General features: G+C 39.7%; 3 protein-coding genes across 9 annotated transcripts; 2 read left to right on the top strand and 1 right to left on the bottom strand.

The window, feature by feature from the left end:
* Positions 1-122567: 122567 nt before the first annotated feature.
* PRICKLE1 (prickle planar cell polarity protein 1) lies at positions 122568-188391 on the top strand. 4 transcript variants are annotated; one of them, XM_066183102.1, is made up of 9 exons: positions 174223-174395; positions 176082-176375; positions 178959-179137; positions 181369-181482; positions 182305-182442; positions 182921-183124; positions 183629-183815; positions 183956-184819; positions 186162-188391. In XM_066183102.1, the coding sequence occupies exons 3-9, from the start codon at positions 179006-179008 to the stop codon at positions 187016-187018; spliced, it is 2496 nt and encodes an 831-aa protein (XP_066039199.1). In that variant the 5' UTR covers positions 174223-174395; positions 176082-176375; positions 178959-179005; the 3' UTR covers positions 187019-188391. The 4 variants fall into 4 exon arrangements, with proteins under 4 accessions (XP_066039198.1, XP_066039201.1, XP_066039200.1 ...); XM_066183101.1 differs by lacking the exons at positions 174223-174395; positions 176082-176375 and adding an exon at positions 122568-122740; XM_066183104.1 differs by lacking the exons at positions 174223-174395; positions 176082-176375 and adding an exon at positions 169988-171740.
* A 3554-nt stretch (positions 188392-191945) lies between these two features.
* On the bottom strand, positions 191946-255896 carry PPHLN1 (periphilin 1). The gene is given in 11 exon segments (XM_066183105.1): positions 191946-193866; positions 193868-194017; positions 219716-219856; positions 222383-222502; positions 225534-225613; positions 229157-229407; positions 246278-246333; positions 246748-246927; positions 250098-250189; positions 251258-251315; positions 255839-255896. Coding segments are annotated over 9 exon segments (1161 nt in total). The 5' UTR covers positions 250170-250189; positions 251258-251315; positions 255839-255896; the 3' UTR covers positions 191946-193755.
* Positions 255897-255965: 69 nt separating this feature from the next.
* Positions 255966-266481, top strand: ZCRB1 (zinc finger CCHC-type and RNA binding motif containing 1). Of its 4 annotated transcripts, none has more exons than XM_066183107.1 (8): positions 255966-256116; positions 260753-260840; positions 260991-261019; positions 263142-263253; positions 263337-263444; positions 264189-264298; positions 264405-264480; positions 265820-266481. In XM_066183107.1, exons 2-8 carry the CDS (start codon positions 260757-260759, stop codon positions 265949-265951), a joined length of 651 nt encoding a protein of 216 aa, XP_066039204.1. In that variant the 5' UTR covers positions 255966-256116; positions 260753-260756; the 3' UTR covers positions 265952-266481. The 4 variants fall into 4 exon arrangements, with proteins under 4 accessions (XP_066039204.1, XP_066039207.1, XP_066039205.1 ...); XM_066183108.1 differs by lacking the exon at positions 255966-256116 and adding an exon at positions 260545-260655; XM_066183110.1 differs by lacking the exon at positions 260753-260840 and having other exon boundaries at positions 255969-256116.
* The last annotated feature ends 21877 nt before the right edge of the window (positions 266482-288358 follow it).

Below are 288358 nucleotides of genomic sequence, written 5' to 3'. Positions count from 1 at the left end.
AACAGAATGCCCAGATCTACTTTGTCACATCTCATTTAAATTCTGAAGCATTAGAAGTTACTCTTTCATTGAGAAAAAAAAAAAAAAAAAAAAAAAAAAAAAAAAAAAAAAGATGACGCACCTCCAATTCAAGAAAGTTGTTTCAGGAAATAATTTGGGATTGTGTCTCAAATACAATTTTGAGATTTCAGATACTTTATCATTTTCCTATTTGGTATATTCTGGTATTATTTTCACAAGACAGAAATGATCATTCTCCCACTGACAGTCAAGCTTCAAAGTGGATAGTATAAGACTTCATAGTCTGGGTTTTGAGTACTTGAAGGTATACAGGTGCAAAAAGTGATGAAATCCTTTCATGGAGGTAAAAAAAAATATTGAGAACTGTTGATGAAAACTACCATGTCTTCCTGGGAAAGTACCAACTAGTTGACTGCTGAAAAATGGCATTATACTAGGACAAAATATCACCAAAATATCACTCCTGAGTTTGATTGCCTCTTCTCTAAGCATCTGCAGGAAATTATCACAAATGGGACACTGTTATGGATGAACCTTTGCTTTGTCTGGTAAAACCAGTCTTAAATCCCTGTGACTCCTTTACACTGATGTCATGCTGAGGTACCACTACTGTACCACTATTTATTCAGTGCATTTACAGTGTCATAAAGCTGACCTAGTCAAATGCAGAATTAAGCCTGACAATGGCAGAACAGTAACTTTCTGAGCTGAGTTTGTAGAGTGACTGTACATGTTCTTACGTGGCAAATTTACAGGCCATACCTATATGCTACCACTCTTTTAGGGCAATACAACCTCCTCTTTGTAACTGTAGGAGCTCTTTAAGAATTTCCCCACAAAACAGAACTCATTTCTTGGTCAATGAGTTGCAGATTATTTATTACTTACTTAAGAATAATTACCCCTGAACACAGTTAAATGTTTCTAGACTAAAAAGCAAAATAAATGTAGGTTGAAAGCCATTATGCACAGATACAAAAGACTTTTTGTGAGTAAACTTTTCATACAGCCATCCAAAATAAATTGAACGGGTCTGATCTGGAGACTTCAGTCTGCACAAAACCCCTTATTCCTTACTGGGCTATTGCACTCCCAGCATTTTCGTAAGGAACAGTTTTGGAGAGATCTAATTTAAGGAGATATTTTGATCCAAAGACACAGGCATGAAATTGTCTCCCTGCTTCCTGTCTCATGTGAAAGAACTACCTGGAGAAAAGGAACAGCACTGATCTTGAATAACCAATCTTGGAGGGGTGCCAGGCCTTGAGCTCGCCTCAGCGCAGCGAGGGCTTCCAAAGGCTGCCCTGCCTCCAGAAGTGCCAAAATGGATCAGCGCACGGGCTTCAGCCAGAAATGGAGTCAAAGTAGCTGTTGTTACTTCTCTCCCAGGAGCACTTTCAGAGAAATGCCTCAGAGGGAAGGGCTGAGGTTCCCAAGAACAACCAGCCTCACGGGAAGGACTGGAGCATATCCATTTGCTAAATGCTCTATAAAGGGTAATATTCTTTAGGCACTTTTTGGATAAATCCCACTCCACTTCTGAGAGAATCGTTACAGACAGCATCTCCTGAGTGTCCTGCAAGTGACTGACACAGATACACATGGATTTTGTTTATTCTTGTCTGCCCTGGTTTTAAATTTTATACATGTCCTCTAGGCATGACTTTGATGCTGACTCTTCTAGGGAAAAAACTGAATACGTAAACAAAGAAGTTATACATGCATAAAATAGTAAAACATAAATCAAAGTCAGGCCACGTTTTGGGTGGGGTTTTTTTTCTTGTTTTTTTTTTTTTTTTTCTTAATACCAAATACTTTTAGAGGCAAGATTTTGTTTCAATGGCTGTCTTGCCTTAGTTCTTGTCTACTTCAGTTTAAGGGGCTTTTAGTTCTGCATCATGACCTCCTCGGGAATTTAGTTACATTGTGAAATTTTTTAACAGTAAAGTCAGAAAGCTAAGAGCTGTAAAACAGTCTCTCAGCACCAATATTTTGTCTTTTCCCCATGTGCATATTAAAATGAGAGGTCAGGTCTCTATCTGACCTGATGCTCTGGCTTCAGAGAGGTTTAATGTGTCACCTGCTAGTGTGACAAATCTCTCCCACACCCTTTTCCTGATGTGCTCACACAGAAGATGGTGAGTGGGAAGCCATTCACAGGTTTTTTTTTAATGTCTGTGCATTTATTTTCCCTCTATTGCTGATCTTTGTGAACCAGATGGGTGGCATTGGCTTTACGAGGTTCTTACCAAGGAGCAGCGAAAACCACTTTGACTGTGGAAGTCAGATCTCATACTCCAGATCCCTGAAGAGTTGTTAATGGTAGTGACACCTATACAAGGTGTCCTGATCAAGTGCTGTTTACATTAGAGAGGTATGCCTGGACACAATTTTATTTGCACATCCAATTTTTCCAAAAATCCAGAACATGTTATTCATTTACATAATTTACGTAATTCTGGTGTTTCATCAGTGCTTGCCCCTATCCTTCCCCATAACTCCTCTGCATCCACAAAAGGACTCTGGGTCACTCTTGAAATGCTTGTTGACTTTGAAGTAGGGGTGCCAGATTTCTTTGAAATCTGAAATTTCTTTTCTGAGCACAATGTGGATGAGGTACGTAAAGGCGAATTCATCTGAAAAGCCCCTCTCTGACACTTTTTTTGGCCTTACCTATGAATCTCAAGCAAATATAAAAGCTAGACTTGACTGTATTCAAACCATGTTTGTCCCAGTTGCATAAAATCAGTTCAGAAGCTGGGTTGTAATCTGGGATCACATGGATGTATCCAAAGTATTATTTTCTGGTTTTAAATGTCCAGAATTTCTGGATTGATTATTTCCTGTGTTTTATTACATGTGCTCAGTAGCTAACATGAGACCTCTGACTGGGAAAACATCACACTGCAAAGGCTCTGCTGAAATAGCTCCCTGCCCACACATCTTTCTACAGCACTTCAAAATATGCGTTTCCTGCACATACTATAATTAGGCTCTTTCATTCTCCCTGCCATTGCTATCAAAATGCTCATTATCTATACAAAACTCTTGTATTATGCTGGTTTTTATAACCCTCTTGTTACTTCAGGAGGCAAACAGAGATATTTTAGTGTATTTAGTTCTAACAAGGGAAATTCCAGATTACTTCACCATGACAATGGGACACAAGCATCAGTGTAGCAACTTCACTGTGGATGAGTGCAACTGCTGAAGGTTTTGAGGCTGGCTTGCAGCCATAGACAACATCCACAGGACTACCTGCAATTCACCAAGCTGCACAGGCAGATGCTAAACTTGAGTCTATTTCAAAATGTGTTGGAAGGACTAATAGTTCCTTGGCATCTGTGACAAGCAGGGAACAAGAAATGAAGAAGTAGGGAGGCAAGAGAAGCTTCTTTGGCTATTGATGGTTTGTTGTCGTGGTAAAAATTACCCCTAAAACATGTGTCCTCCAGAACTTCTGTCTCAGGACTGTGCTTTACTGGCAGAGAAGACATCTTACAAACTCAAAAAGTCCGGAGTTTAAACCTTTCCTGCTTCTCTGAGTTATCCTGAGCTTCCCTGACGAAACAGAAGGAAAGATGCAATGTCATTGTCTGCTGCTGGTTGTAAGCCAGCTGTTTGAACTACATTGAGTACTTGTGCAGATTGTTCCATCCATGGCTAAAAATGATCCAAAGGGTTTAAAAATGGTGTTCGAAATATTATTTGACTGAAATAGCTTTTGAAGGGGAGAGGAATTCTCAGAGAGAATATAGCTTTTAGGAGAATATCTGAGGCCTAATGTTTCTGCTTATGGATATTTTCAAACTAAATTGTGCCCCTTCACTGATGCTAATCTGATCTAGGGAGTGCAAATTAGGCTGTAAAAAGACTAATAGGAATATACGCTGGAGAAACAGTACTTCAGTGCAGTATTGGATAATCTGATTAAATATATTCAGTAATGGATAATCTGAAGAAATATATTATGCATAGAGATATATAAAACTCAGGTATGAATTATTATTAACGATTAGAAAAGATCCTGACATGACTCAGACCTAAAATAATGGGGCAGTTATAATTTCCATTTCAGCTAAGAAAAAGTATGTTAATACACAATCTTAAAATTACATTTTTTATGTATAAGATGAACTTGCTTTGACTTTTCCCAGAGGACATGTGCAATGCAGTTTGAACTTTTTATTTATCCCCAAACAGGATCAAACGTGTAAAGAATATTAATATGCTTAAAGTGCACAGTTAGGCAGAAATGCACTTCCTGTTTGAGCTAAGAGTTGAATAATTGTCCCTGGTTCAACAGCAAGTAGTCATTATATTGGAAGCAAGGTAACATGAGGAACATAGTTTCATCTTTGAAGTACTCGCAAGAAAGAGTCTGGTGGTAACAGGCCCAAAATCAAGATAAAAGATCAAAGATGCATATGTAAGGTGTCAAACCCTTAATTGCATAGCTGAACGTGCATATAGACAGTGCTTCTTCCAAATTATTTTGCAGTTGTGTTCATTTTATACAAGTCATTTTAGACATAAGCTCCTGTAAGCAGTGCTTTGATGCACATACACTGTTTAAAATAACGTTGGTTCACCTAAGTACGACAGAGTGAACAGAGTTCATCTTGAGGGAGATATTGATGATGTACAGTGAATGAGTGGTCTAGTTCATTACTAATTCTCTTTTCTTTTTCTCTGAACTTTGTGAGTCCTGAGATTTGTCCCCAGTCATTAGGCACCTCTATGCTCACCATGCTTTGTTCCAAGCTATAGAGAAAAGATTTAAAGTGTACGGTCTTGTAGGATCACCACCCATCGTTTTCTGCATTGCATCCTTTCCCTTCTATGGTCTATTGGCCATGATTTGAAAGGAGCTGTCATGTTTCCAACTTGAGTATAATTGCTGATTACTAAAAAGTACATCACTCTCCTTATCCCAAGAAGTGATAGGCCCATGCTCAAGTAACCATGCTTTTAAAACAGACTTTGAAAAATGGAAATGTCAGTGGCTGTTGGTGTGAAGCAGAGGTGGTTAAAAATCAAAGAAAAAAATAATTAAAATATATAAATAAGAAGACAAGAGGCAACTTGAGATAAAGCAAACATCTCCCAGAGATGCGATTCCATCCTCAGGAAAGACCTCAGGAGTCAAACCCCAACTGGCTTGGAGCTGTAAATTACTAACACATTTTTCTCAGAAGCATATCCGTGCACTGCTATGACAAATCTATGTCATGATCTGTTCCTGGCATTTAGTGCTTACTAGTTTCTACATAGCTGTCTAACATGAATGTATATGAGCAACATCAATCATATCAAATTATAAAGCAATATCTTCCTGTGTAAGGGTTGGAGTTTTTTTTATTTTATTCACAAGACAATGCAAAAGCATGTCTAATTAAATCTTCTCCACTTTCTTCTCTCAGAGTCCAAAGAGTTTTTTTGTTGAGGGGGACATTAATTTCTGCTGAAGCCTGGATGACTCGCAACTTTGCCTAATACACATCAAATGCTTAAACAGACATTTTTAATTACTGGCACAAAGTCTACTGAGATATGTTTTGTAATGAGGAATGTGGTTAAACAGCAAAATAGTCCCATTTGCCTTTGCAGCAGACTGCTAACATTTCATTTTGACCTATCCTTATACCACAGTTCTGTTTTCTTTCTAAAAATTGACAGTTTCCTGCTAAGTCAGGTAAATATAAATGGACAAATGTTGCCCTGCCAAAGCAAAACTAAAGCCAGTGGACCTCTGCCTGCTCATATCCATCCAGGATATTTCACAAATGCATTTAAGTACCATTAAGATAACAACACATGTCAGCAATACAAAACAAAATATTATTATACCAATACTGTGTCTTATAAATAGGAGGAAAGAACAATGAGCAGTTAAGAAAAGGTCTTCTGTTCCCTGGAAAGTTGGACACCAATAGCTTGCATAAAATATTATGTGTTCCATTACAGTGGTGGTGTTTAAAAAAAACAGTATAAAACAAAGGATAAACAAATTATTTGAAAAGTTTCTTAAAAGGCCATTCAAAGTAAGACACTGTTATAATAATGATGGGTCAAATTCATGAAACCAAGCTTCCATTGTAGGCAGAAGGCTTTGTGGACCTTTATTTAAGTACTAATCTAGTTTTAAGGCAGAGATAGAAAAAGAAGGCAAAGACGACCTATACCAGTCCCTGCTGCACATCAGTGGGGGAACACTGTGATCTGTCAGCTCTTGCTAGGCAGAAATGACCACAAGAATAAAACCAGTCACTAATCTCACTTCAAAAGGTGCATTTAAGTCACATGCATTTCTCTGCAAAGTTTTTTTTCTTCTTTCCACTGGTTAAAAGAGGAATGAAGAGTCATTAATTTTGATTTAGAAATCTAATTTTTAGACTTGGGAATCTGACTTAGATGAGCTCCTGCCTGTGGACTGCAACACAGAGAGAAGTTGTTGAAAAGTGCTTTGGCTCTGTTAGATCCCATCTGGCAGAGGTCACCAAGAAAGGTGATATAGAAAATATTTAACTCTTCTAAGTGGAACATCGATTGATGTGAGCTCAATTTTGCCTCATATCATTTAGCAATATATAACAGAACTTTTATGTTTTCAGGATTTAATGTATCTCAGATTTAAATCACCAGCTAAGCCAACTACATGTGTTTAAGCAGCAGTTTATCAAGCTGCTTTTTTCCCCTTTATCTTTTTCTTTCTTTCTTTCTTTCTTTCTTTCTTTCTTTCTTTCTTTCTTTCTTTCTTTCTTTCTTTCTTTCTTTCTTTCTTTCTTTCTTTCTTTCTTTCTTTCTTTCTTTCTTTCTTTCTTTCTTTCTTTCTTTCTTTCTTTCTTTCTTTCTTTCTTTCTTTCTTTCTTTCTTTCTTTCTTTCTTTCTTTCTTTCTTTCTTTCTTTCTTTCTTTCTTTCTTTCTTTCTTTCTTTCTTTCTTTCTTTCTTTCTTTCCCCTGAAGCAATGTCTGAGAAGGAATGACCAGATAGTGAAAATGAGAAGGATTTGAGTGAAAAGTCAGAAAGCAATGAAAATTGGAGGTTGGAGGAAAATGGAGGAACTTCAGTTTTATTTTGCCTACTTCTTACTTCACAGTATGTTTCAAAGAGCTAATGCCTGAGAAAAAAAAGATCTCAACATAATTGCAACATTAAGAGACCACTAAGTCGGGGTAAAAAAGCTGAAACTCAGAAGAGGAGAATTCAACATTATTCAGTTCTTCAAAGTGATAGTCTCAAATAGGACACCCTTTCTACATCTGTAATCTGGCACCTATGAATTCAAGATGGAATAAGGCAAAAGCCGTTGTGAAAATCTTGTTGTTCCCAGTATAATGGATATTTTTTCTGAGTTGTAAACGCAGAAGGAGGTACCAAATTGAAAACAGAGCTATTGTCAGACAACAGTGCTTCCTGCTCTATGAGACATAGCTGCAGATGTCTGTGAGCAACAGTTTCAAAACTCAACAAACCTGACAGCTTCACAAATCAGACTGTTTCGCTAATGTGCTGCAGCTCTCTTTCTGAGTGTCCTGGTTTGGGAAGACATGTATCTGCCAGGAAAAGCCAGAGTTTCCCTTGGAATGGAAAACGTAAACTCCCCCCGCTTCTAAATTATTATAATTTTGCAATTAAAGGCTTTCAGGCAAAGATCTGGGAATAGGAATAACAGTTCTTTACTAGAAATATTAAGAATACAAATGTAGTAGTACAAAGAACAAGTAAACAAAACAAACAAAAAATCCTAGAAACCCTGACAGAGTCAGAAATACAACCTGACACCCTGTTGGTCTGGGTGTTGGAAGCAGTCCAGAGTAAGCCCTCCTGGAGTGGCAGGTGTAGTTCTGTTGGAGTAGAGATGGTCCTGTAGAAAAGGATCCAGTACTGGCAAGATGGGACTGGTCTTTCTTTGAGAATCTAGTGGAAAACCAGAATGCCTGGTGTTCCTACATCTCAGTTTTTATCTAGGTAAGAATGGTTTGGCTCCCCATATAGGGGGGAGCATCTCACAATGGGATGATGTAGTGTGCCATGTCATTGGTGAGCCTTAATACCCCATTGACAGAAGATATCTCCCTGGAGGGTGGACATGTCATGGACAAGATAAGGAACAGTGTTCCACCTGGTTTTAACAGCTGACCCATTACCAGAAGGCACCCACCCCCTCCCCCCTGGAGTTACAAGAGATAAGGAAAACACCTCCCCAGCCAGTTTCAACTGATGGAATAGAATAAACATTTTTTTGGTTACATAACCCACCTCAGGTATGCTAAATGATGCACTCAGTGGGTGGGGCTAGCTCTCTACAAGTCCCAGCACTCGGGAGATACAGATAAATTTGGTTTTACTCATATTATTTATTTAACATATAAACCTGCATTTCATGCCTAATAAATCCATGCTGTAATACATACAGTCTGTTTATGTGTGAGAATAAACCCCACACACATATAGACACACATATAGACATACTGTTTGTGTGTGTGTGGGTATTTCCCTACACATATTTGCATACAATCTATCTGTGAATGCAAAAATATCTCCAGATAACATCCAGCAATAACTATATATTTCTCCTCAGGAAGAGAAGTGGGCTAGAGTCGCCCATACACCATATTACCATTGTCGTTACAATGGAGGCACTGAACAGAGCAGATGTATAGTAATCTAAAATTGAGAAAGAAGAAGACACATAATTTATGTGAAGCAATAGCAAAAGATTTCCAAAGCTGTTTTGGGTAGCATTTGGCGACCCTTGGGGATCACACCACAGCAGTGACTGAGGACAGTGGTGCTCTGGTTGGAGGGCACAGCAGAATTGCATGATTCCACTCCACTTCCAGAGCTCCGGGTGGCTGCAGTGGTGTGGGTGAAGCTACAGGCTTGGGTTCTGGTCCCACCACCAGCAGCCAGCCTCCTTTCAAACCAGAGTGAGACCAGGCTTCCCTGCCAGTCAGAAACCAGTCTGCCGGTACACCCCCCCAGAGCTGGTCTCCAGGGCACAATGCCTTGGAGCTTCTGGGCTTTTGGCTCTGGCAGAATCTGACCAACCTGACTTGGAAAAGTGTGACTGCTTTGTCTGTGGACAGCAGCCTCATAACAGAGTGGGAGGACTGGACTTCTAGACTGAGGGAGGAAAGCTGTTCCTCTCCCTTTTGTCAGGGAGAGTGAGCAGCAGGTAAAAAGCTGGTGGGAAGCAGTATCTAAGCTAAAAGCTGCAAGGCCCTGCATGTCTGCCTCCCTCATCCCCACCAAGGAAACCTAAGGCAGTTATTGAAGTGTTCTTAATGGGATACACAGCCAGGGCTGCTGCAAAACCTGCAGGTAGATGTTTTTTCAGGATTAGTAGCAGAACAGATTTTCACTGGTGACCTCAGATGCCAAAACAAATCTCAGGGCAAGAACCCTTTTGCTGAGCTGTACACACCATGGTGGTCCTCAGGCTTCTCTTCAACATCCATTCCATGGGAGTTGCAGGTCAAAGCAAGCTCTTGCCTCCCCTCTGGAGACAGACTAGTCTCAGTTTCTTCAGCCTAAAGCAGTAGCCCTTGACGGTTCTGATGAAGATGGTCTCATGAAAAGTCTGTGGCTCCTTTCTGATACTGCTGCTGGAGAATCCATTAGTGGCAATGCCATGGTCCTTGCAGAGGTTGACCAAGGCTCCCATATACTGGAGACCTCCTGGCACTGCCTACTCTCTCCTCATGATGGTTATTTGGCAGCTCATGTGAGAGGGGTCCCATGAGCTGCCATGTATTCCAGAAACCTGCTCTCATAGTGCACGGCTGGGATTAGACATGTGGTATGAGCTCCTGGGTCTCCTCACATCCATATCTGACATTGTTTTGGTATTCCATACTTGTAGTGCTCATGATCTGGCCTCTACCATCTTTGAGTCCACAACCAGAGGGACTAGGACAGGAGCACAAAACTCTGACTGTGCTCGCATGACAGTGTAGATAGAGCATCCAGAGGCTGGAAGGTGTTCACACATGGTTAGAGACTCTGGAAATATAAAGAAGCAATTAATAGAAAATAAGGATAAAATTCCAGAACATAAAGTAAAATGCATATGACAATGAACAAAGCCTGTCTGTGGTTATGTGTGTCTTGGTTCTTCCTCTCTAAAATGCTGACGGCTGCCCAGTGTGCCCTCTTTCTACCCAGGCCAATTTTGATAAAGAGAAAATAATTGCTCTGTAGCATTTGATGGGGTTTTTTAAATTATTTTCCATTAGGAATGATGCCCTGTGGATCATCTGGGGTCAGATTAGGGTCTGTAGACCTTGCAGTGACAGGGAGTTTAGATAGAGGAGGCAGAAAGGGTAACTGTACTGCCCTGGGATGATGGGCACCCACCCCAGCAGGAGGGCACAGTAAAGCAGGCTGGTGCATTGGTAGAAAAATACAGAACCAAGTGAAAAGGAAACAGCAGTGGTTCACCTGAGGGTTTGGAAGAGAGAGTCTTTAATAAGGCTAGCTAATCGTGGGTTGGGAAACCATCAAGCTTTCATCTAATCCTGATTGTACAGATCTCCTCTCTCACTTTCTACATCCTATGCACTGTAATCTGAACTTTCTGTGTCAAGTAACACATTCTTTATGAAATGAAATAACACAGTAATTGTTCTGCTCTTAATTGGTGGTTTTCATTTTAACACTCTGACTACCGTCATAAACAAGCAGAAAATGTTCACACTCCCACTTCACATACAGCATGCCTTTGCCTGCCTAAGCAACAGTAGCCCAAGGGTTAATTTTTTTACATTCTAAACATATGCATGCAGTGAAATCTATCCTAGGGCTATGATTCACTTGATGAGTTCATAGGGATTGAAACACTCTCAAATTCTAGCAGTTAAGCCTCTTTTTGGGCTTGCATGTTTAGCTGTTGAAAAAAAAATTGTATTTGCATTCTATGTTTTTTTTCTTTATATAGCAGGGAATCTCTGCAAGAAATATACTGACCAGAAGCTTTATTTTTTAAATTAACTGATCTAGTCTTGCACCTTATATCCAGGCATGAGGCATGGATTTCTGTTTGCAGTTTACACTATTTGGGTAATTTTAAAAAGGGAATATATTTATTGAGAGTCAGATCCTTATATCCTTCCTTTGATTACATTCTCCCCCCAATCAATGGAATAAGAACTGTTAGTCTGACATTAACCATCAGTTAGTGATGATGTTAATTAATTCTGGTTTATAAATAATTGGAGCTTGTGGGTGGTGACGTTTAGCTTTTTTGGGGACCCCCAACTGTTACCACAGTGAAAGACATGATCTCTCACCAGCCCTTCTGTGCCCCACATCTGCATTTCTCCTAAAGCACAGCTCTCTGCCTCCCAGCCTGCTGTGCTGCATGCTCTGGGGAAGCAGCTGCTGAGGGCGCCTGTCTGGTCAGTCTTCCCTCTGCCGAAATTCTTCCCAGTTGCCAAAGACAGAATGTCACACTGTTCTCAAGCAGTTGTGGATGTGAAAAATGTGAAAGCCAAGACTTTGCTGCAGCTCCAGGAGCTGCTTTTAGAACTGGTGTGGCTTTGGTAGATTCAAAACAAGACTGAAGAACAGTTTGCATCTTAGTGCCAGAACATGTCTGGGAATTTGCTTTGAGCTCTGGTAGACTTTTAAAGAAAATCACTGGGCCTGGCAAAAGTTACCTTTGCCTAATGGGCTGTCAATGATCTTTAGCATCTCAAAATTATTCCTCTCCCTTGGAAAAAAATCCAGGCCAACTCTGGCCCACCTACTGCTGGTCATGGATGAAAATAATCTAGTTTTCAGCAACTCTCTGTCCTGTTGTCTCTGTAAATTCTGACCACATCATGCTGGTTTGGTGGGGGGTTGGTGCAACAAGGAAAGGAAAAACAAAGGTTAGGCTACAGACTCGGGGCTGATGCAGGAGCTCACCCTGGTATACAAGAGAGAGGAGGATGCCCACATGCTGGTCCCATTTGTTCAGGAATACTCCTGCATGATTCATAGGAAGTTATGACACACATGTATAGACTGTGGCTCTAGGAAAACAGGAAAAATAAATAATTGCTTTAATTATCTGGTACTAAACGTCATCTAACTCCTCCCAGCTGCATTATGTTTCTGTCCTCAGCTCCAGTCACACTTGGTTTGAAAGACAAAGTGTGGGAGCTGTATAGCTCCCTTTGGATTGCGACATCCCCTGTCTCAGTTTTCTGCAGGCCAAGGATTCCTGGTTTTCTGGCCAGTCCCTGGAAGACAGGATCTTCCCAGCGCTGTTGCCTTCCATGGGCTGCTGTGTGGATATCCCAGCCACCAAACGTGCCCTGAGAAACATGTCTATGTCTTTGCTCACACATGTCCCAGGACCCAGTGTTCAGGATCACTATATCCAGAGAAAAGGAGTTGTTGGCTGGGCAGCTGGCCATTGAGTCTGAGTCAGGGAGATTAAAATGAGGAACAGCATGCATATCCAACAACCTCAACAGACAGGAGAGCTGCATAGAAAAATCATGTGACACTGATGACCAAGAACAAATGCAAAGAGATTCATCTGGGGGGCTGTGGGCTGTCACCCACCCCAAGAATCTCAATAAAACCCTGCCAGAACAGAAGCAACTATTGAATATAACAGCGAAAGCTTCCTGTGTTTCTGTTCACAGACATTAGAAACTGACATGGCCCAAAGCATATTTCTGCATGGAGGTATTATTGAAATGCAATCCAAGATACAAGTATTTGAAATCAGGGAGTTTATAAAACCCTCTTTGGTGCTGAAACACTTCTCTACAACCTTTAATGTGCATATTTTTAATTAAAAGCATTTTTCTATGGATTTCCAACACAGAACCAAATACTCATCTTTTGACTTAAAAACCACCCCCTAGAAACTGGTTTTGGTGTGTCTGGAAACAGTAGCTTGGTCAAGAATACATAGCACATGAATCCCATCAGCTTCCATTCAACTTAAAGAATATTTTAGAGTTGTTTTCAGAATAGAATCAACAATGCCAAAATGTTTGAAATACTTAAGCAGAAACTCTACTTCTAGTATCCCTCTCATTATTTAGAATTATTCAATAAGTTTGTTTTGAGCTCCTGTTTGTAACATGGAGTTCTTTATAGCTACACTTTTTTAAAGACAAATATTTTAATTGCTCTTAAGGGAGTTATATTTCCTTGCTATTCATCCATCACTGACAAAGGTAAATTCAGGACACTGGCTCTTCAAAACTGTTGTCAATCCATAGATGGTGAGCAATTTGGGAAAAAAAATCTTTCATTTTTCACTTATGGTAATTCTAGATTCTAATTTTATCTAAAGTTGGTAGAGTTTTTCCCAGAATGGAAGAGGATTTTGTGAACCAATGGTGTTCAGTGTTGTTTTGTGTCAAAAAAAGTGGAGCACCATTAAAAACAGCACAAAATAATGCCAAAATATATTTTCATTTACAAATTAAAAGAAAATTGTGGAAGGTAAAGCATACAGTTATTACTTTTGTAAAAGAGATATAAAATTAGAAAACTAAATTTTTTGTTGCTTTTACTTAAGAATTTCCTGTAAGTCAGATCTATTCCATTCCTAGAATGCAGAATCAAGCACTGCATCTCAAGCACCTTAGCCAATCTAACTGTGCTTTGAATGGCAGCTTCTTTTTCTGAAATTGCCATTTTGAGAAGAAATAAGTTCTGATAAGGTCATGAGTAATTAATAAAAATGAGCCAACACCTGGAAGCAATGATATGCTTGATAGATCCATCATACTCTTTTTGCTGTCCAGTAAGAACATTCCCACATACCATTTCAGTGGCTGAATTCCACAATGGAAAGGTTATAAATTGCAATAAGTATTAAAACCTTCAGCTAGAAACATTGAGATAAAACACCTCTGTGTTATTTTCCCAAAAATCAAGTAAAATTTATGAAGATTCTGAATAAAAATCTGGTTTAAACTTTGCATTATCAGCCCCCTAAATCTTCCTCTTATCATGTCTGAAAACTCCTTTGTATGGCTGGAAATTCAAAGGAATGCTGCAGATTTTGTTATTGGTATTGGAGAGAACAGTGTGCTCCCTTCATGTGAAAGCTTATGAGTTTGAGAAATACCTTTATATCTTAAAAGATAAATGAAGGAGAGAGTAATGTAAAGTGAGAATGAACCATAATATCATTTTGCTATGCCTGGAGGGCTAGATTTTTAGAAGTTCGTAATTTAATGGGTCTGATTTAAAATGAATCCATAAAAGGAAAAAAAAATTCACCTATCTCTTCCAGAAAAATGGAATGGTTTATCATATGTGTACCAGGCAGTGCAATATGTTCTCACCTCCATTAACTACAGGAGATTTTCTTTGGAGAGTACTTATCTATGGGGTTTTATATTGTTGTGTTGGGTTTTTTAGTTGGTATAAGCACAAGTATGAATAAAAACATTTCTCTCACCTTTTTTTAAAGACTCTCTGTACTGTTTGGCCATCTCTACTATTTCTTTCTAATACTTGACAAAGTAATTATTTTGGCATCCAGAATGTGTATTTAGCTGCATTATAGTTGAATGCAGTTGGATTTAAAAGCTACCCCTCTCTCTGTACCAAATGTTAGCAGTCACAGTCTAAGCTTGCTCTGAAATTGTTTATAATCTGCACTGAGAAAGCAGACTGGGGAAAAACAAAAGCACAAAAGAGAGAAAGGAATCCTGTCTTGTCATGGTGTGTGGGAGACCTAGGGCCACTTTCCAATACAAAGCTGCCAGGCAGAATGCCTTGATGCTCAAAGACTTGTAGCACTTTACTAACCCTGAAGAATGAAAAATACCACCTAGAGACCGACAGGGTGAGGGCTCTTCTTCCAGTGAAATCATTAACTGAGTTCCCCATGGTTTCAAGGGGAACGGGCTCTTCATCCAAAGAATATCAGATTTGGTCAGCACACACAATTTCCAGCCTCTCTCTGTGGATCTCCAAGGGACACACTAACTTCCTTTTAAATGTACATCAGTGCTTTATGCAGACCTTGCAAAGCTGTTTACATCCTCTCCTTCTGTGGATGTCTGGGAAACCAACCACATCTCTAGGGAATCTACTGTCAACTAGTAGAAAACCACCCCATCCATGTTAGAAGGCATCCATGTGCATAGCTAGGCTACATGCCTCAGGATTCTACATCCTGTCCAGCAATGTAAGAGCAGCAAGTGCCTACTCCAGACATGCCTGAAAAAGACAGGCTAGTTTTGTCAGACCAGTTGCACTGTTAGAAATGTGAGGGTGCAGGTCTCTCAGTGCTGGCTGCTGGCAGGGCTCACACCTTTATTGTAGGGCTTCTTCTTCCTCACAGAGGTTCTGCACCGCAGGTAAGCAACATGAAGTAGTAATGTCTGATCACCAAAAAAAGCAACATACCTTGTTAGATATTAACCATAGAGCCATGAAAGTATTCCTATTATCCATTTGTAAGGATTTTCAGAGCATGTGGTAAGTTAAAATGAAGGCAAGAGCTAAGTATAGACTATGAAAACATCCTATGGAAGGGAGCAGACTATTTGCCACGTTGGATCTGGGACCTCATAGTAAGGTGAGGTGTTGCTTGTTTGCTCTCTGGAGTTGGGAAGAAATGAAAGGAAGGACTGTTTCCCAGCTTAGAAATAGCACCTGCTAGGTGTTGACAGAGAGCTGAAGAGAGGTAAGGGAAGAAAAAGGGTTCTTTCTGCATCTGCAGTGATTTTGGTGTCTTTTGTGATCCATTTTTGTCTGTGGCTGTCAAGATAAAACAGGATGAATAAATCAGCAGGACCCTGTGAACTGTCTCCCTAGTTCTGGATGTCCTTGACATTTCAGCTGGAGACGTACTTTGCTGCTCCATGTCACAAATATTCTTCATGTGCATGGGGCCAATAAGCCACATAACTGCTAAGGGACTTCTTCAAAATATCACTTACAAGAAGAGACTTCAAACAAAGTTTGGAGTTCGTTTCCAAAAGTGCAGTCTTAATGAAATCCTTCTTCAGACATTCATGATTTTATTAGCTTCTATTTTCCAACATATTTTGGAGGGTAATTATGTGGATAGCCTGCCACACGCCCCATTTTTTTGAAAAGGTGATGTACATTGCAAGCCCTAAACATTCCTGAAGACCAATGCAGAAAGTGAACTCAGCAGAGCACTGCCCTCAGTTTAACTGGACTAACAGAAACAAGGCAGGGTTGAAAAGGCCAGAAATGTCTCCAGAGGCTCTGAGAGGGAGTGTGGGGAGTGTAAGCAGCGTGGCATTCCCCAGCAGCCCCTGGAGCCCCTGCCTAAAGAGTCGTGCCAGCTCGGTGGGAGTGAACAAAAAGGAAGTGGGGATCCAGGGAGCAGACAATTTGCACAACGTGTTCCCTGCCTAAACTGGTGGTGATAATTGTGCAAGAAAACAAAAATAATAAAAATACATCTTTGATTTCTGTTGTTTTGGAGTTTATTCTTGCAATGCAGCCAGTGGAAGGAAAACAGCTAATGAATGCACTGTTTCAATAGTGATTTACTCCTTGTTGTGAAGGGCTTGAAACTTGTTGTTGTGAAAACCCCATGGGTCCCCAGTCCTGAGAGATGTGGACCAGATGTTAGAGCATCTTCCTGAGAAAACTAGTTCTTGCTGCAAACAACTGGCAGGGATGGCAGGGAGCAGGGACCTGCCAGGCCCTGCCTGCCATGGTTAGCATGGCAGAGTGAACAGTTTTCCATTTTTAAACAGTTTCCTAACCCAAACAAATTGTACAAAGAAATCAAGGTTTTCCAACTTCTGTACATTATTCTAAACGTCAGAAATGTGATCCAAATGTTGTGGTGCTAATTGCCTGTAACCCATAAGGGAAATGAGCTTTCTCATTTAAATGTGCTTTCTCTGGGGCTAACAACATGGTCTTTCAAGTGACAGAAAAATAAGTACCCCTCACAAGAGTCTGACTACTCAAATGATATTCAGGCATCTCCTTGCCACAGCGCTCATGAGGGATGTGACTACCCATGAATGGATTTGGATGACTTGAGGCTTTTTTTCCCCTAGGATTTTACATTCCCAATATTTATTTCAACTGGGAAGGAAAAACCGTCCCCATGTTATATCAAATTGAAGTCCCAAGTGTGTTTCTTTGCCTCAGTTATTAACCCCTAGTAATGAAGGTTTGAATTGAGATATTAGCTGCTGGAGGGGCAAATGAAGTTGCTTTAATAGGTCTAATTAGTCTGCAACTGCAGTGAGGCTGGATGTGGCCGCACGTCGCCAGCAGCTGGGCTCCTGGAGGCTTATCAGTGTCAAGCAGCAGCTCCTGCAGTGGGGCTCACACCAGGACCACAGCCAGGACCTCAGAGAGGCACTTATTCAAAGGCAAAGCCATTACAGACAGAAGAGACACAAGCAAAGCCATGTGTCCTTAGCCCTGCTGAGGCTTTACTCTTCCAGCTTTGAAGCTGAAGGCCAGCATGGCAGTGGCATGGCAGCTGCTGATGGCAGCGCTTGGTCCATGCACAGCAGCTGTTGTCTTAGCCAGGCATTATCAGCCTGATTTACATATTAATTGCAGAACAATGTTTTGTAATTTTATCTCATCCTTCTTTTTTTTTTTTCTTTTTCTTCCTAGAGCTCAGAAATACTTCAATCCTTGAATAGTCAGTTCCAAGATACAGGAAAAGAAATAGAAAGGAAAAAAGAAGGTAAGGTTTTTCATTTCAGTTTTGGAACTGACTGATGTGTTAAGAAGATTGAGAGTTTCTCTAACAAAAGCATCTGCATAAGACTTAGACCCTTTCTCTGATCCTCTTGTGCTCTTTTGCTTTTTACCAACTGACGGGTTAATCCAAGCATAAACAATTGCATTATCACCCTGAAAATTATTTTCCATACAGTCGATATTCTTCTTTAAAGAGCGAAAATAAAAAGTGAATCCATAAGAAGTCTTTGTATACTGAAAATAGTTTAATTGACTTAGAAGTACTCAGCCACCTCCAGAAAACAAACTCAAATGGCCTAATTATTAATACACCATATGGAGGAAAAGCAGAGGTGTGGTGCAGTCTGTTGATGGATCAATTAGCACACAAGGCAGAGGATTGTGTCATCATTGCTGTTACCATCAAAACAAAATCCTCTTTTGCATGTGTCTGTAATATCACACAAATGATCTCGTTTTTTTCCATTTGCCTAGCACCTCCTTCAAAACTAGCATCTAAAAACACTTTAAAAACATTGAATTAAGCTTTTTTTTTATTCTCCACAGGTTAGAAAGGTGTAAATGACAACCTGGTACAGCTGCTGTATAAAAGTAAATAATTTCTAGAGCAGCCAGTTTCTTCATACTCCACTGATAACTTCCAGCAGTTTTGCAAAGTAATGGAAAAACTGCTGAGAGTGAAGATGTTGTCTCCATGAGTACAAGCTGCTGAAGGGCTTTTACCTTCGCAGCATAGGAGGGGGACCCCCCAGGTGCCTACTTATCTTCAGGACTTCAGCAAGGCACTGGGAAATTGCAGTGTGGTGCAAATCTCTCCACTGCTTTTATCAGTATAATACACATTGCATTCTGAGGGGAAAGGTTAGAGAATGAATTCTTTTACCCCCAAATATAATGTAATGAATTACAGCAAGCAGTTCATGCTGTTGCAATTAAGAGAAGTTGGTTCTGGTAGCCTCTCTTTTTAGGCTTGGATTAAGCACCCATAAAGTTTCTGAGAAGGCTCCTAGGAAAAAGCATATTGCTAAAATTTAAAATTAACTGGCCGCCATTTAAACAGGAGAGGAAAAATGTCACATTTTGAGAAATAATTTGACGAAATAAACTGCTTTTAAATATGGAAATTTCACCTCTTTGGTAATGCTTAGAACATGCAGGAACACAGGCGAGCTCTGCAACAGGGCTGCAGCTCTTCCTTTCAAAAGTTACTGCCCTAACTGGCTAATTTGATAACTGTAGGTCAGCTGCATCATTCACATAAACATTTTCTACCAAAATTGCAGGTTTCTGGCATTTCTGCATTAGGAACCCTAATACCCCAGTATTGGAGGAGTCCATCCTCCAGTTACACTGCGATGGGACCATTCTGTGGAGCTGCCACCTCTCCTTCAGCATACACACTTGACCGTGCCAGAGGAGGCTTGGTTCATGGTAGAGTGTCTATGAAGGTGAACCATTTTGTCACACCCAAATACTCTATTTTCAGGGGGCTCTACTTGTGTACAGAAGTCAACTTTTGAAAAGGTCACCACCCTCTTAATACAAGTGCTGCATTTAATCAAATACTTTGACATCTCTTTTGTTCCTTAATCAGTCTACTTTTCATATTTTCACTCACGTTCTTCTATGTAACATGGGAAAATGTGTCTTGTACAAAATTATTTTGTTCCTCCATGTTTCATCTTACATGCATTTTAGCCAAGAAGTTGCTTCCAGCTTTCTTACTTAGGGCCCAATCTAATCCTCTGCTACCATCATCAATGACAAACAAGTTATCCATTTCTGAAAATTTAAATAGATATGGAAAGCAACACTGTAAGGACACTTTACTCCTGGAAGGATTTGAGATCAGCATCCATCTAGCTGTTTCCACTGCTGTCCCTTTGTAATAATCTTTTGTACTTTTGGAGTTAAATTTCAGACAAAACAGCTGTTTATTGGGTGTAAGATATTTGAATGTAGCTAAGAAGTCTGGGCAACTCTGTCTGTAGGGTTCCTCTAGTTGCTTGGAAGCCATACAGATGGGAAAGCCAGGCTCTTTGCAATTGTCTCAAAATGAGTAAAAGCTGGACAAAACTCAAAACACTCAAAATCATGCATTTCTTCTGAAAAGCTAGGTCTAGCATCTTATTTCTTCTGAAGAGACTTAGGCAGGAATCAGTTTGTCTCGATATGTCAGTATAAACATAATATCAGGTTTCATCCGTCTTTCACCCACTGATACAAGCAAGACTTCCAGAAAGCTGTCTGGTGCCAAGGCTATAGAGACAGAAGAACCTTCTCTTCCTGAAGTGACAGTACAGCATTAGTAGAGAAGAAGGAAGGCCACTTCTCTGGGTGCTTTTAGACATGCAGTAAATTATTGCAATGGATGCTAATTCCCATTAAAATGACTGTAGTAAATTTTAAGAGCAATCTAAAAATGACTGATGGCTTCCATTGTACCCAGAGAATGGGAGCTGTCTAAGGCTTTGAGGGTACCTGCTACCAATGAATTCTTCCTGTGGAAAATTGTTTGTTGTTGGACTGTCTCTCTTTGTATGGTAGGCACAGTGCAGTGAAAGATATCTCACTCCTCTTGGACTGGCTCCCTGCCCAACCTCCTCCTTCTCCTCCCACCATCCATGTGTCCAGTCAGCCTTACAGGAATGCTGCATAATGCTAAAACTTTTAGGGGAACCATATGTCTAGAAAATGAAGTGGGCTTGCAAAATGAGATGGTCTCTAGTCAGAGTTTGGTTTTATATAGAAATGCCTGAAGCACAGTGATTCTTGTATGAGTTCTACTGAGAAACTCTTGGCTAGGATGGAAATCGGACATGAGGAAAGATGATGTGAACACTCCTTGACTGCACATCCACTCTGGGGATGAGAGCTGAAGTTCCATGATTCTATCCAAATGGGCCTTGCAGCCATATGAGGAAGTGTGCACATCACGTCACATTTCTTTCCTGTGCTGTGATAGTTGTCCCTCAAGTACGATTTCTCTTCTTGTCTTTTCTCATGCTGCACTTGGACAATAAGGCATCAGTAATTCAACACACTGATTCCTTCCTGGCTAATTTTTTTTCAAATTTCAAATGTCTTTGTTTTCTGAGAAAGGAGAAATATGCATATGCCCAAGACACATTCAGTAAACCTATCTATAGACTTCTAGCAGTGTGGGTCCTGTAATACAGTTATTTATGGCTGATGGTCACTGAAAAACAGGCTCAATTCACATTTTTCAGTGCACATGGTTGGGTACCACTCCACCCATAGAAACACTATCCTTCAGAAATCACTAAATAATTTCTTCTCTGTAGAAGAGCAGGTAAAAACTGAAACTGCAGTTCAGCAGAGAAGTATTTCTACCCTTTGAAACTCCTACTGCTGCACAGGAAACGCTGCAACTGTAAGACAAAACTCATTATTCAGATATAATATCACCCACCCAAATCCATCCAGAAATACTAATGGATTATCTGTATCAAGCAGACCTCAGCTTACACCAGGTACCATTGCTCCACACCACTAACTTAGGCTGTACTGAAAGTCATTCATCCTCCCCCAGCTGGTGTAAAGCCAAGGTAAACTCCATGATAGTTCTGTATGATGTGTTCTGGCTAATTTGACAGAAATGTGATCATGTGCCTGTTCTTGAGCCAGATCAAATTTGTGCTTCTGGGACATCAGTCAGCACATAACCCTCCAACTAACGACTATGGAGCCACAGCGTGAGCACAAGCAGCACACAGGTTCCTGTGACTGAGGCCACTGGGGCTTGAACAGCATCCAACAAGCTTCCCAGACTCCCAGGCCCTTAAACCAGCTACTTTTATTTCCTTGTATTTCAGTTTTCTGCCACATACAGACTCATCTAAATCAAACAGGAACACAACACCATTGCATTCCATGTTGCTTTTCTCCAAATATTCCTCTTTGTTGTGGAGAATTTGCAATGGCCTGTGCCATTTGAACTGACAGCCCCAATTCTCTAAGTCATGGCACTTGTGTATAAAAGCAGGGTAATGTTCACCTATAACAGGTTAGTTAAAAGAGAAAGAAAAAACCCAGAGCTGATTTTTTCAACATTTGCATACCATCACTCTCTGAACATGCCATTTTATGGTTTTGAGCAGTAGCTCCCGTGGTCGTTGCTGTGTAGATGTATTTAGCAAGGTCACAGATGCCATATCCTGGTTTGGGCTAGGAAGGCATTCTAAATGAACCAAGCTGTTTTCACATGAAATTGTAGTTTCATGTCCAGTTTAGTTGCAGTTGATATCAACTAACAAACAGTACAGATTTCATTATGTCAGGAAAGCAGCAATGTTTATCTCCTTGTGCCTGGTCTTGAAACTTCTTACAGATGTTGACTTCAAAAGTGTAGCCAGATACAATCAATAGCTCCATTGATGCTATTTAGATTTCTATACCTCGTGATTTTTCATTGAAATGTTTTAAAATATGTAAATTTTGCTCAAAAGCAGAAGGTTTGTAGAACATTCTCTTCTCTTTTTCTGAGCTTTCCTTCTGAGTTATACCTTAAGAGTAAAATACCATATGGCAGACACATACACACTTCATAGCAGAATAATGAAATCCCACAGAAATTACATACAGTTTCCCACAGGGAATAGTTCTGCCTGTACTGCACATAACCAGTTTCATACAGCTATTTCCCTCTAAGACAGCTTACAAATTTTACTTTAAGGGATGAATTCCTCTGACAATTATACTAGAGTAAAGCTAGAACTATTTTCCTAAAGGCACCAAAATTGCTTAAGAATTATGCTGGCATAGCAAGGCTCTGAATGTGATCAATATATTGTTATTTGGTGCTTGTAGTATGATACCTGAAAAATATTGTTACCTAAATATAATTTATCCTGAGTTTGTTATCCGTGCTACTGTCAGTACTCACAACATCAGCAAAGAACAACAGCATTAAAGGATAACTATGTTAAAAATGTAACTTTTCTAAATCCAAAGTCACTGTGTGACTGAGGTACTGGGAAAAAATTATGATATTATTGGATCTCTATTTTGCAAACATCACTATTGAGGTAAATGCAGGTTTTAATACAGCTAACCATAAAGCAAGAATTTAAAAAAACTTATTTCTTTTGAGAGCATTTAATTTCTAAAATGATCATAAATCATACATCAGTATTGTAACTTCATTTTTCAAAGAATAAAAAAACTACAGTTTTGCTTCTTCTGCATTGAGGATGGTCTTTTAATTCCATATGTAGGAGACATGTAAGACATGAATGCAAGCTAAATTTCAACCATAATAGACTCTGCATGTTGCCACTTCAATGACCTTTTAATCCCTTGGAGTTTAACCATTTCCTAATGTCTCCTAACAGGCATTTTCTTGTTGGGAAAGCCCTTTCTAACTGATAACATCTAAACAAGCTCATACCTTAATTAGAAAAATTTTCCCATAAATATTTATGTTGCTGTGATTAGGCCATTTACTGAATCCAGCTACCCATTATGAGTTAAAATAGAGTGGCCTGTTTTGAGAAGCCTGGGGCATGACGTAGTTTATACTACGGGACTTTAAGTTGTAATTCATCTAATCAAGTGCCTGACCCCTTGCCTCCAAAGTAGCCAGTAGTCGTTCAAGGAAAATAACCTTCTGCTGAGTATAGCATCCTTCAGTCTGCATTTTTTTATGCTGGAAATAAATTGGATACATATCTAGGCAGTTACTTAACTACAGAATAGCCTCATGCAGCCCTCTTTTTTCCGGTTCAACATTCAAGATGCAACAAGTCTGAGAGAGAAAGTGGGCAATCTCTCTTTTCCAGAACAAAATACAGAAAGTTAGGGGAATACCAAAGGGGCACTTCTACCCAAAGGATATTGCTCCTGCCTAATGAGACTCCCAGGCCCCATGGGGCTGGGGGCACCGCAGTGACTGCGGGTTGCCGCCAGGCCTGCTGTGCATGGAGCTAGGTACCCAGTGGGATATCTCCCGTTAAGAGTGTGATGAGAGATTTAGGCAGCCTGTTCTCAGGGGCTCTCTGGCTCTTGAGCTGTAGGAAGCACTGAAATGGGGCAGTGCGTGCAGTGCACCTTTGCCTAGCTTAACAGAATATGGAGCCTGAAGGCATACTGCCCCAGCAGTCACCTTCTTTTAGTTGCCTAAAGCCACTGAGTGCTTAGACTGGGCTTCTGAATGAGGCTTTGGGAAACCTCCATATGTCTGTACAAGGAAATTTAACTGTGCCTGGGAGCTGGAGCCCAACTATCACACTGCTGATACTCCTCCCTGTCACACTTTTGGCTGTCTCACTCTGTCACACATTTCTAAGACACAGTTCTGGCAACATAACTTTCTAAAGCTGCTTCCTGGGAGGAAGTTTGTGCATGGTCCTCCCATTTTGGTGGCTGGGGAGACTCAAAGAACAGACATGGCTGCTCCTGGCCAGCTGGCTCACATGTGCCAGAGCACTGCTGAGCATGTTCCATTTACCAGCATTTCTGATGTCATTTGTGAGATCTAATGTGCTTATCCCATATCTAAGTAAAGACCCAGGAGTCCTTCCAGAATTCCAACTCCTTCAACATCAAATGGAAGAACACGTTTCTTTTTTAAAGAGATTTTAAAATCAATTTTCACTTTATCCAAAATGTCTTTTTTTTCAGAACGAGTTGCCTCCATTAACACCCAGATATTTGAGCCCAGCTTGGAGTAACATGCTTAAGATGACAGTACTCCTCATTTTTCTGCTTCCCACCACTTATGCTATCCTCATTTGTAAGGATACGTTTCTAGAATTAGTTCATACATATTTCAAAGTCAAAGTTACTTTCCTACCTTTTCCAGCTGCAGATTTCTGTCCTTCTATTTCCTTCCCTGGGATTCAATTAATTCACATGCGAAGTAAGAAAATTCTCCTTCCTCTACATGTTGCCTTTACAACCACAGTGACTAAAATCAACTTCCATTATTTTTTAATCAAATTTTTAAATTTCATTTACAATCACATCTAGCTTATTGATTGATCTGGACACTTTACCACTGTGAATTTGAACCAGTTAACAAGTAAGGAATTCTGAAAATAAAAGAGATCATTAACAAATGTTCACTTAATGTATTATCTTCTTGGTTACTCAGTTTCCTCTCTTTACAAAAAACCACCCCAAAAACAAAAACAAGCAAACAAACAAGCAAACAAAATAAAAACAAAACCTCAAACAAACAAAAGCCAAAACCAATCAAACCAAACAAAACAAAAAACCAAGGCAGCAATGGGATTTTCTGTGGTTTCACTGTTTATTTCTTTATTGTAAATGGGGTCAAATTTCAGTTACATAATTTTGAAACATGAAAGTACTTATATTTTAGTAGTATAATTTGTTATCCTGGTTTGGATAACAATTTTTTTTGTAAATGTGACAAATTTTTTTCTTAGTGTCAACTCTAAACTTCCTAAATTGTTTCATGATTACCATATCATTATACTGATCTTGAAATAATAAGATTAGAAAAACAATCATTTGAAGTCTTCTTATGTCTAGTCTGGTTTCTGAAATATGAGGGGTCACATTTTTGAGATTTTTCTTTCCAACCACACCAAGAATTTTCTCCAACAAAAGATAAAAACAAATCTGAGGCACTCTACTCTTTGAAAAAAATTACCACAAACTGTTTCTTGAACAGCAACAAAAACAATCATTGGGGTCAGATTTAAAATCACAGAGGTTGGCTGCATTTATTTGCCCGAGTTGTGAGCCTTACTGCAGGCTTGAAAATCATATGCACCTACTAAGTTAAGTTTTATTGATATGCAGAGATATTGAGCATCACAAGCTCCCCTTGACAACAGGTAACAATGCCTTTAAAGCTATTCTGTATAAATAAACTGGGCACCACCACCCTTGTTTGAGGGCCTGCTAGGATAGTAGAAGTGCTGCGAGTAAATTCTCTTTCAAGGCGGGAGTGAAAATGAGGTGAATGAAGTTAATGTGAACTGTTTCTCTTCTTTGTTTTCCATTTGCACTGTAATTGGTATTGATTATTAGCAGCAAAATCGCTTCCAAAATTTATTTTCATTTCAAATTATGCTTCCTGTTCCTAATAGGATTTGTCAGATTTTATTCTTTCCTCTCTAGGAAAGTTCCAGGTTCTGATGTGGATAAATAAAATAGTCTTTGCTTAAATTCACAGGTTGGGCTATTTTGGTTTTTATAATTCTTTCGTGAACGCTTCTTCTGTCTACTTAGCTCAACTCTCCTGTCACACCACTGTTGACTGCATGAGATGCTTGTAAATGTGAGTTACAAAGAGGATTTTAAAGCCTTTTACACCTATAATATTTCAAACTTCCTCAACCAAAACTATTTTCTCTATACTTCTTTCAAGATGCTTATCATTCAGCCAACAGTTTCCACCGCGTACTTCACAGCAGGACCATCTGTATCACCCAGCAAACCATCAGCTTCTATTGCCCCAGCTTACTCTGGGAAAGTGCCTCTCAGCAGATATCTGCCTATCAGCAGCAGATGCCTATGACACACCATTCCAGTCTTCAATAAACAGCGAAAATCAGAAAATTGATCTTAAGCAGACAAAAGCCATTTACAGTGTTATTCAAGAAGACATTTTTTGTAAGAGCAGTGAAACACATCTAGGGATTGAATAAGACAGAACATCTACCATGTAGGCTATTTGTTCAGTTGAGGTATTGAGAAGAAACTTATAGTGGCAATTTTCAGCAACAGGCCATTTTGCTGAAACCAGAAACTATTCCTCTGGCTGAAAAACATGAGAGAAACTCAGCATATTAAGCTAATCTAAGTGTACACTGGGGTTCTAGAGCAGAGCCAGATGAAGACTAAATATGCCAGAGCCAGATGAAGACTAAATATGCCAGACAATCAGTTTTTGGTAGAAAACCATGAGAACATGAGCAGCGGTTCCAACAGTCAGTTTAACAAAGGAGAGGAAGTCTGATGGGTTTTCCTTAACTTCATTGTATTTGTGACAGTTCATGGGGCTAGTTGAAATCAGCTGCAAAATCCTAGAGAAACTGATCCTTCAAAATTCAAGTACTTCACCCCTTCCAGTCAGACCAGAAAAGCACTATCAGGGTTATCAAATTTCCATGTAATATTTTAGCTCTTCTGTGTACATGGAAAAGTTGAAGCACACACAAAAAATATCTTGCATGCTGCTTAAAGACTTTCAAGGCTTTTGTTTTTCAGCTCAAGAATACTTTGGCTCAGATGTATAGCCTGTGATTTGGGTTATAGTCAGAGCTTGGCTTATATCAGATTTTATCCAGAATCACCTTGCAGTGAAATCATATTCTGATGTTCTATTTTGGGCAACCTCCCTCCTTGAGGGCTGCTAGATGTATTTGTCTGAATGTCACCCCAGTGTCAACCTCTTTGACAAACCCTAATGATAAGCTGGGCTCACAGGTCTCAGCAAGGTCCCAGAGAGGTCTCTGTAGCCACAACTCACCAGATGGGCAGTAAGCCATGCTGGCAGCCTGATTCAGATTCTGTGTAACCCCAAGGGGAGACTAGTTTATGAGAACTTGGTCTCTTCTGAACTGGATGTTCACACACCAGGGAAGCAATCCCAAAAGATACAATTCTTATATTTGAAGACCCAGTATCTTTGTCCTCTATGGTAAAGACTCTAACTGGCCATGGCCTAAGCAGGTGTTCCATACTGTAAAGCTCAGTAGCGGTCCCACACTAACCAAGAGGCAAGTCCTTAGTCCTTCCATGTGTTAAGAGGACCAATGAAACGATTTTCCCCTGAGTCATCTGTGAATATCATGTGCCGTCTTCTCTGTGGAGCAGAAAAAGGGAGTGCCATCACCAAGTTCAGCATGTTGTTGAAAACACTGAATCATCTCCATGACATTTCACATATTCATGCTTCTGAATAGTCACTGAATTTAAGCTCCAACTGTCCCAAACTTCTGTGGTACCAAAGCAGTGCAGCAGATCACATCTGTTAATCACCAGGGACTCTGACATTTTAGAAGTAAATTATTCCTTCTCTCTATGTGGAACTTAACTAAGCCTGCTGGGAATACCTCTGCTGACCATTTGAACCTACATGTACACAGACACGGTTGTTCTCAGGTTTGTATGATGATGCTTAGCAACAAGGACTCATTTTCACCTTTTTATATTTTCCTTTTTTTCTGGTGATAACTGTGAGTTATACCCCCCAAAGGGACTGGCTCCTTTTCAGTGCTGCAACTATAAAAGGAATGAAACAGGTGCAGAGGACCATGCTCCAGATTTGGCAGTGAAGTCTAACAGCAGGAAATGAAAGGCAGTATTCTCACTGTATATTTTTTGGTTGCCAAGGCTGACATAAAAGTGTCATTACATGAAGAAAGAGTTGAGATTTGACACTTGTAAGGTCCTTGCCCTGTTTTATTTTCATTTGTGGCACAGAGAGAAGGGGTCAGAATACTTTTCCTTGCAATTTCTTTTAAGTCATGTATGGACCAGTGTCTCAGTTTAGCCTATTCTTTGCCAACAAGGGGAATTTTTCCTATTTCTATTGTGTTGAAGGCCTCTGTGGTTCATCATGAATGCTTTACTGCTGACATTTCTGGCTGATCTGCCTCAGCTTTCCAGAGTTCTTGCCTGATAAAAGCCATGGCAGTAGTCCAGCAGGCAAATTGTGTAGACATCACAAATTCATTGTCCTTCTTTTGCTATTTAAGGCTACTCATACCCCTGGCCGTCTGCAGGTGAGGAACCCTCAGTAGATATCTCAGCCATGGACAGGATCTCCTCCATCATCACCAGAGATTTTACTGGTGACCACACGAGCAGGCACTCACCCATTCTCAAGGAGATCTTGGACTGACATGCTACAGTCCAACTGCCACACCAGGACCTCCTCATTTGGTACATCCTGCGCATCATTTCCAACAGCAAGGGGGAGCAGATGGAGGAAGAACAGGAAATGGAGCCTTGCTAAAGCTGCTACAGCCGCCATTCTCTGAGTGGCTCCCTCACTTCCCTGTGAGACTTGGAGAGAGCATGCTTGGAGGGACAACTCGCAAAGTTTTCTCCACTCCAGCCAGCACAGGTTCATGAAGGGAATGTCCTGTGTGACAAACTTAGTTTCATTTTAGAGCCAGGTTACCCACCTAGTTGACCAAGAGACATAAACTTTCTGCATTTCAGTCAAGTTTTTGATACCACCACAGTATTCTTCTAGACAAACTGTCCAGCATACAGCTGGTAGTTACTAGTGGGGTTCTGCAGGGCAACATTTTAGGACCAGTTTTCTTCAGCATCTTCATAAACAACTTAGACACAGGACCAAGTTTTTCAGTTATACTAAATTGCAAGGAATTGTGGACTCCTTCAAGGGCAACCTTCCTACAAGCGTATTAAGTTCAACAAGGGAAATTGCTCATGGGACAAGACAACCCTGGATGTACAGACTGGGGAAATGCTGGATGCTGGAAATGCTCCTGATGCTGGAAAGCAGTGCTGCTGAGGGTTCTGGTTGAGAGAAAGATGAATTTGAGTCAGTAGTGCCCTGGCAGACAGGAGGGTCAGCCCTGTCCTGGGGTGCATCAGGCACAATGTCACAGCCAGGCAAGGGAGGGGATTGTCCTGCTCTGCTCTGCACGGAGGCAGCCTCACCTCAAGTGCTGGAGGCTGGTTTGGGTGCCACAATATAAGGGTATTGAGCTGTTAGAGCCCCCAAAAGGGCTACAAAGGTGGTGAAGGGCCTTTAAGGGAAGTCATACAGGGGGCAGTTGAGGTCACTTGGTCTATTCAGCCTGGAAAAGAGGAGCCTGAGGGGAGACCTCATTGCAGTCTATAGCTTCTTCTCAAGATGTGCAGGTACTGATCTCTTCTCTGTGGTGACCAGTGACAGAAACTGAGGGAATGGTCTGAAGTTGTGTCAAGAGAGGTTTAGGCCGGGTATTAGGAGAAGGTTCTTCACCCAGAGGGTGGCTGGGCACTGGAACAGGACCCCAGGGAAGTGGCCACAGCACCAAGCCTGATAAGAGTTCAAGAAGCATTTCAAAATTTCTCTTGGGCTCTTGGAGTTGTCCTGTGCAGGACCAGGAGTTGGATACCATTGATCCTTGTGGATGCCTTCCAAGTCAGGATAGTCTATGATTATAAGACTCAAAATCTCTATCTGAGGCTTGCTGTGTAGTGAAATTGATACTTTCAAATGATTTGATACAAAATACCAAATAGCCACTGTATCATCTCTTGGTTCCAGTCTCACTTTCTGCAACTGTCTCTGCTGTCAACCAAGGTCCCCAGCCCTCAACAGCTCTTCCCAAGGACCAGTATTTCCTTTATTCCCTCACTGTGCCTTGAAGACTCCTTTCCTCAGCAGCTCTAGGCATCCTAGGCTTAAAGGAGCTATTGCAGTGCTTCTCTCAGAAACATTGGTGGAAGCCTAACCTGGTGAGTGAAGGCAACATGTAAAGGGGGGTAGGGGAAAAAAAAAAAAAAACACACACAACCAAAAACAAAACCCCAAGGCCGAAAATTCATTTGGGGAGCAAGTGTGCACAGCTATTTACAGACGTTTCAATTACGGGGATGAGGTAGCCAGGGGTGGTCTGAGGTCTCTAGGCTCAGCAGGTCTGAGCTTACCTTTAAAGTGCTCCTTGTTTCCTGCCCTCGGATCACTGGGACGCTGGCTGGAGGGCACCTGGCTGGCACACGGAAAATAGATGTGTCTATTTGTCTAATGGCATAGTCCAAAGAGGCTGCAAATAGCCACTGACTGCTCACAGCAGCCTGCACCAGTTCTCACGGTGTTCAGCTCTCATCCCTCCTGGCATGGCCACAGAGCAGGCTGGCTTCAGGAACCCGGCAGTGCTCAGCTGCATGCCACATTGGCTGCCTCACCCCTCCTCCTCCTGCTTCTGCACACTGGCAGTTTGCAGTACCTCTTTGAAAGCTGTCAGCCTCCATTCCCTCTTCCCTGTTTATACTGGATCATATTCACCATCCTCTTGGCTCTGGCAGGCAGTCATGTCACGGACAGTCTGGATTCACCCACAGGTGTTGTTACTCCAAGCACAGGGAAATGAAAGCAGTCTCTGTTCCCTTCATCCTGTGGAGGGACAGGAACTTCTCTTCCTGGCTTTTAAACCCTCTCTTCTAGCATGACTCCACCTTCCTGCTCACAGTGTAGGGATCTCTCTGATTCATGAGGGAAAAAACTCTGGTTTTAATTGACATCCAAAATTGACATGATGTGGGAGGAGGAGGTTGTGTGTTCGTAGTGGTAAGAGCTGTGTCTGTATCTCCTGGGGTGTTTATGAAAGATGAGGAAAACATAGGAGCAAATATAAATTAGGGATTCCTGTTCAGTGGAAAGCCCAAGCTGAGCCTGGGACCAGTGCTGTGCAAGAGCAGTGGCTGGTTGCCCTGTTAAGGGAGGCTCCGACTTTCTCATGCTGGATGAGATTATTTTATTCCAGCTCAGCAAAAGTGTTTCTTCACCTAAGCAACAGGAAGTTAAGCCAAGCGGGCCTGGATGATGGAAAAGCCAGAGCCAGTGAGGCACTGCAGGACAGCATTAAGAGCTAGCCGGGGCCAAGGTGTGGGACCCCCACCAGGTGTTTTTGGCCACTTGATGTGGCCACCTCAGAGCTCTTGGCCCACCATAGGTTACTGTATCTCGAATGCAAGATTTCATGATAGAGTGATTTTGTCCATCAAGGAAAGGTCTGAGCCCTGTGACCCATCACGTGAAAGAGAAAGTGAATGTCTAGAGGTGATTCACACAGTAAGAGGGCAACACTTGCAAACCCTGAATGTGAGGCACTAGGAGCCTAAGGGGTCTGGTGGAAAGACCGGAAAAGAGGGCCAAGACAGGCACAGTACAAGAACTGTGCAGATGGCTGGACAGGAAATACATTTATCCATTTTTAAATCCATCACTTAGTTCTATAAAACCAAACCTCCCATCATGCTGCTGTTGGGGGCACAGTCACAGCATGCAAGAACACAACAAAGAGAAACAGAAAGCATGCAAGGACACAACAAAGCTCTCAGGCATCTTTGTCCTGATTTTACAGACCTGGAGGCAGACACACTTCTGCTGACATGCCTGTTATATTTAGGAAAGATGAACTCTGATCTCGGACAAGCTTTCTGCAGAAGCTAAGAGAAAGATGCCAAGTGCAGGGAAATCTGCTTTGGCCTCCCCTCTGGAGTGGACTGTGGGTGGAGGTCTCCTGAGCTGTCCCACTGCTTTCCTTCCCACTATGTCTCTCCGCCACTCTCTGAAGGTATGTTTAAAAGATAGCACTTTACTTTTTGGAGCTGCTTATACTTGCTCATTCAGTGTAAATAACTGTATTAACTTTATAGGCAGCCCCAGTTTGAACTGACTGAGGTTCATGTAGCAAACTGGAACTATGCCAGGCCCACCAGAGCAGCGTCCTGTTAGTGCAAGGTGGAGCCTGAACAGCTCTCAGGTTGGGAGGTCTTTCCAAACGAATGTGATCACTCCTTGTTCTTACAGATTAATTTTAATACTGACACAATGGCTGCCAAATACTGAATCTGCCAGAAATGTTAACAAAAGACACTTTGATCTCGTTCACTTGTTCTTGTTAAGTATGTATTGTACTATTTTGCCTTCTTTGTGGTAAGAAGAAAAATGTTTTGCCCTTGCATATCAGTCATGTTCAATAATCTATGTACTGTGTTACACAGGGCTTCTGCTTTTCACTGCTCCTTCATTTTGAGTTGCTTACTTTAGCACTTGTTGCATTCTATACATTTGTTTAAATATTTTAGAGAGATTTTATATTTTTATATAAAAGACTGAGATTTGTGGATACTTGTTGACATTCTCATCTAAACAGTTGAAGAATCTATTTTTTATTGTATGGGTAAAAACTACTTAAAAATCAGTTTGAACTTTCATGCAAGTTATTAAGCTCTTGGCTCAGTTTTTAGTACAGTTCACATATCTGTTCTTGGCACAAAGTTTGCATTTTTCTAACCACATACATTATATGTGAGCAAAGAAGCTAATATTCAGTAATAAAATTATACGTTGACAATTATCTAGCAACATTATTTCTCGCAATGTACTGACCTCACAGTGTACTATAACAAGAATAGTATATAAGTCAAACACTGTAATTCTCATCGTCAAACACAATAGAAGTGTATGGAAAATGTAATCCCCACTAGGCAATAAAAAAATAGAAAGAAAGTGTTGATGAGGAATTTTTGTGCCAAATCAAAGTGCTACATTTGTTTACATATAAAACGGAAGAATAAGATTTAACATGTTAAACCTATTGCCATGAGGCATTGAGTATACTCTGGTAGTTTAGCATGACAATACAATCAGCAATTATACTGGAGGAGAGTCAGATAAACTTGCAAAATGGAACAAATATGCATCATTATTGCTGTTTCTTGATATTCTAAAATCAGTGACTGTAGTTTTGTCAGAAACAAAAAAAAAAAAAATCTCCATTTTCAAAATGCAAAGAACCTTCTGTTCTGAAAACAAATTGTTTGTGCTGTATATCACACTGTAGTTAATTAACTCTCAATCTTATTTTTGAAGCTAAAGTTCCAACATGTGATCAGGTAAAACAAAAATATGTTGTCCTCTTCCTCCAAAAGCTGTAAGTCAGAAAAAAGGCATACACATTTAGGAGATGCTACTCCACATTTATGAAATTGTTTAATTGTTCTTTTCACAAAGTGAATTTTTTTTGACACCTGGATTATTGAACTCCTGATGGAGCAGTGTCACAGTGCCATTTCTAGGTGCCCGGTTTTCATTAGGAAGAGCTGGTACATCTGCTTTCTTGTTTTCCTTCCCCACTAGTCACATGTGATAGTTTCATGAAGAATCATGTTCCTTCTCCATGTCAAAAGGAGTTTATCTTTAGGATAAGATTGATTATCATGTTGAGTAAGTTTGAGGGTCAGCATATTGTTGAGAATTAGTAATCCTGATGTCAACATGACAAGAAATATATTTGTGGGGCAGTGGACAAAATGGAATACAAAACTTACCACAATTTAGGAAAGTTTTGTAATTTCAGTCCATAAAACTGTTATGTAACTCACACTACACATTACCAAGAGCTCTTTGAAGCTATTGACCTGCAAAGTTGCATCTCCAGTAAAAGTGTGACATGATAGGTGCTCCTAAACTGGTGTCTCTTTCTGTAGATTTCAGGGTCATCAAAACACCCGTTGGCTAGGGCAAGCCCCTTTACCTGTGTGCAGTCCATGTAATGGCAGACAAATCTTTTGGACTTCAGGATTTTGGGCCATTTCAGTCTTATTATCTGCAGCATACATTCATGCCAAAAATTCATCTGTCATCCATTGGATAGATGTGTTGTTCTTCTGTAGGTAAAATTGCATTTTTAGCACATTGCCACTAAAGATACTGAATTTCATGCTGATGCCAGTGATATTGGACTTGAACAGCACAGTTTAACATTTTAATATCACAGTTTACCATTTTAGTGTAAATTCATTATCTTAGAGATAAAATAACAAAACTTGGAAAGAATGCCTGTCTGTAAGGAATTTATCTGGGATTACCCAGACCATTCCTACTTGAGTATTGACCTCCATAGATACCGGTCTTTTGGCTGACAGGTTGTGTAACACGCTTGTTCTCAGTGATTCTCTCCAAAACACTTCTGCATCTCTCAGACAATGACCATCATTAGCAACACCACTGTCCTACTACTCACTTCAGGTGTGAGGATCAGTTCTGACTAGCAGCAGTGGAACAAGAGCTATCAGCACAGTGGGGAGGAAATAGAGGCAATGGAAGGATAGAAGAATGCACATTTTCCTCCCTACCAAAAATCCTTCAAAATCCAGACACCTTTGAAGAGTAATCTATAAATTGCCAGTATGTGTCACATAGTGTCTCCATTCATGTTGTCAAAGGCTCTCTGACAGCTGATAAAATTTAAAGCAAGTGGTAGCTGCTGTGCACTACTTTTTCAAAATGACGAAGTGTGAAAATAATATCAGTGCAGGAATTCATTGGGGGGAAAAAAACACTTGGCTGTTCTTGAACTCTGTTAAGTAAAATTTGAAAAAAACCCAAATGTGGCTAAACACATTTAGTAACTAGAAACTACAGATAGATAACTCACAAATAGTTTTGTCCAAACTCAGTGTCATTCAAACATTTCTGGAAAGACTTTTTAAGTAAAGCTGAACTGGTTTTGGCATTGCTCTCTCCACTGGTGCTCTCTGGTGAAGTAGTAATTCTCTCACCCGTCTGCTTGGGGGGACTCACCCTGGGTACCATTCTTAAAAAATGCTCGTGCTGCTTACAGATTTTTCCTGCTTTTGGCTTTCAACCATGCTGGTGTCTTGCAAGCTGACAACTAAGGTCACCATTGTTACATGGCAAATATTTAAGACCAATGTAAACTTGTAATGTTCAGATGACATCTAATTTTAATACTCTTTTTTGTACTGTCTTCCAAGAATAAAGTGGGGAATCTTCTTCAGTATTATGCAGTTTTAAACTCTCAGCAACATAAAAAAATATTGTTTAAAATTTTCTAAGCTTCCTCAACCAATTCCTGTTTACACGTATACTGGGTGTGGCTGTTGCGGGTTAACCCACAGAATATCAAGAAGTAGCATGGCAATCAGTTGTGACTCAGATGCTGAATAATACTTTAGGTAGTGTCCCGGGGTCACACTTTGAATTAACCTGCCAGAGGAAGACCAGCTGGGAGAAAAGGTGAAAACACTGTAAGAAGAGTAACTATGCCACTTATTGGGTAAATACTATTGTGTTTATTGTATGAGCCCCTTTTTTCCTTCTTTATATCAAGAATTTTTGCCAGGATGGTTCTTATTCTAAAACCAAGACCAGAAGATGTGGCTACAAGGAATCCAGGTAAAAATTGCTATAATTAAAAATGTCCGATTCTTAAAATTTTGAGGTGCTTTAAGAATTTGGTCAGCTTCAATTCACAGAATCACAAAATAGGCTGAGTTGGAAGGGACCCCCAAAAAATCTTGAGTCTGTCTCCTGGTTCTGCACAGCACCATCCCCAAAAGTCACACCATGTGCCCAAGAGTATTGCTAGGACAGAGCCTAGAAACATCTGCCACAGGCTGAATTTTAGATTGAAAGGGTTCACCCATATTTCAGAATGACACTAAGGTGAGAATGTTATTTTCCCCAAGTTAAAAATAACATTATTTATCAGAGAGGTTCCAATGTCTTACTTTTTTGAGTCAGGGCTCTGAGATATGTCGGGCTATGTGTGTAGGATCCTGCCATTAAAACTCTGCCTTAGTCATTCCTTGTGAAATTTGCCCAAACTTAGTTTAAAGTATAAAATTGTGAAAGCTGTCTGTTTGCCTCTGACAATAGGTCACGTTAGAGGCTGATACCTGCCTTTCCCCAACGATTTCTGTCTGTTTAGTGTGCCCCATCATGGGGTGAAAAGGCACAAGAATCTGTTCCTCTGACACCCAAGGATGTGTCACCCATTGACTAAAACCACACAAAAGGAAACTCTCTATTATGTTCCACTACCTTGCCTGAGAGCCTCCAGCTCTCTGAAGGAGAAGGAAGAAGCTGCCTTATGTCAGAAGAGCTTGCAAGGAGTGTTGGAAGGAAAGGGGAAGTAGTGGAGGGAACAAGGCAGAGTTCAGGAACTGGAGAATAGGGTTCTATAGGAATGTAGGAGCGCAGCACCTCCAAACTTCAAGTCATGCTCAAGACCACTGAGCTGCTGCAGGCTCCAGTGTTGTGTATCTGCCTAATGGGATCTGATACACCTCCTCTGATGCCCAGCCCTTATAGAGCCTTATATCAGTTACCTTCAATAACTTAAGGTACCAACCAATACCATCAGCTCCAGGTCTGAATGCCACCAATAGCTAAAAGGGAGTCAGTAATTCCACTCACAGAATTGGTGCACCATATACTGGATACGTCTGTACCTGTTCAGCTTTTAGTTTGCTACTGCATTAAAAGAAAACCAATTTTAAAATAGATTGAGATTGATGGTTCAGCTACTTAGATCTCTGCATTTGTATAACACACTGTGCTAAGACAAGTACAGTTTCTGTTTCCCAGCGTTGTTAGTTTCTCATTGCATCAGGAGAATGAAATGTGAAATAAGGGAAACACTTAAGACTTCCAATTAACTTTTGAAAGCTTGATGAGTGCTAAATATATCATGTGGAGCAGGAAATAGACCAACAGACCTACAATCCATTGATGTGTTTGTTTTAGTCCTTTGTGTGTTTTCTAAAGATCCACTGATTGCTCTGCTATATTTATTTGAAAATGCTACAAAAGAGGAGGGGAAAATGGATAGCACAGCAGAAAAATTTATTTTCCCATAGTTGAATGGGAAAATAAAATTATTACCATAAAGACATGCAGAATTTATGCATTAATTTTACAGTGAAAAACTATTTAAGGAAAGCTGAAGCATAACACTTTTTAAAAATAGCTTGTGCATAATTAACTATTTCACCTAGATTGGTATTAAACACCTCTTGATTATGAAAACTGTAAGACATTTTTTTCTTAGATATTAATAAAATCTGAAATGTCAGCTTTAACCTCATTTCCATGGGGTGGTTAAAGAAATTTAGAATAATGTGAGAAATGTGTATCTGATTAAGAAGATTTTTGAAAGACCAGGGAGTTGATTTCCGAACCACAGATATTCATTTTATGCATATGTAATTCTTCTGAGTAATACAGAATTAAACCAGTTCAATGCAGCTGGCAGAGGAATCAGTAATGGCAAACCAGGTATTTAACTGCTTATTCTCCATTCAGCCTGTAGCTCAAGCTGCTGCTTTTCTGATCCTACACAAAGCAACCAAGCAGGAGTGCACAGCTGAGGCTATTGCTCTGAGAAGATGCTGTACATACAGGCTTTGAAATAATGGATTGCAATCTATTGTGCAATATTAAGAAGTACTTTCATTTAGAAGAAAATGGACTATTCCTCCTCTTGTCTCCATCAGTGGTGATTGACATCTACGGGTGCTGCTAGATATGAGAGATCTGAGGCTCTCTGATCAACAGCTTCAGGGCAACACAACCAAACCAACTTAAAGGCTGATGGAAATCATCACTGTGGATGCAGAAAAGGGAAATGCTGAAGGTACAGCTCAGCTGTGAATGTCATGTCCTGGCCCCAACTCAATGATCAAAGACATTCCAAAACAAGCACTAAGTTTCTGCAAGCTGCCAAAGAATTTGGGTGCAGTACTAGGAAGAAGATGAAGAACAGATTATACATCAGTAGCAGTTACTCCCTAGTTTGATGAGGATGGATTAAAAAAAAATAGCTGGAAATATTTACAAGCCTATTACATGTTCACAAAGATCCTCAAGAATTGGGATATAAAGTATATTGTGTTGTAGTTGTCCAAGTTACTCTTTAAAGAAAATACAACCATCGGGGGTTATGGACTGGAAGCAGAAGAGAGGGTGATGAAAGGAATGGGGAAGTAAAAAAGGAGAGTAGAGACTAAGAGGGGATCATGATACAAAGGCAGCTTTGAAACTGGGAATCTCCTGCTCTCAACCAAAAATATACTGCCATATGGCTAGAAAGTCACATTACAAGAATTAAAACTTTTGGCACCTCTTTCCTGCAATGACACCAGGAGAGGGGGGGTCACAAACATCACAAAGTGGCTTTCATGTTTGTCATGAACAAGAAGCATCGTGGTTTTGAGCAGTAAAACACAGTATGTGCATTTCACATAGACCAGAGCTGCAACTTTGTCCATCCCTGTCTCTGTGCCCACCTATCTCCTTGGCACGAAAACAAGCTATTGAAAAGAAAACAAGCTTCGTATGACTGGTTTGAAACAGCATCTGGTGTCTTGGAAACTGCTTCTTCAGCCAGTTCTTCTGGCTTCTTTGGAGCTGCAGTGATGTTCAGCTGCAATATGGTTAGGCTTGCTTCCCAGATCGTATCTGCATTGGCCTGTGGATCCTGGGTCTCCAAGTACTGGAAGTAGATGGAGAAACTGCTCAGAACGTGTACGTGGCTGGAACAAACTTGCACCAGATGGCCATTCAAACTAGCAGTCACATGGAAAAGTGAAAAGTGTCACATGGAGCAGATGCAAGTCTCATCTTTGAGAAAAGTCCTCACAGCTGCCATTTTCCTCTGACTCATCTTCTAGACGAACTGTGTTTATTTCAATTGCAGCCAGTTTTGAGTCACAGATGCTGCATGTCAGACCAGTTCACTGGGGCTCCTTTGTGGCTGAGGTGAGGAGAGTACCTTAGGCAACTAAACTTTTTTGGTTAGTACATGCAAATTCTCAGCTTTCTCTTATTTTCAGTCACACTGTTGATAGAACCGTGGGACAACTTCAGAAGCACTAATGCAAATGCAGACAAAAATATACCAGACAGAGATTTCTAACAATGATAAATAGAACCCTCTTGATTTTAAGGAACATTAGATCAGCCTTGCATTAAACCAGAACTTTGGCTTTCAGTGCTGGATGATAAAAAGGTATTTTAAACACAAAGTGTCTGAGATCTTTATAGATTTAATTATGTGAAGCAAAAAGTTCCTCTGAGTGCCTGCACCTGTATGAAATGTTCTTTGAGATTTACAGCTCTTAAGAAAGCTTTTTTCCCTGATATTTCAAGAACTACTTTTTTCAATACTTAAGCCATGATTTCTTTGTACTAAATCTGGATAGTACAATGTAATGACATAAAAGGTAAAAATAGAATTGGGGGAGGTTTTTCTAATTTCCTGCTAATTTCTCCAGCAAATTCTGAAAGGTTTGCATTCATTTCACCAAACACTGGTACTGTCTGCACTAAAAATTTGGTCTATTCTGATCTTCTTTCAGTTCCCAAAATAAATAGTTAAGGGTCTTTTGAGAATATCTTTCTTCCCCAGCTAGAAAACATGTGAATGCAGCTCTGTCACTCCTCTTTCTAAGCTGAAGTCAACCTGTGCCATGGAGGCACAAGTTTCAGCTCCCACCTTAGGCTAAAATGCCTGTTCAATGCAGCTGGCAGAGGAATCAGTACAAAATGTTTTATATTTCCTTGCTCAAGAAGGACTCTGCCTCTATCCTTTCCTGCTGCCCTCCTGCAGTTTATTTCATCAGATCCTCCCATTTACTGAGACAGAAGATTTAATTTACCATTTTCTTGTCATAAGATCTCCAGTACTTTCATTAAAGCTTCTCTTTTTTTCCCGCAAATAATGCCTTCATGCTACTCAAAATTGTGGGTTTGCGCCAATACTGTTCAGTCAGTGGACCAATTCAAACAATTTCCTTAGAATCCATTAAACCATGAGGAAGCTCAAAGGTATTTGCATTTCTTCAGAGATACTAGGCTCCCAAGATTTCCTAAGTTAATTATTCTCCATATAGACTTTTCCACAGTGCCATAAAATAAGCAAACAAACAGATCAAGAAAGGTGGTTTCATGAAGCCTTAATAGAGTATACAAGGACAAAACTCTTTGTTTCATTTTAATTAATTTGATGTATTTTCCATGGCATTGGACCAAGTTATGCAACAAAAGCTAGACTGTCAGCATTTGAATTTTTGGACTACTGCATTGTCTTGATTCTTTGGCATCAACCAGTAAAACCTGCATGATCTTCATACAAGGAGAAAACATCCTGCTTGTAGGTGGTCAAACACCTTCTACCCAAGCTAGAAAGGCAGCAGCTGTTGTCCTAGTCATGCCTGATTTGAGGAAAGTAGGATGCTATCTCCATATTTTCACAATGCCATTTAGAAGGCATGTTTGTGGCTTGCCACCATATGAATAGTTTGCTTTGAAAGAAGAAACAAAATTTTTATACAAGACTTTGACAAAAATACTCAAAAGGCTTTTTTTTTGAAGCACAGGCTGAAGAAGTCAACTGCTTTGAAAAACTGAATAAATTCAGTTCACAGAGGTGCTTCACTGCTCTCCAGAATAAAAACTCCAGAAGACTGTAAGAAAGCTTCTCCAGGTTCTTCCACCTGCAGACAATGGCTCTGTCATTGTTAAATATTCTGTATTTCTGTTGAAAAATTAACTGTATTTGGTCTGGTTGAGATGGAGTATGGTACATCAGCATATTCAGATGTTAGGATGTTTGTATTCTGAAAAGCGGCTCATCTGGAAGCAATGTATCTGTTTCAGTTCTTTGTAGAAAATACTTAATTCTAAATTTTCACAAAGGCCCTTTCCCTTAAAACAACTCATCTGCTTAAAATTAGGCATGGACTTGGTTGTCTTGCTCACTTGAGGCCATACAATATACAGACTTCTGATGCTGAGTAATTTATATGCCTGCATAGATTAGTAGGTAGCCAACAGAGGACAGATTGGATTCAACAACTTCATGTATGCATTCTTCTTTTACGGTAAAAAGATCATGGAAATAATCTCATTTGTCATACCTTTGAAAGTTCATTTCTTCTTCTGTCAGGTCTGGAAAATGCAATGGGTTATGATTATTTACAAGATTTTTAGTGAATTATTTACAATCCTCAGCAAAGAAAAAATGTGGACTTTGCTATCCTCTCCAGCATTTGGAATGAAGGTTACAGAGGTGACCACAGCCTGTAACAGTTCCTTCTCATCTTTCACCCCTTTAAAAGATTTAAATGTGTGAAGACTGCAGAAAGCCCGAAGAAGTTCAAGTCCTGTACAAGAGTCAGAGACTAACAAGAAAGCCATGTGTCCTGTCTCAACCAGCAGAAATTATTCTGAAAAAAGAGAGATCCAGGACTGCAACTGCACATTTCCAGCTCCTTCTGAGAAGTGAAATGGAGCGTGTTGAACTAAAATGCTCTTAGAAACACATCTTGTTGGTCTTCTTGAGTTATGGATGGGCCTTCACATTGAAAGTAGCTGAGCTGTCTTGTCCTTTTAGGATACAGAAAGCATTTTTCATAGCTGCACAGAAAGTGTAAGCACATATCCTTGTCAAATCACAGAAGAAACCTGATCAATGCAATTACATATCCAGAATAGAATATTTGCATAGATGTAAATAATGTAATAGAGAAGAGGTTAAAAAAGAATTGATTACTCCAGACTGGTAAATTCCTATTTCTAGCCCTGATTTGCTTGCTTGCCATATACCAAAGCTGATGGGCTATATTCGGGAGAAAGGAGATATGCTTTGCTTGGTGAAGCACACACTGAGGGCTATTTACCAGCAATCAGCAGGTTTCAGCAGACCATGCTGTAGAGCCATGAAGTCCCAGGGGTTGAATCCAGTGCAACTCCCTACAGGGTCTGGAGGTGGCACAGGGAGGTTTTCAGAAGGACAAGGGGACATGCCATCCCACCAAGGAGGAGACCCAGGCAGGATGATGGCAGAGGGCAGGGGTGCCTCCCTGAGTGCGATGCACAGCAAGGGCTGCCAAGCACAGGGAGAGAAGCCACGAGTAGCCTCTGCAGCCTTGGCAGTTACAGCAACACCAACAGAGCAACGAGGTGGATGAATGAACACATTGGCAGAATTTATTTAAAAATGAATTGCCTCCATATGTTATGCCAGACTCAGCTGATTTTTAAGTCCTATTAAACCTTTAAGTTATAATTCATTGTTATTTTCCACCTCATGTTTAGTATAGGGTAGAGACCATTCATGGGCATTTAGAGCTCTTCCTGTAAAATGCATGTAAAACATTTAATTCTTGAATTACATCTTAAAGCTAAAGAAGTAAGAAAGAGGCAGGATGTATTCTAATTTAGAGGTGGGAAACAGAAATGTTGCTAAACCCAGAAATAGCTGAAAATATCCCAAGATTTGTGAAAAAGAAAGAATTTTCTTATACCAACCAGGATAAAAAGGGCAAAATTTAATTGTATTTTCATATCTACAGTGACAGTCAACCATACGAATTGAAGAAAATACAACTAGTGAAAAATCCTTTCTTCCCCTCTGAGCCCCTTCCACATAGGTGCAGGCTTTGTGTGACATTGATACGTTAATGCCTTGTATGTGCCTGCGGTCATGAACAAAATCTCTAACATGGTAGGCAGGAGAACATCTGAACTGGCCTGACACCTCACCGGACCACAATGTTTGAGTTTTATGAGTGTGAATAGAACAGACAATCCCATCTACCCTTGCTTTAATAGTTTCCTTCAACTCTGGGAAACTACAGAGAATGTAAACAGCAAGGTAATTAAAACATGTATTGCTTAATTCATTGTTATGGGTGGCTGAGAGTTTTACAGATAAAGTATTTTTTCTTTAGGAAAGAGTTGTATTTTGAAAAGAAAAACATGTGTTGCAAAAAGGTTTTTTTCCCTCAAATTACTCCAAATTCTATTTCAAAAACAGTTAAAAGTTTCAGTTTCAACATTATTAGGACAAAAATTCATCTTTGGTTCAAACAGTGTTTCAGAACTTCACAGTATCTATAGTAGAAACTGCAAATGAGAGCCAGAATCTAAATGGAAAGTCTACAAATATTGACATGAAATGTTTTAATTTACTCAAATCAACATGTCTTCTTTAATAGACTGCTGGAATGAACATGTGTAAGAGTTTGATTTTTCATCCTCCTTCAAGCTAAAAACTTTTTTCAAATGCCAACTTTCCCAAGAAAGATATAATTTCCTCATTGGTCCTGTTCCTCGTGAACCTTAATTTAACAAGTGCATGATATACTGATTTCTGTCAGCAGATCACAGTGAGAATATACTGTGGTAGAAATTAACTCCATCTTCTATTCTGAACTATCTTAAGCAGCTCTGTTAATATAATAGGCTTGTGGGCATATATTATACAGTGACATGAGGCCTAACCTTTCTCTTTCAAGCAGTTTCTCATTTCCTGACTTCAACAAACATAAGAGAATATCACATGGTGAAAGAATGCTGTGAAAAGTATATTGAATCATCTGGCAGTATTTAAACCATGAGATGACATTTTATTTTGCTTATTCTACATGGAAATTCCTAACATCAGCCCTTGCTCAAATACATCAGGCCAGGCTCTGCTGTCTCTTTTCAAATATTCTTTATTCTCCTCTTCTTATTTTTGTTATATAATTTCATCTTTTAGCTTGAATATTGATTTTTGTAGATCTCTAAAAGGAGATAAACACACAGAGTCTGAGGTTTTCTCCTTTTTTTCTGGAAAAAATCTGAATACAGAATTGTTTAACAAGACCCTTTTTCCTCTCTCATTTTCTGTTTTCTCTGGACTCCTTCAGAGTCATAGGTATTCAACAGGGTGTTAACAAGTGCTCAATGGCTGCCCTAATGCTTCAGGGATGCTCTAAGGGAACCTTCAATACGTATTGGTCAAAATAGTGACATTTTATATGTTTAAATCTGTCGATTTCTGCCAAAATGGCTACTATGCTCCAAGGGCTCCATTTAAAACCACGGTGCCTCTCAGCCCAGATTGCTCATACACCTAAAGCTGACCATTCTCTTAAGAGCTTTCTTGGAGATGGTCCAGAGCTCTCAACACCTTGAACAGCTGAAGCTCAAACACAGGGTTATTTCCCAGAAGAGGTAGCACTTAGTGAAACTATAAGGGTAAGAATTCAGGGAAAAAAAAGGTATGTGACAGTATGAAAAGGAAAGAAAATTTACAAAGCACAATAAGACATCAATTGCATACCTCTAGAGACAAGTAAACAATGCATTACAGCCAGCAAGTAGCAACTGATTGCTGCCTTTTGAACCAAAGGGAGAAGGCTGTTGTGTTAGCAGGGAGGATCTTATGACACCACATATGTTTTCATGGATTTGAAATCCAAAAAGGGCTGTTAGATCTTCTAGTTATACTTGCTTAATAACACAGGCCATAAAAATTCATGCTCCTCCTTCCATTCAGTAATGACTTGTGTGCTGGCAAGAGCAGTCCGCCCCCCTGCGGAGCCTTAATCTGAAAACTTCAACAGGGGAAGAAGTTGGTCTCTTGGCCCTTGTGGTCTTCTTACAGTCCATCCATTCCAGCAAAGGTTTACCAGCCCACATGCACTCCAGCACCAATACTACATTATCCAGTGATATATAATTAGCGATGACAGGCCCTGATTCATGGCTTGGCACTGCTGGCGATGGCAGCATCTCCCAGCTAGACAGGACAGTCCAGCAATGTGCTACTTCACTCTGCTGCACAAACTGCACTTGAGGAAGGCCTGGCTGAAAATTAGGTTGTGGCAGCTACAGCACCTTCATTGTTGCCTAGAGAAAGGTAGAGACATTTGAATGTCACAGAAAACTTCTGTATATCTCAAACTTATTTCAAATTCTCCATGGTCATGAGGGAAGTTACTGCCTACTTCAGCTGACTCCATGGAAGACATGGGCCTTAGGGGTAGGCTTACTCAAGAAAATGGAGAATATGAGATTACAGCATTAGATATGGTATTAGAAAGGCCAGAACACTGCGACCTTACTGTGTTCTTTAGAGCAGTTCCCAGCAAATTTGGGAATTGCTTCTCTGCGTAAGAAAAAAATACCTTTTAACAAGCGTAAGAGTTATGCCAGTTAATTTCCAACAAAACAGAAAAAAAAAAAAAAGACTCAGAGAAGAGGGCATAACCATATTTATCCTATACTAGAGCTTTGCTCTAATAATATATACAAGCTTTCTGGAATTAGTTTTCTTTTTTTTTTCTTCCTTTTTTTTTTTTTTTTTTCTAATAGTAACCCCTAAACTTATAACTGACATGAAAAGACTTCTGTTTTTTTCTGGTCTATATAAAATAGAATCCTCAAAATGCATTTGTTCCTCAGCTTATGAATAACTCCTCTCTAAGGTGAATAGCAGTGTTCAGTTTTTGTTGTCCAGGGAATCAGTTCATTCTTTTTTAGTAATACTGGATTCTCTTCTATCACAACTGTACACTAAAAAGTATTCTGGTTTTTAGAGATACAGAGGTACTTGCAACTGGGGTGGAAAATTTTCATGGTGATACCACAGAGGAAAATTGTTTTTAAAAAATTTCTTGGACAAACACTGGTACCCATTCCATACAAAACCCTGGCATGGTACAGGTACACGTACATCACTCCCTCTCCAAGATTGTGGTCAAGCTATTCCATGTTTTTGTAGTAGGGAAAATTCAGAATTTATTCCACTATTTAATAAATGTTGATGAGATCTGTGCATGTATGATATGAAACTGTAAAAGGAAAATAAAATAATGTTAGCAGCAAAAGAAGTCCAGCTCCCTGGAGAACATTCATGAAAGTTGAACAAGAGGTTTCATTGTTCCTATGCAGCATGTATCAGAGTAAATACTAGGAAAAAGTCCCTCCACTCTCAGAGAACAAATGCAGTTCTTTTCAAAGAGCCAAAGGAAGGAAATACGGAGGGGAAAAAAGAGAAATCAACTCAATTTATTTAAGACACAGTTAAATATTTTGCTCTCAGAGAAGAAATGATCAGTCCCAAAGCTCAGTCTTCTCTGCTGCTCAACTTTTACTGGGTTACATGGATGCTCAGCACTTTGCAGCAACTACATTGTCTGCTTAAACAGTACAAAGAAAGTTGGAAACTTAGGTAACCCTGCCTGACTTCCAGTCATCCTAGTAACAGCCCAACAACAGCCATGCGATGTCTGTGAAACATCCAGGAGATGCCAGACAAATTATCTCCAAGGTTTTTCCAAAACAAAAGAGAATCTTTAAAGACATTTTATTATCCATAAACAGTTCTCAGACAGATAGCAATTTAAGGAAGACAAGCAACTTCAAAAAGAGTGGAAATTCTGAATTCATGCCTAAAATTAAAATAACTTTTTAATAGCCTTGTCCTTAAAGAGGAATTAATGAATGTTCTTTCAAATCTTTATGTAAAGCCAGACTCTGGCAGATGTGAGATAGATTACTACAGGCAACATAAACAATATTTGGTCTTTTATCCTGACAGCCAGGAGCATACATCTCTGTACTTGAACAAAAGACCATTTCTAGCTCAGCAGAGGATGTAAACAACCCCGGTCACTAGTTGCACTCCAGGAACCCAGAGGAATACCTGGGCAATGTTCCCACCAAACCCTGAAAGCCAAGCTAAGGGGGAGGCAAGGGGAAGCACAGCAGCAAGCCCGGAGCAGGATTTGGCCTGAACAGCAGGATTCATCAGCAGTGTTTGCTTTTGTGCAGGCTGAGGACTGCCAGCCCCTGCCCAGCTGAGCTCTTCAAGCTGTAGCTAGGAGACTGCCTCCAACACGCTAAAAATATATCCCCTGCACCAGTCAGTGACAGCCTGTTTGCAAGTGCCGGGAGTGACCTTGGATGCTGCAGGACCTGGTTTCAGGAAAGCAGGGAGGTTGGCTGACAGCTGAGCCCAGGCATCCATCAGTAGTGCACACTGGCCCACTCACAGTATCCCACCTTGGTCAGGGCTGGCAGGGCTGGTCCCACTCTTGCCACACACACCACCGCCCTCACACAGGTGCTGCTGACACACCCTGCCACCAGCAGACTGGTGGCACCCTGTCCTGCTGAGAGGCCACCTCTCCTCCTGGCCTCCAGTCAAGGGGGCAGAGAAATCATGGTCCCATTCACCCACAGGTCAGGAGGAGAAACGTGCAGCAGGACCTCAAGGCCCTATTTAATGGGGACAGCAGAGGAGGGACACAAAGATGATCGGAGGGATGGAACACCTCACCTATGAAGACAGGTTGAGAGAGTTGGGATTGTTGCCTGGAGAAGACTCTGGGGAAACCTTAGAGCAGCCTTTCAGCACTGAAAGGGGGTCTTCAAAAAAGATGGGGGTACACATTTTAGTAGGGCCTGTTGCCACAGGACATCGGATAATGGTTTTAAACGAAAACATAGTAGATTCAGACTAGATATAAGGAACAAATCTTTTATGGTCAGTGTGATGAAACATTGTCTCACATTGCTCAGAGAAGCGGTGGTTGTCCCATCCCTGGAAACATTGAAGGTCAGGTTTGATGCAGTTCTGAGCAACCTGATCTTGTTCTAGATGTCCCTATTCAGTGCCAAAGGGCTGGACTAGATGATATCTAAAGGTCCCCCCCAACCCAAACCATTGAACAATTCTATGAAAATTCACTTGGTGCCAATCAATATTTCCACAGAACCCTAGCTTTAACATAAAGCCATTCCCCAGTTCTCTTTTCTGAACTCTGTGTCACCTGGGCTGAACACTGGGAGATCACAGGGGACATCCATCGCTGCCATCACCACTGCCAGCAGGCTTCATGCAATGCAGGATCTCTGTCCTCTCACAAGTAGGCTGGAAACAGTGCCCTGGGGAGCCTTGGGGCAACCATATATCCCATTTCCAGACAGTTAAAAATGTGGTTGAATAGATGGTTGAAGCTGACATTTGTCTTCAAATTAACTTGAGCAAAGCAATACGATACTGGGAGTTGGACCCTGTGTGGTCAGGAGTTGGAAGATTGGTTCATCTGAACCATCAGCCAGTGAGGTGTACCTTGCTCACACTGAAAACACAACTCTGGGGTGAAAACAGTGCTAAAATGTACAGCAGAAGAGAGAGGTCTTTTAATACCAATTATTCCCTGCTAGTGCTGCCAGGCACATTGTGCCAGGCAATGGAAAACCTAGAGTAAACAATTATTAGATTCTGCACAGAGATTTCACTGTCTCAAATTTCTGCAGGTATCTGTGGCTGTTTCTAAATTCCCATGCACATACCAAGATTCCCATGCAACATAGGAATATTTGGTTTTGGGAACTGTGCTTTCATAGTTCAGCAGGAGCCTTGGGCAGGGAAGCTCCGAGGAGCTCTGTGGGCTGCAAGCACAAAGCTACCTTTGATGAACTGGATCTCGTGCATTTGCAGATTTATGATTAAACTTAGAAAAAAAAGTCATTTTCTTTAACTAGAAAAAAATCTGTATCGCCTGGGTGCCATTAGTATCTATGGAGATACTGCACAAAAAACTATTCTAGTGTTGGTTTATGACATATTAGTTCAAAATAGCAGAGAAGTTAGCACTTTTAGAGAATAGCACTTTAGTTGCTTGGAAATTATTAGATTTATCTACCATGCCACTCTGGGCACATGGATGCATAGAGCCACAAATGCACCTTCCCTTCCTTCTGTCTGTCCTCATGATTTTCTTCTCTGCATAATTCTCTTTTGTATGCATTGGTATCAATAATTCTTAACACGTTACCTTACAGTAATCAATGGAAGTTTAACATCAATCTTTTTCAGCATTTCAGGTATTGTTACACCCTGGCACGAATCTGGCAGAATTTGGGTGGGATCTGGGTTTGCAGGAGGTTAAAACAAATTTGAAAAGAGGGACTAGGTAATGGAACACCAGGCAATTATTTAAAAGATCACAAATTGCATGGATTTATTTGAGACAGAGCACTGAAACAAGAGAGAGGCCTATTAGTCTTGTCTTTCCCTTTTTATTTCCTCTAATATCCCAATTCCTTCAAGCTGTTAATCATAAGAGCCTTATTAAAGTTACTGAAAATATAATAAAGGAAAAATAGAGGGACCTGATACAGCAGGAATTACGAGAAGTTTGAAAAGCCTGCCTGTTTTGCCTTTGAAATTTTGCAGGCATGCAGAGTGCTCAAACCTGCTCCTGCAGCCAAGTTGTCATTCCCCATCCAGCAGTGGCCACCTTTATGATACTCCAGGTATGGCCCAGAGGTTTTTATGAGTTTCACAAAATGTCTTGCAGAACATGGAGACAAAACTTATAAAGAACACATCAGCTCTTGTAGACAGTTTAGCAGACAGCAGCTGCCCCAGACAACCACATGACTGTTTACAGTAAATGGTATCACCTGTTAATCAGGTATTCACTTGTGTCAAGGCTGGAGGCAGCATCCAGAGTGCAGAGCCTTCTGACAGCACCAGCTTTGTGGCTGCCTTTCCCCTATTGATAACTACCTGTTTAAATATTGTATTCAAATGAATATTCGACTGAAAGGCGCTACCTACCTCAGGCAAAGCTTGAAAACACCAACACTTTTCTCAAAGCCTGGACATGCCCTTGAGCCTTCATATCAAATTATCCTTAAAAAGGTAGTTGAAAATGTTTCTTTAATTCTTTATATTTGGGAATAATCAAGAAGGATTCTAAAAAGCACATTTGCATTTTATCTAAAAATCTAACTAGTTGGCACTTTCAGCCTTTTTTTCCAGGGTTTTTCAGCTCCTCCTGCCCCTACCGTCAGTGTTGAATTCAGTAGTCCTGCTTGTGTGGTCAGGCCGACCAAGTTCAGCACCATTACAGAAGCTGGTAGTCAGCTCTGTGTTTGTGCAGCTGCTCAAGGTTTGTTCTTCAGCATTTTGGGGGTCAGACACTCTTCCACCAAGAGCTGTGAGTGCTGGCACCCTGTTCTTGTCAGGGAGGGTGGGAGGATGCCACCTGCACACCCCTGCAGATGCACTTACCCAGTGGCCCATGCACAGCTGCTGGTTATGCCACCCCTACCACTGGCATGGTTACAGGAATGCCAGGAAACCTGAAGGGTCACCTTGCATTCTTGCACAAGTCTAACTGAGGAACACAAATGCAGAGCAGCAGCTTCTCCAAATGGTCAGACAACATTTATAGCAGCACTGTCTTTCTGCATTCATACCTGTGTACACATGAAAGCGTACTTTAATACAGAATCTTTGGAATAAGTATCATTAAGACTTATTAATTTATGGAAAACACAGTTTTTCATATATTGCTGACTCCTCCACTTTCTCACTCTTAAATTATTCACAGATTTATATGTTTCTCACAGTCTTCTCTACTTTTTGAGTCCTTCCCATGCTGATGTCACTCCTGTTTTCTATTTCTTTCAGCATTGCTCTCTGCTATCCAGCTGTAACAAAATCTTCCTCTTCCCAAATACTTTCAGAGCACTTTGTATTGTGGGTATGTTTCAGGGTTTTGTGTTTTTTCTCAACATATTCATTAGGAATCCTGAGTACTCTCTGAGCTTCCTTGGTAATGCTTATGAAAATCTCTGAAGCTGGTTGGGGTAGATCCATCCCAAGCAGTGGAAGAACTGCCTTTTCCCTTACTCTGAGATGGAAAACTCAACAAACATTGCAAAAGCAGTGACCCTTTCTGCAGCCATATGCCCATAAACAATATCTGCTTAAGGAAGAAAAGGCAAGGGCTGATCCAATGCAATTCCTGAACAGCTGGGCAATGCATTCTCTGTGAGTTCAGGCACTGAACACCCTTGGTAAATCACACTAATGTCTCCTGTGCAAACAATCTCCTTGTAAAGTTAAACACAAAACCAGCTTTCCTTTGACACACAGCACATATATTTCCAGTGTAATTCCTGAAATATATTGTCATCCATGCCTCAAAGTAAGACTAAGAAATCTTTGTAGGACAAACCTTTGAGTGACCAGAATATCGTCCACATACACTTAAAAACAAACAAACAAACAAAACTCAACAAAACAAACAAAAATGAAAACGTGTAATTAAAAAAGCCCCAAACAGACCCCAAAGAAAAGATAAACTAAAAAACACCCCAAATGTTTGGGATGGGCAAGCATCCAAATGATGCTCTCGTTTATCCATATTAGATAACACAATATTCAGGACAACAATAATTACCTTGCAGTGCTAGTCCCCACAGAGAAATCCACATTTCTCCTGGCAAGAGAGGCCCCACATCTATGTCTTGGGGATGTGATGGAAGAGGGATATATTACACACCATGACAGCCACAGCAAAGTGGTGTTGGCCATGACTGATTAGGAAAGGAACTGTGTCATTCCTTATCTTGAATAACTTCTCTTATCTCACGTATATGTTGTTTTATCCCTGAAAAAAAAACAGTGGAGTTTGGCAGATGGGCTGGAACACAGTTGGCTATCCTGCTTCAAACAGCTGCAATTTCTTGTGGTCGAATTTTAACTGAATCACAGTCTGCATTTGTAATTGAAACCAGTCATTTTACTTTTAGGATATCCTACCCTGTCAGGACTGAACATCCGCTTTTATGACCTCCAAATTATCTTCAAATCAACGTAAAAATCACCTTTTCCTGTGCCTCTAACTTTCCTGTTACCATGTCTTTCCAGTAGAAACCACTGGTTTCCAATCCACAACCTTACTGAAAAATATCTCAAAAAATAGGTAGGTTTTTGATTCATATGTCTCTCCTTATTGCCAAATATTTGTATTACAAATCCATACCATTTCATTAAAGGAATATGAGTAATTCAACAGGTTATCTCCAACATCTGTCATATGAAAAATTAATTGATGAACTCCCCCATATTTTTTTGTGCTTTTCAGATATGTAGGCCAAGTTTCAGCTCTCAAACTAGAGATGTGCCAAACATAATTTGTGATCAGTGGTATGTATACAAGAATTTACACTTTCTTTTTTCCCACACTCTATTCATAACATTAAGCGATTGACTTAAAAACTCAGTTCCCTGATGTTCAGTTTATCACTGGCTATTTATAAGGAAGCTGCCATTGGCTTTCAAGTTCTTCATCTGGGCTAAAGATTGCAGACAGCTCTGTTGATGTTTATGAAACACCAGTGTATGATTTGGATGCTCTTGTAAGTAGCATGGCCCAAATAATCAGCAGCTTTTGCCTCCACAACAAGATTTTCAGAATGAAGCTTTGTTTACTTTTAATAGCAGAAATTGCAAAGTGTGGGGAAAAAAATCCTAAAATGCTCAAGTTGAAACTTGCAAGCTTAGCTGATTACTGTGCACTTTCTCCTGCTAACATGCAATTTAGGGAAAAGCAAGGGTATTTGCACACAAAGTCCATGACAGCTTATATCTTTAAAATCAGTCTTACAATTTTAGATTTATAGGTTATTTTTCAGACACAGAATTTTCATAGAGGGCAAGATAAATGCAAAAATAATAGAAAAGTAGCAAAAATAATAAAAAAACAACTATTGGGTAATCTGAAATTCTGCTGAATTCATGTTAGTTAATTATAGTTAATTAAAAATTGTGATAAAGACATTTAGCTGGCAAAGATTATTGTATGTTGTTCTACACCACATTTCTGGACAGAACTGTTTGGAAATAAAGCTAATAACATTTAAATTAAGAACTTGTAGAAGCAAGCAGGGACTTCAGGAAAAACAGAACATTGAATTGTATTTTCCATTTGCACTTCTAATCACAGATTTCAGCAGAGTCCACATAGCAAGAATGATGTTACCCTGAGAAATTCTTATTAGAATTTAGAAAATCAGCAGTGCTTCAAAACACTTCAGTCAAAACAAAAACTGAAGTTTTACTTTGCTCACCACAGCAAGAAAGGGTTATAGAAGCCCCAAAGAAAATGCATGTTTATTCATAAATCCAAATTATACGAACTGAAACAATTAAATGGTAGTTTAGAAGCACTAACTTCAAGCCAAAGTGCTACAGTGGTGTTGCACTGCAGATTCATTAGCTGGCACTAGGCTTTGAAAATTCGTGTTGAGGGGCCAGCCTTCGTCAATTAAAAATGATGTATGTGCCTTTGTCTGAATTACCGCTTATTTTAGGCACAATCCATCCATCCAGAGGGAAACTTATCCATCAAGCTTTTGACAAGAGTCTGTAATCTGATTGGTCAGCTTCAGACAGGAATGTTCAATAATTAAATAATAATTAAATGTGTATTGATTGGTATAACCTTGGCTACATTTGTTGCCCTCTGCTGTGCTATGGTTAAAGGTGGGAAAGCCTTCTCATTATTCTTTCGGACATCTTTTACTTGCTGAGAGAGGGCTCTAACCTCCTCTGCTACCTACTGCTTTCTTGATAATTGAGATGGGCAAGGCTGCAATTAATGCTGAATTTTCCAGCAGATACTGGAAAGCTGGGATTAAAATACCTATCCAAACGTTGCTATCTCTCTACATGTTTGTGTGTAGGGAAGGGCAGACAGACTTGCAGGTCTGGGTGTCACAGAACAAGCAGTGACACAAAAACAAATGGAGCATGAAATTAAATTTTAGAACTTGTGCAGTGTTTTTTACCACAGTGATAGTCAGGTAATGAAACTCCCCAGGTTCAAGATATCAAATGAATTCTACAACCCCACATACTTAGCCCTGGAACTCAGCCAGGTAATGATTAAACCTGCCAAAAGAAAATCCAGGAGAGTGTATTTAGATTCAACAAACCAGTCAGGGGTTTGAGGACATTTCAGACCTTGAAATAGTCCGGAAATATCTTGTCCCAAAGCAAAGAAGCTTCATCTTTTACCAAAGAGATAGGTAAACTATTGGCTGAAAAGAGAAAACTTCTGTTTAACAGCATCAGTGGAGGAGCCCGAAGAGAGCTTCTGGAAAAAAGGAATGGGCACTCATCAATGTTCACACAATAATTTTGAAATTCTTGTTTGCATAAGTTAGACCGAGGAGTTCTTTATTTGTTCATTAAAAAAACCAAAACACTTCCAAGAGCTTTTACTCATCTCTCACTTTTACACTCTCTTCTTTTTCCAGTTAGTAAGGATGTTTGCATTTCAGAAGCAAAAAGGTTTTAGTGTTTAAGTGGACTTCTGTGAGAATATTCAATAAACCTGGAACTTCTCCATTTTGACCAGTTTCAGGTCAGGTAGTCTTTTGCAGGAAAACTTCTAGATCTGTAATCCAGTAAGGCACCTTTCAATAGACACACTGCTTTCACTCTCTCTTGGACTTCTAATTTATTTTATTTACTTTTTACTAATGATAAACGGAACCAATAAAGGCATCTTTTTAAAATAAATTTTGAAACTAATGTAAAAAAGGTAAAAAAAGAGAAAATATAATGGAGCTGATGTAGGAAAGAACATGGTTTTCTTGAAATAGTCATCTTATTCGTATGAAAGCCTCAGGTTTTGTTTGTTTAATTCATTTGGACCATTTTTACCTCAAATAGCTGCAGTGTTACTCCAGCAGGTAAATCAGAACATTTTTCTTTATTCTCTTGTCCGACCACTTTCTCAGTCTGGTATTTATTCCCATGACTGCAGTGATTAAATACAATCGCTGCCTAAAATCATGGAACTGAAATTTTATCCTTGTTTGTTATTACTGAAAAGTGTATCAATAAGCCATGGATTTTAAAGTAGCGACTTTTTCTCTTCTTGCAGTTTGCAAAACATATCCAGCAAGCTTGCAGTGATGTAAAGCAAAGCACAAATAACTTCTGATCTAGGTTCCTTCATATGCCCTATTTACTGTCACCAGGGGATTAGGTGCCAAAAAAACCTCAGTGAAATTTGTAGCATTTCCACACCACATAGCACGCACATCAGTGAAATGAAAGGCCAGTGCATCCAGCAGTGCCGCAGCCGAAAGCGCCTTCTGTGGCACGCATTTCACTTCTCTGAAAGCCATGCCGAATGTTGTAAAATGCTGAAACCATTTTGTCAGATTTACCAAGCCGTCCCCATTCAGAAGGGTTTTTGACAAGGGATACTATGAAAAAGCTAAACTAAATGCAGAGTTCTATACTGAGCACAAGTGGCTAACTGTTGACACTTCAGTTTCTTTTGTACCTTTCCTGACTTGTTCAACATACTAAGTACACTGGCACTGCCCCAGACCTCTGAATGGTTATAGTTCAGACATTGATCTGAAAACCTAAAATTTGACAAGGAAGGTTCCAAAACGGCAAAATGCTCCAAGTGTTAGAATTTGCATTTAGTTATGAGCTAGTTGAAACCAGGGGTTCGACATCTCCTTGTTAATACTGATCTGAGAAAGCGAGTGAGCCACATGAATGATGCCCAGTGCTCCCTTAATCTAGCCACATTTTTTTACTCATCTGGGTACATGTTCATGTGTGCATTTCTGGCAGATGTGCTCAGAAGGGGCTGTCCATAAATGAAACATGGACTTTAGAGTCTGTGCTCTTCAGAGGAGGAACTGTGATTCCCTGAGGGATTGCAGAGCAGTATCTTTGAGCAAGAGCCTCTGACTGAAAGGATAGGGATTCTGCAATAAAATTTTTTAAAAGTAATAAATGAAAATTTACAGTGGTGACATGATTTAGAAGTTCATTGGGGCAGGCATAACTCTGCATGCCAGAAAGTGCAAGCAGGTCCACATGGCAGAGCGCAGCTAGGCTTTGCACAAGGATAAACCCAGAAAAAGGAAGGGCGGTATCTCCCAGAGGTACTTTAAAATAAGATCCTCTGAGCTGCAGATTTGTCCAGGAAGAAGGAGGTTTGGATTGTATCACATCCAAGTCTGTTATTGGTTTAATCCCTCACTGTCAGGGCCCCGGCTCTGGCCATCCCTTCCTGGACAAGGTGGTGCTTCTCACCACTGCCACGCCCCTCACAGAACAAGGGGGATTCAGCCTCACACTGTAAATCACATCCCCAGGCAGCTCCCGTTGCAGGCGTGCCTTGGGAGATAACGGGGCCTGGCAGCTGCACTGCCTTTCAGGAGCTCACCAATGACTCCCTGGCCTCGCTGCTGCCGAAAGAATTGCATTTGCAGCCACGAGTAGGGGAAAGACCTGACATGGCTGGCAATGCCTGGGTCAAAGCTAATGGCTGCTCTCATTTCAGCCCTTGCTGAAGGCTGAGCGCCGTGACGATGGCAGAGACCACTTGTGTAAAGCAGAGGATTTTTTAGGTCTTAGCAATTGCAATAGCCAATCTCCTCAGGGCTGGCTCTTTCTTCCATTCAGCTTCAAGGTTTTGCTTACTTAAGGGGACTATTTCCTGTTGTGGTGTTGCTTCAGACAGGAATTCCCTCATTTTGCCTTATCTGTATCCAACCTATAGGGCAGTGACAGAAAGGGTCAGTCTGACATTTTTCAACACAAAACTTCTTGTTTTGATGACCTGTTCACATTCTCCATGGATCCTTTGCCACCAGGACAATCGCCTCTGCCATGTAGAGAATATGGACCCTCTGTGGAGACTGGCAGGCTTCACAATCACTCCTGAATTAAGCCTCCTGACACCCTTGCTAAGTACTGTTATCCTGCGTCTCTGGAGGAACATTAAACCAGAAAGAGATTAAATAACTTGTTCCAGGTCACATATCAAGTGTGTGACAAAGCTGGGAAAACAAAATCAATTACTGCGAGTCACCATCCTTTGTCTCCATGAGCTTCCACCTTTTGTTGTTACTGTTATTATATATACTGTTTATTACAGACAGTGTTTCAGCAGGCACAGTTCACAGTGAGGCGCAGGCACCATTGCTCCAAGTCTTGTGAAGGTGAAAGGATGGTCTTTGTCTTGAAGAGGTGGAAACCCAAAAGCAAGCCTTTCAGTTCCTCACGTTGTTGGGATCCTCTCAAGGTACGACCTTGAAACTTTCACTGGACAGTCACTCAGCATTTTAAAAATGCAGCTGTCTGTATAAGAAAAAACCATATAGCCCTCTTATGTAAGGGATGCAGGGCTCCAGGAACATGTGGGGCACTGAATTTCAGCTCACCCCTTTTTCTGTCTTGTATTGAAAAGTATTTGAAACAGACAGGATTTTTGCTCATTTCCTGCAAATGGAGCTGAGAGGAAAAGTTGCTGATTGCACTGACTGACCTACAAGAAGCACACCCACAGCATGCTCAAAATTCAACTCAATAACATTCCCTATACCAGCCAAGCCTGGCCTAACACCAGGATTACAATGTGTGGTGCTGCCAGGTTCAGGCCTGCCTAACTTTACGGGTTGGTCACAGGTTTCTCTTTTGTTATGAAACAGCTTCCAAACTTCAGACGCGAATGCAATGTGCTGACTCGCTGCCAGGTATGTCACACACAGAACAATAATGTCCAGGAAGTACAAGAATGTGGATTTATTTTTGAACTTATTTTTATTTAACACTTCTTAAATGCAACAGCACTAAGTTTCTGCTTTTTCAATTCTTTTTCCTGAGCTACAGACTAAGTGATCAGACAATAAGTAACTCCAGGCACTGAATTTACAGGGAAATTGTTGCACTTTTCAGGTGGTTAAAGTCATTAACTCATGCTTTATTACAGCAGCTGAGGCATGCAATAATCAGCCCCAAAAGTACTGTTCTTTGGTTCTTAATGCTCAATTAATTTTCTGGAATCCACATCAAGAAACAAAGGAATGAAACCACAGTAAGAAGAAGCAAGGGAAGAGTTATTGTTTCCTTTATTCTTTAATTTCAGTCTTGGTTTATCAGAATTATAAATACTTCAACCAAACCCCTTGCTGGTCAAGCCTCGCTGCCAGTCCAAATTGTTCTACTATTTCTGTTGACTCAAACAGGATTAATTGCAGAGGGCAGCCATGTGGGTCAGACCAAAAGTCATTCTACTCCAGCATGAGCCTCCAGAAATGCCCAGAAGTGGATGCCCAGGAAACCCCACACAGATAGGATAATGAGGAAGTGGCGCTTTCTCTGGGATGTTCCTGGTGTTTAGCCTCTCTGTGAATGAGATATGGTTTCATTATATCTAATATCCCTCATTAGACTTGTATTCCATAAATCTATCAATTTTTTTTTTTGAACAGGTCTATATAGTATTATTATCGACAGCATTCTGTGGCATGAAGACATATGAAATAACCTTTCAGGACACTCATCAAAAGATGAGCCCTTCATTTGTTCTGGATTTGGCAATTGCCATTTTTCTTTGACATCATGACTTTCCCTTCAGCTGTGTATGACTGGGGCATAGAGGAGAAAAAATGATGTTGTAGTCATCCAGCCTCCAAAGATCGATAGCGTTCCTTCTTGAAAAGTAAGAAATGCTGTTTTCAGGGTAAGAGTTATAAACACTTATTTGCAAAAGGAAAAGAAATAAGGGCACCCAAGCATTTTGCACATGCCTACAGAAGAGGTTTTATGTCTGAAACACTTAACAGAAATCCTTTACTGACAAGCTACACTTCAAAGCAGTGCAGGCCTGAATTTTCTGGACCGGGCTCAGCCTCCTTTAGTAGAAAAACTGTACAGGAATGTTATCCATGCGAGCTCAGGAAACAAATATGCAACCCTATATTCATGATCCAAGTTCAGTACTCCTGAATTTTCCTACTGCTTGCAAGGCCAAAGTGTGCCCTTCTGCTTGTCTAGTCTGATCACATGGCTATGAATCTTAAAACAGTACTGCTGCCACCAAACCCACATTTTCTTTAGGAGATAAAAATGCATATGCTAATTGAGAATTTAAGAACACTCTTGGGTGCCTGCAATCTGCAGTTGAGAAAGACAATGTTCTGTATTAAAAAAAAAAAATAGACAAAAAAATGTAAAATAAAAATTATTAAAACAAATGGAAAAGCAAGAAAGTCAACAGCACCAAATATCATCATACAGTGGGAAGTGAATAAGGCAGGAAACAGGACACGATAATATCTATAGGAAAAAAAAAGATTAATGACAAAAAAATATTTAAGCATAACTAAAATAAAAGCATTCCTAACAATGATTTTAGTACAGAGGGCAAGAGTACTGAAACATTTCTGGCCTTCTGGTTGGGAGAAAGACAGATTTATATATATGATAAAATACTTTGAATACCATTATAACCATTTCTAAAGAGGATGCTAAGCAGCAGATTCCAGATGAAGATTTAATAACAACAGTATCAGACCATTCCCATGTATGGATTTTAAAAGAGCCAGACAAGGATCTCCTTAGTATTTATCATGATTTCCAGTAAGTTTTCAAACACCAATAACTGCAGAGGATTAAAGAAACCTGAGTTTGTGACAATAAATTAGAAGTGTAAGCAGACATCCTGAGCAATTACACTCCCAGCAGCCTGCTAGCAAAGGCAGTGGAATAGTTACTCATGGTTTCTATTAATAACAAATTTTAAGAGCTAATAAAAGAAATGCCAATCAACATGCATTTATGAAAAATACATTTTAACAAGTTAACCAGGGAACATTTTCACAGGATTACACATTTGGGTCACCTTCTACACATTCGTAGGTAGCTTAATATCAAGCACCTGAGACAGACAGCATGAGGACACGGCCCCTCCTAGGGAAAACAGTGCAGACTGGGGGAAGACACTGGGAGCAGGGACCAGGAGCAACATGCAGAGGGACAAGAGGTGCCTCAAACCCTGTTTTGTCAGTCAAAGGGATGTGTCAGTGGTCTTCAAAAGATTCTTAAAGATCGTTAATAAAGCAAAAGGCCACCATTAGAGCTTGAGGCAGAAGAAAGGTCCAACTAATATAGTACCAGGTCCCCATGTGTCCATCCAAAGCTGGGCATGGTCTTCAAAATAACTTTGTGAAGGGTATTGAGTGAAATCAATATTAAGACTATATTTGCAGATGTGATATCAGTTGCTCTATGGTTTTTTGCTCCTTTTACTTCAGCACATACAGCTGATATTTGCACATGGTTAACAAATACTGATTAAACCTATAAACTCTCCTTTTGACCAGCTGCGAGAAAATGTTACAGTTTGAATATTCCACAGTGAACAGCAAGGAAGACTATTTAATGAGATCCATCTAAGCAGTTTCTGAAAAATTAATTTAGCATATACAGTGCCAAATAAATATATGTACCTGTTTCTTACACTGCCTGTGTGCATGAAATGGGAATAAACTGTATTTCTGTAGTAAAATTGAAAAGTAGCTTTTCATCTTCTACCCACTAGCAGATGACTAGTTTTAGCAAATTATGCACTTAATATGCTCTAAAACATTAATTTGCTGTATTTTTTTCAACATTTTGTTCATTGTTAGTTTTCTAATAAAGTATATTCTTTAAGTCTGGTTTTAAAATAAACCTTATTTCTCTAAAATGTGAAAAACCTTCATATTTGCGGTGAAGTAACCCAACAATATACCAACACCATTTCCCTTCTTTCAGAAAGGTTCATAATCTTTTTGATATAATTATATATGAAAGAAGGAAAATTAAACTTCAGGTGGCCAGTCTCATAAAAGTCCTCTGCGATAAAACAGGTTTTATTTTAGCAAATACTTGTATTTTCTAGATGTAACTAGTGAAACAAGTATTTCTCCTCCTTTAGTCACTGAATGTTTTTTACATACATATGGTGGAATAATGAGGATTTTGGACTGTTAAGGATGTGCAGAAGGAATGTATGTGAGAGTCACTGGGCAGGGTTTGTCAGGTACACAGACAGGAAATTTAAGATGTAAGGCAGTGCAACCTCAGCTGTTGATACCGATTGAGGAAGTATTATCCTAAGAAAAATGCAGGGCAATGAATCTATCAGCTGCTTCTGACACTCAGTTCCTCCCTCCATTTCCTGCTCGCTCCCGCTCCAGTGACCTCCAAATCCCCTTGTTTCCTATCTTGCTGATTTCTTTTTCAGCATCCTCAGCACGGTTATCTTCAAGCATTCTGTTGCTGGCCCTCCTTCCTTATTTTCTTTGTCTTGTTTCTAAGAGACCAGTTCTCAGAGAGGGCCTAATAACTATTCTGTAAAGTGGATGACAGGAAAGGGTGAATTACTATAAGATATTAATAATTTCAGAAAAAAAATCATTTAAAACATACATATTGGACTGATTCCTGCAAATTCCCAAAGATAAGAATATCTTTACAACCACTTAGAATGAACGTTGTGGGAACAGCATTTTAGCAAAGACTGAAGAAATAAACTGCGCTTAAAAATGCAGATGGCTGAATTAATTTCTTTAACTCTTTTAGTAGTTAAAATAGCTACTGAAAAAGTTCAGATTTTGGAAGCTTTTATAAAGTCAGATCTTGTTCCATGGATATTTTGAATGAGTCAAAATGGAACTGGCTAAAATGTTTAGCATGTTAAAAACTTGTATTTTAAAATTTGGCCATTTTAAAGGCAGAAATAACTTAGAAATTAAATACCTGGTGAAATCTTTAGCCAATCTAAAACAAAGCTTGAATGAGACACTGCTCAGCTACAAAACAAAATAAACAGTGTAAATGCCTGGCACTAACTACAAACATACTCTGTGTTGCTGAAATACAAAAGAATTCTGCAGATTTAAAAAGGACACAATTTAACATAGTTTACTGCCATAGCAACTGGTACCTAAACCTCATACAAATGGAAAAGATCAGCTGAACTGTTTAGCTCTTTTCATTTGAGCAGTCACTGTCAGAGTTTTCCTCATTGCAAGGACGTAATTGGGCCAGGATGTCTTGCCTTTTTAGGCTTCTTTTCTTAAACAGCAGCATAGAGATACACTGCTCCAAATGGGGCATATATGCTCACAAAGCTCAGAAATGTCCAGCAGGAGTGTGAAATGATGGCTGCTTTACAGTATTCTGGCACTGCCAGTGCAAGATAGAAATATTGTTTTATTTTCCTAGGAGCATTTTGAGACTGTTTAACAGAAAAATTTGCCACCCTCTGGATAATGCTTGATGAACTTCCAAAAAAAAGTATGCATCATGCGCAGCCCACTTCCATCCATCATCAGTGCCCAAGGAAACCAGTCTGCCCCCAAATCTGGTTTGCAAGTGTCCCATCCCTCTACATCCTCCTTCTTCCCCCACACCAAAGCCTAGGGAAATACTTTGCAGCGTGCCTGGGTTGCAAATATGGGCTCTAGGGCACAGCACAGCCCAGACGTGATGGACTGACAGGGGAGCTTCCTTTCAGCAGCCCCTAGACTTGGGCATCCAGACAAGTGTTGTGGCTGGGAAGTAGAAGAAAAGCTGTGCTAAGAAAAGATGACTCAAACTTTTCTTGACCTTTCTTATAAATGGAAAGATAAACTGTTCACAGCTCAAGCTGTGGCTAGAGCAATGTATGTGTTTTTTCAGACTCATAGTATCAGCAAGTATTGAATCAGACTGATGCACCATTTTTACCTTTTTAACCACATATTTGGTTTAGTGAAATGCCATAAACTTACTCTGAATTTTAGGAAACATTGCAGTGGGAAAACAAGACATGTCACCCTTGCACCTGCTCTGGCTAGCAACCCTGTTAATCTGGGATCCAGTCTCTGAAGGGGGAAAATACCAAACAAATGAAGGAGAAAAGTGCAAGAACATTTTCTATTTCACCAAGACGTTTTATTTTTCCCTGGAACATTGGTGTTTTAAGTTTCTCTTCAAATTTCCCCACTATTAAATCCTTCTAGTCCCGTTTCTACCCTTTTAGCACTGGAGTGCTAACACCGTGGTACACCTGTGTCCACAAATTCATTCCCTCTCATGTGAAAAAGCGCAGCCTCTTCTCAGCCTTAAACTTCTTGCCACCTTTTCATGAAGTGTCCTAACTACCTTGCCCGGTGCAGTTGGTCTTTCATATGCAGCAGACACGTTCCCTATTGTCTCCTTCCTGAATTAAATACAGGACAAGTCATTTTGCAGCACCAAGGGCTGCCCAGAAGCACGAGCAGCAACATCTTCTCAGCTGACTTCGTAGGTGCCCCCAGTGCTGCTGAAACTTCTCTTCAAGCAGATATGTCTCTAAAGTTTCCTCAAGGTCCATTTTCTCAACAGGAACTGGTCCTTTGTAGGCATATGGTAGCCAGAAAATAAGCTAAGCAGTGCAGCAGAAAGAAGGAATTCAGCTTCACCCCAGAAGAGGAGAAAAGGCAATGCTCTGCAATGTGTGGGACCCTGGGCCAAGCCTCTGAAATGGCCATTTCCAGGCTCTGAGAGCCCGGACTGTGACCCAGGGTTCTCACAGTACCCACTCACACTGCGGAAAAACATCTGATAAATGGGTATTTTCCAAAATAATGTCTTTCGCGGAGGGTCCACTACTTCTCTCTCTAAATTGTACCAACAGAATTTTAACTTGTTTGAATACTGGATCATGCCATGTGGTATCAGAGTCACTACAATCAGGGTTCATCAGCTATCTGTGGCTGAAAATCAGGAGTGTGTGAATTACTTAAGGAGTTTTTACAAGTTTTTACTTTGGATTTATTTAGAATTCTTCTGTACTACCTCTGTGATCAATGGCATTGGTAATTTGGTTTAAATCTGGGCCATAAAGATACATAAATTGAGGGGTTTTTAAACTGAATCAGATAAATTTGAAAGAGTTTTACCTGGTTTTTACTTCAGTTATGAAAAACATTAACAGAAAAAGTTGGATTTTTCTTGTTCCCTGGCTGATTGTCAATTGTTATTTTAAAACATAAGATAATTTCCAAAAATAAGTTATTTCTCAAATGATTGACAACAGCAAGGGAGTGAAACAAGTTCAGTTTACTGGCACTCTCTGCCAGCTGTTTTCTGTGAATGCTAACCAGTCACATTAAGTATCAGCTCTCAAAGGTTATAAGCCATTTTGTGGACAGATCCTGGATTTTGAACTGCAGACTGACTGTCCTTTGTTCCTGTGGCCATGCTATAAGGAATCCAGCAGTACTTAAAATCAGATTTGCATAGAAAGTAGAAGAATCTCAACAAAAATACTTGTATATTAATTTCTTAGCACAGAAAAAAGCCTTTCTTCGTTTGATTCAGAAGAAGGTATCTTCACAAATCCATCAGCCCCTGTTTCTGGGTAACACCTATTGCCTAAATGCCAATCATGTGAACATCTCTCAGCATTAAGCAAGTTTCCAGAATTTTTCTCAGGTTGGTCCATAACTTTAAACCCAGATTGTCTCACGGGCAGAGATCCTCTAGATGCTACTTTCAGTCACAAGGTCTTTGTAGAAATTGCATCTCCTCACTATGGAAAGAGTGTGAGGAGCTGCTATGCTAAGAATGTACTGAATGTAACTCTTGATTCTTGTGGCTGTAATTTCGTGGCTGGAAAGAATGAAGAGGAGCCATTAGCATGTGACCAGCCAGCTCTCCAGAGGCTATAGTCAAATGCTCTGGGAAACACAGCCTGGCAACCCTGCAACCCCCAATAAATCCCAAATTCCCAGTTTTCCCAAAGAGCCTCATTCCAGAGCACAGCAAAGAGCTATGAGACATTCTTTTTTAATTTTTATATTTATGTGTATTTCTAAGCGTCATTATTTTTGTTTATGCAGTCATGCAGTACTACGGAGCCTATGTGGTTTAGTTAGTGCTGGCTATGGCTGCTGATGGCTCTTAGCTGATGTGGTCAAGGAAGTCAGTCCCTAGAGTGCTCCAGTGAGGGCCTGTCTCCTGTTTTCTCTTTCTTCACTTATCATCAATGTGTATTCTACTTTATTTTACTCTTAAATACAGAGCCAAGCACAAGCCTATCCGCAATGTAGCCACAGCAGGTACAGCTCTGCCAGGAGTGCCTTTGTCGGCTCTGAGACTGCCCATGGGCTTCATAAGAGCTCAGAACATCATCTGGGATGAGGGCAAGGAAGACAAATCAGAGATGTCTTCCTAGCTGGGTCTCAGGTGTGAGCAGCAGCCCTGGGAGGAGGCTCCTGCCTGTTCTCCCCTGCCTTGAGAATGGTGTGGGACCACAGCTGCTGCTATGGTAGTGCCCCAGAGCTGGCAACGTGAGCGTATGGAGTGTGGATTATAAAAGTATTTCCTTTGACTAAGATGTCTAGAAAGCCTTGTGCAGGGAGCAAGATGAAGGAAGCTGTCATCCAGTCTCATTAAATCTGAGAGCAGGCTGCAGACACATAGGAGGATTTCTGAGGGACCAACACTACATGTTTGCCCTTCTTTTATACTCTTCCCAAGCATACACTTTCAGCAGACCTACGTGGGCCCCTGGTTGAACTCAGTGTGGCCACTCGTGCGCCCAGGAGGGATGCCAGCTGTAGGAAGGTCTGCTGGGCAGCCCCCCGGTGCTCCAAGTCCCTGTCTTCTGCAGCCCATCACCCTGCAGATCCTTGTGTTCCCTCTATGCTTGGATTTCATTTGAAAGGATTTCAGCTTTGGGGAGGCATGGTATGCAGGCCCATGTCCTTCCAGCATGGTGCCAGGACACAGAGGGACTCTCCACAACCAGGTCCATGAAGCACACCACAGAGAAGTTGTAGTATAGACACAGCTGCGGCAGCTGCGCAAATGATGTCAATAAGAGAAAGATCAGATCCTGGTTCCTAAAATTACTTGCTTTCAGTTAATGTCAAACATATTGCCAAAGCATCTTACACAATTTCAATTATGCACTAAAAGAATCTGTATTGTGAAGTTAAAGTTTAATTTTATTATCATTTTCTCTGAGGAATGTTTGTGGTTTAATCAGTGTTTATGTTTATTATCTTTTGGTTTACATTTTTCCCAGATTAATAGATCGTAAGATACATTGCATCTAGATTTCACATTAAGGCAAGATACTTGTTTAACATTATGTGGTAACTCTTTAAAAACCAAGCAATTGTCAACCTCGTGACACTGAAATAACTGTCTGTTCCAAATTCAGGTCCCTGAAAATGATAGAATGTCCTCATGGTGATGTGGCCTGTCAAATCACTAAACAAGGGCTGGGGGTCAGTTCTCCTGCTGCTGCAACACTAATGACTCCATGCAGCTGTGCCAATGGGGACTTTGGGCCCTCCAAAAAACCGCTCACAGGATGCTCATTATTTGATCATATGGAACATGTACATGCTGTGGACATGTAAGGTCCTTCAAATAATCCACCTCAGAAAAATGACTTCAGGAGGTTGGATACAGACAGAAAGGATGTATAAGGAAACTAAACTCTATGATAACCCTGTGAATGTGGTCCCAAGTGGCTGCAGGACCTTGCAGTGTAACCAGTAATTTCCATCACAAACCAGCCATGTAATTACAGTCTAACTGCAGAACTAATGCTAATCTCACAGCAGTTCAATTGTGCTCTGAGTCCTGATCATGTTGTCAGATACCAGGTGCCTTCCCAGACTATCCAAAGGTCAATCCTGACCTAAAAATATTGGAGCACATATGGAAGGCACTTGCACACGCTGGCATTCACACATAAAGAAGGGGTCATCAGCAGGAATTAGATCACCACATAGGAGAGTCCTACATTATCAGATCAAGATTTGGTTTATACAAATTTATCAATAATGTCAGTATCAATAATATCATTGTAGTAACTGAAGTAAAAGAATTGAAAGTATCATGTAAAATCTCTGTAGTCACAATACTTCACAATTTCCAAATGGTGAGCAAATATTATAAGAGAGGAAGAAAATGAAGACATTTCTTTCACTCCTTCCTACCTAGCTCATTTGTGAAAGACATTTGATTTCAGATTAGAATGTAGGTAGGACAAAATCTCTTCAATATACATTCAGACTATGTGAACACCAGATTTCTCTTAGAGAAAATGTGTGTCACACAGTGCACTCTCAAGCAGAGAAGAAAAACTCTGTACAGTCAGGGAAAATGTATTATCATAAAATAATACACATACTGTACTGTACTGTAAGATAATACACAATGCAACAAAGATAAATATGCATATATATTCATCAATATGCATGAACATGAAAGTACACATATGAGTCTCTTCTGTACTTTACCCTGTCCCATAACAACAAAAACATACGTGAAATTTTCTTGAGCTTTAATATAGAGTGTACATTTGTAAGGACTGCAGAATCTGGTCATATTAGAAGTAGTAACAATAATGTCAGAGTTTGTCCACATTCCTCAGAAAAGTTACATGCTCAAACAATGTGCAGAGGGCTGTCATGTCTGCTACTACCTTACCAAAATCCACGTGACTTGCTCAAATCTGTATAGTTAATTCATATTTCCTTTTTTTAATTAAACGACAGATGTGCCCAGTATAAACCATGAATGTGTGTGGAGACTGTTAAACCACTCATAAATGCAGACATTTCTGCAGTCACTGAATCACTTGCAAATAAATTCTGATTTCATTCTAATGCATTCTGCATACTGAACGTTCCAGCAAATATTTTCTGTGACAAACTCTCAGCTGATGGGTGCTGCTCAGAATTCACTGAGCACAGCTAGTAACCCAGTGTGTAGCCCTCACTTTGTTTGGATGAAAAGGAAGACTTTGTCAACAAGAAAATAAGGAAGAATGATTAATTCATTTCCCATATGAATTTTAAGACATTCAGAAACATTCATACTAAAATTCATGAGACATTGGGGATTTATTCATACCAGGAAATTTGTTTCAACTCATTTTTATAGAGACAGACTTAGTGAATCAGAGACCAGTGACCAGCTCAATTCTTTCATAATTTTTTAGTCAAAATCTTTTCCTCTATTTTTTTTTTATTTTTTGTATTTCACGAGATTTATATATATATATATATATATATATATATATATATATATATATATATATATATATGTATGTATATATGTATGTATGTATATATGTATGTATGTTTGTATGTACACATGTATATGTACATGAGAAATACATTTCTATGTAAATAAACAGGACCAGAAAAAATCATGTCAGGGAGAGGAAATACCATAATGGTCATGTCCTTGGAAATTTTTAAAGGGAGAGGATGCTTTTGTGACCAACGTTGCAGTCTTTTCAGGTACTCTGCCCCCTGAGCTTTCCTAAATGGAAAGATGAACTTACAGGAGAATGAATCAGACCAAACTTTAGCCACCCAAAATGTAGGCACTAGTTAGGCTGGTCAGCTGTATGGTCCTTTGCACCCAAACAGAGATGGCCCTTCCACAATGCAAGTCAGCCCAGCAGTCCCAGAAAAGGAAAAAACACTATCTGGTCTATTTATCTCCATCTACAGGGACATGGGACTGTGGGGGAAACTTAGGCAAATAGCTTAAAGAAATTTAAGTTTCATGTACTTCAACATAAGTCAGATGGATCTCAGCCTTTTGTCTGAACTTGGGAAAATGACCAAGTAAAGTAAGGAAGTCACAAGAGATTCAATCGGGCTTTTAATACACTCTGCAAAGCTTCATATAAATTCTGGCTAAGGCATTTCTCTATACAGAACAATAACATGAACTGACATTGCTGGCTGCAATTTTTTTCTCCTTTCATTCTGCAGAGGCTGAACATGGAAAACAAGTCACTGGGAGGGAGGGAAGCGTGAAAAATGTGTCTCTGTCTGCAACTGCAACCTTTTGCTTATTAATTCTCAAAGAACTCAAAGCAGAATCTCATGGAAGTTTAAAATCTGACAAAGCTTTTAAAAAGGCAAGTCTTAAAACTTTCAAAGTAATAAATCATAGTCCTTAGATTGGCCATTTTTTTAGAATGTCAGTTAAGATGAAAGAGCCTGAGAAGGAATAAAATACTTGGTCTTTTTTAATTGTTCTTTTTCCTAGTCATCATTCCTGTGATTCTCTTTATTTTGCCCACAGAAAACCCATTTCTCTCTGTGTAACTTAAAGTTAAATTGCAGGGGATTAAACCTTTCCACAGCTTTTTGCATGGAATGTAGAATAATTTTGGAATGGATTCTTATCCTAACGTACCACACTGAAAAACTATCTCATCTTTATCTCCTATTAGACCAAAGAAAGATGCATCAGATCACACATCTATTACTCAAAGCAATCAGACAGAGTATCATTCTACTAAAAATGCCTCTGTGCAGAAAAAGACCACTGAGGTTGCAAAGTACAAAATAGAGATGCTAAACCGTCCCAAAATTAAGGGCATCACTGGGACTTAGTTACGCATCAGATCCAAAGAGCAATTTAGCATTCCCAGGCTGTGTGCAGAACTACCTGGATGCAGGCAACAGGAAAGCAAGACATAGTGATGTCTCCTCCCTGTGTTTTGTGCACTTGGGACTTAAAATTCAGGGTTTACTCTAGACAGTAGGTATCTACCTGTGCACAGTGGGGGGGAACTCTCATCTCCATGGCTTATGATGAGAAAACAAGTGACTAGGTGAAGTACTTGACCAGGAGGAAATACAAGCTCAACTCTGAAAGAGCTAACCAGGAGACTCTGCTGACCTCTGGTAGGGTCAGCTGGAGATGGAAGGGCAAAGTCACACCCTCGTCTTTGGAAAGCCCACTGCACTGCTGAGCATGGAAGTACCATGCCACCAAAAGGGCGAGAAGTGAGAAGTGGCTTCGGGCAGGCCTGGCAGACTGGCCTCCCCAGGGAGTTAGGTGACATTTAGGGACCCTCTCCACTCACCTCTCTGGGTCATGGTGTGAGAAACCAGACAGTTCACTCATGGAGAGGCACCTGGCCTGCCTCCAGCAGGCAGTGGCCATCAGCTGGTGCCTGAGGAGGATTTGGAGACGAAGGCAAGCCATACAGTCATGCTTACCCTGCTCCTGCCCCGCCTTGTGATGTAATTGCTGCTTTGTGTCTGATAGCCCTTGATGGCTTTTCCTTCTGTGGCCTCCCCCTCTAACATCCTGAGCAAAGCCAATCTCCTGCAGCGACAGGGATACTGGTGCCCCTAAAGGGATGGGCAGGTCCAGGGTGAGGGGCCAGCCAGCAGCAGTGTGGGACAGCCTTGCCAAAGGGCTCCCAGCAGCCAGGTGCTTCGCCTCCACTCCAGGCTGACAGAGGTGCTGAAAATAGCTAGACTCACTTGGGCCTCAGGACTTTAATGTTCCTTTTATTGCTGAAGCAATAGCATAAAACATCTGAACAACACTTTCAAAATGTAATCTAACACGTTGTTTTGTTTGCATCTTTTTAAAATAAAATTACTAGGGTATAAAGGCATTCCGTGAATTATGCTGGCTTTCATGTGCACTGGAATATGATGTTTGAATAAGAAAATTCAGAATAATAGTCTGCTGTGTCAGATACAATGTTGACACAGTTAATATAGTCTTATCTTATGATCTGAGGGAGGAAATTTCCAGAGCAGACAATCTTTTGGGGTTTTTTTTTATTAATCTCCTTAACTCTGAGCTATGGCATGGATGTTACAGATGAAGCAGAGATGTTCCTTCAGCGTGCTTTAGAATTCCATGGGGGTTCAGAAGACCCTCTCTCAGCAGACACCTTCACAGGACACCAGTACCTGACTTGGTCCCTCTCATCAACCCTCCAGGAGCTCAAAGCAGATGGTGTAGCCACCCTAGGGAAAGCTGGATTTTTCAAAAGACTTCAGCTCCCACGAAAGCTGAGAGCATTTAAAGTTTCATCACCTCATTTAGCTGCCTACATGGAAACTGGTGGGTGCTGAACTCTTTGGAAACGCCTGTCCTGTGAAACGAGCCTCCAAGCGTTTTACATCACAGCTGACAGTGTCAGTGTCGACTTCTACATGTTGAGTAAGTAAGGTCCTGACATAATACACTATAATGACTCCCTGTGCAGCCCTTTAAGGCTTTTATGTAAAGACATACTTAGACGTCTTAATAGCTCAGAGTTGTTACTTTTACTACTCATAGCTGTCTTACACATGTGGGTTTATATATTGATTCACGTCAGTGTAGCTGCTAGGTGAACATATTCACGTAAGCCTTGGAATTTTTCTTGGAAAATTCACCAAAGCTTTTCCCCCTCCCTGTGAAATAAATTATGTCCATTTGATGAAGTGCTTTCTCTGGTATTCAAAAAAGGCCATTGCTACAAGAGTTATTCAATTATGTGCCAAAAAATCAGTTGCAAACATATGCCTGTCTGCGTGCCCACTAAGGTAAGAGTTTTACAGTCTGGTAAACTAAGAACAAGTCTGCATTTAAGGCTCAGGTTCTTTAATTATCATTCTTTCTTTTCAGTTGAATTTGTGAAAAAAAAAAGGAATTTATGTCTGGAACTGTACAGTAACTAGAGAACCTTTAAATTGCATGTACATTTTAGACAACACGTGTACTTTACAAATACACTCCATGTGGCTGTGTTTAACAATCTAAAGTATATCGCAGTGAATGAACATTTAAAAGTAATCATGTAAAGGACATGGTAGACCTCTGGATTAATCACTACAACTTTTGGGTGGTCCAGGATATGCTTGTAAAATTTTATACTAAGCAAATTTAATATTATGTAGAAAAATCATCTTTACGGGATATCTCACCTCTGCATTCCTGTGTCTGCCTTTCTCCCTAGCAGAGCCAACATGGCCTCAGGCACTAACAGGGGTTCAGCTCCTGGGAGTGGAACTGCTCTGCAGACCCTTCACGGCTGTAGGACTGACTGTGCAAGCATGTATTTGTTGGTAGATGAGGGATTTTTCCAGCGGTACTTGCCAGACTGACAAACCAGACCAGCTCCTCTTCTTTCAGATGGATTCCTGATGCTTCTGAGACTTTGAGAAAACCTGTACATTAATATGTTTGGCTTCATTTTTGGCAAAGCAGACTCTGAACTCAACTCGGGATGGATGCTTTTTTCTCTCCTTAGCCTCTAGCAATATTTAAATAGGTGAAAACACCTCTTATATTGGAAAAATAATTAAAAAGGTAGAATACTATCTAGCTAAATCTACTTTTTCAGATCTTGCATTTATTTCTTTCTCTGTTTATAAAAACTAGGTCACAGTGTGTGTGCATTTCAAAGAAAAAAATTTAAATATACTTTTCAAGCACAAATTAATGCTTCCAAATTATGCCTTCCTGTGGCGTTCAAAAAAAGTTTTTTAAAACAACAAATTTAGCATAGCAAAAATGAAAACATTTCTATTAAAAAAGAAAGGCTATCAGAATTTGCTGAGTAAAGCTGTAAAGTTATCAGGTTAAAAGTAAAGTAAGGTTAAAAACAAAGTAATAAGCCTAGCAGCACCTCTCAAAGAATAGAGTTATTGGTTATGATCATAGTTATTACATCATTCATGGACAGTACTGGTTTTGCTACAAACGTGGAGTTATTAAAGCAATAAAAAATAATAAAAAACCCCTGTCCACGAAGAAAGAGTTAATGAGTGGGGAAAAATGTTTTTCTATAGAAGGATGTGTTAATTTTCCTTGTTTCATAGGTCTGCCTAAGCACAGATGTCTTCTATTCAAGCAAGAGAATAATCCAAAATCCAAACTTGCTTGCCACTGATATTAAATCTTCCAGGACCTTCTTCAGATGTAATGGCAAGAAAGAAAAGAAGAAGAAGGCAAGGCTCCTCTCTTTGGTGTCCTTCTCAGGTGTCATGAGCTGCATGCACAGTTCAGTACTCCAGCACTCCCCTCATACCAGTACAACAGCACTGGGATGGCAGAAAACACAATTTCCTCCAGATTATTATTAATTTTCCAGTGATCATAGAATCACAGAATAATAGAATGATTTGGGTTTGAACAGACCTTAAAGATCATCTAGTTCCTTACCCCCTGCCATAGGCAGGGACACCTTTCACTAGATTGGCTTGCTCAAAGCCCCATCCAACCTAGACTTGAACATTTCTAAGGATTCTATGGATTTCCACAACTTTTCTGGGATGCCTGTTCCAGTGCCTCACTACCCTCTGAGTAAATAATTTTTTCCTATTATCAAACCTAAACCTTCCATCTTTCAGCTTAAAGCTCTTCCCTCTTGCCCTATCACTGCACAGCCTTGTAATGTGTCAGGTCAGAGAAAAACCCTGGGTAGAGTTCAATGAGAAGAGCTGTTTCCCTTACAATGAGAAGAGCTGTTTCCCTTACAAATACAGCTGTGGGTTCCCTCAGGGCCCAAGGAAGGGGAGCTGTGCTGATTGCTAGCAGCAGAAGCTGGTACTTGTCACCTTCAGGAAAATATGAGTTTATTCCCCATTCACCATGCAAACAACATGGTGAGAGTCAGTGACAGAACAAAGCATGCACACACCTCTGTTCGCTGCGGTCTGTAGCTAGATATGCACCAGCTCTTAGTTAACAGCTGAAGGAAGGAGTGACTGAAGCAAGACACCAGCTCTGGCATGCCTGTTGGTGGTCCTGCCAGAGTGAGTCTTCACCCCGGTGTGGGTCCAAAGCAAAACAGCCTCGTGAGGGTCAAGGCTGCAGGGAAACTGGAGGAAAACTTGGCCAAGAGACCAAGACAGAAATTTGCACTGCTGCTTCCCATATTGACTTCAATGCATGGATAAAAAGCTTGCACTTACAAATAAGTGTATTAAAGTTCTTTTTTCTCTCTCTCTAGCTTCAATACCATTGTCTTTTATCTGTCATGGTTTGACTTTAGATGGCAGCTCAGTTCAACGCAGCCACTTGCTCAGCCCTCCTGCACCCCTGGTGAAATAGGAGGAAAAATAAAACACAAGTGTTGAAATAGGAGCAGTTTAATAATTGAAACAAAGTAAAATAATATAATACTAATAGTGGGAATAGCAATAATAATTGCAATAAAAGGGGGAGAGAACTAAACCCCAAGAAAAACAAGTGATGCACAATCCAATTACTCACCATCTGAGGCCTGGCATGCCACCAAGTAGCAACCAGCCCCTTCCAGCCAGCTCTCCCCAGTTTATAAATTGGAAATGTAATTTTGTGGCATGGAATACCTCTTTGGCCAGATCAGATCAGATCAGCTGTCCTGGCCATGCTCCTTCCCAGCTTCTTGTGCAGTTTCCCCCTAGAAGAGCATGAGAAACTGGAAAGTCCTTGACTCGGGGTGAACACTACTTAGCAACAACCTAAACATCACTCTGGTATCAACATTATTCTCATTCTGAATCCAAACCAAAGCATTGTACCAGCTACTAAGAACAAAATTAATTCTATCTCAGCCAAAACCAGGACATTATCACCAAAAAAAAAGAAAGAAAAAATTCAACTCAATATTAAAATGCTCTTCATTGCTCTGGCTAAGGAAGGTACTGAAAGAGGATAGGTGCCGAAAAAAAATGTTCCAGACAATACCAATGGTAGCACAGATGTAATCAGTGAGGTTTTCACATGGGAAAATCTGCTCCTGACTATCTTCCTTTTGAGACAGCTCTCTAGCATTGTCATTTTCCGGCTCACATTCAACAATTAGCAGGATTAACAAGTCAAAGTTGTCCTCTAATCCACCGGCCACAGAGCATACCTCTGCATTTACGTCCACAGGCAACCATGTACTAATATAAATACAAACAAAGCTGGTGCTCCTGGCCCCTATTGTTTAGAACTGGCAGCAGAAATAAAGCTATAAAATTGTTAAGAAACATTTTGAAATACCTACTCAGTCACAGCTAAACCAGACCTAAACTCAGTATTTTTTGGAAACAGGAAAGAAACAGACACTTCATTTCTGTGCCTCAGCTACACACGAGCACAGCCCTTGTTTGTAAACCTGGCAGGCTCAGGTTTACGGACCTTGAAGTTACAATAGCATGATGTGCAAAAAGCTGTTTCCATTCACCCTTAGCAATACCTAATTGTGTCTCTTCTTTTGGCTTGCTCCACAGTACACACAAAGAATGCTAACACTAAAATGCAAAATGCCTGGGATATTGATGGAGAGAAGATTTTTTTTCCCTCAACCTGGAACATTTTTTTCAGGAAAGTAAATTCTCTGAGAACTGACATAATTTAGGACATATTCCAGCTGTAATTGCAGATTAAATTATTTTCATCAAATATAGGGTGAACTGGATCAGTCTTCATTTAAGATGAGCTACAGATATTTATTTGGGCTTTGCTTCTCCTTTGCAATGGAATCATCCCTAATAATCACCCTCTAGAGGATCCAAGCCTCACTGATCAAGGGACTGTACACACAATATAGAGACTGTCTAAGGGAATTTAGTCTGTCTAATATACAGACAATCAGAGAATCAGCTGAATGCCAGCTGTATTTACTTAGCTGGTTTTTTTTATCTCAAATATACACAATATGTGGAATTTCTTTTAAGATCAGCTGGTTAAAAATTAAGATCAATTGGTTAAAAATTGGCCTAATAAATAAAAGAGTTAAAATATATTACGAATACATTCATTCACTGATTTTTGTCCACTGGTTATTTAAAATAATCGTGTATGGTTAAAAATTGTTTTGGCTAAACTGAAATATCAGTTGTCCCAACCATTAAAATGTCCTGGCTGTGCTCCTAGGTGATGACAGTACTATATTTAGTCACTGAGTACCACCAGCTGTCTTGCTAACAGAAGTCTGGCATTTTCCTTAATTGAGAGATGCAGTATGTGTGAAATGATACCACTCACACTCACTCATGATAATATAGCATGACCTAGTTGAAAGCTTTTGATTTTTTTTTGCTTCTTTGTTCAGAAGAATAACAGTTGGTTCAGTAAAATGTTAAAAACTGAAACCTATCCAAGGGGTTTATAAGGAAGTCTCTGCAGATTATGATCTAGAAACCTCATTTTTCTGAGTCCCCTGCCAGAGGAGGGCAGGTGAGGGGGGTGAAATGGAAAATATAGCCTTCAACATTTGACAATTACCTTCCCAGTCACTCATATCTTGCAAGTCTGGGTGATATTTTCTTAGGTTTTTTTCCCTAGCCGGACACTGGGCAAGAGATGAGATAGCTCAGAGTGTTATATTCTGGTGGACATTTCTGTCAGCCTTCTACTTTCCAAGCAGTGGTGTAGGTGGAGGTGGATGCTGGCTTTTGTTGATGAATAATTAGTCTGTCCCAAAAATTTATTTGTGAATTCTGATTTGAATCCCTAGAGAATAAATTTCAGAGCCAGTGGTCCTTTTCCCCTCTCTCAGTCCAAACTGTACTTCCCAGTAGGGAAGGTAGGACAAACACCAGGACAGTAACGTAACTAAGTGCACTGCTTCCCAGGAAAGCTCCTTGGCACTGGGGGCTGGGTGGTGGGTAATGCAGGTCATTTATTGTCTCTTGTTGAAATGCCTCCACTCATATCCATAAATAAACATGCACCAAAGCAGCAACCAAAAATCTGAAGTTCTCCTTGTCAAATGACCTAATCATCAACTTAGAGAGATGTGTATTATTTTTTTTATCCAGTAAGAATTTAAGTTTTCATTGTTAAGGGGTCCAGGCATAACAGAAGAGCCATGAGACCCCTGCCTGAGTACACACTTGTGGTATTTTCTGAGTGGGTCAGCCTGAGTAAAAATTCCTGCTGTTGAGCAGACAAAAAGGGAATTGGACCCAAGGTTTCCTGCATACGATGTGAATGTCCAGCCCAGACTGGGATCTAGTGCACAGGAGGAAGGAACAGCTTTACTACCAGCTTCTCTGGATTACCTTATTCCTCTTGTGAATCTGGCCCTTGGGTTATTTTTGTGAAGTCCCAAATTGAAACCAAATGATTCAAGGTGAATTAAATGTTGCAAGTAGTGCAGAACTGATTTTTCTTTTTCTTTTTTTTTTTTTTTTTTTTTTTTTTTTTTCCAGTGAAAATGTTGAAAAGTTTTGTCTGGGGGAGCAGACAACTACAACAGTCAAAAAGGATGGAAGAATGGTTGTTAAGCGGAAAACATCCTCATTCATTGTGCCTGCTCCTAAAGGGCCAGCTGGAGCTGGCATGTGCAGCCAACCATCCTTACTGAGAGCGTGATGGCCTGTGAATGGGCAAAACAAATACTTAATAGTATTTGCAGTCACTGCAGGCAGGTGAGGAAGCTGATCCTGAGCCGGAGATTCAGAGGTGAATTCAGTTCCCAGCTGTGCTACAGAATTTCTGCGCAACCTCAGGTGAGTTGTTTACTCCCTGGATGTGCAAATGTAAATTCTTGTAGCTCTGTAGGTTTCTCTGCTTCAGTGGACCGGTTATACCAGCTGGAGATCTTGGCACACATAGCCCTTGGTATAACAGGGTGAATAGTGCTTTCCTAGATCTTGAGACCAGAGACTAATGATAAAGTCACTACCGGCTCTGGTGTGTACCTATTGTGATGGGCTCATAAAGGCCTAAAAAACCGGAGTGAGTAAAACAAATAACATGGGAACACTTTAACCAGCAGTTTATTTTATGCTACACAGCAATTTGCTGGGTACCATTTCACACTGCAATCGTGGGCTTTTAAATCTTTAAACACAGGATGTTTTCCTGTTCTCACACACTTGATGCTTCCTTCAGATGAGGAACTTCTGGTGCATATGGCAGATCAGCTATTCACAAATTCACTGTCCCGTGAAGTCACATTTTTCAGGAATGAAGTTGTGACTTTTTGCTTTAGAGGTGACTACAAAGACAGCTGAACCCACACGGCATAGCAAAACAATGTAGTTGGTCAGAATTTCTCACCATCTCATGTATTAACTATGAAATGTACTTGAAAATTGAGATTTAAATTAAAAATCTGTGTTCTTACCTGACACCACTGGATGGTCACTGAGCAATGCAAGAACGCAAATGAGTTCTGGCCTGCTTCAGCAGTGATTAACAAGACAAAGGAGATTATAAGGTTTCACAGAAAGCCCAAAGAGCTGAAGAGGAAATGTACAGTGTTTCCCAGCCTGTCAATAAGTAAAGATCATCAGATCTGTTTTTCTGCTTTTCTGTTCCACACTTTCATATGCCTGGGGAAAAATCTGGAAGGGATGAGCAGGCTCTCAGTCACAGTTTAATTACCTTGCTTTTCACAAAACTGTGAAACAGAAGTGTTTTGTTTTTCATTGCAATTCACAGCTTCTGCACACTAAATGCCTTCAGATTCCTGCAGAGAGCTAAATCTGGTGTTCAGGCGGCAGCAGGTAAACAAGGTATGTCTTAATGAACTGCCAAGTAATAACATGAGGGTGCTTTTTAACATGGCTTTATTTTCATTACCCATGCTATACTCCATGAGTACTGCTGTAGCCTCTAAGCCCTGGACAAACAGTGTTTGTCCTGTGATTCCTGATGTAACATGACTAGGAGGCACAAACCTGACCCTAATTTTGGTTGAGTCACATGCCTTTACAAAAAGACTAGATTTATTTTTTTTTTTTAAGAGGAAAAGTTAAAAAGTAGAAGATCTAAATTTATTTGGTTTCAGGTCTATGCCCAGCAGGGTGGCATTTTGTAAGAGCACTGTCTCTTCTGAAAATAGCTGCTCAGAGTAGAGACATCCAGTTCTACCTCCTATACAAACATGATCTGGGAAATAAGTCCTTTCCAAAATATTTTAGGATCTCTAAACAAAATGTGACAAGCTGGTACAAGCAAAGAGGTCTTAGAAGGGAAAGAGGTCAGGGAAAAAGGAAGGTCGCATGACAGGACAGTATGGCTGACTTCAACTTGGGCACTCTTTTAAGAAGAGAAACAAGAGATCCCAGTAACATCAGTAAGCACCTCCCATCAGCCAGCACTTTGGCATAGACATTACATTAATAAGGAGTCTTGAAAACCAACCTAATGGACAAGACAGAATCCCATTATAATGGAATGGTTGAGGCTGAAATGGATCTTGGGGGGTCATCAGGTCCAATCCCCCATGCACAGGCAGGGACACCTAAAGCAGGTTGCTGAGGATCATCTCCAGATAGCTTTTGAATATGTCCAAGGATGGAGACTCCACAACATCCCTGGGCAACCTGTGCCAGTGCTCAGTCGCCCGCACAGTGAAAAAGTGTTTTCTGATGTTCAGAGGAAACCTCTCATGTTTCAGTTTGTGCCCATTGCCTCTGGTCCTGTCTCCAGGCAACCAGCAATAAGTAGGATGTTCTCAAGGAAATGCTTTCACTCATAGATTGCAAGACTCCAGGTTTCTGTGCTCACATAGCATGAGATAGATGACTTGATAAAATTCTTACCAGATTATTCACAAAACACAGCATTTAAAGAACAACAGGTCTGCTGCTGACACTGAATTGAAGATCTTTATTGAAAAACAAACATACAAAAATTTGGACATTCTTTATCCAGTATGTCACTTTGCAGTAAGCCAGGGGCTGCACTGTCCATTTGAAATTGTTTTGCTTCCTAGAATTTCTATCAGGGTTGCTCATAATACCACACTATTATTTCAAATGCTTCAACATAATTGTTCTCCTTTCTAAATCAGCACCTAAGTCTTGTTCCAGAAATCAAAGCTTTCATTTTGAGCATATTAAAATCATTAGCATAATTAACATTAAAAGAAAATGCCAGGTAGCCAAGTTCTCTGATGTTGCAAACAGCAACTTTGTTATGTGACCTACACTCACTCATCTCAATGCAATATTAATAACGGAATATTATTTACAAGCAGAAGTCTACTTCTTACATCAACATTTTAATCTATTTTAGGGGTCACTATTGTGAGAACATCACCAGCAGTGGCAGCTGTTTTGGAAAGGTGCTTGCTATTGTCATTGATGATGTAGATCTCCAGCATTTTTTGCCAAGGCATAAATTACTTACCAGAAGGAGAATATTCTCCAGATTCTGCACTAAAGGGATCTGCTGCTTTCTATTTGCAAAAATCACAACCAGGTTACATAGCTCTGTGTCTCTCAACGCAGTAGTTCTCCCAAGTCCATTTCCACAGTGCATCCACGGTACAAAATTGGCCAAATGACTAATAACTAATTTAGCATTGATTGTATTGTTTCAAGTGATGGTACATAGCTCACTCCCATCCAGCTGCTTTCACCTGGCCCTGGATTATTTGCTGACTCACAATGGTCTGTTTCTTAATAAGCATTGTAAATGATTGCTAGCAACCAAAGTAGACCTCCACAGCAGGACATCTGTATTATGTTCTCAACACAGAAGCCAGATGTCCAATACCACATACTAATGGAGCAAAGTGGGCTTGTGGGTTTTCTTCCCTTATGTAAAGACCTAGCTTGAAAAAACAAATATCTGATGGAATTTGCACAGGAATCCTCTAGACCTGATGGGCTATCAGGAAGTACAGCTTAGGCAATGCAAAGCCCACAAGGGTATGTCTGCAGCATCTGAACTTGACTAAAATACTTTAAGGACTTGAAAATATTTCGAGACTTGAATACCTTTAAAGACCTGAACCTTGACACTAGAAGCTACACTTCTGAAGGGTGCAATTTTTGAGATGATTGTTATCGAATTCAAAGGGCCACAAACTGCAAAAAGATGAAGGTTTTTGATGCCTTTGGGATCAGGAAAGAAAGTGATTAGGGAGCTTCAGGGTGAGGCAGTACCTTATCATCTTGTAGTTACTAGGTGTCTTTAGAAACCCAGCTGTGAAGAGCTGCTGAGTGGGAAATAGCGAAGTAGCAACAAAAGTGGAGGTGAAAAAAAATTACTGTTTGGCAAGGTTCTCCATCACATCAGAAATTGGACAGCTGAATGTAATGAATGATGCCAGAAATTGCTTTGAGCCTTCATCTTTGACAAACACAGTGACCGTGCAAAGAGACCAGCCACGTTTCTGTGGGGTGTGGACTTCTAGGGACTCAGGTAACACATCTTAATGACCGAGGCTGGCAACTCTAGCAGCGAAGCCAAGGTTGGAAGCTCTGTGTGAATCTGAGGATGTTAAGCCCTCTCTAACCAAAGTAGTTTTTAAAGTGGGCTTCTCCCCTTTTCCATATTCTGCCTTGAGGAGAAAACAGGCCAGTTTCAAGTTAGGTATTTTTTCTGGCTTGGCTCTTTCTTGACTAAGCTAAGCACAAATGGGTAAGGAAAGCATAATAAATCACATGACAGATTAGTCTCAATAACTGAAGCAGAAATCAGAAAAATAAATAAGTAAATAAATAAATCTGAAAACACAGAAGGATCCATCTATAAAATGTATGTCTCTTTTGCATTGTTCATTTTTCACTTCCATATGTAAATTGCGTTGAGATGTCTTCAATATTTTCCATGCCCATTTATCTTATGATATTTTCCTGTTCTTGCCTCTTTTTTCCTCTCTGAGACTTTTCTAGCACTGTGGTTGGAGAGTGCAGCTGGGTACAGCTGTGTACTGTCCAGCTTTGATGAGCTATAAATGTTTTCCCTTGTGCTAACGTTGTGACATTCTCTACTGCTTTGGTGTCTTGAATGCTGATGCTTAAAAGGCAGATTTGAAAACCCCAAGACTGCTCTTTTTACCAACAATTGCTCTCCCTTTGTATCAGCAGTTTCTAATTAAACAGTACCATACTAGAAGACCTAAAGATCATTAAAGGTGCACTCAGGGTATCCAAGAATAGCAATACAATGCAGGTGTTGTTCCCTCAGTTCAAAATGGACTGGTCAGTCCCCTCATTGATTAGCAATTGTGCTAAATGTCATATAAAATCCTGAGCCTAACACTGCTAATACCTATGGTCAGCCAAATAAATTCTTTCAAACATTCACAGTGGAAAAAACTTTCTATTTTATGATTTTATAACCCTGTCATTAGCAATCTTTGAAACAGCATTCCACCCCGAGGTTGCATTCTGTGGTTATGAACTTCATTTGATCACTGCCCCATCAATTTGACATTAACTGCTACAATTTACAACTGCTCTGGCTTTCCCTCTCTTATTGCCGTACCTCTGCAAGTGCAAAAAACTGCTGCCCAGGGGAAGTCTGAAAGAATGCAACGTCTTGTTAAAACCTGAAAGGGCAACAGGGGTGGGGGAACAACCTCCTAGAACAGAAAAACCAAAGGCTGAAAATGAATAATGCTTCATTCTCCGCTGTGAACACGGGTGACCTGGCATGTAGACCACAGCAAAGTAGTGAATAATTCACCGAGAGAGTCATAGACCTCCTGGTAGACCACAGCATTGTTTTGTCTCACAAATATGTTCTCCCACAGAACAGGGCTCAACAAGATGTTTCAGTCTACAAATGTTTAAACAAAGGTGGGTGTGACAGGGTGTACCAGGGGAGCACCGTGCACGGAGTGGGCCCACATGCAGGGATGTTTCTCCACTAGCAGACAACTGATCATTGCCTAGGCCCTCCCTTAAGGGTGATGGAGAGAAGAATGGTTTTGATGAAGATGAGGCACACAGCTCATGTCCAATTTCTAACGCAGACAAGAAACCAATTGCACTCTCAAAGAGGGATATTTAAGCAGCATTAACTGTCTGAGCTGAAGAAACAGGAGCATGGATATTTTGAGCAGCAGCTGGAATCCAGGCTAATTTCCTGACCTTTGTGCTCATAAAAGGAAAATCATCCAAAGGAACCATTGGGGCTGGAATATGGTTCCAGTTTCCATGTGAGTTTCTTTCTTTGCTTTTGTGGGTTTCTCAGCCTGAGAGACAAGGTTTGTTTCTGGTTTAGTTTGCAAATGTTCATGTTGCTGAACACTATTCAGTTTCTGCCTTCTTCCATCTCTGAGCTCAAGGCTGTGAATGTGGGCCCGGGTCCTGGGGGCTGTGCTGGGGACAGAAGAGAAGCAAAAGCCCCTAAATCGCAGCTCTGCTCTGGGCTGCCGTTGTGTTTGGGAGCAAAGCTAGCAGGCACTTTTTGTTAACTTGGATATCAAACTGTTTATAGAAGCTAACGTTTTAACAGTTTTAGCCATTTCTCTAGCTTTTCCATCTTTGTAGCCAGAAATAGTCTGAGCCTAATCTTATGGAATATCTGAAGTTTAAATTGTTTGATCTGATGGGACTACTGAGTGAGTCACTTCTATATCCATATCCTCTCATGTTACCTTACTCACACTAAAAAAGACCTTTTGATTTAATTGTGGTAATTTCCTGCATATAAGATAATTAATGTCTAGCCTGTGCTTTTTTTTCTCTTATCCTGACAGACTGAGATATTCTCAGGCTCTGTAATTTGCCAAAGTATCAGGCAACTATTCCTACGTTCTTCCTCCTGACTATCCTCCCATGTTATACAACCTTCTATAGATCTTTTTTTTTAACATACCAGGCAGCATCTTGTTCTGGTCTGTCAGTCAGGAGGAGGTGTCCTGTGACAGGAGGAGGATGTCCAGATGTTAAAACTTCAGTTTGGAACCATGTGCTTTGGGCATGGGGCAGTGAGGCAGAGGACACAAGTGCCCATGACCTGGTGACTGCTGTGCCTGTCTCAGGAAGTCAGTGACAGAAGAAATTCTTCAGGTTGTCACCAGGCTTCAGAAAGGAGCAGGGTGCAATCATCACTGCATGGGCAGGGAATGCAGAGACAAACGGCAGGACTCTCATACTGTGCATGGAGCCTGCAAAGGAAGGAAATTGTGTTTTGCTTGAGATGTCTTTAAGACCCCTTCTCTCTTGGCACTTTTTCCTCAGCCTTGCTGGTACTGACTGATGCTTACTATGATTCAGTTCCATTCAGCATCACAACACAGAGGAAGAGAGACATTGCTGTTGTGATTCTCTGTCAGAAAGCTTCCCGACTTTTCTCTTTACAGATCACAGGCTGGGAAAAGTGTGACAACTCATTCTGAAAATCACCTTTCCAATCCACGCAGTTCTGCTCATGCTTGCAGTGTCTACCAGAATGCTCAGAGTAACCTGGTTTAACAACGAATGAGAGAATTGTTTCAACAGTTTTTCAAAATAGTTGATTTTCTCTCTACAATTTAGATCTGTATAAAAATTTAATTTTTATCAATGAAGGCATTTTGGGGTAAGTGACTGCAGGAAGATGACTATTCCACCTTTTTTACTGTGCTTCACTCTCAGATCAGACTGGTTCTTTTCCGACTTAGCAAAGCCGTAAATGCTCTGTCATAGCTGATATCTCTATTGCAGATTCTCAGAATTATTTAGTCACCATTTTGACTGGTTCAAATGTATTTGAGAAGCTACACCTAATATTTACAAGCATCCAGTGTAATCTTTTTATTTTTCCAACCATCAAAGTCATTCAGTCTCCTGCAAATTAGTTCATGGAACACCACTGTCTTAGTGTCTTTTTCATTATTTCCATCTATTATACACTACTCTCAAGCTAAGAAGAAATTTTAAAAGCACACATCTGAAGAATCTTTGTTTATTATTTGGAAAAGTTTGTCTGTATTTCCTTTGGCCAGATTTTACTGACTATGACTGGAGAACTAAATGTTCTTGCTGTTTCCAGTAACTAGGCTTTAAAATACAATTTTCTGACTTGAGGATAAAGCAGAAAACAAAGCTATGGGTACCAAATGAGCCCTCATATTTTTCCAATTGGTGGATGCCTGGCAGCTTCTATTAGACTATTATCTGAGAACAGACTTACTTATTGTTCAGCTTCCAGTGGCAGGACTCACAGATGGGATCCTGCCCCTCACTGTCTCCTACTTTCCTGCTTTCTGGGGGGCCTGGTTTGGCTTCCGGGTCCCAGTGGCATCCAGGGGAGCCTGGAGCACTTTCAGCCTCTGAGAAGTCACTCAAGGTCCTCAGGGAAATGAGTCAATCATTTTCAAGGACGGCTTAGACAATCTGAATGCACCACAGAGGTAAGAGAGCTGCAATCCCATATCAAGCAGGGATGCTCTGATAGTCACTGCACCATGCCTCCTGCAGATTTTAATAGGTGTCTCACCTCGTTCAGGAGAGACCATTATCAGCACAGGACAACTCCAATGGTTAGTACACTGCTTTTTCAATCTGCTTCTTAATCAAGGTGCTGCCCCTGCCGCGTGGGCACCGCTCACTATTACCAACCTGTAAATGAGACTTTATGTACTGACAGTACAGACCAGGCCCTGTTCCCATGGTGCACACTGAGAAGAGCTTTCCTTCTCCAATTACCCCTTGGAAACAGGACAGACAGAATCTAACCTTTTGCCCAATAAAAATTGCATGTTGTTCTGGAAGTCAAAATGCAAATCATTCATTAATTTTATAACCATGTCTAAGGGAAGAGGAAAAGAGTAGGCAAAATTGAAATCTTCTATTTTTAACCATGTGTCTAGTTGATTACATGTCATTCTTCTCATACAGAACTAAATATCTTAAATGCAAATAGCCAGAGGTTGCTGTATGTTTTTTGCCCTTTCCACAGCTGTTCATTACAGAGCATAACAGCATCTGACAGCAGGTGAATGTGTGGATGATGGGCCATGGATAGATTCTGTTAAATAGAATGAATAAACCATTAAATGATCTTGTTTCTTGATATGCCTAAATGCAAGCTGCAGCTTCAAGCAAAGCAACATTAAATTCTGTACAGCAAATCCCTCTTGTATTTTGCAGCACATCAGTCATGCAAATTTTATGCTATAATCTTTTAAGCAATTATAACCTCCATTTATTTTTAATGATATAGTGTATACTTTTGCTTTTAGTTCTAGACAATTGAAATAAGGATGCATGAACCTGGAACACTAGACTACTTGTATCTGGTTCATTCTGTAAACTATATTTGGTGTTTTATATAACTTGTTTGATCTGGGTAGAAATGAGTGACAATGTATCTTCCCATTTTGAGAATCAGTATCTTTGAAATTCGTAATATGTTAATTTAGCTGTATGTCTCTATGTCATTGCTATCACAGGAATTAAGAATGATTGGGAGTATTATTTTATGGGGTATGCATATTGCAGGTATGTTATATATATGCATGTATACAAAGTAGACATAAATTGTACATTTTAGGTATAAGGAATTAAAATAAGAAAATTATAAAATTATACCTAAAGTTCCCAAATCATCATCTCAAAATATTTACCACAAAGTTTTTACCACTTTTTGATTTAGAAATCAGATGCTGGATTTGGAAGTGTCTCTCTCTTCAGTAAAAGGCTTATATTTTCTATATAAATAGAATTTCAGATGTAGCTCTGCTCTCCATTTGGACAAAAAGGGATTTATTTTCCCATGGCCCAGGGGCTGAAGGACCTCCAACTCTTTCCATGACACACCATCCACACAGGCATGACCCTTCTCCAGCCCAAAGTCTATTTGACCCAATCCACAAGAGCATGGGTTTCTAGAAGGTCAAACACATCAGACCACTCTTCTGTATGAGGAAGAATTAAGAGGGAGAAGTATAGGACCAGACTGGTCTGGTGACTTCATCTGAGGGATGGTGTCACTGCACAGCTATTACTCTACATCCAAAATGTGAGGCTTGGGAAAAAAAGTGATCAAAGACCATTAAAATGTTAACCACCCCTGCTCTTGTGCCTTCTTACTTACTCTCCCCACCTTGCTTACACAGTAGAGCTTTTGTCTGGATTCTAAAAGCTGGGAAGTGGCCTTGCACCTTCAGGGACATTATCCACTCTGGGAAATAGACATTTGTCTTGGGTTAGTAACACCTGCATCTGTAAGACTTGCATGAGCAGTGTGCAAAACAGGATCAACTGCAAAAGTGAGCAGTTCCAATAGCACTAAAGGTCAGGCAGAGGAGATGGTATTTGATGTAATTAGGAGTTTTCACATTCCTTCCTTGTACACAAGCAGAAAGCAGTGTGATTTTCTTCTCCTTCCATTCAGTAAAGCTCAGGTAGAGCAAGATTTACTAAAATCAAAACATAGGGCATATAATTTACTAGCTTTAGTAAACCTGAGATATCTTTTCCTACCAGCCCACAAGAAAGTCAGACTATAATTCTCCCTCTATTGTATTTTGTGTGGCCTAATGATGTTTCTTTGCAGCCAACTGTGGACTAAAACCGGGAGAGAGATTTAGTTAAGTTTAATCCTTTTTTTTTTTCCTGCCAGCTTCTGAAAATACTTTGTGAGCTCTTTACTTGGAGTTTTCTTTCTTTCGAAAATTCCTCTGTAACCAGCTTCCAGGGAACACTTTTTTCCTGTCATGCTGCTGCCATTTTGGCCATGATTTTGACCTGATGTGCTTTCAGAGACAGCTGTATCATTCCTCTTAAACATTTGAAATCCATATAAAAGTGTGATACAGTTATCTGCAGAATTGTCACAGGTTTAGAGGAGTGGGTTTTGCCACTAGCCGAATTAAAGAAGCCTGGCAACAGAAGCATATAAAATATGATAATAAGAAGATATGTAGATGAAAAGCAAAAATAAGAAGTTGCAGGTAGGCTACAAAAACATTAAGTAGATCAAGATTTATATATTAAAAAATACTTTAGTAACGTTTAGAGAAGTTGCATAATAATGAAAAGCAGATACAAAACTGTCTAGCTATGTACAACACTACAGATTCCTTTGTGTAAAACTATCTAAAAAAATGAACATTGAAATAAACCCAGATGAACAGATCAGAAAACAAAAAGCAGCCCTGTCAGCATACCAAGTTGCAATAAGATTAATATGTGCTGCAAGTGTTGTTCCCAATGTATCTCTCTGCACTCATCCATCATCTCCCTCCATGAAGCCAACATAAGCTTGTGGCCTTTTAGCTGCCTAAGGCAACCTTGTGCTTGGGAGTAAATATAGATTATTTGCCCAGTCCCCAAACCAACAGTGCTCACACAGTTGTTAGCCAGTAGGACATTTTTCTGTCCCCTTACTGAGGCTTTCTCCTGTTCTCACATTCACCCCAACTATCCTGCACTATTAAAAAAAATGGTCTTTCAGAGTCCCACACTAAAATTGGTGTGAAAAGCTGGGCACTTCTGAAGTCTGGAAGTATTTAAACACTTATTTTAAAGCTATGAAAGGCATCATATTTACTGTAGAGGAAGCCTAAGTATCTAGCTCAAGCTAAACACTCACTTGTGCATGGTTAACATCAAGTAAGTGAATTTGGTGCTTAAAAGGTTGCATCCAAAGCCCACTGCACATAAAAGTAGCTGCTACAGTTCAGCTGAACCAGTCCATAGCCTGAATACTCATTAGACCAACACCTGTCAACCACCACAGGCTCACCAAAAGTTTCTCCTTTCTCTCCAGCACACATTGGAGTGTGTTTTGAAATTAGCTCAGATTAACTTGCTCCCTTCTTTTTAATAAGAGGAGTAACTCACAGTGATACTTTTACAAGCCCTTACACACAGCATTAGCATCAGCTCCCAATTCCCCTGTCTGTGTATACAGAGCCCGTAGTACGCCCCATGTTCACAGCAGAGATGAGAGAGAAGTGGGAATTCTCAGAGCCCTCTCAGAGTCCCTGTGTGGTGCCATCTTTTTCCTTCCTCCCTAGATTTTCTATGGTGTCATCTCTGATGCTACTGCTACCACAGAGTGGGGATAACACATACCTCACAGGAATGTTGTGGGTGTTAATTAATAAATGCTCATAAAACTCTTGGAAACCTTCAGGCTGAAAAATGTAAAAAATCTTTCTTAGAAATATTGTTCTTATTTTCTGTATCCAGATACTATGTCTCCTGAGGTCTCTGCAATCTGAAAGTAGGTCAAAACTTGGCTCTTAATAAGTTGAATTGGGAACTCTGAAATTTTCCTCCAGACGCAAATTTGTACTACTTAAATTAAGAAACATGAGGCTTGCTTCCCTGTACCTAAACTGTGCTGTACAACAGCTGAGGACAGCAATGAAGAGACTAGAAATGTGCTTCTCACACCCAGCCAAGGTTCATTTGCAAGCCAAACGCTGACCTCAAAGTGTCAACCAACCCCATGCTAACATACACCTCAGTTTCCATGGACTTACAGATTTTTATGTTTTGGCTCCCCCAAAAAAGTCATCCATGCAACAAATAATTTAGACCATGAAATGCTTGCTTTGGGAGGAGCCATGATAAGCCAAGTGGATGCACATGTTTGTTTCATGTGATTTAACCAGGTAGGTCATGGGCTGTTAAAATTCTCTGTACGTACCAACTGGAATGCTGTTAACCCCTACAAGAAATACATGGCATTGTGCTTTTCAATTCCATTCTCTAGGAACAGACAAGGCTGAGACATAGGGTGTTTCCTGAGGTTAATGATAACCTGAGGTTAATGGTTTCTGGCTGAACTTTAGGCCCTTGGCTTCCCCTAACCTGTCATTAATCCCCAGGAAATGCCTGAAACCAAGCGTATTATTTAAATCTGGCAGCAATTAATTTATCTCTGGACCTTACAGATGCTCATATTAAATTAAAAAGAGGATGATTTATGGAGAGTGCCAATAATGTCCAGATCTAGGCAAAGATAGATGTTATCCTTAATATTTAAAATTCAGGTTTCTTTTTTCACTGAGTCATTGACTATCAGCTGTATTTAAGGGTTTTATTCAATTAATCTATCAAATATGATCTTTTCCTTAATTATTCCTTTTAAAAATACTTTATCTTGAATATTCTGCCAGCTGCATCAAGATTTTATCTCTTTTCTTCTTTGGGAGTGTTTCATGAACATTATTCACTGTTGCTTTGAAACAGAAAATAAATGTATTTTTAGCAACTTAGTATAAAAAGAAGCAATCAGAAGAAATGCAGTGGCATATGTAAGAAACGAGAACTTTCCTTTCACTCAGCAGTAGATCTATAAGTCTCAGACAAAATAACAGCTGTGATTTTATTTCTATGTATTAAGAAGATAGGACAAAAACACAGGATAAGGTTGTTGATTTCTACAGAGCCAGAAGGTGAAGCTGTACATTGGTTTCTATTCTATTTATTTCTGGCTTTTAGGCTGAGGCTGCCAACAGTGTGCACACTCTCTCGTTAAGGCATCTGAAGCCTTACCAGAGCTCTCAGTGATGTGGTTTGGCAATAGGTACCACTAAATCACCGTCAGAGGCGTCAGTGCTGCTGGCTCTGTAATTGCAAACAACAGCCATAAATCCATTGAAACTAATCCATGTACCAACTGAAATAAAATCCTTAATCTCATCTCCTTTCTGTTTTTCAGCTTTCACTTTCAAGTCCTATCACAGTATAGTGCCATTAGCTCTACAGATAAAATGGGGTCTTCCAGACCCGTTAAAATCTGAAATTCCGCTGTAAAAACAGCTTAAGAAAAATGGACCTTCTGAGTTAAAGGTGAACTGCAAGGGGACAAAAATCAGAGTTGATTTTTTTCCTTCTTTGCAGAGAATTCATTCAGTAATATGTTTCACAAAAAAATGGTTACTGAAAAAACGCGGTTTATGCTTTAATATTTCTGTAAACTGATTAAACCAATTCCCTACAGAAAAATCAGTGCCTGTATTGCAGTATGAGCACTACTGATACACAGGATTACTCCAGTCTTAGAGAATAAGAGGAACAACCTCACATGTGTATATGTGGTCACACATCTGGCTTTGTGCAGCATTAGTACTCCCTTTCCTGAAATCAATCTCTGTTGAATACTTTTTCCTTAACAGCCTCTTCTCACATGTTGGTTCTGCAGCCTCTCACCAGTTTCTTGTATAACCCACCCGTGGAGAAGAAGACAGGGCAGGTGCAGTGGTTGTGTTATTCTGGTAAGGCTCCTCCTCACCTAGGAGGGTTTCAGCCTCAGCACTGCCTTCCCTGGAGCACCTCCTACCCCTGGTAACACCAGTCTGTACATGGGGAGAGGACACATACACTGCTGTACACGTCACCATGAATAATGCTATGAACATTTTTGTGAGAAATGGAAGGCACAGTTCAGGCTTCTCAAGTAACGTGTGGCTCCTTCGTGTTTGAAGAAAGTTATCTTTCTCAAGGTTCAGTTCAGAAAGTCTGTTTTAACCCCCTCTTTTTTACAAGCTAAGCTTCACATGGCAGAACTTCAGCATCTCTTTTTGTTACAATATTTTGTCTTCATTTTGAAACCACCATGTGTGTTCCAGCTACAGGTGTTGCCCTGTTTCATAATAACAAATTAAAATATATATACTGCAAGACCATTTTCTAATGGCTAAGAAGGGATTATAGAAATATGTCTATAAAATATTAATCAGGGAAGGCAAGGGCAGTTTATGTCACAGCTGTACCTACCCCGTTCCTACAGTTATGTACAGTGTCCATTTCTTCCAGCATGCAATCTAGCAGCTATGGAGCTTCATCTGTGCATTGGAGCCTCCTGTTCCAGCTGGTACAAGCAATTTTGGACTTTTTCCCTTGGAGCAATCAAAACGTTTCAATATGACAGAATAACTGAAGTTTCCACAAATTTTAATGAGCTAAAGAAAACATATTTTGAGTGTTCCTCTAAACACTTAGGATCCAATCTGTATCCTACATGATTTAGGAAGGATTTGCCATGCCCTTTACTAAACATTGAAAGTAAAAGACAAGAGTGTGTAATCATGCACACTTTGTAGAGATCTTTGTGGCAGGAGTCAGATTCAGTCATGTTTACATGCTGCTTGGCAAATAAATGCTATTCCAAAGAAAAAGAAGCCAGCTATCAATATACGGCCACATTTCTTATGGTTTCCTTATTTTCTGCCTTTTGGGATACCTAAATCCTCTAAATATGAGCTACTGAATCAGCATTTTGTACGCTCAGTTGTAATTAAAGCTGTTCAGAGGACACGGATTCCATTTTGTTCTAAATTTCAAGGTTTCAGAATTTGTTTTCACTATTCAGAGGAATGAAAATAACCCCCTCAAACATTTTTGCAAATGGAAATTTTTATGAAATGTCTGTTTCTGGATATAAAACCTGATCTTTTCAGCTCAAGTGCTTTCTCCTCTGGCTGTAAGTGACAAGGGAACCCCAGGCAAAAACTTTCTCAAGAAATGTTTGTCAAAACTGATATGTTGATACAACATTTTGGCTTTGATGAAGTGACATATTTCATTTCACTGAAAATATTCTGACCAGCTCCAGATGGGATTGACTTATTTAAGCTAAGAAAATGATTCATTGTGAGAGTCTGAATAACCCAATAAAATAATAGAGTAATGCATGGGGGAGTAAGCCAATAGAATAACAGAATAAAGCAATATTCTTCAAATCAACATCATTGGATCTGAACCCTTGTCTTTATGTCTGAGATAAACTCATAAAATATAAACAGATTTAAATAGTAGAAAGGATGTTTATGTCCATCCAATATAGACTCCTGGATAATATTGGCCTTTTCCTTTAGAATCCTGAAGCCAGAGGAAAGTAAGGTCTGACTCCAACTTTCTCCTGTGCTGAAGAACTAGTATACAGAGACGACATCTAAGAAAAATTTGTGAAACATATTTCTAAAGTTTTTTATTAGAGGAGGGTCTAAAACTTTCTCAGATAGTTATTCCTTTATATTAGGATATGCTGATAATTGAAAATGTTTTCCTACAACGTAACCTACATACTCCTGATGAAACTTCAGATGATTAGTTTAAGCAAAAGTTTAGAAGATCATCAATCCACTTAGAGGATAATCAATAATTGTAGCAGTTCCAGGTGTATTTCGAATATAGTAAAACTTCACAAGGTCCTCACTTGTAATTCATTTTTCTTAAGTAAGTAAAATATTTCTTGAAGAGTTTCCCAACTACCGGTGTCTTCTGCATTTTTTAACTTCTTGAAGAGAAGAGCAGATCAATAAATTTTATGCAACGATTTCTGAATCATCTTCATACTATTCATTTCAATACATAACCATCTATTCAAGTATTTGAGTAATTTTTTCTACATCAGCTTCAGCTACTACACCACATTTAGTAAGGAGCCTCAAACTTCTTTTCAATAAGAGAAAGATAGTAGAATTGCCCACCAGTTCACCACTCACACTGTCATAATTATGTCTGGATTTAAGTGGAGTTCTGACCACCAGAATATGTCATGAAAGCCTTGACACAGCCACCAGATGCAGAAAATGTAGGGTGGCTGACTTCTCACGAACTTCACACTTATCAGGGGTTGGAAATCCCTGCCTGAACTAGAGCTTTGAGTATCGGCTGTGGAATTTCCCGAGCCATCTGACAAAGTGCAGGCATCCCATCAATAGCTCCTGCCAAGCCATAGCAGTGATCCAAATACCTTTCCCTCTTACTGTGTCAAGAAGATTGGTTTGCTATCAGCCCAAGCTAGAATTAAATCACAGAGATGGTTTCACTGTGAACAGGAAAGAGGGGATAAATATTCATTTGCTTTGTTTTCAAAACCAGGGAAGACCAAGACTTGACACATTGATTTTCAATGAAAATGTGATTGCCTAAGCAAGGCTCTATCACTGTCGATCAAAGAAGATAACTTTAAAATCAATTTGGGATGTTTGCCTAATTAAGATAATTGCGGTATCTATTTGATACAGAATTAAGGCAATTTGGATGGGGTTTGAGCACCAATAGGGAACAAAGCCTGACTCCTAGTCTTGTCTCCTGGGAACAGGCTGCCCAAGCCTACATAGACTGGAAAATCTAACTCGCACTGCTTTCTTTTCAAGAAAATTCCTGGGGCCAATGGAAACATATGAGGTTTTATATCAGGTCATTAAATTGTCATGCTTTGTCCTTTGATTTAATTAAAATCTTCTTAGTTATTCAGACTTCTGTGCTGCAAGCTGAAATGTAAATGAATGGTAAGATGAATGGTTTAATATAACATCTACAATTCTATATTTCTTCCTACCTGAGAAGTTAAAATTTGATAATGTATTTCTGACTGCACACAATCATCCCTTCTCAGAGTTCAGAGTAACTGCTTGTATTAGAAAACTAGAAAATATATTTTACAGTTTCTATATTACAAATACTCAGAAAAAATTATCTTCTTTTTTTGTATCCAACAATGTTTAAAATCCTGTGAAGTTCAAAGAACTGAACAACATCATACTATCAGACTGAACAACATCAGACTATTTCGATGTTTTCTCATTTTGACTAAATAAGCACACAATTGGATTGATATAGATCATAATTCAATATCTTCCTTTTTTTATCCCTTTGTTGAATAGGAAAAGCACCTATTCCCATGACTGTAATCTATTTTTTAATATACCACTAATGATTTATTATAGATGTCTCTCGGGAAGAAAAATGAGCTTCTTCTGCATTTTTCTGATGATTTCAGTGATATAATTAGATACTTTATTTTATTTTCACGAATACCACTGAGTTCTAAAATCCAAGAAAAACGTGTATTCCTCGACACCACTGGAAACATTCAACACAGATGTTTGAATTCTGCAGAATTGCATTGTCCATACGTATTCTATTTTAAAAATCTCTGCTTAGTGTAGATGGCAAACTACTCAATTACTTTCAGAGTATTTTGCTCTTCTAGACATAACATCTGCAATTCAATTAAATGTTTCATCTATTTTCTGTCTGTCATTCCAGGGTATAGACCTTGATTCTGTTAATCCAGTGTTGATCCTTGTCATGGAAAGGACATTTTGAAACTCTTTAAAACAATGCAATACTTAACAAAAGAGAAGAAAACAGAGTGTTTTCTTTTAGTTTTTCCTAAACAGAGTGTTTAGGAAAAGCTACTATGGGATCAGATCAGTGATTGCTTCATAACCACAACTTTTCCCTGGCAGGCAATTAGAGAAGATCATATATGCTGGATTTCTCTGAGGGCACTGAAATGCTCAGCTTCTGTTCCAACTTTGACCAAGAAAAGAATTAACATTTCTACAGATTAAAATTCTGTGAACAGTCTCTCTTCTTCACCTGCTTTTTAGATAATTTTGTAATAATTTTTGCAAGAACAAGTCATAACTTTCCAATGGTGTGTTTGCAGGAAGAGAACTCACAGGGATTACTGTGGAGTAGATCAATACTAGACAACCTGCAAAAACAGCAAACATTTCTACAGATAGGATAAGAAATCCTACTTGACCCAGATAAATGTATTTGCAGGCTATTCTGCATTGCACTGACTTTTGTAAGACCTTGTCATTATGGTATCTGAGCACATCTAGGCATTATTGTGTGAAAGCATTAATAACTGTTGCGTTTTCTTTCATTTGCTGTCATTTCTTCCTTGTAGGGAAAGCAGAGGACATTTATCTGTTTAGATCCATTCACTTATTTTGTGTCCAGTGCTTGCAGGAGCCCAGTTACTTTGGGACGTCAATCCACTGTCTCCACCGGGTCATACTGTGGTGTGTGGCTGCCACTCACCACTCCACTGGGACATCCCTGGGGGTGTCACCCCCTCGGCTGATGGAGAGTGCAGGGGAGGGTGGGGCACAGGTGGCAGCCCCAGGGCCTCTCCTGTGGGAGGTTTCCCTGTGCTTTTCTGGTCACCAGCTCTGTGCTGCTGCTTGCTGCCTTCCCTGGGGACCCTCAACCACTTCCTTTTTGGAGGTATCTTGAAGGCTGACTCTACACACTGGACTTTGCCTTATATCAAGAAGACTAAATTTTGGAGCGCACTATCTGTATATCTGCTCACACCCAGTCTCCCTCACCCAGACTCCCTCTTGGACACAGAGCGGTTTCGAAGAGTTCTGCCCCCCAAAATTGTGTCCTTTGTTTGGAGTATGTCCTCCTTTCCCAGCCTCATCTTTTTCCTTCTTCTCGTTTACACCATGCTTTTAGCTTGGTAGACTAATGTACTTTAAGCTCAATCTACAAAAGACAAATTACTCAACCAAACAGCACACAGAGGAGACAGCTTATGACAATAGCATCAAGTGTTGATACTCAGGGATTATTACTTTATAATAGAAGCTAGAACAAATTGGTTTTTTGTGAAAGGAAGTCTGCTTTCCCAAATGCATGAAGTTTATATAACGGTCAGAAAATGGCCAGTTCAGCAGATTTTATACACATAAATATTATATATAATATTTTATGTATAAATGTTCCAAGTTTACCCCAGTGTAAAGCTTTCCTTTAAAGAGTAATTCTCACCCCATAATTCACTTTTATGATTTTCTTAGGGCTTTAAGTGTAAAAGCTCAATCTGGTTTTGTTTTGTCCTTCCTTAACAAAAAAAAAAAAAAATAAATAAAAAATAAAAAAAAAAATAAAAAAAAAAAGGCGCAGAACAAGTTAATTTTTACATTGAATCTGCCAAAGGCATGTTGTCATATATGAAGCTAAACATGTCACTTTTGCAAACACATGCACACATGTTCACATCCAGATACACAGTGACTTTTTAAGACTTAACGACAATAGAAATAGTTTCATGTGGAAAAAAGGAGGCCCTGGCCAGTGCCATTGACTGCAGCAGGCTGTGCTCATTCTTGGGCTCGTCTCCAAACCTCCCTCCAGCCCTCCTGTTTCACATCTAGTGTAAAGATATTTCTCTCCCCCAGACAGTTTCTCACAAATCTGAAACTTGGGCTTTCTGCCAGATGCTGGATCTTAGGCTGAGTCCTTTGCTTTACTGTGACTCTTTCCATGTCCAGTCCTTTCCCTTTGGACTCAGAGAGCTGCAGCAGACAGCAACAGTCAGGTTCTGTGTTCATCCTCTTTCTCTCCTGCCCTGTGTGAACAGAGGAGAGCATTGATTCCTGCTCAGCCATGGCCACGCATTCTCAGGTGTTTTAATATGACCTCAAAAGAGAGGATTTGATGAAGCTAACTGAGGAAATCACATGTGCTTGGGCTGGAGTGTTATCAGTTTTGAACCACCATGGCTTCACGAGGAAAAAGTCCTGCTTATCAAGCCTGATTACCTTTTATGACAAGGTAACTCATCGAACTGATCGAGGGAAACTAGTTGATGCAATCTTTTTCATCAAAGTTTTTGACAGTGTCTCTCACAAGATCCTTCTGAACAGAATGTGTAGCACGCAGCCGAATAAACACATCATGTAATGGGTGAGCAACTGGCTCACATGTTGGGCACAAAGTGTTAAGAGAAAATTCAACAAATGAGAAGGCTGGGCAATCACCAAACACATGACAAGGGAAAGTGCCAGATTCTGCACCTGGGACAAGGCACCCCAGATGTACAGAAAGACTGGGGAATGAGACGATGAGAAACAATGCCATGTAAAGGGACTTGGGGGTCCTGGTCGAGGAAAAGTTGAATATGGACCAGCAGTGCCCTGGGTCCTCAGGGAAGCAGTCACAGTACCAAACTTGACAGAGTCCAAGAAGCATTGGGACAACACTATGAGGCACATGGTGTGATTTTTGGGAGTGGTGCTGTGAAGGGCCAGGAGTTGGACTCAATGATCCTTGTGGGTTCCTTCCAAATCAGCTCATTCCGTGATTCTGTGATTCGTCAAAGTCAAGGATGCGGCTGCAAGGGTGTCTGCTTTTTCAATCTCCCTCTTTCTTTGACAGCAGTTCAACTTTCAGACATACCCTGTAACCACACTCCTTTTGTCCCCAAATACTCTACTTTAGACAGAAATTATGCCCAGTATATTCTAGGATCTAAATTATAACTGCCAGAATTACAAAACCAAAGCTATGCATGGTTTGCATTACCAGAACTGACTGCCTTAGGATCTGAAGTCCTAATACATTTTCTCCCCATGTAGACTGTGCTGTACTCAGGAGCTTCAAGGCTTTGCATTCCACCTAATATTTTAAATGGTGTACTTGCTGCTTGGAAATGTTTTTACCATGAGAATGCCCTATAAAAGTGTTTAAATCCCCTTCTCATCCACACAGGGATGACAACACAAGTAATGTCAGAAGCCACTCCACTGCCACTATCTCCTGAGTTTTACCATCTTATTTCTATGACAATTTCATAGGGATGATGCTTAATCAAGTGATATTATGGGATCAGGCACTAATGTCCCAAGGTTTATGGCATAGCACATGGAGCAACTTACAGGACTCCTGCTGCTCTCAAGCAGCTTACAGTTTTTGGTGTGAATATTCCTCAGTTATTTTAGCATTTTTCTTAACAACTACATTTATAGAGGTGACTCCAGTTGTGTAAAAGTCCATTTCCTAAGATAAGAGATTTTTCCAGTCGAAGGAGATACATCCAACTCACTGGGTCAGTCATTCAGATTGAACACCAGAAATGAAAAATAAGAATTGGTCTCACAGAGAATTGCAGAGAATTCCTCAAATCACTTACAGTCATGATTATCCATGGTGCTCATATGTTGGTTTACTTTTCTAGTGAAAAAATTATGCTCCCCAAGGCAAAAGATGGATGCAGTTTCAGAGATAGCTTACTCGAGGTCACTGTGACAAGCTTGGTTCCCAGCAAGCCATGTGGTACATGTCCACACAGAGGCATGCAACTGACACTCCCAGTATCAGCAGTCTCATAAAAACACCAGGCCGCAACATTGCCTCAGGTTTCGTGCACCTTACACTGAAAAATTACTGGCAAAAATAAGCACTTATGTATACACGCCTGCACACACACATACATGACTTATGTTCACAGAGATGCTACTGGTGCCTCTAATGCACCCAGCAGCTCTGCTACAAACTTCCTCAAAAGGGTGCAAGGGAGATTGCTCTATCTGTACTGTTTAGGCACTGTTTGGTCCCATCCTGCACTATTCTTGCTGTACTGGAAGAGACATCTTTTCTTGGAGCGCTTCAATCACTCGTTTAACAATTTTTGCATAACTGCTACATGAGGTGAGTGTGATCCTGTAAAGGAAAATATACAAAGAGCACTGCAAAGGAAGGGAACTAAGTTTGCACAAGCATCTTAAATTTGGCATTTCCTACCCTATGAGTGACTTCAACGTAGATCTTGTATTGTCTTTTACTGTGAAAATTCCCGTCATCATTGTAAGGATATTTCTCCACTACAGATCACAGAAAGCTCAATTTGAAGAGCTCCAAAATGGCAGCTCACCATCCTTACATCTTTAACTCTTTTTGGATCCAAGCCAGAATTGACTAGTTTAATGTGCACCATAACAACTGCTGAGCACTACAGTTTAAGCATATTTTCTCTACTTTTTTGTTCAAAGAACCAGTAGTTGAGCCATAAATTTTCACACTCTTATTCTGAAGCAGGCTCAAGCAAACTAAGGCAACCATTTTCAACTGTTTGTCCTTGACACACAATATGCCACAGGCCAAATGTTTCCTTGGCCCTAAGGGGTAAAGCCATTGAAGAACAAACTTTAAATGCATTATTGTTGTGTGATGATTTCAATAAGAAATTCATACTTCTGACAAAATGTTGGGTTTTAGTTACCATTTTTTAAATATTTCATTTCCATTCCCAGCAAATCATGAACCAACATAAATAAATATATCTAAGCAACAGATTTCACATATCAATACTTTCAAGGAGATTTGGTTTTTTTAGTGAGCACACCCACACAGATTTTCAGATGAGCCTTAAAACACGGGTTTCATTATGAAAAATTCCTTTACTGGAATCAAATGCTGGAAAATGCTTGATAACAAAAATTTCACCTAAAATAGCTCATAGTAGTTAAAGTAACAGACATGTTTCATCTCTGAAGCATTTAAACTTAGCAAGATTCTTAGTTTTAGGAAGACTAAAATAAAACGTATCTGTTTAATAACCAAGATTTTGTCTTATATAAAAAATATGAAAATAATCATAAACTTCCATAACAGACTTCCTATAGAACCCTCTTTGCTTTACTCACCTGTTGAGGCTGCAGACCACAGACACTGAGACACACGTGGAGACTAAGCTTCTACTTGCCTCTGCAGCTCAGGTATTGAACTATGCAAATAATGTCGGAACAATGTGAAGAAAAAAAAGTCTCAAACATATGTGATGCAATGTAATTTGGAAGAGGTTTCCAGCTTTGTCAGATATAAACATCAGAATTAATTTAATGAAGGAGGCAGTTCTGCCATAGCCATAGTGCTATGCACACGTGAATAGCTACACGTGTCAGAAGGCTGGGATGCAAGACAAAACATTGGCCAATATCAAACACAAGCAAATGTGTATCACTCCCTTGTTTTTTACACCACTCCTTTTGAGTGGCTGCATAACATGAATACTGTTTCATTTTCATGTTAGAGATGTCTCCTGTGGTATAAAGAGCCAGAAAAACATCCTGAGTGCTGGAATCTTAAAGCATTGTTGATGCCTTTGAAAGCTCATTTACACTAATTCAAATACCAGGTGTAGATATCAGTCAGTGTACTTCTTAAAGATGCTGTCTAGCACACTGTGAATGGGTAAAATGTAGAACAGCTCAAGGCAAATCCTTCTGTGGTCTTTCTACAGATGTGACCGCAGCTGAACACCTGTAGGAAAGATTATGGACAGATGTCTTCAAAGACCCAAAAAAAGAAGAGCATTAAGGAAAACAAGGTCCTGTGAATTCAGGAAACTATATTTGGATCTCCACAGTCGCCAGAGCACTGCAGAAGTCAGACTAATTTGTCATCTAGAAAGCCACAAGAGCTAGATCTGTCAAATAAATATGAACCTCCACCAGCCCCTATCCTGTTTCAAGGCTAGAAATAGCATTTGATTAAGTAGCTGAGAAAATAAATTAATTAAAAAGTAATAAAGCAGCTTGCAAGATCATAACAGTGTTTTATCCCAAAACTATGTACATCTAGGATTTATTTACACACATGAATCACTCACTGCCATTTTTCAGGGTTAAGATACCAACTTTTGAACAACACACAGTAACATACGTATTCACAAGCATTTTCTCAGACAGACAAATTTTCTCAAGTCTTGATTTTGAAAAAGCAAATGGATTTCTAGAGTATGTTATAATACTTTGATGGTGAACCTAAACTCACTTTCAATATCAGTGTTATCTTGAGCCTACACTGCTGAGAGAGAGGTCTCTTGTTGTGCCAGTAACAATCATTAAATCTCCACACTTTGGTATGATTACCTACTGACTCATTGAGAAGAAAGCCCACAAATTATTATTCTGAAAAACATAGATTTAGTGGCAATTCAATAAAAAATAATTAATCTCAAATGCAGTTCTCTTGGAAATTAGTTGAAAATATAGGACAAGTTTGTCTGGCTGAGGGAGAGATTAAATCATCAGGAACAGATTGAAGTATGCCCTACAGATCTTTAGAAATTCTGGCAAGATTTCCATAGAGCTAATAGATTGTTATCTTCTCTATAACTAAGCAGGATGAACCAATGCAAGGAAAAGTGATCCAATTTCAAAATAGGATGCTCCAGATACTCTTTTCTAACAATCTAACCACAAATTCCTGCCCTGATTCCCTATTCATTCCCTCATTGCGCAGGATGTTATGAGGCTGTCCACACTAAACAGTGTGACTGATTCAATAGTACAATAACGGAGTCATCCAAAATCCTAAAATAAACAACATAAAGGGAAGATGAAGTCTATGAACTCCATTCTTTTATGAGAAGGAGAAATCCTTCTTAAGGAAGGAATCCTATTAATTGGGAAAAGAGGGGTAAGCACCCTGTTTTTGAGGGGGAAAATACATGGCTTGAACAGTAAATGCGCTGTTTGCCCCAGTGTGCCAAGGACCATTCATTACTTAATGCCCTCAGGCCATGGTCCATATTATTCATCAGAATAACCATAAATCACAACCCCAGACTAAACACCTTCCACAGCTGCTGAAAGACAAATTCAGCATCTTGTATGTTACTGTAGATGTTTGTGGTGTTTCCCTATTTCCTTGCGCAGGGAAGCGCAAGGCATAATAGGGAAATTTTTTCTACTATGCCCTATTCCCACAACCTTCTATACATTTTCTTTAAATCCCAGGCATGCATTTCTGTCATTATGGAAAATAAATGCTTAATTTAAGTCCCAAAACTGAAATGCTGCTTACAGTAATGCTTTCTTGAGTCTTATTAACTTATGAACTTTTGGTGGGTTGCCTAGCACTCAGAGCAGTTTTTTCTGTATTTTTCCAAGCTACATCAAAGTGTTTGTCTCAAGGGCCTGAGGTTTTTTAATTTTTGGTGAGGGAAAGAATATTGTCAAGAATAATTTTCTAATGTTAGTCATGTCAGCTGTAACTGCATTTCTCTCTTTATTCTAAGCTTAGCAGTCTTTGTATACTTAACAAAGAAGGGAAGCATTACTCCAGTTCTAGACAAGTGATGTACAGGTTACCTGATGTTACTCCTTCTCACAGCCTTGGGACTCAGAAGAGGGCCTCATCCACACAGTGGGAATCTACACCCAAAACTCCTTATATTTCAATGACTCAGGGTATCACACACAAGTCTCAGCAGACTCCAGGTGAACTGCAAGACAGTGCAACAAGTACCACACAAGCTCTTGCTTACAACAGCACCTATCATTCCCACAAACACTAGACCCACATCCATGAAAAGTATGTAAAAATATAAATAGTGGTCTTTAGCTAGCAGCATTCACAGCTAAAAATGAATCATGGACAATATGGATTTTTCATGTGTGCATGCTTGGACAGTGACAGACCTTCCTTCTTTTCCTATAAAGCCCTTTTGAATAAACTTTTTGCCCCTGAACTACATGAAGTGAGACCTGAAAAGAAAACACATTGCTGATGGGATGTGAGAGGCTTACCATAGCATATCTTACAGACTATAACCTCTACTTCAGCATATACTGGACAATATTTAGGTGATTAATATCCATGCATTTCCTGAACCATACAGGGCAAAGTTCATTTATTAACAATCTCTGACCTGTGAAAAGAGCCACAAGCTTCCCTTGATGCCTGAAGAAGCAGCTGCAGTGTCAGTCAATCCGAGATGCAGGAGCATCAGCAAGCCCCACTGCTTTGCTGCAGATGAAGAAGGACCACCCTGCACATGGCCAAGCAACACAAAGGTCTGTGCTCAGACTCAGCTCCTGCTCACACCCAGAGCTAGCAGCCAGTGTAAATTTTGCCACTGTATTTTGCCTCTGGAAAACTTGAGAGCAGGATGGCATATTTTAATTCTTTCTACTTTTTATCCTTTTCCCTTCTGGAAGCAAAGCTCTTTTGTGTTATCCTTTTCAGATGCCTTGCATGGCTACTGATACAGTAACTTCAAGCCACAGCAGCACATAATGATGCCAGGAGTCCTAAACATTTATTGCCTCAGCAGGACACTGAAAATCAAACATGGCAAACCAGCAGCTCTCCTTTCAGCAAACAAATGTCCTGAATTTGCTTCCCAGGGATCAGAGCTTCTCATCCCCCAGCATCTGCTTTTTACAGAAGAAAACTACTTACATCTTGTCTTGCAATGCAAGATGTAACCAAAAGTATGTATTCTATTACCATCTGTTAAAAACAGGTGGAGCAGTGTTCTTTATCTTTTCCATGGCTCATCCCTCATAACTCCAGGGTAACGTCTTCTGTTAATGGGCCATTGAGCCTAATTGCATGGCTGATAAAATTACATCATCCCATTGTGAGATGCTCCACCCAGAGGGAGGAGCCAAGCATTCCTACCTTGGATATAATCTGAGATTTGGAACACCGGAGTCAAGCTTTTTCCACTGGATTCCCAGAGGAAGACCAGACCCTTCTTCATCACCACTTGACCTTCAGAGGAAAACTACACCCTTCTATAGGATCACTGCTTCAACAGAACCACATCTGTCACTCCAGGAGGACTGCAGCTACCATTTAATTGGACTGCTATCAACACCCTGACTGTCAGGGTGTCAGGCTGTATTCTGATTCTGGCAATGTTTTCGTACTGCTACATTCTATTTTAATTTTCCTTTTAAGTTGTAGTACTTTTTTATATATATATACATACTAGTAAAGAGCTGCTATTCCTATTCTTGTATCTTTGCCTGAGAGCCCCTTAATTTCAAATCTGTAATAATTTGGAAGGAGGGGGTTTACATTTTCCATTCCAAGGGAGGCTACTGCCTTCCTTAGCTGACACCTGTCTTTCAAATCAGGACACATCTACAAACTCCAGAGATCTGCTTGACTAGAAGAGGTCCTTAAGAGCAAACTGGAGTGGACCTAAGTCCACAATATTATTGCTTTATGTTGCTGTGTGAGGTAAAGCCACAGTAACCTTCTAATGCAACTCCAAGATTAGGGGCAAATTTGTGTTAGCAATAATCACTATGGGCGTGGATCTGCAAAGAGCAGCCAGGCTTGCTCCTTAATACATACACAAAATAGACACAGACATATGCTTTAGAGCAGTCCAGAAAGAAAAAAAGGTATTATGTCTTGCTTGTTTTTTTTCCTGTGGAGCAGGGAGTGTGGGGATTAATCAATATGTCTGCAGCGTGGATGATGAGAAGGCCTCAACTCCCGTGGAACAGGGAGAGCACCAGCCAGAGTGTGCAGACCTGTGCTGGGGCAGCTGCATGCCACTGTCCTTTGCTGCCCTGGAAACCTGCACAAAAAAATCCAGAGATGTCATCCCATGGGCCTCCCTTGTGTACCAGGAGATTTGCTCATGGAAGGAGAAGCTAAGCTTAGCCGTTCCTGACTTTTCCCCAGGCTGAGCCTCCTGCACAATGCTCAACAGCAACATAGCACCAAATCAGTCCTCTCAGCTGTGACACTACCCAGACTGGGTGAGCTTTAAGTCTCAGGCTGAGCTTTGTAGTTTACAGACAGTTCTTTTAGTATGTGCTGGGTGATTTTATGCTATGTGTAGTGTATTGTAATTCACTATATACCCCCCTTCTCACTGCAGCTTCAAAGAAACAAACTTCTCATTTATAAGTAATTCATTATTTTGGGGCTACAGGCAACCTTAAGTGACCCCAAAGGTAGAGACAGGTAACATCAAGACAAGACCTAACACTGAGCATATTAATGCTGAGTTTTGTTGGGAATTTTGTAGGAGCAGGGATAAGAGGAACTGGCTGCAAAGAATTTCTGGAAGCACAACTCTCTCAGAAAATGGAACCTATTGAACTTTTCTTAATTAGCAATCAGGCTCCTTTCATTCATCTGAATTACAAACATCAGCAAGAGAGGGAGGGAAAAATCCACACTGATGCCTTTACATCAATTAATTCCAGCGGAACATCGGAGTTTTTAAATTATTAAACGTCCTATATAATTATACCTCTTGCAGTTGTTTGTTAGGTATGTAAAGTTATCTCTTTTTTTCTGTATCACTTGTTTCATTTCTTTCAAAATTTTAGCTGTTATTAAATAGGTTTTTTGTTGGGTTTTTGTTTGGTTTTGTTTTTTTTTAATATAACAGTTCTTTGGTTCTGATTAGCCATATTTCATTGCTAACATTGATCTAACATCAACAGTAATGCAGGACCAGGCTCTGGTCTCCTTACTTACAATAGCCAAAAGTTGTGTGTACTTCTGCTGACTTCAGTGTAACCTCTTGTGTGAGTATCTGTTCACCAATGAAAGAGCTTCACAATCTGGCATGTGCTGCTTTGTTGGTCACTGGCACACTGACACTTCTGAGTTCAGCCAACTTTCAAAAAGATAGTGACTTATCATTATTATGTCTTTGATTTAAATCTTGACAGTCTTGTAAATAAGCACAGGTAAGAAAAATATTCCTGTTAGCCCCATTTTATAGATTTGAGAAGGTGCACAGGGGGATGATGCACCACATCTAAGCCTTGCTTTATAGGTATTTCAGAAATAAGATGGAAAGTGACTGCACCACTCAGTACTGTGGCTCACAGGCCATAAGACAGATTGTCAGGAGACTACTGTCTGCAGCTCCTGGGTTCATGCCTTCTGAGGCCAGGATGAAATCCAGACCTAAGTTGTTCCTATCTATTATTTGTGTATTTATAGAGTGTCAGTCGCTGAAGTACTGAAATGCCAGACTAGCCCAAGGCCACAGACCCAGCATCCAACTGGAATTCAGATTTTAGGAATTCCTCTGTCCCATTCCCATGCTCTGTTGCCTCCTCTGAGCCACATAAAAATAAAAATAAAGTTCAGGCCACCTTTATCTCCAGGACTATTTGATTACATACGATCGATACAAGAACACCATCACTGCTGCCAGAAAATGTTTATCCATTTTGGCCACATTTCTATAGGAATTTTATGATACAAAAGAGCAGTGCTGCAATCACATAAATTAGGAGCCTTATTTCAGTACTGTGATAATAAGCCAATGGCATTCCCTGTACTTGGAGTGAATGTGAAGGAGTAAGAGAAACAGTGGTGATAGAAAATAGATGTTAACATTCAGCCATATCTCCAGTGTGCTCAGCAAAGTGCTAGTTCATTGTCTTAATTCACTCATTTTTTTTTTTTTTTTGCCCTGTTCAAGACCAAAAAAAAATGCAACTTGGGAAAACAGTGAGGCAGTACAAGAAAGGAACAGCTGCTTTCTTAAAATTCTTTTGTTGGCCTAATTTATTATTTTTTTCTAGTAATAAAAATCCTGTTATGAGCAGGGAAGGTGACCTTTTATACAAGTTTTGCAAACTACAGGGACTTGGGTACCTCAAATCTAAATCTGCTGAGGAATCTAGAGAAGTTAACTCCTTTATTCACGTCTTGCCTAAACCAAGTCAAATCAAAGAGAACAGAGCAGGGCTCACCTGATGAAACATATCTGACTCTATCTTAAAGTTAGTTTTCCATGTTCCCTTTAGTGTTAACAGAAACAGGCAACCCAGCTAAGGAAGGCCAGGTAAATCTCACTCTATTTCTTCGGTAATTATGTGGGGAGTTTGTTTGCCACCTTAAACATGGCTGTCTCTACTAAAGTCCTATGAGACAAATCCCGGATTGAGTCACCACAGTTTAATCAGCTTCATCCTTATTGATTCTGGATGATGAACAATTTAACACAAGGCATGAACTGTATAACCATTTATATCATCTGCTTGAAATAAATATTGCAGCTTACCATTTCCCTGTTCTCTCTGAAAGACTCAACCCTAAGGGCTCAACTCATTAGGTACCACTGAACTACAGCTTCTCTTTAATGAGTAAGAAACAAGTGCCAAAGACTTGAGCTCACAGAGCTTCTCTGCCCTCCTGTCTTTTAACTTCTCCCTGTATTCTTCTCTCTCACCTAAGCTCTCATCACCATCCACAGCTTTTAGCAACTGGTGGCCATGATAAAGCAGGTCAGCTGCTGAAATTCTTCAGATAGCTTTTGACAGTCAATTTGGATCAACAGTCTACAGGAATAGTGCATTTCTGAAAGCCACACTCATTTTATACGCGAGTGCAAATGGCTAATGTTCAAATATGTCAAACTGCTCAGGATTAAGTGCACTGGAAAGTATGAATTTAATTTCCTCTGTTTTAGAATTAGGAGAGAAGCTCTTTTTAAAATTTCCCAGTTGCAAAATAGTAATTTCATTTTATTTCAGACTTGTTCTCTGTGAGGTGGGGTGGTTGGTACCATGCACAGCATTAATTCAAAAACATGCTTAAGCACACAGAGTTTTAAGCAAGCAAGCAACCCTAATGAAGTAAAGAAATTAATATTGCACCATCCTTCAGTAGTCAAGACTTCAAAGTTTGAAAAAATCGTTTCTATTTTCATCCCCACAGGACAAGCAATAGAAAAGTATTTTTTTTTAAAACCTATTCATGCAGCAACTAATGGCTTGACTTTGGACTGTGGCATTGTCTTGATAAATGTTCTTTCCAAGATACTCCTTAGTTTACTGCAGACCAGGGAGAAAGTGAGCAAGCAAGAAAGATTGACACAGGGTTGTGTTTGAGGCCAGATTACCCAGAGGCAGAAAGTGGTGGGTAGCTTTCCTTGGGACCCTGTTCCAGTGACATAGTATGTCTTTTCATTAGAGAAAAACTGCTTTCAAAGGCATCATAGCAACTCCTGAAGGACGCTCTGACATTCAATATGGGACAGAGAGTTACTGTTTAACACTGAAATACTGTTTATTAGATAAACATTACATTTAAGTAGCAAGAACACACATGAAACCATTGCAAAAGTTAATGTATTTTCTTTGCTGTAGCTTTGTCCTTCATGTTATTTTTCTTGAAGAAAGAGTTCAAAAAGCAGCAGTAGTATAAACCAAAATTTACTTGCTCAGTAACACTGTGTATTTGCCAAACTGTTCCATCACTGGTTTCAATGTTTACTCCTGAGTAATAGTTTTCTTTTTCACAACTCAAGGATCTTCTCAGTGGTGCAGGAAGAAAGTAAAAACTTCTGTGTATGTGACAACAATCTGCTGCCACAGCAATGCGTGTCAACTTACATGCAACCTTTTGAGCAAAATTCTGCTCTTAATTATACTTGATTTATGCTGTTGGCTTGCATACTTTTACAGGAATTGAAGAGAGAGATCTCTTGTATGACTATTATGAGTACAGCTCTGCTCCTATGCTAATCTTGCTTCACTGGTCTCAACCAAGTTGCTCCTGATTTATATTAGTTTACCAGAGATCAAGTTCAAGCATGAAAATCATCAGGAAGTTATAGACCTTTATTCAAAATAAAAATATCTTTTCTCATTAATCAGGAAAGGCTACGGAAAAAGTAAAGAAGTGACTTTACAGTTTTTTGATATGTGAGAACGTTTGTCCAAGTACTAAATCCCCCTTTAAAGAAAAATAACATGTGCTAAAGCTTTAAAAGAAGTCCAAACAGAGGATTAATTGAGGAGATTGATTTCAGTTCTCCCACCCTAGTTTAACAGCCCTTTTCTCAACTGGATTTTGGGGAATTTGGTCTTTTAGACCACTTCTTCTTAACAGCAGTAAGGAAGAAATCTGGAAATTGATTTATTGTGAGGATTTTCCATCAAACTCAAAGGACATTCTGTGCTGCCTTGTTTCTTGCTTTTTTTTTGTGGGGTTTTGGTTTGGAGGGCTGGGGTTTGCCTACTTTCTAGCTAATATGAATCTGTTAGGGTTTATACTTTGCATCTACATCTACTAGCATGATATATCTTCCTTTGGTATTGAACACAAAAGTCTTGGACCCTGTATTTAAAAAATGAACATTTCATGCTGGTATTATACTGCAATACCAGCTCTTATTTTCAAGTTGCTTGGAATTGAGAACTTGCTGATACAATGCTGTGCTTTAGAACTGCTGTGTTAGCTGAGGAGAGTAGAGTTAGGTCAAACCGGAGAACAAAATATCTCCCGTAACAAATGTAGCATTTGACCAAAGACCAAATCCTGGTTTGGTTTTGGGTCATAAAGGTGCAAGCCCCTCATCAATCAAGTTCTTTTTTGAACTGATCTTATTCCAGGACATTAACTCTTAAGAGCCCCAGGAGCCAAAACAGAGAGGAAATTACTCCTTTTAACAGAGGATGCTCTTATAACTGCAGCACCACGACGCCCCGACAAAGGCGGCTGTGTCCGTGTTCCAGGAGCCAGAGCTCGGGGCAGCTCTGCTCAGGGACCTACCCTGACTCGTCGTGTTACGGGTGGGGACACGCACTCAGAGGAAGCTGTTTCTCCTTGTTGCTCTAACCTCCTGCTGTCGGAACCTCTGGCACAGAGCAGTGTGATCCAGCTTTACTGCAGCTCTGCTAGCAGATTTGGTCTGCTCCGCGAGCACCGGTGTAACTCAGAGCAGTCAGACACAGAGCCAGGCCAGACCCTTGGCTGCATTCACAGACCACACACCAGGAGGCTTAGCCTTCCATCAGCTAGGAACAGCTCGAGCTGCTCAGAAACCAGGAGGTGAGTGCTCCTGGATTTTTAACAGCACAGCTTTTAATTGCAAAAATGTTCTTCCAGGTTTATTTAAGCCAGAAGAGATCAGAAGGGCTGGCAGGGGATCAGCTCCCCAGAATAGTATTCAAGGCCAGGTTGGATGGGAGTTTTAGCAACCTGGCCTAGTGGGTGGTGTTTCTGCCCATGGCTGGGGGATGGAAATAGATGATCTTTAAGGTCCTTTCCAACCCAAACCATTCTGTGATTCTATGAAGAGTGTCCCAGGCACACGTCTTTCTCTCTAGGAACAGATATGTCCATACTATGGCCAGAAACTGCTGACTCTGTGAAGCAAAGCACATGATCTGGCTCCTGTATTACATTTCCTGTCAAAGCTGTACCTAGAATTTATGAAACACTGCTGATTTTTTCCCCTTCTGTTCTGTTTTAGATCAGGCTAAGAATACATCTGAGCATTCAGAGATTTTTAATATTGTCTTTTTCTGGCTAAACTGATGTAATGTTTTATTATTTTCCCACACTTCAGGCTTTCCAAAATGTACTGCTCTTACAAGTATAAATGTAGGGGAGGAAAGAAAATGGGTAATTATATCTCCTATCCTTTCTTATCAAAGCTGTGTGTTGGAAGAGATGGAGAAACTGAGAAAAAAAAAACAAGAATAAAACTTATTGCAGACATTTCTCAGCTGAATGTCTTCCAACTAAGCTTCCTCTCCCAAATTTTGTGATTTTGAAGACAGTGTATGATGTATCACACATTCAAGGATTTAAATGTGGGGGGTTTTGCAGTTCAAGAAAATAACGTTTCCAGTCTAACTCAAACACCAGGGGGAAAAGTGTGTTTAGTGATATCTCCCAGAACTACATCTGCACTGTGATTGTATAGAGATTTTTAAATGCCTGGCCTGTCTATAGAAGCCAGCTGGGGGGGAAAAAAAACCCCTATTACTAAAGGAACGTGAAGGAAAGCACAATTGGTAGATGTTCTCACTTGCCCTCCAAACACTATAGCATGTGCTTCTTTCCCCAAGACATGTATTAGTGATCTCAAAGGAGCATTTGCCTGTCACATTATACCCTGGAGCTTTGAATCAGCATTTGCCAACTCCTGTCAACCTGAAGCACTTAAAGTCATGACTCCTACTCCCTAGGCCAATGTGTGATGATCTCCCAAATACGTGGATGTTTTTTCCTGATCTTTTCATTTTTCATTAGAAAGTTCAGATCTTATTTTTAGATCATATCTTTCCTTGCCAGATATCCATGTAGTGTTTACAGCACTGCCAGATCCAAAATATTGAGAATATTGAGAAGTATTTTTGGAAGTTCTTTACAAGACTCCCACTTGGGAGGCACAGCTGTAGTCAGCTCACCATGGTTTTGTTTGGGTGTTATGTAACCTTCACTTCCACAAAAATTCAGAGGCATGCATTCCCACATCTACAACTTAACCTTCCAAGCAACTCAACCCAGAGAACAAAATCAGGCACACACTCTCCAGTTATAGATCAGTTCAGCCCCCAGACTCACATCTGTTTCTTGATCTAGCATCACCCCTGCTCCTTTTGCAGCACTGGAGGCTCCACATCTCATGGGGTCGTTCTAGGGAGGGTTTTGTCCCTTTCCATCCTTTCTGGCCTGAAGAGAGAGATGCCTTCTTCTGAGATAGTAAGGTGAGGAGGGAATGGACAGCGAGGCCCACAGTCCTTCTGAACTGCTGGGTCTTTTCCTGACACCCTCTTTTGCTTCTCTCCTGTGGGGTTAATTTATGGTTCTCCTTCCTCCACATTTCTACAGAAAATGTTGCCTGCTCATGCACAAGTGGGAAGGAGTTCTGTTGGCTGTCCCCAGCATCCCTGCTGTCTTCTCTGTGGCTGCTGAGGACATGGCAGAGGCAGCAAAGTGAGGACTGCAAAGCATGCAAGGACTGCAACCTGTCACTCACCCGCCTCAGTGTTTGCTGCAAATGCTCTTAATACCAAGGCCTAAAATGGGACAGTGCTATTTCTTTCCTCCTGTCCCTTGAGAGTCCCAGTCAGGCTGGCTATGTTCAACCACACTTGCAGGAGAGATGAGATGTTGTGTCTAAAGCTGCTTTCCAGTGACTTCTTTTATTTCTTTAACGAGAAATTTCCTGGGACTCCGTGTCATAAAATATGGAGTTTATCACATTTCTAATTACTTTTAGTGACCAAGCTGTACTTAAACATGCAGCTATCAGTTACAATCATAGTTCAACACTCCAGTAAGAAAATTTGCTAATCAATCACTCACATGAGAGGCAAGCTTCAGGTTTGGCCTCAGTTTCTGAGGTAGATTTTTGCAGTTCTTAGTATAAATTGTCATTATACTATTCAGCTATAATCAGCTATTGGAGTTACCACAGTAACTAGTGAGAAAATGAGGAAATCCTAATGCACAACAGAGGTTTTGCACCCTGCATATAGGCATAGAGCATGCATTAAATTCCTTGAATGGAAATTGTACAGAATGACACGGGTGTTACGAGCTAAGACAAACCACAGGGTTCATATGAAAGATCATGTACATCATGGGAATTCAGGTTTGAAGTGAATGTTGGCTTTGGGTTTGAAGTAAACATGGGGTTAGACTTTTCATATTTTTCAATGCACCCTCCTCCTCTACATCTATTTTATGGTGATCTATTTGCTTTCTGAAACTACAGCACTGCATAGGTAAGAAAGAAGAATGGTTAGTGTATGTTTATGGGTATAAATTCTTCGTAGTCAATGTGACGAAGCACCTTGAATACTTCCACACAACAGTATCTTTAAAAATAGGTTCAGCCTACCAAGTAAGACTGAGGACGAAATATCTGGGGAAGACTGTTGTTGCATCCCAAATCCTTATGGTTTAGTATCTGGGAAGTTATGAATGACATGTAGGCAGGGGAGGTTCCCGTAAGATTTAGAGCAAAGAATATGGAAAATATAAAATCAGATTGAAACACTGAGCAGAATTAGGAAGCCTAGCAATCTAGAGACAGCTGCCTGGAAAATGGCAGGGAGAGGAAATAGGGATGAAGGTTTTCTATGAAATATGAGTAATGGTTAAAAAGTTTGCTACTGCTGAATTGAGTAGCCATAGGACAAGATAGGATGATGTTGTTGAGAAACTCAGCAGGCTCTGGTTACTCTTTTTATGTTAGAGGTTATTCTTTATATATTTTTTTCAATCACATGGTCCTAGGGACTGGATTAGCAGCCTTATATCTTTCATTACTACTATACCTATCAAGGGAATTTTACTTAAATTATTTACATATTTTCATCTTTGGAACTTCTCTTAAAGGACCCCTCTGTGACGTGGATCTTGCATGCAGGATTTGACATGATCTTGCATGCACCTCAGACTTTCAGGGGGAGAGTCATGGAGAGCAGAGCTCTCTGCCATATTGATATATAACAGGGAATCAGTCAAATGGACGGAGTGAAGTCCAACAGCTCCAACAATATCCACAATAGTACAAATTTGGATGATTGTGACAAAACCTATCTTCACTGTTTGATATTTTCCCTCTTGAATGTATTTACTAGCACACTCTCTCACCCTCCACTACACCTTCTGCAAGCCTGCTGCATTGAAAAAGTATCATTTTGCACACTGATAGTAACTCAGCCTCTCAACGGCACAAAATCAACTTTTTCCATTTGAATTGGGAGAGGAGGCAGGTAAAGAAAGCAATGTCAGCAAATTTCTAGTGCTGAAGAGAGTGGTATAGTCTCTACTAGATTCTGTTTTACAGGCAAAACTCTGCTTTCAGAGTAAAAGAGCCACTTTTCACTGACCTCAACAGAAGTCATGGGTGAGTATCTGAGGGTGGAGTTTATCCCCTTGACATTTTTGTGAATTAAGAAGAGAGAAACTAGTTGTTCCAGGATTTCCAGGTCTAACTAGTGCACCAAACATACCCATTACATCAGATACATCTTATACACATTTTATACACACCCTCACTGTATCCTGAACCTTGTATTTCACTTTTGTTTGTGAAACAAGAAAACAAAACAAAAAAGGAGGATGTTTCTCTTGCAATACATTTCTGTGAATAACCAATCAGACTCTAAAGAGGTCATAAATTTTTGCTTATAGGAGTCAGATTGATAAAAAACCTTTCTGGTTGATAAAACCTTTTGTGGACACAGTATTGCCCCTATTTTTGAATGCTCTCTTCCTGAAGAGGAACATGTTAAACAAGCACCCTGGCCCTCAATAAGGAAATAAAGGAGGGAAAAGCCCTTCACTGCTGCTGTCAAAGCTGTATCACCACCCAAGAACCCTGTGTCCTGTTTCTCCAGTATAGTTTTTAAGTCATTCTTCTGCAAGGTAGGAGAGCCTTTAAGCTGTGAATGGAAGAGAAACAAGGTAATTAAGCCTCAGGTTACTGCTCTGGTGACCAGACTGATGTATGAAAGATGGGAATCAGACTCTCCACCAATTGCTACATCAATCTGAGCCTGAAATTCTTACAATTGCCATACATTCTCTTGATTTTCCAAGCCAGGACCACTTTTTAGGAAATACCAATACAGGTAAAAATTTTCAAAAGAGAGTGCTCTCCTCACTGTTTTGGCCTTGTCTGCAGTGTCTTTGACAAAGTCTTAACTTCAAAAGTATATTCATTGGAAAAGAGAATAATTTCATTTAATGAATGCAATTTATTCTCTCCCCCTCTTAAAATCTGTTTTCATTTTGTGTGTGTAGTAGCTACATTTGATAAATCATGAGCTAGGGGTCAGTGAGATTTTGCCATGGTTTGACATAGCTTTGACAAGTACCGACTAATCCTGACTGATTACATTTCAAGTTTTGCCACTGAATCAAATAAGGACTTTGCAAGGTATCTTTGTGAGCAAATTTCTCAGATTAGTACAATGAGAAGAATGAAAGGGATCCAAGCAAACAGGCACAAGAAAATACTGTTTTCTAAGTATGAAGGAAATGTACTGAAAGATTTTACAAAAGGTTTTTATTCTGTAATTTTTGTATCCAATTTTAAGCACATTGGCTCAAATGCTTTCCTTTGATGCAAATAAACAATGTACAGAATAAAATCATGCTGTATTACAGAGAATTTCAAAACAATCTTTTGGGTTCAAACTGAAAGAGGGGAAACTTAGGTTAGTATATGCAAAAACTTCTTTACAGTGAGGGTGGTGAGGCACAGGTTGCCCATCCCTGTAAGTGTTCAAGACCAGGTTAGATGGGGCATTGAGCAACTTGGTCTAGTGGGACATGTCCCTGCCCATGGCAGGGGCAGTTGAGCTGGATACCTTTGAGGTTCCTTCCAAACCATGCTACAGTTCCACAATCTGAAGAGCACAGTCAGTCCTGAGAAATTTTCTTCCCAATTAGCATAAAACTGGCCAAGTAATTCAGTGTGAGTTTGCCAATTCCTGCTTTGCTGACTCCTTTGTTTTGACTTTCTGGAGTTTCCATTATATCACATTTAACTATTGTAAAAGGCAATATAAGGCATATTTAACTGATAGATCAGGTGGCTTGACATATTTTCACATCAACCTTGACAGATAGATAGGCAGAGCCTGAGAAAATTACACCTCTAAATGAACAAGGATGCCTTTTAATAACCAGTACCTCAGCTTATTTAATTGTTGACATCTCAGCAAGGCAACTAATATACAAAGAACCTTACAGGATGGAGAAAGAAAAAGTACAAAAATTTGGCAACACTCCCCTCTGACTGGATCTAGAGAGAGACTTAGTGTAAAAAGGAGCTGTCACGGCAATAGCAAATTGTGTTGTGACACTCCATGGAAGAGAAGAAAGCTGAAACACAGATCAGTGCTTAATTATCAAAAACTGTGGGAAAAAAACAACAAGCATTCAAATTCTGTAAACATTTCTGATTTTCAGAAATGGTGCCCACTTATTATTCTCTTTCCCTTCTGTTGGATTTTTGGCTCTTACCCATCTCCAAAGTGCATCCTTTGAGTAATGTACTCGTGGCTTTTATGTTTCTGTGAACTCCCACGTTACCAAGCTTTAGAACTCAAATGCTTTCCAAAAATGCATTTCAAAATAATTTCGAATTGCCAAAGGAAGCAGAAACCTAAATTTGTCAATATACACACTAGCAGCATAGTGTCTTTGGCCAGTAAGTAAATAAAAATAATGTAATATTGCTGATACGTGGGAATACAAATAATTTGAATAAAGAACATCAAATTCTGAAAACAAGATAAGCATTTAAAACACAGAAAGAAGATTTGTTTCAATAATATAAATCTGAGGATTTTTTTTAAATTTTGCTTGAGGTCTGGTTTTTTCATACTTATTTTTCAAAATAACTTTCAACAAATTTTGAAAACAAATGATGTGTTGATACTTTAAGACATAATAAAATGCATCTTGTATAAAAGAGAGGAGAGTGAAAATAAATACTTCTGATGACATTACCATTTCCGCCTCACTGCACAGGTCTAGCTAAAATGCTATTTAAATTTGATTGAATTCTGTTTATCCTTTCCATTTTCCAAACCAATGGCCATTTAGGCAATGGAATACATTTGCCCATGTGCACGTATGTTACATGCAAACTCTGCATTTATGGCTCTGAACTAGTTGTTATAATGCACGTTGTTGAGGCAAAAAGACCGTAAAAACTGTGAGACAGCTCATATCTAAATCATAGTCCTAATCACAAGAGAAAGTGCATTTCCAGTATATGAATTTCAAATCTACCTAAATATTTGTGCTCTGTGTATTACTGCACTCATCCTATCAGCAGCAAAACAATGTCATGTGAGGTTATTATTTGCAACTAATAGCTGCATTCAGTTACATAGCATGAATAATGATTACTTCCTGAGAACAGTTCATCTCTGGTGTTAAAATATCCCCTAACTTTATCAATACTTCTGAAATATTTCTCTTTTAATTTGAAAAAGAAACACAATCTGGTACATTAGTGACTTTCCAGTTTACTTCTTTGGGTGGAAGACAATTTAATTCATCTCACTTTTAGCCCGATGGTCAAAAAAATCCTGAATACTTGAAGAAAGTTTTGACATCTGCTGGAGACTGCTGTCAAGGTCAGACTTCACTTTACCTGAGTCCAGCTGACTGACAAGTTATTTCTTTAACAGTGGTTATGGTTAAGACTAATGCTGAGGTTTTTATTGTTTCTTGGAGAATCTTTTTCTAGGTATGATACATGGCTGAAAACAAAAGGGTACTTTCCACTGATTTAAATGTCCAGCAAGTCAGGCCCTTTATTCATAGAAATAACAAATCGATTAGTAAATTTAAAAATCCATAAGACTTGTAAAACTAAATCCTTACAGCAATGAAAATCCATGTTCATTTTTGGCACTTAGAATGAAAAACACAAATTAGGCTAAAGATAAATTTAGCACAGGAATTAAATGTTTGTTTTTAAGAATGTGCTTTATGTTTTGTAACTGTTGAATTGGTCACATAATAATGGAGGAAATTAAAATCTATAATAATAACATCATGCTTGCATGAGACAGAAGTAATGCATGGGAAAAATAGAAAATATTTCAGGCATCAAATGTCATCTCTGTCCCCATACATGAATAGGCTCTTTCAGATTACACTTTTGTACAATCATTACTCAGTGCCTCAATCAGGCTACTCACATTTTAATTTCAATTTGATTTAATTGCAAGAATTGTAATTTCAAAAGAAGTTATCAGTACAGAATCCAGTAGTGTTTTATCTTAATTACATCTTATTCTTCATGCCATCTATTCTTCTCTAAGAATGATGAATAATTGATTACAAGATTTGCCACAATTATTTGATGAAAAATCAATGGTATTCAATCAATTTGTTTAGCAATTGTACTTCGCAATTTACATTTAAGTAAAAGATTAAGATCTCTTCATAGTAAAATAACAAAATACGTTTAAATAATGCTAAAACCATAACGCAGTGAAACAAAAGTTAATCAAGTTAGAGTTGTGATTTACACTTTTGCCATTATAGAGAAGGACAAATAGTGTGGCATATTATCCCTAACTTCTAACACCCTGGCTTTTCAAAGTACCAGTTTTAAGCAAATTGAATTTACTAAGAACAAAAGATACTTAAAATAATCATTGTTATTTATCTAAAATAATATTTATTGCCTTCTGTGAAACAGTTTTGGGTTTTTTTCTGTGTAGCACTTACAAAACTGGATCAATCTTGAGAAAGGGTTAATCATCAAGTGTCTTACTGCATGGGGGGTCAGACATGTGCTCTCAAAGATATTTTATCTCTCACAGGGGGGACAACAGAAGGTTGGTGGTGTCTCTTGCTCAAACAGAAACACCTCCATGCAATGAAACAGCCGCAAGGTCTTGGGGAAAACGCTGTGAAAAATCCATTGTAGTCTCATGCAGGTGGGAGACTGGTGGGATGGGGAAATAGATATGCAAAGAGCCACTGGGTCTCTGAGTATTCTTTTGGAACTAGAGAAATGCAGGGAATTCTGCCATTGTTTCTTGAATGCAACCAGATTCATCTGAAACCACTCAGAAGGCGGAGTACAACCATCCACGGCTGGAATAGTTACAGAAATGTTGGGATGTTTTCCAAGAGCTGCTCCAAACGTCACTGCAGCTCACAGGACTGACTCCAGCTCTGGCAGAAGGCAGCAAGGCACTGCAGCAGATCTTGGAAACAGGACTGGCATTACTTACATGTATTGTAAACTAAATGTTGCTTTTTTCATCTCAGTCAAATTTCCCACTTTTTCCTAGTCCACAGGAAATAACTAGGCTAGAAGGACCGATGAAATAGTCTGTGATCAAAGGCAGGGCACAAAGCCTTTGTATAAGAATAACAGTTTAGCCCAGGAAGGACATAAAGAGTTAAACATCCAGGGAAGGTGCCTGTGAAAGAAATCCATAAGAAACATTTTTTTAAGCTGGCCATGCAAGGATCCAGCTGACTTTTAAACAGAGATTAGGCAGGACTATACAGCAGAAAAAGTTATGGAGCCATAGGATAAGGCCAAAACAAACAAAACAGACAAAAATCAGCAGGAGGGATCTTATCCAAAAAATAAAGGACTATTGCAAAAATAAATCAAAAAAGGAGATAGAGTAAACTGGAACAATACTTGAACTGGAAAAGAAAAAAGCCTAAGAAGTCATTCCCTCTCCAAAATGCAAGCATGCACTCTAGCTCTGTCCTGACCCTGTGGCAGGATGCAATTCTCTCCCTCCTTGCTTGTTTCACCCAGGTTAGCATGGGAAAAGAAATCAAACCTGGACACTGTGATGGGACTCAGAGTACTCCTCAGTCTGTCTCTGCCTTGACTCACCAGTGACCAGGTTTCTAACTACCCTGCAAAACCATAGAGCACTCAGAGAAGGTTTGGTGCAGATTTTTAGGTTCATGCAGATGGAGAAGACAAAAGTGACACAAAGACACCTGTCAAGGTTAAGGGGAAAACCACCCTCATAATGCCACTTTGAAAATTCATTATTAAGACTGGGGTGGTTTTTCTAACCCAATTATATACAACTGATAAAGAACATATTGCTGGGTACAAGCCAAAGAAAAGAGTTGGGTTTATAAGAATCAGCATTTGAAAGCTTATGCCTAATTGCTTTGGCCAGTCCACATTACTTGACTCCAGTGAAAGTGTCCCAAAAACACCAAAACACCTAACACAGAGTTTTAACAAGCTGCTCTCATTAATATTAATAACTGATGCGGTTCCATACACACTGTTGTCAGAAAAACTCTGCGTAAAGATTAACTAAGCCTTATATGACCCATATGGTGTAAGGCAGTTTTATTCTCTGCATGCAAACAAGGAAACTGAGGCATTCCTACTGCTGCCTAGAGGCACATAAAGGAAAGGAATGGCCATTGTATCCATTATGACATACCTTCCTGAAGAAAGACTAAGTAATAAAAAGAGAAAGTAAAAAATCAATGTACAGTGTTAAGAAAGCAAGCAGCAGAAATTAAAGCACTGTTTCTCTCCCAAAATCCCCAAATGAAGCTGGTCTGTGCTTCACACCTTAGAAAAAAAGCTAAACAAAACAGTACAATTAGACCTTGCAAGAAATTCGAATCTTGCCCCCAATTTAACAAAAATTTTATTTTAATACACAATAAACCCATCACAGACATCTGTGGGGTGGCAGAAAGTCAGTGTAAAGACTGCTATGTTTCACTCAAAACTCTCCATCTCCAAGCATGGCCTTTTTTCTATTCCCCATGCTTAAATGGCTTTAGTAATCAGACAACATAGACCTGTATTGGCTGAATCCAACAGCTCTAAATCACAGGATCAGGGTTGGAAGGCACCTCTGAGGCTGTCTGGTCCAGCCACCTCTTCCAGGCCAGCCTCAAAGCTGCATCAGTGCTAGATTACATGTTTGTTACATAAGGAGCTACTCTTGTTTGCTTACCTGCAGCTGCAGCTGCGACTCTGTATGTGCGTTTTCATATGTAAACATGGGATACTTTAAAGATAATAAGAAATATTTAAAGTATTCACTGGAAGAGGTAGGATTGGAAAAGAAGGCCTGATGGATTGCTCTAGGCATTTCCTTCCAGGGTACCTGTATGAATCTGTACAGAGACTTTCCTCCTACTTCAAAATCACAGAAAAACCTCTCATACTTCACATTTTCAAATTTTAACCTCCTGCAAAGTGGGCCAAAACCTGCATTCCTCACATGAAATTAATGAAACTGTCAGCAATACTTTCTACAGAAAAATTCTAAATATAGAACATATCTAAGAGAACATTTTTCATTAAATGGGCAACAGTCTAATAGAATTTGGGGTTTTTACTATGTTACAGTACCAAAGGTGGGACTCAAGCTCTTTTTAAACTTGCCCATCACCAGTTTATTTTTTTTTCTTGCAGAGAAACTTTTGAAATATTTAACAGAAGTTTAAGATATACAAATAGATATTTTAATTCTGGGCCTTTTTTATGTGTAAACTTTCCTTATATCCTCTTGCAACCTACTCCAGTGGCAGACAAGACCCCATCCTCAAATTATCTACACTTCAAGTGAACGAAAAGTGCATGCAATTAAAACCTGTGAACAGTACCTGAGGAGAGAATGCAACAAAACCACAAAACAGCCAAGTAGTTCCCACAGAAAATGAAAAAAAATTGACAGAAATATTATTGTCCCTTCCTCACTAATTGCATTTGCAGGTTGTAATTTTTTATCTTTCCTGCTGTTTGAAGTAGGTGTGTTTTCTCTTGGACACAAACAAAGCCCTGTAGGTCCAAAGAGAAAACAGTCTTTACTGTTTCAGGATTAGAGTTGGTAACTTGGACATGCTTTGTTTCCATCCATGTTGTGAAAAACAGAGCAGGTTTTAACACTTTTTAAACAGCCATGCTGGATTTGCATCGCAGACATGGCCATAGAATGGGTAAATTACATTACTGTAGCAAACTTCCCAGGCTACCCATATGGTTAAGTGGAAACTAGGAGTTTATAGCTTAATTAGAGGCACTCATAAGTGAGGATCAGATAAACAGATACACAACTTAAAAGAGTGCATTGGCCATAAATTCTTTCATTCCAGATTCAGATCTGCTAATATATGACTTCAAACACCTTTGACAAGGTTATTTAAAAGCCAAGCAATTTTATTTCCTATGTCTTTGGAAAATGAAGTGGGAAGAAGTAAATTACAGAAATAATGCAGTGCTGCCAGCAGAGCCTAAATGCATTTAGATCTTTGTGATAAGTGACACAGAAATGCTTGAATAGGTGGCAGGGAAGAACACAAATCAAGGGACAAACAGTTCTAAGGCAGCAGATGGTTCCTTTGCCATCTTTGCCACCCTTTTCTTCTCATTCCCTTTACAATTAATATTACAATATTATTATATAATGTTATTATTATATATTTTACAATAGATTTAATTTTTTTCACACTCCTGCTTCATCCTCTGTGTTTTTTCTTAAATTAGAGGAGAAATGCAAATTCATTCTGATGGAAAGAGTGAGAGAGGCTGACTCTTCTGAGGTTTCCCCTGTCTGTACAAGTTTCTATTCTTTTTCTCTAAAAACTTCAGTGATTCAATTTGGAAATATTTATTTTCAGATCTGGTTAGTGTTTAAAAGGAATTGAAAAATTAACATTTAAAAATTGAAAAATTAAGGTTTAGAAGTAGACCCAGGGTTTGAATTGCAGCTGAAATTTATAAGGTGATAAGTAATTTTAACACTCTTGACTGCAGCAAAGTTGCAGCCTATGGTTGTAGTCTGAAGTTGTTTGCTCTGAGTTTTTCTTTTTTCAGATGGAGAGAAATGATTTAGACCAGATTGGAAGACAGATAAACTTATTTAGCTAACAGAGGAAAACCAAATGTGCTTCAAAACTCTAAGGGAAAATTTTCAATTCCTGATGTAACTCCTTGTTTAGAGAAACAAGAGAGACACTGCCAGAGACACAGCTTTATATAAAACAAGTGTGTTTTGAGGCTACAAACACACTTGCTTCACCAAGTGGGGAGAGTTTGTGACTGCCTAGAAGTCACTCTGACAAAATTATTCTCACATTCCAATTTGCACCTATAGAAGAAATATAGCATTGTGAAAAATGACGTTACTCATCCTTTGATGTTTCCATAGAGGGTTTAAACGCTGAGACCACTAGAGAACCAGGAGCTCAATCCACGTTACAGAGCGTTAGGTGCGAGCAACAGGATCAAGGGCTGCAGACTCCAGATACCAAAAGAGCCGCTAACGACAAAAGGAAAGGGATTTATAGGTGTGCCTGGCTACTTCAGCGTCTCTTTAATGCCGATCGCATTCCTGCTGCCGTCTCTAGCGTTGAGACCGGGGCTGCTTTGCTTTGGGGCGCGCCAGTCCCCTCGGGCGGCTGCGGGCTCCGCACCGCCTTCTCTCCAGCAGTGCCCAGGTGCCAGCCGCGGCTGTGCGCAGCCCACCGGGGACACCGCGGGCCGCAAACCCAGCCGGAGCGAGCTCCATCGCACAGACCCCTCTGCACAGAGCAGCGGGAGAAGTCTTTAATTAACTTTCCCCGTCCCGCTCCCTCGGTGAGAGCTGGCGGCCTCAGAGCTCCGTCTGACCGAGGGAGAGGGAACGTAGAACCGGCCCGTGCCCCGCCTGCTCCCCGGTCTCCCCATACGAGCTCACCCGGCGCCCCCCACCAGCTCCGCCGTGCCCCGAGCTCCTCCCGGCCGCGCCCCCGCGCGCCGCCGCCGGGCCCCGCCCCCAGCCCCGCCCCTCCGGGCCCCGCGCACCGCCCGCCGCCCCGGCCGCACGGCGATTGGCGGGCGCGGCGGGCGGCAGCCAATGGGCACGGCGGAGCGCGGCCGGCGCCGTCCCGGGCGCGGGGCGACCGAGCCCCATTAGGGCGGGGGCGAGCCGGGGCTCGGGCAGTCGCGGCGGGGCGGCCGAGGAGGCTCCGGGCGGTCCGTGCGCGGCGCTGCCGGAGATGCGCGTCTCCCGCCGGCGCTGACTCCGTGGGACAGAGCCGGGTATCCGCCTCCCCCGTCGTCTGTGTGACGGACCACACCGCCTCCAGGGAATACGTCGCCGTGGTCCGGCCGCGCTGCGGGGAGGGTAAGTGGAGGCTCCCCGGAGTGACGGCTGACGGGCAGCCTGCGGCGGAACGCCTGCCGGGTTTGGCGGAGCGCTGTCCGAGCCGGCACCGCGCTGCTGGCGGCGGGGCGCTTTCCACACTGCGGCGGGGGTCCTGCGCCCTGCCCGGGGCTTGTATCGCCAGGGCGCGCCGGTGAGGAGCCGCCTGAGCCCGCAGCCGGCGCTCGTCAGCGCCGCTGGCGCTGCGCCGTCCTGCGCGGAGTTGCCGGACGGGGCTGCGGGCTCGGGAGAGCGGGGGAGGCGGTGGGGAGCGCAGGGCGTCCCGCCGAGCCCCGCGGCGGCTGTCGGGGGAAGGTGTCGCGGCGCCGCCGCCGTGCCGGCTCGGTGCGCCCGGCGGAGCCAACGGCGCGCCGCGGTCGCCGTTCTGAGTGAGGGTCCAGATGCGGGAACTCAGCTGTTGCCTGTCAGTGCGTGACAACTGGCCCTTTCCAGGCAGCCTCCGCCCTCTCCCTTATCCGGAGCGAAGCGTCCGCCTCTGGGCGCCCTCCTGCCCCGGGCGGGGACCCTGGCGGGGTGGGAACCTCGATCTGCCGTCCCGGCGGCATCTTCTGTGCTGTCCGCTTTAACTCGGAGATAATCCCCACACCCACCCCTGCAGCCACGAACCTCGCCGAAGTATGTGTTTGTGCTTTCCTTTCTTAACGAAGAGAGCTCTGGAAGGGCGATGGACCGTCTGCTAGTCCCTTCTCCCAGAATACTTATACCCACCGCGGGATTTCGAACTCCAGCAGCCACCGTTTATCAATCGGCCGGGCTGGGCTGAGTCCAGATTTCTTCGCTGTGGTCCGAGCCCGGGGCGGCTGGGTCTGGCCTTTGACAGGAATCTCTCACTGTCCCCCAGCGGGGGTGGCCCAGGAAGGCAAAATAAAGCACTCACCAGTACCAGTGTTTCTAAATGCTATCAGCTGGAGGGCGAGGAAACGCAGCGGGGGGTATTTTACGAGCTCACTGAGAAATGTTTATACAGCGGAATTTAATGGTTAACAATGCGTATTCTCAACACGCTAAAACCTAAAAAATGGCATAAATAAATTGCTAGCGTTATTCTGGCGAAATTCCCTGTGATCATAGTTTAGCTGGTAACTGAGGTCTTTAAACTACATGTTTTGCATGGCAAACTCTAGATTAAGTACTGAGGTTTTTTTCTGGTAGGATGAAGTGTTCTCCTCTTTAGCTGTAGTTCTTAATATTTCTAGGGGGAATTAAGGTAATTTGTACTATTTCTTTGCAAGGCATGTATATCACAGTGGCCAGATTTTCACCCCACGATGTGAGTAGATCAGAATGAGCTTGGACAGGGAATGGAAAGGAAAGGAGATGGAAAGATCTGTTACTCTGATGCAGTGACAGATCCTTTCATTTCTCCCTGCAGAGCCCCGGATGAGCTGGGCTGGTGCAGTTCTGCCAGCAGCACAGTTAATTGTGTCCTGTAAATCAAGGTCCATGGAGCTGCTCTCTTTCTGGGCAACAAAAGGTTTTGTAATGAGTAAGCCCAGATCAGTCATATAAAAATTTTAACATCTACTGGGCAAGGTGTGTGTGTAAGGACCTTACAGGGTTAATAGCTAAACTATTAAGATTGGAGTCAGATGTGGGTAAAAGCAACAGGAGAGTCTGGTTTTTTCCTAATATCCTGTAGTATGATAACTCTGAAAAAGGTAATTGTTTTAAAAAAATCTGTTTCAATTTAAGATTTATTAAGCAAGGAGAAACTTATGTAAACCTCAGAATCCCTTTCTTGTTTGGAAAGGCAAGAAATGGCTAGAAATGTCATCTGAACTTAAAGACTACAAACTATGTGTGGATTTTCATGCATATGTGCAAGAATGTTATTAATCTCATTTTCAGCTAGGTCTGAAAATGTCCCCTATGTCTTAGGGGGACTGGGGTGTTTAACTCAGGCCTTTGGCAAAATGGCTTCTGTGCTTTTAGGTGGGGTTTTTTTGGTTTTTTGTTTGGTTGATTTTTGTTTTTTGGTTTGGTTTTTTTTCCCCCTAGCAAATGAGTTGTTTCTAGCATTTAATAAGACTTTAAAATACAGGAGCAAGAGATAGCAAGTGCCTTCCAAAGAAGGAAGAATTGGGGGGGTGGGAGGGGGTGTCAAGTTTTCCTTACATATGTTATAAGTTGGGAATGTAAATTTGTATATTAGGAGAAGATCTGAAGAATGACTTGGCACACTAATGACCTGGCTTTTTGGAACTTCAAGAGTTTGGTCTGTCTCCCCCTGTGGTTATAAAACGAGATTTGGCATATTTAATTAATTAGCATACAAAAATAGGATGACTTTTACTTTGTCATTGTTTTCCCGTGAAACTTTTCTATGCTAATGAATGTCTACATTTTACAGAGTAATTTAAATGGCTTTGCTTCATATTATGCTTTTGCAGATTGGTTTGACCCTTTCTAATGCTGAAAGCCTTAGTATCATAGCCTAAAAGTCCTTCCCCTTTGTTGTATGAATCTTGCGTAATAAATACGTTGTCAATTACTGCTATACACAGCTTCTAACAGAGCAGACTGAAAGTTGCTCTTAAATTTAAAGCCTGTATTTGCTTGGGTGCTATGTCTTATGCATTCCAGAGTTAATTGGATGTGCAGTGATGAATTTCATTTAAAACAAACAAGCTGGGTTGTGTTTCTGTTTTCTGTGACTATGTTATCCTAAAGTAAAGAGATCCCTGCTGCTGGGGTATAAAAGCATGCTCTGAAACATTACTTTTTATTTTTTTTAACAGTTGAGAAACATCATTTGTATTTCTGGGAAAACTGTTGCATGATACAATATTGCACCAAGAATGCTGGATTGAGATGGGTCCCTGGTGACCAAGTGGCTTATATCAATATTCAGCTTACCCCCTTGTATTAAAGCTTAAGCTTCAGTTTGCCCAGCACTGGTTTTTGCTTATGCTGTTTAAACAGAAGTAAACTTGAGGTTAGCTCTAGCCATTAGTATATGCTTGGTATAAGCCATGCAAGCTTAGGTCCTGCTCCTGGAAATGTTTACAGAAATGAGTAGCTTTTACTTGTGTGCTTAAATTGTTTGGATTAGGAGTTGTATAATGGGAAGAACCAGCTTGGAAGGATACAGCACAGCTATTGCTCATCTTTTCCTCCTCCCACCTTATGGCTGAAGAATGATGGGAAGAAACATGTTTTGCAAGTAATAGCACACTGAAGTCGTGGCGTTTCTGGCAGAAATTCCCAGATAGACTATCAGATCAGTTTGCCAAAATTACATGCTTTTTTCAGAAACAGCTCTTTGTCTGCTGGTTCATTGACAAAGGATTTCCACCTACTGAAGAAAATTTCACAGGTGGTTTGCTACAACTCTTCCTCTTTGTATTTTACTTATTTATAATGTTCTCAAAATACATTATATATTTTTAGCAGAACTAAAAGAACATTTGACTTCTCAGCACAATGTGACAATACTCCTCAAGCATGTTCTTGTGTAAGGAGATTTTTTTAATGTACAAAATGAGTACATTTAGTGCTCATATGCAAGAGGTAAGAGCCAACACAAACATTTTTAGTATTTTTAAAATGTCTGTAAATGACAACTTTTTGCTGGTTTACCTTTTCTTGGATCACTGCCTGGAAGGCTTCTTAAATGTTCTTAAATATAGCCATAAGGTTGGTGAGTTGCTTTTCAAGATCATTATGAACCTATCAAGCCCAATGTTTTGCTAGCTAGTAAACCTGGGGTAGAGAATCTCTCAGGTAGGCCTTTCATTTCCAGTGGTTTGCACATCAACAAATGCTGGAACTGTGTTATTTCAGTTGTTCTGTACCAAAGTAATGTACTCCTGCCTAAGGTCTGTGTTCGAAGCATCAATTTATAGCACCTGATAGCTCTTGCTGTTCTGTCTGTTCTTGTCTCCTTCATTTTCTCTCTCCTCTCCTCTGTCCCCTCTTGAAGATGTAAGAGTATTATGGAGTGTGCTTGTAGGCTTGTATCTATAACACCTTTTATTCATTCAGATATTCACCTTTCATCTAAGGACAGATTCCACAGTTCGCAATTACTGTCTTTGACTTCAGTAAGGTGTTGGTTTTTTTTTTAATGTTTCCAGTTACACACAGTATTAGCTTTGTGGAGTAGTTGCATGCCAAAAAAGCATTTTCAACTGCCATCCAAATACTAAAATATAATTGCTTGCTTTTATTTAAAATAATTTTGTTTCCTGTGATGATTTTGTAACTACCTTTTTGAGCTTGTTGCCTTCTAATCTTGCATCAAGTAACCTCAGACTTTAATATTACATGATTCCAGAACTAGGCTTCTCTGTCGGCAGCATGCCAAATCCTGTCTAATGTCTGTGTTAATGTAGTGTATATGGAAACTGACTTCTCTGTGGATTGGAACACTGATTTGTATAATTGCAACCAGCATGATTAAAAATCTGCCTGTCAGTCTCATGATGCTTATAATAAAATGTACAGATTTTTTTTAAGCAGAGTGATGTTAGTTCCTTAATGTTCTTTGAGAGTCTTCATTGTCCAAACATATTTATTTCTGAATGTGTTTGAGTGTTTAAGAAAGAAAATAAGAACATGTATGCAGTTACAAATATAATAATGTAGGCCTTGGATTGTGCTGCATGGCAGGACTGCACCCTCTTGTTCTGTAGGAAAGCTGCATCTTCTCTCACCAGTCTTAAAAAGACTGATATAAAAGACTTGTCTCTGAGTCTTTAAACATATCTAGACAAATGTTTCTGTGCCTTTTCTCAAAGCACACATCCCTTCTGTATTCCTGTGATCCCTGCTGGAGCTGTGTAAGTCACTCTGACACAGGCTCTGTAATTGTTCGGCTTTACCCTGATCTCGTCATTAGCAGAGTGCTCCTGTGACAGTGGTGGTGCTGGCTCAGCAGGAGGCTCTGCCGAGACACTCTGGCTCAACCCGTTGAGCACTTAGGCTTGTGGGACACTGCCCTCACCCATGGCCCATTTCAGTAGCAACAGAGACACACAATAACTATGGCACAAATTGAAGCCACCTTGTGCTTTCAGATGTGGATCGACTTGTTCAACAGCAGAAAAACCTGACTTGTTTTCAAGTATGTTAAAAATTAATGCATGATTAGTGAAGATATCTTTTAAGGAACTCCTTTTGTAATCAAGCGTTAATCACCCAGAAGTTCAGAAGTGCTTATGTAAAGAAATTGCATGTGTTTGTGTGTGTACTTTAGGATTAATACATTTTTACTTTATTTCAGAATCTTTGCAGGAATTGGTATTTCCATATAAAAACAAAAGCTTCACATGCTGAGAAGACTATTCAAAGTACGAATATATACTTTATAATTAATTTTATGGAGGTGCTAAAAATGTCTGAACCTTGCATGTTTGCATCTCTATATACAGACTGGTAAATAAATTACGCTAGGTCACTGGAGAATTGCAGATGTCTTTTGTAAATGTATACATATGGCTTTCTGAGAGCTTTGAACTGTTTCCTCATGCTTTGCTCATCAGAAAGATGGTATGGATAACTTCATTGTGAGAGGGCATTTTTCCAGTCTTGTTTGCAAAGCATAGTGGACCTGTGTGGTAAATATTGCGTTTTCATTCATCCTCGGGCTGAAATGAGCTCATTCTGTGCATATGGAATATGAGAAAAATATATACAAAGGATATGTTTATATTTAATAAAATTAATAGTATAAAGCAAGTGCAAAGAAGCTTGCAAGCCTAAACAGCTTGGCAGGCCAATAGCCAGCAAATGTCTTAGAGTACTGCCAAATATGTAGAAAGCAGACCAGGCTCTCATCTCATGTTATGAAGTACCAAAAAACTTCCAGCCTCATGAGGATGTTGTCTACCCAGGATGCAGCTGTGTTCTGTTCTCTCAGCAGCTTGGTGTAGGTTTGGATTTCAGCAGGTATCTGCTAGGAGGTAGCACTGCTATGCAGGAGAAATGTGACTAAAAAAGCCAAGCAGTTGTGTTGCAGCAGCCTTCCACAGACAGATCCCAGAGTGTGGGTCCCTTTTTACAGGGGATTGGCCTCTCCTTGGGAGGCTCTGGGGAAGACAGCAGTGTACCAGAATAAATCTGGAGAGAATATCTGCAGGGTAAGAGGGAGACCTATGTATTGGTGTTGTGCTCAACCATGAGCTGCCAAAAGGCTGTAGAAGTGCTCTCAGTGAAGGATGCTGTAGAGTGGGTTACTGAGCTCAATGCTTTCTTTAGCTGTTTGTGAATCCAGTAAATGTCAAGCTTTACATGCAACCTTTCATACGTCTCATCTGCTTGGACAGTATTTGCAGGGGGTTTCAGGTGGTGTGAAGCTGAAGTTTGGTGGTCCAGGCTAATACCCCAGTTTGTTCTCGATATACGGTTTTCCAGTTATATAAAACTGTTGAGTTCATGCAAGAACAGCTTGTGTGTTTTTAGGGTAGCTGTTAATATACTGAAATTGAACAATGCATGTATTTGATTGAACTGAAGTGACCACGGTCACAGACACCTGTTTCATTGCTGCAGAGTTATTGCTTTTTAGATTTCTTTGCAAAATGTCACCCGACACTCAGAGCTCTGTTGTCTAGTTCTCAATGTGCCACCTTTTAGGCTGTAATTTTGGAAGATTGCTTTTTTAATATCTCCCTGTCTGTCTCATAATGTGCTGTGGCTGTTCATAAACATTTCTGACCTATTAGTGGACGTCTTATTAGCCTGGAGCTGATGCTGTCAAGAGGTACTGATATTATGATGGCTCTTTCACAAAGGTATACTTGGTGGCTTTTTTCTAGGAACTGGGGTGGTATCAGGCTCCTGTTCATTTAAGACTTTTTTACTTTTTTTACTTTGATGCATAAGTCAGGGTTCAACATCTAAATGCTAAGTGCAAAACAAAGTTGGATATTCAAGGACATACATTTGTTCTTGGATCTCTTTCTACCTTCTGAGGGCCTCTGGAAGGAGACTTACACTTTGAAAGAGCATGTCTCATTGAAGATCAGCAGGTACACCTTCAATTATGCAATTTTTTTTCTACAGATAGAAGTTATCATCCTTTGTGCAATTCTCTCCATTTGCCTTCATCCTGCTTTGTTGTGTACTAAATCAGCTGATGATATCTAATGCAATTTTGAGTAGATAATCTAGACTTGTTTTTAAAAGGAAACTGTTGGCACATTGTCCTGCTGGAGTGCTGGGGGGTGACTTAAAATCTGCTGTGTGAATTATGACAGGGATTGTGCACGAGTGGAAGTGGGGAAAAGCATTTCCAGTTACAGTAATATTTTGTCAGTGTTGGACTGAACAAATGTGAATTACTTCAATCTTGCATTTCTGTGATATATAAAACATTGAATTAAGTCTGTATTTTCTCTGTAAGATACTTAAGCTGCTTCCCTTGCACTGTCACATAGTTGTGCAGCCATATCTCAAATAGAGATACAGAGATAGTTTGAAAATATTTGGGACTTTTTTGTTTTAAGTGAGCTTCCCAAATCAGCCCAATCAGTACAGAACAGTATAAGGATTGTTTGTGCACAGTGGGGTGGTGAAAAAGGAGCTTCCTAACCACATGCTGCTAAGGAAAAAAAAAGGCCTAAAAAACCTTAGACTATAAAGCTGTAGCTTCTGTTCTGCTATACCTCTAACCATGTCACCTATGTCACATACAGGACTTTGTCTGACTTGAATTCCAGTCTCAAGTGTTTGTTACTCTTTCTAACCACTGTAATATTAGTTGTCTGGATGATCCTGAAGAGTTTGGGAAGATCATCTGCTTGGGCATAAATGATCATTGAGCACTGTTGCTGGCAATGCAAATAGGTCAGATCTCCACTTTCTAGAAATGGAAAGTCTGTCTTCCACAAAAATTGGTGTGCTCCTCATTTTATAGGATAACTGTAGGAAAACATAAATCAATGATGTCTGTCTGAAAAAAAATGCAGTAGTTATCTCTAAAAGATTTTTTTTGGTATTTTGGAAACCTGTTTACTGACTGGGCTTCTGACTTACTAAAAGCCTCCCAAGTCTAAAAAAAACCAAACAAATAAACAAAAAAAAACACCTCTGGGTAAGCTGCAAGTTTTCTTCTTCCCCACCCCCAGCTAGAGCCTCTTTGCCTGCCTTTGCCTGTGTACTCTATCGGTTTCACAGTTCATATACTTGTGGTTTTTTTTAAATCTCCCCCTGCACTCTGGTGGGAAACATGTCTGCTGTTTCCTTTCAAGCACACAAGGCTTGATTCTCTTCTCACAATGGCATAAATTGTGAAGAACTCCACTTGAAATCAATGGAAGTAAAGACATGTAAAATGGGGTGAGAGAAGAGCCCAGCCTCTGGTTTCTATTTTTAAGTGAGTCTGGTTAACCTGAAATTGTTCAATGTGCCTCTGTGACTTTAGTTTGTAGATATCAGTTACTATGCTTGTTACTTTTTGTACATAATGTTTCATTTTCATATATAATACATCACAGCTAGTACTCCTAATCAGGATGCACATGTCTTTAATTTAATACCTTGGTACTACTATGTCAATTTTGGTACATAATAAGTAATATGTACGATACTTACCTTACTAGAGTCAGATCCTGTAAAAAGTCTGGGGTATTCCTGTGCAGGCCCCAAAGGAGGCTGGATTGCCTCTATCTCTACAACTTAAACTTTCTTTGTGGTTTTCTCTTGCTTTAGTAGTTCCAATCTGGGAATCTCGTTCCTCATTATCCAGGTTCAAAAGACTAATTCTATATAAACAATACTTTTTCAGTTACTGTTGTTTTTTCTGTGCTTATGAACTGTTCAGCTCCATTCTTATGCTTTGTACATGCTTAAGAATTTATTATAACTTCAAATTTTCTCTGGACAGTGAAGTACTTTGCAAGAAACCTGGTATATCCACATACATTTTTTTCTGTTGCCCAAGTTTTGGTGGTTGTTCACATTTGTTTATTTTTTGGTAATGGATTATGGTCCTTAATTACCATCTGTAGTCAAATAACTGAATGAGATTATACAGCAGTGCTGTAAAAACTGTTCATGGTAGCTGTGATCTGTACATGTGTGGATATCTTTGAGAACAGTCACCTCATTCATTAACCAGTGCAACAGACTCCAACTTTACCTCTATTTAGTTTTTGAAATTAATGCAACCTTCTCTACCTAACTGAAACATTGCTTTGACTGCCTCTTTCTGTAGTTTAAAAAATGCCCATGAAATGGTTGGCTCTTGTAATGTGTTCAGACTTGGAGTAAATTTACTGCCATATTTGAATTTTTGTTTTCTGCTTGAATAGCAAATCACAGGTGTCCACAAGAGAGTCTCTTTAAATCTGGAGTGGACTTAGTATATCCCTTAAATTTTATCTCCAATTTTATTATGATGAGAGTAAAAAAACCCTGTGGTGTTTACCTGTTTAGTCATAGCTTTCCCCTTCCATTTTAGTCCACTAGCTCCCCAAAAAGTCAAGAGGTTGCCTAGCTAGTTATGTGGTCGCCTTATATATCAGGGGCAGCAGATGTCACAGAAATTTGCTGTGCTGAGCTGGGTTGGAGTAATGCAGATCTCAACATCCAGTGTGGCTTCCAAATGATGCAGAGCTGGCTTCTGACCCCTTGACTACAGTTATTAATTCCAGTAGTGAATTCTTCCTTGTCCTTGATAGGGTTTTGCCTGACTTATCACAGGGAAAATGGTTGGTCATAATAAGTTCATTGTAGCTTTAACTATGGCTTTTTTAAAGTATGGCTGTCAGACAGTGAGGTGGCGTGGTGGAGACCAGGAAATGGTGTTAAACTGCTGCTGTGAACTGCTGTGGTCATGAGCAGAGGGGCTTGTCTACAACTGATGTGAGGAGGGGTGGGGGCAGAGAAAGGTGTTTGATAGGGATGCGTGTGCTTGTCAATTCAATATGCTTTTCCTAGCTGGATAGTTCTTAGCTTTGTTAGATAGAGCCATCCTTGTGGAGTAGGGAACTGACAACCTTCTGGCTGCAGAGATGTGCGGTTGATCATCCTTGTGGAGGGCTTCACTCATGTTTTTTCTTAAAGTTTTAATACTCATTCTCTCATGCCATTTTGGGGGCATTTTTAAACTCTTCTGAAAGTTACAATTGTGGAGGCTGCAATGCATGTGTGGAACAGAAACTACTTTAGGTAGTGTTTTCAAGGCATAAGGTATGGTGTGCAAAGTAATTTTTGGGTACAAGGGAAACAAAAGGTGTTGTGGTTAGAATGAGACTCTGTAGGAAAATTAGTCTTTAATACAGATTGGTGTATGGAGCAAGCTTGCAGAAAGACTGAAATCTTATTAAGCACCTTATCAGGTTTATGGATGAAGTGGCTTCTATTGGACAAGATTAGGGAATAGAAGAGCATGCTTCTGGCTCTATCATTAGTTGTAGTGGTTAACAACAAATCAAAGATAATAACATGTAATCAAGTTAATGACTTAAAGGCTCTGAAGAAACTTAAAACTTTCTGCCTATTGTGAAACTGGTGATCCAAGACTTGACCTCAGGAAATGGAGATGATTTTGGGGACTCAGAGCTTGAATCTGTTTATAGGTACTTTTGAAGAATTGTCACCACAAAATCCAGAGCGGATGGTGCAATGCTTCTGCAAGACAGAAATCTGTTCTGGAAGCAACAATAAGCCCGGGGTAAATCTTAGAAATCAGTCCTTCTTCTGAATAATTCCAGAGCCATTTGCTTGCAGTCTTGATTTGTATGTAAGTATGCTAAAAGCTATGACTACTGTATAGTTCACTACCTATTCCAGCTATCTGTTTTCACAGAGAAGCTTTCTGACAAGAGGCCTCAGGTGGATGCTTAGCACCCATGTTTTTTGTGGCAGAAAGCAAAAATGTATGGGATCAGAAGTCTAGATTAATCCTTCTGTTCAGTTACAGGTCCATGTCATGATATGCACTATAAGAAAGTGTTTAAAGCTCTTTAAGAGTATTCATGCGTTAAGGACAAAGTGTGCGTGATGGGGAAGTAAAGCAGTATTTTTAAAAAATGCCAGCAGGCTCTAAGTTTTTATCTGTGTCTTGTTCAAGGAAAGTAAAAATGACTAAAAATTGGTATGCTGTGGAAGGGTGTATAGAAAATATATATTTCTTGACATACTTCCAAAAGTACTATTTAAAGACAGTTTTGTAACATTGGTGTCTTAGCAGCATTCTGGTATCCTCAGTTTTCTTTCCTGTGGAACAGTTCCAGCTCTCACTTTCAAATTAGCCTGTTGTGTGATACCTTATGAAACAAAGTAAATAGCAGGAGAACACACTGCAACACTTATGTCTAAATTTGACCCCAGTATGCACACAGTTTGATATAGCTATGAATTTTATCCTTAAGAAACATTTTGGAAGACACCTGATCATGTGTGCACATGCGACACCTGTACCACCATGGATGTACACCAGGCACACCTATACAAGAAAGCCTGAGATCCACATCTCCAAAGCTGAAACATTTCTGTAGATGTTAGGTCAACACTGGAAGGTGCTTTACCAGCATGGAGGGCAGAGCATACCAACCCGTGGTCTACAAGGTTATCAAGTTAATGCTGTGACAGCTTTCTGCAGGAAAAATGCTTGAGAAAAGTCACCTTGAAAATGTATAGATGAAACGTATGCAGAATTAATGTACAGTCCTGGACATTTTCACTTAAACACTAAAATATGGAGCTTGGGTTCGAGCTACACTTCTGGCTCTGCAAAGAAGACCAGACTGATGTCATAGTGCCTCCCTCACCTCTCTTGCAGCTGGTGACTCCAGGGTGTGGCAACTGGGAGGGGAGCAGCCAAGGCTAGTCAGGTAAACAGCAAGTGCAGACTCAGAGATGGCAGAAGATGTAATAGTGAACTGGTGGGGTATGGAAGGCTCAGCTGTTGGTTTTAGGGCTCTGGCTGCTATTCAGGTCCAGTGTGGGCCTCGCAATTCTGGTGGAAAAATGGCCATGTGCTTTTTATCTCCTTGCCAGGGGGACGTGCAGTGGAATTGCAACCATGGAGTTGATGTGGCTTGTGATGGTGGCCTAATGTAGAGCTGAACAAAAAGTTGATGAATTGTCATAGAATGATTTGGATTGGGAGGAACCTTAAAAATCAGGTAGTTCCAAGCCCCTGCCATGGGGCAGGGACATCTCCCACTAGTCTGGTTGCTCAAAGGCCCCTCCAACCAGGCCTGGAACACTTCTGGGGATGAGACGTCCACAGTTTTTCAGGACAACTTCTTCTGGTGTCTCACTAACTTCACAATAATGGCTTTCTTATTAATACCTAATCTAAAGCTACCCTCGTTCATTACAAATCAAATACCCCTTGTCCTATCACTGCATACCCTAGTAGAAAGTCCCTTCCAGCTTTCTTGTAGGCACTGGAAGGCTACTGTAAAGTTTTCCTCACGGCTTCTCTGCCCCAGGCTGAATGACCCCAATGCTCTCAGCCTGTCTTTCTAGAAGAGGTGCTCTAGCCCCCTTGTCTTCCTGGCCTTCCTCTGGATTCTCTCCAATAGGCCCATGTCCTTCCAGTGCTGAGGACCCCAGGGCTGGGTGCAGCATTCCAGGTGGGTCTCACCGGAGTGGTGTAGAGGGGCAGAATCCCCTCCCTCAACCTGCTGCCCACACTGCTTTTGGTACAGCCCAGGTCGTGGTTGGCTTTCTGGGCTGCAGGTGCCCATTGCCAGGTCATTTTGAGCTTCTCAACAGGCCCAAGACCTTTTCTTCAGGCCTGCCCTCTGTTCATTCTCTGCCCAGCCTGTGCTTGTGCTTGCCCTGACCCAGGACCTTGCACTTGGCCTCGTTGAACTTCATGGGGTTTGCACAGACCCACCCCTCAAGCCTGTGAGGGTCCCTCTGGGTGTCATCCCTTCCCTCCAGCGTGCTGACCACACCACACAGCTTGGTGTCGTCAGCAAACCTGCTGAGGTGCACTCGATGGCAGTGTCTGTGTCACTGATGGATGTGTCCCAGCGCTGACCCCAGAGCAGGCCTGGCTGGAGCCCGCCGGGCCCCGTCCGCCCCTCAGCGCGGGGGCGGCGCCTACCGACGGCTGTGCGCCGCCCGCGCCCGCCAGGTGGCGCCCGTGCACCGGCCCGGCGCGGGTCCTGGCGCCGTGCCCGTGATCCCGGGAGATGATGTTAATCAAGTAGCATTGCCGGATGCTGGTGAAGGGGGTCGCTCGCGCTTTTCTCCTTGTGCTTGTGGCACTGGGAGCGCATCTGCCTAGCTGTGTTTTTAAGGCTGAAGATATTTCGAGGGCTGGTTTGCAGTGACGCCAAAAGCAAAGCTTTTTAATTTGTCTCAAATTGCTCAAATCATTCAATGAGTGACGCTTAAATGGTTTTGAAGGACAGAGAGCAACCTGTCCATGCAGCAAACACCCAGAGAACTGGGTATTTTTCTTTTTCCTCTGCTTGCTCTGTTAATTTGCTAGTATTCAAAATTATGCCAAAACCTAAAGAAGGGAACAAGTCTGAAGGTCCCAGCCCAAATGCCTAAAGATCTGCATAGACGTTCATCTTTTGGCATGACATCTTGCTTCATGTTTTCTGTCAGGAGGAGGTGGATATGACTTTCTAGGTAGAGCTGGAGAGCAGGGACATTGCCCCTCTGGTTACCCCAGCTGGCTGGAGGGTACGGCAGGAGCCTGTCAGGCTATGGTGCTCTATGCTTAGAGAGTGAGCTCTTCCTCACCACGTTTTCGCTCCCCAGAAGACCCTCTGGCAGCATGAGGATGTGTGTTGCCTGTTGTGGTGCAGCTCCATAAGCGTGCAAGTGGTCTGAGCACATAGGTGGAGGCAGGAGCCTTCTCACAGCCGTTCCACAAACACCAAAGACAACAGAAGAAATCCAAGCACTTTGATGTGGTTCTCTAGGCCCCTGGTAAGCTGCCCAAACTAGTTTAACCAGACCCAGAGGCAGAACAGGTAGGAAGAAATGGGCTCTGCTGAATAGCCAAAGGAGCGCTTCCTTATCATCCTCATTCCTGGGGAGCTTTTGCACTGAAGTGAGCCTGTCCCGAAGTTGTAGGAGTGAGATAGGCCTGCCTGAGACTGAAGGAGAAATGCATTTTCTTATTACTTCTGAGGAGGCTATCCAGGGTCAGTAGCTGTTGGTTCTCGTTTTGAAGGATGGATGGGCAGATCCTAAATTCAAGAGTAATCCTGCTTGGGATGCAGGCTGTGACTGCCACCACATCCCAATGATGGCCTTAGAAGGAAAAAGGGCACCTCAGAAGGTCACTGGGACTTCAGATGGACTGGGCCTTCAAACAACAGTGTCCCTATCTTTCTGTGGATACAGTGTGACCATCAAATAAAGAAGGGATGTGACTCACCTGGCAAACAAGAAAAGCTGACAGCCTGTGCAGCCTGATTTGTGGATCAAAGCTGTCAAGCACGATGTGCTGTGTGTGGTGAGCTCCTCCACCTTGATTAAGCTAGTCTAACAGGATAAGAAAGGATGAAATATTCAGTATTGAGAAAATTTTCTGCAGAAAAGAAATGGGGAGAAATTGCTGGCACTGCAGAACTTGGGCATCTGGCCAACTTGACCAAAATATTTTTTAAAAATAAGGTGGTGGTTTCTCAAAATTTTAGGCATATGGTTTGAGAGATTTTCAGCTAAATCCCTGTGAACATTATCCTGTTAGCATGAAGTGTTTTTAGCTTTATAGACTTTCTGATGGGACTGTGAGCCAGTTCTTATAGTGAATCACCTGAATGGCAGGTGTTGAAGCCATTCTCAAATAGACCAGAAGGCTTTTTTTTTCTTTTTTTTTTTTTTCCCCCTAATCTTCTACAAATACTGATTAGTGCTACAACAAACAAGACCTGTCTCCTTTTGTATCCATCTTCCCACAGGAGAAAGAAAACATTCTGTTGGGATTGGTGGGTTTGGGTTTTTGGTGGGTTTTTTTTCTTTTTTTTTGATTCCTTGATTTCAATCTTGGGAAAGGAAACCCTTGGTGGTAAATAATTGCATTAGGAGCTAGCCGGATTGGCTTAAATGAAAGTGCCTTGTTTAGCTATTCATTCCTTAATTGTACAATGGACTTTCTCATCACTACTTCCTGGTATTCATCCAAGTCCTTCAGCTCTGATACCTGTAAACAATTAGCATTCTCCCACATGGCACACAAACACTTATTCAGTGTTTAACAGGATATTTGTGGGTGGCAACAGTTTAACCTCCTTAAGGAATCTTCCTGTACTCCTTCTGCAGTTCTCTTCCATGGTCTTTCCTTCCAGTTACTGATGTATTCAATTTATATACGGATTCTAAATGCAGCTGTTTATATGTGATGCTGCTGTCTTCTCTGTCCTAAGAGCTGTAATTGCACAAAAAATGTCAGGTTTTAATGTATATCTCTATGTTAGTAGTCCTCTATATTAGTAGTCCACCTGCTTTTCAGTTTGTTATGGGGTAAGCTGCTGATGGGAATATGATGTTCCCCTTCCTCATTTTCGAAAAAATTAAGTGGTTCCTGGAACTTCTGTGAAGTTCCTTTTATTGACCATTGGGGTGACATGGAGTTAGATCTGTGGTGCTGAACCTCTTATAAAGTGTTAAAATGGATTGAAAATCAACATATGATGAAAGACTTTTAGAAGCACATTTCTGAATCACAAGACTTACTGATATGGAATCCATACAAATGAGCAGAGTCTGGGAGCTACTTCTTAGCCAGTGGTGAAGGGTAAGCAAGTAAAAACACCCCCCAACAGAACAGTAAAAGTGGTTGACTCTTATGTGCTTCTACAAAATGGAAGGTGTCCTAAACGACAGTTTTCTTTGAGTGAAGCATTGCCCAGCCCTGGTGCTAGTTTTATTGTCTGATGATGAGACATGAAAATTGCCATAGAGAAGTTCTCTGTGCTGCAGTACTGCTTTGAAGAAGAACCAAACCCCAAATTTGTGAATGTTGTTGCATTAGGTTCAAGTTTTCATCAGATAATGCACAGCCTGAATGATGCATTTACAAAGAACTTTTTAAAATGCGTTGAAGTAATAGAAACAATGTAGTGGCATCTGAGATGCCCGTCCTTTGAACATCAGCTGCGGTTGAAGCACTTCAGGATTTGATGTGATGCTTGTAATTCTCTTGGTCTCCAGCAACCTGTGCAAGAAACTGGCTTCAAGGATCAGAGCTACGTATATTTTACACCAAAAGATTGTGAATAACAAGTAGTACCAGCAATTTACCCATCAACTAGTATTTATTTGTCAATAAAGTTCTTCAGTACAGGGGAGAAATGGAACTAGCTCTTTTTTAACAGCTTTTCTTTTGTTATAATGACTAAGGTTTCTTAATAACTATGCTTTGCATTTAAAAGTAGAATTACTTTTATTTGGAACTTAAAATATGTAAGTCTTACTGCACGTACTACCAGTATGTTTTGTCTGACCGACCATTCTTATTAATTACAGAGGTAGAAGTAGATTGGCTTGATAAGGCATAACCCTGAAGCTGCTTCCTGTACACGATCCTTAGTGTTTTTTTAAATTCTTTTCTTATCACATTCTAATCATGTCTGGCATCATGACCCATGCCTTCAGGGGATGACAGGCTGTGGTCCTGTGGGATTTTTGTTTAAGTCTTCTAGTGTAAATTTTAGGAAGTTTTTATTGACTAGGTAACACTTTCAACTTGTGGATAACATGCTGTCTGTACCCTGGCATGTGAAGACTAGTACAGGAATACAAAACATTGACATCACAGTCAACAGTCTGAAGTTGATATTCCATAGATCAATGTTGGTGCTGTGACCAGAGCAAGCTAAGATTTGGCAGGATTGTTAGCTCGAGGAAAGCCTAATGAAGTAAATAAAATTCTCAGTGTTGCTTCAGTCTTTAAAAATCCCTCTAAAAGGTAGACAGCTCTTGCCCTTCACTGAAGCCTGAACTAAATATCAAAGAAAATTCTTGACATATGACCAAATGCACTGAAAAACAAGTGCAAGGTGTTTTTGTTTTTTTCTGGAAGCTCAAATAAGTTCATGGAAGGGCTGATGTTTCATCAGTGAGTACTGCTGGTTGATGTCTCCACACAGCATCTCTTTGCATCATAAAACTATTCTTTTAATGAAAACCTGAAATATCTCTTATCCCTTACTGTAGAATGTATAGCTCTGGTGCCACTAGCTGGACTTTTTTGGGTTTTTTTTTTGGTTTTTTTTTTTTTGTTTGTTTTTTTTTTTAATAGGACTGAATTCATTTGATGGACCTAGTTTGTGAGTTTCTTCTGTAAAGCCACCATGTGGTGTATCAGGGCAGCATCTGAACAAAATGCTTCACAGAAGTATGAAGTATCACTGGAGAACCTATCTCATAAAGCAAAGTGAAGATCTAAAACAATGAAAAAGACCATCCTCTGTAGTATGTTCAGCTCACAGTTTCTTAACTCTTCTAAGCTAATCTTTCATGAAGGCAACTCTTGGGCAAATTCGTCCTGTATAAAAATAATCAGTTAACAATTCTGTACTGCTGCTGCCAGGTCTTTGGAAGCTTCTCCCTTCAGACTAGAACAATATTTAATCAGCCATCTGTACACAAACAAGGCAAAAAGTCCACTTTAAAAAGGCAAGGCAAAAGGTCACTTTAAAAAATCCGTTGTTTTTCCTGAAGTGCTCATACCTGATTTAGAGTTAATGCTTAAGCGGTATCTATTTATCTGACTTGTTTTTGGCTTGTTCAATAAAATGATACTGCACTATTGCTACAGAATACCTTAAATTGTTGGACTGGAGTGACATCTGGCAAGTATTGATTACTTTGGCAGATTTACACAAGATTATGTTTATTCTATCAAAAGCACAGTTTTTCATCTATACTTTAAATTTTAAAAATTGAAGACTGTCAAGTTATTTGTTCTTATCAGTACAGTCTGTCAGGACATTTAGAAAATTTAACTTCTTATATAACAAGTCTCATTTCCATTTAAAGTATTGCATATGTTATTTCCTACTACTGGTTAACTTGGTCTATGCGTGGGTCTACTCTTCTCCCACTCAGTGTCTTGAGTCCTTGATGATTAGAGTGGTGAATACAGAAGGCAAATGGTACTCAGGGGAACAGGAAGAATGCAAGAGGTAAAGAATCTGGAGAGACAGAGAAAAGAAAGTAATTACCATATCTCCTTTTCAAACAGTTCCTCCTTTTATCTGAATAGTAAGAAGCTTATAGTGACCCACTACAGCTGGTAATGAAATGGCAGTATAACTCTGACCTGAGTGGGAGTTCTTCACTTCAAAGGATAACTTAAGTAGGGTGTTGTACTCATCAGGAGACAAAGTTACTGTGTGAACAGTGCATGCACATCTCTACCACCTACTAGTTTGCTTAGAAAAGCAAATACAAGGACATCATGCCAAAAATGTTAAAAATTCATTTTAATGGAGAGGGACAGTGCTGTAGTGCTTCAAGTATGTTCTCATTAAACTGAACTAGCCACCATATTAGGTGGGAGAGTTTAATCACAGTTGTAAAACATCAGTCTTCACACCCATAGACCACAGCAAAACTCAGGATTGGACACTTAGATTTACTTTATCATTCACACTTATTTGTGTCAGGTCAAATGAATGCAAATCCTGGGAGAGAATTGGTGTAGTTGCTGTGTTACCCTTGTAGGGGAGAATACAGGTGTACAATTTTCTAAAATCATTCTGGTTGGAAGCAACCTCCAATGGTCAGTTGATCTAATCTTTTCTCAAAGCAGGGTCAGATGAATTCAGACCATGCTCTATCAATGCAGGATTTGGATTTCTGCAGCATGCAGCAGGTCTCTTAATGAATAAACCAGTATTTCTGGGAACTGTATCTTCATAATGCCTTTAGAATGCCTTTAGAAAATCACGCATTACTGGAAGAAGGGGTATAATAGAAGAATGCAGGTTTTTCCCTGTATGTAGTGTTGCTCTTTGAAGCTGCAGTACTGGATCATGATCAGTTGCAGAGTGTATTGACCTGTTTGACTGGCTTCCTTCGTTCTTGGATGCCTGGTTGCTGAAGTAGCTGGCTTCAGGGCGACTTAATGGCACTTGAGTTACTATATCCTCCAGTGCTGTTAAATGGGATTAAGATTCAAGTAACCACTAAGTTGCTTTTCTTCTGAAAATACCTCCTAAAATACTAATTTTGAAGCTGCATTAATGAAATATAAGCTTTGTGTTGCTGTTTAGAGATGTGATATAAGCAATAGTCATTTGGGCTTTGTCATGTTAAAGCATCTTGCTCTTTATGTGGGACAGCAGACCCTACTCATTCGTGGCCCATGAATGGTCAGGGATTTGTTCTTGAAATATTTACAAGACCTGCAGGAAATTCTTCAGAAACAACTGCTTGTGAGTTCTAGTCCAGGGTACTTCCAGAGGAATACATAAATAAAAGACAATTAAGATTTTCATATTTTCAATCTACATAATATCTACTCAAGTTGAGAAACTAGTCATTCTGGACGAGTAGCAATCTTGCAGCTGAACTTGGACCTCTGATTTTGTTTTCATATTCTGTACATTTGCATCATGCTCCCTTGCAAGTAGCTGAAGTTGCATGTTTTTTTACCCTTTCAGACAAAATTTTTATGAGTGTGTATTCCTTCCAGGTAATTTGGTAGTAAAGGGAAAGTTTGATAAGTAATAGTTATACTTAAAATAACAACTCTGAATTTTTGGATGCCCAAAGGTATGTTTAATGATTTAGTGGAAATTGGATTTGGGTTAGAGGTTATTGTGGAGGTTGTGATTTGATTCCTAATGGTTTTCTGGGCATCTGAGGATATTTAGGGAACTGTTTGAGCTATCTGAGCATAACAAGCCTATTGCCAGTGGGTGGTGGTGGTACTGCTAGGTGGGTTGGCCATGCAGGAAAAGCATGTCCTTCTAAGGAATTCCACTGCTCTGCACTGATGCTCAGATTCACTGATGCTCAGATTCACTGATGCTCTAAAGGGACCATTGTATTTTCAGGGTTTTTTGTATTACTGTCTAGCATGTCAGGCTGTTACTGTTCAGTCAGTCTGCAGTGTTCTAAGTAAGTAAGTAGAACAACTTTATTCTTTCTGTAAGCTGTTAATTATTCTTAATTCTGTTTGTATAAAGTATTCCAATACTTCAGCCATAGATGTTCATGTAATATACTCTAAACCTCCTGTTGTCTTTGCTAATACAAACAACTAATTCCTACCCAATGGAAATCTTGTGTTCTTCCTTGCCTACCCCAGTGTGCAACTGCAAGAGAAGAGAATAGTTCAGGGTGTCCCACTGAATGTGAAAGTGGAATCACTCAACATGGACACAGCAATAATGGTTTGAGAACAGCAAAGGGAAAACTGCTGACAGAGGGCCTGGTTCCACTGGCGTAGAGCACTGTTTAGATAAGTGCTGCTGTGGTCTGCCTCTCCCCTTGTAATGGCATTCCTGGTTGTCTAACCTCATGGTAAACTGGTTTAAAAAATCAAATCAACAGGAAATTTCACTTTTCTCTCCTTTTTTTCTTTTTTTTTTTTTAATCATTATCTTTCTGCTTGTTTAAATTTCTGCACAGTTCCACCATGCAATCAGCTGGGTGCCAGTGTTAATACAGTGCCTGTGGTCAGTGAGAAAGAAGAAGGCAGGGTCCATGCCGCTTCCCAAACATAAGTGGGTTTCACTTCTGTCTTAAGCGTCCCCGGTTATGCAGTTCTTGTGCATCTGGTTTTGCCTCGTTCTTCAGCTGAACCTACTTCTCTCCTTCAGCCCTGTTTGCACAGCTCACTTTTATGACTTCACTAATAGTGAAATGTTCCTGAGAAATGTTGCCATGTGCTTAAATAGTTGGGAATGTTACTACCCATGGGTACTGCTCTTGGTGTGCAAATATTGTTAGAGATTGGAACACTTTGCCTGCCATTTCTGCATCAGCATGGCTGGTCACCCCTGATCTCTTTGCCAATAATTATTGCCCCTCCCCAACAGCAGTGGTGGAGTGTTGGGTGGGTTGAGGAGGTTTCAGTCTAAACCAGGAATAGAATCATAGGTCTAAATCCAAATGATAGGTAAAGAGTACGTGCTGTGGGGAAAAAAAATGTGTATGGTTTGGAGCAGGATGAGGGAAGTAATTTAAAAAGCTGAGGTCTCCTATATGACAGACTTTTTTAAAAAATTTTTCCTGTAGATAAAATCTGAGATTTATACCTAGAACCCTTTTTTATTTTGTGATAGACTGTGAGATGGATTGAATTCCAATTAAAAACAAACAAAAATTTGTATGTAACTAATTGTGTTTGGTTCTTAGTTTACTGTCCAGTCTTCTGAGTATTTCTCTAGGTTACTGTAACTTATTTTGGTTTGTGGTTGTTTGGTTGGTGTTTTGGTGTGGGATTTTTGGTTTGGTTTTGTTTTTTAAGTCCTAGGAAAAGACTCCAAAACTTCACATTTTTCATATGAAGGGGTTTATGTCACACTTTTGTCATAGTGATCTTCATGCTGATAAGGGGAGCAATGGTAAGAGATTTAAGAATGCTTTACAGTAATCGTCAACCTCTAAAAATTTCTGGAACTGGCCAGATCTTGAATGCTTACTTTACTCTGCAGCATAATTATGCTGTATGCTTTTGTAAACATCTCCAGATTTTCTGTTTGATTGTTTGGTCTCCATTGCACCTGTGAATGCAAACTCAGGTCTGGTGCTTATAAACAGCTGCTTGTATATATCAGGTGTACGAAGCAGAAAAAGGAGATGGCTTAACAAAACAAAAGCAAACAAAAAAACCAAACCCAAACCAACCAACCAACAACAACAAAAAGAACAAAAAACCCGAACAGAAACACCAAACATTTTCAATGCATTCCTACTATGTGTTTGCTTCTCTGCTTTTAATGAGGACTTCAGAGGTCCCACATTTAAGGGCTTGTAGAGGAGTGCTGTGCCAGATTAACTTCCTCATTAAGTTGTACATCAGTAAATGGATTTTGGTGTTGTCAGAGAAGAGTTCCTTTAGAAAGGGAAATCTTAGAGAGTATTAAAGTTAAATGACTGTTATTTAAGAGATGATGCTCTGACATGAGTGCATACTTGTATAGATAGCTGCATAAAATATTTTCTTGGTAGATCAGCTTTGTGATCTAATGGTTAAGTTATCAAAAATAATCATATAGTAAATTCAACATGTTTTTAAATTGTGGCTACAACTAATCTTTTAAATATTAGTATTTTGTTGCAGAGAACAAACTTTTGATTGTAGTACATTATTGTGAGTCTCAAGAATTGGTGATGATAAACTTCACAAAGAGTGATTAAGCTTGATCTATGCAAGTTGTGGTTATGAATTATTTACCAAAAATTGTTGGTTCATATTCTAGTCCTAGAGAAGGGGGATCCTGGATGCAGCTGTGTGCTAAGTAGACCACATCGTGCTTTAGCAAAGAAGCCAAGAATGCAATGTACAGAAATATGTTCATTTCTGGTTAAGTGATAAATTGATATTAAAAGTCTACATTGCCAGAAATCTGTGCTGTTCTTTAACTGTGGTTAAATTTTCCTGTGTATTCTTGTAAATGTAGATCTTAGAAGAAAAACAAAAGGCATCAGATCAGTTAATGCAATTTAAAAAAAACAGAGAACAGGCCGTGCATACATGCCACACAGCCCACTGAACTGCTACATGATCTCTTCTACTGTTACGCTATAGTAACATACAGAAAGTCTAGATGTTTAAAAAAAATGATTGGAGAAAAGAGAGCAGGCAAGGAATGGAAAACAGTTGTCAGATCCTCCAGCTGCAGTAAAAAGCAAACTCAAATGCTAGTTGCTGAGGTTTCTACAGCACTTGGCTAATAATGCATTATCTTGCTGTATTCTTGACTTTGAGCAGCTATTGTGCTAAAGTGTGGGTCCTGACTGTCAAAGTCTTTCCCACTTTCTGTGTCCAGGAATGGCTGAAGCTCTAAGAGAACAGATTGTCTAGCTCTTTTTTTCTTTTCTTTTTTTTTTTTTTTTTTTTTTTGCCAACCTTGTTTCCAATCTGGTCTGAATGCAATCAGTTATCTGTAGATAGCAAGCAGTGACTGGCTATGAATAATGTCTGTGTTAGTTAGAAGTGACATCTGTGACTTGCCAGACTGCCTACGTGAAATGCCTCCAATGATCTCACTGTTGCTCATGCACCCATGTAGGAGGGGACGGCAGCCTTAGTGCAGGACCAGAGTGCTCTGCTTCACTCTGTTGACCTGGGTCATGCACTGCCCTAGCCTGAGATCCCAAATCCTGGTATATGTGATCCACTTGAAAATGGCACCAAGGCTGGAGTGGGGCCACGTGCCACTCCCGTTGATGATGGCTGTGCCCTCTTCTGCTATTGTACAAGTGGTAGTACACAGGAAAACCAGGACTTCGGAAACCCTGTGTTCTGATGCTTCTTCAGAACATTTCATTTTCTGAAAGTGCTTAATATTGAGCTTGACTCATGAGGATTTTACAGAGAAAGCTGACTTTTCACTTCAAGGGTTGAAACACAAATCTTTTGAAAGTGATAATATGAACAGTAGATCAACCTGGTGGTGGCAGAAGAGTATATTTTGAGAGACTTCTGAGCTTCATCTGCCTCTAAGAAGGGAACAGAAGGATATTTGCTCAACTGTAATTAAGACTAGGATCTAAAAGGCTCTAGTTCCTCAGAGGTGCAGGTGTATCTAGTGCAGTATAAAATAAAGTCTGTTTCAAAGGGCTGCAGTTGCTAACTGCTTGCACTTACAGCCTAGAGAAGATACTGATGACAGATTGCTCTCACTGCCATGGCAAGTTCTTTATCCCACTATATTTCGTGGTGCTGTTAGGCTTCAGCCTAGTGATCATGGCATCTTTCCCTACCTGCCCTGAAGAGTGTGTAGTGTTTGTACTGTTTATGTTTACAGGCGGGTCAGCGTTTGCCAGCATTCAGAACAGATGGAAATACCCTTTTTAGAAGGGAAGAAAACTATCAAGGACAGTTAATTGAACAAAATCCACTTATTTATCAGTGACCTCTCCCATCTGTTAGCTGTCCTGAGTGTTGATTTAACAAGGCATCTAGAGATACGCTTAAGTACAGAAGAATGTTTGCCATGTCCACATCTTTCTTCTTGGTTAGTAGAAAGAGGAAAATGACTCTCACATATTATCTATAGTATGTTGTACAGAGAAGCAGTTTTAGAAAGAATTCTAATAGTGAATTCTGTCTTAAGAGCAATAATGACAGCTTTGAAACCTACTGAAGAAAATTACTGAATGCTGTCTGAGAATGCTATTACTTTGAGTCGGACTTAATGATTGTTGTGGGTCACTACTAACGCAGGATGTTCTATGATTTTTTTTAAAAGTAAATCCACATCACAAGATACTTAGAAATTCAATTAGGGTTAAACTCATCAACACCAAGTAAGGGTCTTTTTTTTTTTTTTTTTGATCTTTTTATCTCCATTCCTGATGAGTTGTGTATAATTAAAGTACCTTATCGTTTGGGTCATGTTAACTTAATCCTGAGCAAGATCCCCAAAGCGTAACTATTACTTGTTTGTATCAATGGATGGTGAAAAGTTAGGTAACTGAGTTTACTTATGCCTAAGGAAATTAGACAGGCTTGCAGGTTAGGATGCCTCACAGTTCTGACCAAGTTTGTGCGTGATTTGTCTCCTGGATCCTGGATGTTCTTTGGGACTTCTGTTATGGATAAATGAATAAAGCTTTGCTGCTCTGTCAGTATTTCTCAAGCCAGCAGGAGAGGTTTTGGGCTCGCTGTTGGCTTTACATCTATACTCTCCAAAAACCTAGTAGCAAACAGGGTGGGTTGTTCTCCAGCATCTATGTAGTTATTAACTGGGTTGATTTGAGGAGCTATGCTATGCAGATATGAAGATTATCCTTTGAAACCAACCCTTGAATCTGCGTATGGGTCTTCTCTTGCAGTGGGTGAATAACTTGTTCACACATGTTAAGGTGTGCATTTACAGAAGTTCTGTTTCCTGTCTAGCCAGGAGATGGCTCTGTCTAGCCATTCCCAAAGCACTTCAAGATTTCTGAAGCTAGAGATAATTGGTATTCCTTGGGAGAAGTGTGTTTAAAATTGGCATTTTATGCATCTGTTTCATGAGTTGCTGGATAACTGTAGGGAAAATCTTGAATAGGAAGGAATTCTGAACAGAATTACAGTAAGAAAAATGGATGTATACTGACATGCTTGCCTGTAATTGGAGATCTGTTTGTAGAAGGTCAAGATAAAGGCCTTACAATAACCAGAACCTGGCTAAAAAAGCCTGGCAAGCAGTCACAGCATTGTCTGGCTGCTGCAGACACAGCCCTCGGGCTGAAGCCTAAGCAGCTGTGAAGCATGGTTTTCTTATTTCTTTACAAGGTTGTTACACCTAGTAGCTGCTTCCACTGATCTTAAAATAAAATAATAATGGTACATGCTGAGTGGACTCATGTTGTTAAGCCACTGATATTTCAGCCCATGTCAGTCACAGGAAGAAATGGGAGAGCTACTGACACAGTCTTTGGTACTTCATGGTCTAGTACAGGACTGGGGGATCCAAGAGGTGTGAATAAACACAGATTATTTTACTAAATTAAAACACCAAGGCAAATACTTGGGAACACCCATCAAGAGCAGTTGTCCTCTGTCTGCTGCAAAAAGTGAGGAAAGCACATGTTGAGAGTCTTGTGTGCTGCACTGAGGAAAATATCAAATGAAGGAAATGTTATGTGTATATAGATTTTATAGTTAAAGAACTCAGCTAAAAGAGCAGATGCAGTCTGAACATGAGTTGTGTTTTTGACCTATTAATGCAGGTGGTGAGGATCATAATTAATGCTTTTGTATCACCTAAATGTGCACAAGTGAATTCTTGATGAGGTCACATGAAGTAACAGTATCTTGTCTACTGATGTAGCTTCTTAGGTCAAAGAAAACAGGAGTGTTTTTCTTATGAGCAGTAGTTTATTAACAGTAGCTTTTTTCCTAAAGTCAAATTAAAACTGGATACTTGGGTAGTATAAAGCTCGTTTTTGTTCTTGTGGTGTCTTCTCCGTTGCATTGCAGATGACTTGCTAAATTTAGACACACATTGATTAATCTGTAGAATATTCACCAAACATGGATCTCTTAAGATAGAGGATTTTAGTCTAATTGTACTCTCTAGTGGTAACAAATGTTGCTAAGACTTTACATAAGCAAACATTACTGAAAAAGGAGGGAACTGAAATTTTCAGAGAGAAAATATTAGACAGTTTGACATTATTCTTGTCCCAACTTCTAGACAGCTGGACTTCTCCATGAGTTTTCACTATGGTTGTTTTTGTTTCAGCTGGGAGAAACGTGAATGTATTTGCTTTTCTTTTTCCCCAGTGGTTTTGTGGAACTGAGTAGCTTTTGGGCACACAAGGCTGACGTGTTTGGATGTGTTGTTGTTGGGGTTTCTTTACCTAATGTTTAAATCTTTATATAATAATACTCAAGTATTTCTGAGCAGTTATAAAATCTGTATGGCTGAATGGTCTTGTGTAAATGTTTTGCAGTGTGACAACATATGAAGAGCTAATCAGTAGAGGGAGCTGTGTGGAAGATCAGTGTTTTTTTACTTTCTGGGGTACAAGTTCTGCAAGGCAAGACAAGACTATTTTAAAACGTTTGGAGAACTGGTTGATTTGCTGTAAAATACCACTGGCTGTTTACTTGAGGCACTGGTGTAAGCTGATCTAAATGCATTTCTATACAAATAAGTATAACTGCAGGTATCCTTTTTCAGATGTTCACAAAGCCAGAGGCTGATCATAGGAGAGTTAATTTTGACATGCAGATCCCAGCTTGGGCTGTATATATTTTGAGCAACAAGTTGCAAAAGAGAAGGAAAAGCACTGATTTTTTTTAAACCCTTGAGTATCTGTGAGGCTCCTCAGTACAGGGAACATCTTTGTCTTAGTTTTTCAGAGCTGATTTACAACTGTACAAACACTTACCCACTAAGAAAAGTAATGGTACTTGATTGCCCCCCCACCCTCTTTAATCCTTGTACTTTTTGTAGCTCTAAAGTAGGATGGCTTGACAGCTGCCTCATGAGCAGCTGAGACATCTTTATTACCACTCATCTTGGAGAAGGGTGGGATAGGCGGGTGAGGAAGGAATATTTACTACAGTCATGTAAAGAGAAGTTATTCCAAACTCTTGGCACATTTAAGATCAAGAGGATTTAGAAAACAGACTTGAGCTTTTTGTGATTCTTTGATTTTCTTCTTCTGAGTCTTCTAAATCTATGAGAATTAATGTGGGGCTTTTAGTGCAGCACTGTGAAATAGAAGGTTTGCATTAGTAAGCTCTTCACTTCTGATGCACAACAGCTGGTTGTTGAACATGTAATTTTGCGAAAGTTAAAATAAGTGATTTAAGAAAGAAGGTTTTGCTTGTAACTTGTGCATGCATGTAATTAGTAGGTTTAAACTTTTCCATCTGGGTGATTGTTCTTTTGCATTACATAAGTCTTCAAGAACAGGTTTAATTACCTAATTAAGGCTATGGCCATTATTTCCTGTGGAACATTTTAATTACAAATAAAATCTGAGGTGAAGTATCTAATGTTGAAGGAGAAGGTTTGTTCTGAGATTTTACAGCCATTTATGCTGGTGTAACTTAGTAAATGTTTCCATATGAAACCCTAAGGAGTGGGAACACTTATTTACATATATCCACCCACAGGAGCAATTCCTCTAAAGGTAGCCTGCAGAAGACATTTTTGAAGGTGCTCTCAAGTCAGCCACCTTTGCTTTGTATGTTGAAGTAGGAGGCCTAGGAATGCTTGCAGTTAAGTGGTATATATTCTTTAAATAATTGTTTCTTGTACGTTTGTTGGTTTAGTTACCTATATCTTGACAGACCGGTGGTCAGGTTCTCCACAGCATGTGTTTTTGAAGGTTTGCAAGGTACAGGACAACAAATGGAATTTCTTCTAAATTTACATCCCTGAAGTATTAGAAGGTGTTAATTAGTTCTTTTATGATTAAAAAGTAATTCTCCATTTCATGCATCAGATTTTTCTTTATGATGAGAAGACATTAGAGAAAATACCTACTTAGACTTTCTCTAAGTCCTGGATTCTCAAAAATGTTGATCTTTTGAATTAAATGTTGAAACCTGGAAGCAGATTGGCTGAATTCTTATTTGGTTCTTCAGATTTTATTCTTTTCAAGAAGGCATTTTATGTGAAAAGATACTCTCTTCTCTATTCCTCAACTGTCAAGAAAATGCAAGCCAAAACCTATTTTTCCAGCTGTTTTTTCAACCAAAGCAACAAAAAGCAGATAATCCTATGTGTATGGCAATGGCTCAAGAACTAATGCTTGTACAATCACCTGAATTTTCTGTTAGCCAAGACCTGAAGCTTTAGTGTGAAAATGATTTGCAAGTAAGAAAAACTTACTTGGAAAAGGACACTATAAAGATCAAGCCCACAGACTGCTTTTGTGGAGGAAGCCACGTTCCCCTTTCTACGGGAAAGAAAGTGAAACAGATGGGCCAAGTGGTTTGGCAGAAGCAGAAAGTTTTATTGTTGGAAAGGATTAAAGTTTAGGAATTTTGGTTTAGTGGCTTGCACACACCCTTCTGACTAAGTACTTATTAATTTTTTTTAATAAGGATGTGGTTTGAGATGCCGAATTTCTTGAGGGGTTTTGTTGAGAGGTAGGGGAGGTAGTCTTTCTTGACAATTTAATTCATATGTGCTTAATGCTGTGAACTGGAAATGCAGCACAGACAAGGCTCCAAAGATGAGCTCCAGAAATCTCTCTTACTGGGGAGAAGAATATTCGTAATTTGTTTGCCCTGGTGAAGTGAAATGTGGTCACAGATATGTGCTTGCATTCAGGCTTTCCAGCGACTGGGAGAGTTGTGGTGGAAACAAACCAGATTTTCATGCCACTTCCCAGAACAAGTGTGAGCCTCTTTTGGGACTGGCAGTGAGAGAAGGTAACCCATTTCTTTTCTGTTGGTGAAGCTTTATGGAATGTACGTTCTGTGGATGGTCCTTGTTCCCAGTGGATTTCTTTCTTCAGCAATCCATGTCTGGCTCGAGGCCCTGGAGTGCAGCAAATCAGATGGATGGAAGAGGTGTGTCACCTGGCTGTTAGGCTAATGCTTTAGGAAAAGCAGCAGGCTTTACACAAACTATTTCATACTATTCAGGCTCTAGCCATAGAATGAAATGAAGGAAAAAATCCCCAGCAATTTCAGGCTTGTTAAGCTTGTTGGAGATTTCAAGTTAAGGTATTTTGGGGCAAATGCCTCTTTTACCTGAACAAATAATTAAGAAAGTTCTGAAGTCAGTTTCCATTAATTACTCTGGAAACAAATTTTACTGAATGCAAAGTGAATTATTCCACCATAAGATAAATGGAGGTACTTCTTAGAATAAACTACTTTACATCTTCTAGCTGTCAGCGTGCTCTTTAAATTGTGCTATTAGTTGCTTGTATCAACCTGTCTACTGTTGTGTCCTTAAGTGCCCTGGAATCATCTTCTTTGCTTATAGCCTTGCCTGTGTGTGTGTGTATTCATACATACACACACGTGTAGTGTGTATCTTGCTTGTAAGTAGAGCTTGAGCCTGCTGCCCAGCCTTTGTTGTAGCTCACAGTCTTTGTGCTCTGCTGCCCTGTTGTCTTGGTTCAAGATCTTTCCCCTCCTGCCCTTCAGAGTCCTGTCCTGAGTACAGCAACCAAACTGTTGAGAGAGAGAGGGAGTATCTAGATCAGTACTGCAGTGAAGTTGTCAAAACTGAGGTAGCCCTGGGGAGAGAAATCCCACGGCCTGTATTGTGTCACTTCAGATCGTAAGACAGATGATGGGGCAGGTCCTCCTTTTTGCCAAGCAGACTACCATGGGTATTTTTGCCATTGGGAATTTGTTGAAACCTGAAGCTCCATTAAGATCTTAACCAGAAAAAAATCCGATGCAAAATCCAGTCATAGTGCTGGGCATCCATTATTCCTGGGCAGAGGAGTGAGCAGTAGATGCTGGACTGAGTGTAAAGCAGACTGCATTCTACATTGAGCAGATCATCCTCTCTAACCATGGCTTACTGTGGCTTTCTGGCTTGCTCTTCTGAAAACTCTGCCTTTTCAGGAAAGGTGGCTCTGCACCAGCATTGTCTTTGCTGCAAGGGCAGCCTCTGGAAGTGCAGATGCTATTACTGAGCTTACTCCTGCTGTCCCTTTCCCTTTCTCTGAGATCTCCTGGCACTGCTGGAACCTGGTGGACAAGACCCAGTCTCAAACAACCTCCAGTGCATAGTCAGTCCTCTCATCCCTGTACTTTTCCGTCCCTATAAGCAGTTCCAGTGATTTATGTGGTTTAATGGAAGTTGTCTTCTGTTACCTTTCCCTTCCCTGCTCTGCACAGCAGTGCCTTGTGTTTTGGCCTAAGGCTATGGGCCTCCCTAAGCAGCTTGCCTCCTAATTTCTGAGTCCCAGCTCAATCTGCTGCCTTGGTGTTGGCCATTTCCCAACATTGCCAGTGCTGACTATGCTGCTTATTTATCCCATTGGACATAAATAAAGCTTCAGTGTCATTTTTAGGCTGTTTGGTGGATGAGTGCTGTTTTTACCGAAGGTGTCATGGTTTCACTGATATTCATAGGTTTAACTGAAAGTAATAATCCTTTCTACATTCGGTCAAGTATTGAAGTCCTGTGTGAAACTTACCTTAAACAGCTTTGCACTTAGAACATTTTTCTTTGGAATGTTTTTTTTTTCCCTTGATGAGTATCTGTTTCCAGATCCAAACTGTTGGTGTTAGCTCTCCTGTTCACCTGAATCACCTCTTCTGCTCCTGGGTATCACAGCTCCTTGTTAGGATGGGGGATAAGGATGGGGAAGGAGATTGGTTGGTTGTTAATTCTCTTCCAGTCCTTCAGCTGGCAGGAAGATGGTGATTCATCCTGTCAGCTTTCACTTGGAGCATTTCTGGACCCCAGATGCATGTTCTCAGCATTCTCAGATTGGCTCTACTAACTTGGAAGCAGAAGCTGTGGGGGAATGCAAGAGACTTCCAATTTTAGCAGCACAAGAACTCTGTAAATGCAGCTATATCATTACTGGGCCAAGCTGGATATCCAGCTTCACTGCATCATGTGGCTTTATGAGCCTGTGTCTCCACCAGCTCGTGAGTCTCTGTTTCTGATCTGTTTCTTGGTGTCGGCATGCACTTCTTTGCAGATGTGTGAGCTCAGGGGTCCAGCTCCAGACAGTTGTAATTCTTTATCTTACCATTTCAAGCACTGGCTCTTGAGCTGTGATTGGCAGGAAGCCCAGCAGCCATATGGCAAAGGGCATATTGCCCAATGCTGAATTCTCTTCACTGACTCCATTTGGAGTCATATGTAAGTTTTGAATCCTCCAGACTTTTGGATGGACTAGCGTGTTCTTCCCCTTTGAAGCACTCTCACCAGAAACAAGTTGGTAACAATGATCCTTAAACTACAAAGGAGGATTTTAAACTTTTTTCTTACCAACCCCATGGAATGAACTCTCCAGCAGGACTTTTCTTAGGGAGGTGTGCTTAGAATGGGATAAGCAACATGAGCAAACCCAAAAGGGTGATGGAGTGGCTTAAGATATAATAGCATTAATGAAGGGATCAGATCTTCTAGATCGGTAGTAACTATTTCAGAAAACCTAGTCCATCAATTTCTGATAAAACTTTACATACTGAATCGTGCTTTCTTTGGCTCCCAGGGCTGTCCTGGATTGCTTGTGTGTTATACTATAAAGTTGGGCATGTGGTATATTTAATAAATGCTTATTCCTGTATCTTGGTTTAATAATAAAGAGATGTTTCAGGATAAGATGAACACTGCAAAACCTTATTTCAGTGTTTATTTTTCCTCAAATCATGTTACAAAAAGACAGGTTGCACAGCAGCTAAAGCAGGATTGTCAAGGGAAGCCATCTAGATATTAACTGATTAAATTTTAACTAAACTTTTCCATGACAGAGCTGTTTTGTATCAGCCAGGTCCCTGCTTATGTATGCATTTGAAGAGTGGCATTAAATTAACGGTTCTCCTTGCGTTAAAACTTACACAGATATTTTAGCCTGCTGTCCCATAGTTTTCTACTATAAAATTTGCAAAAATCACTGCAGAGTGGTATGATGATCCACTGTAAATTACTTGTTTTAAATACATGTGTGCCATATAGGTAGTAGAAATTCATGCCTCATTGCTAAACTTGAAATCTTAACTCGAGCTTTTTTCTTCCTGTAAAGCCTACTAAATGTTCTTAGATACCTGAGGATCACGGATCATTTTTCTGTTATACTGGCTTCAGATTTCTTCTAAAGGGAGAAATTAATATGCTGCATCTATGTACTAAAAGATAAAATGGCTGGATGGTCCGTGGCAACCACTGGAGTAGTAAGATTCTTCCCTGGGCACAGGTTTAGAGCATCCTCTGTCAGAGTGCTGTACATGACTTGATGTTGAAATGCTTTCTATTTCAGCGTGTGCACCTAAAGCAATGTGTTTACCAAGGCACAAAGACTTATCTGTACAGATGCTCAAGTTTTGAGGTCTAAAGAAAGTGGGCACCTCCACGGAAGAGACTACTGGTGTACATGTTGATTCTTTAAGCATAGTGGTACACACCTGGAAGACTCAGGCACAACTGCTTGGTTCTAACTTTTGAGAGAATCTTTTCTGAATGTATTTGATAGAAACAAGCATAGAGGTTGCTGGCATAAATATTTTAAACATCTCCTACTAAATTCCTCCAATTTTGTCGTCTTCTTTGAAAAGCAGGTTCTTGTTGAAAAGATTGCTCCTCCTAGAGAGAAGGCAAGTACTAAGTGTTCATAGATTAAAGAGATATAGACCTTTACCACTTAAGAGATCGGAGAACTGTGTGTTTTGCTGTACTTCTGTGACTAATTGAAAGGTAATGCATCAGAAGGGAGGTGGGAGGCAGAGGACGAAAGAAAGGAAGAGAGAGACTATAGTGTGCAAGTCACAGCCACAAGCTGTACTACTTTGCTGCCGCGGGCGTGGAAGGAGAGGGCACATCAATGTACATTAGCTGAGATGGAATAAAGTCGTGAGACAAAACTGTTTATAACCTGTTGTCACACCTCAGCCTGTCAGCCCTGGAGGCTAGGGTTTTATTTTGCCTTGGTCAGTTTTACTGAAACTCCAATGTTTCCCTGCGTTGTGGTTGCGCCCTGCGAGGTTTCACATGTTGGCATGAGCTGTTCTTGCAGCTTTACTTCTGGGACAGGTGGAAATTATGTGGGTGTCTGCTGGTACAGTGTATCTTAGTGGGATGTGATAATATAATAGTTTTTGTTTGCATGTATTCTTTGCAATCATGCTTGCAGAAGCTGATATCCAATTGGAAGGGCTTTTTCCCATTAGAAGGGAAGTACAGTAACTGGAAAAAGGATAGTTCCTTCTGTGAAGATTGAATCTAACCCATATCTGAGTTTAAACTGCTTTTGAGAATTAAAACTTAGTTTAGTCAGTGTTTGTTTTTGCTAACAACAGGCATATTTTAGAGGAGATGACCTTGTTTTGCTGTGGGTCACAGTGTTTACTCCTGTGTGTAAATTGTGGCCTGTTGATCAGACAGGAAACATTTTGGGTTGAAAGCTTCCTGTCATGGCCTCATTCATGTGAAAATGAAGCTTCTTGCTGTTACAGTCCTTTCTGGCACATCATCTTTCCTGTGTCCCAAGGGTTACAAGCTAAGAGGTTGAATGAACTGCACTGCAGACATTCCAAAGAGATTGAAGCACTCTTTGCAAAGGATGCTGCTCTATACAGGTAGATGGTTGGCCTGAAAAAACAAGGCTGGGACTCTGGGCTGTTGCTCCAAAGAAAGTGGGGAGAGAGTTAAGTGAAAAGGAATTTTAAAAAAATGACTGACATGCATAGTTCTTGTGCTCAGGACAGCAGACCTTTACTTAGAACATATGGTTTATGTGTGAAGGAAGGTCACACAGAAGGAAGATCGAATATTGGGAAAGGTCTGAAGCAAGTCATCCGAGATCTGGATAAAGGTATGTGCATCCAGTGCTGATGCAAACTGGCAGATGTGGGATGACCACGTTTGCACCTTAACAAGCATAACCTATATCACATGATCCTGTGATAATTAGAGAGTGACCATGATGACTATGCCCAGTCTCCTCACCTCACAGCAAGCTAAAAAACAAACAAACCCCATGTCTCTTTAATCATCCAAGGGAGTACTGGCTGTCCTGCCTGTATAGCCTGCTTAAAATGAATCCAGGTTGGTATGTCCGACATCAGCTAATCAACAGATCTGCTCTTGCAAGTGTCCACTCCTCTGAGTTCTCCTCAATAATTCTACTGTCTGCATGTTTACTCCTGTGGGAAGGAAAGTTGCAGGTTTGTGGGGTATACACAAGTCCTGCTGGACCTGCTGCAGCAGATTTATTGAACCTTATCTTGTGGTAGCCCTATTTGTCTCTTGGCCAGGTATGGCCTTCTCTGTAAGCAGGAAAAGAAGGGGACCTGCTTTGGGTGTAGAGGCGTGTGGTGGATTTGCTGCATTTCACATGACTTATTACCTGTTTTTCAATTGCTTGGTAAGGACTCTGACCTCTACGTGAAAAAATCTGTTGGATAGTGATGGCATAGAGAACTTGGCAAAATCAAAGCATTTGCAACATCTGTATCTTTGAAGTGCCTGTTTAATAGTGCCATTGTCATGCCAGTTGGAGGCAACACTTCTCTTTGCAATTGAAAGGCTCAGCAGACCTAGCTGATAAGCACTGGTGCCCTGCTGGGAAACTGACCCTTTGAACTGGCAAGAATCTCTGCAGATAAGCAAGTAATGGAATTTTTATCAGGTCTTGCTTTTTATTGTAGCTTGTTTAGGGCTGTCAGGCTTTCTGTGTAGCAAAAGTGTTTTCCCTCTAGTCTAGTAGGTGAGGGGGTAATGTAATATTCACAAGCTAAAGATGCTGCTTCCAGGCTTGGAAGGGATAGCCATGCCACGGTCTCACAGAACAGAAAAGAAACAATGACAGTATCACTTAAATAACAAACATATGTTGATTTAAGAGCCAAACTTGCTGAGCATCCTAACTCCCAAGGGAAAGGAGAGGAGTTTTGAGGATACTCTTCAGATGTTCATAGGACAGAACTAAAGTTTTTTCACTGTTTCCTTTGTTTTTTTGTTTTGTTTTGGTTTTTTTTAAGCCAGGAACAAACTGCAGTTTCAATTTCGCAATAGAAATAAACTAAATTAAATAAATTCCTCTACATTAAACCTCATAGAAACATTTGTTTCAACAACATAACAATGGTTGAAAGCAAAGCGCTGTTAAACTCTGGGCTTTTTCTGTTGGGGTGGGAATCTGTTTTCATTTAAAACAGGGATTGAGCTTTTCAAGTCTTTTCTTTCTAAGCCGTAAAACTGAACCATTAGACTTCTTGTCTCAAATCCCAAACAAAAAAGCAATAGGAAGAAAGCTAAAATTCAGACTTGACCTAGTTTTGAGTCATGTTGTGTCCCTGTCCTGAACTGTTGATATTTCTAGTCTGACCATTCCAGGAAAGCACAGGGTCTTGAGGAAGGGCTGCTCTTGTCCATGGGAGTGTTTGAGTCGGCTTTGCATGTTCCGAACTGGGACGTTGCACATTCAGCCTGCACAATCTGTTTAGCAAAGCAGCCATTTCTGGGAGCCTACACATCCAATACAGATGGTTTGAGTTGTGAAGTTTGAGACAATAGCAGAGAAGATATGACTCTATTAAAGATGTCAATTTGAACAAATCCATCTCTTGGATGACCTACAGTTCAGAAGAAAGCTCTGAGGGAGAATATAGCAAAGCGATGTGGGAAGCTGCTGCCATTGCAGTGGGGGACGGGACATGTTGCTCTGAGTACAAATTAATCAAGTTCAGGCTGACATTCCTTCGTGTCAGGTTTCCCCTTTGGTCTCCCTAAGACACTGCTGCAGTGGAAAACCTTTCTCTCCAAGTAGTTTTATACCACTTAATTGCTCTTTAAAATGTGCTTTATTCCTTGCTAATGATGTAGCACTGCTGTGCTATTTTAATGAATTTGTAATTTAAAGGGAGGCAGAGGCTGACATATGGCAAATACATGCTTTAGTTCTGGAAAGCACATGATTTTGTAGATAAACAAAGCTGTTGCCTTATCCTCAGCATGTACTGTTTTTTTGTTTTGCTGATAATGAGAAAAAATTAACAGTGTTAAACTTGATTGAAAACAGCAGTATCTTCTGAAATTAATATCTGTGTGAATGACATTAAAAGTCCTTTGCTTTTTTGCATTTGCTCTAGGGTTCTTTTGTAAGTGTAATATGCATTTAAAAATCATCCAAACTCAAAAGAAGAGTTTCAAATTTCTCTAATTTTGTTTTTAGTCAAGTAACAATGGCCTCTCTGCATTTGCTTCTCAAATGTATATAACTAAAAGTTATTTTTATTAAAAATTGGATTCTATCAAAAAGTATCCAAATGATGGAAGAGTTTCTGAAAGTATTTTATAACATAGATGTTTTGCATTGAAGTTTGTAACTACTTCCAGCACACAGGCTGGAGTAAATCATAGCTCCAAAATTTATTTTTATAAGGACGTGTTTAAAAGTTGTGTAGATGCGGCACGTGGGGGACATGGTTTAGTGGTGGACTTGGCAGTGTTAGAGGTTGGACTTGATGATTTCAAAGGTATTTTTCAATCTAAATAATTCTGTTATTCTAGAGAAACTTATGTAAGCCTAAAAATTGCAGGAAAGCAGCAGTTATGCTGCTATTCCACATTTTAACCATGTTTATGAAAGTCAGTGGAGGACTTCTCAAAAGCCAGCACTATTACCTATCTGGGCAGTGTTTCATTTAGCAGTAACTGGTCCTCTGACCCTGAGACCAGATGTTCGACTGTACAAATCCATTGCCCTGGCCCATAGTTTCCCTACACTGTGCACTACACCACACATGTACCCTTTTCACAGACCTTGCTCTTTAGTGGATTGTCTTTTTTCACATTCAGCATGTCTGAAATACTCATCAGGGAGCTGAGAGTGGGTGTTGCGTGTGTTGGGATACTACACGAAAGCATGGGCTCAAGGACTCTTTGAGGTGGCACTGGAGGACTATGGAGGGAGGATGGAGAAACCATCTCCCAAGCCCAACCCTTTCTTGACCCACAAGGTAGGAAACAGTCCATGGCCTTGCCTGTATCCCACTCACTGTGCCCAGCAGTGCCAGTTACTCAAAACTACCCCATGAAGTGTACCACCAGTGAAAAGGGTGGGAGTGACTGCAAGCAGGGGCTCATACTTAGGCCCTGTTCCTGTTTAATTTACTAGTGCAGAGATGGTTGGAGTGTCCTCTCCTTTCAAGGAGGGCCAAGGTACTCTAAGTGCTGGTATTTGGGGTACTGGGGGTATTTGACACTCTGCAGGCTGCAGCTGGACCACACGCTCATGGCCTGTGTCTCACTGGTTCTCCCAGGCCGTGCTCTGACACCAGTGTTCTCCAGGGCCTCCTGGGCTGGAGGCTGAAGGATTTCAGCACTGCTCTCAGCAGAAGTGCACACTGTGACCTGCTCACCCAGTCTGCCCCTGGGGCCTTCCTTTCTGGTGACTGCCTGTCTCCAGGGAAACAGTGGGCCAGGAGTACCCAGAACATCTCTCTGCACCTACAAGATACAGGTGCAGTTAGTTTACTCTGTATATGCAGTACCTGAGAAGTTAATTCAAGGTGTAAAAAGAGGAGCTGGGCTGAAGAAATGCTGTGATGGGTACCCTTCCTGAGACTGAACTGTGATCAGTGGTCTGTCCAGAAAAAAAAGTTTGGCACTGCTGCCTTGCAGTTGTGTTGCAGAGGAAGCACCACCTCTAACTATTTGCTGAAGCATTCTAGCAGTGAGGCTCATTGAGTTTATTGGGAGGGAGGCAAGTGCAATTAAAAATAGGAACTAGTTTATAAAGATCTTTGGCATAACCTAAGTCTATTCCCAGTTTATAAGATAACACCCCTTTTAATATAAAGCCCAGCCTCTGAAGTGCCTTCTCTCTGTCAATTCTGAAAAATGTCTCTGTGCCTTTGAGTTCTGGGAAGAAAAAAGAAGAGAGTATGCAGTTTGGGGTTATCCTCTGATTTTTTTTCTCTCCTTTTTCTTTTGAAATAGAGAAGTGATCTATCCCTTCTTAGCTGTTTCCATGGACTGAGCTGTAGATATAAAAAAAAATTAACCCCTTGTTATTTATGCTATGTATGATGTTTTTCTACAAATTGACTGTATTGTGAACAGCACAATGGATTATTTTTTGTTTCTCCATAATTCTGATTAATGATGTCTGATTTCTTCTTATGCTTCTCACACAAGGGTTTTAGCTCTGCTCTTTGAAGCAGACGTACACCTATGACAGCAATTAGATAAACTCCAGGGACTGAGCTTGGCATGCTCCCCCCAGAGGGTTTCTCCTCAGGGTCAATAAGCAAGAGAGCTCCATGCAGATCAAAACATGTTATTTAGCTGGAAAAGTGGATTCTGTTGCTGCATTGGTCTTCTAGATAAAAGATGCGCATGATGAAACCTTTACTAATCAAAGGGCAAAGTTCCAGTCATTCAGAACAAACCAAGCTATTTGTTGCCAGTATTTCATGTACACTCCTTTGCAGGTGAGTTGAGGCAGCAGTGCTTTCAACGTTCTTGTATTGTTACCCATTATGGTGAAACAAGTTTTCTTGTAACATAACCGGACTTGGAACGTTGTGTGACATTAATTTCTCCATTGTTTTAAAAAGCTTTTCTTTGCTTTTATTTAACTACATCAAAGTAGCAAAATGTTGATGATACGCTGATGCACTATTTTACAGTATTATCAAAGCAGCTTTCAAATAAGTAATGAATCTGTGCAAGAAAAGGATGGCATCAGCCCATGTTTCAGGTGAGGAAAGCTGATGAAGAATGCCGGTCACAGGAAGTCAATACTTAACCTTGATCTGTATTTGAGGAGCTGGATTTATACAGGGAACTCTGTTTTCATAGCTGTTATTTCTTTCTTTAAATGTTCTGTATGGGTCTAATGATACAGGAATTTCATTCTGTCTCATCGATCAGAATTGCAAGGTTAATACATTAGTATCTTCCTGAAAAAATGTGACAAGATGCTACTATTTGGCAGTGGGTACAGTTGCTGCTGCTTAGGATAACTAAGAAAATGTACAGCTCTGCCTCAGGTAGTCAGCATTATCCCAAAACGAAAGCCCACTGTTCAAGGGATTCAGTCTTTCCCAGGACAACCCATGTGCTTAATTATTGCTTCGGTGTTCAGAGCAGAGACTGTCTTTCTAAACTGTGAGGTTTGCTTTGGGTTCTCATTAAACGTTGTATGCTCTAGTGTGACACACAATATGCCCTGCAGTGTGTCATGCGCTGTAATGCTAATCAACATTCAATACCAAAGGAGGAGAGCAGCTGCTCCACAGTCAGCATGTCTGAACAGTCCTGCACTCAGCAGGGTATCACTTAATTCACGCTAATGGATAAAAAACTGGCCTCATAACACTTGTGTAAATGAGGCTAATGATCAGGGAAAAAATGCAAACTAGTTTTCATTTATTCATAGAGATACGTGTAATTAGAGGTAATAGTTGGATCCAAAAACTTGCTCTCCAGCATTTATTTGTTGATAATACAAAATGCGAATGACTTGTTCCATGTTTCTCTCCTGTGAAGTTATTAGCTTCACACAGGACTTGAAATAAGTATGCTCTTAAATTCTCATTGAGAGAGTTACAAGACTTAATGGGAAAAAGCTACAGATAATTGCATCTCGTAAACTTACTTCAGTCATTTTCAGTGTGGTAACGGATCTCTATTGTAAATCCACTGCTGGCAGGATCAGCATATTGCTTCAGGTTTTTTACCTTTTTCCATTAACTCCACTGTCTTCTGTAGATTAGAGAAATCAAGAGGAGGCAACCTGTCCATTGCAGTGATGGCAGCTGAGTAATAAGGTTGTATTAAGGTACAAAAGTCTTATTTTAGCATCTAAGCTGTAGAGTATTAACTGCCGTCTTCCATTTTCCCAGCACTGTTCATTTTCCTCTTTCAGGAATTCTGATATTCCCCTCACAGATGTGTTGTCCCAGTGGCACCGCTGATGCCCCTTGATCATACATGTCTTGAAGGATCAATCAGTCACATTGTGACATAGTCTAATGGTGTCAAGCAGAAGTTGATCTACCTGAAATTTTAGTAAGTCATCATCTAGTTGGGTTTGCTAAGAAGTGCTGAGCACATATTTCTCACCCTGCTCTACACTCTGGTTTTGACTGTGCAGATTTTTCAAAGTGTAACCTTAGCTGTGTGATGTGCAAGGAAGAAGTAAATCCAGCCTTAATCTAATTTACAGGAGGAAGCTGATCAACACTTGAGGCTCTGTTGTCCCAGCACAGAGCCAGTCTGTGCTTATGTGGGCATTCCTTATTTTATGTAGCCTAAAGTTGTGCAAACTAGCTACATAAAATTCCACGTGAGTGGATTTCACTCCTGCTAAGGAGGCACCTCTCTGGACCTCTGCACAGTAACTAAGTCTTGAAAAGTTTTAGGTTTTTGATCCTGACCAGTACACCAAGAATTGATTGAGGAAGAACATTTTTAATCCAATTTTATAATGGCACCATGTTGAATGTCGGTATTCTCCATTCTTGATTCATCCATTTCCTAGTGAAACTGTAGCAAATTTAACTAGATGGTCTTTTCAAACCATTTATCTTTTTTCTTGTTTTCTTTTCTTTGATGTGCCCATTGGGCACATCTATTAAGTTCCCCTTTCTGTGCATGGAGCTTACACAGCAGTCTGCAGGTGTGTGTGGGATATCTGCTGATGAAGGCAAATTGTCCAAACCTAAAAAGTGGTTCTTGCCCAAATCCTCACCCTGGTCTTTGGTGGAAAACGTGGTTCTTGCTTTAAAACTTAGAGGGAGGTTCAGAGTACCTTCAGAAGACTCGGGTTCTTGTTATCAAGTGGAAGTGAAGTCCAGGCCAGCTGTCAATTGTATTTACAAAAACAGTATTATTATCACTGACTCATTAGTTCTGCATATCAGAGGAGCATTATGAAAGAGTACCACTGAAGAGAAAGTAGCTGCTGACTGAAGAGGGAGGGATGTGTGTGTAACACAAAAATCCAAAGATTACATTAAGCTGGAGAGTCATGTGTATATGGACATTGCGAAACACTGATTCTCATCTTTCCTCTGCTTGCTGATTGTCTGAGAGTTGATCTCGTCCTAGCAATAATTCTTGTAGACAAGAAAGCAACTTGGGAAAATATGCAAGTGTAAAGGGACTAAATTGTTGAAAACTTAAAATAATACTAAACATACATTAATATTCTTAGGACTTTTAAAATAGATTCTATATGTGATGAGTGCCATTCTTCTGACATGTAAAAATGCCATGTCTTGACAAATCACCTGTCATACATATCTGAAGTCATATCAAGCAGCTCTGATATTCACAAGTTTTACTTAACAAAAACTTGGTTTGTTGAAATTTGAGTTCATAGTGCTATCTCAAATATATGCTTTCAAAACCTATTTTAAAAAATAAAATACTATGTAGTGGGAGGGTTGGATGCTTTTCTTCTGTCTCCTGCTGAAAGTGGTTGAACTTTTTTCAGAAAGTGTAGAATTCCACAAATTAATCTTGAACTATCTATGTGCAAGTGGCCTGACACTTAAGTAGATTAGCTCAGCCTGTATTATTGGAACTGGTAGCAATGGTAAAATAGTTCAATTTATAGTGGCTGAATATAAATATATTCTAATATTCTAAAAAATGGGGGCGAAAGTTGTCAATTCTAGAAGCATGCATTGCCTATGGCCATAGATTGCATTAAGTACTTAACTCACTTCCATTAAATTCTGGTACTCTTTCAAAGCTAGGTGTTATTATTTTAAGGCTATGCAGCCGAAGGAATTCATCCTCCTGGGCAAGCCGCTAAGAAAAGCCAGGATGTGCTGGCAAGCCCAGGTGGGTGTAGCTTAAAGCTTGGGGCTGCCAAATGAGTATCAGGTGTCAGGTATTGTCAAGCAGTTGCTGCTTCAGCAGCTGACAATACCATGAGGGCTTAGGGATCAATGGATGTTGCACAAAGGTCACTCATGTCAAGGGTACCAGTTGAGTGTCTTAAAACAATTTCATTTGTACTGTCTGCTTCATAGATGAGGATTTTCAGTACCGTAAATAATCAAAAATACTTTGCTCCTAAAATATCCTGATATATCCTTCAGAGTCTACAAACATTTCTGTGAACACAGTTAAGGAAATACATATGTGTTTGAGGCTCTAGAATTTTCTATAGTAGTGTCATGTTGATGAGATGAAGCTTCATATTTAGGGGATTTAAACTGATTTTCCCTGTTGTAGTTACAATTAATTATCTTGCCATTTGGTGTGGAAAGGATAATGACTGCTAGCTAAGAAATATAATTAACTGGATTTCTCTTTGAATATTTAACTACGATCTCCAATATTATTCTACTGAACAAATAGACATAACTTGCATCTTGAACAGACACTGCTTGCCCAGTTGACCTTTAAATTCCAGTGCAGTGGAGATGAAGAGAAGGAAAGGAGCACTTTTATATTTCCAACCACCCAATCCTAAGCATCTAGCTTTGCAGAGAAGGGAATACTATTTCATAGTATCATCATAGAATAGTTTGGTTTAGAAGAAACCTTAAAGATCATCTAGTTCCAAACTCTCTTCCACTCGACCAGGTTGCTGAAAGCCCCATCCAGCCTGGCCTTGAACACTCCCAGGGGTGGGGTATATTAAGCCATTGCAGCTCTTTGTGTGCCACTGTCCAGCCAATTTCACGTCCTTTCAAATGCCTGTGGATGGTGACTCTGCTAGGTCTGAGGGTTTTATTGAACTAGCACTTCTTGCCTAATCTTTCTCCTCAGTTTATATGTGAGTATCCATAATCACAAGGGTATTTGGCATGCATCTGGGAAAAGTGCTCTTGAAGCCATCTTCCTGACTGCCTTTTGATGTGGTTTGGATGTGTCAGTGTACTTACGATAGCTAGCTGCTGACCAGGAGTGGGACCATCCTTCTTGGTGTTCTTCCTGTTCCATTCCTAACACTGACAACTGGGCTCAACTCATCCTGCAATAAACCAGTTCTGGGCGCTAAACCAGCAGAGGAAAATCTAATCATGCTTAGAGAGGAAAAAAAAAAATTCAAAAGAAAGAAATAAAAGGAGGGGGGAAAAAGAAAAGTATGTAGCCTCCAGATCAGCATTCTTCACTCTATTAAGCAGAAGGCCTCTGTGGGTTTCCCAAAAAATGTGCTCAGTTGTCCCATTGCCCCCCACCCCTCAGGAAAAGAAACAGCAAGCTTCAACCATCCGTGTTTACCCCACGTCTTATTTTGCCACGTGGAGTTAGATTCATGTTTGTGAGGTGAAATTTGTACTAAGGGCAAAAGCCCCTTAACACTGGATTGTTATTTGCCCAGGCATGTAAATGGGGATGGTTTGTTGCGTATTTTGGAGTAGTGGGTTACATTACAGTTCTTCCATTGGGAAACAAGAGATTGGATTTTTTTTTTTTTTTTTTTTTTATTACCAAAATGCCAGCGTATGGAGTTTACAGTGCATTTAAAAAAGACATGGGAGTGAAACCTTTGTGGCTTTCATTGAAGGAACTTCAGCTAGGAAGGATGACTTTTTCTTATATTCTCTTTCTCTCTCTTTTTTTTTTTTTTTTTTTTTTTTTTAATTTCAGAGTTGGAGAGAATAGAGGGAGAGATACAAGTATCATTTCGATTAAGGCAGCAATTTTAAGGCAACACATTGCAGAACTGCGTGTCAGTTCTGGAGTCAAGGTGTCATTTGAATGCTGCCTAGCCCACTCCAAGCCTTCTTAAGTGTGAGGAAAAAGAAACCTTATACAATTCAAACTACAGTAACAGCAGTGGCAAACTGGATAGAAGAGCAGTGAACCTCTGATGAGGTAGAAGCCTGCCCCACTTTGTTTGCTGAGCAAGAAGTGAGAGGACTGTTCTCAGGCTCACCTCATTCAGACAATTATTTAGCCATTGATCTTTCTATGCAAAATACTGAAATACTTATCATATTTTGGTGGTGCCTTTTGGTAGTTTCATGGTCTTGAGTCTTGGCAGCTCATCAGTCAGGTAGTGTCTCTTGCAGCTGCTGCACTAAATAAAGCTAATAAAAGTGTAATGCATCTTATTATCCACCTGACAATTTTGCATCCTTCTTGCATCACTGTCTGCCTTGAGGTTGACATGTGACATTAATTTGGTGAAATAAACTAATAGTTAATCTAAGCATTGTCCTCTCCCTTGTATTTGTAGTGTGCTGTGCATACAGCTTGTGGAAAATGGCAGTGTAGAACTGTGCAGGATACCTATTTCAGTGGCTGCTGGATTTCCCTCCTCCTGCAGATTTTAAGCAAGAGGGGCCTATCACAAACCTTTGCATATCTCATCTTTGGCTTTAAACTCAGTTTTGTTTTCTCTGCAAATAATGCTGTAGGAGCAGTGGTAATCCTCCACGTCAAACTTTGCCTTCATTTAAAGTCAATCACTTGTATTTTTTCTTAAGTTCAGGCTATTGAAAAGTATTGCCAGTGACAGGGAAGACTGTTTGTAACTGGAGCATCATTCACACAACAAAACTGCACTCACAAAGGGGTTTAAATTTGTTTTCAAATGCTAGCTCAAATATTTGTTTGAATTATTAGTTGATAATATTACTACTGTATTATTTTCATTGTTATTATTAGTTTCTCTACATGGGTGCCAGTTCCTGGGTTAAATGCCCATTTGTCTGCATGTATGAATGTTGACCACAGTAGAAGATCCACAGAGTTCATACCTTTTCCTTTTTTAATCTAAATTAACTTTCAAACCAATTTAGATAAATTGTGAGGAGTTCTTCAGAGGCAAAGCCTCGTAGCAGAGCTTGACACAGAGATGACATCATTCACCATCCACACAGGCTTTGGCACAATACTTGACTGAAATTCCCCCAGTAAGCGAACAGTGCATTAGCATGGGCTCTGCAACACCTTCCCCATTGCGTAATGGAGTTTGTGCTGGGGTGTTATTAAAAACCCAGGCAGCGATTGCACCTGCGTCAGCCTCTGCTGGTGGCCAAGCGCTGCGGGCTCACGTTTGTTGCAGGGCAGTTGTTGTGCCTTGTGCAGCCTGGGATCGGGGCACTGGCCATCCAAGGGGGCTGGGGTGTTTAGGGGAGCCCCACTCACACCCCTCAGCTGGTAGTTGCAGTGGCCACCTGGGTGTTTACCTGTTTGACTGTGGGCTGCACCGAGCCAATTATGATAAAATCAAGATTGCTGTCTTCAGAGGAGCCTGTGGGGTTAAGAGTTTCCAGATACAGCAACAGACCTGTTGGTTCAGAAGCAAGTCCTAGCCCGATCTGACAAGGAAGGGCATTTTAATGAAATTTTAATTCTTTGCTGCTGAAGCAAAGTAGGATCGTGGTTTTAGAAGGTATGTTGGTCTTCAACTCTGAGAGCATTAAGGTAAGGAAATAAAATAAACCTGTCTTAGTCAAGCATTCCCAACACATGGCAGTTTACACCAGCCAGTCCTTAGGCCATTTATAGCTGGTGTAGCTCTCCAGAGCAAGCAGTAAGGCACTGTTTCCTACCTTGATGCCTGATTGCTTGATGCCTCAGCAGATCTATGTACCACTGACAGGTGAAAATAAAAATGAGCTAGTAGTAGTAGTAGTAGTAGTTTAGTGCCACTTGACTGTGTCCTGATCTGTTACCTGATGTTAATATTTCCATTGGTGTATTGACTTACTGAGGCTGGCAGAGAAAGGGCAGGCTGTTAGGATGACTGGGAATGCAGCAAAGAGAAGAGTGGAAACCAAGCACATACAATCACAAACCCTTGCTGGGCAAAAGTCATCTTATTCTTATATGTTTAACTTGTTGCATTTCTCATGCACGTTCCCTTTTAATCCCTGTATCTCTTTACTGTATATCATCTCTTGTGTTTTACATGTATGTCTCCTACAGCGGTGCTTTACTCTGGATTTTAAATGTTATCTAAATGTTATTTTTAAATATTGTTTAAAGATTGGCAAAGAGTCAGGTTTTGGAGCCTTGAGAAGTCATGAGATGCTGCCTCCACGCTCTTTCTTTGCAACCTCAAAAAAGAAAATAAGGAAGATGCCAGTCAGTGGCACAGTTCAGAGGCCTCAATACCTTGGTAACACCCCTGGTTTGCTCTGCTCCCAGCAGCATAAGGTGATCCACTGTTGGATCCCCGATTGGGGGGGGGCGGGAGGCAGCAGGGTTGAACAGGCAGAATTTTCACCCACGGCTGTAGGCATGGGGTGGCCTTTGCCTGGTGACTCACTGGAGTCCTTCAAGGTTTGTGCTTTGCTTCCAGGACATCCCATGAGTCAGGTGTCTCCTAGTGACTGTTAACAGTGATAAAATTGTGCAAACGGTTCCCATCTAAGAAGGCGTACTCCCACACTCATAACCTGTGAGAAGAAGCCTAGGGCTGGGTTTGGCAAGACATTTAGGTATCTAGAGGTGCAGGCTGATGTCCATGGGAGTTTCTGAATACACCAAGGCAAACATTCTTAAAGTGCTCTTGGAAGTCAGGCCATTTTTATACACCAGCTAAGCAAGTGTGTGTAAACAGCCAGTTTTTCCAGAAGAGAGAAAGGAGAAAGGCTAGCAATTCCATCTCCACAGCAGTCCAGCCTCACAGGAATCAGTCATGGTTTTTCCTTGTGCTAACACTGACAGGTCTAGGGAATTATTTTTCAGTGGGTTGGGTTTTCCAGTAGATCATCAAAGATCATGATGAAACTGCTTTCCTTATTCTGGTCTTCTTGCTCCCTTGGGACATAGACCCAGAGCCACTGGTGGTGGAAAGAACTTTAGTGCTATAGATACATCCTAGAGTTCCCTGTGTTGTAGCATTCAGGCAGGACCATACATGGTAGAATCATAGTCCCTAAAATTCCTGAAGGGCATACCTGCCTGTGTCAGACATTGCTTTGATTTGTGCATAACCACTGCTTGGGAAGCAGTTGTAATTCCTACTCCATTGACTCCTCCTGTGCTGTCAGATATATGGAAAATCTTTCCTGCTTTAAAAATACAAAACCTGGCTTATTTTGGGGAGTTTTCTCATTGATTTCTCTGAAAGAATTATAACTGAGATTTTTTTTTTTGTTGTTTTTGTTCTAGTTTCCATTCACCCTTCTTCATGCTTTCACCTTTCGTAGCTGAATTTTGACTTTTTATTTTAAATGAACACGAGATGATACTTAATTAAAAGCCTTGGGATGGAGGTGGTGATCATTAAAGGGTGATGATGTAGATGGTGAACTCCTCTGTTTATCCACAGAACTAATCAGGCTTGGGAGTGGGTGTTGTGCCACTGTCCTACCTAGAGAAGCTGCCTCTGAAGCACAAGAGGTTAACTCATTTTCCGCTGCTTGGTTTCTCTTCTGTGACTGCCAACAAAGGTAGCAATTACCAGTGTTATCTCAGGGGATGTTCCCTGATCTGGCTAATTTGGAACTGGGAAACCACACTGACAGTTCAGCAAATTTCTTGCAGGCCAGAGAATATCCCTGGCCTGATCAGTAGTAAAAGAAAGTTGTTACCTAGACTAAATTTGCCCTAATGCTTTAGGGCAAAAAGTTCCATATCCATTACAGGTCCCTTGAAGCATTTGGTTGTTTGAAGGATCAGCTCTACCCAGACATAGTCAAGAATGTGGTACGTGCTGTAAAGAGTGAGTCAGTTTGTGCCTTTTTAGCTTTTTGGTTTTTTTTTTTAGGCAATTTCTGTGGCATGGTTTGTACTTCACATAACGAGTATATATGCTGTCATATTTGTTGTGTGAAAGTAAAGAAGAAATCATAGCAACACATCTGTTCTTGTGGAAGCAGCCGAAATCAAAGGAGGTAGTTCAGGAATGACTTTCATAATTTGCAAATGCCTAAGGGGAATTATGATAGCTCTTTCTTTAGCCTAGCGTTCAAGGGTACCATAGAATCAAGTGTTTGAGCACTGAAACAGCAATCTGAGATTTAAAAAAAAAAAAAAAAGGAAAAATAGTGTACTGTAAAATAATTGACCACCTGAATTAGTTTAACAAGGGCTGTAGATGGATTTAACAGAACTTGTAGTGGATTTTTCATTGCTGGTACTTTTAAATCAAGATAAAATATTTTGTTTATGCAGACAGGAAATGTATGAAAATCTTATGACCACATTAGTTAAGACTAGAAGATCACAATGGTTGGTTTTGGCCTGGTAATGTATAAGTGCATTGTCCAGAACAATATAGTAGTTTCTGTGCTCAAATCACAAAAGTCAGGAAAAAAATAAGAGCCATGTAGCCAACCATCTCTGTACACCCTCCAACATTTGAGTGTCAAGGAAAGTGTTAGCAAAACGGGGGACAGCTTGATTTTCCAGCAAAGTAAATGAACCTTTCTTCTTTGGCTTTGGTAGACTCTTGGTCACAAAACTTTGCAAACTGATCTGCAGCCGCTGAGCTGGTTGTGGTGCGTAAGTTCCCAAAGGAGATTTCTCATTTTTGCAATTTGCTGTGCAGAGGTGTTGAGCCCTCAGTGTGGGGAGCTGCTGAGAAAATGTCAGGCACTTCTGGAAAAGGAGTAGACAATATATGCAAATTGTTGGTATTTATTCAGTCATGTAGTGGGGAGAATAAACATTATTCCTGACATTTCCATTTTTGATTAATGATGAATGGAGCTGGCAGATGTTCAGCTGGCCGCCAGATGGGGTCTGCTCAGTCCAACAAACAGAATAGGAACAGTCTGGGTCTCATAAAGCCAGCACTGACAAAAGCTCTGACAAAATCTCTAGTTCATCGAAGTGATACGCCAATTTTGACCTCAAAACGACTAAGCTGTTTAAGAATGGAGGTAGTACAACCAGTGAAACTGCTTATGGAAGTGAAACGGGGTGTGGAAGGATGGGAGCTGGTTAGTTTGCTGGAGTTTAGCAGGTTTTTTTCCTGCCGCAGGAGCCACAGACTGCAGCTTTGATTCCCTGTGACTGGAGCCGCGCGGGTCCTTCTGCATTTACCCGCGGTTACAGGTGCAGTGGTCGTGTCTCTGGGCATCTCCTCGCTTAGTGGTGGGGATCGACTGCGTGTAGCGTCGTTAGCCCAGGATGGGCTGTGCCTCTCGGGATCAGATAGCCCGGCGTCGGTTCTGGTCCCTCGGCCGGCCGGTCTGGCTGCCTGCTCCTAGCGATGGGGAATCAGCCCACGGGAGCATTTGTGGAGGCTTCTCCCGGCTCGCCATGAGACTCGCGTGTGCCCAGCCGAGGGTCGGGGGTGACGGGGCTGGGGGACAGGGACGCTGCTCGGAGCACTCGGCCCGCGCCTGCACCCGTCAGGGCCGGCTTCCTTCAGCGCACTGCGGGCAAAGCCATTCAAATTTGCAGAAGTGAATTTAAATCCATGCAAATTCGGTTCCTGGGGGAAGCGGTAAGTGTCTGAGAAGTGCCCCGTCGCCGTCCCGCGCGGCGGCCCGAGGAGATAAGCCGCCCCCGGCTGCGGGCCCTCGGCGGGGAGCGAGGGACGGGATGCGAGGGGGCTGGGTGGCCGCTGCCCCTCGCAGCGGTGGGGCGCGTCGGGGCTGTGTCTGTTGCCGCTCTGACCCTGAGATGCAGCGCGAATAAATTCCCTTTGATAATGACTTCCCCAGGGAGACAAAGAGCGGGAGGGAAGAGGAAATTTGACCGCGGTGTTCACGGTTACATTGGCGGTGCCGGGGGGAAGCCGTCCGCCTGCCTTTGAAGCCGAACCACCCGCCTCTCGGGGCTTTTTATGCTTAAGGGGGTGGGGGAAGTGGTAAAAGCGGGAGCTGGCAGCCTCTGAGAAAATGCCCCGGTGCTACCTTCTCTGTGCGTAAGCTGGGACTCGGACGCCTCTTTCCCACTTGGAATGTGCCAAGGGAGGCAGTGATGGACGGCTGCTCTCTGAGATCCTCGGCTTCAGATAGGGTTTATTATTTTTATTATATTTTTATTATTCATGTACAGAGACCTAGAACAAATGTTTTCCCGTCCTGAATCGAGTCCTTGCCGTCCGGGTGCGAGGGGCGGCGGGGGCCGGGCCGGGTCAGCCCGGGGCGGCCGGAGCGCCTCCAGGGTGGGGTGGGAAATCTATTTCGGGCATAAACACGAACAAAAGCACTGTCGCCAAACCGTGTGTCCTGAGCGCAGAATTTATTGCTTCTGCAGGCGCTCGATCCCCTGGGTGGGCAGGCGGCCGGGACGGCGACCCTTCCTGCCTCGGGGGCGGCGGCAGGGGACGCTCCCGCTTCCCACACTCCTTCCCCCGCCTTGGGGAGCGCTTTGAACGAAGATCGATGGTGGGAGAGATTCCTCCTGCCGCCTGACGGAGGAGCGGTGAGGGGCGCTGGGGTTCGCTGGGGGTCGGGGGTCAGCAGGAGGGCTGCCGGTGCTGGTCCGGGGCGAGTCTGGGGAGGAGCGCTGCGGAGGCTGCTCCCTCCCCGGCCCCCGGCTTGCCGCCCCGCGGGAGGGGACGGGGGGCGGCGCAGGTATCTCCCGCTGCGCTCCCAGCGAGCAGGACGAGGAGAGGAAGCGGTGCCGCCGCCGGGCAGGGACAGGGCTGAAGGAGCCCCCGCCGCCCCTTCCCTCGGCAGGGCCGTGCCTGGCGCTGGCAGCTCCTGCGGGGGACGGGAGGGAACCGCGGGGAGCTGCCGGCGCCGGTCCGCGTGTGCGGGTCCGTGCCGCCCCGGACTCGGGGTGAAGCTGCAGCCCGCATCGCTTCTCCTGCGCCGCCTCCCCGGCTCCGCCAGCAGCCTGGCCGCTGTTTCGGTGTCGCACAGAGGTAATTTGCGGTCACTTGTATCCGTTCTCTCTCGCGGCAGCTCCGCCGGAGGGGCAGGGTAGACGGGTGGCTGCTGGTGGCTGCCGGCGCCTTTGCGCATCCGGCTCCAGAGCGTGGGGACCCGCGGGACTGGGGGTGCCTCTGGCCCACCTTAACGTCTCTGAAATTTGGACAGGATGGAAAACCTCCCATATGCCCTTCAGGGATCTCTGCTGAGGAAGGCTCCTCCGAGATGAGGGGACGGGGCTGGGCGCAAAGTTTTTTTACTTTCCTATTTCTTTACAATTCCTGTCTTGTGACTTATTGAACACTTTCTTCAAGTGTTTTCGCTGGAAACTTGTCTCAAATGAGGACTGTGAGCCCTAACAAAGAAGGGTGTTGTTCGACAGCCAACAGGTGATGGGGTGAAACCTGAGTATATGTGTACATTGGAGTAAAGTCTGGCTGCTGTTTAAAATAGAATTTAAAAAATCAATGGGAGACTGTAAAAGGCAAGATTTCCTTCTTTCTAAATCTGTACACCTCTTAAGGAGAGAAGGGGGAAGCATCCGTGAGAATACCTCTTTCTCGGCTGGAGGTTTGGGTCTTGCCTCACTGCGGTGTGCGCCTGAGTTTCCATCAGCGATGTGCAGAGCCAAGGATAACACGGCCAGATCAGATGTGTTGGCATGGGGCGATGCTGTGTCACGGGGTTTCCTCCTTTTGCTAAATCCAGGTAACCTGCCTTTGCAGTATGGCTCTCAAAAGAAAATACTCTGAGAAGGATCGTCTGACTTCCAGTTGGAAAAGTGATCTTTGTGCTAGGATGCTGGAGGAGAAAAGCAGTTAACTCCTCTGTTGGTCCTTGTGTACTGGCTAACAAAAAGGAAAACAGTTCTTACAAGGTCCATCTTGAGGTCTTCTGGATGAATAAGTAGAGTGGCTCTATTCCTTCCCGACTGCTCTGGGTAGTTCATTACTCAAAAGGACCCAGCAGCTGTGTGCTGGTGCAGATTCTCCTTATCAGTTCTGGATCCAGATTTCCCACACAGAGAGCTATAGGGGCTCACTGTAGATATGTTATTTGAACTGTAGCTAGGGAATGGGACTTCCTGATCGTGTGCGTAATGCATATTGGAAATAGGCTTTGAATTATTAATAGTTGCTTTGTGGTGGTTTATTGCTGTTATATTGTGCCCTTCCTCTTCTAATGTAGCTATCTTGCACCAGAGATAAAATAAGCAGGTGAATGGGCTGACCATGCTAATCTTAAGTCGTTGAGCCTTCACTGTGAATGGATGCATGTGATATGCATCTTGTATCCCCTATAGCCTTGTTAACAAGCCTTCCAACAAAAAAGTTGTTAAAACAATTTGCCCTGCAGGACAGAGTAAAACAGCAGGGGGTGGGCAAGGAGATGTTTGTCTAACTTTGCTTACAAATCATGACCTCTTCTATCTGGTCAGGGGGAACATAATCAGTGAGCTGGAAATCCTAGCGTGGGGATAACCTTCATATGGGCTTCAGCAACAGCTTTGTTCTAAGTTTGATATCCCAGTATTTTGTGTACCCGTAGCTTTGTAATTAGAAGTGTAGTTTGTCTTTGCTCCAAGGAATTTGTCATATGACTGTTTTAATTCATCAGTGGAAAAAAACACAGTAATTGCTTTTCTTTTCAAATCAAATTTAGCTGTGTAACTCAATTATGTTATTCATCGTTGTCAACCTGCCAGTGAAAAACCTCCTTGTAGGCTATAAAGCCTTTTTTGAGAGGCAGTATTTGAACAGAGCTGAAACCTCAAAATGTTCCATGGACTTTAGGAAAGCAAAGCAAAACAACACATCCTTGCTGTGTTTTGTAGGTGTCATGGCAGGAGTAGAAAGACCACCTTTCTAGTCATCCCTTGGAAAGCTCTTATTTTTTCAGCTGTTGTTTATATTCATTTGAATCCTCCTTAGGATGTAATCATTTTAAACAGATCACTTTGAAGGATGAGTGAGGCTTGGGGGCAGGGAGGAAGAACCCTGTAGTTTTAAAATGCAAACCAAATTACACTTTAACGGGAAAGGAAGAAGAACTCCTAAACAAGCCATTGCTAAAATAGTTCTTCAGATAGCCTGCTGTTAAGATAGGCTGGATTAGAAACGTTGTTCTCAGCAACCCCACAGTATTTGTGATGTGGTCCTATTTCTATGTGGTGTATTGTCAGTCATTTTATAGCCAGCTTCACATTTGCCCTATGGGAGCATTTTTCTTTTAAAGTGAATGATGTCCTTTGAGCTGTCCTAATCTCAGTTCATTGAGGTTTGTGGACCTTGCTTTGAACATTTCTAATCACCTTTTCTGGGGAGGGGAACACTGATTGTAAAGTTTCATTTTACATTTGGAGGTAAGATGTATTTTTCTTTTATTTTCTACCAGACAAACTTTCAAACTGCCCTGTATGACTGAAAACTGGACCTGTGGGTCGGTGGTTTCCTCTTGTTGGAGCTGGTGTGTGTGCTTTCTGAAATGGATGTGCCAGAGGAGGCCCAGGCGGTTCCAGTCTCTACAGGAAAGCAGCCTCATCTCTTACAGCTGCCTTGTCTTCCTTAGGAATTAGGCAACACTCCTAACACTTATGTCCCTTTGCTGTGCTTAACATCCTGATGTTGCCCAGTGCTGCTTTGTTCATTGTGGGAGTAGCCTTACTGTTCAAATTACTCGGAAAAGTTAGTAAGTCATCATGCATTCTGATTTTGGGTTGTTTCCTTGTCTTTCAAGAGAAGTTGGAGAAGTTAATCTTTGATCTTGTGGAGAGAGGGTTTTGAACAATCAATATGAAGCAATTTGTTCCGTTACTTGGTGTGCTTGTGAGTGTTGGGTGTTGTGAGAATAAGGCAGCAGTACACTCAGCTCAATTGCACAGGCACTGCCAGAGCTGAACCTCTTTGGCTAAATTATGTTTCAAATTTGCTTCCTGTGGGATTTGGTTGAGGTTATGCTGCCTAATGAAATATTGTCAAAGATGTTTAACCTACTGACTCCTTTTATTCCTGGGATATTGGGCAGGAGTCAGTTCTTGAAAAGGGACCATTTGACCATTATAAGTTCTTGCAATGCCCTAGGAATTGGAAATACTAGCTTAGGTGTCAGTGAGTGGCACATTATTGCAAACCAGGCATCTGCCCCTTTCTAAAAGGAAATGGTAAAATAGTTCATCTGCTGCTGAGGTCATCTTGAAAGGAATTCAACTTCTCAATGATATTCCTAGTGACTTTAAGAATTACTTGGATATGATGATGTGTGACACAAGCTGCCAAACTGAGCATCCCTATCCATCAGCAACAGTGAACACTGTTGCCTTTTGTTCCTAGAGTGATTTCCTAACTGCATCACGTTATTCCTCTGTCCCTCCTTCCTCACACCCCAGTTTTATGCAAGCAGTAACAAAAATATACCTGATGCATGACTTTACTTCCACCAGTAAGTGGGAAGGAGCAACAGTTCTGTATTTCTTGTCTTATCATTTGTTTCTGAGAGCAACTAATTCAAGGGATATAGTATGTACCAGGAAGCCTGTCTTTCTATTTTACATATGTAGGACTGAGCTTTTAGGATTGAGTTTGATTATATTTACCTTCCTTGAGAAAGATTGTAACATGGCGATGCTAAGCTCAGAAGCTGTTGTGGTAACCTTTAGTTGTTCATCTTGAGTAAGATTTCAGACATGTGCCTAACAGCTCACCAGCTTTCCAGAAATAACCTGTTCTCAGAGGGGAAGTTGGCAGGTTTGCTTGCCCCATCAAATATTAAATTAATCTTCTATTATAGTGCAGGTATAAAGTGTGTTGGCATCTTAGCAGTGCACCAAAAATAGTGTGTATGTTTTTGAAGTAAAGTTAAACAACTCTAATTTTTTGGAGCAGTAGCCTGGTGGAAGAGTTAAGTAATCCCGTCTCTTTTTATGGGCTGTGGGAATGTACAGACATATTGAAAATAGGGCTAGATAAGACTATATACTGGATATTATAATTTGAGTTTGTAGCTTTTTGATGCATGTGGCCACTTTTTATGGAGCAGGTTTGGGTTTATGTGCTGAATTATCAGAATCTGGCCTAACTAATCTATCTAACCAGTGCCTCATGCTTGAAGGAGAAACCCCTCTTGAGTAACCAGCAGAATATTTGGGTAAGCAGTCTTAAATCTTCCACCTGTGATCTAGGAGCAACTTATTTTCTCTGTAACAGTGGTGATGAGACTGGAAATGTAATGTAGGACCCACAAGAAGTTTTAGATTGCTCTTCTCATTAGACCTACCAGCAAGATAAACAGGTGAAAGAATGTCCTAAAACAGGGAAGGCACAGCTCATGTATAACGTGGTACTGTAAAAGCAAGCTTGTCCCTACCCCAAGTGGTCAGGATATCTGTTGTGTTAGGAGAAATCCTCTGTGATTTTGGTTATTTGTATTTCACTGAAATACCTTGTCTGAATTTTTTAAGCACTTCTGCTAGAATTAATACAAGACATATATCTTGTTACGCTTTTTACTGCAACTGCTATGGATCTTGGTGAGAGCCTTCCTTGCCAGTTGTGACTCAAAACAATCCCACTGATATTAAGCTTTGCAGGCTTCATGAATCAACAAAACCATCTCCCTGTAGGGTTTTAAATTGACAGAATAATCATGATGTGTTTTACAGAGACTAATCTGGCATAATTGGATTTCAGATATTCAACAGGGCCAACGCCCTTCCGCTCCCATACAGCTCAACCAAAGTTCTCAGAGGAATCCAGCAGATGCTTGCTGCTCTGTGCCTGCCTTGTGAACAATGGGATGCTACTTGCACAACCATCTTTCCCCAATAATTTCTTCAGCTTTTGACAATTGTTTGTCATGTCTTTTGTTATACTAGGCTAGTGGTAGTAATGACTTCAGGAAGAGCTTGTGTCATTCCTGTTGTTAGTGAGTCTGTTAGTGTGTTAGTGTGCAATGAATCTTTCCTAGATTTACCTATATATATATATCTCTCCCCTGTGATGTGAAACAAGCAGAACTGTAACAGGTGACAGGTGTTAATACTGAAATACGTTGTGATTGCCAAAAGTGGTAATCTGTGCCTGGGTTTCTGGGGTGTTTTTTTTCCTTCAATAGTTTTATAACTTTTTTGAGCACTTTTGAATTGCTGTAATGAAGCTTCACTAACTTACTGTTCTGGGCAACACAAGGAATACTAAACTGTTGTAAGATCATTTACACTGGTAATTAGTTGTTCATGTTCAAATCAATTAAAGCTCTATTAATCTTTTTCGCCAGATCACTGCTTGATGAGCTGCAGCTGAAATATTTAACACTTCACACTTATGCCATTGGAGATGGAGCCCAAAGCCAATAATCTCGTTTTTGGGTGTCAGCGAAGCTCAACCTCTGACGATGACTCTGGCTGTGCCTTGGAGGAATATGCCTGGGTCCCCCCCGGCCTCAGACCAGAGCAGGTACCAACCATGTTTCTGCATTTTAAAAATAAGCCTTGTAAGGACTGTCTGAGGGAGTGATATGCTGCCTCTATAAGACTAATTAAATTCTTACAATGTATAAAACTTTAATTCATGTAGAACTTTTCACTACTTTTTTGTTTCCTGTCCAATGAGACTGTGTGTAGGGAGCTTAAAGCTCTTAGCCCTGAGGAGTTTTACGTTCCAAAAAAGTTCCCAGTCAAGGTTTTTCAAAAAGTATATGCTGCAGAGGTATGTATTGCCAAGTAAAAGCAGCGTAGAAGTTTGCTTTCTTTTTGAAAGAAGTTATTAGGTTAAATTAAAACTCATGGCATACCTCATGACATTGTGCTCCCTGGCCAAGTATTTCACTGCACTTGTATGACTCTTTAAATAATTAGGCATTTGACATCTAGAACATGGATGGTACAGCAGTACATATAAATTAAAGTGTTCAGTCACTGTGACAGGTAATAATGTATTTTACGCTTGTTTTAATAGTTGTATGGCCGCCATTTGTTCATGCCAGGATTTCTCTTGCATGGTGTCTGGAGTTGACACTTGTGGTTTGGTTGGGCTTTCCTGTCCCCTCTCTTCAGTCCCCTTTTTTTGTCACATGGCAATGGGAATAATAGTGAAATTACCGATGACCAAGTTGCTATGGGAGATCGAAATGAAGTGCTCATGGTATTCATTCATGGTATTGATGATATGGCAACTGTGCTGAAGCTGGGTACTCAGTAATATTCAGGACTTAAGACTTCAGTGTTAAATGGCCAGGGTGGGTTTGCAGCATCTGCTAAAGGAGACAGAGCAATGCTGGCATGCTTATACAGTCCATAGTTTTAAAAAGTGCAGGAGATGTCTCTTTTTTTTGCAATGCAGAGCTTTTCTTAATCATGAGTAAAGTAACAAGTCAGCAGGAATGGCAAGTAACAGGCTATTTTTAGGGCAGCTCCTTTTATCACTTACTTAAGCATCTATAAGAACCCTGATGAATCAGACCTTAAGGCAAACAGTGAGCTAACATTCCACCAGAACAATTAAATGCCCTAAAATATCCTCATAATCCCAGCTAGCCCAAAGTCACTAAAGATGGGAGAGTTTTCCCCCCAGAAGGATTACTTATTTTGAGAACAGTGCGATAAACTTGAGAAAAGGGCATAAACTATTTTTGAAGCTTCACTTCTTGCTGCATGTTATCTTTTTTGGGAACATCCTGAAATATAGTCAGCAGCAAGTGGGCTTACTTCAGTTGTTTAAATTTTGGTTAAATGAAGACCAAGTCATGTTTTGTATAACCTGTCTCTCATAATTTTGATTGCTTCCTGACTTAAATGACTGATTAATGCCTTTTTTTATCTGTCTTGCACAGTAATAAGCTGTTGACCTGAGCATTTTTTAAATCTGTATGGCAAGTAATATTTTTGCCAATAGTCAGCTCTTACAGCCTCAGGCCTCGTGACAAGCTGGAAACTGCATAGGAAAAACAGTAAATCTGTAGCTGTTCCACAAAAATATTTTTTGCCATTGGGCTTTGTCGTAGTGTTCATTACAGCTTTCCTGTCATAATACTCTTCTGAAAAAAAAAAAAAAAAAAGAAGACTGATACAAAAACATTCATCCCGTGAAAATTTCCTGGTTAATTTGCATCTGATTGAAATGTGGCTGGATCCAACCTCCTCCCAAGGGAAGGATGTTTCCACCTTCTTACCAAAGCCCACATGGAAGCAATGAAAGCTGATGCTTAGGGTGAACCTGATCAGCAGGAGACTACAAAACAGCTTTTGTCTCAACAATGTGTAAAATGCAGAGAGCAAATTAAATTTGTTTATATAGTGGCTGTTTTCTGGAAAGCTTCATGTCTTGCATGGTAAATTGCAGAGGGAAACTTAGAATTTCCATGGAGTTGTTGACCAGCCCTGAAGGGGGTGGGAATAATGAGAACATTAAATGTGCATAATTTATGATACCCCCCTAATTGTCGCTGCAAATTGCATTCCAGAAAAGCAATTCAGCAGCTGGGTGCTAGTTTTATCAGAGAATTCACGTTTGCTGAGCTGGTTCATCTGGGTCTTGTATTTTCAGCACAAACCCTGTCACAGTCTAATGTAGCGTGACCTCTTCTTCCTTCGTAAATGAGACCTGAGATAAAACAGTAGCTGAAGGACACTGGCAGTGCTTGGGGCCTGTGTGTCCCTGGGTCTGAACTCTGCATTTCTCCTGGTCAGGTCCAGCTGTACTTTGCCTGCTTGCCAGAGGAGAAGGTCCCTTACGTTAACAGCCCTGGAGAGAAACATCGCATTAAACAACTTCTCTATCAGCTGCCACCCCACGATAACGAGGTAAATACAGAATTTAGGATGAACCATCAGGGCTTGGGTCTCCCCGGCAGCTTTTCTGTGGAGAATTACCTGCCTGTGTATTTATTACAAGCCTAAACCATGGCCTGCAGTGGCATCTGAGCTATAAAGCAGCACGGTGTGCACACTGAGTCCATTGTTCAGCTGTCCACTGGGTTTGTGTGCAGATAAGAGCTGTCTGGAAGGACACTGCCTTTGCTTGTTAGGGAGGCTGGTGTCACTGCAATAAACTTAACACAAGTCCGTTTTATAGTGTTTGCAGCCACCCACCAATTACCAGGAACCTACAAATTCCTGGAATTGCATTGTGGCACACAAAAAGGATGCTTTGTGATAGTAAAAGGTTTGCATCTCAGTTATGCAGTGTAATTTGGAGTAGAAGTGGAAATAACAAACAAGCTCTTTGTAAGGAAAGGGGCGGGGGTGTCAGTACTTAAGGTCTTGTGTATACTGCAACACTTACTTGTGGGCACTTAACCATAAATCTAAAGGACAATGTTATGGTTGATTTAGGTTCATTCCGTTTAGGTTAGCAGCAGATTTTGGGTTAGCTTCTAAAAATCTTTTTCTTGCCTAAGCAACTCCTCAGTTTAGTGTGGTGGGGTTTTTTCCTGTAATGAAAAAGAATCTCTCTCCATACTATTTCTGTGTTATGCCATATTACCTAAATATTAAGAAGGTAGAGAAGGCAAGCAGGAAAAGTTTAATGATGATTGGCAGCATGCCTGATGAATTCGTTGCATATATGCACTTACTCATTTATTACAGTCTCTAACATAAGTTCTCCTGTGTTTTCACTGGAAGGTGAGATACTGCCAGTCGTTAAGTGAAGAGGAAAAGAAGGAGCTGCAGATGTTCAGTTCTCAGCGCAAAAAAGAGGCACTGGGACGAGGCACTATTAAACTACTCTCCAGAGCAGTGATGCACGCTGTTTGTGAGCAGGTAACTGGTGCCATAGGCTAGCTACAGGGCTGAATAATGTAAAACTGGAGTATCTCAGTATTTAAACTAACCTCTACAAAAAGAACAACAACAAAACAATTCTTTTTGAAACTGCGTGGAAGAAGAAAGAAAGATAGTGCTTGCTTAAGCAAAATGTAACCTTAGATACTACTGGGAATGAACTGAGTAATATATTTCCTACTCAAAAAAAAAACCCTAATGCTGACTCATACTAAAGTAATGACATATAAAACGCAGACATACACTTTAAAATGTTATTTTGTGTAAAATAAACTTATATTCACAGAAGGTTCATTGAGATGCAGTTCATCTAGACCAAAACTGATAATATTTTTTTCCTCTTGTCAGAATTTTGGAATAAAATCTCATATTGGGTTTGGTGTTTTAACTTAGTTTAAATGCAAGAAGCTAGTAGTTTAGGATGGGAAGTGTGTTCATTTTCTGGGTTTGTTCCTAGTGTGGTACAAAAATAAATGGTGGTGAAGTTGCAGTTTTTGCCTCAAGAGCTGGGCCTGGTGTGTGCTGGCATCCCTCCTGTTTTGTGTGCTTCACATGCAATGAGCTTCTTGTTGACCTTATCTACTTCTACCAAGACGGAAAAATTCACTGTGGCAGACACCACGCTGAACTTCTCAAACCTCGATGTTCAGCCTGTGATGAGGTAAATAATTCACATTTTACAGCCAAACTACACTCCTGTTGTTCTGCTGACAAACTGCATCACTTTGGAAATTCCTAGCTCCAGATGCAGTCACTTAAGAAGTCAGGACTCTGCTGCATAGATGTGTTTGAAAGCTGAGGAATATTTAATTTCTTGTCAAACTGGAAATATTACAAGCAGTGAGATGGTATTTAGAAAGCAAACACTTGTTTGTGTTTAGAATTGAATATGCTGAAATATTACAAAATATTATCCTTATAGAAGCTTCTTTAATGGTTGAGTTTCTAAAGCCAGAAAAAAAAAAGGAACCTAGGATGTATTGGTTTTCTTTCTTGTTATTTTTGTTGTGGGAGATTGTTGTTTCTATCTTTATATTCAAAAGGGAGCAAAATAAAAATAAATTTTGTCTGTGAACTGCAGAGTTAGGATATTTTATATACTCTAACTCCCAAGGTGAGATTTTGACCACTTAACTAAAAGTATCCTTTTTTTTTCTCTGAAAAGATAATTTTTGCTGATGAGTGTACAGAAGCTGAAGGTCGCCACTGGCACATGAAACACTTCTGTTGTCTTGAGTGTGAAACAATCCTGGGTGGACAGAGGTACATCATGAAGGATGGGCGGCCCTTCTGCTGTAACTGTTTTGAATCTCTCTATGCAGAATACTGTGAGACTTGTGGGGAACACATTGGTAAGTGTGTCCTTTATAAGCATTAAACTTACAAATTAAGGGAAAGCCAATTTAGGAAATCATTTCACATTCCAGAAGTATGAATTCTGCAAGTAATTTTTAGAGAGACCCAGAGCATTGCTTTTTCTCTCTCTCTCCAGGTGTTGACCATGCTCAGATGACCTATGATGGACAGCACTGGCACGCCACAGAAACTTGCTTTTCTTGTGCTCAGTGCAAGACCTCTTTGCTTGGCTGCCCTTTCCTTCCAAAGCAAGGGCAGATTTACTGTTCAAAAACCTGCAGCCTGGGAGAGGATGTTCATGCCTCTGACTCTTCTGACTCTGCGTTTCAGTCTGCTCGATCCAGAGATTCCAGGAGGAGTGTCCGCATGGGAAAAAGCAGCCGGTCAGCCGACCAGTGCCGCCAGTCTCTCCTCCTGACTCCGGCCCTCAATTACAAATTTCCTGGCCTTTCAGACAATGCTGATGATACTCTCTCTCGTAAGCTGGATGATTTAAGCCTTTCAAGGGAAGAGGCAGGCTTTGTTAATGAAGACTTCTGGAAAGGAAGAGTAGAGCAAGAAATGCCTGAAGACCCTGAAGAATGGGCTGAACATGAAGACTACATGACTCAACTTCTTCTGAAGTTCGGTGATAAAAGCCTCTTCCAGCAACCCACTGAAGTAGACATCAGATCAACTGAACACTGGATTTCTGATAGCATGGTCAAGAGTAAGTTGGACTTGGAGAAAAATAATCCAAGCCTAGCAAGTAAGAAGTATCAATCAGACATGTACTGGGCCCAGTCACAAGATGGTTTGGGAGACTCTGCATATGGCAGCCACCCAGGCCCTGCCAGCAGCAGGAAAATCCAGGAGCTAGACATGGAACACGGGGCCTCAGGATACAAACACGACCAAACACCATGGTATGGAGGTTCACTCGAATGTCTGTCTGACCTGAAACAGCAAGAACGAAGTGTTCGAGACTCAATGGATTCTTTGGCTTTGTCTAACATAACAGGTACTGAGGAAATAAAAGAATGGTTTTGATGGAGTGGTCAACAAAAGCATGTGTGTTGGAGTATGTTGAAGGAAAATTTTGCATTTTGATAATTTCTACAAAGCTTTAGTATCAAGAGATGCATGTAAAGTAGGCAGCAGCTTTTATCAAGCACATAATCTTTTACAGGATATGTTTCTGCTACTTAAATCCTATCAGATTCTTCTCCTTTCCTTTTGAATTCTCTTTTTTTTTTTTTTGCTTTAAGGAAAAAAAATGTTGATGTTCAACAGAATGAGTCTTCAACTACTCGTTTACTATGTACAAACCACTGCTTTAAGCAAATGACTATTTTTCCATACCTTATGTATAAAAAGTTGCATTATATATTAGGATGATATTACTCTACAAAACACTTTCAATAACTTCCTGATTTTCTTGTAAAAATATGTAGAGAATCTGAAAAGATGGCAAACTTCTTAGCCTTAGGCAGTTTGGTTTATGAGATTATTTTTCCCTATTGACTAAAGTAAAACTGATAATCCACTTTTGTGAACCTCCTTGTCAAACATGATTGAAGTTACCCAAAGGGATAAAGTGTGCCCTAACCTTCCTTTCCTATTTCAGTACAAAAAGCCCAAACCTGGCAGTTAAAACCCATTTGAGAAGTTGTCCAATCATCGTCTCCTTTCCTTTCCTCCTGTAACCCAAATTACTGCAGCTACTTGTCTAGCTGAGGCCCAACCACAGGCTGGCTGCATTTGCCAAGCAGCAATGAAGGAACTGGGGAGGGAGGCTTGGTTCAGGGGGCACGGGAGGAGGAGGAGGCATTGGAGGTATTGCACCTGGGACCATCACAGGGCACGTGACGCTGTCCTTATGGGAATGAAGGGACACAGAGATGGAGGACAGCAGGCCAGCTTCCTTTTGATGATTTTTTGAGAGTAAGGATCCTTCTTTGCAAGGCAGTAAGCTTGGCTTCCCTGTTGAAACAGCTGGAACATTAATTTGGCAGTACTAGAAATGTGAAATATTTTAGCCTTAAGAATGGCAAGCACAGACTGCAGAATAATTTTGAGTAGTCATTTTTTCTTAAAAGCATACCTGTATGTATGTTTCTAAATTTTTGACCCATTGAACTTCTGCTCTTTATGTCCTCATGATAGCTAATTCTTTGGTCATCAGAGCTAACACTTTAAAGTTTTAAGTAAAAACAAAGCTTATTTTACTATGAAAGGAGTCTCTTTGGTAGTAGTTCAAAAAAACACTTGGTGACAAGAAATGTTTCATGTTTTGTTATAGTACTCGTCTCTTTGGTACTCCTCTCATTTTCTTTTTCCTCCTTTCTCCATTCCCTCCCCAGGGGCTTCAATGGATGGAGAAGGCAAGCCACGGCCATCTCTCTACTCTTTGCAAACTTTCCAAGAGCTGGAGGTGGAGGACTGTGAGAAGATGAGCAATATGGGAACTCTGAATTCTTCAATGCTCCATCGGAGTACTGAGTCCTTGAAGAGTCTGAGCTCAGAGTTGTGTCAGGAAAAAGTGTTGCCAGAGGAAAAGCCAGTGCATGTGCCTGTACTGAGACGATCTAAATCCCAGTCTAGACCGCAACAAGTGAAGTTTTCAGATGACGTTATTGATAATGGAAGTTACGAGAATCTTGAAATACGTCAGCCTCCAATGAGTGAAAGGACTCGTAGGCGTGTTTACCATTTTGAAGAGCGTGGAAATCGCCCTTCTCACCATCGCAGAAGAAGTAGGAAGTCTCGTTCAGATAATGCACTTAATTTGGCCACAGAAAGAAGATGCTCTCCAAGAGAGAGATTTCGTTATTACTCCCCTCAGGATCATGAAAAATTTATTCAGAATAGAAGCTCACGTGAGCTTCGGGCCTATATTCAAAATGCAGAGCTTTATGGACAGTATGCCCAAAGCAGGTCTGACTATGCACTGCGGAATCAGATGGTTGATAAGTTTTTTGGATTGTATGGTGAGGAAGATGACTCCTGGTGTTCAACTTCATCCTCATCATCTGATTCTGAAGAGGAAGGATATTTTCTAGGACAGCCAATTCCACAGCCACGGTCATTGAGATATCCATACTATACAGATGATCTTTCTGGTCCAACTACTGCATTATCTAGTTCTCAGTTTGGACAAAGGACAACCAAATCAAAGAAGAAGAGGGGGCACAAAGGAAAAAACTGCATTATATCTTAATTAATGACTAGTATTTCTTAATTGGGAGGACCAGTCAATTCTGTATCTACAGTTTGAACCACATCTTTTTATGTTAATAATTGTACTTAGGCAAGTTGCTAAAGTTCATAATGCTTTGCCACTGTAAATGATAACCGTGCCAGTTTACATTGTAAAAGTAACATTCAGAAAAGTAACGTTCACCAAATGATCTGCTCAGATTAGGTTTACATACTGTGTTTCATCTGTCAAAATACTGCTACTGCAGTTCTTAATACAGACTTTTTGTAGACATTTTATTTTATGCTCACTATTCACTTACGTTGAACTATCTGAGAGAGAGGATTCGACAAAGATGAATTAAAAAAATGTCAGTCCTGTGCTGCAGCTATAGACACACAGGGTGATCTTTGACTTCCTCTTGCTGCCAAGAAAAAGAAGGCTCTATACTTCCTATACTGCCCTTTCTTCACTGATGAAGCTCACTTTCTCATTCAAGTTGCCATTCAAAAACTGGATTCTTTTTGTTTGGGAAAATGCTCCTTAAGAAAGCAAAAATCATAATGTAGGAGCTGAAATGCTTGAAGCCTTGATGTATCCTAAAGCAGCAGTGAATGTTTTGTACATTTAACTTTCATGGGTTTTCCTCTACAATTTTTTGAGAAAGTGTGAGGTGGTTGGTTTTGGTTTGGGGTTTTTTTCATGCCTGTTTAAAGGAAGATACTAATTCAGCTCCTGGAATTGGACTTAGCTGCCAATGATTGGTGATGTTTTTTCTGCCCCCCACCCCTCAAGAGTGAGAGGTACAACTACTGGAGTCCTTTGCTCAGGCATGTAACCCCATTTAAGTCAATGGATCTACTTACGTAACAAATATTTTCATATGGGCTTAAAGGATTAGGCTCTGGAATTGTGTCTTTTCACATGCATTATCCAGGTTTTAAAATGTATTAGCTGCAATTCTAAGTCAAAAAAACATTGATATTTATAATGTAGTATTTCATAGGCTTAAATGTATTCATAATTTAACAGTGCAAATATTAATGTACATATTGTACAGTTAAAATTTTAAAATCTGAATATTTTTATATCCCTGAATTTGAAGAAGTTTGTTACAATATCAGACTAGATTTGTTAGGGGTTTAACAGCAGTGTTATGGATGAAATATTGCTTGTATTTTAGTCAGAGGGTTTAAGTTCGAAAATGTTCAGTGCAAAACAGCTTAATTTTGTCTACTAGGTATTAAAAGCTCTATATGCATGGTGGGGCTATGTAAATACTCTCTAAGGCCCTCTTAATCTTGCAAGTATTATTTATGGGTCAAGCAAAATGTAAACTATATAAATGTAAAAACCACACAAGCTTGGAATATATCATTACAATCAGTATGCAACTCCTGTGAATGTGGATTTTTTTTTATTATTGTTCCCCCTCCTTCCCCAAAAATAATTTCTGAAGTTTGCTTACCTAAAGGAAGAGAGATACTGAGTGGTTCTAGAAGGCAAGCTGGCAAAAACTACAAAGTAGGAGGTAAGCACAGTAGTTGCCTTGAACTCAGATATGGAGCAGGACCTGTTTTAAGTTATAATAAACTTCTTCCACTGTTTTAAATAAAGGACAGGAATTTCCTAACAGTGATATCCACTAATGAAGATAGCAAATGCTAAAGCCATTGGCTTTCTGAGTACCTGGAGAAAGTAAACTAATGGAATAATAGATGCTTTTTACCAAAAAAGCCTGTCAAGTGGAACTAAACTTGCCCTTCTTGATGACAGGGAAGCATGGAAACACAAAAGCAGCTAGAAGTAAGGGAGGGAATGAACAGGAGCACTGTTTTACACCAAAGAGAATTAGGCTGTTGCTATGGGTAATCCGACTAGCAGTTACTTGCTTGTATTTTTCAGAGTAAAATGAGCAGCGGATCATTTCCTCCCAGAGGTGGTACTCACCACTCAAGTCACTTTCCTAGTGCACACAGGTCTCATGGAGGTGGAAGCTGATGGAAGCCAGGCCTGGTCCCTTGCGTGGGCCAATTCGCATCTCGTGGGGTGCTCCCATCTGGCTGCTCTGGGGCTCAGGAAGCTTTGCTAGCAGCCATGTGCCTGCTGGGCTCAAGTAGCTTACAGCCACCACACTGGTGGGACTTAGGGGCTGGAGATGCTGACTTGTTCATAACTTTCTCCAGGATGCTCCAACAATGATTAGGATCTTTCATTCTCACCCGCGTTTCCAAAAATGGGAATCCAGGATCCTCAGAAACAAAATGCTGTGCCACTACTGCTGTGTCCCATGTTGGACCAAGTAACCGTCTCGTGGAGAAATGTCTCCACAAGGAGTTCTTCGGATGCCACACCATCTCCTGAGATGCAGCAGATGTACTCTCCCAGACTGCAGTACTTTATGGAATACTACAGTTCTCCTAGATTGTCAACTGCTTCTTAATACTTTCTTTTTAAAAAGAAGTTTAAAGCTGATAATACAACTTTATCTTTTTCAGCTTGATATAAACAGTATCTTACTATTTTTGACAACTTCTTATGAGAAATATTTCTAATTGATTCCTCCACCTTGAAGAGAATGGTATGGGCCATAGTGTCTGTGACCAGCACAAGACTCACATAGAGTCACAAAAGCTCTAAAGAGTAGTCAGTGTTATTGGAAGTAGTACCTATATTCCTAGTGGACCATATACCCTGGTAGGCAGCTAAGCATGACAGCTGCTTACTCACTACCCCCAGGGGGATTGGGGAGAGAAAAGTAAGAAAAATAAGAAAACTCAGGGCTGAGTTAAAGACCATTTAATAGATAAAAACAAACAAGCAAAAAACCCCAAACAGAAATTATACCAAAAAACCCACTAGCTCAGCACTAGCCAACTAATACCTAGCCTGTCCTTGAACAGCAGCAGCCCTGGCAAACTCCTTGCCCCCATTCCTAGTTTTGTATGTCGAGCATGATGCACCTGTGATCAGTCAGCTGTCCTGGCTGTGTTCCCTCCCAACATCTTGAGCACCCCCACTCTCCTCACTGGTGGGGTGGGCTAAGAGGCAGAAAAGGCCTTGACTCTGGGTAAGCTCTGCTCAGCAATAGCTAAAACATCCCGGTCTTATCACCCTGTTTCCAGGAAAAACCTGAAGCACAACACCACTGCACCAGCCACTATGAGGATCCCATCCCAGCCACACCCAATACAACCTTCGTGACAGTGAAAAATACGAAGGCAAAATTTTATCAAAACTGAAAATCTTGTAGACAAGAGGAAGACAAGGATTTGGTCCCTCTCTGATACCTGGCATTACCTCCTTTCATATCAATGTTACCCTTTCATATCAGTAGTGGTTTTGTTTTTCACCTTTTTTTCACCTGATTTTCACCTTTACTGCTTACATTGTCACTTAAAGCTGCCAACTTGTCCAAGTGAGGTTACAGAGGTAACCCCTTCAGTCTCAGCAGACAGCACTGAATTCCCACACTGCTTCAACTTCCACCTTCTTTTTAATTTTTAAGGGTATCTGCAACATTAAGAAGTGCCAGGAGTAATTTCTGTTTTCAGGAGCTCTGAAGGTGACAAATTCTTCCATTGCACCATGTTTCCTTCCCCCAGTGCTCTTCCTACAGCTTTCCAGAGCCCATTGAGGTTGATCACTAGACCAGGGACAATTTTTTACATGACGTAAAACTTATCCAAAATACATATTTGTAAAGCAAGACAGACTAAGAGCCATGTTTCTTCCTTAAGGGACTGCCATAGTATATTTTACTTACATCAACTCAAAGCATACATCACAAAAGGTTAAGTGCAAACATTCAACACAATGCCAAGTATGAGATGGAAAATCAGTTACTTATCACTTAGAAATGTGAATTAAACCTTTCACAGATTTGCACTTATAAAAACTCAAAAGACTCCTTAGTTCACAGGTAAAGTTTAATCAATTAAAAAAAAAAGTCAGATTAAGCAAATGATTAGGCATAATGAATGGGGTTACCTCAGGCTGGCAGTTGTTCACCATTGGGACTCCACAGGGCTTAATTTTAGGGCCCGTGCTCTTTAATGGAGATAGAGGAGTCAAATGTACATTGAGTGAGTTTGCTGATCACACTAAATTGAAAGGAGCTGTAGACTCCCTCAAGAGTAGAGAAGTCCTGCAGAGAGATCTGAACAGACTAAGGAGCTGGGGGGCAATGACCAGCTGCATGAAGTTTAACAAGGGCACATGCCAGATTCTCCACCTGAGACAGGACAGGACTGTCCTGATTATCCGTAAAACTTGGGTAATGAGGAGCTGGATAGCAGCCCTGCAGAAAGAGGTTTGGGGGTCCTGGTTGATGGTAAATTATATGTGAATCAGCAGTGCCCTGGCAGCCAGGAGGGTGAACCCTGTCCTGGGGTGCATCAGGCACAGCATCACCAGCTGGACAAGGGAGGGGATGGTCCCGCTCTGTTCTGCACTGGCAGCCTCATCTCAAGTGCTGAGGGCAGTTTTGGGTGCCACAATATAAGGATATAAACCTATTTGTGTGCCCAGAGTGGTGTGACCTCACTGCATTCTACAGGTTCCTCAAGGTGAGCAGCAGAGGGGTAGGCAATGAATTCTCTCTGGTGACCAATGCCAGGACTCAAGGAAATGGAATGAAGCTGCATCAAGGGAAGTTCAGATTGGACATGAGAGGGTGTTTAGTCACTGGAACAAGCTCACCAAGGAACTGGTACAGCTCCAAGCCTGCCAGAGTTCAAGGAGCAGCTGGACAATGCTCCTAGTGGTTCAGTGCAGAGGAGGGAACTGGACTCGACCATCACTACAGGTCCCTTCCAACTTGAGATATTCTGTGATTCCGTGACTGGAAACTTAGGTCTTACTTTACAGAAAAGCACTTGAAAACTTGGATACTTTTATAATAGTAAACTTAATCAGGCTTCTAACAAAGAAAACGCCTAACAAACTGTACAGTAACAATGGAGAGTTTTAATAAAAATATATTACACACAATTTTAATTCTTCCATTAGCATTTCTAATCCAAAGTAGAAACTCATGTAACATCCTGAAGGCTCTCAGTCCTGTAGGCAAGTAGTGAAGTGCTGTAGTTATGCTTCTGCATCAGAGAAGACTTTGACTCATCTCAGTAAACCAGACTGTTGCCAGAAGGGGCAGGTCAGGTCTCACTACTATGTCACAGCAGCTTGCCTCTCTTCTCCTCTCTCCCTCCCCAAATTAGGATCCATTAGCTGATTCCCACTTACTGTGCAGCCCACAGTCCCAGGTGCTAACAAGGGTAATTGCAGGTTATCTCCTTGGAGCAATGTGAACTCTTAGAAAAGAAGAAAAGCCAACTGCAAAACCTCCCCTTATTGACATAAGAACTAACCAGGCATCTCAGGAATCTGATGCAATACATGTTTAATATACCATACCAAGAGTCACATGTGTAAGATGCTGTGATACACACAGTACCTTGTACATGCAAAAATCATTGCTACTTCCTTTGTGTTTCTGCACACCATTCTGATGAAATCTGGAAATAGTAAGTTTGGTTATTAACCCTTTTACAGAGTTTCACATGTTCTAAATACAAATTTATACAAAACTTATACATATGTATGCTTATATGTACCTCTATGTGATTATGACTCAAATTATCCCTTTCCTAAAATGTTCATAAAAAACCAGTACGTTAATAATGGTATTCATCAGGATTCCACCAAGTCCTAAATATTTTTCACTGGGAACCTCTTGGCTTTCCTCAACCACTGTTCCCAAACTGCAAGTTGTACTATCAGGTCAAAAGCAGTGCCAGACACTAACCAGAATCACCTAAGTTTGAAATGATAGTGAATTTGGGCCCTTAGGGATAAACTTTGTATTACACCTAATCCAAAGCAACCTGGGTTTACTGGAGAGATGGTCCTGCTCACTTTCCTTGCCTATCCTCGACACCCCAATTCCTGCTCCTTCTTGAAGCTGGAAATAAAGATTATACACAGCCTTCTTATTGTTAAAACTGATGGATAAAAAGGCTTGAGAAGTTATAAGTGGGGAGAGTGACAGTAAGAAAAGTGACCTTTCCCTGGTCAGTGGCTGCCTACAGCTACATTCTGTACAGTGTTGTCAAAAACAGAAAACAGTAACAAAAAATGTAATCCATCATACATAATACTGCTTACTAGTAATGAGGCATGATATGGAAAACACCAAAATTTAAAAGGTGTTTGTAGAACCTGCAAATATACAGCACTACTCACATCAAGTAGTTAATTGCTCTGGCAGTCGGAGACTAGCGATAACCCTAGTGTAATTTTACAGAATTCATCTGAAGTTTTAAATTAAACCACAATACATAATTTAAATCATAATTGTGACCAATTTTGCAAGTTTTCCTTTCCTATAGTATGTATGATAACAAGATGTATTTGTGCATTACTTGAGGAATGAGAACGGCTTCATGTAATTTTAATAAAAAAACAATGTTTCAAGTTACACTTATAAGCATCAAAACGTAAGTGTACAGACATCAGACTGATAATTTTTTCCAAGGTAACTGTGTAAGGTTTCAAAAATAGTTTGTTGCTTTACAACATTTTTGAAAAGAACATACTTTCAAAGAAATATGTGTCAACAAGAACAGGTAGAATGAATACAATCGTGGAGACCACAGTGGACAGGGGAACAGCCACCTGAGCTACCACAAAGGAGTACAGGCCTTGGGTTCAAACCTTGAGCTACTCCAAGAGCTCCTCTTTCCCCACAACAAGCAGATTTATGAACTATGGCAGACACAATGCAGAGGGTCTGAAAGCATATTTTTGTCCTTAGTATGAGCCCTCTTTGAAGGACTCTGATACATCTTGGTTGGCAGCATCATACTGAGCAATGAAATGTTTGAGTTCTTCAACGCATCGCTCACCTATTTCATGTAAATTCTGCCTCAGGGCAAACTGAATGGACTTCTCTAATGATGGATCTTTATCAATTAGCATCTTCACTACCATGCCAAAGGTTTCACAGTCTTGTCTGTAGACCTAGAAACAACACATTTTAGAAAATTATTAAACACAAAACTCTTTACATTAGCACACCAACAGCCCTTACTGAGTCAGATCCAAATGTAACAAAGGACATTGGATTCAATGTGAGTTTCAGCTGTAAAACTTACTGCTCGTTTCCTCTCTTCTGACCCGTGCTAATAAAAATGTAACTAGCTCAGCACTATCTGGATACCAAAAATAACTTTTATGGGATGAAATACCATAATAAGAGAAATGAATTTCCCCTTGCAGCAATATTTAATAAATAATAGTAGAGCAAAGTACAAATACTGAACCAAATTTTCTTTTCATTTCAATATATTTAAAATTAAACTATGACATGTCTAGCAATCACAATTTTCATACAAAGCACCAATAATATAATTTCTAATCTTTCCTAATACTTTAAATACAAGTTGTGTTTAAATAATTTCACCAAATTTTGTTTGTTTGTTGGATATCTTTCTTGTAGAAGTCCTTGACAAAGATGACTTTAATTAGTTTGGATGCACTGGTGATTCAATCACTAAGGATTAAAGAAGTCCTGGCAGTGGTCTACCTGAACCCATCTGACCTTATCCCACAAAGAATGAAGAGTTTGCAAATCAGTCATGCACCACATTTGAGGTGAAGTAACATTTCCTTATCACTGCAACTGTTTTTCAGCACCAAACATATGACCATGCTCTTATGCAGTTTCCAAAGCAAGGCAGTGACATTTGAATTTTTTTTCCAGATGCTAGCGAAGTATATTAATCTAAACACGCAGCAAAAAAGGAACTTCTCAAAGTCTTTCAACTGCAGCTCGTTTTCAAACCTCTCAGGCCAATTTCCATTTAGAAAATACATTAGCTTTTTGACTGATGATAAGTTTTCTACTTCCATACATCTTTTTTGAGGGAAAAAAGCTAAAATGTTGATATTCTTCCAAGTATGATTATCTTTTGGTATTGTCTGCTTGTCTTACAACTTGTTTTTCATAGAGGTGTGCAACCCTTTCACTTTTATCCGTGTTGTGGACAGAAATGATACAACTGTATGTAAGCAATTCCCCTTTACTAAAAACGAAAGGAGAAACCAAACAAAACACACCCATCCCCCCCCCCCCCCCCGCCAGTGAAAACCCACCCTAAGAACTCAGTCATAAGAACCAGTTTGAGGTCAGCTCAAGCATCTTCATGTCAGAAAAACAGCAAAGATCCCCAAGATTCTGCACAAAACTAAACTATTCTTAGAAACACAATGATTATCATGATACCTCTAATGAAGGCAATGCTCAAATGCTTAATAGCATAGTCTAGGAAAACAGTTTAAGATCAGATGCACGTTTCAAACACTGGTTGGCAAAGAGAACCTTTTGGAAGGAACTAATCTTCAGTGGAGAGTAATAAGTCAAAAAGAAGAATGTAGCCCAAACCAAACTTGAACTACACATTTTTAAGCGTGGAAATGCGTTTGGCATTTTTTCAGAGAGGGGTTTTATTTCCTGCTTGGTAGTTCTTTGGTAGTAAAATAACAGCACAAAACCCAGACTCCCACAGCTCATGCTCCACAGCAAGTAAAAGATGGTACTTGGTGAAAGAACTTCAAATAGAGGAAAACTGTGTTACTTTTTTCTCGCTTCCCAAAGAAAAAGCTCAGGAAGAGCTGCACGGGGAGACACCCGAGGCTACAACTGAAGGAAATGCTCTACCTTTCATGGGCCTGCAAACTAATGGCAAATAGTCCTACCTGCTACTTCTCCCACACACCACAAAGAACTAACCCAGATGAAATTCTCTGACTCTTAGCATATAAATACTAGCTTGATCTAAGCACATTTTTCTTCCAAACTTTCACAAAAGAAGACTTGGAAGAGAATCAAGAGAGCCCTTGACATTGCTGAATCTGAAGTCAGAAGTCACTTGGCTGTCACAACAATATGGAAACTGAACACCCTCATCTGAGAGATGAACGTTTTCAGTACTTTGTGACAAAAGACTTTAAAAAATAGAATTTACCCAAATTAGGGGAAGAGGGCAAAGGTGGAGCAGGAAGGCACTTTTAACAACAGGAAACAAAGGAAGCAGCTCCGCTCCTCTAATAATAATTGACCAATTTTCTCTCAAAAAGCTTTCTGCCCCAGCTGCTAATTCTGATCCTCCTGGTACAATCTGCCTCCTTCACAATTGTGCTGATAAATCTATTTGTTTAGCTGCAATGTAAATTGCATCACTGAGGTGCTCCAAAATTACTCCCCCCCCAGTTAATGTGATTCAGTGATTCAATTCTGAAACCATATCCATCAGCACAACTGAAAGAACTGTGAGCCATGGTCAAAATGTGAAAACCTCACAAACCTATAAATAAAACAATAACAAAACTATAAACTTCAGTTTACATCTGAAGCCAAGGCACAACTACCAACTTTCAGAGATATGTTACTATGCTTTACAGAAGGAAACGGATATTGTCAATTACAATATCAATACAGAATATGTTAATTAATTACAGCTTAATGGTACAATGAAGTATTTGAAAATTTTGTAAAAGCATTGAAAGCTCTTGAAAGAAGAGGAATGGTGGCATGACATTATTGTCTGTCTTTAGACAGAATAAAAGGAGGCTATTGCTGAAAAATAAGATGAGAATGTGATGCTTGAGGAAGGAAGAAAACTGCAGAAAAGATTCCAACCATGCAAAAAGAGCTCTCTGTTGGAGAAAAATGCTGGAAGAACTTGTGACCCAACAACATATGAAAATAACCCTATCTTTAAAATTCCAGCTGATACTGATTTTGAGCTCAGACCATGGAAAGCTCATCTGTAAACATCTGGAACTAAAACCTGAAAATGATTCCATGTGTGGAGAAAGACGAAATAACATTTTTAAAATGGAAAACAAGAAAGGGAATGATACCAATGACACGATTATTCTATCTGACACATAAATCAGATAATCCTGAAAACGGCTAGAGCCACAGGGCGATCATTTACCGAGGCCCTAGCACACATTCATTCTCTGACCTAAGCTACAGCACCAGCATAATGGAAAGAGCATGTAAAACTTCAGTAAGTAGATGAAGAAGAAGTAGAAACAGCTGTTCTACTTCCAAATACATAAATACTGTTTTATATACACACACTGTATATATCTATATGTATATGCACTCTTGCTCCTCCTTGCGTGGCAAGTATTTAAGCTGAATTCAAGTTCTTTGAAGTGTTTTCCAAAATCAGCACATCTGGCATCTGTGAGGTCACAGGATCATAAATATGCATATTTTTATGTTACTCTCATGGAATTTTAGAATGTTACATAAGGGCATAGAGGCTCTGGCTGAGATCAGCCCTTTGCCATGCCATTCTCCGGGTAAGTACTTGATGCAAATATAAACTTGTGATGCACCTGCAATATGTTAGTGAACATATCTCATTTATTTGAGAAAGCTAAACCAAATTTTGCACTTAGAACTGTTTAAATATAGCTAAAAGACATTTACTTCCAGACCTAGTTAGAGAAATGGAGATGTCAGTTGCCCAGGTTGGGGGAAATCAAGCCCTAGAACTCCCCAGGCAGAATGAAACTTTCGAGAACTCCCTCATCTACATCTCTGCCAAGTTTTCACAGTGAACTTCAAAGTGTCATCAATGGTGTCTTGAATTACAATGTATGACGCTGACATGGAAAAAGTTATGGATACCACACAGTCTCTTCTTCCAGCTCAGCTGTGGAATGTTAACCTCAGAACAGGAAGAAAGAGTGGCAGAAGCAAGTACATGGGGACAGCTCATGTCTTTGACTGCTGTATCCCTTTTTCTATGATAATCTAAAAATGGTCTTGGCTTAAACCAAAGAAAAACATATTGAATGGCTCTGCTGATGGGTGAAATTACACATAGCTAGGGAGTACCTTGACAACATGCCTGCTACTCACTGACAAAGTCCATGTAATTTTCTGACTAGCACAGCACCAAGTTTTTCTTCAAAACTGTTCCAGAGCTGCACATACATTTTGTGCAAAAGAGCTGTTGGACGGTACAAACAGTAATGACAATGCAAACTAGGACTTAGGATGTCCTCCCCTGCAAATAACTACAGGCTGCAGAAGAATAGTAACAGCAATCTTGATCTCAAAATCTTGAGACTTGGCCAAAAACCAGCTTTATTTCAACAGCAAGAGCAAATAATGGTATTCAAAAGGGATGAAGACAAGACTTATTTCAACCCATGCACCAAGTTTGCCCAGTTTAGCTCTACAGCCTGTGCACAGAAAGGTTTTTTTAACTTTTCAAGGTGACTCAGAACAGTTAAAACCACAGTATCTATTCTAGACAGGCTTTGAGGAAAAGGGAAACGAGAGAAGTTCTCTGATAATTGGAATCACTCTGGAAGAGCGGTCCCATCAGGATAGTAAAGTTAGCCTCTGTATCTCTCACGTCCACAGCTCATAGAAAGTAGAACTGAATATCAAATGGGAGATGCAAATTTCTCCTGTCTCAGAAAGGACTCAAATGGATCTCCACTTCTCATTTCTGGGAAGACTGTCCTAATGGATGTGCTTTATTTTCTATGCAGACATTAAAACACTTTCCTCTCCAAATAGAGTTTTGAATTAATATGACACTTGCACTTTTTTTGAACGCTCTTGGCTTCATGCACACAAGAAAGCCTCTTCAGTAAAATTCATCCAGAAACTTGCACATGCCAGGCTTGAGCAGCAATATGCAGGAGATGGGCAAACTGCAGTGCAGAAGGGGGTACTTCTGCTCACAAAGACAAGCAGGACCAGCAAAGATGATAAACACCACATCCATTAGGTGGATATGATGATTTAGCATGTGAAATTGATGCCCATTTCCAACACCTTGCTCTTTTTCCTCACAACCTTTCCTGGATTTGAGTGGTTTTAGCATTCCATGCATTTCAAGATTCATCTAACACTCTCTCGCCTCCACCAGAACTCCTTCAGAGCAACACGACACAAGTCTAGAGACTCTGAGCAGCTCTGCACCATATGTACACAGCCCACCACCAGTGCCTGTGAGTCAGTACTCACCTTCAGAGATGCCTGTTCTCAGCTCTTCATTCAAAGGCCAAAGACCCCCAAGGCTCAGTTAACACAGGGTAAGGAGCTAGGGTTGTGCCTCAGAAACCACGTTAAATAGCCTGCAACCTTTAGATACTAACTCACTTTGAGGAGACGAAACATGCCCAGCAATCGCAATTTTGCATCTGTGATTCACGCAACTACTCATTTAATATATTATTTTGCAGAAGACAGAAGCTTTTCAGTTACTAACGGCATATTTCCCACAAGTATCAAATACTCCATGCAAGGAGGAAAGAAGCAACATGCTCAGTGGTAGTTGTTTGATTTCTCACTGAAAGGTAGAGCATCAAGATGCAGAGCACAAGAACAGCAGCAGTTTGAAAGCCATACCGTGTCCATTCCAGACACTCCATGAGCAAACTGCTGGAAATTTCCCTCACTTCAGTGAGGCCCGAGGGCCCCCCTACACCGGACAGAGATAACAGCTTTTGTTCCCTCATCTAAACTATGATAGCTGGTTTGGTATAGCCCTCTGGTGGTATAAACCAGCTTCTTATATCCCCTCCTGAGCAGACCTAAAATAAGTCTGACAAACCACTCTTCTATTAACTAAGCCACATCTATGCCAAGGTTTCTCAGCATGGAAGAGACAGACTATGAGGTATAATTTTTCTTCTACTCCTAACTAAAAACAATACTGATTTTTTTGTAATGTAGACCTAACTCTGATTGCATATGCAGTCAAATTTGCATTTTAATTGTGCATGTAAGCTTAAGCAAATTGGGAAACTACTAAACATTGAATTACCACTATCACAGCTTTTTCTTTGTCAATGGCACCTTTTAAAAGGAATTATTACCTTTCCCCAAATCTCTTATTTTTAATTTCTTTATATGTTATCTTGGAATATTTTTTCAACCACATAAATTAGATTTCATTAACTTACCCAAAATTTACTCTTCCAAACTACAATAAGTTAATCCTCTACTAAAAGAGTACACAGAAATTTTCATCACTGCAGTGACAATGTAATTGTACCATTATGTTTATGAGTACAAAACATAAGTTTATAGCTCCACAGTGCAAAGAATGCTCAGAATTATCATTAAACCACTTGCAGACAATTTTCATGATCAAGACATTTAAAACTGATTTTCAACTAAGATGAACTATTTTTTATGGTTACAAAAAGCTAAATTAACGTAGAACAAATTCAATGCTTGGTTACGATAGTATGCGGTTTACAGTAGCATACAATTTCTAATTATAAAATATCAACAAGTGTACTCTATTCCTTTCTTAAAAAACACGCTAACCATTTTGCCCTGTATCTATGTAGCATTTTCTGTACCCAATAATCAATGCTTTTATAGACCAATTAGATACTCATTGAAATGCAAATTGGGGGAAACAAGTTATTTAATCTATTGTGTAATAATGAACAATTTCATGTTAATTTGCTTCTAACTGAAGATATGCAAAATATTAAAGTTATTTGCACTTAAATGTAATTCTGCCTCCCTTTCCAATAAAACTTTCAAGCTCCTTTTTAGGAACTTCAATAGGTTTAATCAACTTTCATAACGAAAGCCCACCATTTTTGGCATCTAAATATCTGACTGAAAAGTCTCCAGGAAAGCCCCTTGTGTGGAAAAGATGTTGATAGAGCCCTCACTTTAAAAGAGATAGGAATTCAGATTTGAACTCCACTTTGTCCTTAAGGACCAGTATGGCCACATGTGGGAGCAGCAGGTGAGCAGAGCAAAGCACAGCAGGGGCGGGTGCTGGGAGCCACAATGTTTCTGTTCAGCTGGTTTACAGCACTTTGCATTAGCTCACAGCATCACTCACCCCTTTGACTAAACTAATCTGATAGAGGACATGCAATCTACAACAATGCCACCACAAGGCTTACCCCCAGCCTTCATTTAAAAGTAGAATTCTAGTATAAAAAGAGATGAAAAGTGCTCTGTAAAACTGAGGGGTGGGCGTGTGTGACAACAGTGAGCAATCCTGCTGAGCTCACAAGTACATTTTCAAGGCTGAAAAGCCTGAAGAGTCGGCTTGGATCCTGAGACACAACCCTGGGCTCTTAACACATGCTGGGCAGAAAACATGTGGGCAGAATTATTGACCTGTGTGAATCCATTACCTCCAGTTTAAACTCAAGACATCACCTAGATACCGCTTTGCTTCATACCATGCCCCTCTTGACACCTGCACAATGGCAGCGAAGCCGCAGTTCAGGGGCTGAAGTGGAGCATGAAGTGGAGCCCCGAACTGCTTGGGAAAGCCCGCGGCTGGCTCCAGCATTCCACGGCTGCCCACGGCATCTGCTGTGCAGGACTCAGCCCCTGGGCAGCAATCACACCCCTCATCATCTCTGTGGAGAGCCTGCACACCGCCTCAACTCCCTTCTTCCCTTCGCCATCCAAACAAAACACGTTTCTGTGCATGTGCTCACTGCTTAGAGAGCAATCTAAAAATGAACATGCAGCTTTCGTATGACACTGCTGAGGAGACCTAAAGAATAATATAATTAAAAAGCAATAAAAAGTGATGTCCCTCAGTAGTACCTGTCCCAAGTACCAGGTCCCAAGTACCTGTTTACAGCAGCTGTTACCCATGGATAGATCTGTAGAGCAAGGCTGCATAAATCAGAACAATCGTGGCAAAAGTACTATTGGTACTATTTAGAAAACAGAGTTTTCATTTATGAAACCTTATAAATTCCAAATAGTTACTCACTGCTTTAAAACTATTACACGTAACGTTTCTACAAGAAGCAAGAATTTATTTTAAATATATTGCTAGGAAATCCATGTGTTTACTATTTTTTTAATAGTATGGTAGAGGACTTAACACAAATGTTTAAATGAACAACAACTGGTACACAACAAAAATGTACATGATGATACACTTCATTTAATGTTACATTTTGGCAAGAACAAGTGTATTATTATTTCTTCAAGAAATGTCTTGCTTAGCCAAGCAGAAGTAGCTCCCATGTGGGAGAGCAAGGACTATTATGTTACTTGGTTTTACTGGAGATAATTCTTTACTAAACCAATCAGACCACATAATAACAGCGTTTTAACACCAACTACAGGCCCTTGGAGACCAGTTTGTGTGTGGCCTAGATTTCATAGGCTTCTTTACAACAGATGTGTTGGATGAGGATAGAGTTACTGCATATATTAACTTGTGTGTCCCTTAGGTAAAACAGCCGTACGGATTTAAATTCTGCCTCTTACATATTCTTCTTATAGAAAGCGTGTGCCTTGTGCAAGGAGATGATAAATATGAAATCAAAATACCCACTGCAATTACAATTGATCTGTTACTAAATCTCTCTGGAAGTACCGATGATCTCTTGAAGATGTGTCAATGACATCTTTTCAGCTCATGTATAAGAATGCCCAGCTGTATGTTTAGGAATGCCAAGGTACAAACAACTGTGAGGCCAAGCCCAAAAGTTGTACAAGGGTGACTACTGATATATCTAATAATTTCTCTTTGTTCTATAATAATATGCAAACACAGAAACTGTATATTTGTAGGAGCATAAATGAAAACAAAATTCTAAAAACTCTCCTCTCCAACAGATGCTAGAAAATTCCCATTAGTTGAAACACACCAGTTCAGGATTAAACAGGAAATAATCAGCTTTATGCCAAAGGAAGGGCCTCACCCTACAACTTTTTATTTATAAAATACTGAATTGATGGAAAGCCACTTCCTAAATCTGATCCACAGTGAAATTATTGCTCCATCCAAAACAGGAAGGGTGAAGTTTATCTACAAAAGAGTCTATGTTAATTGTCTTGTAAAAATGCTTGAAATAATTTTCAGCTACGTCCACAACCATAAAGGAAAGTGATATTCATTTAAGCTCAGCAGAATGGGCTGTATATTAAGAGCAACAATAAAATGACAAACCAATCTTTCTTGTCATAAAACCAGACAAATATTTTGTATGAAATATATAGCAGTTCAAAATCCACACAGACTGAATGTGTTGAAGTCAAGATCAAAAATGACGCATTTGATTTTACCCAAAACTGACTTGTGATGACTTAGTTTTCCCTCAGCAAAAGTCACCCCACTTTCAGTTTCAACAAATATCCTCAGCTACAAATATTCTCAGATTCAGCAACATCCTGCATTAAGTGGGCTCATTTTTGTTATGGGTGTGACAGCATTTTATCCTGAGGTGTGGATTGCCTGCATTTTCTCCAACTGCACAATGAAAATAAGCAGTAGTAGGAAGGAAAAACAACACCCCCCTCTTTGTTTCCAAGTAAGAGCAACTCTGAGCAGATCAGTAGCACAATTAACTGGCAGCAGCATTGCTAATACAAATTCAAAGTTGGTGGATCTATGAGTTTAAGAAGAGTCCTTACAAGAGATTTCCTCCCCATCACTATACAAAGAACAACTTAAGTTTTTTTTTTTTAATTGTTAAAAATATGCTTAAGCAAGATTGAAATTGCATGCCAAAGGGTAGGTTTTTTCACCACATATGCAGCATAAAGAAAATACTACACAAAACAAGTAAACTACTGTATGTAATCAACAGCTTTTCAGGAAAGAAAAGCAACAGCTGCAAGAAGAAAAACAATTACTTCGATTACCAACATTTTATGGCTTAGTTTATGTTAAACCTTACTGCTTCTGAAGGTTTAGAATTACTTCACACATTACATTAGCCTCACAAATCAGTTTTATTAGTGCCTCAATAATGAATCAATTTTTTTTCAAGTCTAAGTCACTGTCCCACCTTTACACCTTGAAATAGTCACTCATCATTTACTTTAAGTACTCATTTCAAATCTAAAACCAAATAAATGAAAAAGTAAATTAGTTTGGAAGACTTCTCTAATCTTTCCTTAGCTTGTGGATAGGTATCTCTTTCCACATGCAGCTGTGATGGCTGAAAAGGCTATTCCCCCTTCCCAGCTGCCAGCATCCCTATGCCGGAAACCATCACTCCACTTGTTTGTGTGAGCCAGTAATACACAGGACTACTCCTAAAATGAATTCTTAGGCAAAACCAGTCTGATTAGGTCACATGCTAGGACATCAGTTGGGCTGCAGGGAGGAATCACCTATCCTGGGTAAGAAAATGATGAGCAGCTATGGATGACATCTAAAGAGAACATGTATTTATAGCTTTACACTAGCATGTCCCCATTGAGCTCATCTGGAAACACTCACAGAACTTCCACCTAATGCAGAGAGACAAAGAACACAGGATCTTTATTTAAATATTTGCCTATCTTAGTATGTAACTTCAGTCAAATACAAAATATATACAGAAACAGAACACAAAGCTGGTGCAATGGCTGGGGTTGGGGCAGGTCAGAGAACCTGTACGATGAAGCCTCATTTTTTTACTGCAAATGTGTTCATTCCTTCTGTGTTTTTAGCATTCAACACACAAATTATCTCTCCTTCTAAATCTGTTCCCACAATTCTAGTTATTTCCACATCAATTTGGAAGCAGAAATCTGATCCAAAAATCGGTAAAAACAGAAAGCATGTCTCTCCCTAAAGAGAAAGCCACAAGGAATAGAGATTGTCTTTTATGGTTAGTAAATCATATGTCCTAGGGCAGCGATTTCCAACTGTGGTTCCAAGAGAATTTAGTACAAGTTCTGCATTTACTGAGTGGATGTACCACTGACTGTATCCCCATGGTATTTGAAATTAATTATTCGATAAGTTTGGGTTACAGTCATAAGTAATACTGAAGAATCACAGAGATTAGCTGGTTCAAAAGAGCTTGGAAATCACTGGTCTTTTTCATTGCAAAAAACAAGCCCATTTTGTACTTAAAAACATCTCCTAAGAACACTGTCTTTCTACAGTCTCTTTTCAAGCTTTTCTTAATGAGATAGTTACACAAGGCTGCAGAATTTCAGCACAAGAACTGTTACCTATCAAACTCATTAAAGGAATGTCTGCCCTATTCAATCCAGTGTCACTGAACATTTTCCAGAAGTTGTCTGATGGGGTGGGTGAATTGACAGAGGACAGATTGGGAGCAAACCTGGCAAGATATGAGAACACACTCATGACTTTTTGAAGTGTTTGCTTGCCTTCAGATTCTGGCATACACTGAAAAGCTTTGTTTTCAAGTCTGGCTTCAGTCTTTCCTCATAAAAAGAAAGAAGAAACTGGGATCATCAAATACTGTTCTGTGCTGGGGTTTCTTTTTGAGAGATTTAGCTCTATTCTTCGGACAGCTTAGAGCAGCTTTCTGTGATCCCTGACACCTAAAAATTTTGGTAGCAGCTTGATGCAACAAATCCACCAAGTCAAAAAGTAACAGGGATATCTCCAGTACTCAAGAGATAAAACTCAGAATCACAGAATCATTAAGGTTGACCTTTAAGACCTTTAGGATTGAGTCCAGCTGTAAACACAACACTGCCAAGTGCACCACTAAACCTTGTCCCTAAGTGCCACATCTACACACCTTTCAAGAACACCATGGATAGTGATTCCACCACTCTACTGGGCACCTTGTTCCAATGTTTGACAACAGTTCTGAATTTTTCCTAATATCAAATTCAAACATCCTCTGGTGCAACTTGGGGCCATTTCCTCTTGTCCTGTCACTTGCCACGTGTGAGAAGAGACTGACCCACCAGGCTACAACCTCCTTTCAGGCAGTTGTAGAGGGTGATAAGGTCCTCCCTGAGCCTCCTTTTCTCCAGGATAAACACCCCCAGCTCCCTCAGCTGCTCCTCATAAGAGCTGACTTTCAACCCCTTCACCAGCTGCGGTGCCCTTCTCCAGAGGAGCTCCAGCACCTCAATGTCCTTCCTGTAGTGAAGGGCCCAGAACTGGACATAGGATTCACCTCACCAGTGCCCAGTACAGGAGGACAATCACTGCCCTGGTCTTGCCAGACACTCTAATGCTGACACAAGGATACAAGCAGTCTAGACTCAAGTTTTCTTGGATTTATTTCATGAAATATCCTGTTTACTCCAACTATAAACAGAGAGGCTGATTATGGTATCAGTATTTGTTTACTAGTAACAACAGTAAAGCATCACGTAAACAAACAAGTCAATGAAAAAAAATAGCTCGAACAAACCAGCAGCTGCCCTCAAACTCTTGTCAGCTTCCTGCAGGTTACAGATTTGTTGAGTATTACCAGTAGCATTATGAATTATGGTCACTTCAGAGATACAGGAAATTCTGTCTCTGGCCAATACTCCAATGTGTAGAACTTCACTTTGGTAAAGCACACAGACAACTGAAGGTATGGGGTACTTGTTTAACTCAACACTTCATCAAATTTCAAATTACCACCACCATGTCGATGATTTTAAGGGATCCAAATAATTAGAAAATCTGTCAAAAACCTGCAAAGATACTTACTTTGCCATTTTAACCTTACCTTTAGACAGACATAGGATATAGCGTGAATAGTCTAAAATAACTCACTTTACAGCGACACCAAACTAATGTCAAGTCAAACAGCTAAAATTGGGGGAGAGAATAAGGTAATAAGGAGGTAATACAAAAGAAGATCTAATCTAGATAATGAAACTTGAAACCACTGAACTACGAATGAAAATATTTACTGAATAAAATGTACTGTTACAGCATAAACTTTTTATGCCTAATCTCTAAACAGAATAATAGCTGCTGCTGATAAAGTCTACTGACGCTGTATTGATACAGTGTGTTTTGGATGAGAACAGCATGGAAAGAGAGCCGTGAAGTCTCTTTTGATAAGCAGAACTAAACAGCTTATTGCCTAAGATAAAGACAGGTTGCTAAAGGTCAAACACTTTAATGCAATAGCCAAAAGAAACGGTACTATACCATTTACCTTTTAATCTTACTTCATACAAAATTACGACATGTTCTCAAAGATACAGAATACACAGAGGTTATTCATATAAACACATCCTGAAAAATAAGGCATTCCTTCCTTCACACAGCCTTCCAGAACTTAAAAAACTCCCAACCAAAAACAAACAAAAAACCCATCAACCCGCAAAAAAACAACAGACAAACACCCTCCCCCAATAACACCAAAAAAACCCCACAAACAATTAAAAAAACCCAACAGAAACAAACAAAACCAAGACTAAAAAAATCTGAACAGGTCATGCTAATAAAGACTGAACTATACTGTCTGGAATCAGAATTTAATCAGGAAAAAGTATTTAATTATTTAGAACAGAGCAAGCCAAATTAAATAAAAAACAACAATTAAAATGAATGACATTTTCTTATTTAAATCAGAAAATCCAGTGGGTTTGCTGTTCCTTAAAATCACATAAAGGTATAAACATTGCAAACTTTCTATTTTTAAATCAGCTGATAAAGAATTTTGCTACTTCAAGGATAAGCATGCACAAAGAATTGATTTACACACTAAACAAAGAATTATTTAATTTATTGATGTATTTAAGGGTACCATGGACTGTGTAAAATAATAACAGCAACTGTTCAAGAGTAAAAAGAGTTGCCTTCTCTAGGGTAAGTCAACAGCTTACACTCTTGATGAAGAAAGCACAACAAACACTTTCCATTTATTGGCTGCAATGCACCTAAACCAGATTTTAGAACTACTACTTAGTTTTAACATAATTAATTTACTCCCTTTATATTACTTTAACTTAGTATTAATGTTTTTCGCTTCTTTACCCCTTTTCTTTGTTCTCCTTAGTTCATCAATGCCCAGCAAACCGCACTGTGGACAAAGCCAAATCACTCTTGCTGCTCCAAAGACTCTGCAGTTGGCCAATAAATACCTAACAAAGGAAGCACTACTATCTCTGACTACCTTCACTTCTCCCATATTTTATCTGAGTTGTCCCCATCCCCTCAGCAAGTATTTACTCAAGCTCTCACATCCCTAGCACTCCAAAAAATCAAAAATTCATTGAAAAATATTTTAAGTCAATTGTATTATGTGAACATCTTTGTATCACCTCATCACAGAAATGCATTTACATTTCCTGCATTTCCACCAAACAGGAAAATAGAAACAAAAGGTACGTTCCATAACTGCATGGAAACATCATCTAAAGACTGGAAACACTGCTCACAGTATATATTATGTACATAACCACACATGTTCTTTCAGAGCTGTAATGTAATACGTAATACAGCAGCTTTAAGGAATACAGTAAAAAACTACTAGCTTACTAGTTACACCTACCTGCTGAGTGATACATAGTGAAATAGACTGCAAACAGACCAATGGAAATTTCTATCCTTATACCCATAAAACCTTACCTGACACCAGACACTGAGTATTCATACTCAGATAACATGCTAAATGTCCTTGCCTCTTTTAAAATCTTAGTTGATCCACAACAGACAAAACCAAGCTCAGCACTTTATCCCCAACAGACCTCTGCATATCTCAATATAACTCCTCAGCAATGTGCACATATGTTTTGTTAGGAATACTTAGAATAACCTTTACAGTAGATGAGATACTTCTCTTTGGGATCACTGCTCTGGCTGCTTACTGTGACACGAGTAATGCCTACACACATTAAAAAGCTCAGAGCCAGCCCAATATAACGATACATGCTTTTCTGGGTAGCAAGAAGTCCATCCTGCTTAAAGTAGAAAGGAACACTCCTAAAGTACAGCGTTTTTTAGTAACTTATCTGGGTCATGAGACACCAGATAATTACTTGCTCATCTCTGCTTCTGATTTTAGCAAAAACATATTTGCAAGAAATCTCCTTCAATATCAACATTAGAAAAAGGAAAAATGCACAGTGAGCTGCAGTAATGCCTAAAAGTAAATTTGACAGAAACTATGAAAAGCATTTAAAAAACTTTGTCAGGGCATTTTTGAGTTATGGCTAGACCCACACTTAGGCAAGCAGATTGATAATATCATTAAACACTCATTTTTACATTAAGTTACATTATATTTACATCCTAGTTGACAAACGCAGTAAAGTGAACAAAGCAGACAACAGAACAACAGCAGTGAAAGGCACATTTATCAAATTTTTGAGTAAGCAATTTCAGGTACTTGATGCAGGAACACTGCATTTCCTGCCTTACAATTGTAGCTTCCTGCAGACGCCTCGAGGGCATCCAGAGAGGAAGACAGCAAGCTGGAAGCACCTGACTGCTCCCCACTTGTTTCTGGCACCAGAAATAGCAGCGGGTTTTCTTTCATGATGTAGTGTCTCTGCCCTCCAGCCAGGGAGAAACTCCACTGCACTTGCCCATGGGCTTTAGAGCTTCTGTGGAATTAATTCACATCTCCACCCTTGCTCCCCATCCCATTCCTTCCCCCACCCTCCTGGCTGCAGTTCCTGATCTTGGCAAAAATCTCTTTTTTTTTTTTTTTTTTCAACTGCAAGTCCAGTCCCACCCTTGTTCATTGCTTCCCACACTCAGTTACTAACCCTATCTCTCCTGTCACCATAAATCCTTTCTTCTCTTCCAGATATCCTCCACCCTCCAATTCCGAGGTCACCTCATTCCTCAGCTAGAAATAGTTGCAAGAACTTAGAGGCCAGCTTGTTTCATAATAAATCAAAGTCTGGCTCCAACAGGCCAGGTGAAAGGGGCTGTTCTGAGGCACTAGTGCTTCCAATTGAATTAATTCTCAAAAATACGTAGAACCAATCCTGTCAGTGTTAGAAGACAGTGAGGTGTCTTAAAGGAAGATGACAGTTCTGGTCATGGCAGCTTTAGAAACGGAACAAAAACTTTAATATCTTCCCTATAATAAGAATAAACAGTTACTGTGCAAATACCATCAAAGACTACAGCTTTCTATAGATTTCTGCCTGATGATTAAGTAACTGTGTCTAAAGCAGTACTTTCAGGATACTGAATGTTCAGAGATAGTAGTGGCTCTACAGACAACATAGGGCGGCTATTCCTTTGTAGCAGCAAGCACATGTAAGGAAGCACACTGTGCTTAAGAGAATTAGTTGAGCAAGCGCCTGCAAAGTTTTCTTTCTTTTTCTTGACTTGATTCATGGTCGAGCCCCACAAAGACTACTGCACCATCACAGGGAACTAGTACAACACAGGGATGAAATTCCACAAACTATGGTTGCCACCAAACTCCTTGTACTGTGCAGCTGAAGTCTGCAGTGTACAGGTTGGTTTTGACTGCAGCACTTGCTTTAGGGGACTTCTTTATGTATAATGGGATGCTATCATAATATAGTCTCCACTGGAACTCGTACAGTTTCTGTTACTGCCTATTTTCATAAAGCTTGTAGCACCTAATCACCTTGGTTAATGCCTAAGTGTAATTTAGTTGAAATCAGACAATAGAGTCGAAAGATACACAGCACAGATACTGAGATTGCACAAGATAGTTTCTCCAGGAAGCCAAGTGAAGAAGAAACATAATAAAATGGGCAAATTTCCAGCTGGAGATGATCACTGAAAAGCTTGTGTCAGCATATCCTAATCTATTTATGATTTTGTGTTTAAAAATGCTTATGTGGATTTTTTTTTTTAATTTAGGTAGCATGTGACCAAAAGAGTTAATATATAAATTATTTACTATACTAAGCCAGTGAACTGCTTGTGAGGTGTATAATTATGGTCAAGCAAGCACACACAGTACCCACCTAAGTAGAACATTTCATGTTGTAATGAAACCAAGTATTTAAGCTAGCTGGAGTAAGGAGAAGGGGAAAGATTGCTAACAAACACATTAAACCTTGGAGAAACAGTATCAAACCCATCTATCACAGGTTACCGGTGTCATTCAGAGCAGTAGTTGAAGTTCAAGAGTTCAGAAAATTAATATATGAACACTTCTTCTCAAGAAGCGTGAGAAGGTAAACAACCAAGAACAACCCATGACCCACTCAGTTTTGTCAGTATTCACCTTCTGTGTTTTTTTCAAGTCAGGCTGACTCTATTAGCCTTTCCAAGTCAAAGTAGCAAGGTAAAACAGGCAGACCATAAACTTTGTCCTGTGGGGAATCTTGGCCCTGGTTTTTCTGCCATATTTTGTGAAGCATGCCACTGTGGTATGCATACAAGTGTATGTCCACAACCACAGAAGACTTAAGTCACCACACGAATGCCAGTAAGAGTCAAACGAAACAGGAAAGTGATCTTTGGTGGGTCAGCAATAAATGGTCATGTGCATTAGTCATTTATACCCCAAGATAAAAAACTAATGTCTTCATAATCTTAACTTAAAGAATCAGCACATGCATAAGCAACTTACGCAACTATAGACTTATTCCCAAAATAATTTGGGAAATTAAACTTTAGAAAAGTTCCCAATGCTGATGCCTTTAGAACTATAATATTATCCTGTATTTTAAAGGTCAAAGAAAATGAATAGGCATAACTTACCCATCTTTAAAACATATTAAATTTAACCTACTCAATGGAACAACTGCCAAAAGAAAGATGATGTCAGGCTAGGTGAGACACTGAGATACAGCACATAAATCTAAGGACCAGGTGACAAACACAACTTGTGACTCAAGTGTCTTTGGTCACAGATGACCCTATATTTATACATGAGTCAGTGTTGTATTATAAATCAGATTACAAATGGACTAGAGGAATAAACTACAAGCACCAGAAAAGCTGTCATCTACAAAACAAGCTTCTGTGGTATAAAGAACAGTCTGTAAAAAGACATACAAAACCCCACAAAACTGTAGATTCACGCTTCACCAGATTTTCCCTACCTACACATTTTGTGTGCGACACTTTTCTGTTGATGTCTATTTCAACCTCCTAAGGCCTGAAAGTACTTGTCAGCGCAGGAGAAACGGAAACCAGCTTCCATACCAAACATCAAGCCCTTTCTGTTACCTACCCTCCTGCCACTACCTCTCATTTGCCACTTTCCATGGGTTTTTACTTGTTTGCTCAGTTACCACCATCCCATCATCGCACATGGTTTTATGAAACTTTTCCTCATGACACTGTTCTCTGCTTGCCCTATATATATCTTGTTCTAAGCACCACTTGGACTCCTGTATCCTCTCTTTCAGAAGATCAATGCTCAGACTGTATCAGGAATACTGATAGAGCTAATACATCATCAGTGTTTGGGGGAGTAGAGATGCCAGACAGTAGTTCTTTGGGCTTAAGCTATTTCTGGGGGAATTTAAATTTCTGGATCTAATTTCTAGGTATGCCGGACTGATTCTGTTCCTATTCTGTTTCAATCCAGGAAGCAGCAAGTTTCCCTAATTACAATGATGAAGAGACAGTAGCTTGTAAGAATAAAAAATGCTTAAAACTTTAATCCTCAGTGGATTGAGCCTACTAGGAGATAATTTTATCTTTAATCCTTAAAACAGTTCAAAAAAGAAAAAACCACACTGCTAACCTACTTCTTAAATCCACCAATGCCCTTCTATTAAACCAAGAATAAGCTGGAGACCAAGCTGGAGAGAAGGATCTATCCTCTGAATTAAATCCAAGTTATTAAAACCGACAACAAGAGCCCATCATAAAAACAAACAAAAACAACAACAAAAAACCCCAAGAAACAAACCCTGACAAACAAACAAAAAACCCCAACCCACAAAAAACAACAACCCTCACTCCCACAGAAACTACTGCCTTTATCAAGGCTCAGATTGGTTTTATCCTTCATCATTCCCAGGAGGTTTGCCAGTGTCAATTCCGCTTATCCTTCCAAGCATCTCAACTTTTGACAGCTTTTCCAGTAGACAATTTTTCAAAATTAATTCCTAATTATATGTCAAGGCCCACACATTCTTAGTGAGTTTCTTCTCTTCCTAACACCTTTTCCAATCCTGTTGACACTCATCATCTCTTGAAACTAATCTTTCTTCTTTCCAGCCCACTCACTATTATACTTTCCAAGTCTTTCAACCCATTTTTCCTCTTCAGAACCAGAAATTTTAAGTCAGTCACTACCAGCTTTTGACTGAAAAAATGCTACTTAATGAATAACTCCTTAGATTTTCACTTTATCTGACCAAGAAGTTGATCTTGTCTTTCAGATTTGAAGAATGTTTATTCACATTTCTTTTGGTTTCAGCTAAGTCCAGGAATTCCATCAAATACCTAATTACTATCCCTCTTCCATTTAAGTGTTCCAGAGATCTGCCACCAAATTGTAACACCTTTAAACAATGCCCTTTAAAAATATCTGTAAGCAAATAATTGTCTGAGATTTTTGCAGTCTGCAGTGCTGCTTAATCACATCATGAAGTGCCACTACATCAAAAATTCTACATTTGTCAATGGGTTGAATAGCCACATTTGGCAACCTCAAAATAATGTGATCAGCACAGGCCTAAAACTGTTTACATGAAAAAACATAAGGCAAACATGATCTTCAATGACTAGTGGTGAAATCTAAAGGTGAGTTGCATTTAATTCAAACCTCTCGAAAAAATACCCCACTGTTACTGGATAAATGCATACATTTCTGGTATTAAATTCTCTTAAAATTATTTCCCTATGAGCGCTGCATATTAAATAACACTCATTTTTATCAGCTTCCCAATGAAAAAAGCTGCTGGCAATAATCTGAAATGTGGTAAGATATTTCCTTATTAAACCATACCTTCAGGTGCTGAGTAAAATGAGTTGCACTGCTTTTGCATATGCAGCAGTTTGTAATTACGAACACAGCAGTGCACACCAAATAACCCATTAATGTCCACAGAAAGGGAATAGAACACAGCTGAGCAAATGGAACATGCAGGATTATAACTTCTAAAGCATGGTGGTCCAAACACAAGAAAAATAAGTAGCTAAAAGTTAAGTAGCTAAAGTTTTCATGTCCTTTTACAAGTGTCCTGTTTTAAATAATTCTATTGGTAAGGAGAATAAAAGACACAGTGAAGAAACTTACCAAAAGCTTTTATGTTCCTCATCTTGTAGTTTCACAAACATCAAAACAGGAATTTCTAACAAATAGGTCATATTTTCAAAATTGAAAGACCCCAGCACAAAAAAAAAAACAACCCCAGCGCCCCTAAAAAAACCAAGCACAAAACTTCAGGCAAGCATGAAAAATAGAGATCGAGTTAGCATTACAATGCGACAGATTCGATTTTGTAATAGCAAAAAGGAAGTCTAGAATAAATATTCAAAGATAGTAGAAAAATTAGCAGGTGAGAATTAATATGAAAGAAAAGGTAGAATAAAATATGTAGAAAGTAGAAAGAATAAGTAGAAAGAAATAAATCACTTGACTTTTATACATAAGGAGAGGGATACTGATACAAGAAAACTAATAAACCACATAGGCAGATGATATAATTAAGTAGAAGAGTTATCATCATTTTTTCTGAGAAGCTTAAGGCAAATAACAAAACCTGACACAAATGTTTTCCTGATTAGGAAAAAATGATTCAACACACTTAATTACAACATACATTTAAGTAAAATAAACATAAGCTCAGAGGAGGCAGGATACATACTACGCTACCAACCAAATTAGACTGATGATGATGAGTCCATCGTTAAGGCCTTGTCACTGTCTATTAAGTACAGAAGGTTTGAAAGACAACAGCAAAGCTAGGAAGGAGTGAAAATCCACAGCTTCCCCATCTTTTACTCTCATCTGGCCTGTTACTCTTGTCTGGTCTACTCCTGTCAGAAACAAAGCATGCCTGACCTCATCTACAACCAGAAATAATCCTTTAATGTGTTTTTAGCTACTGTTCCAGTTCCTTCAGCTTCACTTAACTCACCTACTTCTTATATTTTAATTAGGGGATTTTTTCTAACCTAGATAATTTTGCCTGAAATGAGCAACTGCACAACAAGCAGACCAACGTAAGGAAACAGTAACCAGTTTCCCTGGCTCAGCTGAAGTGAGCTTTCTAGAAGAAAAGCTACAACCAAGGGCCAGCTCTGACATCCTCCTCCACTCCTTCCTGGATTCCCATTACTCCCATTTATTAATTTACTTATTTTACTAAACCTGCTAGAACTTAAGACACTTAATCTGTCACATCCAAGCCTTACAAAACTTTTCCAATGCATTTACCATGAGCTTATCCCTAGCCAAGATGAAGAACCTACTTCATTGTTTACATCCTCTTTCATCGTTATACTGTAGAAGAACGGTAAAATTGTTTCGCTTGAAGCAAAACAAAATTAGCAAAGGACATAGGAGAGGTTGGGAGCAGGGAGGAAGGCATACAGTAAACTCCCAAACACTACACAAACTGTAGCTATTTTATTATGACAGAAATGCCCATATAATTTTCTTCATTTTTTTTTTTAACGAAGTCCTTTCAAAGTAAAGTACCACTTCGTGAGAGGTCAGTCTTCTCTTAGAGCAGCATCTCCAGAGAACAGAGTCCCATTAACAAGTGCTAAGCACACACTAAGAGAATTCAGCTATTGCTGCATAGATCTTACCAGAACAAGAGCTATGACAAAGAAGGAGAACAAGAAACAGTTCTTCTCAAACTACACACACCCTGTAACCGCTAAAACATGTCTTTTTTACTTAATTGTAACTTTTAGGTCAGAGATGTCAGTAATTTACCTAAAAAAATAAAAGGAGTTAGACAGCAGACCTGGAAACAGAATTTGGACAGCCTGGACATAGCCACACCCCCCTTTTTCCTTCTTTCTATGCACCATAGCTATGAAGCTTCAAACACAAGCTTTAGAAAGATCTCTGATTTTCAGCATCCTCCAGCAGGAAGGCTGTCCTATTAGGGTAACAGTTCATTAATATTATTGAGGACTCCTAACAAGCGATATTAATTTAGAATGTCAACTAAAGAAGCAATTAAACTGTGCTTAAACATTTAAAAATACTGTTCTGTTGAACATTTAAAAAATTGGTGAACTGAAAGCATAGAGTCAGCCAGTGATTCCATTAAGAATAAAAAAAATTCATGAGTGTATTAATTCCTGTACTTAATTAATTCCTTAGATGCCAGAACTCTGTGGAACTAGCCAAACTGAGACAGAAACTCACAGGATTATTTTTTTTTTGCCAGAATCAAGGAGGGTACTTAGTAAAATTGTCATTTGGTAAAATTTGTCTTCAGAAAAGAATAGATTTTCAGAGGTAATACATGTCACTCCAACTTGAATATGCAACATGTAAGAAAAGTGGACACATAATAATTGACTAATTAACACAGTGTTACAGACTTGATGTCTAGACAAGATAAGACATTTCAAGAATCCCTGTTACCTGTGCTCATGAAGGAAGAACAAAGAGATAGCCTTTTGTGTAACACTGATGCTGAATAGCTCCAATTATGAATTTAACACCAGGGACATATTTGTCATCACTTCCAAAAAAACCCACCACGCTTCAGCACATTTCAGGCTAAAAGCATAAGCTGATCCTTAACTATATAAAACCAGAAACTAAACAACTTCAAAATATTACCTTAATCCATAATGCATGTTATTAAATGCAATGATATTTAAAAACTGCATGAACTGGTTACATTAGCAAACTATAGACATTCATTGATCCTGACATGTAGACGCAAAATTCACTATGCTGTTTTCAAGTAACCAGACCAATCTCTTAAGCATCTGTTTAATGGGATTCTACCTCACCATGCTCAGACAAATTCTCAGACATCATTTAACACCTCATTTCAAAATTGTAAAAGCAAAGAAAAGAGGGAAATGCATGTTCAAAGATCTAAGGAAACATCTAACTTCAAAAAAAAACACCAAACTAAACAATCAAAAAACATCCTAACCCAGAAAGCCAATTATCTCAGTATTCTATTTATTAAAAAAACTCTCCAAAGCTTTTTATTATAGACAGAACACTGAAAAACACATCATAGGATATATTAAAATATGAGACATGCATTAATGCTGTAGAATTTCCACTCTGTGCAGAAGCACAAAGATTGAAAACACTCTGCACCTGAATGGAAGGGAACAGTTTCCACAGTACCTGCCATGCAAAAGTGCCAGAAAAAACCCTGTTCTTCCAATCATGAAGTGTCAGAGCCAGAGTGTTCTAGGAAATTAACCCTGCCCTGAGAGCAGCAGAGTCCACTCCCAGTGGAGCAGGACCCAAAAGCAGGGGACCACAGCAAGAAGCTGGGATTCTGCAGTTCAAGAATGCAGACTGAAAGCTGCCAAGAGAAGGAGGGAGCAGAAACCTGGTGGAGAGAAACCACGTTCTGGAATGCAATAGCAGCTGAGCTCAAGACAGTGGAAGAGGCTGCCCAGGGAAACAGCAGAGCCTCCTTCGTTGCAAACAGGCAGGGCTCAATTTGACAGAGCCCTGAATGACCTGATCCAAGGCCCTGCTTTGAGGACATTGCAAGTCCCATGCAACCGAGATGTTACCACAGTAATGTCACTATGCCTGCTGTTTCAAAGTGAGCCCAAAAATATCCAGGATCTGCAATCCCAGTTCAGAAATGTTTTCAAGCATATGTGCATCTGTAACCATATCCTTCCTTTCCAGGTAATACTGGCACACATCAAATGAAATATATACTTCAAAGTTTTTGTAGTTTGGGAGTGACACAGATAATTCTTGGCTCGGTTTCAACAGTGTCTGGATTTTTCCAAGCCTTTATCCATGAGCAGAACTTCTAGTTTCCTCTCTTTGTGTCAGCTTCAGTTAATATTTGCCAAGCAACTGCAGACTCCTAAAAGGTAGTCAGTCACTATATAGCAAACAGCAACTAGCCCTTGGTTTGACACATTTTGCCCTGTCATGATCAGCAAACCAAGAACTTAGTTTTTCTGCAAACAACAAGATTTTACATGAATGGTCACAGTAAGTCCCCCATCAAATAAATAATATACAACTATTTTCTGGGTGAGCCAGGGTGATCATTTGCAGTCACGCTTCATTTAAAATTCTGAAATTGGTAATTGTGTTATTGTAGCTTAGAGAAAAGGCAGAGGCAACTTTACAAAAGAGTGATATGAGCGATACACAAGATATTGAGATGGACTAATTTAAAACAGAACACCTGTATGAATATTTCATTCAATTGCTCAAGGGATATTTTCACTTGTTTTCCTTAAGAGAACAAACAGACTATATCACAAGCTGCCACCTCCCTCCTGCCCAGGGCATCAGACTGCCTGTTTCTCTGCTGCACAGCAATGGATTTGCACATTGCGACACCGTGCATGCTCTGTCAGCACAGTTTTTTGCCTCTGGGTTCTCCTCAAATAGTACCATCCTGTGAAGCTGAAGTACATATTTGGAAAATTCTGCTTCTTTTCCAGGTTAGAGCTTTGGAGCCAAATGGATATGGAGAGGGCAAAGCAAAGAAGGCTTTATCATGAGTCTGGAACAGCCAAGAAATACTTGTCTGACTCAATTTCTTACTTATTTTAAATACCTTAATACCTGTCAAGTGCAAACTGAAAAACCACCTCTTGAAAACTTTTAGATGTTGAGAACTCAAAGCAAACACAACAGTGTACAAATTTCTACAGACTGATTCCATATATAGTAGCAATATTCACAGTGTTTTATTATGATGACTCATTATGATACTCATGATGATTATGAAAATCATCAGGTCTATCAAAACAATTTTTTAAAAATCCAGAAAATTTAATTGCAGATCCAGAAATTAATTTTAAATATTTATGTAAAAAAATGTAGTTCATTCTTTAGTCTTAATTTTTAATGATTAAATAAAAATCTCGTCTAATTCTTAAAAAACTCACAGTACCTAGTTTGTAAGAAAATAAGCATCCTGTTCAATTCAGTAAAATACTTCTACCATCATTCTAGAATCTTATTTAAATTCTGCAGAAGCTGACAGCTTCAATATTCAAATCAACAACAGGAGAAACTGGTTGTGCAAAACCCAAATCGAAGTTATTACTCAGGCTTTTGTGAACTAAGTTCCTAAAAGTATTCCATTTTATCAAACATAATCTAGATTTCTCTAAAATTAAGTGCAAATTCTACCAAATACAATAACATTAGATCATATAGAAAATAAATATTTGGGTTTTCTGACCAACTTTTCATACAATTTTACTATAACCATGTCCTAAGCGCCTAGGGAAATTTAACCATAGATTCACCAGCATGAGGCTAACTAATCACAACAGCTATTTTTTAAAAATCTGTTTCTAGCCTGCGTTTTTTTTTCTCAGTTTGTCATTTTTAAAAAGGTCCTAATTTTATGCATTTGGTCCTAGCTCTTTTAGGCCGTTTGTGACCCTGTGATCAGACACACAGGGATAAACTAACTGCAACATGGCTCTCACAGTTACAGCACACTCCAGTAAACTCCATTCCAGCAGGACCCCACACATGTGGAAAGCTGTTCCCACCATGACCACGATTATGCAAAGTCAATATTAATAGGGGGGAAAAAAAGAAACCAAACCAAAAACAACTGCGTAGAAAGCAAGGTTTCAAGTGTCAATGAAAAGGAACAATGTTGCAGCTCAGGAAATGGCCTCACAGGCAACTGAACAAAGGCCACTAGAATTAAGAAGGCATTCATTGTCTTAGCTTGCAAAACAGTAGTTGATGCATGTAAGCTGCAGAAAATTACCATTAATTTCCATGTGCAGATAAATGTTCTTTGGAATTAAACAGTTGGGGATGTTACCACATCATCTTGAAAAATCAAATTATATTCATATTAAAGTCCAAGGAGGAGGAAAAAATAAATCAAGGTAATTTTAGCAGAGCAAACCATTACTGTATTAGTGAAAAAATGCCAAGAAGACTCACCCGTTCAATCTCCTTTGTCTTAGCTGCAATCGCTTTTGAACGACTAAGGAGTTGGCTGTCCTCATATAATTCTGTACCATCCATTAGATTTGCTTCTGCTTCCTCTGTTTGCTCAATGTATAATGGAGCTGAAGATCCAGCCTTAAGAAAACAAAACAAAAAAGAAAAAAATAGGAACAGTTTTCAGAGAAAAATAAAAACTGGAGCATGAGGAAAAAACCCCCAAAACCCAAACACGGTCATCAGAAACATGAGTTTGCTCACCAAGACTATTCATGAAGTATTATTGCTACAATTCTAACAGATACAGAAACATATGTAGAAAACATGACATGATAAAACTCCCTGTGACACAGCCTTAACTGTGTAAAGGCAATAATGTCACATAACCTCTACCTGCCCATCCACTGAGAAGAAATTTAAGTACGTGGTATTTTTAAAACCAGAAAGCAAGAAAAAATCTCAATGAAAATGTGATTAGTCTTCTGGGAAAGGATAAAAGTAACAAAAGCAAAGGTACACAGGCATCAACGAAACAAAAAATGTTGTCAGGGAGAACTCTTGAAGCAGGGCTGCAGGTCTATTATTAAAAGAACTGCAATAACTATCATATAGCAAAGGCAAACGTGTCAGTTGAAGATTTCTAGTAACATGAAAAATCGAACTGAAGTATAGGAATTGTATAAACTTCCCTCTAAAACAGAATTTAAGACAGTATTCCTACTCCAAAGAAGACAGATGCCAACCCCAAGGAGTTTATATAGAAAATGTAGTAATTTTGTTTTACAGCAGGATTTAAATCCAGTATTATGGAACAAAGTTGTAATTTCTTTTTTTAAATAGGATTTGAAAATTGCAGAAGACGAAAGCTAGCACCTATTATTCAAAAAAAGAGGTGAAGAATCTTAAGACTTAACTAACATGAAAGAGAAAAGTATTAGACTGAAAAAGGAAGTAAAAAGCTTAAGTGATCCTGTGAACACATGCTCAAACCTTAGCAGCAAAACTAACCATTAAGACTGAATCTCAAATCTTGCTATCTCAGTAAAGAAGGAAATGCCTGAGAGTGAGTGAGGCTACTAAAAAAGCCCAGTGCAACACGAAGTTCAACTATTAAGCACTATGTAACATAAACAGGAAAAAGTGAAGAATTCTTGCAATTCATTTGTGACAGCCTACTAATCAAGGTGAGAAGTCCTTTCTTCTAAGACTCAAAACGAGATGCCTCACCTCCTTAACTAACATGTCTACAGCCCACTTTCATAGTCAATAAATCTTATAGACTGTACCACAATCAACTACAATTGCTTCACTTTGTTTCCAGGTGTTTAATCTTTTTGCCACTGGAATTTTCTCTGAGGCGTTTAGGATGCCTTTAACAACTCTTCTCCATGTGGCCCACTCTGTTCTTCCCCCCCTTGCATTACCTTCCCCTCATCAAGAACTACAGTATATTTCTCTGCTGAACCTCTCAAATGTCCATGCATTTGTTCTCCTTCATATGGTATTCATCCTTGGATCAGCTGTTGCTTTTTCTTCACTCTTACACTTCCTTCCCTTTTCTCTTTCTTAAATGGCTTTTTCTAGTTTATGTATCTAACTAGATCTTCCTGACCACTACTGAGGAGCTGTTAATGCATTACATCAATGGACAGGACTTGAAAGTTCAGATAAATATGGATTCAGTGAGTTTATTTCCCTAACCTAACCCTTACATTCTACAGCTGGAAATGTGATGCTTCCCAAGACACATTTTCTCTAAAATTACTTACAAAGAAATAAAAAAATCAACCCAATTAATTGGAAAGGTTAAAACAGGACTTTGTGAAGTAGATACTATCTTGCTTTTTTTAAGAATGCCTCTTAAGTTCAAACAAAATGAAAGTTAAAGAGAAAATTATCACAGAATTAAAACAGATTATTTTTAGGTTACATGACATTTGAGTTGTTTAAAATGACAAATACATTTTCCACTAACTTAACAGAACCCAAAAAAGACGTCCTATCCAAGAGCAGTGTAACAAATGACTGAGAAGGGCTACAGTCACACCTCAATATGGCCAGAACACAAGGAGAGATAAAAACAAAAGGGACTGGCAAATAATTAATGTTGATTAATAATGAAATAAGCATTCTGGGGAAAATAGAAAATATATCCACTGCAGTAATAAGGTAAGCTTTATTTTTAATATAATGGAGGACTCTGCTTTCTGAAAAAGAATACAGGCTATGGTACGCTGGCAAGGCTTGAAACGGAACTCAACAAACCAGAGTTACTCTCCTTAAGTCTTATGTTTCACATGTACACTCATGTTTTGACTCGAAGTTCCCTCCTAATTTTAAGGAGTTCAGTAGGCATACAGACCTACACTACTAGAAGAGCTCCTTGGAGAATGTTTGGGAGAGCTGAAACTTCATTGTGCCAGCTGTAGCTCAACATCAATTGAAATTATACTAACAAAACATACTTTGGCTTTGTGTATTTTTTCAAAAGAAATGAATTGCAAGGTTTTAGTCTCCCTGTCATTCCCTTTCAATAAATATTTAATAGCATAGGCAGAAAAATTCAGGATTAAGTTACAAAATGTGCCTTTATGCAGAGTACAGAAAAACAAGAGCCTATTGTTGTAACACTTTGAATTAAGTGGATTAATAATCCTATCTTACATCATACTCTGTTATTTCAGGTAAATTGCTTTCCTCGGCCTTCTCCGACTTTTCAGCTGCCCACTTGCTTGCAGCTTCTGCAAGTTCCTTTTCTGACAGTCTGTTGCTCTTTTCCAAGGCCTGCACAAAAACATTATAGTCAAGGTTTAACATGAAATACATTTACATGTAGCAAAAGTCTTCAAAACTAAAATAAACAGTTATTCCAATCCCTAAAACATTTTAACAGAGGAAAAAATAAAGTTGAAATTATTTCATTTGCTGTCCAGTTTCTTTAAAAAGAAAAGTGGGAAGGGAGAGAGCAGGTAATAAAGAAACAAGAGAGGAGGCAAAAAGGTAAATCAGTGAAGGTCAGTGGACTGCTACAAAACCACTATACTTTCCAAATAACGTTTATTAAATTCACAGGTCAGAGATAATAGAAAAAAATTTTGAGACCTGTTGGGCACTGAAAGAAGTCAGATACAAGAGTGGAGTGATCTAATAATTAAATGTCATTTTTCACATATAAAATGTTGCAAAAAAAATTAAAATAAACTGTTAAATACTAGGAAGGATATAAAACCCGAGCTAATTAGGGACAAAATATATTTTATACAAACTAAGTGATCAGAACTGGTTCTATGCAAATCCTTAATTTTTTATTTGGGGGAATACTAATCATTTATAATGGAGTCAGTCATGACTTTATGTTCTACTTTTTCAAATGGAAATTTTCACATAAATAATATCTAAAAATTGATTTCTCTCTAAGAATACTATTTGGCTTTTACTATCAGACCAGCAAACAATGACAAATATCAGTTTAGGAATAGCTAGCTTTATAAATCTTGTTACCACTATGTGATATTTAAGTATTTAACTTAAATGTATAGAAGGACCCAAAGAATCAATATCACTCTAGCATTAAAAATTGCAATACTAAGATGAGTATCTGAAAAAGAGACTAAAATTCTACTCCCTGAAAAAGGCTGTAACAATGTCTACCCAATGCCTGTTCCATCTTAGCAAAGAGGTAGACAAAAAAAAGCAAACAAAAACCCAAATGAAAGAAACCAATATTCCACCTCTTACTACTAGTTCATTCTAGGTTACATAAATGGCCAGTACCAAAACTCCTTTGTCTTCACATCTTTTATGCTTACCTCAAGGCAAGTATTATCCAAATACCTCTGTACTGTAGTATGGCATAAATATGCAATTCACAGAACCCTTCCAGGATTCTGTGTCACAAAGACACCACCTTTATCTGAATCCAGAAGAGAAGTGCAACACAATGTTCCAATAGGAATCCCTGTTTTCTCTAACTGCAAATCACAGAACTACAACCAGTGAAGTCAGGAGGTGACAAAGTTCAATATGCAGGGATATGAAGAGGGGTCTTAAAAGAAAGGAGTAATATAATTCATAGAAAATCTCACATGACATGCTGTATTTCCACAAGCCATAAAAGAAATTAACCAATATTACTGGAATACAGAAAAAAATCTGTTTAATCTCACTAAATTTAATTCTACAGGCTGAATGTTGATAAATATGTTTTAAATCCTGAGTTAATTTTATGGAATAAAGCAATGTTATTTGCACAGGTACACTTCAGCTGAAGAGACAAAACAGGAACATATTTCTCAGCTGAAAATAGCAGCAGCTATTTAGGCTGCAAACTTGCAAGAAAAAACCAACCTAATAGATCTCATAAAAAAATTAAACTCCTCTCTCTCCCTGCCCCCCGCCTCAAAACAGAAGTCTCTATTTTTTGGTATTTTTTTTTAATCTCATCAATAACACAGAAAAGCAAAAGCCTGTCACTCTGCTCAGCAGCTGTCCCTGTCTCACACGTCCTTTTGACCTGTGTTGGATACAGCTTCCAAGGCTTACAGTCCATACAGTTAATAAAGAAAAGCACAAAAGATTTCATGCCGCAGTCAAACGGGTGGCTAAGATCACGTAACATCAACATGTATTAATTCACATGCATGAATATGTAAAAAATAATTATAGATAAAAATACCTTTTTAGATTTGCAAATAGAAAATACAGTGAAAAGAGGTATTGCTATGGAAACGTATACCTTTGTAAGAATTTCAAAGCTAAATTATAACTTAGAGCATTGAAAATCATCTCCTTTAATTGCTAATACATAGCATATAACTAATTTCTCAGGCCTTGAAAAATTTTAAGACTCTGGCTCTGGAGATATTTGTGTTTTGCCAAGACTATTTCTGTCACTACTTTTGAGTCAGTGAAGCACTTAGGTAACTTAACTGCTCAGTGCAATTCCAGCCAAAAGGCTGATTTCAAAAGGCTCCACTGACACAGGGCAGTTACATTATAAGCAGATCTGGGGACTCAAAGAGAAAAATCAATAAACAGTCAGGGAAGTATTTCTCCATTTCTGCAGCTGATGCACGCCAAATAAACATTTATGCAGTCTGGGGAAATGACTTGCACCAAAGTTTCCTTTTGTGCAGCCTATATCAAGTGGATATCCACTGCCAGCACATACTCGCAAACTGATGGCAAAAACCCAATACAAAATAGATCAGACCTGACTGAAGAATAAAGTGGAACACTTACAGGGTACAGAGTTCAAGCTCACACTACATATTAACCCAAGAGCAAGAGATTTTGCAATGCCTCCTTGTTCTCAAAGGTGTGCATTAAGGAAGGATTTGATATAAAGCTGCAGTGTGCTGAGTCTAAAAGCAAAATAGGTGAACTAATTATAAAATATATTTTATGATCCAAATCAACATAACTTGTGCATAATAGCTTTTATCTTATTTTCCCTATTTACATCACTGAAAATACATCACTTGCCTCCCCCTTTAAGGACAATGGCAATCAGCTGGCACAGCAGTTCTAAGAGAGATGTGTAAGTGACAAGCACTTAGAATGACATAGCATAACCAAAACCTGGGTTTTTTCCCTATTAAATAACGTGGCAGGTGTGTCTGTGTCAAAATAAGTGGTAATACTAACATACTCACAACAACACAGAGTTCTAAGACCAAGCCCTATTCCTATTGTAAATGACAGAAAGTAACATAGTAAGGAACATGCACTTTAACAGGTGTATGCAGTAGGAGGAAAAAATCCAACAATGAGCAGTCAAAAACCATGGTGTGAAGTACTCAAAAAGAAAATTCACCTTTGATGTAGGTACTGCTGTGGACCCTGAAGGTGATGCATCCCTTGATGTTTTCAGTGACTGAACTGTCCTCTCTTTACCTACAATTAAGAAAAAGTTAATGACCGAGAAATTGAAGATACATATAGCAAATATGCTTACTGGCTTAGAAAAATTGCAGTGAAATTTTCTCACATCAGACATGAACTTTATCACCCTCAACAACTACCTGACAGGAGGTTGCAGTAAGATGGGAGTTGGACTCTTCTCCCAGGAAGCAACTGACATGAGGAAATGGCCTCAAGTTGTGCCAGGGAAGGCTCAGGCTGGACATCAGGAAGAATCTTTTCACTGAAAGAGTGGTTAAGCTTGGGAACAGCTGCTCAGGGAGGTGGTAGAGCTACTATCCCTGGATGTGTTCAAGAAACGATAGGACACGGTATTTAGTGCCATGGTCTAGTTGACAGAGTGGTGTTTGGTCAAAGGTTGAACTCAATCTTGGAGTTCTTTTCCAACCTTAATGATACCATGATTCTACAAAATCTATATACTCCATCATCTGATAAATACTGGTAACGCTTTTTTTTTCTCTTCCCAAGGAGAGAAAAGACACAGCTGTGTCATTTCATGCATTTAAAAAAACCCACTGTCCTTTTTTCCATCATTAACTGAAAGGGTGTATCAGTATGATTCTGCAAGATGATGTGATTTCACTTTTTAATATTCCTGCAATTATATAAACAGTTGAAACATCAGACACCAGTCAATCACTAAAGGTAACCAGTAGTGTATTAACTAGTTTAGCAGGCCACAGTATGTTGAAAAGATCTGCCATGGGAAACAGTCCTGTATTGTATCAGCCAGAGTAAATGCTTCCTGTGAGACCGCTGTCCTTCTTATAAAAATTAAAATGGGCAAAATGTCAAATCAAATTCACAGTGCTAATCACAATCTGTGCACAGTCTTGCCACAGACCAGTTACAGGCAGCCCACACCAACAGAACTGGTTGCAGTGTAAACTACTGGTTTTTAAGTTGTGGTCCACAGATTACATCTAAGACATCTGCAAAAGGTAAGTAAACAAGCAAATGTTGTCAGTAGGCCTAAATTAACCAGGCTATTCACACTCACTGGGAAACAGCTGACTGATCAGAAATAACCAAGGTAATGCACACTTACATTGGCTTCAAATTAATTTTTATAAATACAATTATTAAAGGGATTAATTTAAAAGTCTGTCACAGAGTTATGAAAATTTGGATAGAAATTAATGTTGTAGAACTATAAATGTGATTGTTCGTTATGGCTTTAAATAGCGCTCTAGTTTAATGAGTCAAAACAACAAAACACAGAACATCTCCCTTGTTACCACTAAGTAACACAAGTTTTGCTCCTGTGACACCTGCTTTTCAGTCCCATAGATGAGCCACCTCCTCTTAAATTCATGGACTACTCTAACTCTGCCTCTCACATGCCTGCTTTGTCAGACTGGATTCTTTAAAGATTATCTCAGTTGAATGGATTATATGTTTGCACCTGAACAGACAAAATGAATTGATACAAATGGCAGAAAATTATTCAGAGTTATCAAAGTGAAAAAACACCATATAATTAGACAACATTATTAGGCCATTTTTTTCAGATTGTGTGTGGCTATTTTCAGCCCCACAGCCCTACCTGTAAAACTAAACATGACACTCTCCAAGCACCAGTATTTGCCTTCTTGCATCACCTCAGCACACCACTCTACTGACCCCTTACTGCCTGGGCCTGTGAAGGAATACCACCCGGCTTCTCTCCATGCTCTCCCATCACAGATGAATGCTTGCCCTCTCCATTAGCCTTTTCCCTCACTTCTTCACGTTCCCACAGTTGTTTTTTTTTTCTTTAAATTCTGTATTTATCCTAATGTATGAAGGGCCGTAGAGCACGGAATATTCCTTCTTCAGTGGAAGCCATGTGGCCAAACCAATTCGGATAATATGATTTTAAACAGCATTATAATATTTTAGAAAGATGCCATATTGCAAATCCCACATGAAATAGTATATACTTTGCATGTTGTAAATCCATTTAAATATGGATTTTAGTACTACTGACATATATGAGATGTCCTACTTGATGTTCCTTTTTAAATATGCAATACATGAGCTTACCTGAGGCAAATCAGATTCAAAAATTATTCTAAAAGTATTATTTAAACCATTTATACCTTGCAAATAGGTTTTTTAATTCAGTCATCTCAAGGGACATTTTAGTAGTCCTCCTTTCCAGGGAAAGGAACAAAGAAATAGTCCAGTGTACAACTCAGCTGGTCTCTTGAAATTTAGCTAAAGGTGATTGGGAAAGGTATTTAACCAGGCAAATGGGAGAAAATATCAAAAACCATAGACCTAGATGTAAGTTCCTCTCATGATCAGGATCTTTTCTGGTTTATGAATGTATTTGCTTCTACATCACTACCTCCACTATTGCCCGAGTAATTCTAACAATACAGTATATACATACATGATCAAAGTTGGCTCAAAATTAAAAAAAAAAAAACATGACACATTACAAAATTTTGTATGGTTCCTCACAACATTGTTTTGCTGCCCCTAGTAATTACAAGCTGCACACCTACAAGACTTCTAGAAAATTAGTTAACTATCTTATTTTTTTCTTCCTCTCCTACACTTAGAGGAATTTATGTTCACTAAGTATTGCTACAAAATGTTAAAAGCACTGTATTGTTAACTAAACTACAAAGATCTTTTTTGACAAGAAGTGCTGCATAATGGTTCAGTGTCACTCTGGAAACACAATGTGCCTTCTCAGTGAGTAAAAAAAAAAACAAAAACTAATTAATTTTTAAAAAGCTGCCAAAATGAACAGTAGGTTTGCATAGTTCACTAGAAAGCATTTCCAGAAAGGGGAATCAAATTGGATTAATTTACATAAGCTTTACAGAGTGGCAAAGATTGTAGTATACTAAAAAAAAACAATTTCTTTTTTTTTTTTACCCCAAAATCATTTAAATATGTAACCTTTCAAATATTTTCAAAAGAGATGATTCATTAGACTTCTGGGAAATATTAAGGGCCAAGCTTTTACAAGTCAGAATAGACTAAACTGAGATATGCTTCACACATCTTTGAGGAGAGCAAGGTCTGAGAGGTTTTGACATTGAAATGTAATTGCTAAAAAACAATCAGTTTCAAAAGCCTAGCAAAATTTGGAGAAAATGCAACAAGTAGAAGTATGTACTTTCATTTCTCCATTTTTAAATCCCTGTTTTATTCTGGATGCAAGAAGAAATGTCTTCATCTGCTGCAGATGAAGCCAAGCTTCTTGTCAGGGAATCCAATGAAGCACATAAAGAAGTAACAGGAGCTGATGCTAAAAAGAACATAAAATACTAGAAAAAGCTGTGCAGCTGAAACTCCTACAATCAGTCTAGACTTGAGACCAAAATAACACCTACAATCTCCCACATGAAATACATAAGGGAACAGAGAGTATAATGAAACCAGAACAGACAGCACATAGATGGTACAAAATGTCAGCTTTTCCAATTTTAAAAGGAGCATGTAAGGAAAAAAGGCTTATACAGTGAGTTGCAGTTTCACCTCACTAACCAGTTCACATCATTAATCCAGCATTACCTTGCTGAGAAGAAATATTTCTTTTATGTAAAGATGACATACTTCTGCTATGCTGGTGGAAAGAATAGGCTTTGCTTCTTTCAGGAGAGTAGCCCCTGCTGCTGACACTAGAGCCAGATCTGCTGTGAGGAGAATCCCTTCGGCTCCCTGGCGATTCCCTGAAGAAAGGAGAGTCCCTCTTGTGAGGAGATCGATCTCTCACATAATGAGAGGAATAGAAGCTTTTTCTTCTGAAGCCATCTCTGACGTCCCTTGGAAGACAACAGAAAAATACAAGTCACTTGGTTATCCTTCCCGTGTTTATGGAACAGCACATTTACAATAGCAACAGTTCATGCGTGGTAAATACAAACAGGTTAACACATCTAAAATCTCTGGTGTTTGCAAAAGTGCTAGGCAAGGAATGAAAAACAAGTTAAAAAAAAAAAAAAGGTAATTTTTTCAGATTTCATTGAGGTATCTCATTGCTAGAAGCTAACTTGTTCTTATTTCTTGGTAATACAGTTAAAATGTAAGAAAAAGACACTGACGAAACAAGAATTCTCACAATTTTTCTCATATTCAGTACACTTACCCCATAAATTAAACCTTAATTTAGAATAGCTAAAAATGCATATGCAAATATAAATATTGTTTACACTATTTGGCTTTTTTCAGGTATGTTTCTCTTATTTTCAAGGGAATATATTCCTCATATGATTTCACACACCTTGCTACGCAAAATATCACTGAGCGAATTCAGCTTCCATCCAGCAAAGACAAAAAGAAATCTACAGAATATCTACTCTCTTGCTTGTGAATCCACCCAAGGTCAACTCTTGAATGAAAATATGAAGACTTGTATCTCCTAAATATGTTTCTCACAACACACAATATTAATTTTGAACTTTAACATAAAATGTCACTAACCTAACTGATTTAAAACTACAATCTAATAAACACCAAAACTTTCTACTAAATTTAAATATTGTTACTCCAGACCACAGCACAAATGTGTTGGTTATTTGTAAATTGTATCAATGTACATATAAGTGCAAAGGTGAAAAAAGCCCCTAGTATCATTTTAAACTTGTCGTAAAGAATTTCAGAGCTAAAAGACACACAAGCCAACTGAATCTAGACTTGTCACTTTTGCCTTGGTCAGAAGATGCATTGGTAAGAGCAGCAAGTACTTCTCAGCTTCTCCAGAGAAATCTCCAAGATTTCACAGCATTTCTAGTAAATCAGAATGTATCTTCTCTCCTATTTCACATCAGAGTGCAGTATTTTAAATAGGAGAATGTCTCACAAAAATCCGGTGGTCTAATTTAGCACAATGTAGCTATAGCTAATTTTATGTTGGCGGAGAAGAAGAAAAGATGCACAATTCCTACAGCATGGCACAGGCCCATATTTGTGACAGATAACAAAGGATTTCTGTGTGCCAAATGTGCCTTGGGCTACAGAAGCTTCACAGGCAGCACCACAAAACAAAAACCCTAGGACACTGATGTGTTTTACACAGTGCAGGTTTACTTTTTGCATGGAAAGCACATCTTCATTATATGTATGAACATTTTATGTAGCAACAGACATGAAGTAAAAGATCAGGCTTGAAGAATACTAGATTAACTCAGCAGCTTTTCTAGCTAAGTGGGGGGTTATTTATTTATTAAAGAACATATTGATCAAATATTTATCAGGAATACGTTAGGCACAGCCCACTTTTTCTTCCATTTCCTTCTTAATCTCTCTCTTTAAATGATGTTATTTATTTTTAAAGCACAAGTTTTCTGACAGACCAGTACACCACTTTTATGTGTAAAACACACTTTTATGACCACATTATTAAACCCTCGTATACAGAGCAGTTTATTAGGGTAATGTTTACAGAGCCTCAGCTATTGCAAATGAATAATAAATGCACTAATATCCACATAAGATTTCAAAATACATATAATTGAAATGCACTTTTAAACAGGAAAACATTTGAAAGCTACATTCTGCAATAATATTATGCACCCTAAAATAGAATCTCACTTTCAATTTTCGAATTTTTATTTCATCGTTCCATGTTAATTCTTAAGTGGACTGCATCTCATACAGAGCATTCAAGCCATTAACTATATAAAATCGTTTTGGGACAGTATAGCAACAGCACAGCACTTCTGATGTTTTCCATTAATGTAACGCACTGAACAGAACAGAGCAAGTATTGTTTTACAGTTGTTCTTTTTTTCCTTAAACACTTAAGCTAACATGCACCTGCAATTTGGCAATGAAGGCCCCAGTTCAGCAAAGCAGTTAAGCACATGCTTCAGATTCTAACACATACTCAAAAGGTTTATTCAGCAGGGACAATAATTAGTAGAGATGCAAAATAGACTTTAAAATAGAGCTACTGACTTTAACGACAAATACAGAATTAATTCCTTTTATACAGCACCCCTCAAACCTTTGTATTTTGTGTTCCCAATTCACACTTAATCCTGAAAGTACAATTTTGTTCTCTCAGCAGTGTTGCAACAGGAAGTAGTATCATAGTTAACCTCGATGAAACTTGACCATTAAGTTCTCACTAAAGCCGACAGTCTTGGAGGAGCTTCTGAAATGTTACAAAACCAGCCATACTGTGATATACCATTCACCAAGTGCAGCTGGGGAAAGAGCTCCAGCCTCACAGCTATTTCAGTTCATCATCAGTTCCAGTTTTCTCAAGGATAAAACACAACTACAGAACAGAAGAAGGTATGACTTTCTGCACAGCAGAAAACCAAGGGAATACAACACCGGGAAGATTTTCAGTTGCCTATGGATCACAAACAACACAGTGGTATAGCTCTGCAAAACAAAGATTAACACAAACCAGTGTGTCAGATTTATCTCTTAAGAGTACTTGGAGGTAAAATTAAATCACTTCCTGGATGTGAAATACCAGAGAATAGAGAGGTTCTTGGGTACATGAAGCACATCGCGTGCAATAAAGGAAAAACCTTTACTGTAAGAGGACTCTTAGATCACCCTCATTGAATTTGTGCTGCTGGGCAACAGCCTACAATACTTTGTGCTCACTATTCTCTGGGACTTCTATACCCCATTACATTTAACTTTTCAACTAGAACATTAAACTACATTATGGTCCAGCCATAGTGAACATAACTCTCGCTTCTGACACTGAGCTGAAGACTGGCAACAAAACAGCATAGTGCTGTGGAACAGAAACGAGAGGGTCTTCCAGGAATTCACAGGTGAGTGCTGTCTATAACTTAGATTAAAAAGTCTACAGAGATGTTTTCATGATCCCTTCCATCTGAGAAAGATTACTCCTATTGCCAAAGGGATCAAACACTTCATTTACAGGCTTGCGATTAATTACTAACCGTGCCTAGAAATAACTCTCACACTTTTATAAATAAATTGAAGGAGCTATAAATATCTTCTGCAACACCAGGCTTCAGTGCAAAGAGGTGAAGATCTGAACTGAATCCTTAACTGAATATACTTTTCTGTCTCATAACAGATGCAAGGGGAAGGGGGGAGGAAAACCTAAACTAAAATTCCTTTTGCCTGCCTTTTCAGGACATTGCAAGGGCTAACAACATGAATCAGATGATGTAGAAAATATTTAATAAAATATACAACACCCCCAGCCTCTAGAAGAAGCAGCAAGAACACCTCCACTTTTAACATCTTCAAAGTAAATGTAGGTGGTGCAAGATTACAGCCACCCCTCTCCCAGAACTTATTCAATTTCATTCCAAAGTACACAGCGCATGGTTGTGCAACAAATCAACAACTTACTCAGGTTCTACTTTGGAGATTTGCTATAATCTCTTGTTATTATCCAAAGATCCTTATGCAGATTTATCCTAAGCTAAAATAATACAGTGAATTACATCATCATAGATAGAAGAGATTACACCTGGTTCCAACGGCTTTCATTGGAACATTTGAAATGATGTCAAGATTCCTTATTGACAACTGATTTTCAACATTTTATGACTAAGCAAGTAATTGGAGCACTTGTGATATCTGCATTTTGCTCTAAATGAAATTAACATAATGAGGACCAGCCAGCGTAATCTTATTAACAGCTTTCTGCATGAAGACAAAAGGACACGGGCATTGTGAAACACTGTTTCAAGCAGAAAAGGATATCCAGAAATACCAAATGTACAAAAAAAAAAAAAAAAGAAAGAAAAGAAAATATATAAATATTTCATCATTTTTATGCTGCATGCAGTACTTCTGAAATTATCATAAGCAAACACCAAATCTTCACACTGATGCCATTTGTCCACCTCACTCAGTATGAAAGCTACTCAACTCCTCTCTCCCTGCCACCACCTCGGGATGTCATGACAGGTCAGAGAATAAAAACTAAGACAATCTGAATATTATAGCAACATTAGACAGAAATGTTTCTATGTGCTTTAATTGAATAGTAAAGCTATGCACTTCAATGGCACTGGAAATCCCACTACATTGCTCTTTCTCCTTAGTACCCTCCTCCTTTTACTGTCCTTGATGATGTACCATTAGACTTGCTGCAAGATAAGCCTACATAATAAAAATACATTCAAACTAAAACTCTCTATTATCTGACAGGGAGAAATTATGGTCAGTCACAGACAAGGACAGAGAAACAAAGCAATGAAGAGCCCAGAAAAACACAGATTTAAGTTACCAAAGAATTAAGAGCAAACAGCTTTGGACAACCCTACACAGAATAAAGACAAAATACGTTATTTAGACAAATTAAGAACAAATTAGACAAAACAACTGCATTCAAATGCATGTGGTCTTGGTTTTTCTTCTTTTTAAAAACAAGGGCTTAGTAAGACCCTCCAATTTCTCCGAAATAGAAAACAAAGCATAGGTTTTAAGTTCCAGAGGGAGTATTTGCTCAAAGTGATGGACCAAATTACAACTTCTATAAAAAGCTACAACATTTACAATTGCACCTTGAGCAGCCTATCACCCCAGAAGGGTAGAGCAGATCAGACAACTAGCTCCGTGAACAAACCTCTCCCATTTTATGACTCTATGCAGTAGCAACTAAATCAATTCCTAAACAGACTTAATTCAAAATGGAAACAACTGAAATATTCTACTTCAATATAAACTTAAAAATTGGAAAAAAGCCAGGAAGCACAAAATGGTACTTTACATACTTCCCCCCCCCACACCGAATACCCTAACAGACCAGAGAAACTGTTCACCATTTTAGCCTCTAGACAGTTTTAATGCACTGAGATTCCTAAGTAGGTGTTTGTGCTTTTACTGTTGTACTGCCTCAGACAGAGATGAGCACACAGGAAAGAGTTTTAAAACATTTCCCTGAAGTACCGAAGCACATTGTTACCCCTGAGAAATGTCTTTTCTTTGAGGGCTTTGAATTTACTTTGGTTTTTACTTCACACTTAGTACATGCCAAACAATTTAATGTAGACAAACACCTGTCTTTTATACACACTAAGCCCCAGAAAGAAATATTTTTGCACTTTATTTTAAGGACATATGTGAATTTTATGTCCAGCAATTATCCTTTCCCCAAAAGCTATATTTAAAATCCTTTCATAGAAAAACCGAGAAACCATGAAATAGCTGCTGGAAGAGCACTTAAACTTTTCATCAGCGTGCTGCAGAATGCTATCAGTTCATTGACAAAAGAATGCAACAAGGAGTGCTAGGATATGCTGATTTGATCAACTCTTGGAGTTGACTTTCTAACACTATCAATAAAAAGCTGCAAAATGAAAGAGCAAGTTGTAGAACAGGTTTGTAAGCAGTAATAACTTATGTCAGTAATACTGACAGACAATACCCTTACTATATTTACTTTTTTTTCTATTTCTAAATCCTTTAACAAGATCTATAAATCAGAAAAACACTCCATTTTTCTTGGTATGGGAAAAATGCTTCACAGATCCCTGTGTTTTTATTCTTAAATTAAAGTGAGATTTGAAGCAGTTAGGTCAAATAGGTTTCACTTGCTTATATGCCTCGAAGTGTTGTAACAGTGGTACGGACTTCTGCATAGCAAATTTCAGTAAAGTTAGCACACTACTACCTCTGCTTCTGGATTTCTCAATAGAAAAGACATTATACATCTAAGAAGAAAAATATCTATTGCACATAACAGGATTTTTCTTTATGTGATCTCATAACTTCCTGTCAAGTATACAGTTTGTTCAAAATCAGAAAGTTAAGAGAGACATTTCTTCTCATTAATTATTCAGCCATGTAGGTTTATCTTTTTTATTTTCCAGTTTGCTTTTTTCTTTCACTTTCATTACAATTTACATTATCTCTATAATAAACAATATCTCTTGCCTCTTTCTGTAGGCCATTTCCTATTTATTATAAATATCACTTGTTTGAACATATTTAACACACAGGCAAGCTATGTTGCTTGGGTAAATTCCTTATTTCATATCCTTTTGCAACTCCTGTATGCTTTATTTCAGTGGTTTAGTAACAGTTAACTTGGGAGCTCCTTAACAGCTCATACTGATGGAAACTGGCGCTGCTGCAATCCTGAATTCTGCAACCTTCCTTGGATCCGTATTTCCATCTGTGCCTAAGCTGGCACTGATACTTTTTCTCAGACAACAAAACTGGCAGACAAATATTTAATTCATTGTGGTGGGTTAGCACACCGAACCAACCTATATGAAACATACAAACATCCAAAAGAACCACGGAGAGGGGAAGGACTGCAATGGCACCTGCTTAGACAGTTAAAACTGCTTTGGAAATATACTTTTACTGTAGCAAAACCAGTCTCTTTACCACATTCGTGACTTTTAATTAATTATAAATAAAACAGGTTCCTTCACAGAATTCTAGAGCAGTTGAAGTCAGAACCTGTAAGCTTCAAAGAAGCCTCCTTTTTTTTTTCCCTAAAAATAACAGACATACATATCTAGCAACATTGACTGGCTGTAATAAATGTAAATTCGAAGACAGATTTTAAAACAGAATGCTGTTTAACAGACACAAGTTTTAGTAAGTATTAATAAATTAACAGTAGCTGAAAAGAGGTTTAAAAGAAGGTAATTAATTGCTTTATACTTCAGCCTCCTCTGTTAACATAATCTTTTGCCTTACTTAGATAATCCTTGTACAAAATGCTTCAGAAACTGTATCTAACAACATAAAAATAGTAGAATGCATACTGAGTCTAGTAACTCGTTAAACCTGAATTACTTTGCCCATCTACTCTACTCTGACGAGATCCCATCTGGTACACTGCACCTAGCTCTGAAGTCCTGGAAAGACACAGATGGACAGCTGGACCAGGTACAAAGGAGAGCAACAAAAATTATAAAGTGGGATGGAGCACATCTATAAGGAAAGGTTGCAAGAGTTGGTGGTGTTCAGCCTGGAAAAGAAAAGGCTCTGCCAGAAAATGTTTATGATGAGGATGCTGAAACACTGAAACAGTTTGCCCAGAGAGGTGGTAAATAACCTATCCCTGGAAAAACATTCAGGGTCAGGCCGGATGGGGCCCTGAGCAACTGGATCTACTTGAAGATGCCCCTGTTTACTGCAGGGGGTTGGCTAGATGACTGTTGAAGGTAGTCCATAAGTCAACACCTTAAAACTTCTTTTCCATTTTACTTCCAAATTTCATAATCACACTCTCAAGCATCATTTCCAAAAATAATTAGGCATACTAGGCTAAATTAGATATGACTTAATTTAACACATGCAACTGTTGAAAGTCAGACTTAAGAAGAGAAAGACATTCCCAAGCTGGCTGATGCTGTTGTGTGTAATGACACTAACATTCAGTTTCACTTCGACAAAAGCATTTACTGTCAGCTCATAAACAAGTTCTACAGAGCTCCATATACAAAGGAAAGAACCTTTAAGGTTATGCAAATATATATCATGAACTAATGTCAAGACTAACATTGGCAATAATTTGTTACCATATAAAAATAGTATCATCTTTTAAAAATAATACCAATAGCATGAGACCATGGAATTGCTTTTTTGATGAACTTTTCCACAGATGTAGATCATAGCACTCTAAACACAAGAGCAGATGGAAATTGCACATCAAACATTTTCTCCTTGAAGCAAAATGCTTAACAAAAGGATGCCTAAACTATCAGTAACACAAAACTTTTTCCTATCCTCTCCTGTATCCTAATATCCCCACCCTCTCTCAGTGGGAATCGAATCTAAAACATTCAGTATATTCAAAATATAACAAGTCCTTGGAACCTAACAGATAATGAACAAAAATTTACCCTCCTAAGGGAAATGATGTCAAAGTCCTCTGTGACAATACACCTCAACATGAGAAAGCCATGACTACATTCATCAGCCCAGTTCATTGACCTTTGTTGAGGTGATTTGATTTAGTTAGATGCCATCTTAACAGGAGTTGTCTGGACTCGAAGGAAGACACCTCTCCTCCTCTTCTCTTTCCCTCCCCCATTGTCTCTCAGTAGCTAGCTGTTTTTCAATGAAGTAGTTAGGAAACTTTTCCAGAATAATCAAGTGCTACCCATGGGAGTTTGCCTCATTATTTCCCAATCCAGCATTAACCTGCTAGTTTTGATACCATCTATAGTGCTAGCTATAAGACTGGACCAGATGAGCTCACTTTTCAAAGACTTCCTTTAAGAGATATGTTAACCAAGATATTACAGTGTAAAGGTACGTAATCTTATTTTTAGACATGTTACCCTATCATACACTGTAAACAGAGGAGCTCCTCACAGTTTATTAGCATATTGTTTATTATGTAAACAACATCTATTAGAAGGAAATCATAATTCTCCCAAGATGAGACTTAGTTTTAAACAATGAATCAATGTTATGACAAAATTTAACTGAGTTTGCACAGACTACTGAATTTTTCCTTATAGGTATATCATAACATATCAACACCTGTAGCAAACAGTTCTCACACAATGGCCCTGGTTAAAAAATACAATGATGACAACAATTTTATACAACAATTTAAAACCTTAAAAAACTACAGTGGAAAACAGTTGCACACACAAAAAGCCATAAATCCTTAAAATGTAATACAGTTTTGGATCAAAAGCAAGTCAAATAAATGTGATAGCAGTTGAGAATTGACATGATGAGAACTTCTGGGGTTTGGGTTTTTTTACCAGATTTGGTGTGTTTGCTGTAATTTTGTCAAATAAATACTTACACGTCAATTTACTACCCTATCATTCCTTATTCAACAACAATTTTTAAGCATATAAAAATGTTATTTGCAAAGTTTATAAATATCTGTCTTTATCCTTTCTCAACACCTCAGACTCAGAAGAAGTTGTATTTAAATGTAACTGATACATTTCAAAGGACCAAAGTATAAAAAATGTTATACACATAGAATCAGACTGAAATACCTATTGTAATTATGCTTTCTAAAACAAGCATACCAAATTTTCTCTTAGGGCTTTTAAAGAAGTAAAACCCAAGGTTTAGAACCATCCCACATTTCATATAACAGGCCAGCTCTATTGTATGAGGCTGTTTATTTACAAGCTCAGCAGAAAAAAATATCAGGTAGCGGGAAGTCCTGCTAATTTAATCATTTAAATTCCTTTCTCTCATCCTGAGATGGAAACTGCATAACCAACTAGAATTCTGCAAGATCCTCCAAAAGGAACAAAACTATCAGTATGCAATTTCTAAAAATAAACTTTTTTTTTCCATCAGATGGATAGACTTTGCAAAGAAAATAAAACAGCCTTCAATGAATATCAGAGTAAATTGTTACATAAAGAAGGTATTTAAAATATTAATCTCTCAGCAACTAAAACTAGCTGCCAGTAAAAGCAAAATTCACCTTCCAATTTAGCCATAGAATTAGCTAAAACATGTGTCCTAGGGTGACTCTATGAGGCTTGTATCCCCAGTTGTCTGTTCTGTTTATGCTGCATGTTAAGTTCTGCACCTTAAAGACCGGTTTGGAGAACAAAGGAAGGAAAGAAGAAGAGTGGAGTTTGTTATCAGAAATTGCACTCACTCCTCCCCATTCCTTCTCACGAACTATGCTGGCTGCAGAACTGTGCTGGCTGCAGCACGGACAACAGAGAGAGTTCTCCTTGCTTTTAGTTAATCTTCAGCAAACTAAAGCAGAAAAATTCCCCAGACTGTGGCTTTTCTTCTTCTTGGAACTGATTGGCCCTGCTCTGGACTGAACACCCAAAAAACCACCGGGAGCTCACACCTGTGCCTCACCAGGACCCGAGACGCGGCATTCCAGTGCAGGAGGGACTGATCAGGGACTGAGTGAGCCGAGCTACACCCCACAAAAAGTACTCTCTAAATTTGCCATCTCTTCAGAACAGCAAAAGTTTGTATTGTTTAATATTATTCATTTTTTATGCTTGTGAATACTTTGCTTGTTAAAAAAACCAAGTTTTTTCCACTTTTCTCCAAGGAAATCTTTTCCCAAACCAGTAAAGGAAGAGCTGCATAAATCTGCTCTCTGGAGCGATCCTTTTAGAAATTTCCTCCCAAATTTGCCCTAAACCAGGACAACATGCAAAAAAAAAAAAATCCCAGTTGAATCTAAGAGGAATTTCTACCCCCTCCCCATATTTTTCCTGTTAGTATGGGCGCAAAAAAAATTCTGCAGTTTAAACCCTGTCTACTAAGCTCTCCTTTTCTCTCCATTCTCAAGTGACAAACATTTCAGAAGGGGAATGATAGCAGTCCTGCTTTGAATGAGGTTTCCAGCATAATACCAGATATATGCACATAAGGCCCATATGCAGCAGAAACTCAGTTTGACATAAAATTCCTAGTAAGAAAACAGGCAGTGTTCACATACATAGTCTCTGGGTTCTAAGCTTAATAGAAGACTCATCACAGAAATAAAACCAGACTTATCCAAACTGAAACTTTTTTACTTTCAGTTGACCTGCAACAGTGGACATTTCTGAACTGCTTTTGATTATGCTCAGTCTTCAGCACAGGTCATTTCCAAAATGCTATGTGGTATCTGCATGAGAAGATTTGAATTCTTAAAACCTATTCAAAATAAAAACTAATAGACCTACAGAACCCAAAGTGCTGGCACACAATCAGACATATTTAACTCTGAGTAATGACAGTCAAATTATGGAATATAAATCTCAGTTTGCAAACAAATTGGTTGTCCCAAGCACAAAAGAGCTACAGCCAGTGGAGCAGAAAACTGTTCTTAAAGAAAACGTAGCAGCTACTGAAACAGTAAGACTGCTGCATAAAACATGAACTGAATATGAAGTCATTAAATATTTAGTGTAAACCAGAATCAACTTTTAAGTTGTGTATTACCTATTATCTTGTTCCAAAAGGTTTTAATTTTCCCCCTCCACCCTCCAAAATATCATAAGCCAAGATAAACTAATTTAGCTAGCAGCTTAACACAATGGGTTTTCTGAGCAAAAGATTTCAACAGACAAGTCCTTGCCTGGAGTTGTAGACAGGTATAACGAATCTACCACAATGATCTATTATAAGGAAACTGTAATTTTGTATATGAATAAACAAGCTACTCAGCCATGTGAATACCTGAGAGGTTCAATGTTCTGGCAGAGATTCTATTTATTTATTAAAAGAGAAAGGCATGTGTTAATGAGTATGATTACTACTCTGCTTATCAATCTGTCAAAAGCAAGACCATTTTCTTTTGGTGACCACCGTATTTATTTCCCCCCACACATGCTTTTTAATAAAGAATGAGTTTCTTGTATGATGTCCCTTAAGAGCTGTCAAATATTGCAACAAACAGCAGACTTATGTACATTTATAGCACCATCTCATAAATTCCTTTGGCTAAGTTTATCTTCTATAATCAAGACATAGATCAGTTTATATTACAAGAAAGTTTAAATCCAAAGCCTAAAGGCCTCCCACAATATAATACACTGCTTTAAAATATTATACTATTCCAACATGTTCACTATTTCATTAATTAAAGAACACATACAGGGAGGAGAAAAAAAATCCAAGAAACAACCTACTCTGTAATTCAAAGGTGACTGCATAGTGACAAAGTGCCTTGGCCTGTGACACATCTGGACTCTCAATATTAAATGCTGGTTGAGAGAAGAGCCAGTGACGTTTACTTCTATCTGGAGACTCTCTCATCAAATATTTTCATTTAAAATAACCCTTCTTACCAAAGAAGAATTTTCTTCTCAATGTACAGTCTTCAGACAACTCTACAACATCCTGTCACCGCTTTGTGCACTTACAAGGGGTTAATCACTAAATGGAAGGGTAGTTCAAGCAGAGATCAAAAAGACGGGATTGCTGGGCTTCTATCCCCCACTTTGCAAACAATTTACTCCATGGCCTTCGGTAAATACATTCTCCCTGTGAAGGTGCATGCATCTAGAAAAATCAAGATATACTATGCCTTACCACCCTAAAGTGGTAATTGTAAGCTTAATGTCCAGAAAACCACATAAATTTTTCAGAGAAAAGACAACGAGCCATTGATTTAAAATACTTCCGAAACAAAACACAGAACTGGCTGATGAATCTCATTTGTTCATGGATCACATTGTTTACAATTAAGTTCCTATATTCTGCCAGTTTTCTCTCATTTCTAGCACCAAAATTATTTCAGCATTTCCATTTATTACAAAATATTTCCTAAGTACTCCAGGAAATAAGCAGTTCTGCTTTTTATGGACAAATGCATTAGTATTAAAGACTGGACTACTAACACTACTTCCTAACTTCACTTAGATCATGGGAGAAAAATCCAACCTACAAATAAACAAAACAACACACATAGTAGCAACATGTTTCCTTCATTAACAAAAGAAAAATAATTCATACATATAGCTGAAGAGGAAACATTAAAAATGTCCTATGTAAGCCACTTCTCAGGAGTCTACTTTTTACTTATTCTACAAATATGGCAGTCCTTACTTTACAAAAATCTGGGCCTCAGATAATTCTAAGGATCAAATTTAATGCATGTGTAGCTGGGATTTACAAGTGCGTCATTTTGTAATTTCTCTTTGAAGATGAGTCTTACCCATCTTAAGTTGCCAAGTTTCATATATTTCACATCTTGTGAACCCAGTTTGGTTGGTAAAAAAAAAAAATGAAGTAATGCTCTGTACATTCAAAAGGATTAAAACTTGGCATGACTAAAGTGAACAGCAGCTAACAATCTTCTAAAGCATTTCACACTGAAAAGTTCATCTGACCTTATAAAAATGAACTTGGATGCAAAATCCATTGCTATTGAGGCCCATAGGGAAGTACTGCAAAACTGGAATCCTTCAACAAATAGTTCAACATAGTTCCCTGAATTTTTTTAAAAAATCTGACATGCATGAGTGCTTTGCATAAATGCGCTTAATATATTGCTGAAGACAAGTAGTAACCAAGCTCCAGAAATTATCAACCTCAACACAAGATAAATGTACACAGAAGTCACATCTTAATTGATCTCTACTCCTTTCAATTGCTAAGTCTCACAATTATCACAGCATCAGCAACCAAGACGTTAAAATTACCTTTAATGTGTGAAGAAAATTTTCTCCAAACGATGATGTACAATTCTTCACACATGCCAACTACACTTGAACCAAAAGGCACTTAAAATGAAGTTAAAACAAAATTCACATCAGTTTCTAGAGTTCAGAATTCCTTAGGTGAAAACAGGAGAGAAAGAGCTGGGAACTCATTTTGAAATCTATGCCCTACACATCCTCTGGATTACTTTATTTTTTACATATAAAATACATATTTTTGCCATGAAAAAGTCATGGTTAGGATGATAACTGTTCCCTAAACATAGTATAAAACCGGGCTAACAACTCTCAGAAAGCATATGCTCCAGAAAATAGCAGAAGGAACAGTAATGCTCCACTGAGCGCTAGACGTGACAATGTCTACCATGTAAACGACAGCTGCCTGGAAACTGGTGCATAACCCTATATGGAGGAAGGCAAAAAAAAAAAGACAGTAAGCCAAGTGCTAGAACATCAGCAATCCTCTTGTCACTCATGGAGAACTGCTGCTGGTCTGCCGGTCATTAGACACATCACATCTGAAGCCACAACTTTACAAATGCTAAGTAAGCAAGCATGTCCTATTTTTAAGAAAAAGCCAAGAAGCTTAAAAAAAACCCAACAAAATACCACCAAAGAAACAGTACGAAAAAAAGGAAAAAAAAACAAAATATCCCTAATTGCTGGTTTCTTCAACAGCAAAGTTTAAGAGAATTACAGAATGATAGAACATGTGAAGTTGGAAGGGACCACAAGGATTGCTCAAGTCCAGCTCCTGGCCCTGCACAGGACATCCACAAGAGTCACACCATGAGAGTGGTGTCCAAACACTTCCTGCACTCTGTCAGGCTGCTGCTGTGACCACTTCCCTGGGAAGCCCATTCCAGTGCTCAACCACCCTCTGAGTGAGAAACCTTTTCCTGATATCCAACCTAAACCTATCCTGACACAACTGCAGGCCATTCCCTCAGGTCCTGTCACTGGTCATGAGAGTGAAGAGACCAGTGCCTGCCCCTCCTCTTCCCTCATGAGGAAGTTGCAGACTACAATGAGGTCTTCCTGCAGTCTCCTCTCCTCCAGGTTAAACAGAGTGACCTCAGCTGCTTCACATAATGCTTCTCCTCAAGGCCCTTCTTCATCTTTGTTGCCCTCCTTTGGACACTTTCTAATAGATTAATATTTTTCTCATATTGTGGTGCCCAAAACTGCACACAGGACTCACTTAGGGACATTTGATATTGCAGATAAGCAGCATTTACTTTGGGACAATCTCAAGTAATGTTTTTCAGCACTCTAAATCAAGATAGGGGGAAGAAAAATGCAGAGTAAGAGATCAGAAAGTACTTTTTGACAGGTATATTTTCAAAAATCAAAATGTGAATGATGAACACTCAAAAGGAAATGCTAGCATCACATTGACAACAACTTCTTACAGCACATTTTTAGCTGCTGATTGTGATTTTAAAAATAGTCAAGAAAGCCATTATTTCTGTCAATAAACAAGCCATTATTTTAAAGAATTTATAGTCACTGTATTAACTATGAAAACCCATCAATCATACAAGTCTCCTGATTGTTCCATGCAATTTTTTTAAAAAGTCCTGGTTGAAATAATCCTAAACCTCCTCCAATTTCCTTGAAGAAAAAAAAAAATTATATGTACTCCAAAGAACTTACCTAAAATAACTTTAAACATATCCGACGAGAAGGCATTTTTGCATAAACTAACTTTTTAATATCATGTTTTGTGCAGCAAATGTCTTTGAAATAGAAAGTAATTTGCATTTTCACCACAGGAGACAACATATACCATGAAATGTACTTTGATTTCCTCCTTGAGATCCACTACATTGCTCAATAATGGGCAATATGCAAAAAATCGCAATTAAGTTTATTACAAACACGGAACACTACGAATGTTTAGCAGTCTGATCTCAAGACTTTACTTTCAAGATTATTTACTATATTTATATAATGATTCAGTAGGATTTCATTCAATTGCAATGGATCTTTATGAAGTTCTTCCATAGCATTACTGCAGTTGTATAACAGTTTCATAGTCTGAAGTATGCAATAAATACTCAGATGGGACTATCATATACCACACAACACACTTACAGAGCCTTCAACAAAACAAGCTGACATTTTAACCATACATTTCGGAAGGAAAAAATCAGGGTGCATTTAAGACAATCTTTTTGACCACTGGGTGCCACTCTTGTTCTGTGTATAATAAACTGCCTGACATTCAGTCTTCTCAGCCTTTTTAGTTTTTTCCTAAGCTTTAAATAACTCTGATTCTTCTAAATTGAGAGGAAAAGATGGAAAAAACTTTTACACAAGTTTTTATTAGCACTCCTTTTCAAAACCCTTTATTACTTCTTCTAGCCCCAAGAATGCAATTCTGAAACAAGTCCATTGCACCCAGACCCTTATGATATATGAAGGACTTCCTTTATGGTGAGGTTACAGAAAAACCCACCCATGTTATGTCTAAATCATCCCACTCAATGAAATAGGAATGTACTGCAACTGTGTGGCCCTGTATGGATATTCCTACTAACAGCTTTATATTGGGTTTGCAACACCACAAGACTAGGGCCTTGAGCAAGCCCGTCTGAGCTTTTTCTGACCTGCTTGCAGTCTTTTTTTTAAACTTGCTGCTGATTTAAAAAGCAGTTTTTCCAACTGGCCAGGTGTCTATATCTAACTTGGTTTACTTCTGTTGATCTTTGTATGGCACAACCAGTTTTAAATACATAGCAGTAACAGCGAGTTATTCTATGATATTACAATTAACACCACAATGCAATATCTACAAATACAGGCCTGATATAATAGACATCTCAAGAAGGGAAAATGCAGGATGTGGCATATAAAAGCAAAGCCATCAGATGACATTCTTAGATCAGACTGCTATTATTTCACCTATACTAATAATCAATTCTTGTCTAAATATTTAAGGTGACTTTCATCCTTGTCCATAAATTTTGAGTGTAACACTATCCTGTGCATTTTATTTGCTAACTCAAATAATCCATATCTGACATCATTGCAGGCATATGACTAATCCTGAAATTTCATAAATGGGAACCTGAGGCACAGACTAAGAAGGGTTCATAAAAATTAATACAACATGTGATGGAAACATATACTCATCAGTTCAGCTGAGAAAAAAGGGAGCTCAGAAGAAGGCTGTGGTGAACTTCATAATCCCAAGATCTATCCCACCAAACTTTAAAATGGCACAGGTATCATTATATTGCATACTCAATATACTGCAGCTGCAGAATCCAATAACAGACCAAAGAATTCTCTTAAATCTTGTAAAAAGTGTGTTTGATCAGAGCTGCATTACATTACTTATACTTCCAGGCTACCATCCTAAAGATGTTATCATTATGCCTCCTTATCCTTACTAAACAAATACTAAAACAGACACTTTTAAGTCATATAATTTCTTTAATTTCTATTTCAATACAAATAAAACCCATTTTTTCACTATTGTCTTTTACTTCAACAGATGTCCTTTCCCTGTGATTCCACTGGTCTGCTCTACCAATCATTTGGTGGCAGAGTAAAATGCCCCAAATATTAGCAACCTATGCATGGAGCTACAAGAATCAAAAAATACCTGTATTCAGGTCTTGTAGGATGACCATCCCTTGCCCATCTGTATCCTGATTCATCCTGCAAAACATACGTGCAAAACGACTGCATGACATGTACCTCAGTGTCAGATGTCAAGTACAGTTAGTTGCCAAATGGTTACTTAATTACTGCAAAACCAAAGCAATTAATGACCTAAAAAAAATATTAATCCGTGCAGCAAATATCTCAATTTATTCACTGTATCCCTTTACTTTTTATTTTCTTCTTCTGTCAATATTCAAGAGAGCAACTTTGCAATGTCACACAAAACACAAAAAACTACAGAAGTTTCCAAAGCATATACGGATATATGCTCTGACTTAAGTAAGTATAAATTACCATTTCAGAATTTCAAACAGCTGGGGCAACAATAACGACCTTCCCAGTATTTAATTACCTAGTATTCAAGGCTTAATGAGAGAATAACCATCATAAAGATGTGAGAAGATTCACCTTACGGACACCTCGGTGTGGAGGGCCACTTCTGCGGTCGTGGGCAAAGCTCCGCCCCTCGCTGTAGTCTCTGTACTCGGCATGCCCGTAATCATCATAGCGACTGTAATTCCCATCCCCGGGTCTCTCCAGCAGTGGTGGCTTCTTGGGCACAATGTTCACTATCCTGTGGTAATCACCCTAAACCACAAAACAAACATAAAAGCAAAAGTGTTGCTTTAAAAGCAAATAATATTGCTTTTAGCAGCTGAAAATCTGTAACGAATAAACTAAAGTAGAACCAAGTCATTTCAAAATATGGGATTTAAGAGAAGGAATTGCACAGGTAAACAGCGAATGTTAAAAAACAGGCCAGAATAACTCATTAAACCTAACTGGACATTACTCATATTCAATCCTCAGGCATTACAAGTTTAATTATAGAGGGAGAATTTCAAACATGGTTTGTCTTTTGAAAGTTTATAAGCAGTAGCATTAGTTACTTTCGGAGCATGTTAGCTCCACATATTTCTTGGATTTCTACATTATCTTTAGAACGCAACAAAGAAAGTTACCTGTAATATTTGAAAATTTGAAAATACTAACAATTTTCCTTGTGTCCACAACAGCGTCCACACTGCAGAGACTAGTTAAAACAGACCTTGCTTCATTATCTAAATAGATAAGCACACACTGAATACAATGCAGTAGAAAGTGACAGAATCTTAACACTCAAGGTTTTTCTTTGAGTGCAAATTTTAGGCAGCTTTTTGCTAGAACACAAAATTAACTCATTTCCTTCAAATAACATGTCATACACCATTTGACAACTAAAGAAATTCTTTGTTTATTAAGTACAAATTGCACGACTGCAAAAGATACAAATTCAATTTTATTAGAACTAAGTTTTATATAAGTCAACTGCAAATAAAAAGCAAATGAAAACATGAATGCAAGATTTTGTATTTTACATATTCTTCCTTTAGCAAAACATTTTTAATGGGCCTTAAATACAAGCTACAAATGCAGAGACTTGACTTAGCGTGTGCAGTTTGCCGGAGGGGAAGACACTAAAGCTATTTTTTTAACAGTAAGAAGTCACAATCTAATGCACTGATAGTTTTTGCAGAAAAATACATTGCATTCACAAACTGCTAAATATTGTCATGCAAAAAAAAAACGCTAGTTATGATTTCAGAGACCACCCAATGGACTAGAGGGCAATCCAAAGCCAGCCTACAGCCATACTGGTGCAAAGTGGAGACTACATAAACAGTCACACACAGTCACAACACTTGATCTACTCATTGAATATCCACCACATGTAATTTTTTTTTTTTCAATTTGGTGTCTTACAAAGATGTGCTGTGCAGCTTAAATAAAATTGCTCCATGCTTTAACCTCACTCAGAAGATCCCACCACGTAACTATATTGACACACAGAACAGTTACATGTAAGCTCTATGAGCAACCTACTTGCACAATTATGTCAAGTGCTTGCAATTTTATGTTCTTTACCAGTATCTCAGTTTCTACCACAATCTATACTTGATATACAATTAGCACCCAGTTTAGATAAGGATATAACTCTTGCTCTCTTCAAAAAAAAAGATACTTCATTCCATATCATCAGCACATCTCATTTCCAACATACTAACCTATCAGCAAACACTAAGCATATTAACAGATTGAACAAATTAATTCCATTTCATTTGTTCAATCAAAATTAAGTCAGACTTCTACATGTGGACACGAATACAATGGCACAGGCTTACAAGGACAGGAAGTACCTTCCAACTATCTTGAATCTGCAGAGCTGTTTGAGAAGGAACTCCATATGCATCTTTCAGTATAGTAGAGACACCATATCCTGGTTTGCCCAGCTACTGGGAGTGTTTTAGTACAGATGGATAATATTAATTGTGACGAGTGTACTCTGCTACTCCCTTCAGCCCCAGTATCAAATACATTAATATAAAGCTAGCACTGAACTATCTAGTTAACTCTTGCATCAAAATGAGTGTATCACATCTTTCAGATTGCAAATTTTCATAATGACTAATCACACATTGTTCCCTGGACAGCCTGAAAGACTACAGGAATTTAGAAATGTCAATGATGCAATAGTTAAATTAAATTGGCAACATGTTAGTCAAATAACTTTAAAAAAATCTGTAAAAATACATTCTGCCTTTCTTCTTGTCCTATCTTGTTAAGTATTTTGGAGAAAGAGGTAGCTAAACACCCTGTGAAAATCAATCTGATTTCCAGCTTGTTGAAAATGCAGAAATGTTGCAGTTGCCTATAAAGAGTCAAAAATGTCACTGAGCAGCTGAACACTAATAAACTACTCAACAGAGAAGCCTACGTAACTAGTTACCAAGTTACTACCATTGGTAAGCTTCCAAAGAGACAAGCTGAAAATGTAACAGAGAGAACCCAGAAGATACACTAAATCAGCTACACTATTTTTTAGGGTAAGTAAAAGTGAAGTTGAATAACAGGCACTGGTACCTGAAATTTTACTTTCCCAAATGCACATTACACAGGATGTAAATAGAAATATCAAAAATTATTCTTAAAATTTTATTTATGGTGTAATACTTCCAAAGACAAAGCTACAACCTGTTTTATTTCTTTGTTAGAGGCTTCAGATAAGGGAGAAAAAAAATTACCCAACTCTGTAGAACAGAGAACTCCTAAAAGCATTCTAAAGTTATAGAATAACATAGCAAGCACAGCTTCTGCATTTGCTTTTACAAGCATAACATACACACATAACATATCACAGAAGACTATCTACAAAGTAGATTTCTGTTCACACTCTTCTTGTAAAGTGTTTCCCTTACAGGACTCCAAAGCACAATTTTAGCAAAGATGTACTTTCAACACTTGTTAAAAACATCTTCTCCTATACTTTAACAATCCTAAAAAAACCCATGTTGGTGACAAGAACAATCAAAAGGAGTTCCTTTACCACCTCAAGTTACTTAAAAGAAATATTAATTTAAAAAGACTATGGAAAAATATAACATAGTATGGCCTTTCGTTCCCCAAAAGTCATTAAAAATCCTGTGTTTAATAACACAAAGAATTACACCAAAAAAATCAGTTTACCAAAATACAAATATTCTAAAACAGTTCCAACAGATTCCAAAATTAAAAAAAAAAAAAAAATCTGTAGGCAGCCTATTATTTCTGTGCAGATGCATGTGCTAGATAGCTGACTTCAAAAAGTGGGAAAAAAAGAACTTGGGGTATACTAGGAACTTACACAGGTACATAAATCCAGCTCCTATGGTACAGGTCAATGTATAAAGGTATAGTATAATGTTATAATGCTACAGATAAAATGCTTACTATACACTTACATCACCATGAATCCTTGGAGGGAGACGCTCTCTTGGAGCTCTTTCATAGTCATATCGCCCTTCAGACCACATTTCATCTCTCCGATATGCCACTAAAGACAATAAAAATACAATTAGTGAAAACCAGACTCATTATGAATAGACAAAAAGATAGTGAGCGGAAAAATAAATGTTCCAGGATTTCTCCCAAAATAATGTATTACACACAAGCCCTGTACATATACTTTTTATTATCAGCCCTTTAAAATAAGTCTTCCAAGTTACGGAAAATATGTAATTACCTGGAGCAAAAATAACTCAGAGTATGGGCAAGAACTGGAAATTAGTTCAGTATAATCAGTAAAATTACAGGACTTAGAGATACTATAAACTCTATTGAAATATACACATATTGCAAATACTACATGTACATACAAATGCATACACACATACCTTACAGCAATTTTAATATTGTTCTGCTAAAAATACTGGAACTTTAAAAAAAGTAATTCAATGTCTATTTATTAAATAATTTCTACTTTTTAATAAAATAGAATAACTTTGAATTATTTAATCAACTCAACCATCTGGAAAGAGATCAAAACATAGCACAACATTTCTTAGTACAAAGCTCCACATTTTGATTATATAGATACAATACATTCTTCACATGCAGAGACGTCCTGTTTTAAATTGGGAGCCAGCAGAACAAAAAAATACCTCTTCCCAGAGGAAAGCAACTTTTGAAGCAGTCATTAGAGACAGGTGGAAATAATCCATCACCCTAAAAGATTCTAGTCATGCTGTGCTAGACATCATTTAAGGAGTTTAAACCTTTCTGTTGATTATAAAGGTGACAAATTATCTACTGTACAACACTGAAAGTAGATATGCAACTGCTAGAATTGTATTTTTCAAGCCTCCCCTTCAAAATAGTAGATCTGGCTGTTAGAAACAGTCAATACTGACAAGTAACAGCAGGTCATATTCAGAAGGAGAAATACATAATGTTACCTACTTGCACAAAATAAAAACACTTTACTGGAAATAGACTTATGAGGCTATATAAAATTATTGACTAAAACAGAAGTTAAGAATCAACATAACAAAAGGGTTTATTAACTGCAAACAGAGGTAGCACTAATTCTGATACAGAGTTTTACAAAGTATAACAAACTCACATACTTTTCTGTCAGTTTTAGCAACTCTCCTTCCTAAGATGAAGATCCACTCACTAACCTACAAAAACGAAACAGAGGTTAGCAAAAAATATCAATATATTCATCATAAGTACATTTCTTTCTGCTACATAAACCAGACAGCTACAATCTAAATGTCTTAACTACCTGTGCCCTCTGACCTGTCTTCATAAAGAAAAATAAGACTCAGTTGCATGTGATGAGAGGTTAATGAAGAGCTTGATTTAACAGAAGCTTTTCTTTTGGTAAAAAAGAGTGAATCCTGCTACAGAAGCTCTTTCCTCAACTACAAGATGCGTCTATGTTCAGAGATTTTGACCCTAGCACTGGCTCAAATGAACCAGATTATCTTCTTAAAATACAGTCCCATTTTATAACAGACTTGACCTTGAGTTTGTTCTACAACCAAGACACAGAACTAGTCTGATGTAGCTACAGTTATAAATCAAAAGCTGACTAAATCAACCAGCTGATGCTAGTTTTGGTAAGGACAAAAGAGAGGATCCACTGTCCCTGCCCTCTCCAGCAAGTTCCATGTAAGAGTTACTAATTCTGAAACCATTGCTCATATGACTGCATTGGATGGTCAGGTGCATCATCAGAAGCACCTTCCTGGCACTTTCACAGTAACTGCCTCAACTTTTCTTTGTTCTGTCCTTCACTGACTTTTTCTAGAGCCTTAAAAATGTACACCAGGGTTCTATGTGCATGAACAGCTCTTAGGCCAACCCCATGCCCTACTTCCCACATACCAGGAGGATGCTCTATTTGCTCTTACACTGTCCTCACCATCCTCTTTTCTTTGTGCCCAGAACAGTACTGGAACATTTCTGGTTTTATGTACCGGGAGGGACAGAATTAGCTATGGCAAGACAAAATCATTATGCTGAAAAGGCATCACTGCTCTGCCTTAAAACACTTCACTTCTGGTCCCTCACTTCAAGCCCTTGCCCCAGGGTGGACCATTCCTTCTGTCTACACTTGCCCACAGCTAGGAAGCACCTGAATTGCCCACAGCACCTGCTCCCCTCCTCTGCTCATCCACAGCCCACCCACCTCTCACACAAACAGAGATTTAGGTACTTGGTGGCAACTCTCAGTTTTTTAGACAAATGGCAAAATACCAGAAGCTGAACTCAGATGAGGTTTTCAAGTGGGCTGCTTTTTGTTCTATTTTGACAAATATAGTAGTGACCCTGCCCCTTTGCCTGCAGAAATTATTGAAACTGTTAACTGAACACAATGTTCAAAAGCAACACATCTCAGATAAGTGCTACTGAAGCTGAGTGCAAACTTAACACCTCATGCTGCTTCATCAGTCAAACCACCTCCAACATCCCAACACACATCGCTGGCAAGTAGGCACCAACACTCACACACCCCGTCATATCATCAGGCAGCAAGGCTGATAAAAACACTCCCTTTTTATCACTGTTGGACCCCACTGAAATGGGCAAGAATTAAAACCAGTATTTTGACAAAAACACAAGCTGGAAAAAGGTAAAGATACGCTATCAGAAAAGTCAACAGACTGACAAAAAAAACATGCACAAGACAACAAGCAACTATGCAGGTGGAAGAAAAATCTCATCTGCACTTAGATGAATGAAATGAAGAAAGTTAATCAGGCAGAATCAACCATCAAGTACATTGGTTAAAATGCTGGTAAGGCAAACAAGTAGAAAAGACCAATTTTATACAGAAGACAAAACAGACAAATTTTAGCTGAAACCAATGAAATAAAATAAGGATGAATTTGAAAATATCAAAAGAAAAAAAAAAAGTTTGAAGGGAAGAAAACGCAATTCGCAGCATCGTGAGCACCTGTTATTTGTTTCTATAGAAAAAGAAAACAATCCATTTCTTAACTGATGTGACCTAACAAAGCTTTAAAAACAACCATGGACAGTCTAAACGCCTAGGATCGGTATCAGAAGATTCCATTAACAGACTCAAGAGCTCACATTTCAAGTTTATTATGCTGTATTGAGACTCGTCTGTTCTCTCAGTAGGTACAAAGTTGTTGTAAAACAAAGAATGAGAAAAACTTGGTTCTGTTTCACACCTAATATTGTAACTCATCCCGATTAACTATTTTCTGTTAGCACATACAACAAAAATAGCTGATATTTAATATCATGCTATATAATCACTTGCTATATTAATTTAAACACTTTCTTCCTATTTTTGATCAGAGGTGACTATTTTACCTAAGGCAAAGTCTTCTCTCAAATAAACACATTCTGTAAGTGCAGAGATCATTCTATTAACACAACACAAGCTGCTCTACTGCAGCCAGCCACCAAGAGTGGCTTTACTCCAATTAGCACTATGTTGTGCTCTATGCTAATACAGGTTTTTTCATCAGGCAGACTACACAGGTCTCTTCAGATTTTTTGCACCACTAGGCTTTCTTTATCTAACAATCAATCGTTAATTTTTTTGTTCTTTTTTGCTTTCTAAATAATATGTGTTAAAAATTCCTGATGCATTTGCAAAAGCACTCCAGTACTTTGAAACATTTTGTACACAATTCTTCTCTGCTTACACTTACTTGAGACATCAATTTTCATCAAGGGTACAAATATCTACTTCTCCAGAATTTGTAATTTTCTAGCATGTGCTATCATCCTTCTGCACAATCTACATTTTTGTTTTCAATACATATGGCTTCCTAATCCAGATGGCTACATCTCGCCATATGTGAACAAAGCATAAAACCAATGCTGTGCAGAGACAGGCAGCTGAAGCGCCTCCCATGCCACTGGGATATATCTGGTTTTATAATGTTACTTTGATAAACAACAGAGACTGACAAATGTGAGCCAATTTCTGTCTCTCCTCTACTTTGGAAAGCTCTCAAAAAAAGAGACACAGTCCTACTGGTAAAATGAAAAAGCAGAAGTGTAAGAGCAGAGGGAAAAATCCAACACATCAGGAAATATAATAACGTGAGAGAAGCTTTAAGAAAAAACAGAGATTTAAAGACAATCTGTCTCTACCTAATAGCAAATACTGAGCTGTATGAGTTTCAAAATCAATTAGAAGTATGACTGCAACAAGTCTAGGGATATCCACGTAGATACCAAGCAGCTTTCTTCCAATCTTTCTCAACCCATTCACAATAATTTTGACTTAAAATAGCATGCATAAACTGAATGTAATTAATAACAGCAGCAGCATTCCAGTGAGGATTTACAAACCCACCAGGTCCACTTCCCTACTACATCATTCTAATGTGTCACTGGGACAAGAGAAATGGAAGCAATGCATTGGGAGTTATATTAATAGAATGACTGATATATTAGTACTCATCTTTGCCTGACCACTTGCAATTACCAACGTGTCCATCATCAGTGCCAGTGTCATGAAAAGCAGATTCTACCAGGCTCTGATGTGGCTGCTCTGCCAGCAACGTCACTGCAAACAACTGCAGGGATCACCACTGCTCCCATGGCTTTCCATCCTGCAGCACAAACACTCTGACACCAAAATACAGCAGCTTTCCAGACTGCTGCCATAACCACTCAAAACCACAATGCTCTCAAAAATTACTCTTGGAAGCACCGACCAACCCATAGCACTTTGCCTAGGGCAAATCACTGTATCAAACTGTCCTCACTGGTTGTGTGGGCATCCACATCTTTTGTATATGTCTGACTTTGTTCCCTTGACGCCACAGATACCTCAGATAAAGAATTTATGGACTATCCTTGAAAACTCTTATGGATGGGAAACAGCCTACTTAAGAAGTATGAGTGAGAATAAAGAACCATGAAGAGCAGACTCGAGATGTTTAAATACTAGTAAGGACTTAAAATATCACAGCATACCCGACTGTTAAACTAATCACACAGATTTATTCTCAAAGACTTATTCTAGTACTTAGTAGGAAATGAGCTGAGTGACACACTCACGTCTTATTTATCCCTCTAGAAACAATAACGATACGGATCCTGCATCAACGTACCCACCACACACGCCAATGAAAGTGTTTGCAGCGGGATTTATATAACCTACGAACATTCATTGCGAATTATCGTTTAAAATGACTCTCAGATGTACGTACAAGCAGAACGATACTTCCCTTCAAAACAATTACACAAAAAATAAACTGAGAATCAAAGTTTTCTGTCCCAGACGGGTTCTAAAGAGGATTAAATGGTAAGGCCCACAAGCCATCCCGGGTGCTAACCCAGCAGCCGCCAGCCCGGAGGAGGCCGTCCTTCCCACCACTGCTGTCCCGCCACCGAACTTCACCCCAGCTGCGGGCAGCCGGCTCCCCAGAGCTCCCGCCGCCGCTCGGGCTGCCCCCGGAGCAGGGAGGGCCGCGCTCCCCAGGCCAATCCTCCAGGGTGCCGCTTCCCGGGACGGGCGCCCCGCGACCCCCGAGCACGTGCTTGCACAGGGGGCAGGAAGGGGCCCCGGGGCGCCCGCAGGGAGCCAGGTGCGCCCCGCCGCAGCCACCGCCCGCAGCCGCGGCCCAGAGGATCGGCCCCGGCCCGCCGGGTCCGCGGAGGAAGGCGGCCGGCTCCCGGCCCGGCTCCCGGTCCCGCCGCTCACCTGGCCCTCGCTCCCGCGGCACGGCAGCTCCGCACCTCCGCCGCCGCTTCCGGCGCGCCCGAGCCGTCAGCGGAACCCGCCGCCCATTGGCCGCGGGCGCGCCGGGAGCTGCGCGTCGGCGGAAGCGCGACGGGCCGGGGCGGCGGCCAGAGAGCCGGGAGCCGTGCGTCCCGTCTGTCCGTCCGTCCGTCCGTCCCGCCCCGCCGGGACCGCAGCTGCGCCTCTCCGGGCCGCGCCGCACGATGGGCTCCCGCGCGGGCTGAGCCCCGCCGTGACGGGTACGCTGGGGCGGGGGCACCGCGGGGGTCGCCACCGCTCGTTCGCAGCTCGCTCGCTGCGGGCCTCTGCCGAATAGGAAGGGACGAAATAAGCGGCTGGTCGGGGCCGCGCTGTGGTTGAGGAACTGCAGGGCGATGTTAGGGCCAAAAGTGTTAATACAGCGTGTGGAAGTTTCCTGAGTAGACTGTGGCTCTGTTGCTGTAATGTTCTTTCGGTCGCACTGAGCTCTGAAATAGATCACGTGTCTTGTGATATGAGGGGGAAGGGCTGTCACGAAACGCGTTACCCAGATCTGCCCCTCCTGGGTGAAGTTCTGGGTGAGACCACATGCGATTGAACCAAGCAGCTCTTCTCCCATCTCGGCTGTGCTGAGAATCCCTTTTAAAAGACACTGTTGAAAAAGCATTTACGGGTTTTCCCTTTGGAGCGTGGGAGATATGGTAGCGTAGAAATTATGAACTTCTGAGGCCCCTGGGTCTCTGCAGTGGAGGCAAAAGAAGACAGCCCATGCCCTGGCCTCCAGAGCACTCCTGTAGGTATTGTACATTTGTACATTGTACATTTGTTGTCGAGTAAAGCACTTACTGCTGTATCATCTTCATTCACAATAAAGTCTCAGCGAATGCTGAGTAGTACTGGAGATGAAGATGGAATGATATCATTATATTGGTCTGCGACAAAATTGTACCAGTTTCAACCAAACTCAATGGGACACCTATATGTAACCTGGAAAAGAAACACATGTAAATTATGTGTGTTTGATAAATAGTCCCTGCTGATGGTCTGGTTCCCCAGTCTTATTGTCCCTAAGCTTTTGTAGTTAGTTAGATCAGTACATAAAAGTGGTTTGATTCAAACCACAGATTCTTTTTATGTTCCTCTTTGGCCTGAGCAGATTATATTCCCTCTTTGCTGATAGTGCTAACCTTATTTACCAACTCTTGATCCTGTTTAAGATTTGCTTGATACTATTTAAGTGACTAGGAGGAGATAAACCAGATTATTCTCTTACAGCTTGTTCCCTGCCCCTTTCACAGGGCAGAATTACAGCAAGCAATTGATACCCTTGCCAGGGACCAAGGAGAACAGGAGTTTGGTTTCGTCCTTTACCACAGACATTTGATTATAAGCCTGAGCCAAGCTCTTGCCACAACTAATGGTTTGTTCATTTGGGTCTAAACTCTGTTGACGCTATTGTATCAGGAAAAAAATGCTTTCTTTTAAGGATCAAGATAGAAAAACTCAAATTAATTGACCTGAGTGGGAGTGTCTTTAGAAGCTTGCTCACAAATCCTTTATATATACTTCAGTTGATTAAATAATAAATCTGACCTTGCTATACTGCACTTAAAAATAAATATACAAGTTTCTGCTTTTAGGTTGAAATACCAAAGTTAAGTCATGAAAGTATCAGTAAATTTAGGCTCCACTTGATGATTCAGAGGCATCTGAATAGTTTTGGTGGTGTCCTCATGTGTTCTGGGATTGAGTAGAAAAGCCAGTTACTGAAATTAATCATTGTCTTTTTGTGATATCCCCAATGCTAATGACAGATGCTGCATTAAGCGTATTGGATTGAAGCAACTTTCTCATGTACCTGATCTATTTTTCAGGAGACTTAATAATTGCTGACAGATGGCTCTTGTCAAAAAATGGCTTCTTTTAGTTCAAGTTGTTCAAAAAGACAAAAAAGATTGAATTCAAGAAGTCATTGTAATGAGACATAACTCTGTTGTCAAAGTTAATATGTGAAAGTGATAAATGAAGAAGGCATTAATATTACAGAGAGGCCATTACATTAATGGGAGTTGTGTGCAATTCTGTGGAAGCATTGTAAAGGCTTTTAGCCAATGCTTTAAAGTTAAGTAATGGAGGTAATACCTTGAAGATCAAGAAAACCCCAGAAAAGCATCCAGGATAAAATAGAAATGTTTTGATTTGCTGAAAAGCTCTAGCCCTACCTCTTGAGCCAGGCTGTACCTAGCTTTCAGGTGAGTCTCCTGCAGCAGGAAGAGGACTCGGATGTTGTTTTTTGGTTCATTTGGAAATTTTTGTGAGGGAAGGAGGTACTTTCTTATCAGCTGAGCAGAGAGACTGGTAATCATGGAGAAAGAATGTGATGAAAATGTTAAACTTATATTGAACAGTTCTATCAAGTTAGAAAATTCCAGAAGTAGCAGGACTTTCAACCTTGTAATGATGAGCCTCCAAATGGCATGTCTTATCTGGAGAGTTAGCTTGAAGCCAGAATTGGCATTTTTTACTCCTCCCACTAGAAAACATCGTTATAATAAATGGTGATAACCATACAGTTGCTGTACTCGCTCTTGTATTACAGTTGTATAATGAGTCAGATATAAAAAATAAGAAGAACTTGCACAACAGTCCTAAACAATACAAATTGCTAAGAATATTTGGGCAGTTGGAGCAGCAAAACTGTTAAGCTTAAATTTGTCCAGGGGAGTAGGAGCAGCATTCAGCCTCAGCTGTCTGGCAGCCAGTGGTCTCAGGGTGCAGCTCTTTCAGCTTCTTCTGGAAAAAGCAGTGTGCAGCTGAAAATGGTGATTCTGTAGGCTTCTTTCATTAATAATTTCCTAACAGCTGAACTGTTAGGCCAGTAGTAATGGCTGCATGATGTCTCACCTTCTATGTGGAGGTTTGCACTGTGGCATTGTGGAATATGCAGGCTAACTGCTCTCCAGGCATGCTCTTCTCCTTTGTGCCTGCCCATTAAAATGGGGGCTGCTGTTACAAGGTGCTCCAGCTTCTCTTGCCTTTTAGGCAGAGTGAAAAAACCATTGTATTCAGACTCTTGAGGCTCACCTCCAGTGTTTTCTGGTCCACTGCTGCAATATATTAGCACTATACCATAGTGCAGTGTTGAGATTGCTCTTCTTGAATCCTTCTGTTCCCTGTACATCTAAATCACTGCACTTCAGGCCATCTATTCTAATGGCAGGTTGCCAAGTCAGTCTGGTTAGGCTTGTCAAGGATACTAATGCCAAGCAGAAAGGAATTTGGTATAATGAACACAGTCTGCCTAACAGCAGATGCAATGTGTGGCCTTTATTGCAAATTTATTCTGTTTTCATTTGCTTAACCTTTGTGTTGCCATTTTTGCTCATGCCAAAAAACAGTCCCTGAACATGGAAAACCTCAAAATTCAATCACTTGGAAACTGCCACTCAAATGAATTGTGATACAGTAAGCATGTCAGGAAAGAGAAGCAAAGCACTTGGTTAATCGGTGTCTACTGGGAATATCAGGCCTTCAGAAAACTAAATCATGAAATGCCAGAAAGTATCAGCCAGATTAGACTGTGATATTAGTTACTTTGTTGGCACTTGGCCAAACAATCTGTTCAGACTGGCTACCCAAGAAGTCCCCTAAGAAACTGTAATATGGCAGATGCTGATTTTAATACTTCAGGGGTTTTTATCCCTTCATCAGCTTTTGTCTGCATGTTTAAAATGAGTCGGTCTTGCTGAAGAAGTGGCTTAATCCTCAGCTGGGAATTAGCTAGAGGTACCAGGAAGCAGTAATAAGGCTGTAGGAAAATGGACAAGGAGGTAGAAATTGGACTGTTTAGGGAATGGGTTTGCTGTACCATTTGGTGTGGCCTTTCATGAGGGGTATGTTTTGATCTTAAATTTTACTCACTTAGCTCTTGGTCTGAACCATGGCTACAGAATGGACCAAAAAGTGTTTTGCACAGACTTTACACCACTAAAAATTTTGGGAGATGTCCAAATGTGAAGAAAAATATTGGCTCGACATTCTCAAGTTAGTTCGGTTACTCTTCACCTAGTGCTAGATGATGCGGTTATAACAGTATTTTTAATTGATTAATTGTTTCCAGACATACTCAGTTTCAAGAGCATAGAAAAGACTGGAAATTAAAATGGAAAGACTGGAAATTTTCCTGCTTCCTACCAGGAGAAATCTGCCTTATCAGAAGGAGGAGGGGGAGTACTTCTATAGGGATGCTGCTTTATGGTCAGCTCTGGTGACCCGCAGTTCTAGAGGAGTGCAGAAACTTGAGCAATAGTTAAGAGAGGAAATGAGAGCATGCTGCTTTAGCATCATGCTACATTGGCTTTAAAATGTATTTATCTCCCTCCCCACAATAATTAGGACTCTGCTTTAGGGAAACTTTTTTGTTTCTCCTTAACCAATTGTATTTTATTCTATGTTGAATGCAGCTGAACTGATATTTGTATAAAGAATCAGATCATGCTGGTACTAGTACAAAGGTCAGTAATTTGACACGTTGGGCATAATGTTTAATGAATGGACATTGCTTGTTTCTTTTGGCCCCCAACCTTTCTAATTGCACAGATTAGCAGAGGATTATAGGAAGTATACTAACTTGCCATTTTTTTCTTGACTACAAATCGACTCACATAGAGCAAAAATATGTTTGGATCCAGGAGAGGAAGAAGGAATGTATGTCTTCTGTAGTCCACTAATTTTCATGTAAAATGATGCAAGGGAAATCAAAGCTATGCTCTCCTGCAACTTTATCATGGCTGTTTGGGGTAGGTTTGAAATAAAATTGAAAGTCTTGAAGCTGTTTTTTTAGTTGATTTCTTTGTTCAATACAGTTTAACTCTCCTCTCTTTTTCCTTTCATCAGAAAAATGAGTGGTGGGTTGGCACCAAGCAAAAGCACAGTGTATGTCTCCAATTTACCCTTTGCTTTGACTAACAATGATCTGTACAGGGTAAGTTTTAAGAGATGGATTGTTTAGATTAAACTTGTTGTCAATTTTGACTGTAAAATCAGTACTGATATATGTTTGTCACGATAAATTTATTTTTAGTGAAATGCAATTATCTGTTGTTAAATCTTTTTATTTTCTTTTATATTTCAGATATTTTCAAAGTATGGGAAAGTTGTCAAGTAAGTGACCTGATATGGCCTTCTATTTTTGTACCTCTCATTTTAAATATTTTATGTCTTTCCTTCACTTGAAAGCTTTTTGTAATTAAAGTATGAGTTTGGAACTGTATTGAAGTTCTGTTCATTTTTAATGACGTATAAATTTAATTTAACAACTGGAAGTTCTTGCAGTTGCATACATAGTACAAGAATATTTGCGTTGGGGACAGGTTTTGCTAACCACTTTTTAAGAGCAAGTAGAACATTCTTACATAGCATCAGTCCTTTCTCTGAAATAGTGGAAACAGTGTTCTTCCAGTGTTATTCCCCTTTCCTTGAACCCTGTGGGGCACAGTGGGTAAGTGTGAGGGTGGGAGTTGCTTCTTATGTGAACTGCTTGTCACAGTTCCCACAATTGCAGTGTACAGGTCTCTGTGATTCTAGGGTGGTTGTTATTGTGACTACTTAGTATTTTACTTAAAGCTAGATGTAAGTCTGCATTAATGGCTTTCAGTATGTGGGGTATTCATGAACAATATCGTGAATATCTGCCTCTGTGTTCAAATGATAGAAAGAAATGCCACAGTAAGGAACTGACTGGTTTATTTTTTTAAATTGGTCAGAATAAGGAGACTCAAGTCTTCAGTTTTTAATCCTAAACCAGCAAGTATCTTCTCTAATTTATCCTAGCTGTTGCAATAAATAACCTGTGAGATACAGAGTTTCAAAGTTTTTGAAGTCTCAGAAGTGTGTTTCAGGTGACAAGTAGCTGAAAAAGCAAATATATCCCGAGTATTATGACTTCAGCTAAATTTGTTCAGTAAGAAATCAGACTTTCTATGGCTCCAAGAAGTTCCTGGCTTTTTAAAGATTTGTCACACTTGATTCTGTTCTTATGTTATTGACTGGTACGTTGAATATGCTGATTAGAAGCCTGACAGTCATACCAGGCTTCTGTTGGAATTCTTCAAAGAGTAGCTTGGCAGAAAAATAATAGAATTGTTTTAAAGTCAGTTTTATTGACACTTGAACTTAATACGTGCAGTTGGACACATCCTGTCGAAGAGGCTTTGGTAGTAAAACTGTTAAGCTGAACCTTTTTGTGCATGTATTTGGGGAAATTTGAGCTTCCTTTACTGTGTTTTTATTTTACAAACTCTTTACCATGTAGATCATCTGTTACTTATACAGGTTGTATGGTAGGCCTTCTGTATTGAAGTGGGGTTTGGTTTTTTTGATTACTTGGAGTTTTGGCTTGCCCTATGGCTGAACCTTGTTCTGCCTGCGGTGGACATAAGGAGGAGTGTATTCCATACTTTTTTACACGTACTTTGATTTGTATGTACATGCAGTCTGACGTTCTGATTCTCACTGTTGTTGTTTTGTTAGGTTTTTTTCAGGACTATATACAACTGACCTTAAGATTGAAAGAATTGAGGCTGTGTGCGTTCTGGCCATACACACGCCCCGGCCCTGTCTTTTAAATTTTTATCTTCAGATTTTGTTTTAATGTTTCTAGATTTTCATGAACTTCTCAATATGCTATTGAAGCTGTTGATTTCAATGTTAGACTGAAGATTTAACTTTGTATTGTTAATGTGTAATAACACATGCATCCATGATCTTTGGATTTCAGTTGGAGATATTTCTAGAACAGGTACTGCACATGGTTAGTGTTTCCTATTGTGGACCTGTTTAGCCGATTAGTCCTACATGAACATAGATTTCTCAGTATGGAGGCAGTTCACACAGTGCTTTTCATCAATAATAGCAATGGTAAGGTTACCCATGAATTTGCCTTTCACCTCCAGTAATACGTTGTTCCCTCAAGTTAGGTTGCCTGTAAATCTAAAGATTATGTTCTCTGTTCTTCAAGTCACCCGAGGGAATTAAGCGTGATACTGGTTCCAGAAGGACCCCACATGCTTTTTTAAATCATCTCCACTCTACCTCTAAATATATGGCCAGGTTAGCTGCTCTGTTGAATTTCTGTTTAATGTGTATTTTTATTGTTAAATATACTTTAACCCTTTTGCTGTATAACAAAGGTAAGATCCCACTTGAGATCTTTAAGGAAAAAGATATCTCTGAAGTAACTTTAGTGTGGTTCACTAAAATCAATAACGGTGTTATATGTTTCCAGAGTTACTATTATGAAAGACAAAGACACCAGGAAGAGCAAAGGGGTTGCCTTTATTTTGTTTTTGGATAAAGAATCTGCACAAAACTGTTCTCGGGCACTTAATAACAAACAGGTAAGTTGTGGAAAATTTTTTACAGCAGGAGGATTGGGCTTTCAGTCCCAAAACATTTACCTTTTCTTTCCAATTTTCTGTAGTTGTTTGGAAGAGTAATAAAAGCAAGTATTGCCATAGATAATGGAAGAGCAGCAGAATTCATTCGCAGGCGTAACTACTTTGACAAGTCTAAGTGCTACGAATGTGGGGTGAGTAAAACCAAAAATGTAGGGAAATAGACAAAAATTGTGGGTTGAGATAAGAAAAACTTAATAACTGAAATAATACTAAACAGTAGTAGTAATAGCAGATGGTAGTGAAAGTAACAAAGAGAAACAAAACCCAAGACATATAACTGATGCACATGAAAACTATTGCAATGACAACCTCCTATTCATTGCTTCAGAGTATCTGCTTTTGCTGTATCTTTGGAAGTTCATGATTTAGTTGGCAGTAAAATAAATATAGGAAACAACTGTTTTATATACAAGTGAGTTTTAAGTCTTAGTTAGTTCCTGACTTCCTGAACATAGTAATGTAGGACAATGATATTTGGATAGTATTTAATGTCCAATACAAACTTGATTTATATCCTTAACACTTCTTACAGCAAAAATGTCGCCTCACTCCCGTATCTTAAATTGTTAATTCTGAGGTTTCTGTCTTGTCTTGAATATAAACCATGTGTAGTGTATTCAGTTATTGCAACAGACAAAAAAATCTACTGTGCCCATAGCTTGTTCTCAGTTTGCAGTTAAGCATGCATATCACCACCAATCTCTTCATTTCCATAGCAAGCCTAGAGAGGAGTTTGTCTTCTGTGTGCTAATTCAGCATTCCATTTATCTTACTAATTGCTTCCATCTTTTCCCCCATGAACTTCCCTCATGATACGTTTTAATGTATAGTTGTTTGTAATGGCTTCTGTTAAGCAATATTTCTTTCTCTCCAAGGAAGCAGGACACTTAAGTTATGCTTGTCCTAAAAATATGCTCGGGGAGCGGGAACCACCAAAAAAAAAAGAAAAGAAGAAGAGAAAGAAAATAGTGGAGCCGGAAGAAATGTACGTATATTAAGTTACTACATTTCGTTACTACATTTTTTAGGAAGCTTTTTCATATTAAACACTTAAAGATTTATATTTTTTTTTCTCTCTCTGCACAATGAAGTGAGGAGGAAGAAGAAAGTGAAGAGGAAGGAGAAGACCCTGCTCTAGATAGCCTCAGCCAAGCCATAGCTTTTCAGGTACAAAATTGAAGCATGGCAGTTTTTCTTTTTTTTTTAATTCAACTCCCTTGTTTAGCGGCTTTTCAGAAGCTCTGATATACATGCATAGGTCTGTCTGCTCTATAGCACTTAGCGGGCTCTGGTTTGGTAGGAGTAGTTGGTAACTTTAGTTGGCCTCTTTAAATTGTAAGCATGTTCAGTGGAATTTTGTTTGGGTTTCTTGCTCTTTCAGTATTGCTGTATTTGTGTGTTGCAGCCTTCTTTTTCCCTTCAAGTTCCTTTGCTATTTGCTTGTGTCATCTCTGCTGTGATGCTCTGCTAGGTTTTTTGCCCACAAATCCCTGTTTGCTTTGTTAAAAAGTAAAAAAAACAGTCATGTATAAGTGACCAGACACATCTTCTGTTCTCATTGGTATGTCCTTGAGTCATTTATTACTGGGACACTTCCTTTGCCTAATACAGACCATCACATTTTCTAATAGACCTCATCCCCCAAAACATATTGAATGCATATTTTTTATGTAGATAGATTATCCAACATCTGTATTACTGTCTTTATTACTTCTTTATCACACCCTTTAGCTTCATGAAACAAAACATGCCTGATCTGATATTCAAATTTCTTGCCTCCGTGATCAATACTGTTGCCTGTGTATCTGTCCCCTCCAAAAAACCCTCAAGAGTTCTTATAACTGTTCTGAATAGGACTGTAATGAGTGCAGGACTTTGACATGATGTGGTCCAAAAAAGTGATTCAAGTATTCACAATGTTTTTCCCTTTCACCAAAAACTCCACAACTGGAAATAAAACCTATAAAGCCAGGAAACATTCTCATTTCTATCACCATGCAAAGATTTTAATTGGTAAAAATAGGAAGCTTCTATTTAAACTATTAGTTGAATAACTTTCAGTAATAATCCCCAAAGGCACTCATTATGTGAATGAATGACTGCAAAGGACAATGGATAGAAGACTTACAAGGGGAACAAAGCTGATTCAATAACATCAATTTAAAAATGAGGCATTTTTTGCTTTGGATCTCAGCTAAAGAGATCTGCTTAGATTTTTTTGCTTTAGATCTCTATATTTTTGGAAGTTTGCCATGGGCAAAATTCTTCTTTTTGAGAATACAGGATGGTCCAGGTGGCTGCTGTGGTGTAGAAGATAGCTTATATGTGAGAGCTACTTTCAGAAATGTTTCCTAGTGCTTTGATCACACAGTTTACCTGGAAATAAACCCTTGTAATTCTTTAACTTATTTAATAATTCAATGCATATTAATAATTAGCATTATTATTTGTAGTGCACCTTAATTTTTCCTAATCTCAGCTAATACTTCTCTTTTCTTCATTATAGCAAGCCAAAATAGAGGAAGAACAACAAAGATGGACACAGACTGCAGGGGAATCTTCAATATCAGATGATTCAAAACGTCCACGGATTAAGAAAAGTGCTTATTTCAGTGATGAGGAAGAACTTAGCGACTGAAATAATACCTTTCGAAATGCATAGATAAGATATATATATATAGTGTACATTTTGTAAAGTGCTACAAAGTGATCTGTAATTCAGGTTTGTTTTGGTGTTGCAAGACACTGAAAATCGTGGGGGTTTTTTTTTGTTTGTTTGTTTGTTTTTAATTCTGTCCCCTGACTCTTCCCATCTTTTTATATCTGTGTCTCAAAACCTTACCTTTCAAGACAACTTTTTAGAAACTGATGTGGTTGTACCCTTAAATCCAGAACAGCACCTGTGAGAGTGCATCTTGCAGTTAGTATCTGGACCCAAGTCCTAGCACTGAAATGTTTCATGAGAGAATTTCCCAAGGCTTTTTTCCTAAGAGGAGATCCTCTTAGGATGACTGCTAACACCACTGATGCTTTATGTATTGGTCTGTTTGAAAGCGGCATTTAAGTGGTACTTAAGTAGAATATGAAACTTGCATTAGTTGAATTTCAGCTTTAAGCATTGTTTTTTTACTCTTCATGCAGTACTATAATAAATTATTGTCACATCAACACTGTTTTTCCTGACTGCAATTTGAGTGCCTAACAGTAATCAGCATTATCCACAGGGTTTTAAATACACTTCAATCTAACCTGCGTCACAACCATCTGAACCTCTTGGCAAAGTCCAAAAGGCATAGTTTTCTACATGCCTAAAAAACAGCTTTCATGTATACTTGGAACTATCATGGTCTAGCAAAGTGTGTTGCCACGTATTCTGCACATAAAGCTTTTCAGACTTTTTCTGTCCTTAGATCTCTCTAGGGTTGTAGGCATGTTCTCCTGTAGCTGTGATCGTTCCAAAGACCACAGAGACATGTTGATGGTGGTACCCATATTTATATTTTATCTTCACTTTTTAGGAAGCACTATATAAAATACATTCACAATTTCACGCTTGGAAGAAGAGACGAGCTGGCCTCTTTCTATTTTCAGTTCTTCCTGTTTGCTCATCAGGAGCTGATTTTCTTCCAAATATAGAAAATGTAAATCCAAATATACCATTATGTATTCTTAATTAATACCAATTTACATTCAACTATGTAACTGGGTGCAACGCAAAAAACGTGCACACACACCCTCTAAGCTGATATAGTGACATTCAGAACATCATTCTGGTGCCTTCTGTTGTTCCTTAAACACAAGAATTCAGAAACAAGAATGAAGAAATACAAGTGTTTTCTGTGCAAACTCCTCAATTCAGCAGAATAGAAGGGAGTATTGGGCTCTAGATGTAGGAGGATCGTGGACTCAGTAATCCAAGGAACATTTTTAAGACTGACTTTGACTTTTTGCTGAAAGTACTGTATATTAAAGCTGAAGCTTCCTTCACTGAATTTCAGGAAGATCTCTCAATACTGACTAGTTGAGAGCTAAGCTGCCAGGCATAACTTACTGTTAATAAAAGCAAATCACTCTACATTGTGTATGTGTGCAATAATGAAGCTTGAGGAGTTCTAAACTCTACTACAGAAGAAAGTAATGCTGCCAGTATGCTTTACTTCAAATATTAGGTATGGGATCAATGGCAGTCCCCCTCCCTCCCCCCCCCCCCAAAAAAAAAAAAAATAGGCAAAACAAAAAGATAACGCCACTACGTAAAATCAGAATTTGTCTTCTTCTCAAATACCATATTCAATGCTGGTTTTTAAAAAAGAAAACTAGAATGTGACAGAGGACCAGTTTGACTTTATCCATGGCTTTGATTTGGAAATATTTGATAGCTTGTAAGAATTAAGATTTGAATGAAGTGATTAGACAGCAAACTTCAAACTTTTATTTCATTACACCATGTAATGTAGCAGTGGAACTCACTGCCATGAGACTTTTTTCAGAGTCACGGGGTCAAAAGGATTTACATGTGGAACATGGTATTTTAAAATGTTAAAGTCTCTGCTCAGAAATACCCTCAAATAAAAAAAAAAAATTAAAAAAAAAAGAAAACCTGACTGTTGTTCTGACCTAATACAGTACTTTTTCCAGAGTTCCAGTAGCTGAAGCACATTGATGAATATCTTTCTAGTTTGCTGTTTCTGCCTCACAGCTTTCCCCATAGGATTTGCTTTTATCAGCAGTAGCTCAGTCTAAACTATTACAACTGACCCAGTGTTGTTCCTCCATGCTCTTTTGTTCCAAGCATAAAGTCACTTGAGGTAGGTGACATTGGAAAAGAAACATAAAAATGAACCTTTTTCTGTGTAGAATTGGGAATTAGAATTTTTTTCCTTAAATCATCTTCCTTTAACAGTTTTCTTTATTCTGAACTTCTGTTGAGCAGAAGTGTGTGTAGTTTTTGTCTTAGAAGAATGCACCTAAAACAGAGTCTAAAGGGACTTTCAGGAATAGAATTTTTGCACTTGGCTTCCTGAATCATTTTAAGTTTTAGTTCTTTGTTGGAAAGATAACAAAGCATTTCTAGATGAGAAATTTAGAAGACTAGCATTAGATAACCATTATATTATATAGCATAAGTACCTGTACTGCTTGCTTGAATACAAAGTTGTTTTCTACAGCAACCCCAATGCAGCTGCATCATTCTGTGAGGAAAAAAAAAAAAAAATGCCAAGGTTTGTCAATGAAGCATCTCTATGACTTTCAGTGTGGAGAGATTTGCTCCTATTCATGCCTACCCTCATCTACTCTAATCAGCATGGCTTCAGATTTCCACCTGAATCCCATCAGTGCTGAGGAGCAAGGGAGAGTGTTAACAAGGCTTCTAATTTAGATCAGGCCAAGAGGGTGCAATTAGTGTGCACAGCTCAAGAAACGCAGTGGTGCTTTTATCAATTTGGTATCACTGTGGAAGCAGGAAATGTGTGGGTGGCTCCAGGCCAGACAGGTGAGACTGTGTAGCCCTGTTATCAAAAGAGAAGAATAGAAAATGCCTTGTAGAATGCCTTCCTGTTATTGTTAAAAAAAAAACCACAGAGTTTTCCTCTGAGAAGTTTATGTTCAAGTTGTATGTTGGTTTGGGGTTATTTTTAATACTTTGAGGCCTACCTTAGGCTTGCAAGCTGACTTCTGGTTTTAGAGTATAAATATTATGTAATCATAATATATGATTACATATTATTTATACTCATCATATATATTGCAGGTATTTATGTAAAATATATAATTATGTAATAATATATATTACATATATTTATGTAAAAATATATAATCTTTGATTATAGAGAAAGTTACATGAAGTGGGAGACTTTTTTTTTAAATAATTTCATAAACTTGTGACTTTCTGCAAATATCCACTTACTAGATTTTGTCTTTTGTTTTTCAAAACAGCTTGAAAATTGTCAAAACATGTTCTGGGTTATAAGACCTCTTGTCTATTGAAGTGGCTAACACAATAGTGTCTACAAAACCACTAGGAGATGTCTTTTATCTGTCCTTGGGGCAGAAGGAATGTGGAAATGGGATAAGGATGATTAGCTTACTTGATTATAAATGGTATTACTCATACTGTGCCTGTGCAGTACTTGTTAAAACCATTGCAGCTATGAGACACAGGAGTAATTTTAGTCTATGTTTAGCAGGCTCCCACTATGTTTTTGGCACATTCAGGTTACTACTCTCAGCAGAGCAATAGAAAGGACTGTAAATATAAAGAACTATATAGCTAAATAGGTGATCGTTGGAAGAAATTGTAAAAACCTAATCTTTGGCTTCTGGGTCACTGTGTTTTCTGGGACAGCCCTTCCTTTATCTGCAGAGATGACTGACTGTAGCATGGGAAGGTGAGCTCTTCAGGCTATTTAGCTGTAGTCTTCTGAGACAAAAAATAAATGCCATTTTAAAATATCATAGTTTTCATCTAGCTTTTCTAAGCAATTTAGTAAGTGCTACTATGAGTGTTTCTATTCTATTTTGCATCTGCAGTGTCAATATGATTATATATTCTATCACTCTTCTGCTATTGCTCTTCTATAAAAATACTTCAAATAATATTCTTCCAAATGTACTATCTTAAAATAACTGGTATTAGAAAGCTGCTTGCTTCTTTTCAGTGTAGATTACAAGACCATTTTTAGGTGTCCTTAAAATGCTCATCCTCAGCAGCTTTGTTTATTTTATAGATCTTAACAGGGTGAAGGTTTTTTCCCATAGCTGTTGAAGGCAATATTAAAAAATTACTACACAGCTCCTTCTTTACAGAAAAAGGTGTAAAGTGGAGGATTTAATCACTTTTAATGTAGATTACCTTATTTCTTGTATCTATGCTGGTATCCGTAAAACGTATCCTAGAAGGGACAAGCTGAGGAGATTGTCCATGTAAAGAAAACAGTATTTTTTAAGTTGAAGAACTGTACAGATTTGAGAAGCAGCATTCCATCCCTGTCAGGCTAGCCCTGACCCTGCTGTGCATTCAGACAGACAAGATGTGTGCTTTTGCATGCATTTAATGGATGTGACAAGTAACGCAGCAAGTAAAGAGTTCCAGAAATTGTGGCAGTAGAATGTGATAAAAGCGTGTGAAACATTTAACCAACCCAGTTAGGGAATGTAGGTCACAGTGGCTTGAAGAAATACCACAGTTACTAATATGAGAAGTTTCCTGTCTGATGAATAGGATGCTCCGGAGAATCAAAGCAACTCTGAGGTTTCAAGTTCATGAAAGGCAAGGGCTATGAGCCTACATCAAGATGAGCTTATCCATGAAAATTCAGTTTTATCAATATCCAGCTAAAGAGAATCAGAAGGCATCCAAATTTAGGTACTGCATCAAGCTCAGTGCAGTACAGCAAAAACTGTCACTTGGTTGCAGGAGTAAAGATGCATTATTTTAACTGCTTATGTGGAGCCAGAGGATGTAGATGTGTTCTGTTCAAAGAACAGATGTGGCTATGGAAGAAGGAGAAACCCGAAATAGAACCAAAAGGCATATTAAGGACTCTGTGGGTATATTGTGAAGTTCCAAGGCACGGAATTCTATTTTTAGAGTGGGATGGAGCTGTTTGTACCCTTTTTGCTTAATTGAAAAATGCGTGTTTTATATCTGAAAATCACGAACCTTTTGGTAGTACAAGTTTGTACTGATGTTCAAATGCTCAAGAAAGGAAGAGATATTAAAGGGGGATACAGTTCTACAAAAGACCTCACTTGAGATGTATTTGATGTGCGAATTTGATTAGGTGGCAAAGAGCCATCTGCCCACGAAGCCTGGAGCCATGAGGGTGCATATAAAATGAAACGACTGAGCAGCATATGGCAGTATGGAAAGATGAGAACATGCAGTACTTGGACGTGCTGCTTTTGAGTTCATGAACCATGTATCTGGAATGAATGATTGTAGTGCTTGAAATTATGCTCTTTCCAAGAATGTTTTTGAAAATTTGTCAGCTAGGTTTATTTTCATCTGCTGCAGCATAACATCTTTAAAGAGTTTTTTTGCTGTGGGAGGCTTTCACAGGAAAAGCTAAACTGAGGAAACTTGGTTAATTAAAATCTGGAACACAGTTCTGTAGCAAGGGTGGATTCTCTGTGAATCCCATGCCTGTGGCATCCCAGAGAATGCAGGGCCCCACGGCCTTATTCATGTTCATATCTAATTTAGCTGAAGCTGCTGGAGAATGTCCAGAATTCCTTTCCATTCACTGCAAAATTTAGGTCAAGCCCATGATTAAGTTCCGGACAAAGTAGCCCTTGAAAAACTTTCACCTTTTTTCACTTTTGTGTTATTTGTGCTAGGATGGTAAATTTTGTACTGTATTGCACACCTTTGAAATGGCAAACTGGTTGACAAGAAGACACTCAGCTCTCATGATCTGAATGTGGTAGAAGCACTGCACACAGATTACTTTGCACCTTTAATGATGGGGCAAGGAGTAATTATTGTAACACCATTGTCTGGATGCAATTTCACTGCTTCCAGGGGTTGGGAGCCAGCAGAGAAGGGAAGAAGGCAGGCAGGGCAAAGTGTGAGTAAGCCAAATAAGTCTGTATCAGTTATGCTAAACATTTTCAGGTTTCCTTCTACAGATTATCCTCTTCACTGAACTTTAGATAAGAGTTTATGTGGATTAAATGTATGTGGTTGTCTGGAGTATGCAGGTGTAAAATGTTACACTTCCATGTGACTGAAATGAAGTCCGTGCAATTAGACGTGTATTACATTAATGCAAATGAGGTTCACTGCATCTTCATGTTGTCTTCATGGTTTAACTGGCTTTTCCTGGGGCACAATGATACCTATCTGTTAGAAGAACTATTTTTTGTTAATTACGTAGGTAGATTCTGACATGAGAGACTTGAATGTAGACAGCACAGTCATTGACTAAATTTAGTGGTTAAATAAAGGCCAAGGTTTCCAATTGAAGGAGACTTTACCTGTTCATGTTTTCCTTCAGTAAGCTGCTAGTAATGTGAGTGGTTCTGTTATCTTGTCTTAGTTAACTCATCTATTTTTTAATTAATCAGAAAAATATAAAATGTTTTAAAATGGAAACAACTCTAGCAAGCTGAAGTGAACAACCAATAAAAAAGTTCATCTTATGTTTTGTTCTAAAATTACTTGTATTAATAATGAATAAGGCACAAGAATTTAATTCCAAAATCTGCTGACTGGGAACTTTGCTTACATCTCTGTTTCTCTCTCTTCCTGCAATGTATTTGGTATACTTCTTTCACATAATATGAATGAGTTAAATTGAATTCACTGAGATTACCATGTGGTCATTATTAAATGAATTTGTAGCAAAACCAGCAATGAATCACACAAGTTAATATTTGCTGCTATGTTTATTGACAGATATATCATACTTGGGCTTTAGCTGATGCGAAAAACTATATTTCAAATGTCTAGACGTATTCCTTTGGAGAATACTCAAGTATGAGTTTCATACATGCCTCCAGTCTAAGTGATAAGTGCATTATTCATTCATAACAGATTTTAAAACATGTATTTTGTGCCACAGCATTATGATAGGCAGTATTTTTTATGTTGCTATCTTAAAAGGCTTATTAGATGTTCCATTGTTTTTTTCTTTCCTTTTTCCCTTCTCCTTTTTAAGGGTTTCAGAGTTCATTGTGGGAACCTGCTGATGTTTGGCAGAAAATACTTTAGAATCATATCTTAATTTCTAAAATAGAAAGCAGTGTGGTGAGGAATATCTATAATATATGTACATGACTTCAAAGATATTGTCTTAAGCTTATGCATTTCATCTATTGTACTGCAATTCACCTAGAAACAAAAATAAGTTCCATGTCCCTTTTAGTAAAAACAAGCTAAGCAGCAGATGGTTATTCCATTTTTTGATTTATATTTCTATAGATCTTTAATAAGGCTGTTTCCCAAATGTTCATATTTCTTTCTAGCACTATTACTGCTGAATAGTGGTGTAGGGAAATCGCATTTCAACTTAAATTTCAGTTGCAGGAGGGAACTGAGAGACTAGGAGGAACCTTAGTAGACTCTTATAGTTTGCATAGAATGAGTTAGTTTGTTAAGAAACAGGAAAGCAAAGAAGCCACCTTGCTGAGGAGAAATGTGAGATAACTGGTCAATCATTCCTACTGGTTTCCTAGCCTGCTTGTCTCATCCAGAGACAGTAGCTCGTGTTTCACTTAGTAAAATTGTCATTGATACCATTAATTTTCAAGTAGAGCCACAACAGAACTGAAGAAGTGAGAAATGAGAATTTGGAGCTCATGGGAAGTGGTCAAGAGTAAAACAGGCAGTTCTTTAAAAAAGCAGTGATAAAGGCACTATTGCCAACTACTTCAAAGTGAAATAAATTTAGGAGTGAGCTACAAGCCCAACTTACGAAATCTTTAATGATGATTAAAAAAAGAGGGGCAAAACCTTGACCAGTTTGCTAAGTGTAATTAGCACAAGAATACAAAGGTAAAAATCAAAAGATCAGCCAATTAAACAAGAAACAATGATGTGTGTTGTCTAAAGATTGAAAAACAAGGAGTATGTTCATAAGGTAAAACCAGGGAGCAAATTGATCCACACTTCAACAGGGAGGAGTCTTCAGTGGAGCAGCTGGAAAGGCTGAGGTGTTTTATCCTTGGCAGAATGGGGCCTCACTAACAAAGCCAACTGCAGTGCTAGTAACATCCCATCATCAGAGTGAAAGCTACAGCTGGGAAAGGAAGGCGTAGAGAATGCTTCAGTTGGTTAGATGTTGTTAAAGAGGTGGGGGCTTGCAGTGTGCATAGAGAACCTAGGAAATTTTAGGAGCTGCCTTTGAGAATTTGCATTTACAATTACACACTCAGATTCTGGTTTTCAAAAGTGGGAGCCAAGGAATCTCAGACCCACTGTTTAAAAAAAAAAGCAAAAAATATCAAACAAAACCAAACAAACAAACAAACAAAAAAAAAAAAAAAAAAAAAAAACACACAAAAACAAAACCACCAAAAACCAGAAACAAGATTATTAAGCAAAGATGTGAAATGAAAAACAAAATTAGTATAGACTCCAATCAATCTAATGTCTTTCTGTACAAGATTGTAGCACTTACATGTAAAAGGGAGGTGGTAGATGTCGTTTATCTTGACTTCGTTAAGATCTGTGCTATTGTGACATAGTAACAACATAAATGCTACTACTGCAACTCAAGTGAAAATTTGGGGGGAAAACTGCTTTTAGCACTTCACAGATAAAGTGAGGAGATGTACCGAGGGGGGTTCTGCAGAGATCTTTCATGAATGAGATACTGTTTTATAGTCTTTTTAAAACCTTGGATGGTGGAATGGAAAATATGCCTGTGAAAAAACTTGTGAATAATGAGCATCATAGGACACCAGCTGTCTTGGCTTTTCATCTGATACTGCTGAATATTGAATGGGCATAAGAATAGCTCTTCCTTTCCTGGTTGTTCCTGAGCTAATCCATTACCTCTGATGACCTCAGCAAGTACCTTTTGCTCAGCCCATGCTTCTTCTATGCTGGCAAAGGCTGCACCAGCTGAACTGATCTGTGCTCAAGGCTTATGTGTCTTTGTCCTATGGGGACAATAGCAAGATGATTGATAGCTAGACAGAATATTTTAATAAGGATTTTCCAGATTAAAATGAGACAGAATCCCCTAAATCTGGTTTTACACATCTGACCATTTTTTCCTGAGTGATCTAAGTGTTCAAGAGATTCTGTATCTCTTTCCCAGAAAATGGTAGGACTAATGTTCGGTTCATGAACACTTTAACATTTCAGAAAGTGAGCCTTTAAAGCTTGGTGGGGTGAGTTGCTTTGGTTTGTGGAAGGGGACTAGTTGTTTGGGGGGAGTGTTTTGTTTGTGGGGTTTTTTTATCTTCAAAGGTCCTGTCTAGCAAAACAAGACTCTCTTTTCCTTGGAGGCAAGTTATAAGATCTTCAAAGGTCATAACTGTCCTCTGTCTTTCAAGGCTGGGACCTTGAATATTGAAGCCTGGGGCTATAGACTATATTTCCCACAAGCCAAAAAAAGTTTCCTTATGCCTCTAGCTGTGATGCTCCTCTAAGTATCAATAATCTGCCATCACTATAAATACTACATTTATAAAACACTTCAGTGTTTTTAGGTTGAGGACAGCCCTAACTTTGCCTGGGTTTATACTCCGTTACAGCAGGCTACTGGTGCTCTGGTGAAGTGGTTGGGTTGGTTGAACATCTGTTGCCAATGTAGTAAATGCCAAAGCTGAAATCCATACTTTCAGTGCTTGTTTTTGTTCAGCCCCTTCAGTCTGTCAACATGAAGTTCATCAGCATGTGGGGGAAAGAAAAATGAGAAACAGACTCTTGAGCACAAATAAGTGACAAAACTAAAAAAAAAAAACCTAACAAAAAAAAAAGGGGGGGCTCTTTAAGTATGTTCTTACATTTCTAGATTTTTCTTTAGTTGGAAAGAGAGTCTTGTGTGAAATCATCATTTAGAGAGGAGGCAACTGCAAGCAATTTCCATTAGATGCCGAGAGAGTAAACCTGGGTGAAGCGTTAGACACGTTCATTACGTTTCTTATCTAATTATTTGATACTATCAAACCCTACTCACTAGCAGCCCAGACACTCTCATTATGTACAGAATCATGGTGCTAAATAACAATGTGCTAAGATGAGAAGAGTCAATGCTTTAACTGTTATGCAGCCCTCCATGTATGTTTGCAGAGAATAAGATGAAAATTTCCAGGTCCTGCTTTGATAGATCACAGCTTATAATTATAGTCACGTTGCATGGGAACGTGGGCACACTGCTGGCTAGATTGGAGAAAGAGACAGACAAGAGCAAAGCCATCCCTGTTACATTTTCTCCCTAAGCGTGCTAACTTGTGACTATTTTAGAAATTTGGATGTGTTCATTCTTTTTCTCATTTCCTCATTTGTATAGCTCTGAAAGTACCGGTGGTTCTGCTTTGTTTCAGTTCTAGTAAATTATTCTTTTGCTTGTCCTTTATTTATTTACAGAGCGATCATTTTACTGCACCGTATCCCTTTTCTCCCTTTGCCTCAATCTGAGCTCATGACCGCCTTCAGTGCTGTCCCCACCTCCCTGCCTGGAGGCGGCTCCTGCCATTATCACCTCTCCTGCACTCGTCTCTTCCCTCACACAAGCGAGAGGCTCGATGACACGCAGCTTCCTGCTTAAAAGCACGCTGTTCGCCGCCAGCTTTTATTTATTTATTAGCCCTCTTTCGCAGCAGTGCTCTACAGCTCATCGTTGAAGATACGGGGAAGAAGATCCGAGGGTGGTTTCCGGAGCAGAGGGGCAGAGCTGTGGCTGTGCTGCGGGCGCCGTGGGCAGAGCACAGGGCCAGGTTTTGAATGCCTGCCTCCCCACAGAATGCTGCAGCTACATGCCATTCTACGTGCAAGAAATTACCGCACTGACAGGCTACACAGTCCCTCCAGAAAGTGAGGTGTTCCCTAAAGGGGTCAAGTGCCTGTCGATGGGTCTCGTGAGACCAGCCTAGCTGCCCATTTTTTCCAGTTTTCAATGATCACTTACATTTGACTTAAGTGATGCTAGAAATAAGGTAACTGTTTTGGAGCAGAAACTATGCATACTGAGGCACCTTCGTGGCCAAGATGTTTTTTTGTGAATTATTTCTTTTTGTTTATGTTTATTTTGACCCAGAACAAATTACTGAATAGATTTACTTATTTAGATAAATAATCTAGGCATGATTATCAACTCAAAAGTAAGAACTGCACAGTTTACTTCTTACAGAGCTACTGAGCTCCTTAGAGAGGTACCACTTCATTTTAATTTCACGGTACGACACATTTTCTTTCCCAAATGTTGAACTCAGTTTTGAATCTGCCAGACCTTTTACAGATGATATGCAAATACACCTAACAATGCAGATAACAACTACTCACAAAAAGACCTGCTAATATGCTGCTTCCCAAGCAATGTTGCTTTTATTCGTAACCTCCTCGGAGAAACTGAGAAAGATTAAAACATACTGCAATTTCACCCAGGTGTCCTACTCCATACCTGATATTACCCAAGACAACAAGAAATAAAACGGGGAAATGCTGAATATGCACTTCTGAGTGATGAATGCCCTGGAGCAACAGAAACGAAAGGCAGGTCCCCCAGGAGAAGACTAGGATTAATGATCTTGATTGTTTTATAATGATCTCTGGTACGTTTTTCCTGTCATAAGGGGAAAAAAAGCTATTTCCTACAAAAAATATATATATATGTTGTAGAGACTCATGCTAAAAGGCAAGGGCATGAAGGATAAATAACTTAGTAAGAGAATAAGTACAAAAAGAGTCCTCCATAGTTTCATTGAGGAATGTGTTTGTGACAGTTTAAGAAAAAAATTTTTAAAATCCCAACAAAACAAATTCACATTTAATTTAAAGGAATTCTCACATGTATTTCATTTCTCGAGTGCATAGACTGTGTCTCCAGCTGAGAAATTAAAAGCAAACTAAAGAACTCAAAAAGAGTAGGAAGTAGCTTATGTTACCTTATAAAAATATTTTTTCTTTCCATAGAGAAATTGTGGTCAATACATTCTTCTCCATGAGTAGTTTATGCTGCTCTTAATCTTGTACAAATGTGGGCTGCCACTAAAGATGGCAGCCTTTCTGTCTTCATGTCCCCACTCCCATGTGTGTCCCTGTTCTTTTCCTTGCCTCACATCAAGGGATTGTGCAACTTCAAGGCAAATCAGCTTCCCTGATCTAAGAGAAAATAACCAGGTTTTTAGTGGGGTAGTTAGTTATGGGGCTGCCCAAGAGATCTGAGCTGGAAGTAGGTGGGGAGGATGGGGTAGAAACTGGTGAGTGTGTGAGGGTGACTTCAAAGCTTTCATCAGTTTTAGCTGGAGCAGCATTTTTGACTGCACTCATAGGCAGCTTCAAAACTGGAAAAGCACACAGGGAGAGTTGTTCTCTATCAATATGCTGCTCTCTATCAATATGCTGCTGGACCAGTAGTAAAGATTTGGGGGAGGAGGAGGTGACAATAAATGTGATGGAAGAGGCAGAATTCTGAAAGGTTTGAATGCTAAAGCATATGGGATATTTGGAGAATGGGAAGCCTCCAGCTCAGTTCTTTTTGAAGAACAGAAGGAACTAGGCTCATGCATCTTCCATTATCTAGTGACTGATGAGAGTTTTTACTGAAGAAATTAACATCTCATTCAGGTTCAAATATAGTTCTAAAAATATGGTTTTCTCATTTGCTTTGTTCAGATATTTGCTACTGATTACAATCTGGTGGATGATGTGCTCTGAAAGGTGGAGGCAGCATAAAATGCCATGCTGAATAATTGATCACCACCCCTCCAGGCTATGTCTATGGATGAATGCATATGCCAGTTAGGATGACTGTGTCCCTAGTTAATGCTCTTAATTGACAAACACCTGATCTGAATTAAAATAGTATTTTTAAAGACATTTTATTTATGTCAGAAGGTCTTTCATATTTTACAGTGTTTATCTTTTGTGTGTGTTTTTCTGCTTAAATGCAGGCACCTTTTGGCCCCTTAATTGTAGGGACATTTAGAAATTAATGATGTATTTTTTATAACCATAGTGTAAATCTTGACCACGCAAAATCAATGGAAAACCTCCTGTTCACCTTTCCACTGTACTTCTTTGTCCAATGTCTGTTGTTACCAAGTGGTTATAATTCCCTCATCTTCTTAATAGGAATTAGGGGACTAAATAAAAGCCAGTATATCAAGTCCCTGTACCTCATTCACAAAGGCAACACAAAACACTAAAGAGACAGAAGGCTAGACAAGAATGTTGCTGAACTCAGTATGTGGCAGAGATTTCCCACCTTTAAGTCGATTCTAGAGATTTCTTGGCCTTTCACAAGAATCACAGGAGGATAAGAAATCTTATCTGAAAACAGCTCTGAGTCCTAAAGAATCAAAAATTTTAATGCAGCTAATATTATACACATGGTGCCTTCTGGAATTTACTTCACACTCTGGAAGAAGGGAAAAAAAATCAAAGGAAAATTGAAAAAGCAATCAAACAAAACAACAACGACCAAAAAACCATCCTGGAGGAGTTAAGAGAGTTGAGAAAAGGGCAGAATTAGTACCAAAAGATGCCACTGTATGTGAGCTCTCCTCTCAGCTTCTTACATCATCTCAGCTTTCTCTGTGTTGCATCTTCTGAAGTGCAGAGGGTCTGGCTCTTAGTGGCCTTAGGCCATCCTCTTACCTGTTCACCTTTGGGACAATAATGGTTATTTGAAGGCAGCTGCCTAGATTTTCTCTCCATGTGACTGTTCACACAGTCACATCCAAGCTTGGTTTTGTTTGTTTTATATTTGCTATGATTTGCTGCTATGATTACTGCTATGATTTATATTAGCTGATTTACTATTTTCTATATAAATTGTTTAGCATGATCTTGTAAGTCTATAGTTAACATGAATTATAGAAAGATTAAGTCAAATTTCTTCATTAATAATTTTTTTTTCTGTCTTTTTCAAGACATTTTTTACTTTTCTTTCAGGTAAGAACTTTCTCCAAAGTATACATGTATGTCCACACATTATGCGGGTACTGCATGTTCCTTTCTGCATTACAGGAATATTAATAAGGATATAAGGGCCAAGGTGAATCTTTTGAATGTTAGAAAGTAGCAAGTTTAAGATCCCCTTATTAGTCTTTTTTCATCTGTATTCTGCACTGAAGCAGATGGAGATCCCATGGAGGAACAATATGTGCTGATACTGCATATTGCACTTTGCACAGGGGACTGAGTCAAGGTCGTGTAGTCACCTGGCATCTCATGGGTGACTAACTTTGCTACCCCCATAACAGACTTTCTAAGTAAGTTTCTTACTTCTTAAAAAGAAAAAAATTAAAGAATATACAACCAGGTATGTATGTCCCACATTATGGACAGCTATCCTTCTTCAGATCCAGCTGTGCTGGTGTGAAGAGGTTTTCCCCCTGCAGTTCATAGTCACCCACTCCTTCCCCAGGAAATGTTCCTGCTCCCTGGTACCCACTGACTGAGCCTGATGTCCACAGCCAAGGTTGGAATGAAATCATTCCAGGTTAGACAGGGTGAGCAGGAGGTTTCATTCACCTATTTTATTCAGAGGAAAGTAAAGCTTCCGAGGGGGTTCATAACTTTCTCATCAGATCCTGAGAAATGCTACCCATGAGCTGATTCCTCCTGAGAGAGGAGGATAAAAGCATGCCAGTGCACTGTTTGCAAAGAGGCATTTCCAGAGTGCTCTTCTGCTGTCACCTGAGCAGCCCAAACAGAAGGACAGTGGACATTTTGTTCACTCCCTGAAGCTATATTAGATGCTCTTGTGACAGAGGAAAGGCCTTTCCCTGGAAAACACAACAAAATTTATATAAGTTGTACATCTTCTCAAATAAAAAGAATTATTTTTGAGGGCAAAAAAGAGCAAAAACCTAAGCAAACCAGTCTGAATTCTCTGCTTTGATCAGGAGATTGGACCAGAGACCTCTTGAGATCCTTCTAATTTGAATTATCCTGTGATTTTTTTTTTTAAGTAAAAAATAACCAACTTTAGCTGTTTATAGCTGTCACTAATGCTATCAATTGAATGCAAATAATTAGTGATTTGGAGGATTTTGAGGAGGGTTCCCATTACAGCTGAGACAATAGGATGCCTAGTTGTTCGCAGAGGGGTGGTTTCCACTCTGCCAGTCTCTCTGGTTCTTCTAACTGCTCAAATGGTCCCACAATTTTTGGGATCTGCTGGCTGAGCTGGTAGAAAACTACCTCATGAGCTGACCTGGCTTACCCAAGGATCAGACAGTGACAGAGGCAAAAAATGGATAAAAGTGGAGCCACCCAGCCAGAAAAAAACCCTGCTAAAGCAGGGCCTTACCTTCTAGCAGACTGTGAGATAGTACAGTTTTATTCTTGTAAGTTAATGTAGACGTGTCTACTCACTGTCTGGGTCAGTTCTCCCATTATCATGTTTAATTATTTAATACAGCATCTGAACCTTTAGGACTGCAACCCCATGATGTAAGCTGGTCTCTGTGCCTCTGTCTTTCAAAGTACAGGCTGAGAACTTAGGTTGTGAGTGCCAGGAATCAAGTCATGTCCCTGTGAAGTACCACTTATGTCTCTGCTGTTAAATAAGTGATAAACTACAGGGAGCTTTTCACTTCCCAGTAAGTTGCCTGTTTGGAGACTTTTCTGTCTTTTGATCATAGCTCAGATTCATCCTTTTTTTTTTGTTAGAACAATTTGGTTTTTCTGACTGATTTTCAGTGCAACCTCTAAGGCTATCCTTTTGCTGAAGTTACCTATATTTATGTTGCTGATTTGCGTGCTATGAAGCCTGAGTCACCGCAGCCTAGAAAGAATAGGCCAGCTCTCTCCTCTTTGCCTCTGGTTGCAAGCTCCTGCAGTTTCCAATCAAACAGCTGTGGGCTGAGCTGGACTAGCTCACAGATCAGAACAGAGAAAATGAACTCCTCAGCAAACCCAGAAGAGGGGTTACAGTCAGCCTGGCAAGGTTATCCCGCTCCCCATGCCCTGCCCTGTCCTGAGGCACCCAGTGCATGAGGGAGACTGGAACAGACCACCGGGCAGGGAAAGAGAATGCTCCCTTGGGCAGCAACCTACAATGAGCTTGCGAAAAGGGATTGTGAAATGGCACGATTAGTTACCTTTTGCTCTTCAGAAGTACTCGCATTAAAATTTTATTCTTCAGGTGATTTTGCACATAAAAATACTCTATGAGAAATTTCTTGTGAAGCTGCAGAGCTGGTAAGACACTCTATCATAACTTCTTCACCAAACAAAAACAAACAGGAAAGAATTATTATTTTAAAATGTTATTTCATTTGGCAGAGAACAAAACCAATCCAGAGAATATTTTATACTTCATCAGTTAAATATTTACAATAGTAAAGTGAAGTGATGGTTTACTTTTTAGCTTTCGGCAACAAATGCAGTGATTAGCTAGCTACACATGAAGTCCGTGTGAATGAATAACAGTATTTTGAAGAAGCTGTCACAAGCTTATCTCACAGCTGGCATCTATTAATACAGTGATTTCTAACACAGACTCCAAATTTAACACTATCCATTAAGGAAGACTGTGGAGTGCTATAATTATGTCAGAATACTTTGGCTGTCAATAAACAAGTCACTCTTAATGCATGTATTCATATCCATTATCACAGGTTTCTAAACTGAGAAACTGTAAATTTGGGGGGTTTTGATACAACTTAATCCATTCATCGTTTAACGTAATCCAGAAAAATAACATTTTGACTATTATTTCCACATCAGAAATTTTTGTGGAAACTGACCAGTTTGATATGGCTCTTTTTTCAAGCAAAGTATTCATGTTAGTATGTGCTTTCCCCATGCCTCCTCAGGCTTCTCAGAAGTGGAGCAATTACTCCAGACTCAGCAGCAACGAATTCCAGATTATCCTCTAGCCTGTTTTTGCACACCCACAGGAAACAAATCCCCTGCAGTTATTCTCAGAAGACTTGAGATCCTATCTGCTTACTTTATTTCAGGTGGAAAAGGAAACCCCAAGAAGATAAAACTGATAAGTCTGCATCCATTTAAATCTCTTCAAAATCCAGAGTGAATGCTTGGATTTAAGTGGAGTCACTGAAGATTTACAGTGGCAGAAGACAAGAACTCAAAGAACTCCAGGGCTGAGTTAGGAACACATGTAAACAACCTCAAAGCAAGTTTAAAGAAGAGTGAATTTGTGCCCACTGTTTATTTCAGTGTAAACACATAATGCTTGAAGTATCTTGAAATACAGTCCGTGAATCAATTCAGACAGTAAATTTGACCCTGTCAGCTACCAAAAGAAGGGTCCTCAGCTGGCTCACTGAAGGAATATAGCAGACTAAGGTCCAGTGATCAGCTCCTAGTTGAGTGTCAAACCAGGCTGGAGTAAAGGAGAATGTTGCTATGATTCTGAAAAATTACGTGTTGCAAGGACAGTCTACAAAAAATTGAAACAACCTAGTGTAGTACTACTTTTACTGCTGCTCTGATTCTTCCACCTCTGTTTGATTTCAAACTCAGAGAATGACTCTGAAATCACATCTGTCTGTATAAAATATTTCATGTGCATCAGGAAAAAAGATACAGTTGCTACCCTCTGTATAATATTGGTTGGTTGGTTGGTTGGTTGTTTTTTTTTAAAGTATCTACTAAGGGAACTTAGAAGCTGGTAGTTTTTTCCAAGAAAATAAAAAAACTAAACTGATATACTTTGTACATAAAATATTTTGGATTATGGAAGACTCATGTAATCGCTAAATGTGTAGGAGGTCTGAAACTGAGGTCGTCAGTACTGTAGGAGGCTGAGATTACAAACATGTGAAGTAAGCAATGTTGGCACAGTGCTGGCCTCTCTTTGATATGCCTTTTCCACTCCCACTGTCCCTGGAGGGGACATGAACCCATAACTCTAAACCTAAGGGAGACTTGGGGTTGAAACTGAGGTCCCAGCACCAAGGCTGGCTGACATAAGATAGGTGTGGAGAGACCAGTGTTGGTGCATTGCTATGTTCCCCTTGCTATGCCTTTTACAGCCCCAGTGTCCATAGAGCTGTACACGTTGTGGTTCTCTGAACCCAAACCTTGACCCTAATGGTTTTGGTACAGGCTGAGACCCCATGTACCATGGATGGCTGAGTTAAGAAACATGTAAGAAATGTCAGTGTTTGTGCTGTCCTTTGCTCTCCTTGGCATGCCTTTTCAAGCCTCAGCATCTCTGTTGTGGTAGGCTTTATGGTTCTCTGAACTCTTATCCTAACTCTAAGTGTGGCTTTTGGTTGAGACTGAGGTCTCAGGTATCATAGCTGGCCCAGACCAGAATGATGTAGCCATGTTGGTGCACTGCATGTTCTCCTTGCCTTGCCTTTTTCAGTGTCCCTGGGACTGTTTTCTTTGTGGTTCTCTGAACCCTTACCCTACCCCTTGACCCTAATGGCAGCTTGGGGTTGAGGCCAATGTACCAGGTACTGAGTGGCCCAGACTAGAAAATGTGGAAGGAGCAGTGTAGGTGCAGTGTCCTTTTCATCATGGTATCCCTTTTCAAGCTCCAGTGTCTGTGGAGCTGTATGCCTGATGGCTGTCTGAACCCCAACCCTAAACCTAATTGTTTAGGGTGAAGGTTCCAGGTTCCATGGGTGGCCCAGGTAAGAATGATTCCTTCAGGAAGAAGGAATTTTGTAGTAATGCTGTGTTCTCCTTGGCATGCCTTTTCCAGGCCCAATGTCCCTGGAGCTGTAGGCTCTGGGGCTCTCTGAACCTTCTTCCTTGCTAATTAAAAATGAAACATACCACACAGTAAAAGTAAAGTTTCACCCAGACCATCTTGTGGAACTTATTGTCTCTTGCTTTTAATTCCCTGGCTTTCCCACTGTCCAGGTACAACTATGACATGCTCATATGATCACTGATGTTCCTGCTGTTCATCTTTATATGGGTAACATTAGCTTTACAATATTTCCCATCTTTGATAACACTGGAAACAGACATTTTAAGGTTGCTTCTGAACTCAGAGGTTTTGTATAGCAACACCATTCATCAGCACATCTAAGACACTGTGATTCAACTGGCCAGAAATAATTCTTCCAAGCTCTTTACTGAGGACTTCATACTGAAATGGCAGCATGCTGTTAGAGATCATCCTAACTATGCCTACTATGAGAACCCTTTTTTACAACTTTTGAACATCAGAGAAAGCTTATATAATCTGTAAAAATCATCACCATAGGTGAATTTTTTTCCTCCCAGTTTCAGACTTTCAATGTACTGTAAGGAACATAGAGTACTGGTGTGATTCTAGTATGTGTCTTCATATAGAGTTCTGAGAGAATGATTCAAAACTTCTTTGCTTTATATATATCAAAGTTCAAGATCCTTTTGTATGGATTGTAGGATGCATCACCAAGGATGTGTCATAGGCTGCATCACCTATCCTTCAAGTACAGCACTTTTTCTGACAATTTGCTGATAAAATGTTTTAACTAATTTTTAACTTAAAATAGAAAGCATAAAAACCTAAACCAGTCGCTTCAGAAACTTGTCATTTGCCAGTCCTTTATCCCACATTTTTGGTAGAATCATACAACCATTAAGGTTGTAAAAGACCTCCAAGATCATCAAGTCAAACCATCACCTACCACCACAACAAATTCACCACCAACCCATGTCCTCAATAGCTGTATCCACATGGGTTTTTTTAAAATTTTCAGTGGTGATGGTGATTCTACCACTTTCCTGGGCAGCCTGTTCCAATGCTTGACAACCATTTCTATGAAGAAATTTCTCCAAATATCTATTCTAAACCTTCCCTGTTGCAACTTGAGACCATTTCTTCTTGTTCTATTGCTTGTTACAGGGGAGAAGAGGCTGAGCCCCCCACATCATCACAGCCTCCTTTCAGGCAGTTGTAGAGAGCAATAAGGTTTCCGGAGCCTCCTTTTCTCCAGGATAAACACCCCCAGCTCCCTCAGCTGCTCCTCAATTGAGTTGAGTTCCAGACTCTTCATCAGCTCCATGGACATGCTCCAGCCCCTCAATGTCCTTCCTCTAGTGAGGGGCCCAGAACTGAACACAGCACTCAAGATGCAGCCTCAGCAGTGCTGAGTATGGGGGGACAATCACTGCGCTGGTCCTGCTGGCCACACTGTTCCTGATACAGGCCAGGTGCCTTGGCCTTCTTGGCCACCTGGGCACACACTGGCTCATGTTGAGCTGCTGTGGACCAGCACCCCCAGGTGCTTTTCCTATGAGCAGCTTTCCACCCACCCTTCCCTCAGCTTCTAGCACTGCATGACGTTATTGTGACCCAAGTGTAGGACCAAGCACTTTGCCTTGTTGAATCTTATTCAACTGTCCTTGGCCTGTTGATCCAGCCTGTCCTGATCCGTTGGCAGGGCCTTCTTACCTTTCAGTAAATCAACACTCCCACCCAGCTTGGTGTCATCTGCAAAATGACTGAGAATGCACTTGATCCCCTCATCCAGATCATCAATGAAGATGTTAAAAAGGACTGGACCCAATGCTGAGCCCTGGGGAACCCCACTGGTGCCCAGCTGCCAGCTGGATGTAACTACATTCGCCACCACTCTCTAGGCCTGCCTCCCTCTATCCAGCCAGTTTTTTACCCAGCACCTATCCACACCCTGGGAAGCCAGTTTTCCCAGGAGAGTGCTGTGGGAAATGGTGTCAAAGGCTTTACTAAAAGTTTAGGTAGACAACATCTGCAGCCTAAGACCTGGCTGCATGTTTTTGTGAAGCTCTGTTTGGGTTGCCACATCCTTTCTGGTGCATGCAGAGGATGCAATTTTTTTGTTCATTGTTTTGTTCAATAATGTGAAAACATTGGAGCATTCAAACTTTCCTTAGTGTTAAATCTCCTGAAATGTTACATGCAGGCTTCATATGGAGGATATACATTGATAGTATGGTACTAACAACTGCTATGGAAGCTGCTATAAGCAATAAGCAGGTGCAGATCTCTACCTTAGTGTATATATGCATCTCTATATAGATGTATCTATACATCTACACCTGGAGATAACAGTCAAGTGTCATGCTTCCTCACTCATTGACTTGCATGATCAGCACAGCTGGGCAAAAGCAATTGGAATACTGGCCTCATCTGTTAATAGCTCTCCCTGATAACACACATGACTACCACCTGGTCCCCAATGCCACTCTTGTAAGCATGTCTGTGCCTGCCTGCTGGTCAATTGATGATCAGTCTCTTTGACTGAAGTTAGTTCACCCGGTAATGCAAAGCGGCTGATCAGCAGACCTGGCCTAACTTGTATCCCCTTTGCCTTGGTATGTAGCAACACAAAGCAACCAGTGCCCACAGATGGATCTGGCTCAAAACTTCAGGTGTTTTTCAGCTGAGCCAAGATTCTGCCTCTATATCTTCAGGTTTTTTGAGGTATTATGGTACCTTCATTGTGTCTTATTGGGTTTCTTCATAGGCTTTCTGGTTAAATATTCACATGTAAAAACTTTTTGAAGAAATTCTCAGACAAATATCAATGTTAAATTGGAGTCAATATTAAGAATATATATTACTGGATATATGTAATTTAATTGAGAGTAATCCTGGAAGATATACCAACTGCACCCACTGATGCCTACTCTTATCAAAATCAGGTTCCAGTTTTTCCCAGATTTGGTCATATCTGCAACCAATGAACTGAATGTCAGGTCCTTAATGAACACAACCAATGAGACTACAAGTAAATGCATATTCTTGCACTAAAATCTGCCAGATATTTTATTTTTTGTGAGTTGATATCTCAAATATTCTAATGCTGTGAATTATAAACTGAATAGTCTCTTTTGTTTCTATACTATCCTTTGATCATTGGATTACAAAAATTGTTAAGATATACAAATCTAAAAACCTCTTAGATCGCAGTTGTGGTTTTTATTGGTCTTAATAAAGCAGGCAGTTTGTTGGCAATTATGAACTGTTTATTTTAACTAAGCCTATATTCAGTCGTGCGTATCAAGGTAATCTGATGATTGAAGACTTCAGTATGTCCATCCCTTGTCCCAGTCAAGCCAACTGAAAAATCCCAGTGCTTTGTCCATTACCAGCAGGCTAAATTGAACTGCAGCCTATGTCATATTACTCTTTGAAGCTATATCACCCTTTGATTGCTAGAGTGTCTAAAATAAAAATCGTAAGGATGATACTTACTGTGGAACACAACCAATTCTATAGCTTCAAAGATTATAGATTATGTAGATTTGTTTTGGAAGACTGGGTTATCAATAATGTTAGCATTAATGAAAATAATACTCTTCTGCCTTATAATGGGTTTTCTTCCATGTCTAGTCTTCTGTCCTTCTTCCTCATACCTAAGAAAAGAGCTCGAAACATCAAGAATTCCATATTCCAAATTCCATTTAAATAATTTATATCAATGCTATTTTGAATGCTTGTTTTTGAAACATTTCACATTT

This window comes from Chamaea fasciata, unplaced genomic scaffold (assembly GCF_029207755.1).
Source record: "Chamaea fasciata isolate MVZ Bird 193981 ecotype frontalis unplaced genomic scaffold, bChaFas1.0.hap1 SCAF_5, whole genome shotgun sequence".
NCBI classification, from domain to species: Eukaryota; Metazoa; Chordata; class Aves; order Passeriformes; family Sylviidae; genus Chamaea; species Chamaea fasciata.
Note: the sequence above shows the minus strand (reverse complement) of the source record. Positions and strands in the feature narration are given on the sequence as shown.

What these genes read in the sequence shown, in the direction of transcription:
- PRICKLE1 (XM_066183101.1), top strand. Translation starts at nt 179,006, where the DNA reads ATGCCATTGGAGATGGAGCCCAAAGCCAATAATCTCGTTTTTGGGTGT. An exon ending in CCGGCCTCAGACCAGAGCAG is followed by an intron (nt 179,138 to 181,368) that starts GTACCAACCATG and finishes TCTCCTGGTCAG; the next exon opens with GTCCAGCTGTACTTTGCCTG. An exon ending in TGCACGCTGTTTGTGAGCAG is followed by an intron (nt 182,443 to 182,920) that starts GTAACTGGTGCC and finishes GTTTGTTCCTAG; the next exon opens with TGTGGTACAAAAATAAATGG.
- ZCRB1 (XM_066183106.1), top strand. Translation starts at nt 262,712, where the DNA reads ATGAACATAGATTTCTCAGTATGGAGGCAGTTCACACAGTGCTTTTCA. An exon ending in ACCTCTAAATATATGGCCAG is followed by an intron (nt 262,967 to 263,141) that starts GTTAGCTGCTCT and finishes ATATGTTTCCAG; the next exon opens with AGTTACTATTATGAAAGACA. An exon ending in ATAGTGGAGCCGGAAGAAAT is followed by an intron (nt 264,299 to 264,404) that starts GTACGTATATTA and finishes TGCACAATGAAG; the next exon opens with TGAGGAGGAAGAAGAAAGTG.